The sequence below is a fragment of the Hippichthys cyanospilos genome, chromosome 2 (assembly GCF_059441005.1).
Source record: "Hippichthys cyanospilos isolate Australia breed blue-spotted pipefish chromosome 2, RoL_Hcya_1.0, whole genome shotgun sequence".
NCBI classification, from domain to species: domain Eukaryota; kingdom Metazoa; phylum Chordata; class Actinopteri; order Syngnathiformes; family Syngnathidae; genus Hippichthys; species Hippichthys cyanospilos.
The window spans coordinates 31900635-32144427 of record NC_142370.1 but is presented as its reverse complement, the minus strand read 5'-3'; the positions used below and the strand labels follow the sequence as shown (position 1 = coordinate 32144427).

Here is a 243793-nt window from a genome sequence, read left to right as displayed (position 1 = left end):
AGCCATGGCGACTTGCTAAATGCGTGAATTGAGCTTTGCGTTAAACACAACTTATTTAAAAGTGTGCACCCCAAAAAAAACATTTTTTGTCCAACCCTTTGATCTTTACACCAAAAGCAAAGCACTGAAAGAAGACACCAGGGAGCTGAAATTTCACCCAGATGGTAAAAACATGCCAAATCCAACATGGCACAAATTTTTAGTTATCACACTACCAGGAGTTTGCTAACCCTTGTCTAAAATCCTGCGAGAATAATAAATCCGAAAATAATAGAAAATACGGCTCAGCATATCGTCCAAATCTACGAGGTAAATCTCCCAAAAAGCGAGAGTGTAGCCGGCGAGTGGCTGTCTTCCTTTCTTGACATCATTCACAATCATTAAACTAATTAGATTGAGTGTCCAATCAGGAAGAGGCCTCTCCTTACTAAAAGGTTTAAGAAGAGGGAATTACAGCGCGGCTCTCCGCTTGACAAGCGCCGCCGAAGCGAGGGTCCCATCCCATCATCGACTCAGAAGACAGGAGCCAAGACAGAAAAGATCAAGCGCCTCCCTCCAATCCCCTTCCGCTTGGAAATCGCCTTTCGGCACTATTAGTGCTCCACCGGGTTTCTCTGCAACAGCTCACGGAGGGCCGGCAAAATTTCTTTCCTTGAGGATCTTGAGTGTGAGGAGGCAGAGAGAATGGGCGCTGGAGCGAGTGCCGAGGACAAAAAGTCAAAGGAGTTGGAAAAGCAACTCCAAGAGGATGCCGACAAGGACTCCAAAACGGTCAAGCTCCTGCTGCTCGGTAAGTCCGCGCCGGGGAAGATCGCCGCGGGGGAAGCCAACGTCTCTTTTACGCATTCGTCCCGGGATCTTTACGTCAAAGGAAAAGCCTTAAAAGGAGACGCTAGGGAGCTGAAATTTCACCCGGATGGTGAAAACATGCCAAATTTCTTCATTTCATTTCTACAATGCGCCATAGCTTGGCTAAAATACTGCAAGAATGACCAAAAATGGTCCAAAAAAAACACATAAGGGTGCAGAATTTTGACAAACTAGGGAAGTGATTCAGCAAGCAAAAAGTCCAAAATGCCTTTCTTTGATTCCTAATACTCTCGTAAGAAGATTACGTTTCAGGCCGGCTCGATTCATATCTTAAGCGGTCGAAAAGAAGCAAGCGATCGCCAGCTCAAATCTGAGACGCAATTTAACGAGGATTCGTTCCTGCGCGAAACCTCGCGAAAAGTTTTTCGGAAAGACGGCGCCTGCGAAGCGGACGAGGGAGATTAGACAGCGGCTTTGCGAGTCCGACAGACAAACAAACAACCTTGAAAAAAAAGACGACTGCAAGTCAAGCTTTTACCGATTTTTTTTTTTTTTTTTTTTTAATACTGGACAATAAGAGAAGCGCCTCTAAGAGTGCACAAATTTGATGCAAAGACGTTTTGGGTTCTTATGTAAGGGCGTAGGTGCTTAAAAGATCACAGCCTTTGGGCTAAATGAATCACAGCACAGCAGCGATACGCCAATCCAATTAACTAACGGGTTTAGAGCAGATCCACTTGCCGAGGCCTTCGCTGATCCCTCGGACGCCCCAAAAAAAAATGGTTAGACTTTCACCCACTTCGCAGCAGACGCATTCACCCCGTATAAGCAACGCGGCGTCAAATAACGTTCCTAAAAGTCACCGCAGTCGAAATTAATCGATTAATCGACAAGCAACCGATTATCGATTTCATCGATAACGGTTTTAATAATCGAGTCATTGTTGAAAGCAATTGTTGAAATTGAAATTAAAGTAGTCCAAATGCTCTGATTTTTGTTGTTTTTTTATGAAAGCGGCTAATTTTGAATCCAAACAAAATTTGTCGGGGTCAAACCGATCAAAACCGTTTGAAAAACGGGTGACAAAATAAATTCCACTAATCGTGCTTTTTTTTTCTTACTAAACAAAAAACAAATGAACTGAAAGAACTGATGAACAAAAACAGGAGAAAATTGCACCTTTTTACACTTCAAAGCAAAATATTTTTTTATCGCATCATTTGACTAATCGATGAATGATCGGTAAATAAAATAAAAATCACTCAATTTTGACAGCTTTAAACTGTATGAACAAAAGCATTATATTTACTCAATTAAAAGATTGATCAAAAGATGACGAGAAATACTCATAATTCAATTTCACCATGCTTGCTTTTGAGTAAATATTAATGCCTTTATCCATTTAATATGAGTAGCTTTGAATGGAAGACACAAAATATTTAGCTTCAAATGATTTTTATTAGAACCATTCACACATTTTGAATTAGTTTTTCATATCAACTCAATTTTTCTGCTTAATTAATTTCCTTTTTTACACTGTAAAAACATGTACTCAATAAAAAAATAAGTCAACAATTTACAGGCAAAATAATGAATTAAACGGGACCCTCCATAATAATTTAAGATATGAACACTTGAAAGAGCACAGCTGTGATCTAAAAGTCATTTCAGGTCATAAAACATCATCCACATCATAAAGCTGACTTCCTAAGATGTATAAAGCTGAGCAAAATATGCCACTTTGAAGAACCTACAGCATAATGAGTTAAAAATACATCCATCTCATTTTTAGAGTCTTAGGATGCGGCCCGAAATGAATTTGATCTGAATGACCAGTGTTGACGTGTGTAACTAAGCAGGCGGCGAAGGAAGCCACATTTCAATTCAATTTTGGCAAGACGGCCGCTTTAAGTTGCTTGAAAACACATTCTTCTGCCGTTTATGGGCCGGGCCGGCCGCGCGCGCGCTGATGAGAAGCAGAAGCGGCTAAACCTTCTCCTCTCCTTGCAGGTGCTGGCGAGTCGGGCAAAAGCACCATCGTCAAGCAAATGAAGTAAGTAAACGTGCGCTAAATTGCGCGCACGCTTTCATTCGCAGTGTCGGAGTTTGGCAAAGTCTGCCTTCAAATCTTTGGAATGCCATCGGTTGCCCCGCCTCTTTTGAAAAAAGTCAAAGTTGTCAATTGTCAGGAATTGAGTTCAAAATAAAATATCAAAAGTAATAGCTAGAACTTGTAAAATGACAGAGACAATATGTAGCCTTTTCTCAAGCTACAGAAGATACATATCAAAATTATTAGTCGAACAAAGAATATAGAACCAACAAATGAGATATTTAGTCATTTAAATCATTTTAAAGTTTACCATTTAGTGCATTTCTCTATGTGGTGCAAATTCTCGTTAAATTCAGGGGCACTTGTATCCTCAAAAAGCACAAGATGAGGACTAACATAGTCCTGTTAAAAATATAAAAGGAATGTGGAATAGTTATACAATATATATATATATATATATATATATATATATATGTTTTCAAAATAGTTTTTCCGTTGCACAAGTTTCATTTTTAACTAAGAGCACCATCTAGAGGACTGAAAAATATCACTAGTGTGTCATGAGGCTTCATTCCCCCCCCCATATATATATATATATATATATATATATATATATATATATATATATATATATATATATAATCTCAGAAATGCAGAAACGATATTACTTTCTATTAATGTTCTATTGAATATATTTATCTATTTGTGTGTGTTTTATGAGCAATCTGTATTGGAGTGCGTGGCTATTTTCCTTTGCTGAAATACGTTTTTGTTATTTAAAAAGGGTGATAAGCTTTAGCTTTATTCTACGTCTTTTTTATGGCGAAAGGAAAACAAAATCTGTATTTCCTGTTTCTTGATTAAAGCTGTTCAAATCAAGCTGAATCCAAAGTAAGGAAAAAAAAAAGATGTTTTTTGGGTTTTTCATTTCATATCGACTATTAACTCATTGCCTACTATCTTATTTTTGGGGGGAGTGAATGAGTAAAGGACGAAACGTAGGGCGATTTGCTTTGAAAGCGTTTCCACTCCACTTTGCGTGCAGGATTTTGCATCAGGGCGGTTACACAAAAGAGGAACAGCTGGAGTTCCGAGCCATCATCTACGGCAACATCCTGCAGTCTGCTCTGGCTATCATCAGAGGCATGGAGATGCTGGGGATTGATTTTGGCGCGCCCTCTGCTCAGGTCTCCTATGACACTAAAACCACATGGGCTTTAAATTACAATGAAACCTCGAAAATGAAACACAATCTAATCCAGGATGCTGGTCAGACTCTTATTTGTTTGCATTTGGCAACAATTTTGCTATACAGCTAATTAGAAAATGAAACTTCACAAAAAAAAAATCTATTCACCATCTGAAGAGACATGAAGGTGACTTCAAAATTCTTAGCAGTCAAATAAGTAGAAAACAATTGGATTTTGTAGATTAAAATGGGCGCAGTAGAGTTACTCAAAATTTTAATGAATAAGAACATTTTCTATAATTATAGGCAATTAATCACGTTTTCAACTATTTCCTATGAAGGTTATAACATTTACCGGAGTAGTCTTGGAATTAAAGTAATAAAAAATATACATATATTTTTCAAACAATGTTGTTCCTGAAGTGCAAAGCACATAAAAAAAAAACTGCAAACAAACAACTTAATCACAAAAAACACCTCACATACAAAAGACAAAACAGAAAGGAAAATCTGCCCAAAAAAAATCACAAACAAAAATGCAGACAAAAGATAATTCGTTGCAGACAAAAAAGAAAAGCGCATTACAAAAGACAACACGACACATCCAAATCCACAAAAAACAAAAGAAAATAATTGCAAACAAAAATAAAATGTTAAAAAAGACAAAACGTGCCAGTATGTTAAAAAAAAAATCAAAAACTCAAACAATACAGTAGAACAGCTTTCTGTCAAATGTGATGAGGTAAATGATTGAGGAATTTGAGGGTTTCCAGTGGCCCTAGATCCACCCCATGGCAACCCAATCCCAAAAATTCAGATCCAGTTGATTACTTTTAAACCAGTTGCAATGATTGGACCCGCTTCTAAATTCTTGATTCACCAGTGTTTTGGATAAAAATGCTATAAAGCAATTTATTATTACTAGTGGTACTTTACACTATCCCTTCTCTTTTTTATCCCACTAGCCTTGTCATTTTTAATTCATTCAATGCCAGGGACGTGTTTTTTTTTAAAATTTCGGACATTAAATCCCAGATACTTAAGTAATATATCAATATTTAAGTACATTATGGACATTAATTCCCAGATACTTAAGTATTAAATCGAAACTTAAGTATCCGAAGTTGAACGTCTTGAACTCTTAAAAAAACGGGAAAATACGTCCCTGGCATTGAATGAGTTAATATATGCCATGGGTTGCTGAAAAATAGTCGGCAGGCAAACAAATGACCCCAGGGCCATTGGACACCACTGCGGTATCCTTTACATACTACGAAATTGTGGCGGAACCAATCTCGGAGAGTTCCTGGTAGTACGTCACGGAACTCGCGTCTGGATTTTGGTTCTGACAGGATTTTCCTTCTCAAACTTTGCAGGAGAACGCACAGAAGCTGCAGAACTTGTCCGACTCCATCGAAGAAGGCACGATGCCGCCCGAGCTGGCCGACGTCATCCAGAAGCTGTGGAAAGACTCCGGCGTGCAGGCCGGCTTCGAAAGAGCCGCCGAGTACCAGCTGAACGACTCGGCCGGCTAGTGAGTCGCCGTCTTGCGCAAACTTGAAACGCAGACGGGCGGCGGCGAGTCATTGGCGTTTTCCTTTCAGCTACCTCAACGAAATGGACAGGATCTGCAAACCCGACTACCTCCCCACCGAGCAGGATGTGCTGCGATCTCGAGTCAAGACAACCGGAATCATCGAAGAACAGTTCTCCTGCAAAGAGCTGCACTTCCGGTGAGCGCCGGACTCGGGAAAAACCTGATCCGGGTTCAAATGAGCCGGGCGCTAGCATTCTTCTTTGGTCTACAGGATGTTTGACGTGGGGGGCCAGCGGTCCGAGAGAAAGAAGTGGATCCACTGTTTCGAGGGCGTGACCTGCATCATTTTTTGTGGCGCCCTCAGCGCGTACGACATGGTGCTGGTAGAAGACGACGAAGTGGTGAGTTGGCTCCCCGGCCGCAAAGAAAAAGCCCTAAAAAAACTAAGTCGCTGAGGCTCTTCCACTTTGACCGTTTCAGAACCGAATGCACGAGTCCCTCCATCTATTCAACAGTATCTGCAACCACAGGTTCTTTGCGCTGACCTCCATCGTTCTGTTCCTCAACAAGAAGGATCTTTTTGAGGAGAAGATCAAGAAGGTCCACCTTAGCATCTGCTTCCCAGACTATGATGGTAAAACCAAATGTTTGTATTTCGCGAGCATCAACTCAGAGCACCTGTGATGCTCCAGCTGATTTTCTTTCTTAGGCACAAAAGTACCAAAGACTTACTAAATAGGAACCTACAGTACCTACTAAAATGGGAACAAACGGGTTAGGGTTAGGGTCTTTCCTGTGGTCCCTACTCATGGGTGCCTTTCAGATCGCAGGAACCAATTCAAGAACTTTGTGATGCACCTCGGGAATTTGGTACTACATTCTTTCACAAGCAGAAAAACATTGCAGGTCTTGAACCTTCCACCAGGACCTTCCCCACTCGCACTAGGGTTATCGTGAACCTACCAAGAACCATCGAGCAGGAAGTGCTGCACACTATCATCAGCAGGTGCCTTAACGTGACTCCGCAGGTGCTTTCACGACTGTGGTCTCTTTAATATTTTGAAATTATTGGAGAACGAAAAAAATGATAGGTGGATGGATGATCTGGAAGAGGCTCTCCTAAGTATTTACGGGGACAAGGATATCCAAAGGCAATTTCCTACAACTATGAAGCATTTCCATCATGAGCAGTATGACGTGAAGCCTGGGAGAAAAAATTAAAAACAAACACTGACCGAGCACCGACTGAAGAAAATTGACGTGCAGTGAGTCATACAATGAAGCTATGGGAAAGTGTTGCTGATGCTAGACTAAGGGCAGAATTGAGCATTTGTGAGCAGCGGTATGGTTTCAAGAGCACTACAGTACAGATACAGCATTTGCTTTGATAGAAAAGTGCATAGAAGGTCAGAGGGAGCAGCATTTTGTCTTCGTAGATCTGGAGAAGTCTAATTTATGAGAGGGTACCCAAATAGGAGCCGTGGAATCGTATGAGGAGGTTTGGAGAGGCAGAGAACTTAGAACATGTACGAGGAAAGTGGAGAGATGAGCTGTAGGTGTGACAGAAGAGTTTAAGGTGGGGGTGGGAGTGCATCAGGGATCAACTCTGAGCCTCATCTTGTTTGCTATGGTGATGGACAGGCTGACGGATTAGATTAGACGGCAATCTCCACGGACTATGTTTGCAGATGACATTGTGATCTGTAGAGTAAGGAACAGGTGGAGGAGAAGCTAGGGCGGTGGAGGAATGAAGGTTAGCCGCGGAAAGATGAAGTATATGTGTGTGAATGAGAGGAACCCCAGTGGGAGAGTGAGGATACGGGGAGAAGAGATAAAGAAGGTGGAGGATTTTGTGTATTTTGATGTTCCTTGTCCTTCCGGGACGCCGTTGTGGATTTGTGAAGCTCTTTTAAGACTCTTTTCTCATTAAAGGCTATAGTCATACGTTTGATTTGATTTTGACCATAACACATATACAGTACGTGCAAAAAAAACGTCCCAAAAGAATAAAATAACTCATCTTTGCTAACTCGCTAAAATATTTTGTGTTGATGTACTCACAAGTTGACATGCTGAAACTGGACATTTTTGTATGGATGTTTTGCTCGTAATTATATATTAATACTGTAGATACAGATATGAAAATCAATCAATCCGAAGTACTTACTGAGATATATATATATATATATATATATATATATATATATTTTTTTTTTTTTTTTTTTTTTTTTTTGGCCGAATTAGCGTCTAAAAATGGATGGTACTGAATGAAACTAGTACTAAAAAAAAACAACTACCTTAGATACTAAAGCACTGATGGATTATTTTAGTACTTTGCTACCTAAAGTAATTGATTATTTTAGTACTTTATTAACTTAGGTCATTTTTACTTTAGGGCTTTAATACTCTAAGTAGATTACTTTTATACGACCTAAGGCATTTTGATTACTTTAGTACTAGATTCATTTACAAACACTTGGAAAAAAAAATATAGGTAAGCACCGGCAAATTAATGTCTCTAATTGACTACTTTTTTAAAGTAAATAAAGTAGTTAAATGCATACATTAATCCGTTGCTTTCGTATTTACTTACCCAAGGTCAACAGTTATTATACTTCTTGACCGAAATTAGTATTTTACTTCATAAAGTAATGGACGACTCAATTACTTTAGTACTTAAGTAAATAGTTAGTAGCCATTTTTAGAACAAATATTAATAAGTACCTGGGATTTAATGATTGTCTTTGGAATCGAACGAGTTCACGAACGAGCCTTCTTGTCGATGTATCGCAGGTCCGAATACGTACGACGACGCCAGCAACTACATCAAGGCGCAGTTTGAGGAGCTGAACATGAAGAAGGGCGTGAAAGAAATCTACTCCCACTTGACCTGTGCCACAGACACAAAGAACGTTGAGATCGTCTTCAACGCTGTCACAGACATCATCATCAAGGAGAACCTTAAGGACTGCGGTCTCTTCTAAGCAGCCCCAAAGTCGTCTAGGTACGTGATGACCCACACGTGACACGCGCGCGCATTCTTGCTATTCTTCATTTATTCCATCCCAAAGACATATTTTTACCGTTTCCTATCGCTCAGACATCTTTTTTCTCTTTTTGTAGATATTTGGCTAAAAACGGGTTTAAAAATGGCTGGTACAAAATTAATAAACTCTAAACGGTTACTTCAGATAATTAAGTCAAAAAGTAATCTATTATTTAAGTAGTTTATTAAAGTGCTAACTTCACGTTACATCTGTGGACATGCGGTAATTGATTGCTTTTCTACATAACTCATTACATCGCATTGATGTATTTTATGTTTTTTGGACAATTAATCCCAGGGATATTTTTGTATTATATCTTTTTCAATTTTGGGAGTGAAAGGGGTATCATGGCTGGTACTAAATGAATTAAGTACAATAGTAATCAATTACTTTACGTGTCCCTAAAAGAATCAGTTACATTAGTTCTTATTACCTAATTTATTACATTCATTCTTAGTACCTAAAGTAATTAATTACCCTGGAACTTTAGTACCTAAAGTAAGCAGGTACTTCAAGTACCTAAAGGATACTTTAGTGCTTAATTCATTAATTCACCACTCATTTTATAAATATATATATATATATATATATATATATATATATATATATTATATTGATTATCTGAAGTGATTGATTACTTAATTCATTCAATATCAGCGATTTTTAGACCTTTCTTGAGTCAAATACTTGAAAATCTTTAGAAAAAAATATTTTAACTATATGGAAATGAACGTATAGACACTTTAAATAAAACATAAAAATACGTCTTTGGGATTGAATGAGTTGATTACCTGAAGTGATTGATTACTTGATTCATTTAACATCAGCCATTTTTAGACCCTTCTTGAGCCAAATGCTTGAAAATCTTTAGAAAAACATATTTTAGGCATCTGGAAATGAACGTATAGACTCTTAAAAAAAACCAAAACTGTAAAAATACGTCTTTGGAATTGAATCAGTTAATTCCCTGAACTAATTTATTAACTTATTCATTTAACATCAGTCATTTTTAGACCCTTCTTCAGCCAAATATTTGAAAATCTGATTTTTTTTTTTTTTTGTAAGTATCTGGAAATGAACATATATTGTAGTCTTTGAAAAAAAAAACATAAAAATTCGTCTTTGGGATTGATTGAGTTGATTACCTGAAGCAACTGATTACTTACTTCATTTAAGATCAGCCATTTTTAGACCCTTCTTGAGCCAAATACTTGAAAATCTTTGGAAAAAAATATTGTAATTATCTGGAAATGAACGTATAGACTCTTTAAATAAAACGTAAAAATACGTCTTTGGAATTGAATCAGTTGATTACCTGAAGTAATTAATTTATTCATTTAACATCAGTCATTTTTAGACCCTTCTTCAGCCATATATTTGAAAATCTCTCAAATTATTTTTTTAAGTACCTGGAAATGAAGATATACTGTGTAGAGTCTGAAAAAAAAAAACGTAAAAATACGTCTTTGGGATTGAATGAGTTGATCATTCGAAGTGAATAGCTGTAACAGCTGTATCAGATTGATTCTTGGCAGGATCATGAGATCGAACACACCGGTATTTGAACCAACGTACGAGAATTAGCGACGTGGAAGCAGATTTCCGACGGATGCGGTCTTTGCAGATCTTCATTCTGTCCCTACTGGCATTTAACCGAGATGTGTACCAATGGAGCAGCGAGGATGGTCTCCCTTCGCTGGATTCATTGCCAAGTGACTCTGTCCAATCTCACATTCTTCCCGCAACACAGCGCACGTCCAACTGGGTCCACGCTCAACGGACATCCACGTTTGTACTGGTTCTTCAGTTGCAAAAAACACGAAAAAAAAATCAAGAGTAGCAGCTGGTATTTGGACAACTCGTCGCTTCCTTTGCCCATTTCCTGTGAGCTTGATTTAAAGAATTAAGTTAAAGTGGAAAGTTTTTGTGTAGCGTCAATTGCATCTTTGTTTTTCGGTAGTCTTGTGGTCTTGCTACAATTGTATATTGTTGCCCGGAAAATATCCCAAATTATTCCCAGTTGCTTGCAGAATCCGGATTACCAATCAAAAGTGTACCTAATTGAAAATAGTTTTGATGTTTTCAATACACCGGACATATTACGCGGAAAAAAAAATCTTCCGACGGGCAAACGAGTTAGACAAACATTGTACATAAGCGTAGTAAATTCATCATTGCGTTGAACGATAATAAAATGTATATGTTATGCTGTACAGTATGAGAGAAAGAAAACAATATAGAAGGGTGATGCTTTATTATTAAAGGGAATGAAAATTTACAGTTTGTCCTTTCTTATGAATTGTAGAGGCATGAATTAAAGCTGCGTCACGCATCTCTCTCTGTGTGGATGTTTTTTTTTTTTTCTTTTTTACTCGTAGTATTAAGTGGCTACAGTGCAGTAGGGTTTAGTAGTAAAGTATAAAACGTTATTGAAAGACATTTTTTTTTGGCATGAGACGGCAAATAATGGGAGGCACGATGTGGTGGTAGGGAAACGAGGTTTGCATTTGGAGTGTAATAACACATCTACATCACTAGGTGGAGCAGTGGCGATCTCATTATCAAAGTCAGCGGGAAATATAACATTTTGGTTGGTTATTTAGTTATAAACATGTATACTATCCATAAGTAGCGCTTACTGTACTATTTTGTTACTACCATATTTTTCGCACTATAAGGCGCACCGGACTATAAGGCGCACCCTCAATTAATGACATATTTTCAAACTTTTTCTATATATAAGGCGCACCAGATAAGGCGCACCACCAATTAATGACATTTTAAAACTTTTCAAATCATAATACAGTAATACTCAAAGTAATAACAATAATAACTCACATAATAACACTTAGCATAACTCAGTCAATATGGGCAACCTTGTTCAACTGTAAACACACACAAAAAAAAAACAGATAAAGCTTACTTTATCGGTTCATTCCCCATCTACGAATCCCAATCTCAATATTGATCCATATATAAGGCGCACCTGATTATAAGGCGCAGCATCAGCTTTTTAAGAAAATTAAGGCTTTTAGGTGCGCTTTATAGTATGGAAAATGTTAATTTTTAATATGGATGTCCAATTTAGATGTTTTTACCTGAGTTTTTCTATGCATTAGCGAATTACCACAGGGTTCAATTGCCCACCATGCGACGATTTCGCTTTACCACACCCCGACCCCGGAACGGATTCATTTCGTGTGGTGGGGGTCCGCTGTACTGTCATTGAAAGCAGCGCTAGCAAAGAGAAGAAAAATGACTGAAGCAAAATATTTGTATTGGTCTTTTTTGATCTGTTTATTAAATTTCTTGCAACAAGGCAAGCAAAAACGCATCCTCGGCTTTGAGCACGAACAAACTGTATTCCAATTCTTTTGGAAACAATAGAAACCCACAAAAGCAGCCACATCCCTTAAAAAGAACACAATTGTGAAAGACAAGCCTGGTTTCATCATTCATGCGACACTCAAGTTAGCCTTGGGTGGGTGAACAAAAACATCACCTCCGTGGAAAAAAATAATCAAATCATTGCGACAAAATTAACGCTGTGTTTTGATCTGGCGGCTGACTGAGTGTTGTCTTACACATATAAAGGAAAAGTAGGAGCATTTTTTTTTTTTTGCACTAGTGACCTTCAATTCCCTCTCACCCACATTTTGTAGCTAAAAAATTTTACATATAAAGTCGTAGGATTCTGGTTGGATTGTTAACGGGACTTTTGTCTCGTCAAAGTGAGCCGTTCATTCACGAATCGTTCATTGGAAAGAGTTGTTCAAAAGATGGCTCTTTTATGACTTTATTTTGAAAAAAACATTGCTTTTCTCATAAACACCGGGATTCATGATTTTGTAGATAAAAAATAAGGTACAAATATGATTCTGGTTGGAATGGTAATAGCACGAATCGTTCACTAAAAAGAGATGTTCGAAAAATGACTGTTTTTTGTTATTTTACTTTATTTTAAAACGGCAAATCTTTTCTCATAAACACTGAGAGTAGTGAATTCGTATCTTACTGATTAAAATCTAAAGTGGTACGATTTTGGCTGGATTGTCAATGGGACTTTTGTATTTTCAAAGGGAGCCGTTCATTCGCGAATCGTACACTAAAAAGAGCTGTTCTAAAGATGGCTCTTTTATGTTTTTTAAGTTTATTTAACACAACGTTTTACTCAAAAACACCGGGATTAATGATACATTGCAATTCATGCCATGCTTAAAGCGTTTAAATGTTGGAATATTAAATATTGCCATGTAAAAGATTGTAAGCAGAAAGTTGGGAATTGTGCCAAACATTGCTTCATTTTGTCAAATGGAAAGTCGAGAAAAAAAAAAATCGAACATTCAACAACTTCTTATAGGGCTGGGCAATACATTAATTAATCATTTTGAAAATAAAAAATTTTAATATTCGCTCAGTCATGAGAATCTTTGAGAGCTCTTCCTGTCCCCACAATGGACAATTTTACAAATGCATTTTTTTTTGCAAGTACATTTTGTTGCCTTGCAAGCTAGAAAATATTTCCACGTATTAATTTGCATTCCATACGTCTTCATTTATACAGGCACCTTGTCCACGCTTCCAATATCTCCCGACAAATATAATTTTCCATTTACATTACAGCCTTCGGTGTTTTGTTTGGAATTGGTCGTTTTAAGGCTTGGAGGTGGACATCAGCTGTCTAGTGGGAGCTTTAGATTTCAAAGAAAACAAAGGGAAGGACAGCTTTTTTTTTTTCCCCCACCTGAACTAATGACGTTAAAATGAGCCAATATAAATGCAGAGCAAAGACATGCAAATTCTAAATGGGGAAAAAAATGACTGATAGGACTTCTTTGAAGAGGACGTGAGGGAAAGAATAAAGGCTTCCACGGTAGGAGGTGAGAGTTGTGAAGCAAATATGCACTTCTTCATTCAGTGGGGTGGAAATGGCTTTATTATTGAGCCCCTTAAGTGAAAAACATTTGACGAGGAATTTCATCTCCTTTTATGAATGTTAGTGCAGTGATGTAGCTCAGTGTAATAATTAAAAAAAAAAAAGATTGCGCGGCTGTGGAATTTATAAGACGGAAGTTTTTTTCCGCACTTTAAGGCACACCTAAAAGCTTTCAATTTTCTCAAAACCTGACAGCGAGCCTTATAATACGGTGTGCCTTATACGGTGCTTAAAACAATCGTTTTCATTTTTGGGGGCCAAAAAAATACAATAACTTAGTCGCCTTGTAAATTCAATACAATTACATTTTTTTACAACATTTGAAATGTTTATATGCTATACATGCTCCAATTTCGCCATTTATATTTAAGCAATTTATATGGGTGCAAGCGCAAATAACGTGAGTTTTTGTAACAGAAAGCCTGATTTCATCAAATAAAATCTAGAAACTGTTTATAAATCAACGAAACCTTGTATTTTAATATATTTAATTGAATCATGATTGTATTCTTTAAAGATCTCGATTTATCTTGGCATTGATCCCAACAGTCTTTGAATGTCATGAAGATGTATTTTTTCCATTCTTCATTAATATTTTCCACAGATCATCTTTATTCTTAAGTTTTGATTGAAAAGATTTATCTGATTGTTTTGTTGACATTCCCTTTGGCGCAGCTCCATCTAGTGGGTGCATATTGCAACCCCAGGCGCTACTGTAGCTTCTATTCTATGCGCCTTAAAATACTGTATATGAAACACGTTTTAAAATACGCCATTTGTTGGAGGTGCGCCTTATAAGCTAGTGCACCTTATGGTGCGGAAAATACGGTAAGTACAAAAAAACATATCTCGGGAATTTCTGACATCCAATCAAAGCAATACTGCGAGTCAATTTCAAAATAACAGCTTCTGCATGCAATGTAAAATGTCCTTGCAAGAAAACACTCAACCAGATAAAGTGAACAAACATATCCGCTGTTAACGCATCGGCAAGTGTGGCGAAAGTGACATACTTGAAGGTGTACAACGCTGTCTTGACCTGCGTCGGGCGCAAAGACCCACAAAAACTCACAGGGATTGCTCCATGAGGCGCTCTCACGCATCTCCTGCTTCCAGCGAAAACTGGGCCCAAAAAGTCCGCACATTGGTGGAGGTCACAGTGGCTGCGCACAGCACTGGCTTGGTCCTTTTTTGTAAAACACTTTGCGCTGCATTTTATGCAGATAGCACATAGCAGTCGAGATGAGCGGAGTCTCCTTGTGACGCCTGCGGCAAATATAACACATAAGAAGTTTTATATCCGTGTTTTAATGTGGTCCTTGTAAGTTGTAGTATGATGTATTGACGGAGCTGAAGTTTACTCCATGGGTGGGATTTCGAGCAATTCTTTGATTTTTACATCAAAGGCATTTCACATCAAAGGCAATACATTGAAAGAAGACACAAGGGAGCTGAAATTTCACCCAGATGGTGACTACATAACAAGTAAACGTAGGCAGTGGGGGAAGATTCTGGTGGTTGTTGCTGGATGCCAAAAAAAAAAAAAAAATCTAAATTTTTATTTGTCATTCTGAGTGATTACAATTGTATTCAAGGAAATAAAACAAACTTTTATCTGATAGTTTGATTAATTTAAAAAAATGTGCTTAAATCATGTGCAAATGTTCAGACAACAATAATGTACACATTTAAAATCAGCTTTAATTTAAACCTAACATTCATAGCTTGTGCATGGCTGCCTTAAATGCCATAATTAAGGAGTTAATTACTATTTTAAAGTATTATGCAAAACCTCAATTCACAATTTAACTTATTTTCAAATGGTCATTTTTTGAAAAGAAGGATTCATTGAATTAATTTGCTTTATTGCCCAGCCATAACATGGAGCTAGCATTGTGTAGCGATAATGTCTGTAACATGGGAATATTTGAATGTGGACATACATGTTAACACAAACGTTATCGAAATTTGTTCTTGATCGGTTAGCATAGCAATTACAGCGGCTAGCATGCAAAAGGAACAAACACACTAGCATTTGCATATATTGTCAACTCTATTATTGTATTTGTACTGAGACTAAAATCGCAGTACAATACAAATTAAATTGAACTTTGTTTATTTGTACATGAATTTCCAATGTTTATATACAGTAGATTTTCTTGATGTATGATTTTTGATAGCTGGCTAGCTAGCTAGCTAGATAGATGGATAGATTTAATTAGCATTTGGTCTACTTCATCTATCGAACATCACGTGTGATGATTGCTCAGGTGGCGACCAATCGCTGCTTTTAAATGTCACATGACCAACCGGTGAGCCATGATTGGTTAGTACCCACGATTTGAGCACAGGTGAGATGATTATCTGTTGACAGCAAGTGGTAAAATGTGTTTTAACAGCTACTAAGTGTACATGAAATATAATTAAGCTATCAAATGAATTATAGACCAAATATTCCCATTTACTGCTGAAAATGGCTGAATAAATGGACTATCCCTTTAAAAGGGTTGCACCAAACAGCAAATAATAAATAAAACAATAGAGTTTTCCATAAAAATGTTAAAGGTTGAGCTGGATATAATAAAAAAATCGATGATTTCTCAACATTTTTGTACCGAAAGAGTCCTAAAGACTGCTTGCAGACATTTATTTCAGACACATCTTTTGTGATTTGTGATCAGAAAAGCTGCCCAATCAAAACGTCAGCACATACAGTACAATTGTTGGAAAGTGTACTGGGAAATTCCAGACAACTAAAATGCAGGAAAGATTCCAAGTGGAGCTTCCAAAGTTCGACCTCAAAATACTTGTGTTGAGTGCTAACTTTAAAGCATGGCCGATGTCTTTCAGAAGCAAGTTTAGCATCGGACGCACATTTGACGAATTGCACGACTGTTGTGCGACTCGTCTCCAGAGCCACTCGCTACAACACAGATAAGCTTAATTGTCCGGACTTGCTTCATTTTGTTGCTCTGTTTTGCCAGCCGGTTTCCGCAGCCCACGTATTAGTGTTTGATTGTTGCATTTATTTACAGGGCAGTCTGCTTGCCTCGCATTTTTCCGGTCTGCGTCATCTCCAACATTCCACCATCAGACTGCGATAGTTGTTGTCAGACGTCCTGTGATCTGAGTCACTCTAAATAACATGAGTAGGAGCGGAATAATTTAACAGTCTAACCCTGTGTACATTTTATATTATTATCGTATTGTATTATTGTATTACGTAACTTAAACATATGTTTGCTGTCAATAGTCAATGATTCATTTTATTATCGATTATTTTCACAGCTCTAGCAAAATGTATGGTGGTTGGAAAGTAAATCTATATATACAGTATATATATATATTTTTTTTAATTTCTTTGGCGCATGTTTTTTTGCATGTTTATCCCAGGGACTTGAAGCAACAATATGTATTTAACATGACTATGACTATTATTATTATTATTACGGTTATTAATGTTTCATGCATCAATGGCCTTTTATGCTGTCTGAGTTTGAGATATCCGACTGCATTTGAATGCAACATATGCCTCATCCTCATGTCAACAGCTAGCAGAGACTTGGATGTGTCAAGATAATTGGAATGCAACCAAAGCTCTGAGAAAAAAAAAAAAAAAAATCTAAATAATGTCCAGATAATTCTATTGCATTGAAGTTCAGGTGTTATTTGGGTTTATTTGGAAGTCGGCCTACGTAGCGCTTTAGTGGCACGTTACTTTATGTTGTTGCAGAGCTTGAAAAGACGACTCCTCGTCTTCCTCATCCTAAAACGACGGCGGTGGTTCTGTACGGATACCCAATTAAGTCGACACCCGGCACTCTTCAACACAAATGAACCGTCGCTCAAAAAACCTTTGGGACCATCGCCGGGCGCTTTACTCTCAGTTTAGTGAGTCCATATGCTTACATGAGGCGCAAAGTCCAAAATTTACACAGCAAACAGCAATATGAAAGCGCTCATTTCGAGCCATGTAAAATGATAATAAAACTTTTCCAATGAATAACCGTGAATGCACACAAACCCCCGATCATCGAGTTCCGCCTTAATACAACGCAGACATGTTAGCTGTGAAAGTGCTGCTCTGACCTTTGCGGCTTTAGTAGAGGCCGATATCCGCCAGGTTGGTCTTGATGATGACATCAGTGACAGCGTCAAACACAAACTGCACATTCTTGGTATCCGTGGCACAAGTGAAGTGAGTGTAGATCTCTTTGCTGCCCTTTTGTTTATTTAAGTCTTCAAACTGGACCTGGATGTACATTGCCGCCTCCTCGTATGTGTTCTCACCTTTACACAAATATAAAAAAAAGAGTACTAAAAATGAGAAAAAACAGCAACGGCAGTGTTTATAGCAACCTATAAATAAGTGTCAATTCTGCCAAAGACAGCGAGAACGTCACCATGAAAGTGAGATGATAAAACACCTCCCACTAAATTGTTTAGAGTCCGCTCTGAAATACGGCTGGGTTTTGCTGTTTGGTTTGCGGTCACAAGGATGGTAATATCAACAAGGTCCGTGGGTGGAGCCTAATCAGCTCAACGGGAAACGTCTGGTCGGACGCGCGCAGGATCTTACGACTTGCTATAATTGATACATCAAAGAAAATCATCTGAAAGGAGCCTCATTCATAACTACAATTTTTTTTTGCTTGACTAGGAAGTATGCATCTGATGGTAAATGATTTCCCTTGTGAAATATGAAAGATGATCGGAAATTAACTATTTGGAATGCAGATTAAAATTAGTCTAAATTTCTGAGTAGATTTATTCCAAACAGGATTAGAGTTTGCCGAGTGATTTTAAAATGTGGATCAGGGGTGTCAAAGTCAATTTAAGATCAGGAGCCACATGGAATAAAATCTATTCCCAAATGGGCCGGACTGGTAAAATAATAGTACATAAGTTAAAAACAATTGGTGTCAATTAAATGTAGCTTTTTGATAAGTGTGAAGGCCTGGTCTGAAATGGCGGTGGTAAAATGTAAATATATTGTTGGAAAAAAAAATATAAAGTAAAATAACATAATCAGCGGTACCCCAAATATCCCAATTATGCATTTTCCTTAAATTGAATGAAAAAAAAATCTGATTTTATTCATTTGTTCATAAAATACATATTATGCACGTAACACATAAGATAAGCACCAAAAATTAATATATGAATAAATAAATAATCCATCCATCAATTTTCTATAGCCCCTTATCGTCACAAGGGTCACAAGCTTGCTGGTGCCTATCCCAGCTGGCTTCAGGCAGTAGGCGGGTGACACCCTGAACTGGTTGCCAGTCAATCACAGGGCACACAGAGACCAATAACTCAATCACACCTATAAATAAATAACTAAATAAATATTCACACAATGAAACACAAATTTCCAGTGGAAGATATCACTCAATAAAAACATGTACTTTTCAAGGAGTACGGTGAAGTGCAAAGAAAACAAACAGAATAACAATGGTGTTGAGGTGTCGCATTTTGGACACTGGTGGCACTCAGACAGAAGAAGTAGGATAGAAGACGTTGTGTGCTAACTGCTGTGGTGTAAATAAAATACATTTAAAACATGTGTTAATAATCTAACACAGACCAAAAATGAATGTTTGCCCATTGTGAACCTCTTGCGGGCGATCGTAGGACTTTACATGCGCTGAACAGCAGCACGACAAAATGAGATGCTAATGCTAACATGAATGCTAGCGTAGCGTTCCAATTTTTGTCAGCTAGCTATTTCGTACAAGAATGGCAACTGGTCACTTGCGCATACAGTTTAAGTTTCAGTGCTAATCTTGACATACTTGTAAAAGTAAGATTTTTTTTCAATTGATTCATTTTCAATGCTTCTCAAAATCATCTTGCGGGCTTGTATAAACCTGCCTCGTGGGCCGGATCTGGCCCGCAGGCCGTACATTTGACACCCCCGATGTCGCTTGTGGAATCTTACTTGGGATGCAAATTTGACTGCGCGGAATTATAGTGCATATTAATCTCATTCTACCTTTGTACTCTGGGTAGCAGATGGTAAGCGGACTCCTGCCGATCTTCTCCTCAAACAGATCTTTCTTGTTAAGGAAGAGGATGATGGAGGTGTTTGTGAACCACTTGTTGTTGCAGATGGAGTCAAAAAGCTTCATGCTCTCATGCATGCGGTTCTGAGGGCAAAGAGAGAGTAACACAATGACCTCTCACATGTCAATGTACGTATATATTAGGAAAACTCACAAACCATCTCCTCATCTTCGGCCAAGACCAGATCGTAGTCATTGAGAGCCACGCAGAAAATGATGGCTGTGACTTCCTCAAAACAGTGAATCCACTTTTTCCTCTCCGAGCGCTGACCTCCCACATCAAACATCCTGGACGCAAAGAAACCAAGAAATATCATTTCAATAAAACCATACTCTTATGTGAGAATAAGCGTCTTGTTTACAAACACCCCTGTCATCATCTCAGACACACACACACACACACACACACACACACACACACATATACGTATATATAAAAATGCCATGATAAAATGCCATGAAATCGAATGAAATTATGCAGAGGCTTAAAATGCACTCTGACCCAGTTGCAAGACTCATAAACACAAGATTATCAAACATGGTAATGCAAAGGATACAAGAAATATTTTCTTGTGCACAAAACATGTGACGAATCATATTACATCATACAGTATGCACTGCATTAGAGCTGACAAAATTCATTGATGCATCAACTATTATTAATCGAGGAATCGTTCAGTCATGGAATCATTGTATGCTCTGTTATAGCTACAGTACATCTATCATAATTCAGCTTCTAGCTAGCAGTGCTTAAGTGCTCCATATAGGCTGGCATGAGAGACATAAATGAGACTGCACATTTGTGCAAACAGCCACACAGTTGCCACTCTTACAAATCACAATTGATCAAACCATGCTGACTCAGATGTGCTTTTTCAAATTGATCCTGTAGAACAAAATTTATTTAAAAAAAAAAAGGAATTATACTCGATAGCTCCATTCCTAACTAAACCACTTGCCTTGCTTGTGAGACAGTGAAAACAATAAAAACCAGGGGAGGCAGATGGCCGATGTTTTACTCACTTGAAATAGAGATCTTTAAACGTGAAGTGGGTTTCCACAATGCCTGTGGTCTTGACACGCGTCCGAAGCACATCCTGTTGGGTCGGGATGTAGTTGGGCTGGCACAGCCTATCAAAGTCGTTCAGGTAGCTGTGGTACAGGAAATCTTATAAAGATGCGTTCAGGGGATATACAGTAATCACACTACACATCCAACACTTAAAGCAAAAATAAGAAGCAATTCTGTTTGACCCTCAAAAAATAAAGTTGCCCAAAGCCGACTATGCGGGACATTTTAGCCACGCAAATTTGTTAAACAAGAAAAGAAACGGTCACAGGCTAACTAAGGCAAGCCAATGAATATACTGTACAAGCTACTAAAGTTTTCGTGTAAAACAACATGATTCTCATACATATTGTGTGGTGTATTTAGTGGCGGCAAAGTTGATACTAACATACAGTAGCACACAATGAGTAGTAGTGGTATTAGCATAGATGCTACACCATTCGCGACACAGTTTCAGGCTAACTAGCGCATGTAGGCTAATATTATCCAAGTCAATTGATTTCTGTGTAGATTATTGATTTAAAGTTATAATATATGGTTATAATAATGTCAAACTACTATGAATTTTCAGCCTAGAGATGGTAGACATGGGCCGATAAGGGGTTTGACGGTTTACCGTGGTATTAAAAGTCAAAGTTTAACTAACCGCTAATACTGTCGAGCGGGAAACCAGCACTTTCCGATTTTGCTTAAAAGGGGAACATTTAAGAAGAGCAGAATATAATTGGCTGCATGCATTTGATTCAAAAAGCTTCTCTTTTGAAAATCATTACTTTTTTTCATGGAGGTCAAGGGAAAAATTTGTCTTAATTTTGTCTTTTTTGAATCATACAGGACGGCTTTTAAAAAATGACTTCAAAAAGGGCAAACACAAGTGCCCATTTTTTTGCAATTCAAACAAACTTGCTTTTGGTATAATTTGAAGGGTTACAGGTGATCATTCAACGTAACAAAGTTTTTTGTTTTTTTTAAATATCAATATTTTAGAGGATTATATTTATAGTCCAGTGTGCCACACATTGGACGTTCATGGAAGTGCAGTGCAGTTCAGTGACACGGTATCACCAGTGCTTGCAGAGTTGCTTTAACAAGCCGCCTCTGAAAATAGTTTGAAGGCAGTTGCTGTTTTTGTTTTTGTTTTGTTTTTTTTAACCTTGGTATGAATGGAGGATAAGTAAAATAACTTATCAGTGACGGGGCACAGTGACTTGCTAAGAATTAAAAAACAAGAATATTTAATGTATTTATTTATTCATGAATGTATTTGTACTAAAACGTGATGCACATTTCCAAAATTAAATATTTTGTTTAACAATAAAATAGATTGTGTTCAATGAGAAAAAAAAACTGCTGTAATTTTAATACCGTGACACCGGATTATTTATTTATTTATTTTTTTTATCAAGGTTATGGTACCGTCAAAATTTGATGTTGGCCTATGTCTAGTGAGTTACAAACAAATTCACTTGAGGTTTTTTGCAAACTGAGTGAATATTTTGTTTTCAAAAGCAAGCATTACACAAAGGAGCTAAATATGGCTTCGTATTTGTGTGGCTGATAAACAATGGCTGATTATGAGTTGAGTGAGAGCAGACTGACTCCACTCGTCCTTCTTTGTCTTATGCTGCGGCGACGTTGGACAAAGCTCACCGAGAGCCACGACCTGTTTTCAAAACAAAGTGCACGTCCTTCACTGTGAGGTCAGAACTTGGCGGTGAATGTGATAACCCGTATACAAACACAAAAGACTTTATATTTTTACTCCCTTAAAAACCTTTGTTGGCAGGTTTGTATTTCTCGATAACAGCTTAACCTTAGAGCCGGAATACGATCTGCTGCGAAACGCTGGTGCCAGGAGATCTCATTCGAATCCAAAACACTAGGAAATAAATGAAAATCTATTTTTGTTTCAAAGGGATGCCATCACATAACCCGTATTAACTGTCGAGGTCACGTTTAATTAACACTGTAACGATTACACAAGGTGAAAAAGGAGTTAACTGTTGTTAACAGTCACGTAATTGATAGCGAGTCCAGGTTGTATCTCAGATGGAGGCTGCGGATGTCTCTCAAGTGAGTTTTAACATAAAGACTAAACAACATTACTTCGTTTTCATACGGCGTTCACCACCGGCGCCTTTCACTTCACATATGCATGCGCGCGCGCATATAGGCGAATACAAGGTCAAAGAAAAAATGAAAAGACACTTGTGGAGGTGTACAAATGCTCAGATGTTTGAGAAAGATGCTGTAGTTTTGTGTGATGGCGTTCAAATTAAAATTACCGTATTTTACGCACTATAAGGCGTACCTAAAAGCCTTAACTTTTTTTTTAAAAAAGCTGATGGTGCGCCTTATAATCAGGTGCGCCTTATATATGGATCAATATTGAGATTGGGATTCGTTGATGGGGAATGAAGTGATAAAGTAAGCTTTACCTGTTTCTTTTGTGTGTTTACAGTTGAACAAGGTTGCACATATTGACATTGAGTTATTATGCTATTGAGAGTTTAGAGTTATTATTTGAGTTATTATTGTTATTACTTTGAGTATGACTATATTATGATTTAAAACGTTTTAAAATATGTCATTAATTGAGGGTGCGCCTTATAATCCGGTGCGCCTTATAGTGCGGGAAATGCGGTAAATCATTTTTCCATCATTTGCACACAGAATTGTATTCATGCAGTCCTTCTCCGTTCTCCTCATGCATGAGCAGAAATGCATGCCTTTTTCTCCTTCTTTATTGATAGTGTTTCACAAATGTCTAACAGGTGAACCTGACAAAAATGCTTCGGTTTATGCTTGCTGCATGCAAATGCGTATCCGGAGGATTTGGCAAATCTCCACTTTGGCCGGAATTTTTGAGACTTTCAGGTTTGATGAAAAAAAAAAAAAAAAGCCCAGGCACATATAGCAAATAGGGCAAATAAGAGACATTTACCGTCTGTTTTCAAGAACCCCGGCCGTAGACTATGCTTTACTTTGCATATTATTCCCATGCGTCTCCCCTTTGCACGTTCTCCCATGTCTGGGTTTTCGACCGGTTCTTTAGTCTCCTCCCACGATTTTCCAAAAACATGAACTGTAGGTATAATTTATGCTCTAAATTGCCCTTAGGTGTGTTTGTGTGAAATGTTGTTCGTCTCTGTGTGCACTGTGATTGGCTGGCACCAATTCAGGGTATCCCCTCCTTCTGCCCAAAGACAGCTGGGATAGGCTCCAGCATGCACAAGACCCTTGCGGTTAAGAAAATGGATGTCTGGTTGTCATGCTTTCTTTGCAGCATAGACCTGATAGCAAAATGGCTGCAGGTGTTGTTCCCACTTCTTGTTGAGGAATGCAATCAAATGAGGAACAAGCGCACACAGCGACCTTTTAAAACAAGACTCGTCTTGCCCCCTTTGCATTCATGTGGAAACAGAGCACCAATGAAGAAGAAAGACCACTCTCATTAAAAGCTGGCCAGATGGAACGTGGCAATAAAGCTCCAAAAAAGACTGATAAGAATGTCAGCAGGAACCATTGCGGTTTCCTGTGGAATAAAGAAAGTGTGAAACAAAGCAAAGGTTGAGAAGAGGCGACACGGGAGCCAGATTAGCATATTTAGTGGTTGCTTTTTCATTCCTGCTTACCACAGCGTGAGAGGTGGGCACGCAGTTCAGACGGTAACCAATAAAATGCATGGAGTCAATTCTTAGGACAAGATAGCAAAAACAAAATCTTATCATAAGAACTGACTTACTCATAAGCATTGCTTTAAGACACCTATGTTTTCCTATAATTTAAGTTATCATTAAAAATATTTTGGGGGTTGTTTTAAAATTACAATTATACATGGGTGTAATTTAATAAACGTATTATAATTCATGATTATTTCAAGAAAATGCATCGAGATAAAGCTTGCTCAAATTTAGCAAAACTGCCCATAATTTTGAAATGAATGGAGAAATATTGCTTACATTTTGCAGTATATTAGGTCAATTTTCAAATATTATATATATGATATTTGATATGATATGATATACAATATGATATACGATAGGATATGATTAAATTTAATCATTTGACCTTATATTGAATTATTTGCTTGAATTTGCAACTTGAAATTGTGCATTTCTGATATCAAATTGTTCTTAAATCCATTAAGAATTTCGAATTAGGTTTCCATGAAAACATTTTTTTTTTTTTACCCCATTGGAAGTTTCTTTTTGGTTTGAACAAGGAAATGTGGCTAACTTTGAACAGAAAAAACAAGTCTCACTATGCGGCCGAGTCGTTGAGCTGATACTCTCGCGAGCGGTCGAAGCAGGCCTGAACGCCGCCGTCGGCCCACAGCCGCTTGATCACGCCGCTGAGCTCCGCCGACATGGCCCCTTCCTCCGCCGAGCCGGCCAGCGCAAACAGCTGCCGGGCGTCGTCCTGGAAACGCACGCGTTCCTTTCTGTCACATCCGGCTCACGGCGCGTACGTTTCCGAGACTCGTTCGCTCACCGCCCGGGATTCGTCGCCAAAGTCGATCTTTAAGCGCCCCATGGCCCGGATGATGGCCATGATGGACTGGATGGTGTTGCTGTAGACCACAACTTTGTACTGACTGCACTCCTCCTCCGAGTAGCCGTCTTCGTGAATGATTCTAGCGATCCGAAACAACAAGCTTTCAGGTTGGAGAAATATTTCAAACTGCGAGGAATGGCTGGAACTCATACGGGACATGTTTTTCACGAAAGCCGTCATTAGAGCTGGAATTTCAGCTCCCGTGAGCATGGTGCGTGTCTAATGTGGGAACTGGGGGAGTCTATTCATGTCTTGCCAGGCTATGACTGGCCTTGATGGCCTTTGTTTTACACGTTGGGATTTTTGCTCCGCCCGGGTGCACGGAAATGAGCCTGCGATCTAATTTCCACAAAGACGGGCCTCGTACGTTAGCACACACAGCAAGGCAACACAAAATCGACCGCGCGTTTCACACTTACTTCATCTGTTTGACGAGGGTGCTTTTCCCGGATTCCCCGGCACCTGGAAAAACAAAACAAAACATAAAACGATGCATCTCGTCACACGTCATGAAATATGCACGTTTTCATTAAACTCCACAGAAAATAAAATCATTCCCACCCAGGAAAAACTGCTTGAAAATACAATGAATAGACATCACACCAAAAAATGTCTGAATCTGGTTGGAAGGTGAAAGTTGAAAACACCATTTTAAAAAGTCATCTTGAAATATAAAAGACATCCTTTTAAAGGTCTAAATTTGGTTGAAAAGTTAAATGTGAAAAGCCATCTTTTGATCATGAATGCCTCACATTCTTGTTCCAATAGTCCCTAAAGGCACTTGAGGAATCAACTGGATATTCCCATTCACATCGCCAGAAATTGATTCCCTGTGCTGAAAGTCAGTGGTCTTAACCACTGGACTGTCTAACTGCAAGCAGGGTATGCAAGGTACAAGAAGCTGGCATGCAAGGCCTGTGAATTTTGCGATTAATACATTTATTTCCTGCAATTATTTCTGCTTAAAATGAGAAACAGAGTCTTCTCTAAATCAGAGAACTCGTCAAAAAAATTCTAAAGTAAATTGGGGCTTTATTGGATGGGCTAAACACATGAAATTTCAATATTTTTTAAGCAAAATTTGAACCCAACTAGACAAGCTAAACACCACGCAAATTTCAATGACTATTTGGAGCAAACTTTTGACCACATTTGATAGGCTAAATACACCCCAGATTTAAACTCGGACCAAATTGCGTAGGCAACACCAGTGGCTAATTTTAGGGATCTACAGGTTAAACATAATCTACTTAAGAATGACAGTTTTTACACTAAATTTGGACAGCATTGGATGGGCTAAAAACCACTTGAATTTCAACAACTATTCTTAAGCAGGTTTCAACCACATTTAATAGACTAAATACACTCCAGTTTTAAAGAATTCAAGATTCAAGCGTTTTATTTCCATATGCATAGCAATACCACACAATGAAATTCTTATTTTGTTCACTCCCCCGAGCAGACTATATTCCATAATTGAACAAATAATAAGGTAGGCAATAAAGACCAAAAAAAAACAAAAAAAAAACAGTAATGGAACATAATGGCAGTAATCATTAACCACTTATAAATGAATAGATTCACATTCTGAGCATATTACAGAGTAGATTGAGTGGAAGAACTGTATACATATGAGGAAGATGGTGCAAATTATTCCTGGGCTAAATCTGGATCACATTGGATAGGCAATAAAAGTAGCCCATGTTTCCTGACACTTTTCAGACCCCTTTAGCCTAAACACAACCTGGTTTTCAACTCGTAAATTTGTCCCCCATTGGACAGACTAAACACAACCAAGTTTTCACTGACTATTTCTGGACTCAAGTCCAAGACAGACGAACCCAGATTCAGCCCAAAATCTAATGTTCAGAAGACATCTGATGCTGGGTTGGTTGTCGGTACCTTAATACAAAAACTCAATTTGAATGGAATTTGAACATTTTGTGAGGACGTCTGTGTGCCGGAACAATCCACAATTTCGAAATGCTTTTGAATGACGCAAGAAATACCATGCTAGCTGCAACCCAGACAATATTATAGAGAGAAACCACCGAGGCGCACACACAGCATCTGCAATTGCTGTACGAGTCTCTTCTTTCGGACCTAAGAAACAAATTGTGACGGTTGCAGATGATTTAGACATGACTGTTGCAACGATGGGAGGGAGAATCACTTCCTATGGCAAACATTTACAAAATTTCAACATTAAACCACACAGGATACGTCTGGCTGACTCGGCGTTTTGCTTTCGCTGGAAGGATAACATAGATATCAGATCAGGAAAAAAGAAAGCGTAAAGCTGGACAAAAACATGTTTTGCATCGTAATTAGTCAGCGTGATCTTATTTATGGTAGTTGCGGTGACTAGCGGCTGGGAAGTTTATCTCACAGCCTTGAGGATGGACGCATGATGGATGATAGAAGGATTGATAAGTGTGTGCAAAATAGACACGCAAAAAAAAAAACTGTGTCCTAACTGCAATCAAAATTTGAAAAGTTGTTTCTCCGGACTGCTTTGTGGAACTGGAAGCGGACATATCAAACGGACGATTACGGTGATTCGAACATCTGCCAAAAATTGACCAATATTTTCAGATTGGTTGAACTTTTTACCCTTACGTGCGCTGAAATGTTAATAACGCCTTAATGGCACTTGGCACCCAACATTAGGGGAGAGGGGAGCAGTGGCCGTATGAATATTTCATGCAGAGCTATGCTCCATATATAAATAAACCGTTCAATCAATATACGGCAGTGCTGTTTTTGAAGCAATTATCTTTATGTGTGTCTGTTTGACTTCCTGTTGGCTTTGATGGCATGATGTTAGATCACACAGCTTTGTGGGCGTGACTGGCAAGTGCCAATATTTCCATTGGCCTACGGGCAGCGTTACAAGAAAGAATAAAGTCTGTCTTGCAAGAGGGGAAAAAAAAAATCCAAGTTTTTCAAATGATCTCTAATGCAGTGGTTCTCAAAGTGGCGTCTGCCGACCCCCGGGGGTCCCTGGCCTGACTGGAGGGAGTCTGTGAAATAATTTGAGTGTTTGTCTTTTAGCAGTTGCGGATTTGTGCCATGTTCGGCTTAGTCTAGTGAATTGATAGTGCCCTGTATGTCCCTAACAGTTTTTGTTAACTAAGGTTATACCACATTATTTTCATCAAAAGAAGGAAGTAGACCGAACCAACGTCTGAATCCATTAAGATGAGATTTGTTCGGTGTTAAAAATTCTTCAAGCGCTCCGGTTTGTGTTGTTTACTTACCTGTGTTATCTTATTTTGAAATATTTGCTTTAATTCTGGAAGTCCGCACTGTATTTCCTTTTGACGTACTCCGTTCATCATTTAGCTTTTAGCCAAGGTTATGAACTAGCAGACTGACCCAAAGTTTGAGTCCATCCTCGTTCACGCGCAGGGACATTAGGATGACATTTATGTGGTGTTAAGAATTCTTCAAGCGCTGTCATTTTTAATGTTCAGTTATAATTTACATTAAAAATGTATGCTTTTAATTTGGAAGGCCACGCTATATTTCTGTTTCCTGTTTTAATCTTCACGAAACTTATTGGCTGTTTTGCGTCACGTTTCGCGTCCCGTCGCACCGAAGTCGTACCGTAGATGTCGCCCTATCACCCAATCACACAAACGTTCAAATGTGTCGCTTGTTACGTCGTGAACGTAGCCGATCTGAACCAAGCATTTTTTTTATTTTCCTGAACCACGGAGAGCCGCAAGATAAGGATGAAAGAGCCGCAAATTGCTGACCCCTGACCTAGATAGAAGCCATTGTAATATCGAGGAAGGATAGAAATGCGGTTATTAATCATAAAATATATATATTTGTGTTCATTTCATTTTATTTTATATTTAAAAAAAAAAAAGTTTGAGAACCCCTGCTCTAAATGGGCCATGACACCAAATGTGTCAATTTTGTACCACATCACAGAAAGAGATTGAATTTTTTTTTTCTTACCCCCCTTTCAGATTGTGGTAACAAAAAAAGTTGTCATTCGAAAATCAAGTGTCACTTTGCTCATTTTGAAGAGAAACCAGCACAATGCTCTCAACTAATTAAAACAAAAAAGTCAGCATAAGCGTCATTGCATGTTCAATATTGACACATTTCATCTTTTTTAAAATAAATACCATTCGTTCATGTTCACAGAAAACCTTGAGTGGGCAAAAAGCATTGACCCCTTCCTCTAGTTCCGTAACCATCGGCTGCATTTTTGGATGATTATCAACCATGGCCTCCTGCCAGGCCAACTTTGCGCAGGCATTCGCAGTCAGCCAAACGGATGCAGGATTTACCATCAAGGCTCACTGAACAGGAATTTTTTCTGATATTTTTGTTTGCTTTTGGCAGGGATGAATTGATGTTTGTGGTCTAACGAGACCATTCATTGTTGGGATGTGTTATCTTTCCAGCTATGTGGTTTGGTGCAGCAATCACCGGTGCCCCTCTTTGTTTTCCCCCATAATTCTCTTGTTCCTGCACCAAAAGAAGAAAAATAACACCCGCAATCTTCCACACTGCGTTCATAAGCATACAAAAAAAAGATTCCGAATGATGAGCTTGCGACCGGTATTCAAAGCCGACGTAAAAAAAAAACAACAAAAAAAAAACAGTAACTTTCTCTTCATGTGAAAGCAATTTGAGGTTTGATTTTTCTGATTATGCGAAACTAGAGAAGCTGTTTTTTGAGGAACGTTCAAACTAAAGTTCTGCTTAAGTCGGGACTGTGAACTGATCTAATTCTAGTAAAGGTAAACTTACTATAATTGTTGTTATTGTCTTCTGTCGAGCCTTAAGAAAATAAAAACAAAATGAAAATCAATAAAATCTTGATCTCCTGCTATGAATGTTGCTAGTACCGGTCATAGTATAGCATTGTTATGATTTTATTGAATTTTGATTAAAACAGTAAACCCGGCAAACATTTATTTAAAGGTTACAAGGTTAAGAAAGGTTAAGAAAAAAAATCTTGTGAAAATCATTTAGATATACACTGATTTTAAATGTTTTAATGTAGACTTAGTATTCATAGCTTGTGCATAACTTACTTACATTTTTGACAATCAAGTCATTCCTTCCGAAAAACATTTCTTGCATATCTTTCATTAGTCTAGGTCAGTGTTTCTCAAACTTTTTCATTGATGTACCCCCCGCAAAATATTTTCAAGTACTGTACCCCTTAACCAGTGCAAAACATTTTGGGGTTTAAAAAAAAGACTTAAAACATGCAGTCAGTGTCTGATTTCTTGAACTTTAGACACTTTCAGACTTCATTTGTATTGGTCCACCAAAGAAAAACGATCAACCTAAATTATCATATTTTGGATCACAGAAGAAATCTGTCTTCAAAAAGAAATAACTTTATTATTAATAAATATTTTTCCACAAAAAAATATAAAGTGTCATACCTGTTCCCAAAGTTAAATAATTATAAATAAATGTATGTCCACAGAAAAATACTACACATTAAGTGTTCTCTTTTGGGGTTACAGAAGAGATCTGTTCACAAAAATCACTGACATAATTATTAATATTTCTCCACACAAAAAATAATCAACAAAGTATCAGACTCGCTCTCCAAAAGAAAAAAACTATTAAAAAAAAAATTTGTCCATAGAAAAATATTCAAATTAAAAAGTCCTCTTTTGGGATTTTAGTAGTCATGTGTTCATAAAAATAAATCATGAACTTGACAGGTAACGAGAGGTGGCACGTGACAAGTTGGGTCCAACCATTCTAGTATGGGGGAGAATCTGGCTTTTTACAATAATTAATTTGAAGAACCGACTGAACATAAAATTTGTTTTATGAACTTGTATTTTCCCGAAACAATTATTTCAATATTTTTAAAGAATTTTTGCATGTCTGTTTTATTTAAAATCCACATTAGCGATATCTTAATTTGACTTAATATACGAGCATAATGAGTGACAAGCTTAGTAACGGAACGAATTCAACTCGGAAGTCAATGCACGAATGGATGTGTAATTTAGGAAGCTTTTGATTCATAAATGCAGATACGACCTGCAGCTGGTTGTGGCCTACTTGTACCCCCCCCAACATCTGGATTACGCCTCCCAAACTCAGTAGGAGAAGACACATCTGCTCCATACCAAAACACTTTGGTGAAATCTCGCTGGAACTACAAGGTGCGTTCAAAGACTGAAGGAAAAAGCGAATCTTACCGAGCAAAAGCAGCTTGACTTCTCTCAATAACTTCTCTCTGTCCTCTCGCAGGTTTTTATCGATCATCTTGCTCCTCTCCATCGCAGCTTTGTCTTCGGCGCTGATTGTGCAGCCCATTGTGACTTTAAAACTACTTTTCCCGTTTTCGTCGTCTAGGGTTTTTTTTTTTTTCAGCGGCTCATGGGTCGCGGGGAGTCACCGAGCTGTGGGGTAGTCCAGAAAGGCGTTGGCGAGATCCTCTCGAACTCGGCGCTTTAGTCCGATGCTCAACTCCTGCCGTCAGCCACAAGTGTCCTCCGAGGCGGGGGTAAGGGAACGCGTCCGAATTTGGGTTTGCTTTCGACCCCTTTGAATTGTTTTGGAATAACTACCAAGTTGAGGGACAAAACAGTGCCGAGCAAGTTTGCTTTTTTTAAATCTACAATTTTCAACGTTACAAATATTTATCCAAAAAAAAAGAGTTTACTTTCGCCTTGAGTGACAGTGCTTCCGCTGCGTAGTCGCGCCCTCGTCATCCAGCTGATCCAGATGCGAACTGAAAGCACGAAGAAGAGGAAAAAAATGTGGGCCCTCCCCAAAGGCTTGATGGGAAATGTAGGCTAAGAGGCCAAACGAAAAACAACGCCGATTGAATGGTCTGTTGTGTTTGCGTGAGAGACACTTGGGATCATTTGGCAACTAAATATACTGTAGCATACATTTAAATTGCAAATTACAATTGCCAACGTGTTTTTCTTGTTTCGAGTCATTTAAAATATACAGCCGCACTGGCCGGTCGAGTTTGTGTTGTGTGACATTACCCTCTAGCGGCTTTTAGAAAAACTGCAAAAGAGAGCCTGAAATTATGAAAACTGTTTTCCCCCCTTACCAAGCCGCGGTTCGGTTATCGCGGCTTCATTCGCAGATTTTCATTTACGACCAAAACCTTTTGGATTGTTGGTTCACGTCGCGGTTAAAAAATAAATCTTCCTGCTAAGCCAGGCCAGTAAAAAAAATATCAATTTCTTCTTCTTTTTTTTTTTTTTTTTTACATATATAATGAATGTCTAACCTACATGTATTTTAATGTAATTTAATTTATTGCACGTTGAGCTCGCTTTTTTTATTTGTTGGTGTGAAAGAATGTGTAAGAGTGTAAAGCGCAAATTAATTGAAACCCCTCAGCCTTTTGAACATGTCAAGCAGCCACAAAATTTTAATGAGAAGAGAACAGAAGCATTCTTTTTTTGTTTTAATAAGGGTCTCACACACGCTGAATAGAAAGAGTAAAAACAGGAAAATTGGATTTAATGGAGAGTCGACTGTTTCAAATAGAGTTGCTTTAATGAAATAAAATAAAATACAGTATAAGGCAAAACGATGTAATAAACACGTACAGCAGTATTGTCTAGTGTCCAAGCGTTGTGAAGCACTTGTGATGATTTTTCGCTCTTGTAGATGACATTCTTGATACAGGGCAAATGTAATTTTTGTCAATTGCACGAGCCTTTACCTATGAATACCAAAAGCACCATCTAGTGGAGAAAAAAATATCACAAGTGGTTCATGAGGCTTCGTTTTCCCATCACTAGTCTTAAGCACTAATCATAAAAAACATTGCGAATGGCAGTGATTTTTATCTTGGTATCTTGATGGTAGGTCACAGGTGTCAAAACCTTAGGCCCGGGGGCCAGATTTGGCCCGCTGCATCTTTTTTGCGGCCCGCAAGGTAAATAATGTGCGTCAACTTTACATTTCTTACTAATGGGCTTCACTTTGCAGATATGAAATTTTGCAAGCATTTTTTTTTAGTACTTCAAACTAAACACAAAAATGAGTTTGACACTGATACTCTACATAAGGGGTGTCCAAACTTTTCCCTCTGAGGACCACATATAGAAAAATAGAAAGGCATGAAAGCCATTTCATTTTTATGTATTTATTTTTTATTGGTTTAAAAAAAAAAAAAAGGAATGACACTTATCTACAAAACGTACCATATTTTTTGGACTATAAGCCACAACTTTTTTTCTCATGATTTGAGCCCTGCTAGTCCAGTGCGGCTTATCTGCGTTTTTTTTTTTTTAAACTATCCACCAGGGGGCAATCCACTAGTAAAGCAAATGTGTGCATTTGCTCAAAGTGTCAATTTATGGAAGAATTATGAAATTGAATTGAAAAGATACAAATCAATGACTGAGTTTTAAAAAATATAGTAATAATAATAATAATAATGTAAAAAATATGTATACATTGATTATGATCTAGTACAAATGTTTGTAACATCTAAATGTCATGATGATAATTGTATATTATATATGTATGATTGTAGATATGAAATATGTGCAATATATTGTTTATAAAGGTTATTTTATTGATGAAAATATCTGAATATATTGGTGCTAAACAGACAATGAAAAGAAAGTTTAAAACATTAATGAAAAAAAAAACAACTTCTGTTTAGGCTACCATATTTTTGCGGAAATAAATGCTGGTGTGGCTTATTCGTGACAATTTTTTTTTCAAGTTTTGCTGCTGCGTCTTATATACCGGTGCGGCTTATAGTCTGTAAAATATGGTAGTTATTTACAGAAAAAACCCTGCTTTTCAAGGCTTTTTGATGAAGTAATATTATTTTTAAATAGCATTGTGAGCTATGTCAAAACGTAATTTTAGTACATCCAGCAAAACCGTGGACGACGGACCGCAACTGGCCCCCGGGCCATAGTTTGGACACCTCCGTTCTACATGATCCCCACATCACGAACTCCACATCAAATCAAACAGATTGCGTACAGCGTCGGTCGAGGACTTGCGCAAAACCTTAGCGGATTCCACCTGAGACGCGAGCCGTCTATTTGCCAAGCCAAACGAGGCCAAAGGAGAAAGTCCCCCGCCAAATGTCTACGCATTGTCACAACTTCACGTTTGTGTAGCCACAACACACAGTGGCTTGTGTCAATCGCAAACACGGGAGCGCTCGCTCTGCTCTTGTGTACCTGTCAACATGCGGCTCACTGTATCACACGGTGAGAAAAGACTGTTAGTAAAGTCCCGCTGTAACCAAATAGGGCCACAGTCCAATATACTGCTTTTATGCGCTGTAACCCAATCGCAAAAAAAAAAAAAATACTTGTCGCCGGGAAAAGATCCTGCAGGCCACCGATCTCATGAGTAGTCTTTTGAAGAATACTGCACATTGGTATTGATAAGAGGTCAGTAACTTTTAGATAACGAGAGCGGTTCCGCCGCTACAGATTACCTCGTTCACTCACAAAAACATACATTTACATATTTTTGTGATTCCTGTACTTTTTGATTACTTTTTTCCATTTTTTTCCTTCTATTGTTTGGCTATAAAAAGGGTCTAAAAAAATAGCTGGTACTGAATGAATTAAGTGCAAAAAGTAATAAATTCAGTTTGGTTGGTAAGTGCTGAAGTACTTAAGTACTAAGTAATAGATTTATTTAAGTACTTAAATAACTAAAGTAATCTACTACGGATGTTCAATCAATGTATTGGTTTGTAGTTTATTTTTTCATTTTTTAAGGTGTTTGATGGTCTAAAAATGGTTGGTACTGAATGAATTAAGAGCCCAAACTAACATATTACATTAGCGAGGTAACTGCAACTGCATCATTTGAGCACTTTAGGTAATTAAGTACAAAAGTAATCGATCGCAAATGTTCAATCAATGTACTTGTTCAATCAACGTACTTTTTTTTTTAAGGTGTTTGACTAAAAGATGGTCTAAAAATAGTTGGTGCTAAAGTGCTAACAAATTACATAAGGTGAAGTAATCAGTTACTTTAAGAATGTAACTACATTTTTTGAGCACTTTAGGGATTTAAGTACGAAGGTAATCAGTTAATTTAGGTACTAAAAACTAAAGTAATCAATTACAGATGTTCAATCAATGTACTTTTCATGTTCTTTCAGTTTTTCCTGTTTGGCTACAAGATGGTCTAAAAACGGATGGAAGTCAATTGATCAAATACTAAAGTAATTGAATCGATTACTTTGAGTACTACAGTCCTCAAGTAATTGATTACTTATGGTACGAAATTAATTTACTACTTTAGGTTCTAAAGAAATAAAGATTACATATGTATTTTCTTTTTTTTACCGTTAGGTTCAAAGACAGTTGGTAGTTAATTATTGATATACTAAAGTGTTCAAATCAATTATTTTAAGTAGGAAAGTCCTACAGTAATCGATGTGTGATGGTACTAGAGTAGTTGTTTACTTTAGGTAGTCAAGAATAAAAACAATCGAGATATTTATACCCCAAAATACTTATTTATATATCCGGTATTTTTTTTTCCCAATGACTTTAGGCACTAAAGTGCTAAGTAATTGTTTAGGCAGTTAAGTACTAAAGTCATCGATGACTTCCAGGTATTTAAAGTATCAAAAGTCATCAATTTGTCTTAGAATTACCTGAAGTAATTGATTACTTCACTGATTACTTAAATACTCGATTCATTTATTAACAGCCATATTTATATACCTTCCTTTTGCCAAACATTTGAAAAATCCTGAAAATTTTGAATGACCTGGTATTGAATGTATGAACTTAAAAACGTAAAAGAACGCCTTTGGGATTGAGTGAGTTAACGTGAAGGGCTACCAATTTGATACACGCTTTTGAAACAGCAACTTTGATCAAATTACAAAGCTATTTTCAATTATTTTTCAGTGTTGAGATTTTGACAATATTCCTAGAAAATTTGATGATATAGCTCATTTTAGAACAGGCTACTCGGGTGGTAGTTGGGGGCTCCCTGGTGCCCGCGGGCCCCACGTTGGTGACCCCTAGTACAAAACTGCACAAACAGACACCCCTATTTTTGACTTGGAACTATAGCAGCCATTGAGGAGAATGAGGCTGCAAGATCACAAGTTTCACAATGTGACATGATTTTGGCGAGGGCATGATAATCACAAGGCCGATATAAAAGATAAACATGGTAACAACAAATTAAGGGAGCCGAATAAAAATACATACTGACATTACTGACAAAACAGCAAACCGCAGTGTCTCTTGTTAACGTGTAATGCCGCAGGACGGCGACTGGAGGCGGACGCGAAGGAGAAAATTCACATGATGTACTCCATTTAGCCATGATTTTTTTTTTTTTTTTTTTCAGGGAACATCTCCCCATTTTCCCAGAAAGATGTTACGCAACTAAATGTCCTATAGAAAATTGTATGGAGGGATTTTGTTCAAGTACAAACTGTAGTTGTCATTTAAAGGGGAAGTTAATGGAGAATCGTTTACTATAAAATGTTTTATGCAACCCCACACATTTTAATTGATATTGTGCTTGTGGGATATGAATTAAGGGGCAAAATCCACCCTGTTTGTATGCATCTCAGTGAGCGGCCATTTTGACTGAAAATGACATCACAATTGCTCGGGTACGACCAATCGCAGCTCAGCTTGCGAATGTCACCTGACCGAGCTCTAAGCAACTGCGATGTCATTTTCAGAGGATAACAAGAGGCAAAATGGCCGCCTCGTGTTGCTCGAGTCATATTTTGCTGATGAAATAATAATGCCAATCATGGGTCAAAAAAAGATCAACCCAATCACGGAGTCAATTTGATCCAACTCGCTGGGGTTTTTCCACAAAAAAACCCGACCCAAAAAAATATATTTTTTGCACAAGACAACCTCCCAAGTTAGGTTGCTTTGAATAAAACAAAGCAGAAAGTTGAGTCCAACTGATTCATTTACTGGCTTGGTCCTTTTTTGACGCGTGATTGAGTTCTTTTCCACCTAACCGTTTTTAGAGCGTGAGACTAGCGGGGACACATAGAACATAGTACAGTAAAGAAAACTTTATGTGATATGGGTAAGGCAGCTATATCTCTGGTACCGTTTTGGAATTTGCCAATGCATAGCATTGATTGTTCAGTTTTGGCCGTCGTTTGAACTCCGAGGTTTCCTCAAGAATCTGCCCTGGGATGTGCAAGTCAGCTGGCAGAGCAGATGATTCCTGTAGGCCTTGATGTTCCGTCTCCTCCGGATTCAGTCGAGCGTGAGAGTTACACGGCTCCAGATTGCACGCCGTGCCCTGAAGGAACTGCAAGAAGTTCTCCTCGATAGAGGCCTCACGGCTGGGCAGCTGTTCCCCCTGACCGGATCCGGCCCGTTTGAAAAGGCATGCCAGGTGGCGGCCGAGCTCCTCCCGAATCTGACGATTGAGGCAGCCGTAGAAGAAGGGGTTGGATGTGAAGCAGAAATAGCCGATCCACGTGACCACGTCCTCCAGCTGGGCCAGCGAGGACGAGGAGGTAGGAACCACAGCCGAGTAGAGATGGAAGGAGAAGTATGGCAGCCAGCAGCAGAGGAACTGGCCCCCCACCACCACCAGAACCGCGGCGGCCTTGCCACCACCGAAGGTCCTTTGGGGAGTGTTGCGGGAGCCGGTCCCTCCGAAGCTGGCGGCCGTGGTGGAGTGGCTGCCGGTGGTCTCGGAGCGTTGCCGCGACGTTTCCACCCAAGTAGGCAGCGGGCCCTGGTGCATGGCCGCCACCCGGGCCACCCTGAACATGTTGCAGTAGACCACCAGGATAATCAACATGGGACACAGGAAATAGATGAATGTGAAGAAGACCATGAAGACCAGACGCGTGGTCCTGCCTCCCTCCCAGTGGAGGGAGCAGTGCGGGCGACCAAGGCCGAGCAGACTCGAGTCCTCGGACCGGTTCCCTTGGAGCAGCCGCCCAAGGAAAGGTAGCGATGACATGACAACAGCTTTAATCCAGACTCCCACCAGCACCATCACCACCACCCTCACAGTCATCTTCACCTCGTGGCGCATGGGGTACACGATGTAGTAATAGCGCTCCACGTTGATGGCGCAGATGGTGAGGATGGCCGCGCTCACCAGGCAAACGCTCAGGCAGAGGTAGCTTCGACACAGCGCCTCGTCCTCCAGCACCCGATCGGGGACCATCCCCAGAGGCATCAGCACCAGCGCCGCCAGCAGGTCCACGAAGCACAGGTGGAACACGAAAGCGAACTTGCGCAGATGCGGCGTTTTGCTAATGACCGCCATCACCGCCAGGTTGCCCACCACGGCCAGGATGTCCATGATGAGCATGGCGCACAGAGCTAAAGACCGGTTGAAGCCGACTCCGGCCCGGCTCACGTTAGAAGCATTGGCTTGAGGTGAGAGGCCAAAGGAGGCGGGTCCCGGGAGGGAAGCGTTCCGGTAGGAACTCTGTGTGACAAGGTTCTCCATGAGAGGATGGGATGAGGAGGAGAGAGTCCGTTGAGTATCACGGGCCCATCACCCATCCTCCCCCGCCGTAGGGTGACACGGAGAAACTCAGGAAGTTGATCTCTTCATGGCGGCTGATGCTCCAAAGTTCTCCGCTGAGCCTGCGGCTCACGAGGTTCGCAGCAGGCCCGACTCCCTGAAAGACGGAGCTGCTAAACTGCAAAAACCTGAAAGAAAACACGTACGGTATCGTCATTTACGAGAACCGGTGTAGTAAGTGTGCTAGGATTGATAATTGTCACCTAATCATTCAGCAACTCACAGTAACAATAATAACAACAATACCGTTGATAAAAATGGGACCAAAAGAACAAGGGGTACGAGCGGCTTGGTTGAGAAGCTTTGTCATCCGCTGTAGCCGGATGAGTTGGCTCGGGCATCTGATCAGGATTTCTCTCTGTTGAGATGATTCGGGATTGGGTTATGAGATCGACCACCTCCCCTGCGGCGTTTATTGTTGGGATGGACCACCTTGCCGGACTGTGGGGAGGCTCCTGCCCATTGGCTTTATCTGCTGTCAGGACATCTTTGCGCTGGATGTTTCCTGCCTAATATGGCACAATGTGTTTATCTGGATCTGTATTCGTTCAACCTGTTGAGCCTGGAAGGGGGCTCCTCCCACCTGAAGGTTTCTGATTTTCCCCAAATTGGGGTTTTTGAGTTTTTCCTTCCCTTTCTGGAAGCTTTGATCAGGGATGCTGTTGTGTACTTATGATGAAAAAAGAAAGTCTGTGTACGGCTTTGTTTCTGCAAAAGAAGTCTCCATTTGACTTCTTTTCACCTGTGAAGCCCTTTGAGACTTTGGTGATTCAGGATGGATGGATGGTTAGATGGATGGAAGGATGATGGATGGATGGAAAAGCGGATGGAGGATTGCCATGAGTTCCATGACCAAACAGTTTCTGAGTATCTAGTCCCTCAAAACCGAAAACAAGTGAGTGTTGTCAGGGCATCCAGTGTAAAAACTGTGCCAACTAAATCATGTGAACATCTGACTGTGGCAACGCCTGATGCGACAAGATGGAGGTCACAACAACAAACATCCAATAAAAAAGATGACCAAATTAGGTTCATTCATTGGATGATTTTTTCTTTTTTATGTACAATTAATTGTTATACATGCAGTGAAGGCTCGGGTAATGAACACCACTCAGCTCCTGAGCACTCATGTGACCAATAGGTGAGCTATGATTGGTCGTTCCCCATACCTTGAGCATGAGATGTCATTTTCAGTTGACAGCAAGTAGAAAAGTTTGTGTTGCCCGGCTTTACTATTCACACAAGCGCATACTTATTGAGTCAACGTCTTTGTGTCGTATTTCCATCATTTTACCAGCACGATGCGCTGAAGGTCGGGCCGATGAGGAGATGCCAGAAAAAAACAAAACAAGGACCTTAAAGGGACAATGTGTAAGATTTAGACCGTTTTTAATTTAAAAAGAAATAAATTAAATGATGATAAAAAAAACTCGCCAATAAATATGTTCTTAATGACCAACAGTATGTTTTAAATATAATCGTAGTTCTAGTTATCATTAAATTATATGACGGGGGGGGGGGGGTGGCACTCCTCCAGAGGCGGCCATGTTTGTTATAGCGGCGGACAATGGTAAATGCAGCACATAAAAAAAAGATTAATTTTTCCCTTCAAGGTGTCATAAAGAAATAAAAAGACGAGCTAATTGATTTAACGTCTTTATTAGTAGATAGTCATTTGCAGATGATTTAATCAGCGTTGTAAAATGAGCGCAAAGTGAAAGATCAACTTGAGAGACCTGTCCAGTGCGCAGTGTTTATGGTCTCGTACGCGCCGTAAAAGTTGTGGAACGAGCACCAAGGCTCTGGTACATTTCCATACGCTGCACGCCTGCATGCGCACGTTTTTCCATCCGGCGCACTAGCGAGGCGCCTCGTCTTTTCCTGCCCACATGTACTGCACGCGGCTAGCGTCGCAATAATAATAGGTCAAAGGGTTACAGTCACCTTCAGCCTAATTGAAGAAGGCATAAACAACATCTCGACGTGCGCGCAAAACGCCGAGCGGCTCTCTGGAGAGCGGCCCTCGTTTGCATCAATATTGATTCTTTTCAGCTTCTTCTTTTAACTCATTCAATCCCAAATTCCATTTATAATATATATATATATATATATATATATATATATATATATATATATATATATATATTAGGGTCAAATCCTGGTATTTTCTGTTACTGTGTATAGGATGCAGCAACAGTTTGGTGACAATGAAAACACAATAGCAAAACAGAATAAATTGCATCTTTCTTAAGTGATATATTTGTTGCGGGTTAAGTGCGGTTCAGGTTTCCCACATTGTGAGCGGGGAGTGAATGCCTCGCCGGTTGATTTTGGCATCTTTTTGCCGTAAACAGCCGAAGTTGCGCCGCATCCGTGTTCCACCAAGTTTATGATTGTGTTTATGACTTTAGTACGAGGGAATCAAATACGTTTGGTAAAAAGTACTATGAACATGTTGCTTTAAGTAAATATGTACTGAAACAAACGATCGATTTAGGTAAGAGAGTATTCGATTACTTAGGTAATTAAGTACTTGTCACTTACTTTAGTACGTAAATACCTAAATATTTACTTGTGCTAAGATAACCAATTACAGTTGGTAATACAGATAACATTTTACTTTAGGTAATTAAATACGAAAGCGATTGATGAATTTAGGTACGGTTTTCACTTTTAATGCATTTCAGTGATTACTAAGTGAAAAATCTTCCAACTATTCAGACTGATGGGACTCAGGAATGAACAAAGGCACGTGCTTCATAAATCTGAAATTCAATGGAAACATTTTTACATCACTCGAGAGTAAGGTGCACTTGCGATGCCCCAAATTCTTATCTGCGTACAGCAACGAAGCACAACTTCAGAAATAATCCAAAATAATCTTTCCTAGCTTCAAAAGCGTCTTGATGGCGCCAAGTGAAAAATGGTACCAACCCAACGACACGCACATGACACTGAGGTAAAAACGACCCTGTTGTTCTCCTCCACTTTGACCAAGTTTGGAGCGACAACACACACATTTGCCTGTGCATAACATGAAACGAGAAGCCTTCTGTCACATTTTAGCACTGACGTTTTTTTCACCTCCCGAAATCACAGAGAAGATACATGAGTGTGTAACGTACCTCAGTTGGAAAAGAACTGCTCACTCCTGTGCGGGTTCACAGTCTGCTGGAGGAACGGTGACCTGTTTCGATTACTCTCTCACACACACACACACGTCCAGGACAGCCACACACACACACAAGCAGTCAAACAAGCCATGTAGATGCTGGATGAAGAAGAGGAGTGTGATACTGCTGTCTCCTCCTCACCTGGAGCCTTTCATCTTGTCATCGCCTCTTACTCGAACCCTCCCCCTCTCGCAGGCTGACCGCCCACCAAGTGCGCCCCCACCCCCCTCCCCCCTCCATCCCACCCACACCCACAGTTTGAAACACACACGTAGTGGCTTCAGAAAGCGCCCAGGGCAACTGCAGCAGCATGCAGAGCTGAGGAGCGGAGTGGGTGGGCGAGGAGAACACAGCTTCACGCTTTTCCACTGGGTCCTAGTGCTGAACTCTGCATCAGTTACCGTAATTCCACAAAGATGCACTTTTTTATGGTCAAAAATGGGAACAATACAGTGGACCCCTGGGTTGCAGCATCCCTGAATACCACGTTTTATCGTCCCCTCTTTACGACATTTTTCACACTTTACGGCATCAACAACTGTTATGACCTGTGGGGTTGGCTGTGTTTATGTTGTTTTGCCTCCCTCTTCAGCGTTTTTAGGTAATTGCTCTTATTTTCTGTTCGCGTCAAACTGCCCGCGCTGCAACGTGTCGCTAAGATGCTGGTCTGCTATTGGTCAGCGTCACGCTGTCATTAAATACAGACTTGATGTCGTGTGCTTACAATAACGTATTTATTGTGCATTTTATGCTTAATTCAAACTTGAATTAAGCAAGAAGGTGATTATGATGGAAACTAAGCTGCAGATAATCAAGAAATATGAAGAAGGCTACCCGCAACAAATATATAAGTTATACATAAAAAACAAGAAAATATGAAGAATTTATAAAGATAAGATTTACTCTGTTGTGTTGGTGCATCCTATACAAGGTAACATAATAAAATACCGTAATTTCACCCCAAAATAAGAAGGGGGGGGTAGTAATCAGGTGCAACCTATATTTAGGGAATTACGGTACTACCGATTTCCAAATTGACAATGGGAAATAATGAAATAATAATAAAAGACAAACCTCAATTGAAAAAAAAGGATAAATTTTTTGTATTTAACCCTTGTGCGGTATTTTGTCCAATCCTTTGATCTTTACATGATAAGGGAGCTAAGATAACCTAATAACCATAATAATAGCTCCTTTTTCTTAGCAGTGATATCAAAACAATGTTTGGTGATATTACTGCAAACAAACTTTTAGTGACGCCACTAAACGATGTTTAGTAATATCACTCCGGCAATCGAGTATTCAAAATAAAGTGTCGGCCCTGCTCTCAACAAGAATTATAAATAAATACAATAAATAAAGCGTCCTTTTTTGGGAGAATAGATATCTGCTAAAAACAATAAGGCATTAACTTCATTATTATGCTTCTCATATGATTCAGATCATTTTCAAGCTCCTGCAGAGTTGCTGATGAGCTAATCATTTGAATTCAGGTGTGATGGGGAGAGAAACCTGGAAAACATGCAGGAAGCGGCCCGTACGGACTGGAGTTTGATAACAGTGCCGACGAACCATTTACAACTGTGATAATAACGATGATGATAAGCATATTAGTAAAAATAAGTGTTAATGTCGATGATGATGGTAATTATAACGTATCAATAACTCATTTCAGTCCAAATACATATTTTTAGGTTAGAGTAAGAGAAAGTCAGTCATGTATTTTTCACTTTTTTTTTTTTTTTTACTAAAGCAATGTCGAAGAATGTGCGGTACTTAGTAATCAATTATTTTGGGGAATTAAGTTCTAAAATAATCAATTACTTTGGATATTTAAGTACTATAGTAACTATTAAGAAATCAATGACTTTTGTACTTAAGCAGTTAGTAATTAGTTAATGAGAATCAGCCATTATAAGACACCCTTTTCGACTAAGATGAACATTTTTCTAATTAAAAAAATATTAATAAAAAAATATTAATATATAGAATATATTGAATGTCTGGATTCTTGAAAAAAGGAGAAATTTCCATTTCAGATTGAATGAGATAAAAATGGTTAAAATTATAATTATTATTGTTTAATTAAAAAACCAAGTTGCTTCAGGTCTTTGAGCTAATCCTAAAAAAAGCTCCACAAATTAGAAAATTACTCTTCAAATATCAAGTCAGTGATTCACAAAACTGATCTGAGTTAAAAAAAAAAGCTTTAATATGCCAAAAGATGACTATAAATAATTATAATAATTTAAATATATATATATATATATATATATATATATATATATATATATATATATATATATATATATATATATATATATATATTAAATTTAAATTATTAAATTTAATTATTTAATTTAAATTATATTTAATTAGATGGATTGATCCATATATATATATATATATATATATATATATATATATATATATATATATATATATATATATACACATATATATATACACATATATATATATATATATATATATATATATATACACATATATATATACACATATATATATATATATATATATATATATATATATATATACACATATACATATACATATACATATACATATACATATATATATATATATATATATATATGTAAAAAAAAAATTAAAAGTCACTGACCCACGATTGGTTCCAAAATACTGGCGCCCAGCCCAGACTTGTGTCAATGATATAATAATAGTCTAACGAATGTGCGCGCGCGTGTGCGTCCTGTGACTGCACTCGTGTCTGGGGCCTTGTTGCATTACACAAATAGCAGATACTTGCACAAGACGGAGGCGCCAATCGCAGGGAAGGAAAATACAATGGTCTCCATGGCAACCCTGATTTCAGCCTTCCCGCTTACACCCAGCGCCCCTTCCGACAACAACCGTCAGCCACCCATCCCCATCCTAAAGCGTCACCCCGGGGAAATGGCAAAAACGCCGTCGGTGGACACGCACAAAAATATTCACAAAAAAAAAAGAACACGAACGGTTGGCACACTTTGACCTTGGTCACATTTCAAATATATTTTTTGTGCTTTCCCTTTAAACCATGCTTAGAATTTTTTGTTTGTTTTGCACTTTCCCAAAATTAAATTAAGATTTTATCAACCATTTTGATCTTTTTTTTTGTAAATGTAATACATTTCCAAAACAACAGCACCATCTAGAGGACTGGAAAAAAAACACAAGTGGCTCATGAGGCATCATTTTCGCATCGCTATCGTTGTGAGCTAAGGCCCATCTCATATTTAAAAAAAAAATCACACACAATACTGCCAATTGAAAATGTAACAAAAGGAAAAGTACAGCTTGAAAAACGCACGTACAAAAGTCAGAAGACAAGCGGGCAACGGCGATATCATTTTCAGAAAAAAGGAAAGAAAAAGAAAACAAGTGGATTTACAATATAATTGCACATTTTTGGCACGGCATCTCAAGCAAAACTACCACAGCAGACTTAAAAAAATATTTGAAGCGTTTGTCAATTCCGAGATTTCACTAAAATGTTCATAGCTTTGTAGAGTTTTTTTTTAAGGATAATTGCGACTAATTACGTAACATTAAAATGATGAATCACATGGCAGCACTAATATATGAATTTCTAGGGTTACAATACGATGATCGGTTTGGAGGTGGCCAGCAGCATCACATGGAGACGTTTCAAGCCAACTATGATTTCTGTCATGATTTGAAGAATGTGGCGAGATGACGCAGAGCATTGTGTTGTGGATGTCATCGGACTCCTCCTGAAAGTAAGCTCTGGGGCTCCCCCTGCCGTTTGGACGCGGAACTTACTTTTAAAAAGCTGCTTTATACAAAGTGACGTGCGTGAAAATGGTTCTAATCGTATTTTTTTTTTCGCTCTTCACAGTCGAGAGGGTTCACTTAAACGTGATGCAATTTTTGTGATCAATTTCATGGTGCAGTATTTATACTTAATCTCCATTTATGAGCACGTGGTCTGATCATTTAAAAAGAACTGAAAACGTTACAACACTGCACACGCCGCTGATGAGAAACAGAAAAGGACGAGACAGAAATAATGTCTTTATGGAAAGTTAGTATTGTTTTAAAATAAAATAGTTCACTTGTAGCGATGGGCAAATGGAACCCGGAGAACCACATGTATTTTTTTTTGTTCCTCTAGATGGCGCTCTAGGTTTAAAGATGCGGGGGGGAAATTGAATGCATTTCCATTGCACTAGACAACCTTTATCATTCAAAGGCATTTTGATCAAGTTTCCACGTCTAAAACACTGGGAGTCGCAATTTTTTTTACTTTACTTATATAAAACGTATTCTTACGATAATAATGGTAATAAGGTAGGAGGGAGGGTGTAAGTGGACGAACTAATTGTGTGTTAGCAGCCAGAGGATTTGCTAACAGCAGCATTTGTTGTGCAATATTAATTCATTAATAGAAGCAAGCAGCGCGAACAAACGTCTAAATCCATCCGTGTTCACAAACGAGGACTAAGACGAGTTATTCTGTGTTAATAATTCATGTGCTCCAGTTCGTATTGTTTACTTACCTGTGTTATCTTATTTTGAAACATTCGCTTTTAATTTGGAAGGCCGCACTTGTATTTCCTGTTTACATTAGCGTTCTTGTTAATAAAGGTTGTAACCTTCTTTGTTTTAAGAACGAACAGACTGACCAAATGTTAGAGTCCAACCTTGCTCACATGCAGGGGAATGAAGATGACATTTATTTTGTGAAGTGTATTTTTGGGATGTTCATTTACTTTTTAAAATTTCTTTAGTCTCATTGAGGTAGTTTTGCCCTGACCACGACCAGGTGACACATTTGGCAGAAGTGGACTAAAGCATGTCATTTCAGGAAGATGGGAGGAGACACACTTTAGAGGGATTTTTAGAACAAGAACAAAGATCCATGTGGGCTCTCGCCATCTTGACTTCATGAGCTAGTCTGCTTTAACATCAGCAGTATGAAACTAGAGAATAAATCCTTTTTCAACCAAGAAGCCTGAGTCCAAGACGCAGCATTAAAGAAATTCACCACAAGCGCTTCTTCTTTTTTTTAAAATGTTCATTTATATCTTACTCTGAAAATGTGTGCTTTTAATTTGGCAGGTCGCGCTATATTTCAGTTTCTTGTTTTTGCCTTCCTGAAACTGTTTGGCTATCATACGTCACCTTTCGTGCCGCACCAGACACGTCCTATAGATGTCGCCCTATCACCTAATCAAGCAAACGTCATTGACTGCAATTAAAATGCGTCCCTTTTTACGTCTAAAAAAAAAAAAGTGGTTTATGAATCTCTATTTGCTCATCAATAATTACTTCAGTAAATTGAAAACGAGTAGTGACTTCTTCCAGGTTTTGTTGAGGGATTACTTTGGGTGGGAGTCGGTATAGGTACCAGTATGAGAAAAAAAAAAAAAAAAAAAAAGAATCCAGACACTCCAGAACTTTTTTACGTTTTTAACGGACATTTACGTGTCCAAATAGGGAATGGCTGTTTATTTTCTTTCATTCAAAACAATTGTAATAAATGTAGAATCGTTAAATAGTAAATCCCGGCAAGTTGAATGGCCAGGTGTCTTGCTTCTTTTGCCAAAATATTTTAATGCCTGAGGCTCCAGTAAAATGCAGTGTAAGACCACGTTGGCCATTGTCAAACACCCTCGCATGCACATATACATACTTTCACAAGTGATAGCCAAACGAAGCTTCGTGAAGCACTTGTGATATTTTTTAACTCCTCTAAATTCTCGTGGAAATTCATTACATTTCCATTGCACCAACATGTATTTTTAACCCAGGAACACCATCTAGTGGAGTAAAAAAAAAAAAAAAACCTCTAGTGCTTCATGAAGCTTCATTAGCCCATGGCTTACTTTTGCCTAATTTGGGAGGTTACGCAAATACATCGATCCATTCGGCATCTTTACGCTGTTTCACCTCTTCAAGGTGGTGCAATGAGTCTGATCCCATGTGAGGACAAGCATTCCCGGAATGCAATCATCTGTCCGTCATATTTTAAAGACGCGTCTTCAAATAACTATAATATAGTGGTCGCAATCAACACCGGCAGGAGAATCCTCCAAAGGACCTCTTATCGCATTTTTCTATTTACAGTTTTGCTCAGTCTATTTGGCCCCGTCAGAGGTAAAATTTTGCTATCGCTGCAGCAGAGCCCGGACTTGAGATTTAAGACAAAAACAAATGATTACTAGAAGGCAATGTCCTCCAAAAAAAACTGAAGGACACCCTGAGTTTCAAGTTTTGTCAAATGCTTTGCATGTTGCTAACTGCCAAGAAATGCTCCACAGGCGTAGTAAAGTTTTTTGTCCCTCCCCCCCGCTTTCCTTTTCCAACTGGATCCCAGATGAAAATGACACTTAGTATCCTTGGTTACCGGAATGCGTGCATGGCGACAAACCATTTTGATTTGCGGAGACTTCAGTGAGACTGCGGGACGTCCTGATCCTGCGAGAGGGGTTTGTAGTTCTGCTGTGCGGCCAAGGCCTGCAGGTGGTGCCGTTGAGCCTGCCGGGCTTTGTTGTACAAGAAAACGCCCAGGAAGACCAGGACGGTGCCGGTGGCGCTGAGAATGGTGATCTGATTGCTGAACACGATGACGCTGAGCCACACCGACAAGGCGTGCTTCACGGTGCTCGCCACGCTTTAAAAAAAAAAAGGAGTGTTGTCAATGATCGGAAAATGAAGCCTCTTGCCATTTTTTTTCAGGCCTCTAGATGGTGCTCTTGGTATAAAAATAAAAGCTTGTGCACTAGTAATGTACTAAATTTACGCTGCGTCTTTAAACCGAGAGCGCCATCTAGAGGACGGTTATTTATCATGATTACCGGAAGATTTTCAGAATTTAAGTCAGATACAGCAGCAAAAATTGAGTCCGAAAAATTCCATTGAGATAGCAAATAAAATATTTTTGTATGTTTATTTAAAACGTTTTTTCAATTGCCTGCTTAAAGCAACATCCTATTTTCAACAGACAGAATATGGCAGCATTTTTGGCACCAGCGTATTTTCAAAATAACACCGACAAAATACTAGAAACTGCCGGGCTCAAATCATAAGAAAAAAGTTGCGGCTTATTAGTCGGAAATTTTCAGTATTTATTTACAGTTGACCTTTGGTATTTGCGGCGAATTGAGACCAGGCTGGCGCGCATTACACAAATCTGCGGTATTTTCTGCGCCTAAAAGCCTTCAATTTTCTCAAAAATTAACAGTGCGCCCTATAATTTGGTGAACCTTATACAACACATAAACCACAAGTTTTTAATAGCCAGGTAAATTCTTCTGCATTTCAGTTATGTCTTTTTTACAGTAAAAATGTGAAAAAGGGCCTGTTTGAAATTTCGATACGCTACAAATGCTCCAATTTTGAAGCAGTTCATATGGGGAAAAGACGCAAAAATGGCAAGTTTTTGTAAAAGAAAGCTCCGTTTGATAAAATAAATCCAAAAACTGTTTTTAAAATCAACAAATCAATATATGTTAAGTATTTTACTTTTTAAGTTATATAACATGATTTCATCAGCCCGGCCCACCTGAGAAGAGATTTTCCTCCATGTGGTCCCCGAGCTAAAATAGTTTTGACACCCCCACATGACTGCAGAATACAAAGTATCTGAAAGGCATAGAAGAGCATCCTACCTGAAAGTAACCGGAGATATGCGTCCCATAAGAGCGTAGGCAGTGACACTCTGCAGGTGGAACAGGCCGCCATTGAAAAGCAGCAACAGGACGATGTCTCGACTGAAAGTGAAGGTTTGCCCGTTCTTCTCGCTGGCGGGAGTCTCCTGGAAACGAATGCCATTTTGAAGCCATGATGGAATGAAAAATTTCAATAATAAACAAGGGATGTCATTAAGGCCTTGGTTATTATATATATATATATATATATATATATATATATATATATTACTATTTAAAAAAAATGCATAGATAACTAGTAATTATTGTTGTGTGTGTGTGTGTATGTATATATATATATATATATATATATATATTTATTTATTTATATTTATATATTACTATTAAAAAAATGCATCTATAACGTAATTATTGTGTGTGTAATATATATATATATATATATATATATATATATATATATATATATATATATATATATATATATATATATATACACACACACACACGCACACACACAATAATGATTAGTTATCTATGCATTTTTTAAAATAAGTTAATTATTTTGTGATTGACATTTGAAGTCGTATAACGACTTGTAATCATAGACACAATAAAACCATTACAAGACAAACGCCTTTATGTTTGTAAAAATGACTGTGTCCAGAAATGCTAAGATAGCTGTACATCATCTCAGTTTAATGCAATTCAAAAATGGACCTACCAAGAGGAAAATCCAAGCAGGGATGAGCATGATGATTGCCGCCGCACTGGTATAAAATTGCAATTCTGGAGGGCTGGAAAAAAAATAAAAAATAAATAAAATAAATCCAATTTAAAATGGATCATTTGACTTGCATTGTCGCTAGTTGTACTGCGGCTTTTACCTGAATTTGTAGATGTCACCACTCAGTAATTTCTTGGAGAAGACGTTCTGTAAACTGAAATTGGAGAGAAAGGAATTAGCGACGCGGCGCACAAGTGGACAGGAAGAAGAGTTAGCGTACCAGTCCATAATGTTGGTGGAGAGCGCGGCGGAAAAGCCCAGCAAGTTGAAGCTGAGCTCCGTGGCCGTGCAGAGCGCCAGGCCCGCCATGACAGGGAACAGGGAGAGGTTCACCCACAAGCCTGCAAGATCAACGCAATACAAAGTTTTTTCGTCCCCTCTTTACAGCATTTTACCCGCTTTACGGCATCACGAACTGTCATAACTTGTGGGGTTGGCTGTGTTTATATACTTTTGCCTCCCTCTTCAGGCGTTTTTAGGTAATTGCTCTTATTTTCTAGTAGGGCCAAACTGCCTGCGCTGCAATGCGTCACTAAGATGCTGGTCTGCTATTGGTTGGCGTCACGTTGTCACTAAAATGGCGACATGTTAAAGACTTGATCTGGCGTGCTTACAACATGGTATTTATTGTGCATTATGGTGCTTAATTCCAACTTGAATTGATTTGTCATGGGTCCCAGGATTGCGAGTGATGTTAAAGGAAGAAGAAGATGATCAGTACGGAAACGAAGCTGGAGATAATCAAGAAATACGAAGAACGCCAGGTGAGGCTAGGCTAGGCCGTAAGTTAGCTCAAGTCAACGTCACTCAAAGGTAAATAAATCCTTAATATTTTTTATTGATGTTATTTAATTGTATACATGTATATTATATATAAGTAGCACTTACTATACATTTTGTTACTACTTTTTAATATGTATATACAATTTTGATCTTTTTACCTGGGGTTTTACACGCATTAGCTAATTACCAAAGGTTTGCTTTGCCCGCCATACGACGATTTCGCCTTACGATAACCAACCTGATGTAAGTATGAAAACAAATGCTTATTGTAGATGCGGCGATTTATTTATTTCAATGTGGACCAAACTAGATGTTTTTTTTTCTAACTTCAGTCGGACTGTAGATTGCACAATGTGTGTTTTATGTTTACGTCCGAGGCAAAGATTTCCTTGTGGCGTTCGACTGTACCGCAATCAAAAAGACTCCCCATTATGATTTTTACACTTTTACCCCTCCCAAAAACAACACAATTTCTTCGGTCTGTCTGAAGCGCAAAGAATTGCCTTTGCGTGTGAAAATTCCCCTTATAAGAAAGAAAAGAACGCACCAGTGTACTCCCCCAGAATCAACCTGGACATGATGACGGTAAAAATGGGTGCAGAGCTCTTCACTGTCTCAGCAAAAGACACCGCCACATTCTTGAGGCTCACCAAACCCAAAACAACTGTGGTAAACCTGGAAAACAGGTACAAAAATTCCAACAACCCAATGAGCGACTTGTTCATTTGTTCTATATTACTTCCACAAGTAAGATCTGATGTCATTGTTGCTTGTGTCAACTCAAACGAGTCGACTCGTCAACGGATCTTTTCTCAAGCGCGCGTCGTCGATGGAAAGTGCGACAAGATCTTGTAAAATCAGATTTCGCGACAGAACACCGCAAGCCAGGGGTGGCTCCAAAAAACAAAGATCAAGCCATAAAAGCTCAAATAAATGAAGCCTTTAACTAACTCAGTTCCAAAATATTATTTTGGGTGTGGCCCAGGCGGCCCGGTACCGGTTGGTTCACGGGCCGGTACCGGGCCGCGGACCGTTGTTTGGGGACCACTGCTGCTGCCCGCCAACTGTTGTCAGCTTTTAGCGCAGTGTCTACCATAGTAAATGAGAAGCTAGCTAGCAAGTGATGCTCCAATCTTATACTTTATATTGGGGCCGGCAACCTGTGGCTGCATGTGGCTCTTTAGCGCCACCTTTTTGGCTCCCCGGAACTTAAAAAAAATTAAAAAAAAAAAAATTAATATATATTATATATATATATATATATATATATACATTTATTTTTTAAATTGTTTTTAAATCTTAAATAAATTATATATATATATATATATATATATATATATATATATATATATATAATTAGAAATTAAAAAATTAAAATTAAATTAATTAAAATTAAAAATTAGTAGAATAATGTTTACATTCCAACATTTCTGTCAACAAAGGTTAGTATTGTAACCTGCGCCGCACGTGTCATATATATATATATATATATATATATATATATATATATATATATATATATATATATATATAACTTATTAAAATATATAAAAAAAAATTTTTTTTATTTTTTTAAATCTTAAATTTAAAAAAATAAATTTTATATATATATATATATATATATATATATATATATATATATATATATATATATATATATATATATATAATTAGAAATTAAAAAATTAAATTAAATTAATTAAAATTAAAAATTAGTAGAATAATGATTAAATTCCAACATTGCTGTCAACAAAGGTTAGTATTGTAACCTGCGCCGCACGTGTCTTTCGGTGGCTGCTGAGAAAAAAAAAAAAAATACTGGCAGTTGTTTGATAAGCCAGAGAAAAAGAGCAACATACAGAATAGAGGATTCAACATTTCTTGGCCCGAGTCATTTGCTCTCATTGCCAGTGCGGAAGTATGGCCCGCATGTTTGCTTCATAATGAGTAGTTGTCAGATAACGTCTTAAATGCCCGACGTTGAGCGGCATTAAACCGGTAAGAACACAATCCTGTCATAGGCTGTTTTTCCTCAAGGGATTGCGTTAACATTTGCACTCCATTTTGTTCAATTTTATGTCTGCTCACTTTGTGTTTCTTGAAGAAAACTGAAAAGTTTCAGGCACTTCAAATGTTTGTCTCGCTCCACCAGTACAGATGGAAAACGCTAATTGAATGAGGGTCCAGCGCAAATGGATAGAAGGCTCATTTTGAACTCCATTTTGTCCATCACTATCAATAACATTGAGGTGAAATAGAGCAAGAGGCCGAACAATGAAATGCGCCGGCTGCCGTTTGATGTCAGAAGCTACAATAAACGTCTGTATCCACACAGCTGCCATTCAGGCAAGACAACAAAGTCATAACTTCCTGCCAGAACCGGTTTATCAGCTGCGTTCAAATACACGAGCCAATTTCAAACCGCGTCCATTTGCGAGTGAATTAAAACAAGCTGGTGGTGATCTCGGCATTTCTGCGGCGTGCCACATGATCTTCAGAAAAAGGAAACGCCAGGAAATTTTTCGCGTGTACGTTCGGTAAGAGATGCGTCCCGTGGATGCGAGGCAATGGCGAATTTACCTCATCAGTCCGACGAAGAGCATGATCATGATGAAGTTGGGGGGGTACTCGCTCCTGGACTTGTGCTGGTAAAGGCAGCATGGCACGAACATCTTGAGGAAGCCAATGACGGTGGTGGAAAGCATCTGAACCGCGCCTGGCCATGAAAAGAAGAAAAAAAAAAAAAGTATTTTTTTTTTTTAATAAACTTGCCTATTTTTCTCATCAAGTGCATTGTAGAACTGTGGTGAGGAGTTTCATCTCGTCAAGGTTATATTCTCCTAGAGCGGTGGTCTCAACCTTTTTTCAATGCCGCACCCAATGTTGAAAAATAAGTATAAATACGTAAAAAAACAAAAATCGGAAATCCCCAAAGTGCACCAGTTTCATCGAAGAGATTGCACTCAAAGCGAGAGGCGGCGCCGGGCGTCTTCCGGCCTTACCCAGCATGCTCGGCTGTCCCTCCAGCAGCGACAGGATGTATTTGTTGAGGAAGAGCGTGCAGAAGCTGAAGAAGTACCAGAGGGCGAGGTAGGCGAGGGAGCGGCGATTCAAAACCCCGGCGCCGGCCTTGATGACGGCGGTCTCCGTGACGATGACCTTCAGCACCTGATCGCTGGGTAGGCTCTCGCTGCGGGCCCACACCACTCGCTCCTGGCGCGGGAGCAGAAAGCGCCACAGCGAATGCCTGCCGCCAAGCATGGCCCCTGGTCCCCTCGGCGGGGGAGGGAGACGAACGCTCTGAAAAAGTGGTCACGTGACTAAGGCATCTTCTGATCAGTCACGTGATGTTCTTTGCTTCCTCGGGCATTCCAGATATTTTGCTATTGTTGCCTGCAGCACCTGCGACACAAAAATAGAGAACGCCGTGAACGCCTGCCGCCGATGAAGTGCGATTTTTAACTAGCGTTGAACTGATAACCTCCCCGATTGGCCCGGTGTTACACAAGCGTCCGGATGTTTTTCCATAATGGAATGTTTTTACCCAGATTGTCGTCGCTTATTGTTTATTAAGGGTTTTGTTGCTTATTTTGCGCTCTCACACCAGCCCCGCCCGAGCAGATATACATGACTTGAAGAACCTCTATGACGACAGAAAAATTTCGTACCTAACTAGCTCCGCCCCTGTGCCGCCGGTGCAAAAGTAAATACACGCCAACCATAACCAAGTCTTTTAATTTAATTTTGATTCTGGAGTTGTGGAGGACAAATTTTGCACCCAGTCGGCTGAGTAAGCAGAATATTTCATTTGTTAGTTAAAAAGTTTTATAGTAGAAAATGGCCGTTCAAACTCAAATTCTTAGATTATTCTTCTGTTTTTCTCTTTGCTAGCCAGGAGATTGCTCCCTGGTGGCTTTAAAAAAAAAAAAAAAGGAATAACAGCAGATATGGCGCACTGGACTATAGGCCACAGGCTTCATGAGAAAAAAGTATTGGCTTCTAATCGACTTAAACTTAAAATAGTTTCCCAGAGTTTGAAGAACTAGTGTTTAATTCTCCTTTCTTCAGCGACGTTATGTAATTGACTATTTTTGTTTGTTGACAACCAAGACAATGAGACCAGGTGCGAATAAATAGTTACAACGGTCCTTGTCGAGGTTCTCTCAGTAGGCGATAAATCGAACAACGTAAACCGCACACATACGTCACAGCCGCACGTATAGTTGCAGAAAAAGCACGTTTTGGGACTTGAACTGCAAAGCTCGCCTTCTGTTTACCGTTCATCGACCCTCCTCGTTCATTGCAACACCATGGAGGTTGCAGTCGACCCATTGCAAACTGTGCAAGCCAGTTGAGGTCAGAGTGCAACGAGGACAATAAACCAAGTAAAAAAAAAAAAAAAATAATAAAAATGCACGTATCGAAATGGAGCAAACCTTACCAGGAACACAAATGGCTCCGTGACGGTCCAGCACCACAATTGATAAAACAGAAGCAGGAAGTTGTACTTTGACGTTAGCTAACGACCGCTCGCGGCAACGTGGAGCGCAAAGGTGCGCAGGCGAAAGACCAAACGAGCTGTCGAAACGGCATCCAAGGCATGAGGAAAATCTTGGGCGGAAACGCCAAATGCAGACTAATCAAATTTGAATTCGCACGAGAGAACCGGTTATCAGCGAGTTTGACTTTTGGACGTGGCGGCTACTAGCATCAAGATAACTATTTTTAAGGCAACAACAGTATGCTTTCAAAGTAAAATTTATTCGTCAAATACTTTATACAACCTATATTAGTTTTAAAAGAAAATGGGAACTTAATATACTTATATTTGTATTTCGGGCAGTGGAAATATGATTTTAATATTTTTCTTTTTGCTTTTTGACAACATGGGTTGAAAAAGATATGCTTTTATTTTCTAAAAAAGTGTACATTTCTGTAGAAAAAAAACTTGACCAAGCTGGCCGGGGTTCGGCGAAAGATGCGTTCAAAATTTGTCGTAATTTTTGCTTTTCCGAGTACTTTTCAGTTATTGTGTTGGAAGGAAAACATAATATTTTGTGCAACCCTACTCCCTGCCGCGATAGCTTATCTATAGGCTTCTTATGAATGTATCCTGTATGATATTGTATCTTTAATAACATTTAGGAAAAGAAGAAAAAAAGATCAACTTAGAAATCATTGTCCTCTGGGTGCAGTACTTCAGGAAGGCCTGGACAAATGGAACCTCAGGGAAGCGCTTTTGATATTTTCTTTTCCTCTAGGTGGCACTCTAGGTTTAAAGATGCCGCGGAAATGTATTTCAATTGCACTAGCCTTAATTTTTAAACCAAGAGCAAAAACAAATCACAAGAGGTTCACGAGCCTATGTTTTCCCATCGCTACAAAGCTTCCCGCACACGCTTGACAAAAGAGCAACACCGCCACCTGCCGGAGATGTGATATTTAAATTTTTCATTCACATTCTTTAAATGATTCGATATATTTTGCTTTAACGCGTTCACATTTTGCGTAGACGCTTAGAAAACCTGGCGAGAACAGAAAGATACTGAGCATTTGAACCTTGCGAGCCAGCAATTTGACATGCATGATAGTCAGGATGCCTTTATTTGCTTCCATGGCTTTGACAGTTTAATGATCATCATGATCAATCGTTCTTCAGGTCAGGTAAAAGTCATCTGTCAGCACCCATTGATTCTAATATCGTATGTCGAACTGATCTTTAGAATGGCTCTCAGAATGGAGCCGTGTTCTGTATGTGATCTCTGTAAAATCTCTGCCATGAGTAAAAAAAAATTAGAGGGATTGAGAAATGTAATTCATTGATCTAATGAATCTCTGTTACCTAAAACTGAGAAAAAAAATATGTAGCTATATTGTGTTATTGTGGCAGATTAAAAGATTGATATACAACAACAAAAAAAGGTGGCTAGTCATTTATTTTCTTTTTTAACATGCACTTTGTACCCATTTACTTTTTTGCTGCTGCAGTCACATCTTGGTGCTTTGCATTGATGCTGTAGGCTAAACTTGAGCCAGTTCTTCTTAGAAAGAAAGCATATCACTCAACCATGATCAAAGGTTCTTAAATTCACTGGACTGACAACTCTCACTTGCTCTTCCACTTTCACGTCCTCACTGTCCTCCCGGCCTATCTGGTTATGTCAAACACAACCGCAGCCAATCAGTGTCCACTTGATGGTGTGCTTGCCCTTTGTTTTCCAGCCAATAAAAACTCAAGCACAAGAAGCCTAATGCATACAAAATAGATCCAACCGGCAAATCGGAAGCATAGTCAGAAAGTAAAAATGAGATTGTGACTACAAAAAACTAATAACGCTTAAACTATGACTGGATTTAATTGATTGCATTTAATTGGACACCCCAAATTATGAATATTTTGCCTGCTACTTTCACTTTTGGATTATTAAGGAGATAACATTCCAAAAGCGTAACTGTAGTGTTCCAGTTTATAGATGTCAAAAGATTATCAACATGTCTGCCACTGACGTCCGATTTTTGTTGTTGTTGTGCTTTTGTGTTATGTGAATTCACAGACATGCATTTGGTTGCTAACCAAAACAGCAGCACCTACCAAGGCACCTAAAATGCCTGTGACACCTAACAAAAATAATGTCATTTGTAGAATGAACAAAAAACAAAGGGGAAAAAAAAGCCACACTTCCAGGAAATACTAGGAGCAACTGCATTTGTTTGTTTTGAAGTGACGCGTCAACATAAAATGTTTCCTTGAATAATTTTTGAAGGGAACTCAAACGCCACAGGTTTAACCAGTTGTAAAGTTCTTAAAGCTCAGGTGTATTAGTGACTGAACCCTTCCAGTGGAATAACTGATCCGTATGAGAATCAATGTTGTTTTGAATGAGTTCAACAAAACAAAACAACCAATGCCACTCCCCCCAAAAGTACCAAACAGATTTATTTTCCTCTTTGATACCTTGTAAACAGGTTAATAAAAAAACATTTTACAAAATTCACCTTATTAAAGCGACACATATATATATATATTTACAGTACGTGCTTCTGAGTTTAGGAGCTCATTTGGTCCTCTTTGCTTGTCTTGATTCCGAAGCGACATTCACGCGGAATGTTGCCGTGGTGACAAGATATCTAAGGTTAGGCCGCATGGCTGTTTTCACTATGGCTTGGAGGTCTATAAAAAACGACTGGATTTATTATCATTAAAAAAAGGAAATAGGCTGCATGTGATGTCTACTGCAATCTGCAAACTACGTGTGTGGATAGCTACTGTAAAAATACATTGCTGTGATTGATTTTGTTTGTTTTTACAAAACAAATGATCATGATACAAACCTGAAAAAAAACAAAACAGTTTGCACATATTCCAGTGTAAATCGTCAATGTAAGGCACAATCTGCAATGTTGGCTCGTGTTGTCGCATATCAAATTCGGGAAGATGCGACGACATAAGATTTGGCCACTAAAGTGCAACGCCCTCACCTTAAAAGAAAGAATGTATCGTTTTTTTTAAACAGGTAGTAGGACAAAAACAAATATATCACAAAACACCCATTCTGAAAAGTATTCCAAAGATAACCTTTGACGTTGCGCGTGTCGGAATGAAAGGTCCCAAAATCAAACAAAGAAAAGGGGATGATCTCATGCCAACGGTGAGCCGCTGTTGTCCGTTCTAAAATTCTTTTTAGAATCTTTGCATTTCTCAGGTATTTGCCATCCCATAGCGATGTGATACAAAAGCGACGCTGGTTAGAAGTTTATCAAAGGAGCCTGAGACCTACTACCGATAAAAAAAAAAAAAAAAAAGGAACGGGAGCGAGGAGACGCTCGGGAGTCTTAGAACTCGTCATCCTCCGAGCTGAGGTAGTTCTGCTTCTTTCTCACGTTCCAGTGTAAACACTGGGCCAGGCTCTCGAACCAGTCGTTGACCGGGTTACGGAAGCAGATGCATGGAACGGGGAAGCAGGAAGTTGTGATGGCAATACTGAAGGGGGAGGAAAAAAAAAAAACGAGAAAGGCTAAATGCTGTGATCGTGTGCCCGACTTCCTTGCGAAGCGACACTGGGAATGTCATTGTGGCTAGCAGCTAACCGGCAAAGCATTAACACAACTCTTTCATCTATCGGATGCCGTAACGCAACGGCCAGTGCAAAAGCCGGTTCCGTTTCGGCGGTGGGACCGACCTGTCTCCGTGGCAGATCTCTTGCCGGCGTCTCCCGTCGAATGACACCCACGCCGTGTTTCTGGCATCCCGTGACAGCATGATCTAGACAAAAATCAAGGATTCTCAAATGGGGGTATTGTGAAGGCGCTTCAGGTACGACGCTTTTGATAATGTTAACTCCTCGCCTTAAAACACCCCAAAGTGTGTTTATCCTTCCTGATATTGCAAAGTTTTACTGTAGAAAATGAGAAAAAGTGGCGAAAATGGGGGCTTGTTTTTGATGGTCATCATGTTAGCGTCGACGCACAGAAATGAAGCGTGTGCATTCGATTCATTTATTGGGATGCGTTTCTCGACGTTTGAAAGCACAGTTGTGCAAATAAGTTTACGTTCCCCAAATTTATGCTAGCTTGTTTCTTTGTTATCGTTTTGTGGCCGGCCGGCTTTCGAGCGACATCGTGAAGGTTGCGCATCGTGAAGGTTTCACTCCCTGGTTAGAAATGTCACTACCAAGAAAACTCAGATTTCATAAGAAATTAAATCACCAATGTTCTAAAGGTAAGACATCATCAATTATATGTATATTTTCAAATGAAAATTTAAATGATCATGACACAGGTACTATGACGGGGTTTCTGCAGGGATCAGAACATCTATTTGAATAGTTTTAAGATTTAGACCCGCTTTCATTAAAAATGAATATATTAAATGATACATTTCAAAAACCTGCAAATAAACGTGCTCTTAATGAGCAACAGTATGTTTTAAATATAATTGTAGGTCTGTTTATCATTGAATTATATTACATGGTGGGTGGCACTTCAATAGATTTTCTCAATCTATTTTGTTTGTTTTTTTTTTTTAAACCTATACCTTCCATCCAGTGATGGGAAAACAAAGCATTATAAATCTCTTGTGCTATTTTTTACTCCTCTAGTGCTCTCGGTTGAAAAGTATCAGAAATGGTTCGTGAGGCTTCGTTTTCCCATCACTACAACCATCTAAAAAAAGACATCCAATTTACCTTCAAGACATTTGTAAAATGCCCGCCTCCTCCCTCATCAACTTTATTGTTATTATTTTTAATAGCACACCAATTGGAACATTACCTTCAGCTCCACTCCGGCCGGCACCACGATGGGTCTGAATGAGAGCGAGTGCGGGCAGATGGGAGTGATCATGATAGCCGGCACATTGGGGTGTATCATGGAGGCTCCGGCGGCCACCGCATACGCTGTGCTGCCTGTAGGCGTGGACACTATCACGCCTGCAGGAACAAGGAAGGACTTTCGATCACTGCATTGCAAGTTAAAGGAAGCCTCGGATAAGATTCTGATCAGATGTGATCAAGCCCTCATTGTTTTGAGTATGATAATTATGAGAATCGAATGTATTTTGGAAACTGCCGCGGTGATATTTTTGATTTGCTATTTTCAAATCCAATTACAGGAAGCCCTGTTTACACCGGGTGCGTACATTCCATGTAAAAGGTGAAAATCCACTTTGAATAGTAAATGAAATAAGCCTACTACAACATCACGTACGGTGGTCCTCAAGTTAAAATCACAAAAACAAATAACTAAACAAACAAAAACAAACTCACACAGGTTACATTTCAAAAATCAAAAAAGTCGACTAAACAAAATAAGCCCCCCCCCCCCCCCCAAAAAAAAAAAAAAACAACAACAAAATGGCAAACAATTCCTGACTTGATTCTTGTAACATGCTTTTTGTGTTGGAAGATAATTTCCTTTTGTGTTTTGTGCTTGTTCAAGGGCGGAAGAAGACATGTCAAGCCGTATTTTCCTTTTCATAATGCATCAAAGTCAGCCGAAAAACTTATCCACGCAGCCTCGTTGTTAACAACGCAAGGGCAATTAGGCGACACCTGACGAAAGTGCATTTTACGATGTTTTAGAGCGTTTGTACAGAGCAAACGCTCTAAAACGAATGCATACTATATAGAATTAGAGGTATATATAAACATTTTAAGCCATGTAAATAACATGAATTAATGTTATTCAAACATAGACATGTAGAAAAAAATGGGTCTGTTTTGAGTTATGCAGTTATAAGCCGACACCCCAAATATGGGGGTTGAAAATTAGAGAAAAAAAATTCGACGTGTACTCGGAGAAATATGGTAAGTTTTTTTTTGTTTTTTTTGTTTTCTATTCCTGATTTACAATTGTGTTGTTTTTTTTTTGTAATGTTTTTTTTTTCTTCCAACTAATTTTCTTTTGTCTGCTTTTTTGTTTGTTATTTTTGATTTACCGATTGCTCAATTTTCTTCAGTCGTTCTGGATGATTCCGATTTTTGTTGATAATACCCAACAAACATTTATTCAAATTTAGTTCATTGGTGTGAACTGAATTTAAATCCGTTTTAACAGACTTATTTTTAGCTCGCGCAAAAAAAGAAGAAGCTGTGTTTATCTTTATAATTCTGGAACAAATTCCCCACACAAACGAGCTCTCAAACTTCAGGGATGATGAAATATGTCCGCTCAGCATGTTGCAGCTCTGACGCGTTTTGAAATACCGGTGTCTCAAGATAAAAAGACAAGCCTTCAAGCAGGTTTCACCTCGTCACGGAAAAAACAAATCTTTTCCGAGCCCAACCTACACGAGCAAGTAGGAACGCGGGCCAAGTTCTGCGTGGGAGACAAACAACGTGCTCGCTCACCGTCTCCCTGCACAGTGGTAATGAGGTGTCCGTCCAGGAAGAGGTCCACGTTGGAGAGGTAGGAGGAGGGGCCTCTGTCCACCACCACCTCATTCAGCACCTGAAACATGTAGCGTGCCGTGATGTTCTACGTTTGCATCTCAGGTTACTGCCGGCAAGCTGGAAAGGAGCGTTGGCCTCAAGGCACGGATTCATTCCAAAAAGAATTTTTGCTCTACTCGTAAACCCTCCGCTTGGAAAAAAGACGTGACAGCGGGAAACGATAAAAACCCATTCGAGGCTAGACTGAGGGCAGCACGAGTGTCCAAGTATGATCAATTCAATATTTTTCCACAAATTGTTATTTATAGTACGTCTCTGATTTATAGCATTAAAAATAGCTTGACTATTTATTTGTTTGACACTTGGGACTGCTGATAATACCAAACACGTGTGATATTAATAGAGCTAATAGAGCTAATTAATAGCGCTATTAATAGAGATATCAATAGAGCTAATAGTAAAGGAGGCAGTAAAAAAAACAGTAATTGGACAATAAGGGCAGTGATAATTTATATTTTTAAAAACACTTTCTTCCACTTACTGTCAAATGAAAATGAAATCACATCTGCTGAATTATTGGGTAATGACCAATGAATGACAGTTCAATAAAAAAAAAAATTTAGTTATCAAAAATTTTACAGACTAATTATGTTCTTTTTTACCAATAAAAATGGCAAAATAAATGGACTATACCTTTATGCACAAGCTATAAATGCGAAGTTTACATTATAAATGATTTTAAACCAGTGTTCATTATTTTTGTCTGAATATTTTCCACATTCCTACAAGCAAGCACACGATTAGTCACATTATTGTTGCATTTATTGCATCACTCATGACTATAATCCTTTGCAAAATATCAATGGGCATGGGGTAAGGTAATGTCTGCAGCCATGTATTTTTTGTCATTGTTTTCATGCGTAACATTAGCTCTACTGTATTGCTTTGGTTTACTTGGAACCCTGGCCGATCCAGACTTGCTCTTCAGGCTTTTGCACTGAAAGCACATAACGTACTACTAAGGATGTTTCTGTGTTGGCGGGTCAACCAAGGTTCGATGAGTTGAGCAATTGTATGCTTAACTTGCGGTTGAAAAAGACAGATAGGAATTTAATTACAAGTTTTTCTATACGTGAGAATCATCGATGCAAAAAAAACCCTAAAATTACCGTTGAATGGTTATAGCCAGGGTCAATCTAAGTTTCCTCAGGCACTTTGTGCAAATAGTAACTAAATATTAGATGGAAAATCCCAAAACATGCTCCGACACAACCACCTTAAATATAATCACGCCGGGTTGGAATTTGTTTGCCTTATCACGCAACAACCCTTGTGAGCATATACTGTACATTTTAGCTTTATTTTCAGGCTGTCACACTCAAGGGAACACATCTTACTGTAGATCTCTTACTGCTCTTGTTTTTTATCTTAATAGGTCAACATTCCTGGCGATTCGGAACTTTGAGCTGCACAGCATCCAACCACAGTTGTCACCTAAAAAAGTGACTCATTATCATGTCATCGCGAGCAAACTGCTCCAGCGGCTTTCGGAGCCAAAGCGGAAGTAAACAAGTAGGGTTTGTACTCGTACTGTATCGTGTTCATTGTTCTACACCAGAGTGGTTGTGCTAGAAGGGGTGTAGACATACCTGATAATTTGTGGATTTGTGACTTCCGTCCACTTCGCCATTGGTCAGTATGACGCCCTTTTCCCTCTCCCGGTGCACGCGCACTTTCAAGCGACTTCGCAGCACTATGGCTGCATTACCTGAAAGCGGTGTTTATTTTTAGAGATGAGTGATCTTTTTCTTTTTTTTGCCAAAGGCAAAATCATGTTTGTTGAAAGAACATGCGATACTGTACCCTCAATAATTTGGGTGAGCTGAGACTGGTAGGTGTCAAACTTGAAAGGCGTCAAGAAGCCAAGAGAGCCCAAATGGAAGGCCATCACTGGCGGAACGCTCTCCTGCGAGTGATGGGCAGGTAGAACCTCAGCAACCACTTTAGACTTTATTTTTCTTCCTCTAGATGGCACTTTTTTTTACTCAGTTTTACTTCAGTTGAAATGTGTTTAATGAGAACTGTATTTTAAAAAAAGACAAAAACATGTGCTTCAGGAAGCTTCATTTGTCCCTCAGCAATTGCCAGTGTTTTCAAATCAAGAGCATCATCTAGAGGACTTAAAAAAACAAAAGTGAGGCTTCATTTTCTCTTCACTAGATTGAAGTTGAGCTTCACAATAATGATTGTGATAACAAACACAGTAAGCCTTGTACCTGAAAGAGAGAAGACGCGTAGAGTAAAGTTCCATCTCCACCAAGACAGATGATGAAGTCCACACGGTTGGAGATGTCATCAAGATCTATCAAATACAGACACATCATGATTATATGAAAAGTAGGAAATAAATGCAAAATATACTACTTATTTAAAAGATGAAAACTTTTAAAGAAGGAGGATTAAACGCTAACCAAACCTTAATCTGACAGTGCTCATCTTTCTTATAGCATGCTAAATAATGTGCTTTGAATGCACCAGAAGTTTATGTCAAGTGGGCAAAGACAGAATAATAATGGAAGAAAAGGAAATTGGAGCTGAAGAAGTAATCGTGATGTAAATTAGCTACAACCACTAGTATGCGTCCACAGCAAGAATTTACAAGAATATACAGCAGCAAAAGATGCAAAAGGGAAAAAAAACAAAAAAAACAAACAAACAGGGAATTAAAAGCGGAAATTTCCCCTAATTACTGCTGTCACCACAGGGTGCATTCGGAAATTCACTCTGACGCTCGAACGCCGCGCCTATTAATTTCCGAAAGCAGCCGACAATGAAACATTAAGTAGCTTGTGCGTTAAAGGTTTCCTTTCCTTGTACTGCCTGATGAACTGAGCCCCGGCACTCCTTTTTTGGAACACTATGAAGTACCAACAAGTGCATTTGAACAACACTCTTTCTTGGTCTCTGTTATTATTTATTTATTTTTTTTAATTAATCGTCCCCAAAAATTGTGTCTGATACTCTGGAGTTACTTAAGTTTTTTTTTAAGACTGACATGACTTGGGCAAAGAGCGACATATAGTCTGAAAAAGACAGTATAAGTCGTAAAAGCAGGTATGTGAGGTGTGTTTCTCCAAGGTTCAAATATTTTGCTGAGTTCATCTTGCCCCACTTGTACAATTATGCATGAGAAAAAAAAAACAACAGAGCTGGAGAGGATGAAACGATACTCTACGGTAACAGACATATGGGACAGGTGAGCCATGAAGTCAGAAGGCTTAATGTTACATGGTTTAATATTTTAAATATTCATGCGTTTACAGAGCAAAAGGATTTATTTATTTTTTTAAACAAAGCATCTATTTTCAAATAAAACGAGGCTCGAAATGAGCAGTCAACAGAGATGTTTGCTCTATGAGTTTTGGTCTTTGCGCCTCGGGTATCCACATGCAATCACTAAATTGAGACTCAAGCGCCTGCCCACAGACCCAAACGGTTCTTGAAAAATCCCTTCATTTGTGTTGGAGAGTACCGGGTTTAGTTAAGACATATTGATCCGTGATCCTTGTGATCATGTTTCACATGCACTCAGTGAAAAAAAAAGTGCTTTCTCGTGTGTGTGTGTGTGTGTGTGTGTGGGGGGGGGGGGGGGGGGGGGGGTTAAAGCAAAACTTGTTTTGAATAATGTTTTTTTGTTTTCTTTTTTTTTGTACATATAAGATGAATAAATACATACAGTATAAAATAAATAGGTGAAAAGCGATTTTGCTCAATCCAAAATAAACCTTAATTTTCACTCAAGCAAGTTTGTAAGGCACTGATTATTTTTGATGTTGTTATCAATAGCGCAGGGCAACTGGTTATTGAGCGTTTGTCATCTCATTGTAGATACCACCCAAGCAGGGTTATCATACCTTCTCTGAAAGTGCAGAATTTCTTTGCAAGGGTCCCGAAGTTGTCATCACCAGAAATAGCTGGGTCTTCCAGAACTTTCTTTTCCACATAAACAACCATGTTTTTGACCTAAAACACAAACAGTCTCATAAGACGGGCTAGCAAACGCGCATGCGTGACACCAGCGCTAAAGATACAGTATCCACTCTTTGCCGCACCTCAGTGAGGAATATGCAGAGCTCCTTGAAAGGTTGAAGCAGGGTGGCGTCTCGAATCTTCTTGATGACGAGGACACTTTTGGGAGGGGTGTTCCAGGTCAGGCGCTGGGTGGCGGGGTCCTGAATATGCCTGGTAAACATGTAAATAAAACCTTTAACAACACATGAGCTCGTAGAATGATGTAAGGGCTCTTAAGAAGCTAAAGCGTAAGCAAGCAGGAGTGTGTGGCCGCTATCCTATTAGAGACGGTGGCTTAAGGTCTGCAGGAGAATCCGTCTGCTGGGCTTCACCCCATTGCAAACTCTGACAGCCATTCGCGGATATTCTCGTCAAGATACAACCACAGACAAGGCATAACGAAAGCATAGGAAAGAAAAAAACATTAAAGAAACTAAAATAGTATACATTTGCTGCTATTTCATAAAGATTTAAGGGATGAAATGAAGTAAGGAAGATTGGTGAGAATACTAGAAAGCAGATGCTGGAATTTGCATAGTTTAAAACTATGATGACATGCCAGTGCGCATAGCTGGAAATTAGTGACTGAGCAAGTTAATTACCATTATTATGACTCAATGACTATGTGTGGATTATTAGATATGAAGAGAGAATTTTTTCTTGTTTATAAAAGCCTAAGTTACACAAACCTAATCGTGAAACGCAGCATGTGCCCCTTTTTTTTTTTTTTTTAAATTAACCTCAAGGCCATTTGAGTTGCTGCACATTAACATCTGTATCCCGCTGTGACATTTGGGCTGGTCACATGCTGGTGGGCTCATATCCAATCAAAACTGACTAGAATCATCAATGATGTCTTGTTAGAGGATTTTTTTTTCTCTTGAGGTCACTAACCAGGAGAGTATTGCGATTGGTTGGTGACCGATACCCAAAGTCAACTGGAATGGGCTCCTGCCTAACTGTGACCCCGACGATATAAAATGGCGGATGGACAAACAACAGAAAGCATTTCTTTGATTATCCTCTTTTGAATCATGCAATTCTGTTCAGATATTAAAAGTGGGACTTGAGAAGACGCGTGTACATGCAGTGAAGCACCCAACACAAAACAGTCTCTGAAGCCTCCTCACTTTAACATGTCACCGCAAAGTGTGAAAAGAATGTTCGCTTGGGGCTCAATAGCGAAGCATTAAAAAATGATTATGGGAGCTGTGAGAAGCATGCATGCAATCGGAATCAGTTAGGATTCGGGACGCTTTATAAAGATTTGGATTCTCTTGACTTTTAGGTTGAAGGTCAATTCAACCGAAGTTTAAAAACTCTAAGGACAGTAGAAAAAACTTATCAAGATTCATCATCATTCCACATCTCACCAGATGGTTAAATGCCAAAGTTTAGTCAATATAAACATTAGTTTATAAAAAACACATCACTTTTATTAACATGTTCATGAAAACTTTGTGTTCTTTATGATTAAACATGTAGCATGGCACATTTACTAAATGTTACTGGTTTTCATTCACCCTGTGCCCAATAAAACAGAAGGCTCTCCACAAAATTGCAATTTTAGGATCGATTTCGCAGTGGAAAATGTTATATATTATATATTTTTGCAGCTCAACATCCTTGAGAGTTGTGAGTGGGTACTTTCAAATGCAGAAGTTCAACAACAACAAAACCTGAGTGGGGAACTTCATTTGCATACACTGTACGGTACTGACATGTCAAACACAAACAACTTCCTTTGATAAGTCACGGAGTGGGGGAATCAATCAATCAATCAATCAATCAATCCATCCCTCCCTCCCTATAAAGGGCTGATATACAGTATACTTAAAACACCCAATATGTGCATCATTCCCTACAATAATGCAGGGGGTCTACAAACTAGTTGCTGGAAGATTTGTTTCACTATTTCAAAAAAAAATGTATTTCTGATTTCGCAAACAGTGGGGGGCAATGCATATGCTGAAGGTGATAAATATTTTGACGATCTGCGTAAAATCAATAGAACGCTCTATCCTTCAGAATCATAATCGAACTGTCTTACTGTAGCAGGAACTAACCCGCAAAGAAAAACATGGCTAAACAAACACAATGCTAATGCGTGCGCTCCAAAGAGTGAGAATAAATGTCGAGAACGATGAATGTCGAGACCTTTTGGAGGTTGTCTTGTAGAAATCCAAAATTTGACATATCTGCTGAAAAATCATTTTGTGGTCAATAACACCTCAATATATATATATATATATATATATATATATATATATATATATATATATATATATATATATATATATATATATATATATATATATATATATATATGTCAGAAACCATTTACCATTTACAAAATCTTAATTCAGCAAATAAAGAATGATGATGACAATCCCGTGATGTAAAAAACAGCAGGTGAAAACCCTCCACATGAATAAAAAAACGCTCTGATTCCATTAAAACTCAAACAGTGACATCAGTAGAGTGCCCTGATTTCAAACGTTAGAATTTCAAAGAGACAACCTGTGATCCATTCATCAAGCGCTTCCACCTGAACACCTGAATACTGTCCCCTCCGCCTCTTCATTAAGTGGACTCAGTCCAAAACCAGACGGCGCCGGCACCGACTTGAATATTCCTCAATCCCACCCTGCCTACTGTGACGAAGTGAAGATGCCTTAGTTAGTCCTCTCACCATTTCCACACTTTGTTCTCCTTACTGTTCGGCCCGTCTTGCAGTACCACCTTCATGGCCGTACACATGTGACACGGTTGGATGCAGATTCTGGCTAGAGACAAAGATGGAGAATGTTGATCTGCCAGGACACCAGCAACATCCTTGAAGGCGAGAGATGAGCTTCAGTCCGCAACGGAAGGCCTCGGCGTACGTGGGGGGGTGGGCCAGGGAGCAGCTAACAACCTGCCAAGCAGACTCACTACTGCTATATTTGTCCCAGAGAGGACTTAACGCTAAAGCCTCGTGGTGCGCTCTGCTGCTGAATCCAACTTCTCGCTTGTTTTAAGCTTCCCCTCGGACACGCCCACTCTGCTGTCAGCTGAGCACGCCCGTTTCAGGGAAGGGCTCGGCTATACGCTTTAATTTTTCAACAGGTGTGTTAAACAGAGCACTGTTGAAGATACTGCTTTGTCAAGAAGCACTTTATTCCGTAATGATACGTTGCCTTCAAACAGGAACAACAGTCCCCCAGAGGGGCTAAATGTGGGCTATTGGGTTTCAAAACAAGTGAGTTTCAATACAAAGGAAACAAGAGGCAAAAGCCTCTACGTTAAGCTCAAGTAGTTAAAGAAAAAAAAAACAACAACAATGCAATATATGACTAACTCAGTCAAGCTCATTTCTGTCGAGAGACACTCGAGTATCACTTCTCTGCAAGAGGAAGTAAATTACACTAAATCGCTCTTTCCTCTAGGATTTTTTTTCCAGCGACGGGGGAAGGCTACTCAGGGAACCGTGTCAGTAAACAATTGGCATTTGACTGCAGTTCAGTGTTTAAAAAAAAAAAAAAAAAAAAGGAGAAATCTGAAGGAGTGGTGTAGGGCTGAATGATGTCAGGAAAAAAATCTGACTTGCAATTATCAAAGTCTAAATCCAAGGCAACAGTTAAAACATGATGAAAAATGACATGATACCATAAAATAAAATTCAAAGCTATTTATCAAATGCAAGGACAACAAAAAGAATCAAAATTTACTGCCCGCCACTAGTGCTAAATGTAGCCATCATGTATTTTTCATCATTATTTGACGTACGTGGAAAATATGCCTTCCATTTGCTTGACATTTATAGTATAAAATGCCACCGTTGGATTGCAAATTACTTAATTACACCGAAAAAATATTATATTCCAAAAGCAACCTAATGAACATTAGCATCTTCGCCATTTCCTTTGCAAATACGTCAAAACGAACAATTTCTTACAGTTTATTGATGTGAAGTTTCATAGCAAAATGTCATAGCGAAAAGCTGATATAACTGTTTTTAACTTGAAACTTGGTCGTTCTGACCCAAAACATAAATAAACAAATACAGCAGACATGTCCAATTCTATTGAATTGGACCTTGAATTATTGAGCCTTGAATTCAACATTAATACAAAAGACACACTTGATTATACAGTGAATTTTTGAGAGAATTAAATCTTTTTTAAAGCGCCTCACAGTCCGAAAAATATGGTATTTGAGAATTTATGGTAAACTATCAGCCCTGCAAATGATTTGTGTGAAAATAGGTGATGTAATGCTTACAATCGCTGTGGGACTTGGCATCGTCTCGGATTATAAAGCAGAGCCAGTGGGGGAAAAACAACAACAACAAAAAAAACAAAAAAAAAAACAAAAGGGTCAAAAGTATACCGCTCATAATGGCTTCATTATCGAGATTCACTTCAGGGTGTGGGCAGGAAGTCAGGGCAACCAAGATGAATGCTGGGGCACAAAAGTGATGGTCAAAAAAAAAAAAAAACCCTTTTGCCAGTATCACAACCGCACCTTTCCCACAGAGAGTCAAGGAAGGGTTATTGTCTCCAGTTTAACCAAGAGAACTAAGCCTCATGAGTCACTTTGGCACAACAGTGTATCAGATTAAAAATAATTAACAACACAGCGATGAATGATAGTTTAGTCTTGTGTGAAAAAATAAACTCCTCCTCCTCCAAAATATTTGGAACAATCTTAGGTACCGTTTGCTTCCTTCAAAACATCACAGAATTTTTGTCGAATTAAAAGCATTCTTGTAAACATTCAGAAATTCTTTTCCTGGAATAAATAGTCATGATGTAAGACGAGAGCTCCAAATACTTGTTGACATTTTAAGTCAGTCAAAATTGGCAAAAACAGTTTGAAACCTACCTCATGTGTTTGATGGGCAAAATGAATAATTTGTATTAAAAAACTGGTAAGTAAAAATTGCCACACAAACAGTTTGAGACCTGCCATATTTACTCATTGGGTAGGATAAATAAATATTTGTAGAAAACCAATTCTGTTGACGACTGCAGAACCCACCAAAAAAGATGATTTCAGCCACTAACAATAACATAATGTGCATACAAACGTGACCTATTTAATAATTTGACAATTACTTTACTAAAATCCTGTAAATTTTGTCTTGTATGTACTACTGTCACATTTTTGCCTTGGTGTGGCTCAAACCGACTTTTACATGCATAAATGCCAAAATTCAAGCGACAAATGCAAACGTAACAATAAAGTCCTACTGCGCTTACATGACTGCGTGTGGATTCTGTAGCATGCATGCCTTTGGGCCAAATGTAGTCACAGGGCTTGGTCCGTGTAGAGACTGGGTCCTCCTGAAGGTAAACAAAAGAACATCAGACAAAAAGGTTAACTTGAGATTATCAAATGGTAACAATTTGGGAAAATTGAACTTACGTAATACTGCACAGGAAAAACAATAAACTGGAAAAAATATTTGATCTTCTACACTTGCAGGTGCCTGAGATTTTGGTTGATATTGAAATCACGATTGTTCATCATGTTTGGTCAAACAAGTCGATTTAAGCAGTATATTAACAAGGCTTCAAGGCTTGAAACTTACAAATAATAACTCAAATAAATAAACAAAGTAAATAGTAATGAAAAATCACCCAAAACATGGCAAAAATTGGCACACGGGACAACACAGTTAACTTACTTAAAAAAAAAAGCCCATTTAGAATCAAGCACATTATTTACTTTTAAGCAAATTTTAATCACTCAGCAGTCAAAATGTCATTTTCAGTCATTTCAAATGTCTTTGATGCAAAGATCAAAGATCCGGACGAAACACCGCACAAAAGTTTTAAAAGGTTACAGTACTTTTGTTTGAACAGATATTTTTACTTGGGCACTTGGTTTTCGAGAGCAAAATCAAAACAACCTCCTCCCTGATTCCGTTTATAAACAATTCATTACAAAGTTGTCATATGTCAGATGAGCGTCACCCGAATGCAGCGGGTGAAACATTTGACCTTAGGTTATTTTTGTATCGCCATCATTAAAAATTGGACAGTTGAGTTGGAGGTTGCCAGCATGGGAAAACCAACAATGTTTCACTTCCCCCACAGCGAAAAACCCCATCACGGTTGCTAAAGCACGCCGATGGCCATTTTGTAACACCTGATGATGAGCAAATGTTGGAGCCTTGATGACTACATGGGAATTTGTGTAACAAGCGCGGGTGTTGCAACTACGCACGCTGACGCGTTTTTGAAAATACCACAAATTAAAGACAACTCCAGCTTGCTGTGAAGCTGTGATCGCGCATCTTTATACCATCTTTAAATGCCCCACCTGCAGACATAAACAACTGCAGTCGAAACAAATGCGACCGTAAAATGTACATGATTTTTCTTTGTTTGTTTTTTCACTCACATGAAAGCAGAATAAAATTCCTGTTATTTGCAACACTCAAAAAAAAAAAAGAAGACTTTTTTCGTTCATGTTCGGAATCATTACATTCAATGGGGCAAATATTTTGGATATACTCAAACTCCTCACAATAGTTGCCAGGAATCTTGGCTCATTCGCCTTCTCAGAACTGGTGTAATTGAGACATGTTTGTAGCTGGCATGTTCACGCATGACTTTTCAGGTCTGCCCATATTTGTAACCGTATGGGCAGGCAAGGACCGAGCCAGAATTCAGACAACAATAATGCCGTGTCCGTCTCTTTGAAAGGCCCATTTGCGGTCAAGCTTACACTTCCTGGCTGATGACTTCAGATGTTGCTTCAGTATTTCCACATAATGTTCTCCTTTCATTATGCCATCCGCAGTGCCCTTTTCTCAAATTCTTACGACTAATTTGTAAGAACGAAACATCGGGCAAAGATAAAACCGTAGTAAACGCAAAATGCAGTTTCTGAATGTTTTATTTTGTTATAAAAAATAAGGATCTCTCCATTTGTTAAATCATGAATTAACACGCTAATCACATATATTTTTAACTTGCGTTAGGTTTTATGGGCCACTACCAAGTCAATTACCTCTGTTGAATCAATAAATCACTTATTTGCCCCTTTTCCCAAGTAAGAAAAAAAATATTTTGTCGATGATTGGTTTGATAACAAAATTATTCATCATACACAATTGAGGCAGCTCGGTGGAGCGCTGGTTAGCCCGCCCGTCTCACAGTTAAGGAACCGAACCCAGCTGACTCGGGGCTTCCCGTGTGGAGTTTGCATGTTCTTCCCGAGCCCGCGCGGGTTGTCTCTGGGCACTCCGGCTTCCTCCCACACTCAAAAAACATGCACGGCAGGTGTATTGGACATACTAAATTGTCCTTCGGTGTGATTGGCTGCGTGGATGGTTGTTGGTCTCGACTGGCAACGACTTCAGGGTTTCCCCCGACTACTGCTGGGATAGGCACCAGCAAGCCTGCTACCCTTGTGAGGATATGCGGCCATACATAATGGATGGATGGATGAAAAATTGATACCTTTAAAAATGCATTTTCTGCTTACTGACGAATAAAAATGACCTCACATGCATCAAGGCTTAACTATCAACCAATCACAGCTCACCTTTATTGTATTTGGTCCTGTGATGTCTGCAAGCTGAGCCGTGATTGGTTGTGAGCCCCGGGTGCATGTTGTGTCATTTTCATTTAACATCATGTGGAAAGATGTGTTTTTAAAAGGAACGAATTGAACATGACAAATTAAAATGAAGAAATTAACTTTTTCAGTGCCAAGCGTTATCCAAAAAGGCAACCCCTGGAATACCAGCCGATTTGGAACATTTTTACTTATATTTCAGGGACGGTGGGCATTCCGGTGGAATGATTGGATTCCATTTTTTAATTATAAAAAGAAAGTATCTTTCTACCCTATTCTATTCTTTAGTAATCATTATTTGAAAATAGGTAATTGCCGTGTACTTGTGCAGGTGTAAAGACAATCAAAATCTATCTATCTATATTCATGTAATTTGAGTGACAGAAAGCTATTTCGGATACTATACAGCGAAAATGAGCTTTTTGAGAAAAGCTGTGTTTTCTGAACAACAGTGACTTTGACACAAATATTTTTTGGCTTAGTGGCATCCGAAAAATCCCACCAGTCCTCCCCTTCAATAAAACATTAGCAAAAACAATGAAGAAGCCGTTTTTGAGGTTAGGATGTCTTTAACCCTTTACTGAGCACGGCGTCCGCTTTCAGCTCATTGTCTAAACAGTCTGTAACAGCCATTGCTTAAATATACCACTAAATTTCTCTGAAATTCTGAAAATTCTCGCCCTTTTAAGGACTTAAAAATATGAAAACGTGTGCCTAATAAAGGCTGTTTTTGTCTGTTTAAGACTATCGGCCAAAAGCTGCCGCTGTGTCCAGTATAGGATTAAAAAGAGTAGAGTAAATAACATCTGTATAGTAAATAACATCTGTCTGACAGGAAAGCCATTTCTAAAGTTTTTCAAGACCAAGAGCCATAAAATATAGCATGCATTCCCCTTTTAAATTCCAGCTTCCAAACGATTTAGCATAGATTGTGTGTAAAGATCTTTTGAAAGACGATAACTAATTACCTGTATTCGGACGAACTGGTGGCCGAGGAAGTGCTCAGGCTGCGGGTCTTTTTGCTCCGCCGGGCCATGCGCGGCCCAGTAACGTTCCCTCCATCACGGGCAGACCAGCAGTAAGGGGATGCTTTCACTCGCATCTCTTCTCCACCATCCATCTCAAGCTATCTGACGGGATGCATTCATCAGCCATTTTGCACTTGAATAATTAAGTCACCTTTACATCAAAGCATCAATTGAATTGCCTTACAGTGAGAATCCGATTAAATTCAACACATGACCAAAAAACATTGATTTGTGGGTGTTGGTTATCTATGTTCAGCTTTGTGGTCATTCATAAATGAATTGCTTTAGTAAAAAATAACAAATTTAACAATAAATAACATGCAATATGCAGACAGAATTTCTCAAATGTCGTTGCAATGAGATAAAAAAATAACTTAGCTGGTTCGCTTGGGGATATATAAAGTCTTTAATAGGATCATATGACTGCTAGTTGGATTAATACAGTCCTCAAGTTACAGCTGCCTCCAGTTCTACTTCATTATATAAGTGCGGCTTTGGCAGCTCTTTTGTTACGTAGGCTGTTGTCTTGGTTAAACTACTTTTACCGTGCAAATCTAACATTTTAAAAAAACAATTGGAGGGGAGGGAGGTTGTTAATCATGAGACGCCCTCCGACTTGAGGGATGAGCAACAAGTGAATGATGACGGGTCCAACTGCTATCCAATGTTTTGCTAACAAAGCTAACATAGAGGTATTTCGCAGGATAACGTGACATATAATGTGTGAAAGGTGATAAACATACATTTGATTAACAAAACGTACCTTGTCCTAGCGATGTTATAGTCGGCGACACAAATTCGGTGCAAAATTTATTCTCCCAGACAATAACCCTCGCTCAATGGGTATTACCAGTTCGGTCTTAACTTCAACTGTCAACCACCATTACTTCCGGGTAGGCACTGGCCAATCACAGAGCGTACATTCGTGACGCAAGGAAGCCTCAATACGGTTATTCCGGAACCAAAGTAGACCTCGATTGTGGTTCGTGTTCAGCAGTTATCTCTTTGTCACTCAAAAAGCTGTTAGACGAGTCTAATTTATAATTCATTGAATCTATTTGAGCGCAAACCCATGACCAAAGCCAGGAGGCATTTTTGGATGAGACCTCATTTTACTTTGCAGGAGTTAATCATGTGAAAGGCGCATGGTGCAAAGTCCGCAATCGGCTACAGGTCAAGTTGTTTCACATACTGTCCAACAGATGGCGAGCGAGATCCGAAGTCAGCAGGGATACTGTGGAATTTGAAAAGTATTTCACACCGTGCAGCAATAATATCCCAAGTATCATATTGCCACATCTGAACGCAACCAAACAGAAGTGTTCGGACGGCTCTAACAGTGTACAAGAAATAGTTTATTATTCATCTTGAACATAATTACGAGGAAATGGGAACATTCTATTTTCATTGGGAGCCACTTAAAGCGAATCACACTCAACACAGGATGTCGTCATCTCAAACTGCTTTTTATTACATCTTAAATAACAGTACATTTTAATATAGTTTCTATCTTGCATCCAGCTTTCGGTTGTACACTGACTGACTTGAAAATTAAATACAAAAGGTGAAAAGGGAATAGTGGGGTGCAGAGCTCTACAGTTATTTGATGGAGAAAGAGGAAAAGAAAGGGAATTTAAGTTAGCCTTTTTTAAAATTCTGTTTTAATGTTTATTTTTGCCAACTCCAGGCCTAACACACAATTACAGCACATTTTTTGTACAGACTGTTGCAAAGGAAACCAAAAAATTGCACTACTGCTAAAAGGAAGAGCGTCTTCTGTTTACAAGGGGGGGGAAAAGTCTGCCATCCAGATGCTGCAAGATTTATTATTAAAGAACAGAAAAAAATGTTACAAAATGTCTTTGTAAGTGGAATTTTGTTTGCTACAGAAGGAATGAAAATTTGTCCCGTGCTTAGACGTATATATGCAAGTGTGTACAATTTACATTTACATCTAAATAATGTGTAATCCCTCCCAAGTATGGACCAAGCAACCTTTAATAATTCAGGATTTGCTTCTATGTGCATAGCTTTGACATTTTCGCTGTATTATGGTATGCACGGAGTAGCAAGGAAAAAAAAAAAAAAAGTCAAAACTGGGGGCAAAAAAATAAATACCATTGTATTGATATATTTAACAGGTTCTTCTCTTAAAGAAAACATCAAAGGACTTAATTCCATACGCACCTTTAAGCAATTCTACAGCATGCGATTCTAAGAGATAACCCACCCATGGCAGACAACCAAAAGATTTTTTCTTGTTGTTGATGTTATTAACTTAAAAAGTTTCAATATTATTTTCAAACATTGATTTACACAACATGTCATTCAGAGTAATAACTGCATTTCCAAGAATGGAATGGGCAGCCGTTGGAGAAAGTTCTGGAACGTAGTCTGGCTAAAATGGACTCCCTACCTGACCAGTCACGCCCCTCGGTCCCAACCACAGCAACACAAAATAGGGGGAGGGGGGTTATTATCCAATAGGTTAATCTTCATTTTATTAGTCTAGACTCGTGCCAGACCAAAAAAAAAAAAAAAAAAAGTTAAAGAATGATTAAATGGTTGTTTCTTTTTGTGGTTTTCGCATTTTAAAACAAGCATTCATTTATAACAGCATGTGCTTGGTTAGTTAACTTTTTTTTTTCTCTTTAGACAATATTCTATATATGCAAAGTTTACATTTTTTGTGCAAACAAAGATCTGTGGACTACACTGGGGGGGATAAAGGTTTCATGGGTGTGTAAATATACAGCAGGGCCAGAAGTGTCTTGAGGACTCCCTGTTGAAGCAAAATTCTCTCGCTTTGTTCTCCAATGGGATAAAGATGAATTCCCAAGGATATATTCAAAGTAAAGCAATCTTTAAAACATATAACGATTCGCAAATAAAACAAAAATTTGATCCTCATTTTTACAGACAACATAGAGATCTATTTGGACAGAGATGAAGAAGGAAAACTAAAGCAAACAAAAAAAAAAGAGGAAAGAAAGATGGTCGGGAAGCTATAAAGAGTTAGATCGCTGTCATGTAATAATCTTCACTCAACTTGTGGTCATGAGAGTAATGCGCAATTTTTCCTCCCGTCCGTTCTGAGACAACCAAATCCTTTGACCTGTACAGTTGCATGTGAATGAGTGACAGACAATTGTGCTCTTTTTGGTAGGAGGATGATGATGATGATGAAAGATAGAGAGAAAGAGCGAGAGAGATAGAGAGAGAGAGAGAGAGAGATTGAGTGATAGAGAAAGAGAGAGAGAGATTTTTGCCCTTAATAGTTTGTTGGGTGTTTTGAGTCAGTATCATGTTGTTTTTGAAAAGATTGGATATGCAATACAATTAAACATTGTGATGTTGGAATGGTCTTCCACGCAACTTTGGAGTCTGGACACCATCTGCAAATGAACAAACCGCCGTTAGTTGATAGAATTGCTGGACAAAAAGCTTTATGATTACTCAATACATAAATGACAGTGAATTTATGACGAGATCGCGCTTCACGACTGTCGCTAATGACAAACTAACTGCAATTAGTGACTGAGTATTAGAAAAGCCAGCAGATACAAGATCCTCGATCCTGCTCAACAGACACAACGGCCATTTTAGTGTGATGGTGGTCACGCGCTCTTTTTATGTTGGTAAGGCTGTTGCATTAATGTCCATGTATTATATGGTGAACTAAACCAAGTGCGTTTAAAAGGCCATTAAAACGACCTCGAAAAGTGGGTCTCGATGTGGTTCTTTGATAGCCAATTGTGTGTGCAGTATTTAGACCTGCCCAAAAGGTTCGGACCAGTGTGCGAAACGAAGCCCGTTCCGTTGAAAATGGGTCAAGCAGTGTGAACATCCTGGAGGAATTTCATACCTTCAGACTCTAGTTCCATATCTTGAGGAAGCTATCCCAGGACCCTGTTGCCACTGCCATGCCGTCATCAGTTACACCCAAGCAGCTCACCCGGTTATCATGACCAGCGAGGACGCCTGTGAAGATGCAAAGGACACCAATTCATTGGAATGGCCTATATACGTTTTTACAGTAAATGAGAGATTTCACATTTGATCAAGTGAATGGCAAATAACACATTTACTACGCCATTGCTGGGTATACATATGTGATTACTCGTATACAGAAACAATAGTGAATTAAAAAAGAAAAAATCTGATTGCATTTTTAAGTTATTGTCTGTTGCTCTCTTCCAAAAAAGACATTCTTGTTATAAAATTGCAATGGAAATTTAATATATTCCCAGTGCAGTAGCCTAGGGATGGGCAAACTACGGCCCGTGGGCTGGATCCGTCCTGCTGGTCTGTTTAATCCTGCCCGCCATTGATGGTACAGAATTAAGGTTTGGTTTGAATGATTCCATTTGCTTTATTCTGACTTATGACAGACATTCCAACACCAGGTGTCACTGTAGGCGCAATGACATGATTTTGCAGAGCTTTGAGGAAGAATGAGACAGCAAGAGATCGCGAATGAGCCATTTTCAATTTTATATATATATATATATATATATATATATATATATATATATATATATATATATATATATATATATGAACATTAAATCAACTAATGTTTTGAGATGAAAATATGATCAACAATAAGTATTTACCAGCCAACAAGTATCACCATGGTAGAACATTATTGGTTCCAAAGGATCTAGATGTGGGACTGTGTTGGCTGAAATGCCTCTACAACATCTGCACATCTGATATGTCTTTGGTCTGGCAGACTAGTGTGGTGGACCCCCTTCTTCTGACTCACTGGGGAGTATTGCGGAGGATGCACTGGGAATTTAGTGTACTGGACCCCCCTAATACAGGCTTTTCAACCAATGTATGACTGGTATCAGAGTTTAGCTTTCATTTCATTATTAGGATGGAAAGTCATTCTTACTAACCTGCATTTCTAAATAGAAAATAATCTTTCAAATATTGAGTATTTACACAGCAGTAAACATTGTTGTGGATCCCTGAAAGTATATGCAGATGACAACAGAAACCTAGAGCACCATACCCCACATCACGTGACTTACCTGCACGATCGGCCTTCAAAGTGTCCCAGACATTGCAGTTGAAATCATCATAGCCAGCCAGCAGTAGGCGGCCACTCTTGGAGAATGCCACAGAGGTGATACCACAGATGATATTGTCATGCGAGTACACCATGAGCTCCTGGTCAGCACGCAGGTCAAACAGCCGGCAGGTGGCATCGTCTGAGCCCGTGGCAAAGGCATTACCATTGGGGAAGAACTGCAGACATATTTGTGAGGTTACAGCAAAGTTTGACGTTCTAAAACAAATGCAATCATTTACAGTTAAGCTTTGATATTGTCACACTATCAACTGTCTTGTTTTATATTCCAAAAAATGTAGTTGAAAGGGACTTAAATGTAACTCTCTGCCTATCAACATTCCTGCGGAAGCAAACTAATTGGATTTATCAGCACCCGTTGCTGCAAATGACCCCAAAATTACACACACCATGTAACCTTGTTAGAATTCTCAAATCCCACAGTCACCAACTGAAATGAATATCACAAACGGCAGACCCAACTTATTACAGCCAAACTCTGTACGTCATATTAATCAGCAGAGGAAGCCTTACGCAAATGGCATTGATGTCCGACTCATGGCCCGTGAAGGTCTGCCGACACATTCCTTCTCTGATGTCCCAGAGTTTGGCCGAGGCATCGCAGGCCCCGGACACAAACAGCCTCGTGTCAGGTGCCAGAGAAAGACTCATGACATCGCCAGTGTGGCCAGCAAATGTAGTTGTCTGCTGCCCAGTCTCAATGTCCCACAGAGCGCTGAAATGAAGCGAGAGGGAGACAGTGAAAATTAAGGTACCTCAGGGAGAAAGACCGAGCCCATCTTAGTTGCTGTAAAAAGGCAAATACAGACCATAAGGTTCAGATGACATTGCAAAAAATATTAGGGTTGAGATTAAATTAAAAAAAAATAACTGCCAATATTTGAAGGTATTACTTTGAAATTAAGAAAAAAAATAGCTAATAAGGCTTATGTGGTATTATGTATTCTGAGTGCCATATGCACCTGCACATCTAGTTCTTTTATGCTTTATTAAAACAGCCATCAAGATGCTAAGACAACACATGTCATATTGTGTTTGAGGCAGAAAATATTATGAATTGCATTGGGTGCAATGTAACAACTCACCAGGTGGTGTCTCCAGAGCTGGTGACAATCTGGTTGTCATCCAGGAAGCGACAGCAGGACAGGTAACCTGTCATTAACAGCATCAAATCAAATGATTTCTTTTTAATGCGTGCTCTTGAAATTCTTCAATTCAAACACACGCATACCAAACCTCATAAATCCTATGGAATTAATCTGTCAACATCTTGCAATATTCATAATTCAACAATAGACATTTTCACATCACAACTTGGTTCCTTAATTCATTTTGGATGAGGGTATGTGCCCCTCCCCATGGTGAAGGAAGAAGAAGTTTAATGCTGACACACTTCCTGTGTCATGTGACACTGATCAGATGAATAACTCTTGCCTTCAAGCACAAAACTCATTAGTTTAAAGAAAGGCTATATAGCTACAATGTTTTCTACTTAGCGCAGAGCACTCACAGACCATGTGACGAGAATACCTCGAACAAAATCAGCAGTTGGGCTACATTGTAGCTGAAAGCTCGGTTAATGCGCATTAAAAAAAAAAAAAAAAAGAGAAAAGAGAAAAAGGGGAAGGAAGCGGCAGCAAGTCACAGAAACACCACTTTTATTTAATTATATGTGTCCGATAATTCCTCAACAGAATTTCATAGATGACTTCAATGTCCTGACAAACGCCAATAAATGTTTTAATTTATTTCTATTCCAAGGTTTTGGGAAATGGAGATGAAGGAAGCCAATATCGGCCACTGCCTACCTGTGTGTCCAGCCAGCTCACGGCTAACACGCACATTTCCCTCGCGGGTCTTCAGGTTGTAGATGGAGCAGATATTGTCCAGGCCTCCACATGCGACATAGTTACCAGAAGGGGCATAAGCACATGTCATCACCCAAGAGGAGCGCAGTGGGATAGCATGGACCTGAACAGAGGGACGATAGAGTTGTCATACAGTGTACAAAAATGTTTTTTTTTCGCATAGGCAAATGTCAATTGATGTTGAAAATGTGAAACACATGCATTGTCAAAGATTGTTGTGGAAATTCATCTCTTCTCAAGTTTCTAATACTTTCCAAAAGAACAGGCACTTAGGCCGATATCATTAATGTACTATCAACAAATTTACCTTGTTTGTGGTGTAGCTGTCCCAAATAATGAGTTTTCCATCCTGGGATGCACTGACTAAAAGCCTAATGTAGGAAAAAAAAATACACAGTTTGAATTATGCAGTATTTTATAAAACTATGAACCAAAATGAATTCTTAACAGGCGGGGAAATATGAATTTAGGTTTTTTTTTTAATAAAGAGTGTAAATCCCAGGGTGATTGGGGCTGAGCTTTGCTATGCAGGTCAATCCAACAGGTAACTACAGTGACAGCTCTAATGCACAAAGGAGCAGGGAGAGCAGTGAGCAAAGCACAGCGAGGCCCACGGGGAACCTGCTAATCTTAACTACCATGGAACACAAAGACCAGCATACTCAAACGGGAACATACTCAACAATAGGCAGGTTTACATGAAGACGTTTTTATCATTGCCACTGAAATGATCCCAACTGAATCCAGCAGCATGCTGGAGAACATGACATGTTTGCGCGTCTAAACTAATAAATACGCAGCATTTTTATTATGTCCCCTACTTCTGGGAGATGACCGGATGGAGCGTCACCGTTCAAAATCAAATTACCTGTATGATGTTTAGCTCTGTGGCCTTTTTGGATCTTACTAGATGGCTCCCAGAAACACAACATTAAAAAAGGCCAATGTAAGAGCTAATTTTTGACCACAAACAGAAATTTATTCTCGTTTATGCTTTTTACTACTGCAATGATGGGGCATCAGTTTATTTCAGATTGAGTAGTGGGAAAGTGAAATAATACGGGCAAAAGCTTTATATTTATTTCCTCCCGTGTTTACCCAGTAATAAATACCGCTCAATGAATCACAATGAGCTCACCACCATTTTCAGTATTTTACCTACCCACATGCCCAACACCTCAACCACAAACAGGACACATACATACAACAGAAGACACACTCTTACTCCGGGAGTCGATAAATGCATGTCCAATAAGCATTCAGCAAAAACACCGAGGATTACTTTGTTTAAATACGCTACAGTGGAATTGTTAGAACACTAGGTTTATGTTAATCTCGTCGACGATGGCTTTGGGCAAATGTTAAAAATAGAGGAGCTTGTGGATGCAAGCTCGAGCTATTGTGTAATTCCAGGACTTGACAAGGCCCCTGAGGAGAAACACCCAGCACAAAGACACTCAAGCAAGCTTTTATATCCATTTCCTGCATTTAGGCAAAGGGCTGGGTCGATGGCATGAAATATTTAGTTAATGGACAGACTAGAGCTGAATAGAGTACCTTGAATCAGTGCCCCAGTGCATGGCATAGATTTTAGCCAGATGCCCCCTCAGTGTCCGGCGAGTGCGCATCTGAATTCGGCCAACGGGGTCAATGTTAGCCGTAATCTAAATGGAATTAAGAGGAGAGACATTTTTACTGAGGCGGAAAATCCCTATAACTGGAGGGGGAAAAAAAAAAAATCAGTTTAAATACAAAGAGGTGGCCTTTATTAAAATAAATAATTGCTGGATGAGCAACTTGAGTCTAGTTGTAGTCATTCATTTGAGAAAGACATTTCATTACCTGAGACAGGGTAGCATCAGCACACGCTTTCCTAGCATCCTGAAAAAAACAATCCCAATACATTTCAATTCAGGAGGACATTTGTTGATGTAAATCTAATTTACACTACGGTAATTTGTACAGTAATTTCCAGACTATTGATCACATCTGAATTTTAAGTTGCATTTAGTAAATGCCGAGGAAAAAAACATTGTCAATATACCTACCAGTCACACCTAGACTTTTTAAACGGCAATTGAGCATCTTGAAATATTGGGTATTTACGCAAAATTTGATTTGTAACAAACATACACCTTGTATGTCACTACTCCCAAAATTCGACTTAATAGGGACGATGTTAGATTTGAGCCGAGATTTTATGCCGGCGTGAAAATTACTCCACAATTGTTACCCAATCAGGAGTCGGACCACAATCAGGATGGAAATGGGTTGTTAGGTATCAAACCGGACAAATCTCAGGAAATGCGTCACCACGCTACGTTGCATCATGAAAGTTAAGACACTGATGTAGTTTTCTAGAACTCAGTCAATGTATTTATCAGTTATATTTTGTCAGATGAATTTCATTTTGGCAAAACCTTGCTATTTTTTTGGATACAGAATGTGACAGTTATCAAGCTTGGTTTTGGTATCGCATATGTGAGGGAGAAAAGAAGCTACCATAGAAAAGAGATTTGAGCGATCATATGGGAAATAACTGTAAAATACCGTCTTTTACAGTCAATATTCAGAGTTCTAGCACAAAGGATGGTTTTGTTCACAGGAGCAAGGGGTGAAACTGGGGTTGGCCCAGAAATATATCGGCAGCATGAAGCATGAAAAAAAAAAAAAAAGCCCATAAATTTGCTGCATCTTTTTAAGCAATAGCTTTCAAAGTCAGAGAACAACATGAGTCCTATAGTCCAAAAATGACAAGAATCTAATTTGCATGTAATAGTTTTCAATACAGTTTTAAAGACTGAAAAACAAAGAGGCAAAGCATTTAAAGAAAAAATAAAAACATGGAAGGCAGCAGCTGACTTACTCTGATCTGGTTCTTGAGCTGCTCAGCCTCCTGGCGTAGCTGATCCAGTTCACTCATTGTCCCCTGCTAATGGTGTGCTTCGCTCCGCTGCCTAGACTCTTTCTGATCTGAGGGTGACATCAAAGCATTAGTTACTGTAACTTCTTTTAAATTACGTCACCTAATTGGCAGTGCAGTCACACTGCTGGAATAGGAAGTAAAGACTCCCTGCAATTTCATTTGAGGATGACATTGATGAAATCAGTGTCCATAATACCGACCGCGAGGTCCAAAAGTTGCAGTCGCAACAGGCAAACAATTTCAAGACAGCTCAACATTTCTCTTACCATTTTGAAACCGTTACCTAGCAACAAGCGCTTGGCAGACACTCTAAGCTTAACATTTTCAATTGCAATGAATGCGTTTTACCCCTCATAACAGCAAAACACAAACCAGCTGATAGCCCTTGTACGCTAAGAAAACAAGAACAAAAAACAAGAGCATTACGCAACGAAAGGTCAGCAAAACCAGGCGAGGTTCCGGCGCTTTAGAAAGGAGGACGGACCACGAACACGCACGCTTTGCGGCACAACGGGTAAAACTACAGGTACGCGATTGATGGGAGGCGGCTGAGGAAAATGTTGCTCCTCTGGCCTCGAGACTCTCAACTATCTTCCAATGTCATTTCTGTAATCCTGGGACACAGTTGATTCAGCTCCTCCAGCCAAATCCGTTTAAGACAAAACCTGCTGATGATCTGAAAAGCAGAGGCTATCCAGCTGACCCCAATCCTTGGGTTGAGACTCTTAGCATCAACACCTTCACTTTCCATACATGCAAGTCATAATAAAAAGTACAACGCGGACACTGTGGCAACTACAATAAACGATGGCTTTCAGTAGCGGAAAGGACAACTGATGCAGGAAAAACTCTTAATTTTCTCATTCAAGTTCCACCAAGTTGGCCATGAACTCAAAGGTAAGCTAAAATATCAAACATTAACCGCATTTTCGAGGCAGGCTTGCGCACCCCAAAACACCAACCAAAACTTGAAATTATTTGAAAGAAAGACTACAAAGAAACATTATCTTGTCTTACCTTGACTATTCTCTGTACTGCTTTTCAGGGTGGCACTGACACATTCTGAAGGAACACCTTATCCTTGAGGGAGCAACCCAGTAGCTATAAGCCACCTGATTGGTCGGCGTTGATAAATGGGTCTACATCTTGCCAAGGCGCCTTAACTACCTAATCTTCACGCTGAAATATCTCATGATATCATAGATTCTCCTCTCTCCTATGTTACAGGTAATAGTTAGAGTGTATCGATCAATTCAGGCTCATTATATTACAGATGGTATTGAAATTAGCTTGAGGCATGATCAGTTTGCAAGAAACGGTTCTGGAGGTATAACCAAGGCTACATATGCTTTTTTTTGTCTTCTGTATTCATAATTGCTCTTTGGTCAGGTATTACTGTCAGAATATGTAATTAGTTCAAATTTTCAGTAGGATCTGCGAATACTCAAATATTCAATAGTGGTTGCCCTATCATATTTATATGATTTAATTAAACAGTTGCTTCAGGTCAATAGGATTAATCTGCAAAAAAAAATGCTCATCATAATGACAGCTAATGCTCAAATTCAGTCATTGATTGGTTAAAAAAAAAAAGGTCTTCAAAAGGAAAAACAGTTTGAGCGTTGTGGACATTTATTTATTCATGATGCAAAATAATACAAATCACATCACTGATATTTATATTTGACCTCAACGTCTTTATCATGACTGATGGGCTGTTTGTGCCCGTTAAATTGCTAGTGTAACTGTTATGTCTAGATGTCTAATAATTGTGATACAAATCTGCCGTTCGGAGCAGCCGGCCTTTCGTCTGAACACGGTGAAAAGTCTTGTGCACAATAAGGTCTTATGGTTAGCAACCCTCGTTTGCCATTGGACTAAGTGCCACTTATTAGTAGGGTGGTCGCCTTGAAACAGAAGATCCGCATCATACAGCTTGTTGCTCCTGCTGCGCATGGACTTACATAATTTATGACATATATGAAGACAGTGCTGCTGCGGCCTAAACTGTCTTAGCTGCTTAGCATGGCCAAGCAGCTGGCAAAAATTCTTTCTGGAGGTATGGGTGACTGAGTGACATGGATGGAACGAGAGCTGTTAAAAAACAAAAAAGCAACAGAGACGATTCCAAAATCACGTAGTTTGAGATTGAGATTTCTATCCCGAGACGATAAACGGCTCAGCCCGAGTTTTAAATACCAGCTTTTGAAAAATGTGTGCTGTTTTCAAGTCTCAAAATGATCATGTGGTTTATTGTCTACGGTAGATTCGAGCATGAGGGCACGACTGAGAACTTGCGGTGGCGTTGAGACCAACCAACACTGCAGCAACCCAATAGAAAAGCGCATTGACTTCAGTGCCTTCTCTTTCCGCCAGCTATTTTTAGAGGTAGAGGGGGAGGGGTAAGCGAAAGAGGGGAGGCAGGGAGGGAAGCAGAGCAGACTTCACATTTTCCAGCCACTCCTATCAGCGCCGACATCTCGTGCACTGCATAGTAACTAGCAGGGAAGTGCCAAGCACACAAGGCACATATCGCCATTTCTCATTATTACAAAAGAGACCATATATATAATACCCCACATTCACTCAGGAAAAAAATAAAAAGCAGGATGACCCTCCTACGGCGGCACTATGTTCATTTCCACCTATGAATATTAAGGGAGAGCATCTCACCAATAAAAAGTCATTTCTCTCGATACAAGGGCTGTGATAGGATTCAAAGACAGTTCCTTTTAAAAGGCAAAGATTCAAATTGTTTCTTTTTAGAGGATTACGATTCAATGTGGTACGGCTCAGTTCGAGAAGGTTTGATCCAATGAGCTTCTTGTCATTTTACAATATGACTGAAGATGTAAGTTACTGTAAATGATGTGGCATTTCAGGTGTCTGTATTTTACAAAACCACTCAATGCAAGTCTCGATAGATTGTAAAGAAAAACAATGTTATTCACAGCATCGATTTCCCAGTTGAAATAATTATTTGGTTCGTTACAACAATGTACCATTTATTTATTTTCTTAAAATCCTGCTAAACTACTACACAAAATTGGTATCTGATGTACTAGCTTCAAAGTCCTCACACCTGACAAGCAGTGGTAAATATTTTTTTCAAATGCTTTTTTTTCCCCAAAAGGGTGGCTTGCAGGCAGCACATTTGGAGTTTCACTGGAGGCTACTCAATGACGACATAGAGAAGTAAGCAATGACCAGCTCTGATGTAAAAGACAATCTGGGTAGAAGATTCAAGATGGACTGGGCCAGATTAAAATGCAAGCGAACAAGCAGAGTTGGAAACTCAATTTAAATCTTCCGTGACAAGAACAAGAGTGCTCCTTAAGTTATTTCCAGTTGTTTTTTTTTGTAGAATTGTCTAGTCAATGCTTTAAAATAAGCATAACACATTATATATGCTGTATTCCATAGTTGTCGAACTCCAGTCCTCGAGGGCCGGCATCCTGCGTGTTTTCCAGTTTTCTTTCCCCAACACACCTGATTCAAATGATTAGCTCATTAGCAGGCTCTGCAAGAGCTTTAAAATGATCCCAATTATTTGAATCAGGTGTGTTGGGGAAAGAAAACTGGAAAACATGCAGGATGCCGGCCCTCGAGGACTGGAGTTCGACACCTATGCATGTATTCTTAGTATTTGAAAATAGACACGAAAACAATTTAGTAAGGGGGGGAAAAAAAATCAAACAAATCATTAGGTTTTTCTGTTGTATTTTGTCAATTTTGAATAATGGAAGAAAAAAAACGATGATAAAGAAAAACACACCTTTATCAAGATTTTTCTAAGCATTTCCACGCTTCAACGGGTATTCTATTACCTAACATTCATGAACAAATTACTATTCCCGAGCGACAGGAAGCAAGTCGGGCCACAAATAGCAAAAACCCGTTGCGAAAAAGATGAAGGATGTGAATGACAACAAATTGGATCAAACGAAAAACAATGGCTGGTAGGGAAGTGTCCGCGGTCAGCGGTGACCTCCCTCTGAGCCTCAGCCAATGGTGCCGAAAACCTGGGCACGTCGCCTGCTACTGCCTGACGCCGGCACAGAAAATCCATCTCCCCGTGTGGAATCAAAGCATGCTGTGAAATGTGTGACTTCAGCCGTGTTACAATATACTATATATATACTGCGTTTGTGTGACTTGTGGGCGGCCGGCTGACATGCGGCTGCGTTTGCTCGCTTCAAACCCGGAAGTGTGTTTTTAGCCTGTGTAAAAAGCAAGTGTGAGTGATGTCATTGCACTGGTCCCGCAAAATCACAATTTGCCTAGGGACTGGCACATGGTATTCACCTGAGTCAATAGACGCTAGTACTGATCCAAACGAAAAAAAGTATTGACTTTGGAACCGATTTCTGCCACTCAGAAATACTAAGCTATTCTTAGTTTTTAGGGGTGCACCTAAACCCACGGTCTACCAGTCTGAGAAAAACGAATCTCAACTGCTTTTTATAGCAAATATTTCCAACACTGCTCCATTTACTAATTGCAGCTGATCTTTTGTCACAAATTCTGCCTGTAATTGTGTGTTTCTACAAGGTGTCACAGTTGATGAGGGCAGAGCATCACGAAGCAGATGTTTCCTTTTCAGTAGGGTGTTTCCCTTTTCCCCCCCCCCCCCACCCCCCAGCGGATGTGGCGGTTAAAGTACACATACACACAATGTAGTTTCTCTTACTACAAAAACACTTGCCTGTGCTCATCCGGGCTTCAGACAATTTTACTGCGTGACATTACTAGGTCGCAGGGTACAGTCTGACAAGAGAGCTGGTGGCACCGAGTCGGAAACGGAGGGATGGGTTGCATGCACGAGTGGCACTGCAAGTTTAACATAAGCAAAGGCTAAGCGTTCAGCTAAATGAGGTCAGTATGATATAGATTAGCCTGTTCAATCCGAATTAGTCATCTTTATTAGCCAAGTACTGTATTTTTCAGAGTAAACGTAGAGTTTCCCCCCTCATTTCCAACCCCTCCGAATTAGGGAGGTGTCAATTTAACTACATAACTCAAAACAAAAACAATTTTCTCCACAAATCCGCGTCCAAACAACAACGATTCGATTGAGAATTATGTCATATCTTGTCATGTACAAGGCATAAACTATTAGAAATACGTGCTTACTTTTAACATCGCAAATATCCACTTTTGTCAACTGCACGGTTTGATTTTTTCGGATGACTTTAATGCATTGAGTAAGAAAAGGAAAAGAAACTACACTCCAAAAAAAGCATACTGTAAATTGGCCTTCATTTATCATTGACAAAATTGCATGTTACACTGGCACTGAGCGACGATGGCCAAATTAAATTGTAAAGCCAGTGGCAGATTCTGATTTTCGGGATCAATACCCCTAACAACCAATGATGGAAAACATTGATAAAAAATTTAAAATAGAGCGCGATGAATACCGTTGTTCATTTCGCCAACCAACAACTGCAAATTGTAAGATGCTGGAAAGGGAAAATAAAGCTGAGTTAGGTGTCGTATGTTCCGCGACGTAGAAATGCCTCTAAAAGTAATTTCATTATTTTAATAACACTCATTCTGATGCATTGTAATCAAACAGCCATGACATATGTAATCACCTAAGTCAGGGATCGTTTTATACTCGGGTTTTTGTAAAACTCACCTAAATTGCAAACGAGGTGGTCAACTTAAACTCAAGATCAACATATACTCGAAAAAATACGGTACGTTGTACCCTTGGGCATTATTTTGACCATTTTTGGGACATTTGCTCCCACATTATTCTTGCAGTATTTTGGCCAAGGGATGACACACTCCTGCTAGTGTGATAACTAAGTGGTCGTGCCATGTTGAACTTTGACATGTCGTCACCATCTGGGTGAAATTTCAGCTCGCTGGTGTCTTCTTTCACAAGGGTTAAAAAACACACACACGGATTTTGTCCGGTACTCCGAACTATACTAGTATTGCATTAACACGCAATCATAACAAAAAGAATATTAAGGACGTGACACCTAAGTAGAATCTTTTCATATTGTAAAAATGAGTGCTACGCTACTGAACAATGGCGGCTGTGAAAATGAAAACAAAAAATACAAAGACAGTTGTGCAGACGATGCAGAGAATTGTTGCAGATTTTAAAGCGACCGGTAAAGCTGTACTTACGATACAACACCGAGTGTCGTCAAAGACCGACTGATGGCAAGATGCTAAGTATAAACCAAAGCAAAAAGGTTTGGATTAATCATGTATGGTCCTTTTAAAAAAACGGGGATAGAGTAAAGTGATGTGGAAGACATTTGGGATTGATACCAAGAAGGGGCCATCACTAACGGCATTTCAGTGTGACAAAAGATTTGAACACTTTGCGCATTGAGTCTTTTATCCTCCTCTTCCTCCTGGTTGTTGGGTGAATGTCTGTCTAAGTGCTTTTAGGAAGTGATGCATGTCAAATGTGGCTGGATTGCAACCAGGTCATGAAAACTGCTGCTACAAGGGGGTGGGTATTATAGAAAAATACAGAAAGACGTTGCTCCTGGACATTTGGTAAAAGCTCCATCCGGTTTTCGTCTGACGTCCTCGACAACAAATAGCTTGTTGTTGGGACACCAAGTACATCTTGGTAAATCTTCCGTCTAGTCTGTAACTGCGTAACAAATGGCAACTGCCTGTAAGAAAATACGACCAAACTGGCACATCCATGTGTATACGATATTTCGCATTGATGTTGTGGGTCTTTAACGTACAATAGTGAAAGACAAAGGTAGGCCTACAGTAGTCCTTCATCACTGTCTAAAGTTAAGTGATTTCAAATAGGAGTCAAGCGGAATAAAAGAGTGAGACTTATAAGAAGCCCGAAGCGATGCAACCCATTTTGCCCTGCAAAAACTAGAGCAAACTCCCGGGGCTACAAAACAGCAAGCATACTGTGGCACATTTCTGATCTCAACATACCGACCTGCTAGCTCCATGATTCCGCTGGTAGAAAATGCAATCATTTCAGATTTCTTAATATTATGGATGAAATGGTACCTTTAATTTCACTCGTTTTTATGTTATTGGAGTAAAATCCACCACAAGACAGCATTCTGCGATTGCATTGGACAGCCGGAAGTTTTGCTCTTCTACAACTCTGAATTAATAGAGGAAGGGTTCAGTTGCAGCACTGAATGATTCTAGAGTATACGTGAAAAAAAAGCAATAAAACCACTACATTATGTTGATGAATCGTTATGATCTTTGTGATGAATCCATCATTGTGGCAGCATAGTGCTGGTAATGTCTGCGTACGGCAAACATGAAAGGAAGGAGGCCGACAGGAGGAATTCAATCATTAGTGAACTTGTGCTTTACTGCTGAAAATGGCTAAATAAATAGAATATTTCTTTAAAAGTAGAGAATAGCCTGCCTGCGATACATGCTGCAAAAAACTGACAACCATATTTTTTGGCGTATATGTATGACTGTTCCTACAATTTACACGCAGTTGAGACAAGTGATGGATTAAACCGTCACTACAAAGCATGACAGAATGGGTTTTGGAATCCAAATTGTACCACTGTGAACAGAGGAGAACCGGTTGCAAAAATCCTATTGGTGAAACCGATGAGTATTGGAGAAAATACTTCAATTACATTTTATAGTGCCATGACATGCTAAATGCTAAGGTACAGCTGCTTGGGTTTGGGGAAAAAAATGAGAAAAAAAAAAACATTTAAAATACTGACAAGGTACAATAAAACTAGAATTGTCCTCAGCAAATGCTCATTGCGATCATAACAAAGGAGTACGTATAACCAGAGAGGTTACATCATTTTTACATTCTGCCATCGTGATGTAATTCAAATTTCTAGTGTTCTTCACCATAATCTGGCAGCTAAAATAAGGGATTAGTTTCACTCTATAACCACCAGTGTTGCATACCCAGACTTTATTTTGCCTGTCATCACTACTACGTGGTTCATGTCATTGACATCTTTGTCACTTCATGTGTAAATTAAACGGTACATTCATTTTCCATAGAGTCCATGTGAAAAAATTGGAGTGCTTGTCAAAATTAACACTATGCCAGCATCAGTTGTTAGCAATAATAATGAAGTATAAATATGTAATGTCAATTTTATTTTATTGTTTTACTGCTGTTATACTTAGGAAATAAACGAGTCAACATATACTGTATATATGCTAACTATTATTTTTTTAGGGGCCTATATTGTGATATCTCACTTTTTGAACAATGACGATTTCATTTCTTCTGAAATATGAGTTATTTTGTTCGCGATAAAGTGGGCAGAACTCATTGAGAACCCTGTCATTTACTCTGATCTAGAGGGCCTTGTACTGAAAACACAGCAATGAGCAGGAATGCTCAGAGTTGCGTAAATGAAGAAAAGCACCACTTTGGGGGGTGTTTTTGGCAAGGATTTAACATTCCAGCGTGGTTAAAAGCTCACAAAAAGTGAATTTGAATGATGCAGGCTCTTTATTTCAACATTTACATAAACGTGTCCACAGAGCGCAACTTTTAACCTGTCCTGTCTTGGCTTTTCGTGGCGCACATGGTGCTTAAGCGTTACTTTATCTTTTCGGATTATTTCAAACATTCCGGGTTAGTTCTACTGTGGAAAGTGGTAGTTATACAGTAAGGGAGTCAGACTTTCAATGAAAATAGTGAGTGTGTAAATCTAGTTTAAGCAAAATCAAGAGTAAATAAATCAATAAAATTAGCTAAAAACACAGTATGTTGGAGGAAAAAAAATCTAACCAATTAACAGACCAAAGCCACATAATCCCACAGAGTGGAGCAGAGACTAAGAATTTAATCCCATTTCTATCCAGCACTTTGAGATTAAAAGGATACACATCATCATAATGAAAATCCTGTTTTGAAAACAAAAGACCCACTCTTAGAGCAAACACCCAATAAAAATACAAGTTAGTTAAAACAGTCCTCGTATGGTAACACTCATCCCAGTAAGATGTACCATACGCTGATAATGCACATGTAGAAAAAGTCACAAAGCTACAGCACTGGATTACAGTCAAATATATCCGCAATCACGATTGTTATGGGGTCAGACACCTTTAAAACAAAGTAGAAGAAATATCTTTAAGATTCAACTAAACCATCTGAGCTGGATTAGTTACTTACGTTTTACATTACTACAGATATATTGTAGGTCTCTTTTTTTCATTCACTTTTGTAAATTGAAGTCCTATTGCTTAAGCACAGATGTGAAAGCCATGGCTGAGCGGCAGATCTTGTCCACCGCACCACTTTTTGTGGCCGACTAAAGCAATCAAACTTAAAATCTGTCAAATTCATATTGCTTTTCACTTTGTTAATGTTAAAAAGAATGCAGTTTTAGGCACATACTTTTTTTAATAGATAGTGTGCGGGGGTGCGTGGATGGTTTTCTTTTCTGGGGGTCTTTGCAAGATATAACTGAGAAGTACTGCCATATTCTGAAAACCATTGCTTAATTTAATGAATAATAGAACTCTACGTGGATCTCAAAGTGCATCAGGTTGAAGCTAGGTTTCTAGGGAGAAATTATTACTCATTTCATTTTCAGAAAACTGCTTTTGTCCTAGTTTTTACATTTGAAAATCTGCTCAACCTAAGTAAACGGTTGCAATAATGAGCATACGTTAGCTTTCGATCAGAAATTGATTTTCTGCAATTACCATTTATACAGGTTCTGAGAGTCAATTTCCCAGCATGTTGTCCTAAGTCTTGTTGCATTCATTTGATCGGCAAACAAATGGCGGTTTAACCACACAAATTTAAGCAAAAATTTAGAGTATTTTTTTTTTAATTGTGATAGGCTAGCGGGCCCCAGCTGCAGGCCATCGCTCGTCAGCTGTCTACGAGTGGAAGAAAAGGCGCTGAGGAGGAAGGCTTTGAACGCCATCTTGTCGAGTGCAGCTACTTGGGCCCCGTTCGTTGAATGCGGTGCAGGGAGGGAGAAACGCGGGCCAAACGAAGCCAAGTCGAATAAACTCAAGACATTGTTTACGATTACAGAGAACATAAAACTCCCAACGACGACTTAAAATGAGTGCAGACACTTGCTCGACGAAGCCTGGCCGAAGTAGCTCACAGCGGCATCTTGTTGCCCCTCAGTTGGGGGACGTGCACGACTCGGTAAAACGTCCAGCCCCTTAACCACTGTTCTACACATTAACCTCGTAATAATCGTGCATTTGGAACCCCCGGTGGTGCTTTATTGGAATGCACCAAAGAAATGTTATTTAATCGCGTTTTTATTTACCACACGATCGACCGGGGATGGGACACGGGCAGTGTGGCTGCTAACTCGCCTTGCAACACGCCCGAGCTCAAGATAACAGGATTGCACAGAGCCAATTAGAATGTTTCTCTACATTACATTGAGAACGTAAGACCCAAAAAAAAAAACTTAATACATGACAGTACACCGAAGTGAGGGCCGAAAACCCGTCATACAACCATACAATGTTGCCATGGGCTAATTACGATAGTCGGAGCCCCATGCAAACTGATTATGGTTCTTTTAAAATGCAAAACCGATCCGACAGCAGACTCAATGCGGTTTGACTTAAAACCACGTATTAAAAAAAACGGTTAACTTGATGACAACCCCTCCAGCTACGACATTACGCAAATAACGTATTACGCAAATAATCTGTGCGGAGCAAACGTTTGTCACACCCTCCGGGTTTAAACCAACACACTTCGCAAAATACTCCCCAAATCTGCCCGAGACGTGTCACGATCGTGCGAAACACACCCATTGGAAACCACGCCAGGCTGCGGCCAGTGGCTGGGCTAACTTGGCGACAGAAAACAGGGGGTGGTGTCGGCGCTGGTTCGGGTTGGCGGAGAAGCCATTTTTAGACTCGCTTCGTTGTCAAATGCATGATGCTACAATTTGCACCGCCACAGGAAGGAAACCCAAATCCGATAGTTTCTTGTATCTTTAGATGTTTCGCAATGACCAAAAGTTGTTCATCCCGTGAGTTTTCGAGTATTATGCGAGAGCCTCGTAGCATCAGATGTGCATTCGCTATAACTGTAGCAGATATGGAAAATACGGGCCGACGTCGGCTTGTTGGCAACAAATGGGATAGGAATTTGCACACAAGCCCCCGCTTTGCATTGGAAAACGACCAACGGGACAAGAAAGTTACAAGCCATGGAAGCTCGTTAACGTAGAAACCTTTTACCAAATAACCCAGTTGAAACTTAGCAAACAGAGCCCACTTTAGAAGGGCGCATTTAATGCAAAATCTAAACACATTTCCCCATTGTGCTTTTCTATACAGACCTCAACTCATTTACTAGCGACAACTAACTAGCTTGGTTGCCAACTAATAAACTAACGGAGGCACTCAACCCAGTTGCTTCATCTCCGCAGCTTTTAGCCGGCCACTTCAAATATAACATCATGTGTGAGTAAAAAAAAGGGGGGGGGGGATTTTGATCCTTACCTTCTTTCAAATGTAATCTGAGCTTAAAAATCACATGAGCTGGAAACAAGTAAAAAGCCCGTTTGTCCTCTTCTCCAGTCAGGCGCTCGGATGTAGCTCGTTAGCTAGCGAAGAGCGGCACTCCCAAAACAGTTTTGACCCGCCGAGGAATGGTGGGGAGTGGGGGGGGGGAACACGCACACACAAACCGGCACAGTCGAGCAGAGACGAGGCGGTGTTTCACCACCAGATTGACGTTCAGAGTCCCGCGTGAGCACCCTCCAAAGCCGCCCCCCCAAAAATCCACCTTCGCTGCCCCCCAAAAAAAAAAAAAAAAAAAATCCAAATCCCCTCGTCCCTGCGGCTTCGACGGCCCTCTGTTCTTCCTCGGCGTCAGGAGCTCAGCAGCTTCTTCCTGCGGCCATCAAACAGCAGAGATGGGCGCGGTAACCCTGCACTTAGCTTCGGGAAACCCCACGCTCACGAGGCGTCACAACCGACGGCCAAGGGTCGGCGACCACTTCAAGAAATCAGGAAATGCTGCCACTCTTTGGTTACTCCTCACATACATCCAAAGATATATACATAAATGGGTGGGCCAAAGTACTTTTATTACAACCACGTATTTTTTTTCAATTACATCATTTTGACATTGTTTTATTTTGTAAATTCAAACTACAATTTATCGCCAATAATTATGGGACTTTTCATTCACGAGGTCTTCATAAAAATAAGACTGGCTCTTATGTTTTTAGAAGATTTGAAAGCATCATTTTACTTCTAAAATGAACACATGTAGTCGAAACGCATTGAAATTGATGTCATACCTTAAAGGGACAGTATGTAAGATTTGGAGCCTTTTTTTTTCGTGAAAAAAGAATAAATCAAATGATTATATATTTCAAGAAATCAGGAAATACTGCCACTCTTTGGTTACTCCTCACATACATCCAAAGATATATACATAAATGGGTGGGCCAAAGTACTTTTATTACAACCACGTACTTTTTTTTTTCAATTACATCATTTTGACATTGTTTTATTTTGTAAATCCAAACTACAATTTATCGCCAATAATTATGGGACTTTTCATTCACGAGGTCTTCACAAAAATAAGACTGGCTCTTATGTTTTTAGAAGATTTGAAAGCATCATTTTACTTCTAAAATGAACACATGTAGTCGAAACGCATTGAAATTGATGTCATACCTTAAAGGGACAGTATGTAAGATTTGGAGCCTTTTTTTTCGTGAAAAAAGAATAAATCAAATGATTATATATTTCAAGAAATCAGGAAATACTGCCACTCTTTGGTTACTCCTCACATACATCCAAAGATATATACATAAATGGGTGGGCCAAAGTACTTTTATTACAACCACGTACTTTTTTTTTTCAATTACATCATTTTGACATTGTTTTATTTTGTAAATCCAAACTACAATTTATCGCCAATAATTATGGGACTTTTCATTCACGAGGTCTTCACAAAAATAAGACTGGCTCTTATGTTTTTAGAAGATTTGAAAGCATCATTTTACTTCTAAAATGAACACAGGTAGTCGAAACGCATTGAAATTGATGTCATACTTTAAAGGGACAGTATGTAAGATTTGGAGCGTTTTTTTCGCGAAAAAGGAATACATAGAATGATTATATATTTCAAAAACTTGCAAATAAATGTGTTCTAAACAACCAAACAATGTTTTAAATACAATTGTCGGTCTAGTTATCATTCAATTATATTGCATGGGGGGTGGCACTTCTCTGGAGGCGGCCATGTTTGTTATAGCGACGGACAATGGTCAATGCAGCACCTGTAGCACCTCATGATGTCCATAATGAAGAACGGTCTAAATCTTACACAGTGCCCCTTTAAGTGTTTAAGTGAGGGGGTATTTTTATTTTTTATTGCCTCCTTGTAAAATATTTTAAGTTGTAACTACATTTAGACACGTTGGGACTTGTGACAAGCCTGGCTTCTTTTAGACATAGAAAAATCTAAAAGAAACATTACATATCCTGTTATTCTTTTTAGAACGTAATTAAATACAAACAAGAAGTAAAACACAATAAAGATATTCTATTTTATTCAGAACACTACACAAATTGGCTAGTATCCGTGTGTACACTACATCTGAAATATTTTCACATAATATACCACAAACGAATGAGACATTGACGACGTTGATAAACAAACATTCATACTCACAAATAACCTCGGAAAAATGTAGTGTCCAACATACCGTCAATTTCATGTTTTAGGGAATGTGTAAGGAAAGTGGAGAGCTTGGAGAAAACCCACACAGGCACAGGGAGAACATGCAAACTCCACATGGGAAGGCCGGATGATTAAATAAGATGTTGAATATAAAAACGTATTAAATTTGGTCATTCATTATTAAGTGGAAATGTGTTATTTTATCACGAATACCAAAATACTCAATACTTTGTTTACTTTTGAACACTACCTTGTTGATTTTTTTGCGGCCTGCTTGGAAACTTTGGAAACTGGAAAAATGATACTTGGCATTATTTTCAGTTACGAATCAATCTCGGTTTGTTCTCGTGGATTTGTCTCCTGGTATTTGTGTCTCGTCCCGTCACTAGTGAATATATGTACTTATAATATAGGAAAACGGTCAATTTGTCGCAATTTTGTCACATCAAATTAACAATCATGGCGTTTCTTATAAACCGTGATTTATTTTTTTTGGTGGGGGAAGGTCTTGGATTTTATGTGTTCCTTATAATCTGAAAAATATGTTCCATGCGGAAATGGTCTTTCTATCGGTTTATTTCTTCCTTGTTCCCGTTTTTAAGTTCATCCATGTTGTGTTGTAGCAGGTTTGTCCTAGCTAGTGTGAAGCTACCTTGGAAGTTCACCCCTTGGGTCCGAGGTTGCCACCTCCCTTTGTTTTTTTTTTTTTTTTGCTATGGCGGCATGGGAGCGAAGGCACCACTGAGGTGCTGCTACACAGCCTAGCTGGGCTTTATTGACCGACTTCTTAACAGTTTAATGCTCATTAGCCGGCTAAATATTCACATACACAAACAAACACTTCCAGGTGTCCCAATCCAACGCAGCACGCTTTCACACGACACTAGTGCACATGCGTAATACAAAGTGAGACCCGAGTTGTCAAATATTTCCGTGACAATTCACTCGATAATATGCATCCCAGTATGCAATATGCTAGCGTTCTTTCCGATTCAAAATCCTGGCTCAGCGTTTGTTTTTTTTAACTCTGTTTTTATATCCCGTGCTTGTTTATTGATTTGTTAATTATTGATGTAACTTGTACCTTTTTTTTTTTTTTACATAACCAAAGTAAAAATGTGTGATCCCAGGAAAAAGGCTTTGTTTTTGTCCTGTGCAATGTAATCACAATAAAGTAATAATTTTCATCATTTTCTTTTAGTTTCAGGCACTTTGGTGCACTTCTTTTTTTCCGTTTTAGACTAAGCTATAACCCGTATAAACATGATAAAACAGTTGTTGAAAGTTGATTTATATTTCATTTTTCTGTTTTTAATGTTAAATAGGATACATGTGTAGGTATACTTAAACAATTTTTGTTTTTGTCATGTGGAATGTAATCGCAATAAAGTAATCATTTTCATCATTTTCTTTTAGTTTCAGGCACTTTGGTGCACTTGCTTCTTTTTTTTCCGTTTTAGACTAAGCTATAACCCGTATAAACATGATAAAACAGTTGTTGAAAGTTGATTTATATTTCATTTTTCTGTTTTTAATGTTAAATAGGATACATGTGTAGGTATACTTAAACAATTTTTGTTTTTGTCATGTGGAATGTAATCGCAATAAAGTAACAATTTTCATCATTTTCTTTTAGTTTCAGGCACTTTGGTGCACTTGCTTCTTTTTTTCCGTTTTAGACTAAGCTGTAACCCGTATAAACACGATAAAAACAATTAACGGTTGTTGAAAGTTGATTTGTATTGCGTTTTTCTGTTAATGTTAAAAAGGATACATGTGTGGGTAGGTATAGTCAGTGCATCGACTGGGGGGGGTAGAAAAGTTTTCTCTTTTCTAGGGGGGGCCTGGCAAAATATAGTTGAGAAACACCGAGCTAAACTAACTTTTCTTATTGGGAGTGTATGCCAATGCAAGGTTGTTTTGTGCTAAGCACTAATTTATGGAGCATTGTGTGTACATAGCCACCTTCTAATTAAGTCCCTAATCAAACCATGAGTTGGAAACACTAACCTAGTGTGTATTTGCTTGTCGCAGGGTGTGAGTTTCCATTGGGACTCATCTGGCCTAGGTTACCGCTGTTGAGATTTAGTTGCCCCTGGATACGCTCTCGCCTGTCTGCATGCATGTGTTGTGAAGCTGCTTAAACCGGGCCACCTGGGGGAAGAAGTTTCTCGTCTGAATCGACACTTTTGATGAGGCCGGCGGAAAAGGTTCCAGAAGTAATTTCGTAAGTGAATTTTCCATAAGTAGGGATGCTTTTTACATGTAAATAGCTTAATTCGTTCCAAGACCCCCAAAATGCTCCTAAATCCTTTAATAGAACATTAAATTATAAAAACGCACGAAAAAGTTAACAAATACACAAATTAGAGTTACATTAGTGCATAATAATCAAAATATATATCGTAAATAAAAAAATTCTCTTAAACCCTTTAATCAAATTAATTGTTAACGAGAGAGAAAGAGAGAGAGAACGAGAGAGAGACCTTTTTAGGTCGTTTGTATATTTTTCCGTATATTTTTTTTATATATTTCCAGAGATCCAAGAATCATTTATAATATTATTGATCCACACAGGATCAATAATATTTATTTTTGGGATTATTCTGAGCATGTAAATTTATTCAAGTTTAGTTTGGGGTCATGCAAAGTGCTTTCTGTGTGACGTCATTGCTAAAGTGCTAACAACGTGCTAACAACGGGTCAGCCCAAAGTGGTATGTTGCATATACGTTTTTATGTGAATATATCCAATTTCAGCTGTAGCTAATTTTCTTTTTCTTAGTTCTACGGTGTAAATTGTTGATGGGAAGTGTGGATGAAAGGGGGGTAAAGATGAAAAGTGGAAGACCACAATAAACAATTTTCTCTCGTAACCCGAGACAATATTTTTCCACTGAGGCGTTTCGTAAACTGAATTTTTCGGAACAAGAGGCGTTTGCAAGTCGAGGTACCACTGAACACTATGTTTGGAAAATTGTCCCCATGCAGTACCAGATTGAACCATTTGGGGTGCTGTGTGACACACACTTCAAATTTCTTTGTCATGAAGATAGGCCCTGTGGGGATCTTTTTTTTTTTTTGTAGCTTCCATTGTTTTCTATTGATTGCAACGCTTTCGCAATGCCTGTGGCGTCCCCACCGGGAAAACCGGTCCCCACAGTGATGGTCAAATCTCAGGAGGTGGATAAATCAGGATATAAAAACAAGAACAAGCAAACACAAACATGCAGACACAAGCACAAAAGGACTTGCAATGTTAAAGGTCATCATATCAGTTAGTTATTCAGTAGCACCCTAATTTTAATATTAAAACGTAGCAAAACTGAAGCCATAATAATAATAATAATGTAATGGAAATGTGTGATTGAAGTTAATAATTTTGCCATTTAAGCACAGTAGGCCAATTTGGAGAAAGCCACTTTTCCATATGAGTGAAAGGTAAACCTTTGTACAGATTGTACAAAACCTTTGTATAATATTTTTTTAAACAAGTACTCTGTAGTCCCAAAATATTTATAAAACGCAAGGTTAAAAAAATGAAATCAGCTAGAAGTCTGAGGGCGCTTGGATTCTCTTTAGGGGTGCTTCAGCACCCTCAAAAACCAACTAGCAACGGCTATGATGCAAGAGTTGATTTTTCTAAACCCAGTAGATGTTCACATATGGGTACAGGCAAACCACAGTCAGAGGTACTAAGTAGCATCGTTGCTAAGCATTAGCCAAAGAGATCAGAACAAAGATCAGATTAGAAAAAGCGGCAAAATAACACGGCCAATATTTGTCTAATGTGATGTAGCGCACGCTTGGTAAAAGCCAGTGACATTGCACGAGGCTAAGCTCATAATGACCTTGCTTTTTATAGGCAGGTTGGAGTGCATTAATCTGCTTTCGTATAATCGCCTACAATCTCTGATAAATGCTTACTGCATGTATCTGAGAAAAGACCACATGGGTCATCGGACTATTCTGGGACATGACTGACATCTGCTGTTCAAAAGTACAAACCATTGGCGCGCTTTTCTTCTCATAATTTTCTTATTTTTTTGTAAACAAAGGTATTTTTGGGGGAGACATATCATTTTAGGTGTACGTTTCTAGTGACTAATTTGAAGAGATCACGTTGAGTTGGATTTTATGGTCAAAATAAAATTTTCTTCTATTATTTTAGATAATTACGATTGTAATCGGAGGAAATTAAACATTTAAAGGTTCGATTTGTTTAAAAAGAATCTTGTGGCGCACCAAAATAATGAATACTTTGCTGACTGAATATTTCGTTTATGATTAATATGATAAAGCGGCATAGCTCCATGGGAGTGATCGTCTTGTATTTTTGGCCGTTATTTTTCAGAGGCTGAAATTTTGGCGCATTCTTAAAACTTCAGTGAACCCGTTTTTGGTTTGCTTTGCCTACAGCGAAAGTTAAAAACAGAGAGTCAAACCCGCAACGTTTTTGTTGCGAGGCCACTCAATAAATGCGCTGTTGTAACGAGTTCCTGTAAAATAAAGTGGAGCAAGAGTTGAGTCACGTTTATTACCTCAGACAACTTTTCCGGAATAAAAAAAATGATACAAAACTGATTTCCAAGAAGAAATTACTGGTTAAAAAGGAGAAATGTAAGCTTCATCAAACAGTTTGGAACAGGTATAGATAAAGGTGTAAATTGTGAAATATGACAGGTGTACCTGTCCTTTATAAATAATTATTGAATCAATTTATTGTTTCAGGAAAATGTAAGTTCATAAAACACATTTTATGTTCAGAAGGTTATTCAATTTCATTATTGTAAAAATTCATATTCTCCTCCATACTAGAATGGTTCGACCCAACTTGTCATGTGCCACCTCTCGTTACCTGTCAAGTTAATGATTTATTTTTGTGAACACGTCTCTACTATGAACCCAAAGGAGGACATTTAAAGTAGAATATTTTTCTGTGTAGAAATATTTCTTTATAATTATTTTTTTGAAAACAGCTGACACTTTATTGTTGATTTTTTTTTTTAGGAAAAATATTTATTAGTAATTAAGTTAATGATTTATATTTGTGAAGAGTAATCCAAAAAACAGGATGCTGTATGTTGAATATTTTTATTTGAATACTTTATGTTGAGCATTTTTTTGGGGGGCAAATTTATTCACAATTATTTTTTGTGGAAAAATATGTATTAATAATTAAGTTATTTTTATTTGACAACAGATTTCGGTTGTCAAATTTCAGATTTCTATGATCCAAAAGATTACATTTTATGTTGATTTTTTGTGTGTGTGTGTGCAAGCTTGAAATGGTCTAAATTTGAATAAATCAGACACTGATTTATTTTTTTTTTAAACCCAAAAACGCTTTGCACTGGTTAAGCGGTATATTATTGAAAAAAGGTTGAAAACCACTGCTTTAACCCATAACAAAAATATTATAGAAAAATGTGGTTTGCTGTTAAGTTATTCGCAATGTAGTAGTTTACCTGCGCAAAATGACTACCCTGTTTTTACAATTATAATAATGCTCAGTTTTTGTCCATGTGTTTATTAAATTAATTTTAGATATCACTACAATAACACTGAGATTTGTGTCAATTTTTTGTATTAAAGACATGAAGTGGACAAAATATTGCGGTTTACAATCACCTCCACATCAATAAAAGAATGACTAGAAAATAAGAATCCATGAAAAAAAATCAGTATCAATCTACATGAGTGGCGACTAAGGCCATGAGCGTGACACTGTACACTCGAGTTTCTTCACCTTTTATCGTGAGAGGCACACAAATCTGCACCACTTCATTGGGCTGAAACACACACATGATTTATATCATTACTAAACAAATTCATTAACTGTGGAATTAATATTTGGATTTGGATTTATCTGCATAATCGCTCGCTGTTGGATGATCACACCTGTGACCTTTTAGAACGCGTATCCTTTTAAGGCAAAAAAAGAGCAATGCTCCTCACCTTGAGTCCACTCTGCGGACTCCACGTGATCTTGATGGTGCGTCTACTTCCTGCCTCTACGCTGCCTTTGCTGGGATCCACATTGAAGCCCTTCTGCTGCAGAGATGCCATGCTGTCCCAGGAGAAGTCACTCCCCTGAATGGTTTGACCCGGACATTAAACATCCCATCAATGCGTTGGCGTATATCTCACAATTTGTTTATGTTTTAAAAGCATTAAGACACGTTAAAGGGCTCCCTTTCCCAAAGTGTTATTTTTACTTTCTTTAGCCATTACAGAGAATTCTTGGCTTCTGCCCAAGCAGAAGAACCTTATACAGTAACTGTACTGTTATCCCTTTCCTTCATTCCCTTTGGCTGTCTGGCCGCTGAGAGCCGCGGTTATATTAGCGGTGCCCAGAAGTCTAGAGTGAAGCTTGTAGCCGACCAAACATGATAACAATCATTCAAAATTTCGATTTACTACAAAAGAAATGTAGGGAACAGCTTTACAACGCTTCCTTTAGTGGTCACTGCTGTCATGCTGCACCTCTCCGTGGTTCTTTCAGAGCTTCTGAGTTTCATGAGGAAGCACAGCTCTCAGGCGGTCCTACAAGACACGTGATTGCGACCATTGACCAATGAGGGCAGTAGTTGTAACCCACTCCCGTCCCAACTCCCATGGTCGCGCCGGGAGCCAAAGACGTGTCTTGTAGGAGTGCCCGAGAGATGTGCTTCCTCAAAAACGGTACAGTTACTGTATATGGTTGAATAATTTAAGACTGAAGTATTACAGTGGACAACAATTACAACAGTGACAAATCCATGGTGTTCTTTACTTAAAAGTCTGCCTCAGCACCTTCTTACTGGCCCGAATGCAGCCAACTTGCAGTTCTCGCACTGCAGGTCTGATAGTCCTCATGTGGTAGCTGGCTCGCAGGGTGACCAGCACCGGAATTTCCATGTCTTCAGACTGTCCTGGAGGTGAAGAGCAGAAAATGTGAACTCCTTACTTTTCTTCAAAGTTGCCTAGAGACAATTTTTTTTTTTTTAAGAGTCCAAACATTAAATCCCTTGTACTTACTTATATGCAGAATGTACCTGAGAGCTGAAGTTGACTGGTTATTAGTGGAGGTAGAAGGGATTCAATAGGAACGGTCAGTGGATCTCCTCCACACAGATACATATTGTGTGAAGACGCTGCACCTTTTAGATCCAGGACACACAATTTACTCTAGCACACAGAAAGACAAACTTAGATTTAGCTTTTCGGCTTATTTGCTGCAAACTGAACTGCCAAATTCCAGCGCTCTCAAATTGGGCTGAGAAGATCCTCAGGTAGAATAGTTAACCTTTTATAACTTCCTGTAAAAGGATGTATTTTAGTGTAGAATATTTAACTTTTTATTAACTTTCTCTGGGCTTTTTAAAGTGCAAAAAAATGCATAAACACAACTGGGACAAACCCAGTTTTCATCTATGAAAACCTGAGTGGAAGGAAAGCTGGGTTGTCATAACGCCCAGCTATCCTCTTGGTTAGATAAGCTAACGACCCGGGGCTCTGTTTGAACAATTATCTTTCTGTAATTCAACTATTTGTTTGGAGTAAATACCGTGCGGTGTCGCTGAGGCGATAAACGAGTGTGTGCATGTGTTTGGTACCTTATTGACAAGCTCGATGGTGAGTTGATCAGAATAGTTGACGGAGGGGTGATCAGGCTGAAAGGTGATGACCACGTCCTGACTTTGCTTTGCACCAATGCTTCCCTCCACAGGCAGAACACTGAAAACGCTCAGGCCGTTGTAGTTCTGGGTGCCTGCGCACACCAACAATGATCCTCAGGAATGATTCTCATGTCCACATTGGATCTCTAATGAGATCTCTAGTGATCTCTAAAACGTTCTGCATGCTTATTTTGATCTGTTTTATGCACTGTCGGTCTTCTTGTGCTTGAGTTGTCGGGGGTTGGAAAAAAACTGTCATGAGAACAATTATCTACATGTAATTAAAAATCTTTCAGGATCATGGCCACAATTTCCACCTTGGTTTCATTGTACAAGACATTTTCCCAAGTGTGTTTATGCAATCTTATGTATCATCATCACGGGTATATTGATTTATATATATATTTATGTATATTGAAAAAAAAAAATCGACCAATTCCGGTTAGTACAGGTCAACTCAAAGCTCAAGACATTTTCCCAAGTGTGTTTATGCAATCTTATGTATCATCATCACGGGTATATTGATTTATATATATATTTATGTATATTGAAAAAAAAAATAACTCGACCAATTCCGGTCAGTACAGGTCAACTCAAAGCTCCACTGGAATGATGTTATTTGAAACTAAGACTGAAAAAATTCGAGTGGTTCATGGCGCTTCATTTTCGCATCACTAAATTAATGGTGATGATTTAGCTCGTTTCTATTTTTGTCAAATCATATTTGAAAAGGGGGTGCGTCTAAGTGTCAGAGACATCCAACCCCCTCACCTCCAACCTACTTCCAGTAAATATCCTTCCCAAGTGATTCACTTACCAACCACGGGCTGGATCTTGGAGTTTGTATAACCACCTAAAAGCAGGGCCACCTTCTCATCAGCGCCCTGAGTCTCGGAGGGCGAGAGGCTGTACAACATCGCCTTGAAACCAACGGCAACAGCAGAGCTGTTCTGGAGCTACGAGTGATGCAAGGTTTGTCATGACAACAAACATAATGCACACAGGTACGGTTTTGGATGATCTAGATCAGGGGTGTCAAACTCATTTTAGCTCAGGGGCCACATGGAGGAAAAAAGGTTTTCAAGTGGGCCTGACTGGTAAAATCATGCTATATAAAGTATTTAACTAAAAAAAGAATTGTGTCATTTTTATGTTGATTTTTATGATACAATATAATAGCTAAAACACAAGAACCAAGAATAAATAAATACATAAAAATATATAAAGACAATGAAACACAAATAACCAATTGCAGGAAAATGCCCCAATCAAATATATAGGCATACAACAATTTTTTTCAGGGAGTGCAGTGAAGAGCAAAGAATATTAAACAGAGTAAAAGTGGCGCTGTTATGTCTCAGTTTGGACACTGGAAAGCACCCATGTAATGATTTACATGACAGAAGCTGAAGACCTAGGTAGAAGGAGTTATGATGTCACGTCACGGATTTGCATTTTTTTTTTTTTAAATCCTTCACAAAGTCATTTTGTGTGCCGGATTAAACCTCCTGACGGGCCAGATCAGACCCACAAGCCGTATCTTTGACACCCCTGACCTCAATGCTCACAGTATTAACCAACTTCAGCAAATGAGTTTATGATGATGACAATATGCCATCTTACCTTCAAGACATGAGAGACGCTGTCCTTCTCAAGCACGTAACCAAAATCCAAAAGACCTCCGCGATGGGAGGAGGTGATGGCAGGAACCACACCCTCCCCACGCAAAGTCACGGCCAGCGTCATCTTCTGACAGCGCACCTCCAAAGTCTCACAGTACTAATGATCGGGAGACATGATTAGAAGTTACTCAAATGATATCATATCCAAAAAAAAAATCATTTTAAAGGGCAGAGGTGTCCAAACTGTGGCCCGGGGGACATTTGCGGCCCGCCATTCATTTTTCAGTGGCCTGTGGCATGAACTAAAAATGCCATTTGGCAGGGCATGCAAGGCTAGTAAAAACAAAAATACGACGACAAACCACTACATTGTTTTTTTACTGCAAATATTCACCTTAGGTTTAGACACCGCTGCCATAGTGACGACTGCTTGAGAATATGCTACAAACTACACAAATAAATGTGTTGAGCAGTTGCAATTTAACCTTTGTGGCATTATGTTACAAATATTGAAATTCCTTTGATTTTTTTATTTATAATATCCTAAAAAAATCAACGGGGAAAAAAACACTAGGGAGATGTAATTTCAAGCAGATGATTAAAACACGTAAAATTTTAAAATGCAACGATTCTGACATTTCTAAGTGACTGCAGCTGGACGTGCGAGATTTTATGTACAAAAATAATCATTGTCCAAATTTTGGACCATACAAAACCATTACAATTCACATTTTTTAGATGCATTTTTATAGGATTTATGACATTGATTTTACTGCAATTTTTGTAACATCCTGTTGACTTCCACCTCAAGACAGTAGGTGGCAGTAGAAACCAGTTAATGGCTATGCCTTAAATTGCCATCATCCCGTCATAGACTACAAAAACAGACCATACCGTTTTCTTTTTTTCGTGGGTGTTAATAAATTTCACCTACACATGTATATATAGAACTGATGCTACTGAACAATGTGTGGTTGAAAGGAAAATAACGAATTATTTCACCTTTAAAAGCATTTACAAATGTGTATAGTTTGCAAAGTGTGTGCACAAGGGTTAAATATGTCACCTTATTTTCTAAGGTTGGACAGAAGGCCAACACCAGGGTGTGTTGCTGTCCAGGTCCTATGCCTCTGAGAGAGTTAAGAAGTGAAAAGGGTCCATATATATCCAGCAATGATGACCTCAGCTTGAAAACAAGCACACAATCGTGGTGGATTGTTAATATTTTCAGTCCTATCTGTAGAAGACTTTACGATTGAATATATTACTAACAATACACACATTTGACCAAGAGGATTTGATTCAAATCTAAAATAAAAAATGACATTAGTAGCTGTATAAGAGTAATAATATATACGTAAAATACATTAGGTTTTGAGATTTTTTTTTTTTTCAACCAAGATAAACAGTACAGGCCAAAATATTGGGCACACCTTCTCATGCAGTTTCTTAAAGTAACGATGGCCACTCATTTGGGGAGTTACTTGATTGTTTCTCGCTATAATATGAATTTTTATCCAATAGGGCTGTGTATTAACCTGACGTGTGAGAAGTTTTCAGTTAAATCACTTTCCTGTCAAGTACATAACTTCGCCTGTGTGCGTTCTGATGCCTTCAGTGACGTCAAGTACAATGGTAAAATAAAAGGCATATGAAAAAATGCATTAAATAACGTTTGGTTAAATATTTGGCCTGTACTGTAGTGTACTGAATATATACAGTATGCAATATTTACCAAACGTATTGCTACTACTACATCTCAGATTATTCTATACGTAACACAAACTGAATATATGAAAGTACCTCTAAAGATTCCTCCGAAATGTTCTTGACAGAAAATCTTTTAAGTACTCTCTCTCCTTAAAATGAAAGAGGACAAAACGCATGGAGAAAATTCAATACGCAGCTGTAAACCGTAGACGTATGCTTGGGATGATACATGGGAATTGTGTACCCACCTACTGCCACTTGCTGGAAATCCAAGACATAATTTCTGATAATATTTGAAGCCACCACTAGAGGGGGCTGTACAGCAGGACATTGCAGCTTCAAGTAGACTGTATTGAGAGGACTGAGGACATATTACGTGGGAGTTAATAAATGATTGCGTGGAACATTAACCACGTACACTTGAACATCAATACAAAATGATTGATTCCAGGAATAAATCTTTTTTTTTTTTTTTACCTCCAAGTGGGCTGGGCCTGCCTGTCATCCTCAGGAGGGTCACCGTCTGACACAAAGCAGGGGATGGTGTACTCGCTGTATCGTGAGGTGAAGGAGTGCAGTAGAGACACTCTCGCCTCCTCAAACCTTTGACCTCTAGGAAGAAAAAAAAAATACTAAAAACAGAGTAACTTAAAATGCAAGACAGAAATAAAACGACGGCAATGTCTTGATTCTCGGATAACAACAAAAATAGCAAATATGGCGTAGCACAAGTCAGTTCGGTAGTTTTGTACTATGGAGTAATGATGGGAAAACGAAACCTCGTGAAGCACTTGATTTTTTTCAGTCCTCCTGATGGTGCTCTTGGTTTAAAAATAAAGGTTAAAATAGTGCAACTGATTAAATTCACGCTGCATTTTTAAACCAAGAGTGCCATCTAGAGCACAGGTGGCAAACTCCAGTCCTCGAGGGCCGGTATCCTGCAGGTTTTCCAAACCACTTTCTCAAGTACACCTGATTCAAATGATTAGGATCAAGCATTATCAGCTTGCTAATAATATAATCATGTGAACCAGGTGTGTAAAACATACAGGATACCGACCCTCAAGGACTGGAGTTTTACACCTATGATCTAGAGGGAAAAAAAAGATCAAAAGTGGTTCATGATTTGCACCTCACTACTGTGGATGAAACAAGATGGCAAAGGTATGAGCCATCATTCGATAAACGGTGTTCAAACACACTCTTACCCTGCATCTATGCTGTCGGGTGCTGATGACCTCATTGAGGTTTTGGAGGAAAAATCTAAAATTTTGCTGCTCTTGGATATTTTCTTCCCTTTGCTTTTAGCCTATCGAAACAAAGTAACATTGCGTCAAAAAGTATTTACCTCAATCCTGACTTCTGTTTTTTTTGCTTATCACTCGCAAAGGTTTCTTTTCATTTATATTAATATTACATCAAGGCAACTCAAGGATCTGAATGAAGTTCCTGAATGATGATTTCAAATAAGAACAAATTGCGCCACCTTTGGAAGCAATAACTCAGAAAAACTTGATGTGATCCAAGAGCACTTGAGTTTGAGGGCACAAACTGATGGTCGAACGTTCTTCACAATGTTCTGGTACACCGCAGTTTTCTATAGATAATAGCAAGTTGTCCTGGTCCTGAGGAAGCAAAGCAACCCCAGACCATCACATTGCAATTTACTGTTCTATTTATCAAATGCTGTTCCCTTTTCCACAACAGATCGAACGAGACGAGAACAGATGCTATTTAAGCGATTTCTTGATTTTCACAAAGGTTCGGAAAGATTTGTAAAATCTTTGCGAGTAATAAATACGCATAAAACACAGAAATCAAGAAGAGGGCAAAAACCTTTTTCACGGCAATAGAAGTGACATTATTGAAATGAAAGTGAAAAATAAAAAGACATTAAAGTCTGAGTTGTTAAATTAAAAGAGTGACGTTGCACCTCCTCTTCAGTAAACGTTTTGCTGTCCTCGTTGTTTTGTTTGGCTTTGAAGAGGAGACGCCGGGCTTCTTCCTTGATATCTCGGTCTTCAAGTTTGGGATTAAACGTGACCAGGACCAAACACCTCTGGAGTGCAGGAACAAAGACGAAGGCAAATAATCAATTCACATTTTTAGTTTCGGCTAGTAAACAAAGAAATGTGTGTATCTGTTGAAGGTTTTAATTCATGAAATGAGTGAAAAGGAAATAAAAAGATGTGAATCAATCGCAGTGTTCAAAAAGTAAAAATATTTGAAAAATACGAACAAAAAAGGAATAACGCTCAATTATAAAAAAAAAAACTGTATAAGTCACATTCGTGTACAAATGTACAAACTTAAGTACTATATTGACATTTTACGAGTTAAATATAGAAAACATGGCATATAAATATTTCTGCATAGGCATGGTTTGAAAATACATTCAATTCTGCCATATTTCCTCTAGAGGGCGACCTAGCACTGTAGTAAAGACATAACCATAGCCAAACTGAGCATCGGCTAGAACAGTGGTTCTCAACTTTTTTTCAGTGATGTACCCCCTGTGGAATACGTTTTCGGCAAAGTACCCCTTAACGAGTGCAAAGCATTTTGGGGTTAAAAAAAAAAGTGAAAAAGGTCATTAGTGTCTGATTTATTAAACCTTACAATTCTTCAAACTTCATCTGTATTAGTCAACAAAAATTAACCAACATAAAGGGTCCTCTTTGGATCATAAAGCTAAATAACTTAATTGCTAATAAATATTTGTCCACAAAAAATAATCAACAAAGTGTCTGATCTGTTCTCAAATAGAAATACAATAAGTATAAATAAATATTTGTCCACAGAAAAATATTCAACATAAAAATGTATCTTTTGGTATTAAAGTAGAGAACTGTTCACCAAAATAAATCATTAACTTAATAAATATTTGTCAACAATAAATAATCAAAATAAGTGTCAGTTCAAATACTAATAAATAATATTGACAAAAGTGTAATTTTTTGGGATTGTAGTAGAGATCTGTTCACAAAAATAAATTATTAACGAGAGATGGCACGTGAAAAATTGGGTCGAACCATTCTAGCATGGGGGATAATCTAGGTTTTTAAAAAGAATGAAATTCAATAACCTACTTAACAAAAAGAATGTTTTATGAACTAATATTTTCCTAACACATTTAATGAATCCAATAATTGTTTTTAAAGGATTTTTGCATGTTTGTTTTATTAAAAAATCTGAGTAACCTCTAGAGTTCCTTCAAGTACCCCCAGGGGTATCCGTAGCCCAATTTCAGAATCACTGAGCTAGAAAATCAATTACTTAGTTAATATTATTCGTTATTATTACTATATTTTTATCTGTTAAAAAGAAAAAAAACATATGGAGTGCAACAATAATGGAGAAAGTTTTAAAAAAGTAATAAGATGACCAAGTGACACAGAAAAACCCCCAAAGAAAATAGACTATGTGTGAATGGCCAAGAAAATCAAATCTCAAATTTCACCAGTCATTCTGGACGGTTAGGATATTAATCAATTTCAATTGTAAATTAAAAAAAAAAAAATCCTGTGGAAATTTTTCAGATAATGTACGCTCCTTTGAACCCTTCAGGAGCCAGAAGTGTGAGTAATGACATCTGAAGTTGGAAGTTGCGCTCCTCCTCTCACCTTCCCGGGCAGCAGGCGTCCTGCTGAAGGAGTGATACGGATGCTGGAGTCCTGAGGCGGCGTGAAGGAAAACAGTCTGGCCCCAGCAGAGGGTCGTTGTTTGGACTGATTTCGAACGGTTTGGTTATAGGTGAGGTAAACCAGAGCGGTGGAATGGTCGCCAACCGCCGTGGGGCCAAACTGCACCAGGGAATGAGACAGCGCCAATGTCGGGCAGACGCCCATGGCACGGCACGCTAGGGGAAACACTCTGAAGACAAATGGAGAGAATTTATTCGTCCTTACAGTAGTGATGGGTAAGTGAAGCCTCGTGAAGCACTTTTGATATTTTTTTGCTCCTCCAGATGACACTCTTGTCTTAAAGACGCAATGGAAATGTAATCAATTCTTGCCTTCATTTTAAAACCAAGAGCACCATCTAGAGGAGCAAGAACAAATTACATGTGCTTCATGAGGCTTCGTTTTCCCAGCACTGGCTTACAGTGACGACACAATAGAAGGAAGATTTGAACCTGTTAATTCCTGATTTGCAGCTGAGATGGAAACGGTACTCTTTTGCTTTGTTGGCGCTGAAAATGACATCAATCTCTAATGTTTCTTGAGGGAGAAGAGTGCCAAAGCCGTCATTGGGTTGGACGTCAACAAACTGTGGCGCGAACAGAACATACGGTACACATGACTGCTTGGGTTTTACAGGGAGCAAATATTTGACTATCAGTGCTTATATGCAGCTGAATGCAACGTGAAAAGTGCAATGGAAATACTTTCAATTTTCAACCAAGATAAAAAGATACATATAATAAATCCTTAGCGAGTAGCTAATTGTGATTATGCGTTGCAACTATGCAAACAACACCAGACTAAGTAAAATTGCATAATTCTCCACAGGGGATTATCACTAATGCCAAATGTGCCGTAGCATGGGATAACTGCACTCACCTCTGGAAGGCCGACAAAACCAAATTCTTGAGGTAGCAGCGACATGTTGGTCAGGCGTACGCTGCTTTTGACTGACTGGTAAATAGAACAACAGCCAAAGTCTACCTCGCTCTGGTCAAACTTCAAGTCGGATGAAGTCACAATTGCTTGGACTGTGTAAATGACAGGCTGCACCTGAAAATGGCAACATCAAGTCAAATGCTTCATTTGTTGACCGTTTTAAAAATATCTGTACAGTACAGAAAGTATTATAAACCTAAACGATGTACTTTTGATCATTTTAGTTTATTTTAACATACTGTATCATCTTATTTTACTGCAAATGCAGAATGCAAGGACTCTTTTAGGTTAAGGTATTAACTAGAGAGGACCTTCTAACTGCCATGTTATGTATAGTGTACGTTGGCAATATGGGCAAAAAATATAATTTCCATTTTCTTCAATCATTCTGGATGATTACGATGTTAATGCAAGAACTAAACTCAGCAAATATTTATATACAGGTAAACGTTTGATTTAAAAAAAAAAAAAAAAAAATATATATATATATATATATATATATATATATATATATATATATATATATATATATATATATATATATATATATATATATATGGCCACTTATGCAAAATAATTTTTAAAACTTCAATTTTTAAACTATTCACATGAATTCGATTCCTTACCCAGCCCTACTCTAAAGCCTTGGCATATAAAAACATATCCCACCAATCCCAATTCCCGTATTATTCTGCAAATATCAGATCTCAAATGCTGGAGGCTACATTGGTTCTTGACCTTCCCGACAATGTGCGTGCGTGCGCCTGCTTCTGTGTGTATGCTTGGAGGCTCGGGGCTTAAAGGCACCACATTTGGTGCTCCACAGGAACATCCTGGCCCTGTCTTTGGCTCCTTGTCAGGGCTTTGCCTCCCTTCCTTGTCCATGAAGGGAGGGGATGATTTGGCAAGAAGACTGCACAAATTTAGATTTACGAGGAAAAAAACCCCCACAACATCAGTGCTATACCAATGTTTAAGCGGCTTCTCCGTATTTTAAAATCTAAGGTTCAGTCGAGAGACATTTTCCTTTCGACAATGCAGAACAACCTTTATGCTTGGCTTGTTAACACCCATGGAGCAACTGGGCCTTGGGGGTATGAGATAATTTTAGCTAACGAGCTAAATAGGTTACAACCTTCAGTGCTTCTGCTTCTGTTCAGGATAAGGATGACAAAGATGATTCCAGGATCAAATAGAGATTTAAAACAAACTGCGCCAAATACAGAATAAGTCGAAAACAAACCTGGCCTGCTACTTGCACTGCCATTGGAACTTCCAAGACACCGGTAGCGCTATCAAAATACTTGTTAGCATCTTGGGGTAAGGTACTCCTGGGGAAAAGAAGAAAAAAAAAGTTCAAATCATAAATTCCCTCGTAATCACAGAACATCAAACATGACTCGGCGGATCTTGTGAAGTTTCACCTCAGTAGCTATGAAATCATTTACTGTATTTTTCATAATTTATTGTATTTTTCAAACTGTAAAACACACTGATTATAAGACCTAAAAACAAAAACTGACAAGAAAATATTTTTGTTCTTGTATAGGCGGTACCAGACTATAAGCCACAGGTTTTACCATTAGACATTCAAGAATGTCTGCATGTTTAGAACTAAGAGCAGCACTAACATATTTTCGCGAGAATACTACCACACTTGGATTGTTAGAATACTGCGCCAACACAACGGTACCACACCCGATTTCTTTTATTAGTGGAAATGCCTCCCGGTGGTGAGTAAAACCAGCCCAAACTCGAAATCAATACTTGTTCTGTCTCCAATTGTTTACTGGGCAGTTGCCCCCTGGTGGCTGTTAAAAAAAAACAACAACAACAACAAAAACTGCAAGTAAGGTGCCCTGGACTTTAAGCTGCAGTATTCGAAGTGTGAGAAAATGGTAGTGGCTTGTAGTATGAAATTTATGGTAAATAACTGTATAAAACACGAAAGACATTAAGACACTGAATGATATGATTAATAGAAACACTGAAAATGAATAAAATGCTACGAGGAAAAAGAATCACAGCAAAAGTTGTCAGCAATACACAGCTGAGATTTAGGACATTTTTATTGTAAGTATTTACTTATCAAGCATATATCAATTATTATTATTGATCATTTTAGCATGTTTCATGAAGGGGGACGTTAGTTTCTGCATTCCTTTTGTTATCTGTATGTGTCTCATTGCAGAAACTTTTAAACCGTCCCTATGTTAGACCTTAGAAGTTTCCCTATGCGACGTTATCATAAAAATAGTTTTTGTTACCGCGAATTAAAAAAAAAAAACAGTACAAACACAGCCACCAATTTAGCTCATGTCTAGGATACAAAAAGCCAAAAGCTCCAACTGAGCTTTTCAAAGTAAGCTAAAAATTCAGACCCAGAAGACACATTATTTTACTTTAACCCGCAACTGTGGGATCGGCTCGCCAGGGAAAGCAGGAAAGAGAGACGCAGAGCACGCCTCCACACTGCTGTAGGTTGTAGCCATGGTGATGGGAGATGTAAGTATGATTCAAAGAGGTCCAGCAGTTATGCACATGTAAAACCCGTGTCTCAATATATCCCTTCCAGCCACCAGCTTGATATAAATGTGGACTCAACATGGACGTAAACGGGAACTGTGCCTCCTTATCATGTGTACAAAAGCTAAATCCAGCTCCAAATATAGCTCTATCTATATACTGTCCTATAAATATCTACTACCCCTCACATTTTCTTTTACGAAGCCAGTCGCTTTCTCCAACCTGCCTTCTCTTGTTTTTCACCCGTTCTTTTTAACGTTGGACGAGAGCTAACGCCGCAGATTGCGGTTTAAAAGCTCTCCAGATGTCATTGGGTTTCTTCTCCAAATGCGTTTGAGGAAAATCCTTGTCATCAAGAAATTTCTCACATTCGGGGTCTGAGGGACAAGTGTGCATTTCATATACTTCAGGCATTTATATCAGACTGTAAAACTTGTGCTTCCACCAGAAGAATCAAAGGCTGGGAGCAAGAAAAAAAAAGACTTCCTAAAACGTCAATCTCTACATAAACAAAGGGGATTGATGAAAATGAGTAGCTGTGGCCTGACCAATGAGTGCAGAGGATGTATTTAAGGAAGTACTCTGGTGCTGCTTGCTAATAGAATCGCTGCTGGAGATTCACTCTTGAATTAGCTTGGCAGGCAAGGATGGAAAAGCCTGGCGGGATGTCGCCAGGCCCATATGCTCTGGAGAATTTTGTGGATGGATTGAGTTTCAGATTTGTTAGCATCCTGCACAGATTGGTGTTTTCTCTTTCCATGTGCCCCGATTCATCACAGCTTCATGAAGAAGTACAGTCGTTTTCTCTAATAACGACACGGAGATCAGTGGAGGACGCTAAACGGATAAAGTAGTGACTTTGCGACACGAGCTGTTATTGCCTGAAAATTGCTCACCTTGTAAACATCATAAGACCAAACCCAGGTTTTAATTGCACAGGAAAAATAATGTCATTATGAATTCATTATGGTCAGTTTTCTACTGCTAAAAAAATATAAAAAAAATGGGTTCAAAACATCATCATGTACAGTATGACAACACACAAAAACTACAGCTTACAACATAGTGGTTAAAATTCAGTTAAAAACATTTACATTTTTTGTCTATATTGATTTATGTTGAATACCTTCATATACCTTTAAAAACATGTATCCTCTGTCGATTGAAATAACAACCACGAGTACTCAGGGATCAGATAATGACCAAACGTGGCTTACCTGTTTTCCGGGTTTGATCATGTGACCAAGCTTGGTTAGCTGTGATTGGTGATGAGCCCTGAGTCTGTGTGATGTCATTTTCGGGCGACAGCTAGCTTGTTTAAAGTTATTATTTATACCGTTTCGTATCGTATCGTATCGTATCGTATCGCATCGTATCGTATCGCATCGTATCGTATCGTATCGCATCGTATCGTATCGCATCGTATCGTACTGTACCGTACCATTCTTGTGGTGGTGCATATTGCTTATCACATTGTGTATTTATTTTCCTTTTTTTGGACGTGTCCACCCATGCGCATGTGCTGAACAAACCACATATATTTTTTTAACAATTAAATGCCACTGCGGCATGGATCCCTGCTGGGATTTGACTTCACTATTAAAAAGTGATTATAAAAGGGATTACAACATGGATTAAGAGGCTTAGTGATATTTCTCTCTGTATGGATGAATACAGTAAAAAAAATGCAATGACCTCACAAGCTATCTGCCAAACGATAGGCAAGAAAGTTTGTTTATAGTGCAACATAATTAAAAATGCTACTGATGAAACACGGCGACGGTCATTCCAGTCGGCAGCGTCAGCCGGGCCGTTTCACGTAATCTGTTGCAAGTCTGCAGGAAATCATCCTTGTAATCTCCCTTTTATCAGATGGAACTGCAGCTGTAGGACACTCTTCCGAGATTAATCCTAAAATCGCTGATTCAAGGGATACTCTTCCAATGACTCTACCATTAGGTTAGCTACGGAAGGGACCCGTTCCATCCAAAAATTGGAGAAATGATCTAAACACCAGATGGCTAAATGAGGTAGTTGATGTTATAGACAAGGTACCATTTTTGGTTTGCTGGTGGCTATTTTGGGGAAGAAAAAAAGTAAAGTACTTTTAATTCTCTTGCTGAAATGGAAAATCTGTTCAACAATTTGAACAGGGTTCAACTAGCGTTCAAATGAGATGACCGGGGTCACTTGCAAATGAACCACTGACCTTGATATCGTAGGGACGGGATTATGGAGAATATGGAACAATGCTATGGATTTACTGTATGGGGTGGGGATGGGTAGGAGAGACGTGGGCTGGATAGTGACAAATACAAGCGGAAGAAGCGAGGGATGCAGTGAAGGGAAGCTGGTGGGCGGGTTGAATTAAGACTGAGGACAGGAAGTGGAGCAAGAACCTGCCGGAATGCTGAGAGTCACTCAAGGTTCTAGATTCAACGGTACACTGAACAAGTTCGCTTGTGTAAATGTGTGTGTGAATGAGAGTAAGACTATTGGGCAAAAAGGGTTTAGGAAATCCAAACATGCACACATAATTTTTATTGTGTCTTGGAGACTAAATGTGTTGGCCATTTATCTCCCAAAAGGAAATATCTATGAAATTTTGAGCCAAAATTAGAGAACAAATATGCATTGTGGGTTCTCGGGCGAAAGACAATTAAAACTTAAACAATACGTTCATAAATGGACTCTGTGACGACGCAAAAAAACTGGGGCGTCTGTTTGAATTTTACATGCATTCCAGCGGATTGGGAAGAGACCACTGCCAATTTTCCGTAGGGCATGTTGCGAAGGCTAACTTCAAAATAAACACACCGAATAGTACATGAACATCAAAGCAAGAGCCATAACCTTTGTAATGTAATCCATTCATTACCTAGAAAAAGAAAGTAAAATTCTACTTTATTCCGTTCTTTAGTAATCAGTTTGAAAATGGGTCGTTTGCGTGACATCAAGCTATTTTGGACAAAAGGAGAAAATGTGTTTTTTGTGAAAAAAATTGTTTTCTGCACTACAGTAACTGACACAAAATGTGTTTTAGGAGCATCTGAAACATCTTCCCTTCGATTAAACGTGAACAAAAACAGTATAAATGTGTTTCATTTCATTTCATTCCATCCATTCCATTAAAATAAAAACAAACATAATTGATAAGAATTATTGTCACTGGCACACAACCTAAGTATTTTATATGACGGAAATTCTCGCGGACGCTGCTAAAATGCTAATATGATTGATTAGCACTTTCTCAGCATCCTTAACTGTCATTGTACGATTTGGCACAAGTCTCCAGGGTTAGCGCTAACTGCTAATTACATATGCAGCGCACGTCAAGCATTCGGTGGAACAAGCATACACTTACGAATATTTGTAGAACTGTTTTAACATCTAAATAACAAAAGGGTGAAGGGTGAGAGCTAGCAAGCTAGCTGACGTTGAGACTCGGTGGAGGAACTTGCATGTGCATGGCTCAGAACAGCTCAAAATTTGGAATCCTATTTTTCTTTGGAATTATGCAATCCAGCATTAAATTCAAATATATGCACAGCCCTAGCAGCTTATATACAACGTCTTCACAATTGAGTGATCTGCAAGGGAGGGTTGTTGTCAAGCAAAACAAATGAAGGGAAAAAAGCAACAAATTGTTAGCGGAAAGGTGAAAGGCTAAGAAAAACACAAGTCTGTGTGTGAGAGTGGGAGAAGCCACAGCCAGCAGTTGAGAAGCAAAATGAAGGATAGAAGCAGTAAGGTGGGGGCGGAGGCCGAGGCTTCGCGGATGCGGCACCAGCAGCACGACTCGCACTCTAATCCTCACATTAAAACCTCTGCTGAATCACTAAAGCAGATTACTGCCATTTTCATCACTTTCCCCTCCCACCTCGCTGCTCTGGGAGAATCCCTAACTTTGTCATTGCAATATAATTTGACATGTATTTATCATAATCATAATCTTATTTTACAATACATTCAGAATGCTAAGATATGAAGGAAAAGAGGGTGGGAAGAAGAAAACAAACGCCCACGTAGTGTGTGCATCTCGTATTTGCCCTCGAGGTCTCCTGGTTGATTTACTGGCATTCACTACTGCGCTCGAATCTTTTTTTGTGGGTGATTAGTATTACTAAGTGGGCTTTTAATACACGGGCTTCTCTACTAACACGGGAGTACGCAGCCTGTGCAAGTTCTTTCCATTTTTTCTAGAAGGTTAAAGTGAAAAAAAAAAAAATGTTTGTGCCCCCTGCGCTAATTCCATTATAACCGCAAGTGCGAGTGTCCTATACCTTGGCACAAACTTGAGGTGAGCAGTGAAGCTTGACTGAGCTTGGAGAAAGCCTGTCCTTGGTATGATCTCCATGTGTTTCCTCATTTCTGGCCACAGGTCAAAAGTAAGCTTCAAGGCCGTGCTGGTGCTGACACACAAAAACGCACAAGATTAACAAAAGACTTGAAACTGAAAGATCATGTATTACGTACTGTATTTGTGCACTGTATGTAGAGCTGTCAAAATGTAACACATGGACTTGCTAAAATGAAAATCAAGTGTCTGCTGACAGTCCAAATTTTTGTTCGTTTGTGTTCAAGAGTGCCAGGTTTCGTTATACTAAATCTGTGATCCGTACGGAACAATCACAATGGTTCAAGACGCTGTTGGAGGACAAGCAGGAAGTGCGATATAACCCTAACTTCAGAAAAAAAAACCTAACCATAATTTACTTGATAATGCTGGAATTTTGTAACTTCTATCTTGCATTTCCTGACTAAGAGCCAATCAGATTGGGATTGTGAATTTGTGATACAATGTGCAAGAGATTTATTCATTCAAACCACATTTAAAACATGAAATAACACAAAAATCTCTTAAAACTTAATTGTAAATATTGTTTGTAACTTTGAACATGTATAGTGAATGTGTTGAGCAAGAATATGTTCGCATATTTCTTTTCATGAAACATTGACTTCCCAGCCATGGTCAGCACCCAAACATCTTACTGTTGCAATGATTGACACACCTCTTGCTTAATGATAGTGAATAACCATGTTTGGCAAAACATGTGGCGAAACACATCACATAAAGTTACCCTGCAGATTTGTTTTACCTTGTGGCATTGAGATGTTTTTTTTTTCTCATAACACTGACAAAAAAAAGGAAGTGTTGAGAAAGCTTTGTCCAGTGGAATCAAAGATCAAATCAATTTTATGTATGGGGGGGCTTTCAGGGGCAAATAGTCGAAGATGATTTCTGACGGAGATAGACATACAAACAATGAGTTTTTTTTTTTTTTTTCCTCCTGCGGCAGAAATTACCCAATGATGAGATATGCACCCAAGGTCCATATCAATTAGGTCACCCAGTTTCCAGGAGCTCCAACAGATGCTTGTGCCTGTGGCTACGGAGCTTGTGATATAAATGTCTTTCTAACAAGGAAATTTTCAAACCCATCCAGCCCCTGTTCACACCTTAACAAAACCTTCAAAACTTTTTTCTTTTGACAACTTTCATCAAGACAGCAAGTAGAAAAATCTGTTATTACAGATATTAATGGTACCTGAAAATAAAGTTATTATCAAATTCATTTTAGACGAAATATTAACTTTTTACGCGTAAAAATGGCAAAAGAAATGGGACTATCCCTTTAGGTAGGTTATGGTAAATTACGTTGAAAACGATTTTAAATCAGGATAAATTAATTATTTTTCAACAACTCCGTGTGCTCATAATCTCAACAGACATGATGGTAAATGTTGAGGTATGAGCAGGCAACTCTGTCCACCCCCAAAAAACTGTCAAGGCATTTTTTCGCCCGAACTGCAGAATTTTGAGTGACATATTTTATGGTTTCCTTTGAGAGCTGCGGTCCACACGGAGGCTGTTGTCAATTGTCGTGTTGTCACATGCCGCTCCAGATGGCGGTTATCATAAAACAATCTTCCCAACCCTGCACACATGCACTTACTCCCCCACATGATGTGTCACAATGACTGTATAGGCAGTGGACCACACGCCTACTCATGTTACTATCTCTTCCTTGCGAGCTTATAAAAGCAATAATCTCGTGTAGAATCTACGTATGCGATATTAGTATAATTCCATTTGTAAGGACAGCTTTGAAAACTGAGTAAATACCTTTTAGTTTGGTTTGTTATAAACGCAAGCTTGAATGGCTTTGCATTATGCTAGTTCACAGGCTGATTTAAATCGGAGTTCTGCTGGGATACGATTTTTAAGGCTGGCTTGTCCGCATTGTTTTAGCAAGTGTCCAAATCAGACCTAGCAGATCTGATCTGACAGATCTGACGTTTCTCTTGAATTTGGCCCTGAGAGTGGGTGTGTTTGGAGAGGCAGAATGTTCTTCTTTCCTATTGATTTCTTAATTTCTGCAATGGGCAGCTCATGCTCGAATTGCTACATGACACAATAGAACACTGTGTCCCCAATCGGAGCAGCTAGTACTGCTAATACCCTTGATGCGCTCGTGTCATTCGTTGTTTTGTGGTGCTTTGCAGAACCCTTGCCGTGTATATACTAGATTTCGTACTGTGAGTGGTCATTGAAAGCACCACCAAGTTTCTTGAGTGAAAATAAGCATTGTCATTGTCGCATGGCTTTCACTGTTATCCCCAATGCATACGTGCTGTGTCGCTTAGAGCGATGTCACAGTGTAGTCTGATTTTGGAGCTGTTCAGATTGAGACTCATCCCTACGAAGATTGGGTTTGAACCTACCTCCCAAATGTGGTCTCAATCCAGCACTGAACAGCAAAACCTGAAATGAGCGTACGCGGAAAAAACGCCACAATTTGCGCCATTTCATTTGACCAAAAGAACAAATGTTCTTCATTAACAAAATCCTGGCCAAAGAGTATCTAAAAATAATACTACAGAAGACTGACAGTGATATATCACAATTATAAATGCATAAATTTGCCATATGTGCATGTGCAGTCCTACGATTTTTTTTTTTTTTACCTTGCTTGAAGGTGACAAATATGTAGGACTGTATTTAAAGCCATCTGGACTACAAATCAATCTGACAACAAGGCAAACTATTTACGTATTATTTCTCTGAGGCACACTGTATCTCTGATGTATTTATGGCTTGAGCTACAGTTATTATGTTGGTTGAACATAATGAGACGTTACAGGATGGCAAATGCTTAATTCTATTTCTGAATCGCAATTTGCTTGAAGCTTTACTTTGTTTATTTGATGAACTTTGTTATGACACCATTGCGGGAAAGATACCTTAATCGTAAAGCGAGATGAGCTATAAATAAACATATTGGGAAGTATTGGGACCGACCTGCTTTGGAGTGTGACCACCTCTTGGTAAAGGCGGTCAAACATGCAGATCTTCATGTCAATATTAGGCTCCACCACCCACACGGGGAGGCCCGCACCCTCACCCTTCACAAGGATGGCGATCTGTTGGGGCCAGAAAGTGCTCAGTTCCTATCTTGAACAAAACGGATCATTGTGAAGCAGATGAGGATGAGCACTCGTTGACTTACTGGGCAGCTGGTGGGATCTGAAAATTTGACATAGAGGTCTAGTTTGACTTCCCCAGGAACGGTCGGTGAGAATATTATCTCGAGTTTGACACTTTCAAAAGGTCCAATATCCCCTTCTCTTACCTGAGGATTAAAAAAAATAATAATAATAATAATGATGAAACAATTTGAGGAGAAATGGTGTGTGGATGCTGAAAGCTGAATAAAACATAAGAATGTAAGAAATAATGTGGAATGACTTGGAGACTATTGTATATAATAGAATATTTTGAATTATATGGAATGATATTGAATAAAAGAATGATATTAATGTGGAATCATGTGGAGAGTTATTGAACAATTAATTGAAAGAGCTGAACATTCTGAATTTATAATGGTTACACATTTTTCAATTTCCAGGTAGGAAAGGATGGGTAATTTGGGGTGGAGAATGTTAAATTTGGGGAAAAGAGTAAAAGTTAGAAATGGAAGACAAATAAAAGCCCATGAATGGTGATTTTTTTTTTCTGGAACATGTTTAAGTTGATATAATTTGAATTGGTCAATCTATGTAGAAGAAATTGAATGGCAAAATATGTCAGACAGAAAAGATCTAATAATAATCTAATAATAATAAATAACAAAAAAATTAAGGCAAAATAAGATATTGTGTGAATACAGTACATTCATCATTCACACAGTTATCCTACGTAACCATGGTAATGTAACTAAGAATAAAGTACACCATGATTTTCATCCACCGAAACCACTCAGCTGTGCAACTTAAAATGACACGCGCTCCAATAGCAACAAAGCATAAAGTCGATGAAGGAAAAATGATAAATGAAAGAAAGAAGTAAGCCCCTCCTCAATCAAGCCGGTACTATTGCGTGATGTATCATTACACAGCACGACCTTCAAACAGGCCATGTGCAAGTATCAGTCAAAATGACAATGGCGGAGGGGCTTGCATGCAAGCACATGCAATAAGCCAGAACAATTGCAAAGGGAGAGAGAGGTGATGCACCATTAGCCCCCGGCGACAGAGATGTAATGAACGCTGAACAATTCAAGAACGTTGCATAGGCTGCAAGGTGCATAAAACACAAGTGCTTGGAACAAGACTTGGACTGGATCATAACACATCAAGAAACCTACACAAAAAAAACCCTCCGTGATTTATGGCCTAGTCAAAAATCAAATATCGGAGAATCCTTTGTTCATTGGCCGATTTATGGCCTAACAGGACATCATTAAATGCTAATAAAACAAAGGATCTACAAGTTCTTGAGGAACTTATACTATCGAGTCAAAATCGATGACGTTCAATGTATAGGCTCACTCATAACTGTAATTGTGTGCTCGTCTTGACTACTGCATAGACATTGTGGGCTCAGTTCATCTCTGTTGATTTTTGAAGGTATGGTGCAATTTGGAGCATTAAATTGGACTGCAATATATTGATAGCAATGGCATGTAATAAATCACAAATCATATGTTCAGTTAAAATACAACGATGGAAAAACATTCTCTTATTTGACCCTTGGATTCAATTATCAGTACAGACGTCCCGCTATATACAAATTTTCGTTTTACAGAGTTTTTAAAAAAAATTGAAAACAGGCCAGATTGTGGTTCTCAAGGACCCTTGTTTATAATGTTTGACGGACATTTTTTCTGTCTGAATTTGAAATGCCCAAATCCATTTGAATGCTACAAAGTTAGCGGTTAGCGCTACAGCTGGAGACTTGTGCCGTATTATAGCGTAGCTCACTAGCGGGTTCTTAGCGACCTATATCCGCAATTGAATATGATTTATTTATTTATTATGATTTTTTAATGGCAATAGGTTACTGGCAGCAATGTGATAGCAATAAACGAAGTAGTGGGAATGATTCAAGCTAGGCGCCCCGCCGTCACAGTAAAGCTAGCTGCTATGTAACCGCCGCTGTCAAAACCAACTTCAAAATAAAAGCGTTCGACGGCTATTTCATTGACATCCATGCATTATTTGATGTGTTTGTTTTAGAGTTTACCATCACAGCATGTCGTTAGCGTGTGACGTGAGGTTTGTTGTGTACAAAGAAGCTGAAATTAAGCAGATTTATTGAATAGATTTTTCTCAATCAATTTTGGGAAATTTGATAAAAATTCTCAATCGTAGTAATGGAGAATCGTGCTTTTTAGGCGAATGGCCTTTTTGGCACATCCCTATAATCGAGCAGGAATAAATCACAGCTGACTTTGGGCAAAAAGGCGTGATACAAATGTATCATATGAACAAAAATAATGTGAGGTGCGTTAAAAAACAATTAAAAACTCATGTGCTGCCACTGACAAATATGATCCACTTGGAATACTTACGTTGCCGATACGTATGTCACTGGAGTCAGACAAGCCCTCTGGGATCTGGGAATGCAAGCTGGAGGGAACAGATGCAGTTCTTGGATCTGCAATTGAAACCCGTGATCCTGCCGACACATACAGTAATGTCACCAATTTTCAGTTCTTGGGAGTACTAATCTGCTTGAGGAGACATCAAAGTAACTGCTAGACAGCAGCTTTCTTTAGTCATTTATATTTTTATTCATACAAATGACTTAAAACAAGGACCATTATTTTTTTCATGGTCAGCCACCAAATGAGGGCAAACAGAATCAGTGATGGAATAAAATGCATTGTTAAAGCACAAAAAAGAGAGTGAGCATCTAATCAAAGCCTCGGTTGAAAAAAGTGAAGCTAAATTCAGCAAGGAAGACTGACACAACATTTGGGAGAACAGACTTCCTTGTCCTTTTTTTTTGGTTTTCGTTTGTTTTTGCTTTGAGAGCCAGACAAGATGATGCCTGCTTTGCTTGATCTGTTTTCAGAATGTGTTTAATTTATAGTGATTATTATGCAGTTCATCTCAAATATTGGGACTATGCTTTTGCGCGAAGGAATGTAATTACAAATCTATGTCACTAGGTGGTGCAGTGACACTCGCATTGTCATAGTCTGTGAGGGAGTTGTGAACTTTCTTAATTGTTGTCAATAAATTTTTTTTATATTATTTTATAGTATTTTGCTGCACTTTACGCTATTGTTTTTCAGATTCAGAATAAGATGTAACCAGTATGAACATTGTGAAAAGCAAAGATAAAGTTTGCTGAAAGTTGATTTTAATGCCTTTTTTATTTTGTTAATGTTTAAAAGGATACAGTTCTAGGCACACAATTTTTATAGATAATGATCTCATTTATAGTCACAGCAGAGAGTGGTAGGGTGTTTGCACAAAAATAATTGATTAGTTGTAAAGGAAACTAAATATAATAAAAATTGGTCACTAAAGACTGAAATAATTGTATAGAATTGACTATTGCTAAATTGTTGAATCAGTCTTTAAAAAGCAGTCTGACGTAGAGTTTCCCCTCAAAAATGCATGCGTTTGTTTTATGTTTCATATTTACTTTTAAAAATAGCAGAAAATAATCACTTGTTTTCTTTTTTTGAGCATCTGATTTACCTCGTCGACTTTGCTGGGATACAGAAGATCTCTCCAAAATAGGATCCATACTGTGTGCTTCTCTGCTGGCTACGGATGCAGAGCTCTGGTTCGGATCAGTACATGTTGTGTTGAGTGTAGATGTGTCCTGTCAGCCATCACCATCAAGAAATGTATTAATTTGACATTGATTGCTTATGTGTTTATTTAAAGTTGATAAAACATTTGAAAATGTCCTGATTTTCCAACATAAGATTTTGACGTCTGACCTGCTGTGTGTCGGCCGAGCGATGGGACGGCAACCGGACCTGGTGGATTTCTGGAACAGGTTTCTTCGTGTCCAGGCTAAAGCGGGTTGCCAATGCGCCCTTGTTGGTCAAGGTGATCGTCCGTGAAATTGTTTGGCCCACTACATGCGAGCCAAAGTCAATAAACTGATTGTCGACCTCCAGCTAGAGATAAAAGTTGGCGGCATAAGTGAAAAGCATCCACCTGAGAGAACTTCAGTTGATCACTTGAACAATTTGACTATTTATATGTGATGCGTTTTCACAAAAGCTGGCGTATGTCGTGGAGATTAGTTTTGAGTTATTGATGGAAATACACATTTTTTGACAGAGATGTCCATGCTGAGAATCCTACAAGAACAACCTCCTTAAGTAACGTCTCGACATTCATATGCCTCCTTTTTAGTTTATATCATTCTAAAGGAAATCAAGTCTAGCATTAGAGGAATATATAATACATCGTATGATATAGAATACTGCAATTTTCATTTTCAGAGATATAAGGCTTATTTGATGAAAAGAAACGTCAGATAGAACTGTGATGTATTTTTATATTCTTTCAGGTCAGGAATTGGACATTGCACAGTTAATGGTGCTCAAAAGCAAAAAGTCAGCATCTGGGGGCTTGATCTAGCACATTACTTACATCACATCTCTTGATGGTACATCTGACAGGTACAGAGAAGCGACCTGCTGCTGAGGCAAAGTCAACCTCTCCTTCCAGGTCTTCATTGATCTAGAGGGGTCAAGAGAGCAAGATTTTCCTTTTAAGACACCACATACTCTGTTTCCAGCTGTGAAACGAAAGAATTAATTGGGTGACTGAGAAAATGTTGCATATAATGTGTGCCTTCAAAACCCTTGTGCAGTATCGGACAATTTTGGGGACATTTTCTCTCACATAATTCTGGCAGTATTTTAGCCAAGGGATGGCACACTCCTGCTAGTGGTTGAGCCAGGCTGAAATTTGACATGTGGGTGAAATTTCAGCTCCCTGGTGCCTTACTGCAATGACTTTCCTTTGATGTGAAATGCCTTTGATGTATAAATCAAAGAACTGGACAAAATATTTTACAAGGGCGAAAATTGTGTCAAATTAAAAACAAAACAAAAAAAAATATAATAATAATAAAAATAATACTTATAAAAATATAATAACTGCTACTGACCGAAGGATGGAAAGTAATGTGCATTTCACAGGACATCCCAGTCGATAAAGGACCAGGAGGTTGAAAGCTGCAGAACGATATCAACGTTAGCGAACAATGAAGAGCTTTATATTTCCGAACTGGAAAAGAACATTTAAAGCGTGACATGTTTTTGGTGGATTACATAGACGTGTATTGTTTATAATAAATAGGATTAGTGATTGTTCTGTCATTAAAAAAAATGTAAGAAATGATAACAAAAGATTTGAAAGAACAAAAGCCTTAGATTAAATACCCCATATGTAATGGCTCTTCTGAGAGCATGTTGTGCATATGAGCTTAACTCAGAGTGGAGGTTAAAAGTCAACCCGCTTGTCAGAGGAAAAAAAAATACAGTAAGGTACTGTTATTATTATACACTGTAGCTATAACAACAATGAAGATAAAGAGGGAAACAAAAGGTTCGGAAAGCAACATTTGCATCTCTTAGCACGTTAACAGCAAACTGGCAGCTGCCCAAAGGACACTGAAACCTTTTGCACTTTCCAAACACAGCGCAGATGAATATGAAAAATAAAAATTGGCTGCCAGAGATGGAATGCAATGCTAACTTCCTCGATTTAAAACTGGAGGCATAATCAGCAAAGGGTACACATTATAAAGGATGCTGATCTGCTTTGTGTCATTTTGACTGCATGTATTCTTACAGCACTTGATTTTCGGTTTTTGAACAGTATGAGTAATGGTCAAGTAGGCTTGATTTTTGTATTTCCCACATGTTGCTGGCCAGAACATTCGATGAAGAAGTTGGAGCTGCCATCCAGTTTACAACTGCGCACTGCAAACGTATGAAAGATTTCCACCTGGCGTGAGCATTCTGATGCTAACTTGAAATGACATAGTTTCATCAGAATTTCTCTCATTCTCTTTTTGGGTAATTCTCATCTTGTGAGTGTCATTCTTCTGTTCTAGTTCCAAGACACGATATGAAGAGACATACAAAGTAAAATAGAACAGTTCACTAGGGATTAAACGCTGAATGAGACAAAGTTGGAAAAAGCCTACGACAGCACTATATAAAGCGCTGCAAATGAGGCCATACAATACAACATAAGCATTGCAAAAGCATGACGCCACTGGTTTCATGTGTCTCCCAGCAGTGCTTAGTGAGACCAGTTGACAGTCAGTAGTTTTTTTTTTTTTCCCCATTAATTGTTGACACTGTATTCTCTTGTAATTAATAGAGATTTTCATCCAGGATACGTCATTAAGATTTGAAATGTACCTACACCAAAATACATAAACATACATACAGTGGCTATGTGTGTATTTTTTTTTATATATATATATATATATATATATATATATATATATATATATATATATATATATATATATATATATATATATATATATATATATATATATATATATATATATATATATATATATATATATATATATATATATATATATATATATATGAGCCAAATTGTGGCACAAATGCACCCACGCTGGCCAAGGAGAGGGGTGCGGTTGGTTAATTTTTAGAAACTCAGGGGGTGTGCAGGGAACATGGGTTGGTATCTCTCTGCCTCCCACTCACTCTCTCTCTCTCTGTCCCTCCCTCTCCCTGTTGCGCCGTCTGTCTGTGTCTCTACCTCCTTCCTCTTCCTCTTTGTGGAAAGACTTCTATATCACTTATCAAATGTAATGTAAATGTAAACAAGCAGCATGGTTTGCATGCAACACCTGTTCTCAGCTTAGCTGCCAACTTAGTCGGCTGAAATAAACAGGAAGAATATGGTAGATGTGACAGAAAGGCTATTAAGAAGTGGAAGTAACATACACAAACATTGATTATTGCTGGGATGTAATATTAAAATAAGCATTATTATGATTACTGTTATTGAGATTTGCTGTCAAATGCAATACGATTGAAGTTCATGATAGAATTTCTTGACATTTAATAGTTATCCGTTGTTTTGATTAAAGTAAATAAAATAAAGAGTATAGTACTGCATTACAGACAGTAATATGGTAATAAAAAACAAACAAAAAAAACCCAATCACTTTCAAATGAGTGAGCTTACTTATCCAACACTATAGCTAATATAACAGCATCTAAAAACTGAAAAAACTGATTTTTTTTTTAAAGAAATAATAATGGTTTCCAAAGGATTCAGTCCTAAAATATTCAACATACTAAGTCATAGGTGTGGAACTCCAGTCCTCGAGGGCCGGCATCCTGCATGTTTTGCGGTTTTCTTTCCCCAACACACCTGATTCAAATGATTAGCTCATTAGCAAGCTCTGCAGGAGCTTCAAAATGATCCCAATCATTTGAATCAGGTGTTTTTGAGGGAAAAGGTTTGAAAACATGCAGGATATCGGCCCTCGAGGACTGGAGTTCGACCCCTGTGTACTAAGTGATCCCTTTCAGCCAATAAGAAAACGCGCTCATGCAAGTTAAGATATCAATGCAAGAGCTGATTTGTTCAGACAGTGTTTACAGAAAATCATTTGTAGATATTCCTGTGCAGTGAGGCCAGTGAGGGGGGGGGGATGTCACATGTAGTTAGAATGGTGAACAATGCATTCCTGGTGCACCCTTAACACCCTGAGAGAGTGAAGTAGACTTGACTCACAGCAGTTGAGGGGTTTGAAACGTCGTGATGCAAGCTGCTGTCCGTACGTGGGAGGAGAGGCTTGCCTCTCGCGTCCACCGCGTTGTTAAATTGACAAATGCTTGTGGAAAATATCTTTCCACGCAAATAATGATGAGCACAAAGATGCTTTGACAGCATTCAGCGATTGCGCTGATTTATATTAGTTGTGGCGTGTTTTTGAGCATGTTCAATTAATTACCGGGAATAATAATGTTATAATGTTATTCTTTGTGGGGTTGAAAATTGAACAGAATTTCTGTAAAATTGTCGAATAAATCGGGCGGTTTGAGATATGCGGATAAAGTCAACAATCGTGAAAGCATTTTAATAGGCTGTAACATTCTGATATTGAAAACTGTAGAACCAATCTTCTCATTTTAAATGGCGTGGAAAATGATTCAGGCAAAAATGATCAATATCGAATTAAAATCAGTTTTAATGTCAACTTAACATGCATAGCTTGTGTAGAATTGCTTAAAATGATTGTTTATTTATTTTGAAATTTTCGCAGTAAAGAGTGAATATTTTGTCTATGATTTTAAGTAAATTAACTTCCCATACAATTAATACCTTTAAAAACGCATTTTCTACTTGCCGTCAATTGATAACAACGTGACCTATACTGAAGGCTCGGGTAACGACAAATCACGGCTCACCTGTTGGTCACGTGACATTCATTAGCTGAACGATGATTGATTGGTCTGTACCGGAGCCTTCAGCCCATGTGACATTATTTTCTGTTGACAGCAAGCGAAAAAGAAAAATGTTTCAAAAAGTATTATGTGAAAAACAATGTAGTTATCAAATTAACTCATTCAATTCCAAAGACCTAATTTTACGTTTTTAAGAATCCACACATTTAAATCTCACTTTTTTATATTATTTTCAGAAATTTTCAAGTGGCAAGCTAAAAGAGTGTCTATAAATAGCTTTTAAAAATGCAATTACTGCCTAGCCCTAGTCCAAGCTATGCACTACTAGAGTGTTATGGTCTATACTAGTATTTCTTTGTGTTTACAATTGTATGACATAAATCATGTAAAATTTAAATTCTTATATATGTTTTATTGTTTTATATGTTTTATTTGACCATGTAATGAATTACGTACTGTATTTTTTTTTCTTTACATGACGTAAGCATGCTTTAAAATGAATAAAATGAAAGTGGCAATGAATCATGGATTGGACTCTCCAAACGACTTACTTGATCATAATAAAATCCTGCAGTTGAGCGGAGATCCCAAGAAATTTGCAGTGATTAGTAATGTAGCTGATGTTAGTCAGGATTACTTTCTTTTTATAGGTTTCTCCCACTTCAAAGTCCTAGAAAAGACAGTGAATGATAAAATCGGAAAAATAAGATAAATATTGAAAAATATCCATCACAATTTTGTGCCAATACCTTGAATAGGATGACTTCTGGTTTACTAGTGAATGAGGGCCCTTTGATTTGTTTGCCACCGACTTTTTTGGGGGTTAGGCTGCGCTTTAGACAGACCACTGCAGGTTTTTGTTTCACATCTGTTGACGTCAGTGTTTTCTTCTCGTTCAAGGAGGGCTGTAAACAAGAAAGAATGGAATCAGTGATTAAATGATATTGTAAAATCTCTATTCTGTAATATAGTCATTAACTCAAATGTCATTGGCATTGAAACACAACGCTAACTCATTCAAATACATTTTTTTGTTTGTTTTTTTAATTTCCTTAAAATAATTGATTATTTTGGTACAAAATGACCAAATGTTCTTTTTTTAATACACTTAATACCTTCAATATTCAATTAATTTAGTACTTAGGGCACTAGATTACATTTAATACTAAAGTACTTAAAAAAAATCACTTATTTTAGTACTTAATTTATTAAATAGTTAATTTGTGTTAATTAAACAGCAATTTTAAGACAATTCTTTAGCGAGACACTTGAAAAAATAGAAAAAAAAATTGTATATCTATGTATATTATGTATACTATCTATGTATACTGCGTGTATATACAGAACAATTTAAATTTATTTTGAATGATTGCCGTATTCTGGACAAAATCTTTTTTTTTTTCCCCGCCCTAAAACATTTTGGTTTTATTTGAGTTATACATCTTACAGGTCATGTTAATGGTAGAAAAGATTGACCTTGATCTCATTTATTTACATGACAAAAACATGGCATTTCAAGAGGGTTATGTGGATGTTTTGACGTATACCCCGATGTAAGTAGTTGAATGGGTGAAAAATATGCAAAGGCACCATTTCGTCCTCTTTTATAACTTTGCTAAAAAAGACAAAAAAATATCATCGGATGACCTGCCAGGCAGTAATGCATCAATTCCCGTTGCTGCGCTCATCTATTACCGGTCATTAACTATGCCGGGACGGAGCTTTGATGAGGGCACGAGTCGGGTCCCTTAGATCGCTTACACTTCACTTGTCACACGCTCGCGCCTCGGAGCTGCACCGTGGCTCGCTCCGAGGCATCAAAGGCACCAGGCACAATGAGAAGTGATGCCTGTCGCCCTACATTTCATGTGTGGGCTGCTGGATGAGCTGGAGAGCCAACGCACCTCCGTGGCAGTGAGCGAGAAGACACTCCGCAGTTAGTGCCACGGCGAGAGCTGTTTTTGAGAAAAGCGTTTCATACCGCAGTACACTTGTGTTCAACTTCATTTTAAGGCCACAGGATTAGAACCGAAATGGAAAATACATTTCCGGTGCAATCTTGGATGGAAGTTGACATCACTTAACGTCAATGGCACATTTCAATAGGGTTCCCGCTGACGTTATTTCACGTCAACGGCGCTCAAAGTGATAAAATAGATTTTTGACTGATCTGTGATTGGCAAAATGAATTAGATGAAGTAGATGGACAACAATTAAAGAATTAATGATAAAAGCAGGCGGCTTGGTGTAGCAATAGTTAGCACGTCCGTCTCACGGTTCAGGCAGTTCAAATCCACCTCGCTTCGGCCTTCCAGTGTGGCGTTTGCATGCTCTCCCCGAGCCCGAGTGGGTTCTCTCCAGGCACTCTGGCTTTCTCCCACACTCATAAACTCTAAAAAATGCACGGCATGTGAAATGGACAGTTCAAGTAGTCCTTAGGTGTGATTGGGTGCGTTAATGATTGTTTGCCCCTCTGTGCTTTGCGATTGGCTGGCAACCAGTTCAGGGTGTTCCCCGCCTACTGCTCAGACAGCTGAGATAGGCACCAGCATGCCTGTGACTCAAATGAGGATTAGCGGCTACAGAAAATGAATAGATTAATAAATTCAGAAATTAGCTTATATTTTCACTTGGTAAATTCAGTGTATAGCTAATGATTGAACACAATATACTGTGTGGGTATTTAATTTGTCAACATTCTCTCAAAGGTTTGGCAGTGAATTGAGTTAATAAGTTAACACTGTATTCTAGTTCCCTCCCAACTTCCTCATGTTGGGGTTCAACAAGGGAAAACCCTTGTCTCATTTATGATTGTGAATCATGGGCCCATGAAGCCCTATGAGACTCCTTTGTGATTAAGGGCAACTTGTAATCTACCTACTATACCGTACACCATCCTAATTAAAGGAGTGGAATCAAGTAGTGTGACTTATATATAAAAAAAAATACTATGCAACCATTCAGGGTATGATTTATGGGGTTTTCACGTTGAGATCTTGCGGGGATTAGCTTTGATTTCACCTTGAAGTTCTGGTCCCACAGCCCGCAGAACTCGGGCTCTTCCAAGCTGTCGGGGAGGCTGAGGTGCTGCATTTCCTTTTGGATGACATCTTCCTGGAACTCGGAGTCTGTCGACGAACCGCTGGCGCTGAAGGTTCTTAACTGATGAAAGACGCACCTGTCAGTCTCCTTACAATTATTTCACACATGATGAGATCCACCCACTGTTGTTTCTCCCTCTGCGGCTGACGGCTCTACGGATTCCAGGTAACGCAGGAGCTTCTCTCGTATCCTGCCCGGGGAAAGGATCTTGTGAGCGGGTTTGGTTTTGGGACGCGGCGCCTCTCGTGCTTTTCGACTCATCGCCAGCTGCTCCTCAAGGAGCTTGTCCACAATCTCCACCCTCCTCGCCGTCTGTCTCTCCTTGAATTCCCTAGGAGCACATCGACGGCATAGGATTATACAGAAACGGGGTCACGTATACCTCGGCACGCAGCGAGAGAAAACACCTACACACTGCACGGTGGAGTGGGAGTGGAGGACATGCATGTGGGAAAGCAGCAGAGAGCAGAGAAGGAGCCTCTTCTTCTGCTAATTTAGTCAAATTTTGTGCGATATCTTTCTGGAACTAGGGAAAAACAAAATCTAATAAAACCAATCCTAGCCGTTCGGCATTTTCATGGCAGCTGTCTTGCCGTTTTTATGTGTGTCATGTCAAAGGTGAGCTGGGCAAGATGGCTAAGGCGCAGTGTGGAAAGAAATAACAATTCCAATGTGAATGCAACACTGCTAACTTTTCATGAAATTTCCTTCCGGATTCTCAGGAGAATACGCCGGGAGAAGGGAGGACGTACTCGTGCTTTTGCTTCATCTCCTCGTCTCGTTGCTGTTGGTATATGTGCCTGGTGAAGTTGATGCCTTGGGCCTGCAGGGATTCTTTCAGACGTTTGAGTTGCCTTTCTTTCTTCAGGGCGTTTGCTTTAGCTCGGCTCTGTCTGACACGCAAGTTTTCCTAAAGAAACGATGTGTACTGCATGAGGCAACAACAACTCGGAACATGCATGCAGGATATTTACAACTTTAACAATACTAAAAAGGATCCTAAACTAATTGATCCAATTTCAGCAATAAAAAGTCATTATTTTCTTTTATTAATGTGATCAATTATTTTTCATGCGCATAAAGTGGTCTAAGTATTTTTCTAAATACTTTGCGGAGGCTTGCCGCTTACTTGGGTTGCTTCAATATTGGATTTGAGTAACTTGACGGCCTGTATTCTCTTTTGCATGGACTCCGTCTTCTTCTGCTCTCTCTCATCCTCTTGCTCTTGCAGTCTAAAATGAAGACAGTCACAAGGGGAATACAATTACAACACTATGCCTGTCCTTGGCAACGAGAAGGTCAGAAGCAAGTGGGACTTGCGGGTTGCTTCCCCATGCCTATAATTGTCAAGCAACACGGATGTATCTGTTTTATCTTCAAATAAAGACCCAACATTCAAGAATAAAATCATCTGAATAGCCGATATTCATTGTTACCTTTTGACTGTATTGCTCAAGTACTTGGCACCTATTTTGCGGTTTGCCTGGCCATCTTCATTGATGTTCTGGCTCAGAGTCTCACTTTTGTTCAACGTGTCTGCATTTTTCCTGAGGACACATCAGATCACATGCATACAACACATCAGATTTTAAGTAACCACTGAAAACTTATATTAATGATTCTCATTTCAAAAAATGGCGTTTTTCAAGTTGCAGGCCACAACCTTAAGTCAATATTTTGTCTTATGTGAAGGCCAAAATATGAATTATGACCAAACTTTAGAAATGTCGCAAATGTAAAGAAGTGAAAACATTAATATAATACAAAATAAAATCAGTTTATTTTGTCCTCATTCTCTTTTATTAGGTTGTTATTTTAGTCTAATTGGAGCTGGGCGACATGGCCAAAAAGTAAACTCCATTTTATGATTTTATTTGAATATACTCAACAAATATTTGATTTATTATCAAATTAATTCAGTGGAAAATATTTACAATACAACGGTAATGTCAACCAATTTTAAATCAATTTTGATGTACCGGTACACTTATTAATAGTTTGTACACAACTTGCTGAAATCCCACAATAAAGTTGTTAATGACTATCGTAAACCTGACTCATAAACCACAATGCAGCCAACCACTTTTATAAAACATCGATTTCACAATTAAGTACATTTCCAAATTTTCGTTTTTTAAAATGACAAAGAAAAAATATCATCGTATATTTTATAATAGTGCAAAATTTAGTCTTTGGGATGACTTGGAACAAATTAAGGGCATTTCAATTCATTTTAATGTGGACAACTGCTTTGCTATATGTGTAGTTTGAGTTGAGAGCATAATCAAACTACCAACCTAATCACAAACCAAATGGAAAATGCATATCAAGTTACCACTGTATAGAAAAGTCAGACATTTTACAGTATACACCATTTTATACTGCATGAAAATAAAGTGCACTCAAATCCATGGAGCCAAAATGAGAAAATTTCTAACTTTTTGAGATTTTGAATCTTCAGCTGCAAGGTACGAGTGTTCTTCTTCTCCTGCTTTAGCCTTTTCACAGCATCCCGGGCTTTGAAGATCTGGAAGACCCTCTCTTCTTCTTGCACCTCCTGCCGTAGCACCGAGAACTTGCCAACCTCCAGCTCAACCTCACGTAGCTCTAATCTGGATACGAGACAAATTGGGACAGCATATGTTTATCTGACTGGTCATGGATAAAAATTTAGAACGGGTTTGGAAAAATTGGAACGCAAATCATGTATCAAATTGTTGATTTGACTCAAACAGCTTCTCAAGTCAATGTGCTCTTGAAAGGCTGTTTACAAGAAATGGTTACATCAAAAGTACCCGCTAGAATGGTAAAAAAATAATCAAAAAAAAAATAGTAAATAAAGTAGCGCTGTTGCTAGCAAATATTTGAATTAGGCCTGTCACTATCGAATATTTTTTAAATGGATTATTCCATCGATGAATCGAATGATTCGATAAAATTATATTTTGCATTAAGGTGAATGCAAAACATTTTTATTTAGACTTCATTTACCAATTGTTGTTTATTTACTCTTGTATGAGATAAAGACGGACTGATGTCGTACTCACCAAAATGTTTTAAAAAGATTCAGCCACTGGTTACTCATCATTTCCCCAAGTAAAATCTTTTATCTTATTTTAATTGAACACAAAGATAAACAACTTTTACAATTGACTACTGAAATCGGAATAATTACTGACCGGCGGCCATTTTAAGATTTTAATCATTTTAAGGTAAACAAAAGCTCTAAACTTGAGTATTAAAATCCCATAGTTGGTAATCAATTTGATAATCTACAGATTTTATGGGTTGTGTTGAGCATTACTCAGGTTAGTATAGAGCCAACAGCTCTATTGAACAACTGACAAAATGCATATTATGGCAAGAACCAATCAGCTAACTAAAAAAAAAACAGTGGCCGTCATTAATTTAAGAAAATGAATGTGGTGTGTCCAAACTTTTGTACGTAAGGGGCAACTTAAACGATGTGGTGGGACTATGTGGAAATGCTCTTCGCCAGGTTCCTCTATTTTTATTGCGCCATCTGTCGTCACACCCCACCCACTGTGCAGAACAGTGGTTCAGCAAGTCAGTACCCGCCAAAATTTTCCCCACGGAGACTCACTCTTGTTGCCTCAGCTCATTGTCGGTTTGGGCCTCAATCTCTTCAAACTTCTGCAGCTTGTAACACAGAGTCTTATGCTGAGTCCGCAACCGAATAACGGCCACGCTGCGGAGTGAAATAAACAGAGTGGCGAGTCAAGATTGGAGGAAAACAACCAGACCATACTGTGATATTCTTATTAACTATATGATGATTAAAGCACACATCTCATCATTCATGATGAGCGGACCTGTTTTCTGCAGCTTCTTGATGTTCTATTTCTCGCTCCAAGACATCCCGCTGCTCCACTAGATTCTCAATACTCTGACGTAAGAGGTTAAGGTCCTCTCTTGAAAAGGAAACAAACACGAGAAAGGCAGCAATCAAGAAAACAATCCCATTCCAAATGTAATCAGAACATTCAATTGTGGCCAAGGCGTTTATTATATAAAACGAACAAATATAAAAACAACGATATAAAAAAAAAAACATGGTGACATGGAGAAGACATTGTCATGAAAAGAAAACGACGAAGCATGGCATGCGGCGAGAGCCGCAGATGGGTTAAAATCGTCGAGTCCTCCAGTTCCATTTAACTCGTGTTTGATCAGAGAGCAGCTCTGTGATGACTTTGAAAGGTTTTGGTGCAAAAGAAAATGACAGACACGTTTGCTGGCTCCTGCATCATGCATCATGGGCCGCTTCACTACACGCGCAGCAGACGGCCAAAAAAAAAAAAAAAAAAAAAGAGACAGAAATGACAGACCTTGGAAAGTGCTTTCTTGCAAAATGCAAAAATACACCACATCACGCGCATTACTCTCAAATGAAATAGCAGTAGCGATGTTTGCAGAACAATTAGTAATAGTACTTGCAGCAGCAGATGCAATCCTTAAGCAGAGGTCAAAACAATAATCAATCAATAAGCAAATAGGCCACAAACTATTTCAAAATTTGTGCATAGAAACCAGATTAAGCTTGATGTCAGAACATCTGCAACAAAATCATTACTTTTCAGGAGACCCCGAAAAAGGCATGTCCGTTCAACCATTAGCATTCAATTGTGAAAGCGAGGAAAGCATTTTCTATATCTCAGCTCGGGCAATTATTTTCGAAAATGAAATAAAATAACACCCACATGAATGAAGGTTGCAGCAAACGGGAATAAATGGGAGCTATCAAACCCATTTTAATCACTTAAAATATCCCAAATATTTCCAAAATAGTGATAAGACCTACCCTCTCAATATATTTTTTTTATGTTTCAGTACATGGTAACATTGTTTTAAAATGTTCTGAGACACAATGAAAAAAACATTGTTACTGTGCATATCACTCGGGAAATTATTTGTAAGTTACAGTGGATAGGGTAGACTTGATATGAAGTAACATTAACTCATTCAATTTTGAAAAAAAGAAATCATGATTATAAACGGGGCTGTCATGGCTGCCGGAAATGTAGTGTATTAAGCTTTGTTGCATGCGCCAAACCTGGCTTTCAGTAGGGCAATCTCCTTCTGTTTGTGGAAGTTGTCCAGCTGGTCCAGTTTCCGTCTCAGCTTGAACATCCGTGCTGTCTCGGTAAAGGTCCTCTGCTTCTCATCGCCATGATCGCCGACAAGGTCATCATCACTATCGCTCTCTCTTTAAAGGAAATAGCGACTGTTACAGTATACAAATATTTTTTGTATGTCCAAAAAAAATCCCCTGAATTACTTTGTATTAAAATATTGTGCAAGAACGTTTTTTGGATTTGTAAGTTTGACTTTGAAGCAGAGTTGGAGTTTGAGTTGCGCTGCAGATGTCAAGTGCCCAAATCGCAGTTTGTGTAACGCCTTCTCTCTTTAAATGGCTACGTGTGTATGATGTGGTCCATGTAACACTAACATATGGCAGATGTAAAATTTCCCCTCAAGGGGAATATAATGAGTGCAATGAATTTCACTAAAGCAGGCTTATGTCGGTGAGATTAGTTTTGAGTTGTTGATGAAAACGCAAATTTTCAATGCATGTCTATTTGGAGATTTGGGGTCTCTACTTTCATTTTCCTGCAGCCAAAAGGTTCAAATTTTAATTGTAATTGCATGAAAATAAGGGATAAGGAGACGATCTGCACCATGAAAAGATGAATGCACAAAAAAGTGTGTGTGTGTGTATATATATATATATATATATATATATATATATATATATATATATATATATATATATATATATATATATATATATATATATATATATATATGTGTGTGTGTGTGTGTATATGTATATATATATATATATATATATATATATATATATATACACACACACACACACACACACACACACACACACAATATTGCAATATTGAATTCAATAAAAATGACCAACCTGTACAACTCTTCTAACCACTCTAGATCAGGAAGTTCATCTGCTTCTTCATCCTTCAATTCATCTGTTTTCAACTCATCCTCTTCCTTGCCTTCAGGAATAAATACATGAGTGTTCAAGACGTCAAGTCAAAGGTTTTCATTGCAATAATATATTGACCTATGTGACCTTAAGATCTAAACGTTTGAATTTTTCTCAAGGAGCAGCCATTTTGTCGACTGAAAATGACATCACAGTTGTTCAGGGATCAGGTAAGAGCTCACCTGTTTACTTAACTTCGTCATGTGACGGTCACAGGCTGAGCCATTATCGGTTACTACCTGAGCCCAGATGAGTTGTGATGTGATTCTTAAGTTGACAACGTTTGGTTGAAAAAATAATGGAACAAAATTGGAATATTTTGCCACTTCACATGACAAACACATAATATTAAAATAATATTCAGAATGACATTAGTGGGGCTGTATATAAAATACTGTAGATAAAAAATATAATACAGGCTAAAACAGACTAATATGGCTGGCAACAATAATGGGTACATAATTGCTTAGGAACCAATGTTTAGTTTGGAAAGCAACAGTGTGCTTCATTTATCAATAGTTCTGTTTTTTCTTTCCCAGCGGTTCGCTATACAGTTTGCAGTGTAACACTGACAGCTATTGTTTATGTTTTTTTTCTAAATATGAGAATTTGCATCTAGAGTCAATGACAGGAAGTGAATAGTAGGTGATCAAGCAAGTAACACCCACCATCAGAGTCATCATCAGAGCTAAGCTGGTCAGTTGTCATTTCACAGGTGTCAGACACTACATCCCATTCGCATCCATTGTCCGCTTCCTCCATATTTCCCTGTAAATAAAGATTTCATATTTTATTTGAAATGATAATTGCTGATATAATGAATTAGCGTCATATGGCAAAAAAAAAATCCCGTAATAAAATCTATTCTATTGTTCTCGCATATAGACATTTATTCACATACTTGTTAAAAGCTACATTAGGAAGTGAGTTTTGTGCTTTGAAAAATCAAAGTCCTCTGTTTACAATGTTACACTTCAACGACGTAGTCGCTTAGGCCAATATCAGTCCAGTAATTTTTTGTGTTTTGTTTTTTGAGAAAAGTGTGCCAGTAAATGGTCTAATCGGTAAAATGTCAAAAATTAATCCATTATTTAGAAATCTTTATTCCTTTGCTTTTTTTTCACTGTTTATCATTTCTTTTTGTTAGGGTTTGTAAACGAGCCGCTAAGTTACACATATTTATTTAAAAAATTAAACAGTGATATGGCTCCACAATTCCGTATAGCTTGTGACGAATGTTCAGTCAGGAAACACACTATTGGACTGGCAATACCCGAAACACCTACACTTAAAAATTAAAACATAACACCTCCAAGGCCTTCTTGGCAAAGTCGTGACTTCCTACCTACGACGTTGCTAAATTGCCGAAAGCCAACTCCAAAACACAAGACACTTAACTATCACTTACCTCACTTGACATTTTGAACTCTGAGGTTGTGCTTCACTCGTTCTACTTTTTGCCGTTGCTCCAATCAGTCGGCCATGTTTGGGTGGTTTCCTAGGAAACACAGGGAGCCGGAAGTAAACACAACTGACGTCATCAAGACCAAGCAGCCAGCAGCACATCATAACAGTAACAGTATCATGTTAATGACGTCATATATTTAAGAACGTTCGTCGCTTTTATTTGCTGTCGGCTATATTTAGCTTACTTTTAAGGCACATTTTAGTTTTTATCTTTATAGTGCGTTATTTTCAATGTTTTGTACAACCAATGCAGATAGTGGTAGATTTATTTATTTTTTTAATTTCCTGTAAACTCAGACACAGTACATACCAGCATATATAATTTATATAACACAAGTCACCCAAATGTAGACAATACAGATGCATCAGAAGATTAGACATGAATTACAAATAATCCCATCCAAAATACATTATAAATTTGAATACAGCAATGCCAATCTCTGTACCCAAGCTCCCAAAGTCATACAGCAGTGTTATTGCTGACATTTCCTAAGCCATATTCAGCAGAAAATGTCTGGACTGGTTCAGAAAGAATGATAAATCTGTGAGCTATGCAAAATCTTTTGTTACACATGCCAGATACTGTCCCTATCTGATGAAGCTCCTCTGGAAAAAAAAAAAAAAAAAGACATCGACAGTGCATTCTAGCTGATCACTATTGAAGCTGTACAATTTTATTCATTTGACAGCGTCAGTCATCCATCCATCTTTTTTCTATCGACGCTTGTCCTCGTTTGGGTCGGGCGTGAATTGAGCCTAACTTGTCTGCCATTGGCTATATATAATGACAAACAAGCATTCATTCATATATACATTTATGGATGAAATAGAGTCTTTTAGCTACCTAAAATGTATAGTTTATGAATGTGGGAGAAAGCTGGATGGTGCAAGCTCCATAAAAGCAGATGGGGCCTTAGGTAAGCCTCAGAACCAGAACCTTTCGACTTATTTAACAGATGTACAAATCACTCTTTCGCCATACTGTTTGGAGAACTGTCATCTACAACTTCAAGATAAGTTAAGAAGAGTTTATTGAACTATAATGCCCACAACAGGCTCTTTAAAGGGACAGTGTGTGAGATTTAGACCATTTTTCATTAAAAAGGAATACATGAAATGAGTGTAAATTTAGAAAAACTTGCAAATGAGCGTGTTCTTCATGACCAAAAGTATGTTTTAAATATAATCATAGGTCTAGTTATCATCAAATGATATTACTTCTCCGGAGGCAGCCATGTTTGTTATAGCCACGGACAATGGTAAATGCAGCATCTGCAATCTTACACACTATCCCTTTAAACAAATGGGAGGGTAAAACCAGGAGAAGAAACAAACAAAATACCAAGGGAGGAAGGAAATACAGAAACATGGACATATCTCTCACTTTTATGCCAGTCGTACCGATCAAAAAATGTCACAGCTAGTTATGCTACGCCATAACTATTACCCATGGGGCCCACTGCCTCACCAACAGAGTGGGCAGTGAGAACCAGGGAAACAAACAAGTATGCGCTGAGTCAATTTTCAAGGAACTGCAACAAGAATAGGAAATACACAAACTGGATTGCGGATTTAAACATGATCCAAATAATTTAAAGAGCAATGCTAAAGGAAGTGTTGTATTACTTGGGTAAATATATGTTTTCAAGCAAATAAATAAAAGGAAAAATGAAAATAAAATGGGACTCACCATCATTATCAAGGGTGCAATATTTACCCCTGCGTGTGCGGGAAATTTTCACTTACCTGACTTTATAATCACCCAACTTGGGCTTGTTGACCGAAACGCACTTGGTAAATATTTACGATTGCATCTGTTAAAGAAAGTAAAATACCGAAGATACTGTTTTGTTGTTAAATATCAATCTTTTCAGCTGCCACAATAATACAATTATCAAAATTAAATCAATCAATCAAATTTCATTTGTTCAGCCCTGAATCACCGTTCTTAAAGGGCTTGACAGGTCAAAAGAGGTCATGTCTGTCATACAGAAACATCCTTTCGGAGTAGGTACTGTCAAAGCCCCCAAAAGGGGAAGGAAAAACTCCAAAACCCCAATTTGGAGCAAATCAGAAACCTTCAGAAGGGACCGCAGGTGGGAGGAGCCCCCTTCCAGGCCCACAGCTTGAAGTGGATGCTGCGTGTACCAAATACAGACAAACACAGATACACAAAACAGAAAAATAAATACTTTGTAGAATTTTTAGGGAGGAATTGAGATGAGATGAATTAGATTAATTGCTTACAGATTCCTTTAATCTCTTGACAGCACGAGTTATCATAAGACTCTATATCATAGGTGTGGAACTCCAGTCCTCGAGGGCCGGCATCCTTCATGTTTTCCGGTTTTCTTTCCCCAAAACACCTGATTCAAATAATTAGCTCATTAGCAAGCTCTGCGGGAGCTTGGAAATGATCCCAATCATTTGAATCAGGTGTTTTTGAGGGAAAAGGTTTGAAAACATGTAGGATACCGGCCCTCGAGGACTGGAGTTCCACACCTGTGCTCTATATGAACCAGTTTGTCATCCAGTCTGCTTGGCTATGTTTAGACCTGTCCTTAATGAACATCCAGTCAGCTACGGTATTAAGTTGTGTGGATGCAAAAGCCAGACGCCATATGATCTAATGGGGATGATTTGTGTATGTATCACATTACATAATGCTGTATTATAATATTTGAAAGTCCCATATTCGTGTCTATGTGGCCAGATTGAGCGTGGTGTTAATGCCAAGTCAGGCAGGGGAGAACAACAGATTAGCGAGTCTCTCTCTCTCTCTCTCTCGCTCTCTCTCTCTCTCTCTCTCTGTCTCTCAGTTTGGTGCTGGAGAACAGGAGGAGGAGGCTGCACTGCGCTGCTGTCGGATCGGTTCGTTGCGGTTTGGAGCGGGACTTTTGCGCTTTTTCCTCCAGCGCGCCTTCTCCTCGCGCGCCCTCGGACAACACGGCGTCCTCGTCGCCAGCATCATCGTCGTCATCAAAATCATGATTATTGCAATCGTTTTCATCTGGATCAGAACAGCACTTTTACTTTGTTGCCCTTTGCATCATTGGAACCTAGAGAGGAACATTTAAAAAGATCTGGCGTCGAATCTATTGAGGAGAAACTTCGATTTTGTTGGTCGGTATTCTGTTTTTCAAGATGGATCTGTTAAATTTCCTGCGAAGCGCTCTGGTTCTGCTCATTGTTGGAAAGGATCTTTTCACCAGGTGAGATCAGCATTGATATGTCCTGTTGCAGGTGTCCAGTTATATTTGAGATGCGGGTGTGAGACATGCCGTTTGCTGTTAGAGCGTAGCGCATCAGCCATTCAGTTGGTGGGAAAAGTTGGGAGACAGCTTACTGAAAAACAGACACCTGCATATGGATGAGAAAAAGATTTTTTCAAATATCGACTCATATTTTGACATAAAACAGCATACGAATAGATACTATTACGCAATATATATATATATATATATATATATATATATATATATATATATATATATATATATATATATATATATATATATATATATATATATATATATATATATATTGTTTATTCAATGTACCAAAGGAAATTTAAAACATACCTTCTCTATTTTCCAATGATATATTATAGTATTCATTATATTGCTTAAAAATATCTCATTGTTGGTAATGCCCATTTGGATGGTGATGCACTTTAAAGTTTGCATATGATTGATCAGTGAGATAAAATAGGACATATTTTTACATTAAACATTCCTGGCACGTCTTTGTGATGCACGGTTGTTTTTTTTTAAATATTGTACAGCTCTTAGTAACAATTACTCATAGTTAATGAAACATAAATGAAATGTTTTGTTTGTCATGCTTAGTATGCAAGCATATATGCAATAATTACAAAACCTTTTCCTCCATTGATTTACATCTGCATCACATATATATATATATATATATATATATATATATATATATATATATATATATATATATATATATATATATATATATATATATATATATATATATATATATATATATATATATATATATATATATATATATATATATATATATATATAATCTCCAAACCGTTTTTCGTTTGGAAATTTCAACTTATTTACGTGAACTTTGAGATGGGTCATTTTGACCCACATCATAACAGTAAAGTTAAAGTGCTCTAATAAACCACAAATAAAGTTCAGAATGCTTTTCATGACATGCTCTTGCTTCCTAGAAGAAGCGTCCAGACTTCGTTTTGATATAATGACATTTTTGGAACTATTCCAGATGAAAGGAAAAAAATATGGCCAAAACGTTCGACCTTGGTGTCACAATACAGTGACACATCTTCCTGTGTGAAAAAAACCTCAATCTAGCATTTCTGCCATATTTCTGAAACATATATAACAAACAAATCAAATTCCAATGACATGGATCGTATTTGAGCATTATTGCTATTTTTATATCGAAATTAAGTAACTTGCAGCAAAAGCGCCAACAGTCTACCTTACTTCTCTGTGCTCATAGACTCAATGACACAATTTGCATTATACATATGCATAGAAGGAGGTGACTTGTTTGTTATGGAGATGAATGCCAAATGAGGTGGGCAGGTGCACCCGCGTGGTGGCTCTCTTACACTCGCACTTCCGGGCTCGGTCAATCGAGGTCAAACATTAGGTGATGGATGAGAGAAAGCCTCTCTTGCGTAAATTGCTAATTGCTGGCCGAAAATTTTGATTTTCTTCAGTCAGTTTGGACATTACAATTTTAATGGAAGAAATAAACCCAGCAAACTTTTCAAGGGTTGATTTAAAATGACGTCATTGGGTTGAAATGAGTTGATTTAATGATATTTGTGTACAATTACCACTATTAAAAACAACATTTTTCACTTGCTGTCGAATGAAAATAATATCGTCTGTGTTCTAGGCCCAGGTAATGCCCAACCATTGCTCACCCTTTGGTCATGTGACATTCATAAAATGAACCGTGATTGATTGGTCGGTAGCCTTTAGCACATGCATCACATTGTTTTTGAAAGTATTAATTGCACATCAAAAATAAGTTATTGATCAAATTAGGCGTAATTTCATGTTTTTAAGAGGCCAGACATTCAATCCCAGCCAAATATTTTCTACTGTTATGTTAAAGGTGTGATCTTAAAATGGCTGTTACTAAAAGAGTTAATTAAAGATGTCTACTTTTTACCGATAAAACTGCTAAATAAGTGAACTATCGATATAAATGCCACAATTAATTGGTAAATACCAATTGTAATCACGTCTTGTATACCACCCATCAAGAATTCGGCTACTTTTTGCTAATTCATGATTTCAAGGTTTAGCTAATTTCCAAATTCAATTTATTGCCCAGGCCTATTAGAAATAATCTGAAGGTAAACCTGGCAACTCCACCTCCCATGGTGCATTGTGTATACTGTAAATCTATCAATGTATATACAGTACACACACACGCGCACACATATATATATATATATATATATATATATATATATATATATATATATATATATATATATATATATATATATATATATATATATATATTTTTTTTTTTTTTTTTTTTTTTTTTTTTTTTGCAGCTACATCCTAAGTACTGTAAATACTTCTTATTTTGAATTAAAATGTATCCTTTTTTTTAACACGTATTGAACACAAACAAGGATATTTTTTGCTTTAGTTTATCTCACAGTATGTGAATGTTTTTTGCTAGCATTTTGGGAAGTTAATTGAGGTAAAATTTTCCCGAAGGGTTGAATATTATATCGTGTCAAGGGCCTCACACTGAAAGCTGAGGTTTTGGTTGACTTAGCTCAAATCCTTTTTTTTTTCTTTCTTTCTTTGGCTGTCAGTTGATTTTTTTTTTTCTTCCTCTCTCTCCGTGGAGTCACTATATTATTTTCTTCTCAGTACAATGCAAAGTGTAGGCTGTGCTTTTTCCACCTCGTTGTGTGTCAGCTCTCTCGCTCTTAGACACTCACGCTTAAAAGTTAGCCTGCACGCCTCACTACAACCGCCCACCCATCTGAGAAAATAATGGCGCTTTCTCACGCCTCTATTTCGCCAAAGTTGCTTGTGGCTAAAGTTAGGACTTTGTCACCTTTTGCCAACCCATTTTTTTTTTCTCCAAAGCTGTCACTCACTTTTCACTACTCTAATAATAGAGGATTTTTATTGTATATGTGAAAAAAAAATAGTTTGGAGAATCTGGGGAGATCATCCACCATCCATAAGTCTGTACAGTGCATAATTGTGAGTAAAAGCGGTAGAAAAGCAAGGACATGCGTTAGCTTTGATTGATGTTGATTAGTAGAATAGCAATTTTTTTTCTTCTCATAATGGTTTGTCTCTATGGTGCGGACATGGCAGTTTAGACATCTTGCAGAGCCAAATATGTTTTTGTACACAAGAATTGCAATAATGCTAGGACGCAAAGAGCATAACCTCGGATTACCGTATTTTCCGCACTATAAGGCGCACCTAAAAGCCTTATTTTTTTTTAAACGCTGATGACGCGCCTTATAATCAGGTGCGCCTTATATATGGATCAATATTGCGATTGGGATTCATAGATGGGGAATGAAGTGATAAAGTAATCTTTACCTGTTTCTTTTGTGTGTTTACAGTTGAACAAGCTTGGTCATATTGACATTGAATTATTATGCTATTGAGAGTTATTATTTGAGTTATAATTGTTATTATAATATATATATACTTATATATATACTAATTGTTATTATAATATATATATACTTTGAGTATTACTATATTGTGATTGAAAAAGTTTGAAAGTATGTCATTCATTGAGGGTGCGCCTTATAATCTGGTGCGCCTTATATATGGAAACGTTTTAAGATATGTCATTCATTGAGGGTGCGTCTTGTAATCCGGTGTGCCTTATAGTGCGGAAAATACGTTATTTCAATTTAATATGAATGATAACAATCGCAGGTAGGTAGGTCACAGCATGTCAAATATTAATTCCCATTGTAAACTAGATTGATGGAAAAATGATCTCATTTAAACACATGTATTATCAACTATCATGATTTGCTAAAATACTGGTGTCAAACCCACGGCCTGGGGGCCAGATCCGGCCCGCCAATTCATTTTATGTGGCCCGCAGAATCTGACTTGACTTCAAGTTTCTGGCTGAAATACCAAACTTGCAAGTCGTCTTCAACTTAAAAAAAAAAAAAGTGGAAATGAAATTTATTTTGCTTCGCTGTCATACCTATGACAGAAACCTTCACGACAACGTGGCCCACGATAAAGATGAGTTTGATTTCCCTGTTTCGGAAGCTTGATGTTGGTGTTGATTATATTACTTTTGTGTAATGTCACAGTTGTGTCACTTTGGTGCCCCAAAGGTAAAAAAAATAAGGTCTCTGATTAGATGGTGAGAATAACTTCACAAAGATTTTTAACCACCCACTGCTTTTAATATAAAAACGAATAAATAAATTGAAAAGAAAAGAATAAATAAAAACAACAGGGGAACCAAGCTCTGGTCAGAATAATTTGGGAGTCAAACACTTCTCTTTTCATTAAAAAAAAAAAAAAAAGACTCAGCTTGTGTTCTTTTTTATAGTCTCTCTTATTGATAACTCTGACACACAAAGATCTCTTTGATTCATGTTTTTATTTATATAATACAATATCTGCATAATATGTGCTAACATTACAGCAAATTGTGATTTTCCCATTACTTGTTGAGAACTACTGTAAAGTGGTAGATTTATTGTTCTTCTCAAAAATTGCACACCCATAGGTTACAGTATGTAAACTGAGATTTGATCCACTAAGATTCATTTTGAGCAAGCACAGGACATGATTTTTTTTCTCCTCATTTCAAATGAAAGTTCAATTTTTAGCATAAAGATTTTTTAATTAGCCCAGGATTCACCTTAATGGTTGGTTTACCAATCCGGGGGAAATGCCTCTTTTAGCTCAAATGGACATCTTGCCATTTGGTCTATGTGAGAAATGCATGTTTACTTGAACCTGATTAGCTTTATCTTTTTACCTCGTTTAAAAAGTTTCAATCATGCTGTTTCCTGTCATCTACTTCTGAATTAACCCTTGTGTGCTATTTTGACCATTTTTTAGCTCATGGCACACTCCAGGTAGTGTGAGAACAAAGTGGTCATGCCATGTTGAACTTGTTGTCACCACGTGGGTGAAATTTCAGCTCCCTAGTGTCTTCTTTCAAATGCTTCCCCTGTGATGTGAAATGCCTTTGATGTAAAGATTGGACTAAATACCGCAAAAGGGTTTTAAACAAACTCACCGAATTCTTCAATTTTTTTTTTTTCATGAGCTTTTCTTACATTCACGGAACTTCCATCATCACTCAATTGCTCCAATAAAATTTCATGTTAACCGATCTCTAATTTAATATACAGATTTAAATGCAAAGCACTGTTAATCAATTATCGCGCGCGCACTGTAGAAATGGATTCCATCAACACCAACACCTCATTAAGTCTTATTTCTTCACTTTGTTCATTTGCGTATTGCTGAACTTAAAGCCAATTAAATTTAAAGAGGCTCTCCGAGTGAGGATCGGAGGCCCGCGTGTGCGTTGCTAGACGTGCCACTGTCTACGTAAATCTAATTAGGTCTCAAAGCTTTTTGCTGCGCATCAAATGCATTCAAAGATGTTGGCTGACACACAGAGACGGTTTGAGAGGCTTTGAGAGAGAGGAAGAGGGGAAGAGCGGAAATGGACTCTCTGGATTGTTTGTCGTGCTTGGTGGGCTGCAAATGTTTAATGCACCTCCCCCTGGAGAGCAATCGAATGTGTAACCGCGCACGTGTCTTTGATGAGTATCCACGCGGCTTTCATTTTAGACAGCTGCACCAGGGTCAATCAAAAGTTTGGACGTGATTTCTTATGTTATTCGATGAGAGAGTGTCTCCAAATTTTGGACGGTGATCCTGGAGCTAATTTGTTGGACAAAACAGTCAGAAATGGACACATGTGCTCTAAAATATGTTTGCACTGATGTGATGTAATCCGAAGCTGGTTAACAGGTATGATGTACTGCAAAAACAAACAAAAATTATGCACACTCAGAGGTTGAGCTGCACTGTGTTTGTTTATCAAGTAACATGTGACTTCCTTCAAATAGCTTAAAGGGATAGTGTGTAAAATTTAGAACGTTTTTCAATACAGCCAGCAGGAGGTGCTACAGGTGCTGTATTTACCATTGTCCTTAGCTATAACAAACATGGCCGCCCCCGGAGAAGAGCAGCACTGTATTTGTTTATCGAGAAACATGTGACTTCCTTCGAAAAGCTTAAAGGGATAGTGTGTAAAATTTAGAACGTTTTTCAATACAGCCAGCAGGAGGTGCTACAGGTGCTGTATTTACCATTGTCCTTAGCTATAACAAACATGGCCGCCCCCGGAGAAGAGCAGCACTGTATTTGTTTATCGAGAAACATGTGACTTCCTTCGAATAGCTTAAAGGGATAGTGTGTAAAATTTAGAACGTTTTTCAATACAGCCAGCAGGAGGTGCTACAGGTGCTGTATTTACCATTATCCTTAGCTATAACAAACATGGCCGCCCCCGGAGAAGAGCAGCACTGTATTTGTTTATCAAGAAACATGTGACTTCCTTCAAATAGCTTATAGGGATAAGGTGTAAAATTTAGAACGTTTTTCAATACAGCCAGCAGGAGGTGCTAAAGGTGCTGTATGTACCATTGTCCTTAGCTATAACAAACATGGCCGCCCCCGGAGAAGAGCAGCACTGTATTTGTTTATCAAGAAACATGTGACTTCCTTCAAATAGCTTATAGGGATAAGGTGTAAAATTTAGAACGTTTTTCAATACAGCCAGCAGGAGGTGCTAAAGGTGCTGTATTTACCATTGTCCTTAGCTATAACAAACATGGCCGCCCCCGGAGAAGAGCAGCACTGTATTTGTTTATCGAGAAACATGTGACTTCCTTCGAAAAGCTTAAAGGGATAGTGTGTAAAATTTAGAACGTTTTTCAATACAGCCAGCAGGAGGTGCTACAGGTGCTGTATTTACCATTGTCCTTAGCTATAACAAACATGGCCGCCCCCGGAGAAGAGCAGCACTGTATTTGTTTATCAAGAAACATGTGACTTTCTTCGAATAGCTTAAAGGGATAGTGTGTAAAATTTAGAACGTTTTTCAATACAGCCAGCAGGAGGTGCTACAGGTGCTGTATTTACCATTATCCTTAGCTATAACAAACATGGCCGCCCCCGGAGAAGAGCAGCACTGTATTTGTTTATCAAGAAACATGTGACTTCCTTCAAATAGCTTATAGGGATAAGGTGTAAAATTTAGAACGTTTTTCAATACAGCCAGCAGGAGGTGCTAAAGGTGCTGTATGTACCATTGTCCTTAGCTATAACAAACATGGCCGCCCCCGGAGAAGAGCAGCACTGTATTTGTTTATCAAGAAACATGTGACTTCCTTCAAATAGCTTATAGGGATAAGGTGTAAAATTTAGAACGTTTTTCAATACAGCCAGCAGGAGGTGCTAAAGGTGCTGTATTTACCATTGTCCTTAGCTATAACAAACATGGCCGCCCCCGGAGAAGAGCAGCACTGTATTTGTTTATCGAGAAACATGTGACTTCCTTCGAAAAGCTTAAAGGGATAGTGTGTAAAATTTAGAACGTTTTTCAATACAGCCAGCAGGAGGTGCTACAGGTGCTGTATTTACCATTGTCCTTAGCTATAACAAACATGGCCGCCCCCGGAGAAGAGCAGCACTGTATTTGTTTATCAAGAAACATGTGACTTCCTTCGAATAGCTTAAAGGGATAGTGTGTAAAATTTAGAACGTTTTTCAATACAGCCAGCAGGAGGTGCTACAGGTGCTGTATTTACCATTATCCTTAGCTATAACAAACATGGCCGCCCCCGGAGAAGAGCAGCACTGTATTTGTTTATCAAGAAACATGTGACTTCCTTCAAATAGCTTATAGGGATAAGGTGTAAAATTTAGAACGTTTTTAAATACAGCCAGCAGGAGGTGCTAAAGGTGCTGTATGTACCATTGTCCTTAGCTATAACAAACATGGCCGCCCCCGGAGAAGAGCAGCACTGTATTTGTTTATCAAGAAACATGTGACTTCCTTCGAATAGCTTAAAGGGATAGTGTGTAAAATTTAGAACGTTTTTCAATACAGCCAGCAGGAGGTGCTACAGGTGCTGTATTTACCATTGTCCTTAGCTGTAACAAACATGGCCGCCTCCGGAGAAGTGCCACCCCCCATGTAATGTAATTTAATGATAACTAGACCTTTGATTATATTTAAAATATACTGTTGGTCATTAAGAACACGTTCATTTGCAAGTTTTTTAAACTTACAATGATTTAATTTAGATCTTTTGAATGAAAAACGGTCTAAATCTTAAACACTGTCCCTTTAAAAAGACCAAAATGAAGGTTTTGTAGAGGCCAAGTCAAAGTCCGTTTTTACATCCAATGGAAACACTTTGATGTGAGTTTAAACGGGCAGTTAATGCTATAAAAAACAACAACAATAAAGCAGAGTTGAAACAATTATGAAAAGAAGAGTGGTCCAAATTTCCTCCACCAATCTGCAAAGATAAAACGGCTGAACTGGTCTTGCTTTTCACAAAACGTTCAAATATTACCTTGGCAACGATGCAATTAAGTTGGCTAATGACTTGTAAGATTTGAGAGGCCCCTTCAATTCCTACGAATGTTTATTTCCTCTTCCTTGCAAGCTCATCTTGTGAAGACTGACCGCAGCCTGTTTGACCTTGCTGCGCTAACAAAACCTCCTGTCACGGAAAAAGAAAAACATTCTTCAATTTCGCATTTAGTGGTGACCGTTTTGTGAGCACAATTCAGCAGTCACGCAACGATTAATTAATTTGCACAATGATCCCATTTATTTCAGGCATGGCGGTGATTGCCATGCTAAAAATACCACTGCTGCTCACTGAGGGAACGATAGCAAAAATACACTTTAAATGCTGCTCATCTGGATGAACGATTCCGAATATTTCCTCTGCGTGATTTTAGAGGAGAAGAAAGTCACGCGTCAGTGTAAAGTGACCTTCCGCGTATGTTATGAACTTCCTGTGCAAAGGTCGCAGTGATATTTTGTTTTTTTTGATTATAAATCTATTTCTCTGTCACTGCCGCCGCGGGACGCTTTGCCCATTATGAATGTGCAGCCTTATGTTGCCTTCAATTTATTTTCCGCGAGCCATCCTGTATGAAAGTCAGTTTGTGGTGAAAGGTCTTTGTTATTGAGTGAAAACTCATTATTGCCTCTCGTGACAGGGTGGAGGAGACTTGACATTCTGTCAAGTACAACAAGATGCAGAGTGTGCGGTTTATTGCAGGGGGGGGGCATGATTCCCCACTTCACCGGATGCTTAGTTTGAAAATGCAAAACTGCCACCTAGTGGTTGTAACGCTGTACTGCTGTAAAATGCCATACTCAATCTGCACTCCCCGAGGAAAAAAATGAAATACGACATTGGAGACTCTTCCTGACAGTGAGACTGCTGGGTAAAAATCATCAAAGAAAACCGGCCAAATGGGATTTATAATAATAACGGCAACTTTGAGGAATAAATAAATAAGGAGGAAAAGAATATCCACCTCCCTGGTGGATATTTTATGCTTTCTGGTGGGTTAGAAATTGCAAGGTTGGATTTAAAATTTGCCTGGATATATTTTTGAAGCCCAAGTAGAAGGTTTTACAAAACGGTATAGTAATAGTAATAATAATAATAATAATAATAATAATAATTAGAATAATAATAATAAAAAGAATAATAATAATTATTATTATTTATAGAAAAAAATTGTGTATTTATGTTGCATTCTGATAGTTTAACGACTGACAATTTTAGAAAAAAAACGAGAGTAAAAGAAACACTTGAAGACCTAAAAACATTTGATTGCAATTCAATTTCTGATTATACATATTTTTCAATGTGTCCTCTGTAATGTAGTGGGTCAAGCTGACGTCATTAAAAGTTGAAGTAAATGTTGAATGTAGTTTTTTAGTACAAGAATTTTGCTTGCATAACACATAACACTTTTTCCTGTTAAAAAAAAAAAACATTTTTTTTTTAATATATACTGTAATTAAGACATAGGTTGCAATTTCTGCATGGAGGAATAACAATAATTACAAGATTTTTTAGATAGCTTGATTACACACAAAAAGAAAAGTTTGGTTAATGACGTATAATCCCGGGTCAAATTGACCCAGGATGTTTTTTGCTGAGAAGTAAACACAAAGCATGGGTGTAAATTAAGCATTGCCCCATTATTTTGAGTGTGAGTTTTCAAACAAAAAAACAACACTCAACATTATTGGATAATTGAACATGTTTTTGGGTCATTTTGACCCGAATATATTATTACTGTTGGCTGAAAATGGACATCATGGTTTGAATCAAATTTGGGATTTGGATTGCATGTTTCAGTGACTAAATGCACCCGGGTCAAAATGACCCAGGGACATAACATAACAGGAGGGTGATTATTTAAATGTAAAATGTTTTCTATTTACTAGAGAATAGAATGCAAGTTTGATATACTGTAAATGCAAAATATATTGTATGATATATTTACTGTAAATACCGACAGTATGTACACATGGAATCGAGGAAAAATATACTCCGCGGTACTATAGTACTACTCTAACTCCAAACAAAACATCGACTATATTTTCCCCCCTTTTTAAGCAACCTATAAACTTGTGGCTACGTTTGACTTCTATTTCACAGGCGAGTGAACAACTATTAAAGACCGCTGTGTTACGACTTCTTTTTTTTTTCTTTCCTTCAGGGCCATGCTGAGTGACATTGGAGACTATGTAGGTACAGATATTGAAATATCCTGGTTGCCTAATCTGGATGAGCTCATGAAGGGCTATGCCAGAAACTTTCGCCCTGGGATAGGAGGTGAGTATGAGATCTATGCTGCTCGTGGCATTGGACCGCAATTCATCACCCTCACATTTATAGCCATCCTTAGCATAACATAACCATATTAAATACACTAACATGCAGTTGTTTTCATGAATTATTTTTCAGTGAAATGCATTTATGTTATTTAGCGGGAATATAAAAAAAGGTGATACGGTATTAATTTTGCTAAGAATGGCTGCAAGATGTGACCTATCCAATGACCGCACAGATAGATTTCTCAATCTCACAGCTTAACTCAGTTGTGTAAAGATGGACATGTGGAGCATGTCATGCACATCGACCATTATCACGCAACATCGTGTCCTCGCTGATGGATGGAACGTGACAATAATATTTTGAAAAATGACTTAAAAAAAATACAAATAAAGTGGCGCTCTGACCATTCAGGAATCAAGTCTATTATGTGCTGCCATTCCCCTCATTCAAGTCACTTACTTAATTGGATCTTCATGTGAGAAACACAGTTTTGCAGGATGCTTAAAATCAAAATAATTATGAAATAATAAATGAATAACAACTATACAGAAATTAAAAAAATGCATACAGTACATATTAGGGCTGCACAATCGATCGAATTTTAATCACGATTAAATAAAACAATACTTATGAAATAATAAATGAATAACAACTATACAGAAATAAAAAAAAAATGCATACAGTACATATTAGGGCTGAAAAATTGATCGAATTTTAATCACGATTAAATAAAACAATACTTATGAAATAATAAACTAATAACTATACAAAAATAAAAAAAACGCATACAGTACATATTAGGGCTGCACAATTGATCGAATTTTAATCACGATTAAATAAAACAATACCTATGAAATAATAAATTAATAACAATTATACAGAAATTAAAAAAAAAATGCATACAGTACATATTAGGCCTGCACAATTGATGGAATTTGAATCACGATTAAATAAGATGATCCTCTGCGACGATAACATTTGAAAAGTCAACCACTTTTTTTGATTACAAGTCAAATCAAGCACTTTGCCATCCTACCACCAGGGGGCATTGTTTCCCATATGTTTGCATGACAAAAGCATCAAATTTTCTCACCCTGATCTATTTTTTACCAGTGTGAAATGGCGTTCGGCTTCTCACCTCATCGCTAGTATATGCAGTGCTAGCTGTCAATTGGGACACATTTTGAAGAATCTGAATGAAGTCGGTTTGAAGTGACCTTGACCAAAACTGAAATTTTGACTGCTATTTAATTCAAATTTGCTTAAAAGTAAATAATGTGTTTAGCTCGAAGTAGGCTTATTTTTTCATTGTTTTGCACTCAGCAAGTAAGTTAGCTGTGTTGCCCTGTGCGCCAAGTTTTTGCCATGTCTTGTCAATTTGTTTTATGATTTACTTAATTTATTTTAGATTATTATTATCATTTGTAAATATCAAACCTCGAAGCCTTGTTTAAATACTGCTTTAAAACAAGGCAATAAATAGACATGTTGCTGAATAAGATGATGAATAATCGTGATTTTGATATTAACCAAAAGGATCATTATTATTATTTTGGCCAAAATCGTGCAGCCCTAATATATTAAATACATATTTACTGTCCAAACATGTATATTTGGAAATTCACTTGAATTGACTTCCCATGGTCTATAGCATAGGTGTCAAAGTCAAGGCCCAGGGGCCAGATCCGGCCCGCCACCTCACTTTTTGTGGCCCCTGAAATGCTGATTTGACTTCCGGTTTCTGACTAAAATACCAAAATTGCAAGTTGTCTTTAACTTTTAAAAACTTGGGGGAAGAAAAACAAACATTTTCTTATTCTCCAAATCTCTTTCGAACAGTTTTTGCCGGCTTCTGATATCAAATCTTGGTAAATGTGTAATCAACACACTTAAAATGTATTTGAATTCACAGTCATTCCGGCCCTCTGACAGAAATTATCACTATAATGCGGCCTAAAATAAAAATGTTTTTGACACCTGTGGTCTGTAGGATCCAGTATGAGCCTGAATCCACATTGAAAATGCAAAACTTATATGCAAACGACACTATATGCACCTTTGATGACCTTGCCAAGAACATTTTAGTAAACAGGCCAATATAAATCACTTCTAAGCCTGTCTAGCCTATGGAGTTTGACCCGCCACGATCAATTTCCCTAGAGAAGGCGTTGAACGGTGGGGAACGGCCATGTACGTATGATTCCATAATGTTCAGCTTTAACGGCCTCCGGTGTTCTGCATGGCTGAGCTCCCCTGCTTAGTTTTTGCCCTGGAGGCATTCGGGCACCCGCCATGCTAATCACAGAGCAAACTGCAGTGCGAGAACACAGCCGCGTGTGTTTATGTATGTGCGTGTCGCTATATTGTGAGTGTGCATGAACGGCGGGAGAAGCTTGCCCTGTGTGGGTCCATGAAAGCTCAGTGACGTTTATGACGGTCCGTGGTGTGATGTGCCACTTAGCACGCTTCAACTGGATAATTCCTAATCTCTGTGCACCGTAGGAGTGTTGATGTAGGAGGAAAATAGATGTGATTGTGGTGTTGTGTGTGTACGTGTGTGTATTTGCTTTTCTCACATCTCCCAGGTCCACCTGTGAATGTGGCCATGGCGATTGAAGTGGCCAGCATTGATCACATCTCTGAAGCCAACATGGTAAAGTCATACAGCCAAAATCAACTCTCAACAAAGATCACAGATTAGCTCATTTTTTAAGCACACGTTGAGGTGTTTCATCACGTATCACTTTGAGTGGTAAAACCCAGTCTGTTTAGGTCAAGAACTTCCTGTTTTACTTCTTCTTCTCAACACGTTTTGTGCCAAACTTTATCGGAAAAAGAAACCTCTAGGGCAGGGGTGTCAAACTCATTTTTGTCGCGGGCCTTTTTGTGGCGAGAACTTCCTTCATTGGGCCGATATGTTGAGGAAACCAAGTCGATTTTAAATGATCTCATAGTATTATTACTGTACACAGCTCATTGATGGCTTAGTTGTTTTGAAATCAGAAGTAAAGCATTCTAGTTTGTTCATTTATCTTTTATATTACTGTAACAGAACAAACCAAAAAATCTCAACTTTATTTTTCATTATACACGACAAGCTAGAGTTTAGCAAGGGTCATGGAAACTCACATGATTTGCTTTCGTAGGCCACATAAAATGATGTGGCGGGCCGGATTTGGCCCCCGGGCCTTGAGTTTGACACATGTGCTCTAAAGGGCCAGTAATTTTAGCATTTTCACTCATCTTTCAATTGTTGCACAAATGCTTTCAGCACAACTTTAAAGTGAATACAGTAAAAGCGGACGGCCCCGCCTTGGTCAACTTTCCCCTTTCAATTGTTGCACAAATGCTTTCAGCACAACTTTAAAGTGAATACAGTAAAAGTGGACGGCCCTGCCTTGGTCAACTTTCCCCCCCAAACCCAATGGCACCAAAGCAGAAAAATATTGATAATCTTTATATATATATATATATATATATATATATATATATATATATATATATATATATATATATATATATATATATATATATATATATATATATATATAGGTTTCTCAAGAAAATCGAGCAAGTAGATGAACAGGAATCCATGGTACCGAATTTTTTCATTTGCATGCATTTTATCAAGAATACAAAAACTTGTTGAACGGCATACAATTTTGGTCCATGGCTGAGCCTCCATATTCGTGTGTGGTTCTTGGCAGGAGTACACCATGACCGTTTTCCTTCGGCAGAGCTGGCACGATGACCGCCTGTCCTACAATCACACCAACAAAACGCTGGGATTGGACAGCCGCTTCGTAGACAAGCTTTGGCTGCCCGACACCTTCATCGTCAACGCCAAATCGGCTTGGTTCCACGACGTTACTGTGGAGAACAAACTGATACGCCTTCAGCCCAACGGTGTTATTCTTTACAGCAGCCGGTACGAAACCGGCTGAGGTTTTGCTAAAGGACGTGTTTTTTGCAGCTTTTAAACATTTGCTCAAGATAATGTGAGTGCGCTGATGGCTTCTATTTACCGCGCCTCATTATTCATGCGACGAGAGGCGAATAAACACAGTTTCTATGGTAACCTCTGAAGTTTCAACTTGTTCGTCTTGAAGCGCCGGCAGCTTCTGCAGCAGAACTGCATAACCTCTCGATTGCCATGAATGATGCACGCAGTTTCGTGTTCTTACTATAACCTGCAAGGCACAAGAAGTCCAGAAAATCAAATACTGTTTTCTCATTGGACTAACTCCCTTATATATATTTTTTTAAATCTCTGCAGTATTTCAGCAAATCCTTTGATCTTTACATCAAAGGAGTTTCACATCAAAAGGAAAGCATCAAAAGAAGACACCAGGGAGCTGAAATTTCACCCACATCAAATTTCTTCGTGGCATGACCTCTTAGTTCTGACAGGAGCAGGAATGTGCCATCCCTTGGCTAAAATACTGTGAGAAATATGGAAGAAAATGACCAAAAATGATTAAAACAAACAAAAAACTGCACAAGGGTTAAATGTGTGGATTGCAGCAGAATTTGCTATTCCATTTCGAGGCTGATCGGGTCCGAAGAAGGTTTTTGATTGAGTTATTTGTCCCTCCAGAATTACCTCAACGGTGGCATGTGACATGGACCTGACAAAATATCCCATGGATGAACAGGAGTGTATGCTTGACCTGGAAAGCTGTAAGTGCAAATGCTTACTATTATTATTTTTACATTTCAATCAGTTTTCTTTTACAGATTCCCTGTTTGCCCTGGTACTGCACTGGTGACGTTTAGTTATAATGATAAAAATGATAGGGGTCCCAAAATAATACATTAAATACGATCAACTAATTACAGTGATAGTTGGTGTGATTTTTTTTTTTTTAGGTGCGTTAATCTTAGATTTAATCTTGAACTTTTTGCGCTCTGCATGCTGATTAGATTGGTATGCATGCATTGGGATTCTTGTGAGTGGTTGGGGGTTGAAAAAAGTCAATTACACTCTGAAGTGGACACTGATTGGCTGAAGGAAGACATGAAAATGGAAGAGCATGTGAGGGAGGGTTGTCATTCTGATGAATGGTAAATTTAACTAAAAAAAAAAAATACCCAAATGGAAGCTTTGATTAAGGTGGAGTAGTATGCCTAATTTGTAAATTGCTTTTTTTTTAACCACAGAACTAGCTCAAGTTTAGCCTACCACATCAATGCAAAGCACCCAGTTAAAGATAGCAATAAAGAGTCATAGCAAAGCTTACTGCTCTTTTTTATTACAATGCTTTTTTTAAAATTTATGTTAGGTTTGTCTAAAGAAAACAGCACAATTTCCAAATGTGTCCAAATGAAAGCTTGCAACCAGCACTTGGGATTCATCTCAAATGCATCAAACATTAAATCGTCACAAGTGCATCTATGAAAGAAAATAAATGACTGAAACTGACGGGATTTCTAAGAAGTTTTTAGGTCAGATTAAAAAAGATTAATTGGATTAATTAATTGCGGATATTAGCTAAGAATAATAATAACAGCATGCAGGGTTGTGCGCTATTTTGTGCAACTACTTGATGAAATAATCTTAAGTGAATTTAATAACCACTTTTTTCAGTATACAGCCCATCAAAGATTTGAAACTTCCTCTTTTGTTCGGTTTTAGACGGTTTTAACCACAGGAGTAGCTCAAGTTTAGCCTACCACATCAATGCAAAGCACCCAGTTAACGTTAGCAATAAAGACAGTGATGTGCTCATTTTTATTACAATGCTTTTTTTTATTTATGTTAGGTTTGTCTGAAGAAAACAGCACAATTTCTTCCAAGTGTCCAAATGAAAGCTTGCAACCAGCACTTGGGATTCATCTCAAATGCATCAAACATGAAATCGTCACAAGTGCATCGATAAAAGCAAATAAATGACTGAAATCAATCTTTTCATCTGCCACAATAATACAATGTATACAAAAAAACTGATGGGTTTTCTAAGACGTTTTCAGATTAAAAAAGATTAATTGGATTCATTATTGCGGGTATTAGCTAAGAATAATAATAATAACAGCATGCAGGGCTCTGCGCTTTTTGTGCAACTACTTGATGACATAATATTAAGTACATTTCTTCAGTATACAGCCCAACAAAGATGTGAAACGTCCTCTTTTGTTCTGTTTTAGACGGTTACTCCTCAGAGGACATCGTGTACCACTGGTCGGAAAGTCAAAGGCACATTCACGGCCTGGACAAGCTGGAACTCTCGCAGTTCACCATCACGGACTACCGGTTTGTCACAGAGATGATGAACTTCAAATCGGGTGAGTTTTCATCATGCACTAAGTGTTTTATGCATTTTGTAGTGCTTTGGCGCTCTGCCTTTGAAGCGAGATATTCTTTTGAGCGAGTCTCTTTTGTGGTTGGGCTATATTCCATGCACAGAAGGAATGCATGAGGGCCACACGGAGGGATTAGGAGATGATAGCGGCTAGGGTGTACGTAAAGCACGGATGTTGACGTCTACAGCTCCACCGAATGTCTTGCCGTTTAAAGCTTTGACTCGGCAAGCACTTAAGCGACAAAGGCTAGAAATTCCCCAACATCCGCACGTCTTAAGAACAGCGCAAGACGTTTTCATAATTGATAATTACACTCTTCAAAAAAAGCAATTAACCACTGCTTGTCTTTTTCTTCGCAGCGGGAAGATTTCCAAGGCTCAGCCTTCGCTTCCAGCTCAGACGTAACCGAGGCGTGTATATCATCCAGTCATACATGCCTTCCATATTGCTGGTCGCCATGTCCTGGGTGTCCTTTTGGATCAGCCAATCGGCAGTCCCTGCTCGTGTGTCCTTAGGTTGGTATTGGACATTTTTATGTATATTTATATATAGGGGGACCCCGTGTTACGAGAATAATTCGTTCCGCGGTTGGGCTCGTAAGACGAATTCACCGTATAGCGGGCAATCAGAACATATGTTGAATACCTAATGCGTTTAGAACCCCAGGTAAAAACATCAAAATTGTACATACGTATTAAAAATTGGTACCAAAATAGTATGGTAAGTGCTACGTATATATAACATACATGTATACAATCAGAAAACATCATAAATAAAAAACATAGAAAGGATTTTTTTTACCTTGGCGCTTGTTATGCCCATATTCCCTCGTAAGGGTAGCCTAGGCTAGGCTAGCTTCATATTTCTTGATTATCTCCAGCATCGTTTCCGTATAAATCATCTTCTTACGTCTCTCTTGAACATCGCTAGCCATCTTGGGACCCATGGCTAACTCACTCAAGTTTGAATTGAGCAGTAAAATGCACGATAAATACGGTTTTGTAACCACTCGCGATAGAACAAAGCTTTACCATGCCGCCATTTTGAAATGAGTGAGGCCGACCAATAGCAGACCCACATCTCCGTGCGGAGACGCTGACCAATAGCAGATGAGCATTGTCGTGACACGTTGCATGGAGGCCGTTAAACTGCAACAGAAAATAAGTGCAATTAACTAAAAACAGCAAAGGAGGTAGGCAAAACAACACAAATACAGCCAAGCCCCTAGGGTCATGACAGTTGTTTTTGTCGCAAAGCCGGAAAAATGTCGTGAAGAGGGCATGAAAAAACTCAGTATTCCACATCGCAACATGAAAAAAACGTAAGCCAGGGACGCTGTAATATATATATTGAACTGGCACAAAGTAAACACATGAATTCATTTTTTGAGAGACCTTTTTTAAGAGACCTTGTAAAAACCAAGTAACCTTCTCTAATACCTTAAAAAAATGAAATAAAACCAAATTATAGTCAAATAACAAACAACAAACTTGTGCATTTGACTCAAGTCCCATCAGATTTTTTTGTCCCGTTTGTCCCAAAAGGCATCACGACGGTTCTCACCATGACCACCCTGATGGTGAGCGCCCGTTCCTCCCTGCCTCGCGCCTCAGCCATCAAGGCCCTGGACGTCTACTTCTGGATCTGCTACGTGTTTGTGTTCGCCGCACTGATCGAGTACGCCTTCGCTCATTACAATGCGGACTACAGGCTCAAAGAGAAAGCCAAGGTGAAGGCCAGCAAGCTCGGCTCCGAGGTGAGAATTCCCTCGCCGTTGCGTTTCGGCCTCTGTTGCCGTTGTTGTGAGTAATGAGAAGACCTTCCAAACAGACCTGCGCTGGCTTTTAAACCTGAGAACTGACAAGCATGGACACTACTGACCTTGAGCGCTGCTATGGAATTCCACAGCATTACGGGCAATACACAAGATTTCTCCAACGGGAGTAATACAAATATGAAAAAGAATGATAACATTTGAGGTGTAACTCCGACCTCAAATTGGATGCACATATGATCCCACGCAATTCTTGCCTTCTTAGTTAAGATAAGGTAACAGATATCCTTTAGAGAAAAAAAATATAAACACTACTGGTTGAAAACAGCACAGGCCTTATTGATTATGTTACGACTAGTTTGGTGTCTTTATATAGTAACAAAATTCAGATGTACAGATAAATAAATAAACAAATGTATAAATAAATAAAGCAAGCGGTTATGTGCAATTTTAGGGGCCTGTTTTTGCTTGGAAGTGCATATTTAATTGATTAATCTGGTTATTTTTTTGGGCAATTTTAATGATTAAAAACGTTTGAATTTCCATTCTTTTATCAAAAATGGGAAATTTTCTCAAATCGACGTGTTGCAGCGCAGGCAGTTTGACGTGACCAGAAAATAAGAGCAATTACCAAAAAGCGCCTGAAGAGGGAGGCAAAACAAAATAAACACAGCCAACAGACAAAAATGCTGTAAAGAGGGGACAAAATAACTTAGTGTTCCACTATATATATATATATATATATATATATATATATATATATATATATATATATATATATATATGTTTGTATAGTGTCCTCAGCTTTCTGAATAACATCTTGTGCCCTTTACAGTCCATTGTGAAGAACGGCAAGCAGGCAATGGTTCTCTTCTCCCTGTCTGTCACCGGCATGAACCAGGGCGTGGTCATTTCCAACCGCCACAGCCGCGCTCAGCGGTCCAGCAGCGAGATCCCAGGGGACGCGGTCTCCGAGGAGTCCGAGTCCAGGAGGCGGTCCAGACAGATGAAAGAGAGCGAAGAGGAGAAGAAATGTTGTTCCAAGTGCGTTTGCAAGCCCATCGACGCCGACACCATTGACATCTACGCCAGGGCCGTGTTTCCTTTTACCTTCGCTGTGGTCAACGTGATCTACTGGGTGGCATATACCATGTAAAAGAGGAGGGGGAAAAAAAAAAAACACAGAAGGACTGTATATACACGATACTGCCGCCACATTAATGCTGGCGGTCTTATGCAGCTGAAACACGCTGCGGGAAAGACAAAAATAACTTATAAAGGGAAGGACGTGTTCCAGCCAGTGGAAATGGAAAACGTGACCCAAGGACAGATGGGACCTTCAAATTTTAACACAGACGCGGAATGCAAGTATGCAATGCCACATGGTCCTGGGCAGCTTTAATAAGCGCATCACCCTGCTCGTGCACCTGCATTAGTGCCCCCCCCCCCCCCCCCCCCCCATATAAAAACACACACATAGAGTAAACCCTGCAAACTTTTGATCGCTTAGACCTGCAAGTCGTAGCCTGAAGTGGACCGAGTTTTATCAAAGGACCACCAAGAACAAGAAGAGGTGTCCCTACTTTCTGCATGGCTGATAACATTCTCACTCTTCACGCGCCATCGCCGTCCTGCCCTTTTGCGCCTTTTCCCTGTTCCTTCCAAACTAAGTTCTTTGTTTTGGACGTGGTCGAGAATGTCTCATCTTCTTCTTCCGAGTGATGACGTATTCCTCGCCATTAAAGGACTTCTATCATCAATGGTTTCAGTGTGTGTGCATGTTCAGACCCCCCCCCCCCCAAAAAAAAAGACCAAATTATCCAATAGACACATATTTTAGATGCTGTAAATTGCAGTAATTTTATGACTGTGCGCAGTGCACTCAAGCGAATGCAAAATTTAGTGATGGGAAAATGGAGCCTCGTGAACCATTTTTTAGCATTTTTAGTTCCTCCAGATGGTAGGCTTGGTTTAAAGATGTGGCTGAAATGTAATGCGTCGCCACTACACTACTTTATTTTTAAAACAAGAGCACCATCGAGAGCAGTGGTTCTCAAATGGGGTTGCTAGTACCCCTAGGGGTATTTGAAGGAACTTCAGGGGGTACTCGAGACAAACATGCAAAAATCCTTTTATAATATTTATTGAATTAATTCATTGTTTCAGGAAAGTATACGTTCATAAAACACATTTTCTTTTCAGTAGGTTATTCAGTTTCATTGTTGTAAAAAGACAGATTCTCCCCCATACTAGAATGGTTCAACCCAATTTGTCACACCTCTCGTCACCTGTCGAGTTAATAATTTATTATCTCTCCTATGATCCCAAAAGTTGAATCTTTTTTTGTAGACAAATATTTATTTAAAATTCTTTATTTTTGAGAACAAGTCTGAGACTTTCAATTGTTTTTTTTTTTTTGTGGGAAAAAATATTTATTAATAATTAAATTATTTCTTCTGGAAAAAAGATTTATTCCATGATCCAAAAGAGCACAGTTTAGGTTGATTATTTTTGTGGACCAATAAAAATGGAGTTTGAAAGGGTCTAAAGTTTAATAAATCAGACATCATGGCATGTTTTAATGCTTTTTTTTTTAAAACTAGAAATGCATTGCACTGGTTATGGGGTACTTGGCTGAAAACTATCATCTGCATATACCAGTTTGGCCAACTGAACAAATTTTAGGCAGATCATTAATGAAAAAAAGAAAATAGTAGTGGCTCCAGGGAAGAACCCTGGGGTACACCTCTCTTCTTGACATAAAACAAAATCAGAATGGCTGCCCTGATAATATATCTATCTGCCCTGTCTGTAATGAAAAAAAAAAACACACCACACTTACAAGTCTCATTTGTTGGATGATACAACAACCAATTACCCAATCAGATTCAACTTGAGCTTGATTGGTTAAAAAAGACATCTCAATGTCGCTGTGTCTCATCCTTTGATGTTTACATCAAAGGAATATCACATCAAAGCATTGTAAGAAGACACCAGGGAGCTGAAATTTCACCCAGATGGTGACAACATGGCAAAGTTCAAAATAGCACGATTTGTTGCATCTTGCAAGTGTTTTCTGGAGCTTAGCTTAATCAATTGCATACGATTATTTTGTGTACCGGGAGAGCTGGTTACATTTAACAAGGGGATTTGTCTTGAGTAAAAAATAAACCGAGGCTGACCTGCTCGACGCAAGCTTCTATAAGACACGAGTGTTTAGTGTCACACCTGCTCATTGGAAAGCTAACCGAACGCTCTGAGACACACGCGCTTTCTTCAGGCCACTCGCTTTTTCTTCGAGTATTACTTTGAAGTTCTCTTCATGCGAAAGGCTTTGCACTGTCAAGTGGGATTTGCATTTATGATGAGAATAATTGCCCCTCTGAAAGACGGTACTTTAGCAAGGAAAAAAAAATGGTCCTTCTGTCGCGTGTGCCTCTAAAAATAACGTACATTTCTTTTAGGCAAGCCCCGAGTTTGCTTCGTTCAATCCGTTTCGTAATTGTGAGCCGAGCTTAGGTTCGATCCACTCTTCTAATTATGATCTGTCGGAAAAATACAATATTTTTTCTAATTGTTGAATGTAAGATGTTTTTTTTCAACAACGACACGTTACAAAAATTCTAATTTTGACACGTAATGCCCAGATGAGCGCTGCAACTTACGATCAGAAGTGACCACGCTTGTGCCAAATAGTTTGTATTAAGTCAGGTTATTTATGATTTTTTTCCCCCTCAACTACTCAAATTGTTCAGTGGAATTAGTTCTATCCATACTTATGTAGGTGAAATTTATTAACACCCACAAAATATTGAAAAAATGGTAGGGTGTGTTTTTGTAGTCTGTGACAGGATGACACTTTAAGACATAGCCAATGACTGTCTACTGCCACCTACTGTCTTGAGGTGAAACACAAGTCAACAAAGAATTTTCTGTTTGCTGACATGGTTTGAGCGCCACTCAACAGAATGTTGCAAAATTTGCAGAAAAATTAATGTAATAAATCCTATTAAAATGCATCTCCAAAACTGTAATTATAATGGTTTTATATGGTCCAAAAATTGGACAATGATTATTTTTGTACATAGAATCTCGCAAATGCTGCAATCACATAGAAATGTCAGAATCTTTGCATTTTGGAATTTTACATGTTTTATTCATCAGCTGGAAATTTCAACTCACTTTTCCCCCCATTTACTCTTTAGTGATATAATTAAAAAAAAAATGAAAGGAATTTCCATAGTTTGTAACATAATGCTACTAAGTGTTAAAAACCCTTTTATATATTCTATACAGAGTGAGCATTTTAAGAACAATTGGAAAACAGATCCTAGAAAATTTGGATGCATTTAATACAGCATAAGGAAATATGCTGTATTGGGATAAATAGAGGAGCAATAACGAATGTATTTTACTTGATTAAACATGTGGCCCCTTAGAAAAATGAGTTTGACACCCCTGATCTAAAAAAAAACAAAAACAACTCAAGCCAGGAACATGACATTATATCGTCATTATTATTACTAATATTCTTCCTATTATTATTACGTATTATTAACTGAGGCACTTATTTTTTCAAACACTTTCCTTATATTTCTCAGCAAACAATGCCCAGATCGTGTGAATTGATTGTATGAATGATGTAAGAGGAAAGTGTGAGTACATGAATAATGTATCCATCGTAAAGCATCTTTGCGTGTGTAGACACGCGCTTTATGAATTACTGATAATTACTGTATCATTATTGTTATCATAAGAACGATATGGCGCTTTTCCGTGCAAAAATGTGACCTGGTTGATAGTTTCCTGCGTTGAAAAAAAACAATGACGCCGAAGGAGAGCACAGCTGGTTGTTATTCTCATCACCACAAGATGGCAGTGTTGCCAAGCCATTGGGTTTATTGAAGTTCGAATGGAGAAAAGGAAAACTGTTGAAAGCGACAGTGCCTCTTACAGAAGAACAGAAGAAGAAGATGCTGGAGATGTGACAACTCCGGCTGAAAGATTAAACCACCTTTCGGCGATGAATTGTTGTAATCAACAGCCTGGAGACACGATGCCGTATGAGATGGTTTGTTTTTCCTCCTGAGCCTGATGTGCCCATTGGAGCGCTCGATGCATTTTGATGAAGTCTGAAAAGGCCCACTTGTGATTATGTGGGGGGGAGTTATACAAGTTCGTCGTGATTTGCTCTCACTTTTTCTCAAGGATGGAATGCGCTTGAGAAGAATTCCGCCCCAGCTCGTAAAAGAAAGCTGGATGTGATCTCTGAGAGCCTACAAGGACAGATAAGTGTTTGAGGTCTCAAGGTTTTGAGCCACTCTAGCATGGGGATAAACGCTTGCCGCACAACCTAACGCCTCCTCTTAGCAGACAATACCTCTTCTTTCCCATGAGGGCCCGGATGCGGCCCTCCTACGTTTATGGATGACACTCTCGGCTGTCCCGTCTCACATTTTGCCGGGTGGGTATGAAATGAAGAACGGAACCAGCCGCGAGTGGCAATTCAGATGTCTCGTCGTCGCCCCGCGTCCTTCTGTATCAAATTGCCGCACTTCACCCCAGTGCGCCAAATGATGAAGGAAAAATGTTCTCAATGAGGTTGGAAGTAGCTTTTCAACACGCTGGGGAACATATAAAGACACCGCGGAATTTTCCCGCAAAAAAAAAAAACAAACAAAAAAAACACCACCAGCGCTCTTCTTAATATTAAGCAAATGGAGCACTATTGCAGTTATATATGTATGCAAAGTGTTACATTCCATAATTGAGCAAATAATAAAGTAGGCAATAAAACAAACAAAGAGCAGTGATAATGAACGACTTTAAAATGAATAGACCGTTTTTGTTCATGTTTTATCAAGAAGGACTGCTGAGATGTTTCAGATGCTACTCAAAAAAATATTAGCATCAGAGTCACTGTTGTGCGGAAAACACATCTTTTCACAAAAAGCTAATTTTCTCCTTTAGTCCAAAATAGCTTTTCAAACAGTGACGACTGAAGAACAAAATGAGGTAAAATCTTACTTTCTTTTTCTAGTTTAAAAATGGAATCCAATCTTTCATATGATACCACCGATGTCTATATAGACATATAATACAATATTTTGTGGGCTATGAAAAATGCATCAAAAGGCTCGATTGCCTTTTCAAATGCTTAGCGCTGAAATATTTAAATGTGTCAATCCTGCATAGGTCATTGATTTTTACTCTTTATTTAGCGATGCTGCAAATTGGCCACGCCTGCACGACACTATCAGCGGAGGAAAGACGTTCCGGGCAGAATCGGACTTACGGACAATTCTTCTAATGTCTCCAAATGTTCGTATATTGAGGAGCATCTGTAATTTTGAGTAGCGCATTCTATCCAATCCTTCACAGCAAAAGGTACGCAGCGAAAGAAGACACCAGGAAGCTGAAATTTCACCCAGATGGTGACAACTTTCAAAGTTCAACATGGTACGACCACTTAGTTATCACGATACCAAAAGGCGAAAATACCACGTGGAAGAAAAAGACCACAAAATAATCCAAATCCAGCGTCTGTAATTTTGAGTAGCGCATTCTATCCAATCCTTCACAGCAAAAGGTACGCAGCGAAAGAAGACACCAGGGAGCTGAAATTTCACCCCCACGGTGACAACTTTCAAAGTTCGACACGGTATGACCACTTAGTTATCACACTACTAAAAGGCGAAAATACCACGTGGAAGAAAAAGACCCCAAAATAATCCAAATCCAGCATCTGTAATTTTGAGTAGCGCATTCTATCCAATCCTTCACAGCAAAAGGTACGCAGCGAAAGAAGACACCAGGGAGCTGAAATTTCACCCCCATGGTGACAACTTTCAAAGTTCGACACGGTACGACCACTTTGTTATCACGCTACCAAAAGGCGAAAATACCACGTGGAAGAAAAAGACCCCAAAATAATCCAAATCCAGCACAGGTGTTATAGTAAAAACATGCACCGGATGTGAGACATCCTGACTCCGAGTGACGCTAGCAGTGAGGAAAAGGGGCATCACAGGGAGCCGCGATGAAGGTACGCGTCATCCCGGCACCTGAGTTTAGGCCCGACGCAAAATCTTTTGTGACAACGTGATGAAGGAAACACAATGGCATGATGAAAGAATGACTTGCTAGCAAAGAGAGCCCTTTTCCTCTACAGATTAACTGCATGCTTTAACAAGATTGTGTGGGCATGTGGGAGGATGGGGACGTCAGCTGATCCACGGGCTGCCCTACATAGATAGAGTGAGAGGAGGAGAGCATGGAAACCGAAACCCTGCGACTCCAGAGCACATGGATTAAAAAACAACAAAAAAAAAAAATAGAAGTTAAAAAAAGAAGAAAAAAAATCAACCATCACAAGCTCTCTTCTGGCTCTCCACATGAAGAGGAGTGATGGTGCCTTCAAGTGCTTCCCAAGTGTTCTTCCATGCACATTTCTGATTACATACATGAATAAAGCCCTCCAGAAAGCTTGGTGTTTCCAAATGATACAGGAATAAATATTAAACATACATTTAAGACGTTGCAGTGCGCATGTCAGATGATTAAAGGAATTGAAAATGATGGTAATTTAATGTAAAGCACATGCTGGCACTTTTGTGTCACAGTTGAGAGGTTCGCGGTTCTTTGAATTATTTTTTACAAACTGACAACCCAACAACCCTCATTGAACACTCAGTACTGCTAAGAGATTAAAAATAAGTGATTAATTAAGATCTGTAATTATTGATCTAATTAATCTCTTTTTAATCTCACCTAACCTTTTTTAAATAAAAAAAACTCGACCAGAATTTAATATTAATTTTTATTTCGAAACACTGTGTTATTGTGGCAGGTTCATTTATGTGGTGGGTTTTAGACTAGTGGTGCCGTTTTTTAACATTTAATCAGAAGTCAACTTTACAATCAAACATTGTACAAATTGTCCTTTGCAGACTTGCGCAAACGCGAGGCGTTTGCAAGTTTAGTTTGGCAAAAGGTTATGCGAAAGCTCGCCGTGGCTGCGGTTGCAGCTGAGTGCTTCACATTTATGCGGTAGGCTAAACCCGAGCAAGCTCCTTGTATATCACGACTTTTATCAAATGTGCCATTTGTTTTTAAATGAATTTTATCATCCATCAAACCGACAACTCTCACCTGCTCTTCCATATTCACGTCAAACTTCTGCTCCTGAAGAGGAGCCTATCAGGGTCTGCCAAACACAATGACAGCCAATCAGTGTCCACTTGTGATTGACCTTTGTTTTCAAACCCCAAAGCACTTGAAGCTCTATAAAGAAAAACAGATTTAATCAGCATAACTGAAAGCAAAATAACCTAGACATGCAAAATTATATTAACACAAAAAAAAAAAACAACGCTATAAATGTGATTGTAATTACTGGATATTGTTGATGTCATCAATAAAAGCACTTTCAAAGCAGCGGGATAACAAGATGACATTCCATTCCTGTAGCTCCGCTCTCTATGGCCAAATTCAAACCTCAAAAGATGACAACGCTCACACCCGCAAAGTATTTATCTATTTTTTTTAATCAGAGTTCCGCCGCAAATTGGGAGTAGAAATAATTGATCTACTTTGTTGTGCCATCTATTCTTAAGTGGCGGTGATTGCGTTGTCCAAGGATTGGAATGCCATCTCACAGCAGCATTACTGAGCTTTTACTGCTGTTAATTCTTCACAATATTATTACTCCTGACCAGTTGGCAAAGGAATGTAGCAGGGTGTTAAAAAAATAGAGAAAGAATCAGGTTTTCAATAAATTGTTTCAAAAACGTGCATTACTAAAATGCACCACACACAAAGTTGCCTAGCTTTCTTTCCCATGTCATCTCCCAAGCGTAGTACAGTGTTTTTGGGTGCAAACTTTTTTTTTTCTTTTTTAAATCACACAACATACAGTGCATCCGAGCGTGGCGAGCGGGAGCTAACTCTCCCTGCAGCCCTAAGCACTACCCCCCAGCAATACAAGTTTTCTAAAAGGGCCAAGCTCAGTCTGTGTTGTCTGTCATTATCTCATGCATCCACTCACACCTTTCCCCCTCCCCCCAATTTATATCTCCTCACAGCTCTCTCACACAGCCACAGCACACGACCTGTAAGACTCGTGAAGAGTTGTTGCCAAAATTCCCTCGTGCGATGCCGTGACTTCACACGTTGATATAGAATGCCAATAAGCAAGATCGAGTATTAACAGGCTGTTAGACTGTTTCCGACGCCACTTTATTACTGAACGTGGGAGTAATATCAAGTAGGCGATGCTTTAAAGTGATGGCCTTTAAAAAAAAGAACACAAAGCACAGAAGTGAAGAGCAAACTGGTGAGGAAACAGTATATCAGTTTCTTTTTTCTCCATAATGCCATACCGCTTACAAGAATTGTGTTACTAGCTAGCAAGAAAAAAAAACAGGAATTGCTTCGCTTGACGTTTGTAGCGCAACTCCAGCCTGAACGCATGTCTGTACACAATTCTAAATTGGGTCCTGACATGAACATTTTTGGAAACCACCTTCATTCCCTCATGGCAGTTGTTGCGTGAGAACTGACAGATTTTCAGTTAATGGGGATATACAATGAAACGGAACACAACACCAGCAGTCAGTCAATCCCAGGCCAGAGAATTTATTGTTGAAATATTAATTGGTTGCCTCCTTTGCCATCCCCTAGTTTTCTCTGAGCTGGGAGAGCTGCCACGTCATTCATTTCCAATTTACAACAGGGCCTGTGGTCATGAAAGACAGGCCATGTCAGGACACCGGTCCCGAACAGGAAACGCAGTCAGCCGTCTGACTCCACAACTTCATAAGGGCAGTGGAGAGATCGCTCAGAACAAACGCATATGTGAAATTAGATCAAGTATTGTTTGAACCATATGCTTGCTGATGGTCTCGCAGTGTATGTGCTCATGTCCCAGTTCTGTCCTTTTCAAATAGGGTTGGCAGTTCTGAATGGCTTTTTACAAGCGCAAAGAAAGAAATGACAAAAAACACTTAACACGTGGCAGATTTACCATTTCAAATTATGGCAGTTTCCAGTTCTTGCCGAAGAAAACAGATTGTCACCAGTGAAGGGACTTTTGGCTCTTTCAATGGAACCATTCATTCATGAACAGGTCACTAAAGAGGCGCTCAAAAAAACAGCGCTTTTGTGTTTTTTTTAATTCATTAAAAGTCAATGCTTTATTAGTAAGGTGGCCCTGAGGTGCAAATCACACAAACAAAAAACTAAGCAAACCAAAAACAAAAACATAAAGAATCACACAAGAAAAAAGAAACACACAATTAAAAATGCACGTAAGAAAATAAGAAGCACACAAGAAAAAAGTAGCAAGCAATAAAAAAGAGCAAATAAAAAAGAAAAAAGCATGAATGAAAAAGAAGCAAACAAGAAAAAAATGTATTCAAGAAAAAGAAGCAAACAAGAAAAAATGTACAGGCAAGAAAAAAAATGCGCGCAAAAAAGAAGCAAACAAGAAAAAAATGCAAACAAGAAAAAATAGGCAAACAAGAAAAAGGACGCACACAAGAATATGAAGCAAACAATAAAAGCTAACAAGAAAATGGACACACACAATAAAATAGATGCAAATGAAAAAAGACACGCACAAGAAAATAGATGCAACCAAGAAAAAAGATGCACACAGGAAAAAAGAAGCAAACAAGAAAAGTGGTAGACGCAAGAAAAAAAGCACAAAAGAAAAAGGACGCAAACAATAAAAAGGAGCAAGCTAATTTTCCCTACCGGAAGTGGAAGGTGTGGGTGTGGGAGAGGGATGTGGACTCACTCCTGATTGGCCGGCAAAATACAACCATGCCGCAAATTCTAAACTCTTAGAGTTTGGCGTACTAAATAATTACAACGCATATGTTCATGAGTACCAGGTCGGTTTTTCGATGGATGTTAAATCTATGTGTTATATTGCATTTCCTGTGAATTTTGAACCAAGCTCTTCAGCGGTGTTTGAGATTGAGAGAAAATTGAGAAATTTCTCCATTGACTTGTGTGTAAAACTTCAAGACAGTAGGTGAGACCAAAGACCTCTTAATGATTCATTTTTTGTCCTCGCGTCAACTCTTCCACGCAAACACCAACTTGCTTCAAATCAGTGCGAATGCACTTGTCGTTATTCTGTATGAGTGGGGGGGGGGGGGGGAGCGGTGAGAGAGAGGGTACAATAATGGCTTGGGGTGGAAGAACAGCTTTGCACATCTTAACGTACAAAGTTTGCGGCATGTCGCGAGCACAGCTCATTGGCTCGGCCATTAGCAGGAACAGGCTCCTCACTTTCCATCTGTGTTTCGTCCATTGATTATATCGGCTCGCTCGGGCGCGCTTGTGTCATTACAGGAGGGGTTCACCCTGCAAGCCATTACAGATATATTAGGAATGTTCAATAGAATAGAATGGAATGTCTTTTGTCATTTTACACAGGTATACAATGTTAAACCCTCATTTATAAAAAAAAAACAAAAAAAAAACTACTATCGTGTTTTTTATACCAAAGTGGTACCTGCTTTTGAGGGCGGGATAACTGACATTTTTAATGAATTATTTTTTTCTTTAAACCACGCAATGTTCGCATCGTTTTTATGAAATACAAGGCAAAATACACAACTTGAAAAAAGTGAGTCAAGCTCACCGGCTTCAATCCCCTTCCTGCATTTGGAATTCCATACTGACGTGAATTCTAAATTGAGGAGCATATGCTGTGAAGCATGTGCACAAACTACTGTTGTGCAATAGCCACAACAACAGCGGGATGCACGCGAGGCCTTGTGTATCCGTGAAAATTTTATGGTAGAGCTGCAGAAAGATGAGAAATGATGAAGTATTACAAGCAGGCAAAAGATAGCCTTTGTCTTTTAGACTCGATTAAACAATCTACGTGCACACATGTCGGTGACACACAAGAAGTTAAAATTGAAGGATTTGTTCTATCTTATACTATCTGTACTGTATATTTGACGACTTCCACATTCAGCAGAATCTTCATATGATTAACAGTCCTCATCACTTCCCCGAGCAGCCGAAAACATTCCATTATTGTGTAAAAAGTAAATAGCAATAAATAGCAATAAAAAAACAAACAAACAGAGACCTAATAATGTTGTGCAGAATATCATGTAGTGCCAAATAAAAAAAACACTAGGGAGCTGAAATTTCACCCAGATGGTAACAACATATCAAAGTTCAACATGGTACGACCCCATTTTTATCACACTACCATAAGTGTGCAATTGCTTGGCTACAATATTGCAAGAATGATGGGGGGTTAGGGTTGCGGGGGGGGGGGGGGGGGGGGGGGGGTGGACCGGGACCCGGGTGACCCAAGTGACCCAAAAAATGGTCAAAAAGTTTTGTCCAATTCTTTGATCTTTACATCAAAGGCATTTCACGCCAAAAAGGAAAGCATTGAAAGAAGGCACAAGGGAGCTGAAATTTCACCCGGATTGTGACCACATGTCAAATTTAAACATGGCACGGATACTTAATGATGACACTACAATTAGAATCTCATCCCTAGGCTAAAATAAAGTGAGAAAGACGCGGAAGAAAATGACCCAAATTGGTCAAAATACCACAAAATGGTTAAAAGAGAACGTTTCAAGTGTAGACGCTAACACAGCAACAGAATCGAACAAAAAGGGCATCCAGACTGAAACTGACTGGCTATGTTTTCTTGTAACATTTCCTGGGAGAATATTTGGCCCATAATGTGTTGAATGAGCATCCTTGCGGCAACATCTGTTCCACAAAAATTCACAGCCAGATTGGCATATTAAAGAGCAGTTAGGGGTATAATCATCTTGTAAAGGGAAACTTATTAGCTTGTACCTGAGTGTCTGACTGTGAAACCAACTTGGAATTGAAGTCATCTTTATTATTTACACTTAGTTATCCCAATGGTGTTTTTTGTTTTTCTTTTTTTCCTTTTAGTTCGTAGATTTGCTGATCCTACGGAACGGTGAATGAATTTGTTTAATGGATGCTATTAAAAGCTACTGTGGATTCGTCAAAAGATGAACTATTATAATATTATTATAATACTATTATTATTATTATTATTATTATTATAACTATTAGAATACTATTCAAGGCTTGAAAAATGTTTCTGCTCATTCAGAGCTTGCATTTTGTTTGTTTTGCAGGTTTATTCCAGTGGCAGGTTTTGCTAAACAATAATATAACATGAATGACAATTGTTCCTATTAACTATTATTATCAATATTATTGTTATATTATTATTATTACAACGGGTATTAATGTTCTCAATGGCCTTTCATGCCGTAAGAGTTTGAAATGTCTGACTGCATTTGAATGCGTCATACGTCTCATCCTAATGTCTCGAATTTTATTCCAATAATTCCCTCGTAATCCTCAAGGTAAATAATGACAACCAGCAAGCATACTACATACCTAAATGCCAAATAAATACATAAATGAAAATTATTTACCTCGATATTCCCAGCCTGTTATGTTAGAAAATAATTTAACCAAAAAAATAGAATTGACTAGCAACATTTCTGACTTTAAATGAGAGTTTCATCCCCGCTAAGAAACCGATAACAAGCAGAAAAATGTTCTTTCTTTTTTTTTTCCCCATTTGTGAAAAGTTCAGGAGGAGACAATTGTGGAATCAATTGTGCTGAATACTGCCAAGGACATGGTATCCATTTATACGCCGCAAAATCGCTGATTTATTGACAAGGGGAGGCAACTCGAAGCCCTACCACACTTGTACAATGCTACACGAGAAACGAAAATGAGAGAGCTCAAGATTCTGCAGGTATGCCACATTTTATGCAACAATCTTATTAGTGCAGAGAATGATTATTTTTATATGTTGGCTTTATTGGTATGAGAGCCCCTATGCAGAATGTAAGCAGGCCATTTTTGAAAAGAATCACTTTACAGAACTTTAAATGGCGTTTATTACTTTTATCGTATGCAACTTTTGTTGTTTGTATAAACATGTTATTTCATAAAGGACAGACATCTGGAAGCACCAGGGTCAAAATTACATTATTGATTCAATCATTGATGATATATGCCTTGTTTAAAACCTGAAAAATAGCATATATGCAACTATATTCTTTCATCTAAAACATCATGTAAAATTCGCGATGTTTAACGGGCATGAACGTTGCTTAAAATAATGTTAAATATTCTTTTAAAAAGGTTACAAAAAGTTGACCTCCATGTCAGGACGGTGATGGTTTTTGTATTAGGGTCTTGTCGGTTTAAGTTTGGCGAACCGGTGATTCCACATCCACTGATCTCAAACTGGTGATATCCTGTTTGTTTCTGTTATTTTTTGGGGGTGGAGGGCTCTATCTCTGTGGTCGCTATTGTAACGCTGCCTTGCAAGTTTGCAAGAAATTTCCATGTACAAAACAATGACACAAACAGGATTCGAGCTTATTTCAGATTTTCAATCAGCATATTTTTAAAATCGACTAACCCGACATGGTCAACTTTTTAAAAAATTTTTCCCCCGGTCCTCGTCAGTCACATTTTCTCAAGCTGTTAAATCTTTTCTCCTAGTATTCCAGGCAGGTTATTTGTGGAGGTTGCTCTTGACTTATAGAAAAAAAAAAAGGGAGAGAGAAATGTAGACTATTCAGCAGAATTGATCTGTCATCCGGAGCGGAGCATGGAACAACAAGAAGGGGCATCATTAGTACAGTTTGGGTTAATATTCCTGCTGGGACTTATGCTGTGCTGAAGATGAACACAACATTGGTGAGAACAGGCCATTATGCTCTCAGGTTAAGCCCAAAAACATCACTGCATTCTCCTATTACCGTTTTATACGGTTCTAGATTCCTGCGCATCGACAGCTATATTCAGATTGCCATTCTGCTATTGACTGCTTGCCTGACCATGAGCAAGGTGATGATGATGGTGGTGATGTGTCACTTGGCATCAATCTCTTATTTTGGTTTCAATAATTACATTATGTGGGACATGGGCAGCCAGAAGGGCTTCCCCCCCTGTTTGGAACACTTCAGAGAGTGAATGGAGCTGATCTATTTCAGGAAGTGGGTTAGTAGGAAGTCAAACAGGCTCCATCCAGGGAATAAACGTTTCACAAATAAAGATATTTGTTTTTCAACCATATCATCTGCGGTGTCACCAAGGCTATTAACAAGTTCTCATCAATTTAGTCAGAAAAAAAGCACACTTTGAAATCTATGCACATTGCATTTTTCCTAACTTTGTAAATGCTTTTAAAGGCCGAATAATTAAAGTTATTGATGTATTTATTTTTCCTTTAACCACTCACAGTGTTCAGTGGCATTAGTTCTATCCATACATACGTATGTTAAATTTATCAGCACCCACAAAATAGCCATTATCTGGTCTTTACTGCCACCTACTGTCTTGAGGTGAAACACAAGTCAACAAATAATTTTCTGTTTGCTGACATAGTTTGACCCCCGCTCAATAGAATGTTGCAAAAATCGCAGGAAAATCAATGTCAGAAATCCTGATAAAATGCATCTCAAAAATTGTGATCACAGTGGTTTTTAATGATCCACAATTTGGAGAATTATTATTTTTGTACACCAAATCTCACAAGTCCAGTTGCAATCACATAGAAATGTCAGAATTAATGCATTTTGAAATTTTACGTTTTAATCGTCTGCTGGGAATTCCAGCTCTAGTGTTTTTGTTCCCATTGAATCTTTTATGATTAAAAAAAAAATTGAAAGAAATTTCCATAATTTTAGCATTACAATTTAGGCCTGACCAATGTGGATTTTATTTATTCATTTTTTAAAGACAGATTGATGCATTCTAATAGGTATGAATTATCTGCAGATTTTTACTAGTCAGTCACGTTTTTTCTTTTTTTTTCTTTTGCTCCATACTGCCACCATTTCCTCACTCTACTGGAGCTGTGGACAGGCATCAAAGCTAATAAGAAACAAATTGAACTAATGTATCGGAGGGCCCTCGTGATCTCGGCTCGTATTCTTTGTGCAGGACACCGCATGAATATTACCGTGGTGCCTGTACGCTGTAAACGTGTTATTCACATTGAAATTGACAGACACACTTTGATGCAGGTACATGGGGAAAAACAATGCTTTGAAGGCAGGTAGACTCGCTGCATATTTGCCGGTAGCAATATGCAAAAATGCAGAAAAAGAGTGCCGGTTGTGACTTCACCTTCCATCTCTCATCGTTTCAGATACAGTTGACCGCCGCCATACAATTCCGTAGTTGGGATCGTAAGGCGAAATCGTCGTATGGCGGGCAATAGAAAGCGATGGTAATTAGCTAATGCGCGCAAAACCCCAGGTAAAAACATCAACATTGTATATAACTATTCAAAATTGGTAACAAAATAGTATAAGTGTTACTACTTACATATATAGTATACATGCATATAATTCAATAACATCATAAAAAAAAAAATCTAAAAGAAAGATGAAATTTTACCTTTGGAGTGACATGACTTGAGCTCGTTAAAGCCATATTCTCTAGCGAGGGTATCCTAGCAAAGCCTTCTTTGTATTTCTTGATTATCTCCAGCTTTGTTTCTATTCTAATCATCTTTTTACTTCTGTCTTTGACATCACAATCTTGGGACCCATGGCTAACCAATTAAAGTTTGAATGAAGCACTAAAATGCACAATAAATACAATATTGTAAGCACTCAAGTCTTTAGCATGTCGGCATCTTAGTGACACCGCGACGCCGGCCAATAGCAGACCAGCATCTCAGTGATGCGTTGCAGTGTAGCCAGTTTGAAACGACCAGAAAAAAAGAGGAATTAGCGAAAAACACCTGAAGAGGGAGGCAAAACAACATAAACACAGCCAACCCCAAAGGTCATGACAGTTCTTGATGCCGTAAAGCGTGAAAAATGCCACACAGAGAGGCCGAAAAAACGTAGTATTCCACTTTGTAACGTGAAAAAAAAAAAAAAAAAAGACAGGGACGCCTTTACCCGGGGGTCCAAAAAACAACCAGGCCTCGTATGTCACTATCACCTCTGGCCTGTGTGGATGTCATGTATATACGGCTATGAGAAACGGTGTTCCAACAAATTATTGGCATTGGATAACAAGCAAAGGGGCTTAGCCGGCACAAGTGTGCCATTGCACTCCTGTATACTGACTATATACTGTGTGTATAAAGCTTACAAAGTGAATCCTTCCATGACATGATGTGTTGTCATATGTGCCTCACAGCTAAAAGATTGCTTAATCCAGACAGAATCCTTTTCGCTGATCCCTTGTTTTTGAACAAATAATTGTATTCGCCTCTCTAACGCTTCAGGGATTGAAAGGGGAAAGATGGGGAGACACATCAATATAATCGAGGCTATAAAAGGATGGCGCAAACTTACCAACGCCGCCGGCAGTCAGACTTGCAATCAGCACCTCGCACGAGGATCCAGATAGACCAAGTCAAAGGGAGACCAGAAAGGATCAGCGGTACAACGTTTTTGTGCTGTGCCTGTTTTTGCAAACTTGTAAGAGCAATTCAGGAGAAACATAAAATGCAGTGTTAAACTGAGTATTTTTGGGAAGCCCTTAGGAAACGCCGAGTATAAGAAAGTCTTGTTTTGAGGTAAACTTCAGGTGACAGACTTATGAGTGTGTTGCGGAATTGAGGAAACAAAAAGCAGCCAACAATGCAGGCATCGACACCAGAAAAAACAAAACATTTTCTTTGAAAAGAAAGTGACATAAACCCTGGGGAACTTTTATAATAATTAAAATGTTTCACTTGTGATAGATAAGAATGAGGGCGTACAAACAATAAGATGCTGGAGGACAGTGCTGCCCAAATAATACAAAATAATACATGTAGATATTCTCAAGCACAAGCGCTTGGCATATCCGTCTCGCAGTCCTGAGGTTGTGTTAGCTCGTGTGTTACGTTAAAGTCGCAAAAATCATTTTCTAGATAACATTCACATAGGAGCTCATGTTGTCAGACTGAAAAGCCGTTTATATCGACTGTCCCTTCTATAGAATATGTGGAATATTTCCCAAGAGCAATATATGTTTCAAAGACTAATCTCTACTGAGTATTTTGGACATTTAGTATTCTGTGGCTCCCGCGCTTCATGTTGCGTCTACTAATTGAATGCCACACACCTGCTGTCTTCTGAATGGAATGTTATTGCGTTTTCTTGCAAGCCCATAAGTGCCGTCTAATATTTACCGGCGCGATGCAGCGTGTGGATATACATGGCTCAAGCGCAACATTTGCTACCTACTGCTTTGCTAACCCACATAATGAGAAGCTTTTAATATGTAAACATAGAGGGAATGTGCTAACTTGTCAGGGTTTCAATTTCCAATTCTGAATGTCCTGATGAAAAGATCGACATGCTGCCGACAAATAGTCATGTCATGTGATCGCATTATTTGAGTTATTATTGTTATTGTTATTACTTTGAGTATATTGTGATTAAAAAGTTTTAAAATATGTCATTAATTGAGGGTGCGCTTTATAATCCGGTGCGCCTTATATATGGAATTTTTTTTAAAAATATGTCATTAATTGAGGGTGAGCCTTATAATCTGGTGCGCCTTATAGTACGGAAAATACAGTAACTATTGAAAAATGGCTTACTCGTCTAGTACTCTGGTATTTTCGCGAAACATATCGGTAGATTTCACGATATAGCTTAAATGTCAAATCTTTGTTTTTGTAAATGACAAATTAATCAAATTAATTGTATACATTGCCCAGCCCAATACGGTTTCAAATGAATGCACTTTAAGCCAAAGAACACCATTGGTACGTGCAAACTGACGCACGATTGTCCCTGCAAAATTCAAACAGGGTGTCACAGGGCAAGCACCTGAATCCTAATTAGATTTCATAGGAATAATTTTTTTGTTAATCCAAGATTAACAAAAGCACGACCATGTCAGGAAGGAAGTCAGGGGTTGAGGATGAGGTGACTGCCGGCGGCTCATACGGTGCAATCAGGGAGTCAGTCCGGGTAAATGCAATTTACCTGACGGCCTGACATCACCCTCCAGGATTCTGCTGGGGCATGACAAAAGTCGTGTCATCATGTGCCTCAGAATGTGTCTTATTATTTCCCCATGTTGGAATTCAAAAAGGGCAGCAGGGTGAGCAACTACTTAGCTTCTCCCTCCGCTTGCCTGGGATTCCTCCAGGTACGACGTCTACCCGTTATTCTCGATTAAAAACATCTTACAAACGTGTATATCGAGAAAGGGATTCAACAAAAAATGACGTCCTTTTTGTTCTTCAATTCTTGCCCTTTCTAGCTTTAATGAGGGCCGCATTTCAGATTCAATTTAATCATCCGACCACTTGAAAACGAGCTTTCTACCTTACCAATTATCTATAAATGCAAAGTTTTGTTTTATGGGGCAGTAAACGTCGAACATAAAACCGAGAAGCAGCAGGATCTCGATGCTGTCGACATGCGAAAGTTGACTAGCAAAGCTCTCCGGAGACAAATAAAGTCTTCCGGATGACAGAGAACGTGGGCGCGGAGACGCGAGTTAGGTGTTTGATTTGTTTCCCGTGCTCGTCTCCCAGGTCCCAGCTCCAATCTCTTGCCTTGCTCCGGCGCACATGACCGAGCTCTCGCAAAATGATCTAGTGAAACGCTTAAAAGTCGGCCAACTGGTTTTATAAGCACATTAATCATCAGGTGCTAGGGTAGCACACTTGGCCACTTGAGGAGCGGAAGAGCTCAGTCAAGCTTTCTGTGAATTCACACCCAAGCAGAGCGGTAGCACATCCCACCGCCTTGCATGAATTCCCTGCGACGACTCACTCGGAAGCATTGGCGCCAAGCCTGATGTGTGTTTGCCTTACGTTAAGTAGGCAAAATCTGCTCAATTTAGGGACCAAAAGCTCCGCGGGAGACCATCGTTGCTCACTGTATGAGGTGTACCAAGACAGAGTAGTATGAAGAATTTTACACATCGTATTGTTGGACTTACAAGACTCCGAAAAATATACGTTTTAGCCAAACTTAACACTAAGTGGAAAATGTTACTTAAAAGCAGTGCTTCTCAAATAGTGGGGCGGGCCCCCCTGGGGGGAGCGTAGATGATCCCAGGAAAAAGGCTTTGTTTTTGTCATGTGAAATGTAATTGCAATAAAGGAATAATTGTCATCATTTTCTTTTAGTTTCAGGCACTTTGGTGCACTTTTTTTCCATTTTAGACTAAGCTATAACCCGTATAAACGCGATAAAGATAATTAACCGTTGTTGAAAGTGGAGTTTTATTGCGTTTTTCTGTTGTTAATGTTAAAAAAGGATACATGTGTAGGTATACTTATACAATTTTCATCAATAATAATCTTATTTATATTCAGTGCATCGACTGGGGGGGGTGCAAAAAGTTTTCTCTTTTCTAGGGGGGGCCTGGCAAAATATAGTTGAGAAACACTGCTTAAAAGGGAGAATCAGTATGGTAATATTTAGTGCTGAACAAAACTATTTATGCATTTTGATATTCATTCAATGCCAATAATATGCAAATACCGTGGGCCCCCGTGTTACGAGATGAATCCGTAACACGAATTCACCGCATGGCGGGCAATCCAAACCTATTTTAAATACCTAATGCGTTTAGAACATCAAAATTGTACATACATATTACAAATTGGCACCAAAATGGTAGAGTAAGTGCTACGTATATATAATATATATGTATACAATCAGAAAACATCATAAATCAAAAATATAGAAAGGATTTATTTACCTTTGATTGGCGCTTGTTATGCCCATATTCCCTAGTAAGGCTAGCCTAAGCTAGGCTAAAGTATATATTCATCTTCTGTTACAATTGACTGCAACTTTAAAGGATCAAAAGTCATTTTTGAAGGAAGCAAAAAAAACCTATGACCTAGCTTGTTTAGGCTCAGGGACAGGCAAAGAACGCAATCATATGATGCAAATCAAAACGACCCTGACTGCATCAAGACATTGACACATCTTGAGCGTTTACAAAAGTACACCCAAAGGGACCCTGTAACCTATGTGTGGGACACAGCATATAGCAGCTTTGGGTATTGCAAACCCTGAGCTGCCATTTTCTCCTCCAATTTGCTTGCTATGTAACTGCTCATCTCTTTTGTAGGCCTGGAAATAAAGAGACTCCGAAAATCCCAGCCTGCATCATCCATGATTGCTTCTGTTTGCAACTCCCACAATGCAATTTGCCCGCCTCCAAAAAGATTCCACCACAATCAGACAATAGCCATTGCACTCCACATGGAGTCGACTACTGAGGAGCTGGTTTGTCACCTCATTTACACGACTAAATGGAAGAAAGTGAAGGCAACTGCATGGACGGACTCACATTGAGTGAATGTCTGCCACGTTATAAAATAAAGCTTTGTTTGTGGCCATGGGGCTGTTGAGGGAAAGTGACAAAGACAATATCGTGTTATTGTCTCGGGATGTACAAGCTACATTATATGGAACAATATTCATTTATGCTGTATACACTACAAAAAGATATAGGGACATACAGTATTTACGTGCCCAACAGCAGGTCTACGGATGGAGTTATCATTGTTTTGGTATTTTATGTTCCCAGAGCCCTGAGTAGCTTTAACATAGGTCAACTTCTACAAATGCAAGTTAAACAGGGTACCGTGTTTAGACTAATAGGCTCGGCAAGAACATACGGTATTGTAAAGAACATTTCTTGCCTGTCTTCCCCTTTGACAGGTTCATTGTGTAAATCTGGTTGAATCCCATTGAATTAAGAATGTTTTTTTATGCTTCTGAAAGTGTTTAAGAGCTACACTCATCTGGATTCTGATTTTTTTTGGTATCACAGTATCTAAATATAATAAAAGCTATATGCTCAAAGCAACCTTTCATATTCAGAGACATTCTTACTGTCCCATTAAACCTTGACATTTAAAGAATAACACTGCATATGTAGAACACACAGCAATAATAATAAGTCTTAAGTGCTCCTCTTATTGTTGAAATTAAACCAAAAACGAAAAAAAAAAGCCCTATTTGTTTTGTTACCATTACACTACATGTGGATTGTCCAGTCAGCTGCTCAATTGAATTTCGCAGTATTTTAACAGCCAATGAAAAACGTGACAAGTATGTTAGAACAGTGCAGGACATGTACAAGAACAAGACAATGGTGAGGTGCATCAGGGATCCGCTCTGAGCCCCTTCTTGTTCTCTATTGCGATGTACAAGCTGAAAGATGAGGTTAGAGAGGAAACTCTTGTGGCCGAAGATGTTTTCAGATGATATTGCGATCTGTAGTGAGCGTAGGGAAGAGGAGAAGCTTCCCTATGAAGGTTAGGCACTCATAAGAATTCAAATTGCCTACGGACCAAAGATAATATATGCGTATATTTATATGTGGAAGATTTATAAGACCACATTATAGCCACAGCAGAAGAAATAAAGAGCAAGAAGCATCACTGGAGCCGTGGGTTGCAGATCCTTGATTGAACATATTTCTGTACTGTCACAGCGTTCTTTATTCCCTGATTCATTTCTTCTTCAGACTCAAAATGTAACCCAAAATTCCTAATGGCATCTGACCTTTTCATGAAAGTCTAAATTGAAAGGAAATGTTTGTTACTTTGCAAGAAAGCGAGCAGATGGCAGCAGCTCTGTCTACCGAAAGGTGAACTGTGACCAATTAAGTGGGGAAAGTTGTCATGAAGTAAACACAGAGCTTCTGTTGCACTACGCTAAATAACAGCAACAAAAGCACGTCAGCGCCCACACTCTTGACATGTACACACGTTGCGCTATTCGGCTTTGAAGGTGCGCAACTGAGGCTTTGCTCACTTGGTTTTTAACTTAGAGGTTCTGAAGTTCTCGCTCTGTTTACAAGATGAACATAAACAACGAGGGCACTGCACAACTTTTGTCTTGTGATTTTATTGTTAATAATATGCTTTGCTGATTAATACATAGCGTAGGTGGGCAGAAGATATTTATTTTAGGCTGTGATCAAATAGTCACAGAAAGTGGTAAAATGGTAAGTTTAAGGTTAAGATAAGGTGAAGAGAATAAGCGACCCCTTATTGTTGTTATTTGAAATACAAGACTTGACTTTTTTTCTTTTGAGTTGTGAGAAAATTAAATTTGAAATATTAATGCTGTAGGGTTCAATGAACTCATGTGTTTCAAGTCCTATTATTTTGTCCCGAATTTACAAAAGCCGCATCCCGACGTCGCTTTTTATGGAGCCATGAATATATCGTCATACAGTTGTCACATTCATTCAAAAACAGCTTTAAAAATGTCAACATACTAACAAACTGACATTAAAACGGAACACATGGACAATTTCTGGGAAACAACAATAATTTTTCTAGGAGTTACATCATCCTGGTTTCTTGACTTAACCCATCATTTTATTTGTGGGCTAAATTTGACATGATGTGGAGGGAGGAGTGAGGGATGCTGCAATGCTATATTAAAGTTGCTTGTGGAAATCTATTCAGGAGTTTGAACGCAATTATTGAACAGAACAGTGAGTAATTATTGTACAATTTTAATGAGAACGATATTTTGGCCTTTTATACGCAGCAATGTTGACACGAGCAACGGTTGGGTAAGGTTTCATGCTTTCCGCAGTTAGTAAGAAGCAAACTGATCGGTATAGAGGATCCAAATGAAGCAAGGCCGGAGTGCACTCAAAGTCATTTAGTTAAATGGAAACACAAACAAGGTACTCCCAATTTACAAAACCACCGAATTGACGCAAGTCCAAAATAACTAAGTTCAAAGTACCAAAACAAACACAAGAAAAAGGACTTCACAAGCACTAACTTGATGAGATAACCAACTAACAGCAACAAAAAATGACGATGAACCCACAAGGCCTGAAAGAAAACTTCATGATGTGGAGGATGTTTTATGACATGGAATTACTTTCGGTTCACAGCTTCAGTTAATAACTATAATTGTTTCACATCTATTCAAATAATTAGGTGATTCCAAAATTTTTATTGACACTTTCGACAATATAGGGGTGTCAGATGAACAGATTGATTGCTGTCCATTAATTATGGTCATTTGATATGTTTTTATGCCTACTTGTGCTTTAGTTGTTGGGGAATGGAAAACAAAGGTCAACCACAACCCAAATTGGACACTGATTGGCTGTCGTTGTGCTTGGTATAAGCTGATAGGCTCCTGTTGGGGGTGGGAGGGCAAATTCAGGAGCAGAATAAAAGTGTAAAAATGGGAGAGGATGTCGTCAGGACACTATAAATTCACCCTAAAAAAACAACCGCAACAAAAAAGACCTTTGGTAATACCAGCATGATGTGAATTCTTCATAAGAAGCAGTTCAATTTTAGCCTACTGCATCAATGCAAAGCAATCCTAGATAATAATTGCAAAGTTGTAATATAGCAAGAAATAACAAAGCACTTTGCCAAATTAAACGTGAGAACATCCTACATTTGGGTAAATCTGCCAATGGACAAATGTTCATTTCTAATAATTTAGCGACAAACAATCAAAGCAATCCATGCACGTTATTACATGTCAAGATTCTACTTCCTTTTCTTTTTGTCGTTTAAAACAAAAAGCACACTTCGGCCCCTTTAACATGTATGTCTGCTGAGTTGCGGCTGCCTATAATGATCATAGCAAATTGTCTTTTGTGGCGGTGACAAAAATCACTTTGCCCAGTCAGCGGAGGGTAAACGGTAGCACACATTACCATAGGGAGAGATTCTCCTTCTGCTCCTTAACCGAGAACATATTCCTTTTTTTTTTTTGCTCCCCCAGAAAGCAGATGTGATGAAATGGCAAAACACAGTAGAGTCTCCTGCAATAATAGATGGGCTGATAGTTTTAGGGTGGGGGGTGGTTGGGGGAGGGGCATGGAGCATATGGACGGCCTCATGTACTTTTGCCTTGGGCCGTCAAAACATTGTGTTTGCCACTGGCTGCGCTGCATCTTGTATTCAGCAGCTTCAGGCACCTCGCATGGAACATTTTGGGGAGGAGAGCTTTGAGCACCCCGACCGTCAACCGCTTTGATTCTTCGGTTGGTTTGCGGGTCTTTTTCTTTTGCTTCTAATAATACGGCGACAAAAGCGGAAAGTTTTATAAGCGGAGTTGCATTTGAAAGATTGAAATCCCAAAGTGACAAGATGGCACAGTGTGCTTCAATAAATAGCATTGGTGGAGGTCTTTTATTGTGTAACAATTGACATTACCCAAAACAAGACCGAAATTTACCAGCTTAATTTAATGCAGTGCTTCTCAATCATATTTTCCAAAGCCCCCCCTAGGAGAGAGAAAACATTTCACACCCCCCACCACTTGCCACACTGACCACAAATAAGATTGTTACCTCCAAAAATGATATAAGTACAGTGATCCCACCTACTTCGCGGTTAATGGGGGGTGCCAACCAGGCACCATCAAACTACCAGGAGTTCGCCATCCATTGGTTAAAATACTGCGAGAATGATGCAGATGAAAATGACCCGAAAATGATCAAAATACTGCAGCAAGGGTTAAACATGTGATTATAGCTAAAATGGACACACATAATGCAGAAAGCTATCAATCCACTCATCCATTCCCTAAACCGCTCAAAGCTAAAACCAAAAACACCCTAAATAAACACACGCCCGCTATGTGAAAGACAGCACAATCAAATGAATTCAAACTCCCAATTTCGTGATCATTTTCAATGCAATGATATTAGACACCATTAAGTGAGTGAGTCCTTGGAAACACTCAAATACTATAATTAAACTGCTGCACGCCATTACTTGAATTATTTGTATCATTAATACTGCAGTTTATTTTTTTTCTCCGTGAACTGGGTCTGTCCCAACGACACTCCAGAGCCGCCGCCTGGCAAAGCAGATTGGCGATGGAAATGAAAGCTTCGACTGCTGTGTTGGTTAGAATTTTTTGTTTTTGTTTTTAGTCTGATTACATGCTGACGTCTAAAAGCAGCCTCCCCGCAAAAAAGATTCGCGCCCCACGTTTTTGTGAGGGAATCAGAGTACCCGTAGGAAGCCCGTGCAGGCACGGGGAGAACATGAAAACTTCCACATATGGGGGAACTATGAGGTAGACGTGCCGCCCCGCATCAAAAAGCCAAATCAACAAGAAAACAATAACAGAGAAGCTACTTTTTGTTTTTAACAGCTGAAAAATAGTTAGAATTTCAGACTTGGGTTCTTAAATTGATTATTTATGCTCTCATTGTTCCATCACATTTGGACTCTTGTGTGTTTGGATGATTCAAAGCACTGCCAGTGAAGGAGGCAAGACAAAGCTGCAAAAATTAAATAATGAATCAAAAGAATCTGGCCCCGAGCGTATCGGCAAACTCAAGATGGTACGACAACAGAAGGCAGGACTTCATGGACATCATGTGACTAGAGCGTTTTTTTTTTTTTAGCCATGTTGTATGGTTGTATGTATCATGGTTTACCATGTTGTACCACCTTGAGTGCCCTGATAAAAAAAAAAAATAATGTATTTTATTCTAATAATAACAACAACAAACCGGTTAGGAGCGAACATCAAAATCACCATTTATAATGACACCCCTCAGATGTTCATCCCTGAGCTAGCAAATAGCATTTGTTGCTCCGCTGTCTACTTTGTGTCAAGGTTACCTAAGTACAGATTCCTATTTTTATGGTTGCACTGTAAATGTGGTGTTGTGATTCTGCTGTTGCTCACTACAGGGCTGGATCTCTACTCTTCATTCCCAAATCCATTTTGCTTGATCACATAGCTATTATCTGAAGTACTTTTAAATAAATACGCATAGGTGTACTGCATATAAATAGTAATTGCAGCATAAAGCAGCATTGTACCATAAATAACAGGTAAATCAGACCTTCTTTATTTTCTTCTCATTAATAATTTTAGACACTTTGATGCACTTTTTTTTTCAGTTTTAGACTAGTCTGTATCCTGTATAAACACTGTTGAAAAGTAGTTGAAAGTTGATTTATATTGCTTTTTTCTTTTGTTCATGTTAAATAGGACACAAATTTATACCGTGTTTATCCGTGTAAAAGTCGACTTTTTTTCCACCTCAATTTCAAACCCCCATATGGGGGTGGGTCGCTTTATTCCCGCATAATTCAAAACCGGACCAATTTTCTTCACCTATCTGCGTTTGAACAATATTAATTCAAACGCTAAATATGTAAAATGTCATTAACAAGAAATTATATATATATATATATATATATATATATATATATATATATATATATATATATATATATATATATATATATATATACTGTATTTCATATGTATACAATGACGGGTGGCATAAAATAATACAAGTTGGTATTTTGGTGATTTATGACTGTGGACATTTTGGGCGGGTCCAAGAAAAAAAAAACAACCACAGCTTAGAGTTCAAGAAAAGACTTCTCTAATATCTGTAAACAAGGTCCGTCCAACACTTGAGCATCTTGCTGTGCAGCAAGAGGAACAGATGTGGAGGAATTATGAAATGATTGCGATTGCTCAGAGGAAGAACAAAACAAAATGGTTCAGGGAGAAGTCAGCATTTTTTCCAAATATTGTGCCCTGGAGCAAAAGAACGGAGAAATGGAGCGCCTCACAGGACGATGCAGCGGGTCCATTATTTTTTGTTACGGCTCAAACACATTTAAAAGTTTGTACTGAGTCATTCAGCTTTGAGGAGATGATATTTTCCCCATGCCACTGTCATCTGCCTCCAGCCCAGGATGTACAACGTCTCGGACTTTTACGGAAAGTGTAGTAACCCCAAGGTTGACTCGTAGTATCGGAAACCTTACAATCATTTAAATCCTAAAACAACGATGCTGACGTTTTTCATGCGTTGATTTTCATTGGATTGGAATGACAAACCGCCAAGCAGCAGAAAGTTTGTAAATTCGTAGCGTTACTGTTGCTTCGATATCCGGCTTTGAGCTCCCAGTTTCTTCGCCTCTGTGTTATTAAGTAATTCTTTTCATTATGTTTCTTCTTTTCAGTCACTAAAAGTGTAATGGTCATTTTATTTAGTATCTTATTTGAACACACCATAAAAGCTAAAATAAAAAAAGAAAGAATATCAATAATAACTAACTGTATGTTGTGCGTGTGTTATTACATTATTTTAATTATTAACATTCACACTAAAATTAATCAAATAATTGCATTTTTTTAACAGTACATACTTTTTTTTAGGAGTGCATCTTGAACAGCTTTTTATACGAATAATAATTCAGGATTTTACAAGATGTAGGGGGTGGTCAGATAACTTGTAAACCACCAGAGTGGGTAAGATTGTCGTTTTTAAAGTGAAGGAAACGATTTTCATTGGTAAAATAATATACAGTGGTCCCCCGGTTTAGGAGATTAATCCGTTCCGCAGTAATCGTAATGCGAATTCGCAGTATGGGGGGCAATCCAAACCTACGTTAATTCGCTAAAGCATGTAAAACTCCAGGTAAAAACATAAAAATTGTATATAAATATTAAAAAAAAAAACAGCATCTGAGTGACGCGTTGCAGCACAGGCAGTTTGACGGGACCAGAAAATAAGAGCATTTACCTAAAAACGCCTGAAGAGGGAGGCAAAACAACACAAATACAGTCAACCCCTAGGGTCAAGGCAGTTGTTTTTGTCGTAAAGCGGGAAAATATACCGTAAAGAGAGGACGAAAAAACGTTGCAGATCACGTCGTGAGCTGAAAAAAACTTAAGGGAAGGATGTCATACCCCGGGGGTCCACTGTATCTTATTCACCAGTGTTATGAACAAAAATGATCTTAATAGTTTATTTGTAAACCATAAATCATAAATGCACATTTTTGTACATCTAGAAAAGCCTTGTAACATATGCAACACATTTCTTCGCACATGTAATTTTTGATTTATTCCGCAGCAGGATGGTTAAAAATAGACTACGGGCCACAAATGGCACCTGCGCCTTTGTTTGCACACCCTTACAATAAATGAATTATTTACCTTTAATTGAATGTTTATAGCCTTCACAATGCCATCTACAACAATTTACACCATTAATAAAATAAACATACAGAAAGTACCATTTTTTTAACTAGCTACGCTCAGCCTTACACTGTAGCATTGATATTCAAAGCAACGTTATAGTTCTGTTAGAGCCAAGGTCAGTGGCTTCAAATTCTCTTCTTACCAAGGAATTTCCAGGACAGGTGGCACTCGTCGGAGCCAAACAAGACGTGCAGCTCCATAGTGGGGCGACGCGCACTTCCTGGAGTGCCCGCTTGAGTCAGTCCACCTTTGCAGCAGTAAAAATGAACAAATGAAATATTAGCATTGTACAATTACTCAATATTCAAACCCAAGATGTATGGGAGCTGTCATATCAGCCGCCGTTTGACGTGCCTTTGATTCACCTTTGATGGTGCCATTTTCTCAACACTTGATGATGATGACTGTCTTCAATGTTTTTAATGTTATATTCAACGCCCGGAAATTCTATTCCACCCTTCTCCTGACTGATACCTTTGACAAATGAGATCTCGCTGATGCTGTGAAAACTCTTCGAACGCTCGCTCGCGCTGTAAAACGGGACGACAAAAATGCCAGGAAACGACCAAGGGAAAAGTTCCATTTTGTCTGGGGGTTAATCAGAGGTGTGTGCTGACTCACGCTTAACATGAGTTTGAATGTGCACAGATTGTCACTTTTTTAATCTATACTTTATAAAGTTCTTTTTAAAAATGATATATTGTGTTTTTTAATCCGGCATTTGAATAGGGGTGTTGCTGCTTTATATCCCCTCTGCAGAAAATAGATGTGTACAATATGGTGGTGGTCATTTCTATTCAAGGACAAGGGGTGTTACACAACAGTGTTTTGAGTTTTATTTGTACAAACATTTGATGCTTTTGTAGATATTTTTGTGAGCCCGAACAAAGAAACCTTTTGAAGCGTAGCAGCTCACAAACATTTACATGAAACTTATTCTGTTGTCTTGTTCCGTTTCGCCACTCCAGACCGCCAGAGGCGGCGCTTAAAGCACGGCATAAGCCTTCGCGCAAGCCCGGGACGAGAATGCATACCAACAAAACGTCAATCGTGACACCGGGTGAGCAAATGTTTGGCGCTTTTTGCGGTCTTTTTTTCGTCGCTGGCAGCCCGTTGAAGGTGTCTGTTGGGGCTGTGTTTTTTTTTTTTTTTCTCCGCCCACCCGTGACTGCGATGCTTAATGCTTATGTTGGTGTATCCTCCATTGTTGTTGCACGACAGTGACGTATGTAATAGCGGTTCCATGAGCCTCGGATGAGCGCCATCTTATCACTAAATCCTCTATTCTGCGTTCTGGTTCTGAGGGGCAGATTTCAGCGTGACACCATCTTTTATATGGTCACCCGGGTCACGACTGAGCTTTAGTTGGTACGTGTTCCCATCGCGCGTTTGAGCAAAGGCTTATTCCACACTTTAAGCACCGCTTCTGGAGGTCATCTGGGGCGAAATAGAAACGCTGGTAGATACGTAAATGTCATTTTCATGGCTACTCGTTGCTAGTCAAATACAGTGGGCCCCCGGTTTACGAACCCCCTGTTTTACGTATTTTTCATCTTACGACGTGGATCGCGGCGTTTTTTTGTCCCCCTCTTACGCACAAACCTTTCGTCTTGCGAACCATCCAGTGTCAGTGTGTCCACACTATTTTTTTCGCTTTGCTGCATCAACAAAAACAACTTTTCTCGCATGTAACGGAAATGCCGATATGCTATTGGTCGATTAAGGTCACAGTCGCGCTCTCAGTCACGGAGATGCCGATACGCTATTGGCCGAACGTCCTCATCTAGTTTGATGGCACGAGCTGGTCGGTGTGTTGTGAAGACTTTGCAAACTTTATCTGTTAAACATGGCTTCTAATATTGCAAGTGGCGGTAAAGGAAGAAGTAAGATTATGATGACAATAGAAACGAAGCAGGAGATACTAAAAAAATACAAAGGAGGTGCACGCATAGTTAACCTTGCTAGCGAGTATGGCCGTAACTGCTCGACAATCAGTACAATTCTCAATAACAAGGAAGCTATGAAAGCAAGCAAGTCTTCTAAGGGCCATACTTTCCTTGTCAGGGGACGGACCTCGGTCGACAACAAAATGGAGAGGCTTCTTCTATTATGGATTAAAGAGAAGGAAATCGCCGGTGATATGTTCTCGTTTGAGAAAAGTTCTCGTTTAAGAAAATAAATCAATAAATTCTACGGGTTGGTCTCTGCTCCCCTCTGCCTCCACCCAGCTCAAGTCACGTCGCCCCAAAGGTAAATGTCATTTTTCCTTTGTATATTTATGTGATTTAATTTAACTGTACAGTGGATTATGTTACTAATTTTTAATATGTGTATAAAGTGGTAATGTTTTTACTTAAGGTTTTTGCACGCATTCACTAATTAGCATAGGTTTGGATTGCCCGTCATACGGCCAATTCGAGTTACGAGCCTAGCCGCTGAACGGATTAAGTTCGTAACACGGGGGCCCACTGTATACCATAGACCGGTCGGTAATAGGTGAAAAAGTTGACTATAATATTTGATCAGAGGACGGATATTTGCATGTGGTAATTGTTGTGCTCTTTAAACAAGACAGCTGTTTAATGAAGCGACTCGCTCTGACAAGACGGTGTCTTCGGTCTGATCAATCTTGATCAATTGATGACTGCAACGGACAAATTTATCTCGGGTAATGAAGACGTTCAAGTGCCCCCCAGTAGCGCTCGAAAAAATACTGCTTGTCTGGTAACTTATCTAATTGCCACGGGGCGCCACCTCTGCGTTAGATTTCCCTTATTAGTTTTCCAAGCCCAAACGAGGCTCATTAGCTGGCCCGCTCTAATTAGAGGACATACATCAGAACACTCTTGGGTTTCCCGGCATCGCAAGCTGGAAAAAATGAAACGCCGTTAATCAATCTGGTCTCCCGTTTAATGTCCCGCACGCTTGAAACTAAGCAAACGCTGATGGAGTCGCTCGTGCTGAACGCAGATCCGTTCAACGCGCGCAAAGTATCGCTGCCAGTGAGGCGCGGCAAATGTGCATTAGTGGAAAATCTCTCAGAGGTCTTGTGAAGTCAGGCGTGGTTTGGTTTGTTGCATCAACACTGGGAGAAATGAGATTTTTCTTTATATATCTTTAAAGCCTCGTTAATTGGCCATTGCAATATATTAGCCTCAAACTAAGATGTCTGAGGTACTTAACGGGGTGTTACTTTTTGATGGCGGAAACATCAACCAGGTCTAATCTTGTACAAATGCACTGTCTGCGGCGCAAGCTAACGGAGTGTGCTCATGTAAATACTTATGTAAGAAGAGAATTTAAAAGGATCTAGATAAGGACATTTTTTACTCAGTTAAATACGTGCATAAAAATTACATTTGGCACATTGGTGATTTATTTTATGATTAAAAAGCAGTTCTATGATACTGACATTGCTAACCCGGAAGTAAAACATCATATTGGGGCCGCGCTTCTCACCCTGTGGCCGCCACGCCCCCTTTATGATGTCATTCAATGCCGCCGACATCCTTTCAGCCATCATCTTGAGTATTTATCCTCACGAGGCTCGTGGAGTCAACGAATGAACCAAAAACAGGTGATTTACTGACATTAAAAGGCGAAAACAGATTGCACTCAACGACACACGTTCCTCCTATCAAATCAGTCCCTGTGGGAACCCAATATTCATAGCAACAGTTCCTCCTGCGGGTGACTGGACACACACATCCAGACATTCATTGTCAAACACACATTTTTGCCACTTCAGCATTTTCTACAGTAAAACATTGTAACTAATAAATGAAACATTGCTGTTCACATGGCGGACTTTGCGCAAAAACTTTCTTCCTCAACTCGGGAACTAAAAAAAAAAAAAACTAAAAAAACGTGGATAACGTCCATAAGTACGGGGATGGTAAAGGGGAAGTACAAATTTAATATTCTGTCGTCATGGGCTTGTCTCAAGTCATATTTACTTGCTCGAGCAAAGGGTGCAGAAAAAGCAAGAAATGCTTAGGAATGCATCAATGAAGATAAATAACACCGATGCTTGTACTGCATTTTGAAAAATGGCCGCCCGCATCACTCAACTGCAAGGAGTTTATTACATTGAGTAGTTTAGTAAATTTCTTTTACCGATGTTTGTTTCAACGTTATTTTGGTCTTTCTGAGTGAATGCCAATGTAGCGCATAAGAGAATTGCGCTGCGCTACATTGGCATTTTTATATACTGTATATATATATATATATATATATATATATATATATATATATATATATATATATAAACTCAAAAACCTGTGGCAAAATGTTTAAATGAAAAAGATGATTAACAAAATATTTATATTTAATGCATCAATGGCTTTCTTCAAAGTCTGAGCTTGAAATGTCCGACCACATTTGAATGCACCGTACGTCTCATCCACATGTTAGCTGCTAGCAAAGCCATGACATATCTTACAATGACAGGAAGCGCTTATTTCCAGCCTTGTAGAGCATATTATTGTAAACAGTACTTTTTCTTTTACTTTCCCTTTAAAAGTCTTGCGTTTACTTTAAGCTATACAGATAGCATGTCTGTTTTCGGTTGTTGTGTGCAGCACTTCTTGTTAACTTTAACCCTGAGGGAGCAAAAAGGAAAGAGTTTCTGCTAGTAATTATTCAATTGGTGTAGCTCTATTAGCATGGAGACCGCTATTTGCATATTGCTGATGATAAAAGCTTAGTTTGTTTGAATAGCTTGTATTGTAATACAGCCTTTTCTTCAGAATCGTGTTTTAAAATGAATAAATAATGACTACATTTCCCTTCAAATGGTTCATTTAGTATATATTTTTTCGGAGAAGCGCTGTTGTCTTTTAAGATGATCTTGAGAAGAGAAACGTCGCTTTTAAGCATCAGAAGTTTCTCATTCTTCAAAGTAATGTGCCGCTCAACATAAAAAGTTAATGCAGTTTCAAAGAAGAATTTGACAGGTTCGAAGCAACAAATTGTATACATCGAAAAAAAAACACTACTTTGATTAATGATGCATTGGGGAGCCTGATGGCTCTCTTTTTCTCCAATGTGGCAATAAATGACTTCTTCCAAGGCAAACATTTTTGTTGCAAAAACAACACTCGTACATCACCAGTCTATGTACGACAACTTTAAGAATGGTTTGCGTTTTTTTACTAAGTCGCTGGCTGACAAGATTAGGAAAGATGTGCCACCAGCTGAGATGCTACCATCTCCCAGGGTTCATTTACTTCAGCGTTGCGGCAGAAAAGCTACAATTTTCCAGCCCAGTTGATCCCTGGTTATTAATGTATTACCTCGGGAGGGTAACGCCCACACACACACATTACTTTTTTTTTTTCTTAAATGGCAGTTTACCTTTCTATCATGGATGCTTCTGAGTGAACCCTTAAACATGATTACAAAATTATCAGGATCATACAAACTGGTACATTCACATCACAGTGTGATGATAAAGTCACATTTAGAGGATGCAATTTATTTATTTTTTTTAACTTGGATGTCATGCTCACCAGTCGTACCTAATATCAAAAATGCTCAAAATGTATTTTTTTTTTCTTTTGCAGAGCAGTTTTCTAAACCAGTTAATATGAGGAGTACATTTTAAACATTGATCAGCATTTTTTTAAATAAATAGTGTGTAAGATTTAGATCGTTTTTTATTATGGCCAGGAGGAGGTGCTGCAGGTGCTACATTTACCATTGTCCGGAGCTATAAAAAAACATGGCCGCCTCCGGAGAAGTGCCAACCCCCATGTAATAAAATTTACGATAACTAGGCCTGAGTGCCAGACCTTTAGTAAACAATAGCTAGTAATAAGAGATCAAGTGTTTTTAATATATTGCACTCTGCAATATTTTCTGCTCATTGAAGGTCGCCAGAAGGTCACCGAAATGCATGCTGTACACAATCTTGCTCATCACATTCATTGCGCAGGCCTGAAGTCAAATACAATGTTTAGAGTTAAGTATTTAAAAAAAAATGTGATTCTCGATTTAGCGAGTCTGTGTTTACATACGGCGCAAAGTCCAAAATTTACACAGCTTGTTTCGAGCCTTGAATGTCGCAATATTTTCTGCTCATTGAAGGTAGCCAGCATGGCTGGGACCGATATTTGCGCTGTTTCAGATTCATGCTTTCATGAACCGAAATGCATGCTGTACACAATCTTGCTCAACACATTCATTGCGCAGGCCTGAAGTCAAATACAATGTTTAGAGTTAAGTATTTAAAAAAAATGTGATTCTCGATTTAGCGAGTCTGTGTTTACGTACGGAGCAAAGTCCAAAATTTACACAGCTTGTTTCAAGCCTTGAATGTCGCAATATTTTCTGCTCATTGAAGGTAGCCAGCATGGCTGGGACGTCGATATTTGCGCTGTTTCAGATTCATGCTTTCATGAACCGAAATGCATGCTGTACACAATCTTGCTCAACACATTCATTGCGCAGGCCTAATGTCAAATACAATGTTTAGAGTCAAGTATTAAAAAAAAAAAAAAGATGTGATTCTCGATGAAGCGAGCCTGTGTTTACATACGGCGCAAAGTCTAAAATTTACACAGCTTGTTTCAAGCCTTGAATGTCGCAATATTTTCTGCTCATTGAAGGTAGCCAGCATGGCTGGGGATGTCGATATTTGCGCTGTTTCAGATTCATGCTTTCATGACCCGAAATGCATGCTGTACACAATCTTGCTCAACACATTCATTGCGCAGGCCTAATGTCAAATACAATGTTTAGAGTTAAGTATTTAAAAAAAAATGATGTGATTCTCGATGAAGCGAGTCTGTGTTTACGTACTGCGCAAAGTCCAAAATTCAAGCCTTGAATGTCGGGTAACATGGCTTACCACCTAATCTATAGGTAGCCGCATCTTTTAAAGTAGCAAGCATCCATCTAGCACCTCATTTGTTGTCACAATGGCATCTTTTTCTCAGTGTCAGTGGTCATTGATGTAGGTTGAGGTAGAGGGCTGCCATACAACCTCTAATGCACTGCAGCTATTGAACAGGCAAGTAGGCTTGTATTGACTTTGATCTGAATTGAGTGACTTTCATGGTCAATTTTACATGGGCCGCTAGTTCTGCGCATCAATTCACCCGAGCCTTTTGGCGAGGAGAGGAAATGAGATTCTTTCTGCACTTGAGGATCTACTGCAGTGTAAAGACCTGATACACACTCTCTCACATGGCATGATATTGTCCGCGGAAGAGACAACACAAACTTATATAATGCACAGTTGACCTTCAGGAGATAAGCAGCTATTAGATTGGTTGTTTCCTTTCGCAGCGTTTTCCCCTCGGTGTCCGACATTGACGATTTTATACAATCAGCAACACCATTATTCCGCTTTCTGCTTGCATTTTAAATGATCATTTCATTTTGTTTTTTATCACTTTGAAAGAAAGTTTGCGATAAACATTTTTCTCATTTGTCTTTTCACACGCAGGGCAAAGATCCAAGCAAAAAAGGCAACACTTTGCATGCGTGCAAATGTTCTTGATTGTGCTTTTTTTGGGTTCGATGTTCTGGGGCGGAAGCAAGAAAGTAAATACATGCTCTGCTGCATCCCAGAATGCAAAGCACATCTGGCTACACGGGCTGTTTAGCTCAAACTTGGAGAGTGCAGCAAATGTTAGCTTACAGAGTTTGGAATACAAAAAAAAAAAAAAAAAGCATTCAGGGTATTCAGTTCCTTCGTGTTACTACACAACTTACATGGAAAAAATGTGTGATTTTGTTTCTTTATATATATATATATATATATATATATATATATATATATATATATATATATATATATATATACACACACATCATATAACATACACACCAATATTACGACAAAACATGATTTTTAGTCTAGAGAATTCTGCAGCGATGTGAACAACAGACTAAAACATACACAATCAATATTGATCAAAATCGGAATATTTTACCATTATTTTACATAAACTACTATCACACATACTCAACGAACGAAATGTTAATCAGGAGGGGAAATGTCAGCATGCGAATAATATTTGTAGTCACCTTTTATGACAAAAGGTTTCCTTTTAAAATGAGTCACTCCAAAATTCACACTATTTAATGGTGCTTTAGTGTGGAGCTATTTGGTTATGATTGCATTTGTTTACTGGTAGTCCTGAAAAGGTTAAAAAAAAAAATAGAAGGCCTGTAAAGTAGCAGAGCTTGTCTAACTTATTACGATTTCCTCTTTGGCAGTAATGAGCTCCAAAGATCTTGGCTCTTATCAGGTTTCATAGCCTGGCGGCTGCTTGTAGCTAGCAGACAAGGCTAAGGAAAAGTATAGTACAATTTCCTTGGGTGGGAGACCCAGCATAGGCTGTGAAACCATACCTCTGAAGATGAAATGGCACCAGATGAAAAACCATAATAACAACAACAACAATAATAATCATAATGAACATACCGGGAATATTTCCTTAAAAGTTGTTGTGAGCAAACGCTGAGTGAATGAGCATTCTACAGTAATATACGAAATTTATACTGAGCCTTCAAACTGACCAGACCTGTGGAGGAAAGAACATGGAGAGTGGAAAAAAGCAATCTAAAAAAGTCGTAAAACAAGAATGTTTTCCCTTCAAAGAAATCTTTCATTGAGAGTGTGGAAAGGTGACCAAAACAGTAAACAAATCACAATCAATAGCGTGCAATGTTCTGGTATCAACTTGAACAGATGACAATGACAACATGGAATTGTTTTTGACAAAGGGATTTGCATAGCTACCACAGAACGGAGAGGTCCTGGTGCCGGTGTTGTGACAGCTTCATAATTTTCTTGCTATTGCCTCACTCACATTTCCCATGATTCTTCTACACAAACACAGGGAGTAGTTCTACATTCTGTATGAGGTTTAAATTCCTTTAAACAACCAAACTGTGTTGTTGGACTAAAATAAACACAAAAAGAAAAAAAAAAATGGAAGGAGGTAATCTAAACAAAATTGAAACAGAATTTTGGGTGTCGCAAAATCTGTTAAGACCCAAAAACAAGGGTCCAAATCGGAAAAAAAGAAACAATGTAAAATGCAATAGATTGTGGTGTTTGTTTTATTGTAATATTACTCTTGCGTGACAGAGTTGAAAATAAAATCTGCACCCGTTGATGAAATCTGCAACTGTCAAGACCACGAAAATCTATTTCATTATAAAAGGCCTAATTAGCGTAGCTAGCTGGTTTTGCTAATTAACGTGAGTATATCAAGGCTTTTACCGATAATATTAGTCATGGGACTTTCAGCTCGTTAAAAGGAAGCCGGTTAGTTGAAAAGATTGTCTGGTTTCTTTTTTAGTTGATTAGAAATGTCTAAACTTTCCTTATAAAATAAATACTGGGATAAGTCATACACTACAATTATGTCATTTTACATGTTTTAAAGTGTAAAATATTTGGACAAAAACAATCCAGACTGGATTCCCATCGTTCACAGTGAAGAGCCGTCCAAATTAGTTCGTTGGGAAACGTCACGCCACAAAACTTTACCTAAGTCTTGCCCCTGTTCATACCTGCTTACCAATAAAAAGTGTCAAATTAATCTAAAACCCAATTAAAAACCGTAATAAGCAGGAACCGGCAAATTCAATTGTGTGTGTTGTTAAATTGTGTGACTGCTGTGTGCTACGCCATGATTGGCCAATCTGCGTCAAAGGCGAACCGGTCAATTAGCAATTCGGTAATGAATCTTAGCTCATTTGTGTGATACCTAAAATGATTTGGGAGTTGCGGAGTTTCTGCTTGAATCCTCATGCCGACGTATGCGGTAGAATGTGTATTTGTCAGTGAGATGGAAAAAAAGCTTTTGTCTGCTCTGCCTGTGATAAAACACTCACATTACTATTTTATGCAAAGCTTTGATTGTCTGTGTTCAGATAAGGTCTCCATCTATTTAGTCAGGCGCCTAATGGAATTCCATGGCCTGCGAGGTAAGAAAAAATGTAATTTCAGTTGCATCCTCTTGTCTTTTAACGCTCTGATTTTTACTGAAGAATAACCGTAGAGATCACTCACACGCACGCATGTACGCACACGCTCGTTCTAGCGGGAAGGGGCTGTGTCAACTTCAACTTTTTCATGAGCCATCTTTCCCAGAGCTTCTCTTGTTAAAGAGCTGAGGAGATGCAAGCGGGGGTGAAGTGTAAGGAGAAATTAATTAAAAATGCAGCAGAACATGGGCAGTCTTTTTACCGAGCAGGCGTTCTCACGCTGCTATGCGTCATATAAAGTGCATTTCCAGATATGTACATCACCATCGGCGTTACAAGCTGATCACACACACACACACACACACACCGGCGTACATTCTGTGTGATGCGGGAGAGCGAGGGGAGGGACACTATTGCCATGTAAATGTATGTTTTGTCCCTGGTGAAATGGCCTAAGTACTTCTCCACAGTCACCCGGTTTAAAAAGACCTAAGTGAACATGTTTTCACGTCAGCGGGAGCTTTTAATGTCATATTACAATGGCGCTTTGGAAGAATAACCTCTCCTGACTAATGAGCATGACTTTTTTTTTTCCCCCTCCTGCTCTGCCTACCAGTAACTTTTCTGTGAGTAGTAGGAATACCAAAATGATCCAAAAATAAGCTTATTGAATCGCAAAATAACATTTTGAAGGTTCATTTGCCTTTAGACAAAATAAGCAATAATATTTAGAGTTCATATCTGGACAGTTGAGATGACAATGTGAATTTTGGTGGCCGAAGGAATGCTTCTTGTGGCATTGATCTCATTATCAACATTATCAGCCATTTTCTAGAGCCACTTAGGCAATAAACGGCAATAAACTATTTTGGCTCATGTATGGTGTATCATGTAGTATCAGTTGAATAATAAATCAACAACAATCTTAAAGTCAGTAAACTAACATATAAACATTTAATCTATGAATTTACTGTATTTTTAGCCGACATTAGCGGGTTAGCAACAACTACTAACTATAAAGTGCAACCTCTGCACAAACGAACACATAAACAGAATAAACACTCATCGCTTACTAAACATAGGCAGTAGCGTGCGTTAACAACATAAATGATAATAAAGTATAAATATGAGGTTACGTTGTCATTCACTACGTCACCGTTACGAGCCGAATGATGCACAGAGAACGTAGATCAGGAAACGGAAATGCAACGCGACCCGACAAATTAGAAGCAAGCATTTCAAAATAAGATAAAAAAACGTCACGAAATCTAACGCTTGAAGAATTCTTAACAGTTATTAACTAATATTACTTCGTTATTTGATTAATACTATACTGTATAATGTAATTTTTTGCTTTTTTTCAATTTTTTTTACATGTTTGCACATTTTTGAAATCATTTTTTATTTTGAAATATTTTTTTATTTTTCCTGGAAAAAAAACACAAGTACTGAGACCGTGAAGTAGGAGGGATCACTGTATATATATATATATATATATATATATATATATATATATATATATATATATATATATATATACACACACACACACACACACACACACACACACACACACACACACACACACACACACATACAAAAACTATGGATCATGTTAACAGTCTGCATTCTGCAAAAACATTGCAACTTAAGTCTTAATTAGGATAAAATGCCCAAAGCTAGAGCTGGCTCATAGGAAATGCAGTTTTCATTTCAACAAACATGATTTTATCCCCAAAGGCTACTAAAATGATAGCTACCTTATATCAGCTCTTAATTATTTATGAAGAAATGTAGTTTGCGTGAAGAAATGAACATCCACCATCATGAATATTGAAGCTTACAAATAAAGTTTATGGAGACAAATCTGATGTTAATTATACATATACATAAGCAATTGGGTATTCCAATGAACGCAAACCCAATACTGCGGTTTTCAGCCGCTTGCATTCTTGCACAAACTTCAATCGTTCGAGTACAACAAACACATTCAAGTATCATATTGTTAACAAGTGCGCCATTAAAATTTTAACATCCGCCAAGATGCTGCGGGGAAACCAAATCCTGAAGGGGAAATAACGAGACGGAACAGAGGCTTCATTTCATCTCGCTGAAGCTCTCGATTCAATCAATCTAAAGGCGATTAAACCACCAACCCCGTGTTGCCCTTGGAGATAAAGTTTTGTTAAATATTTCATCAACTCTGTTGTGAGCCGGATCGGCGAGGGACGTACGGCGGCCGAGCTTTTCCCGCCGTCGATCGAGCTTTGCCGCTACCATCCGGTCACCTGAAATCCGGTGTCCAGGTACACACGGCAAACTAGTTGAGCCTGACCGTTCAGAAACCTGAGCTGTAATCCTGGTGGATTTCTTTGTTTCCTTGCGCGTGTGAGCCTCACAGCCCATAAAATCAGAGACTTCATTGCTAGGCAACTAGTCTCTGCGCAGGGATGGGGCGGGCGTTCGCTGTTTACTGTCAGAGATATGCTGCTGGTGGGAGTGCAGCCTCTCCGAAATAGAATGGAAATGATGATTTTTCATAAAAGATAAAACGGATACAAGTCATTTCATGCTGACCTAAAACTATTCGCGGCCGTCGCCGAATCCCGCGAGGATGACGCGCGCGCATGCAAAGGACCTTGTTCGCATTAGAGGTTCGCCTCGGCTACGGTATTGAAGTCCCGTGTCGCGTTTATTGAGCGGAGCTAAGAGAGAGCCGGAGCTCTCTGGAGAATGGAACTGATGAGGTAATCATTCACACTGATCTGAATTAATAAGGCCTCATTAGTCAGTCAGACACACTGCGGGGCTGAAAGCAACGGCGGTACGGGCTCATCCCGACGAGTCGGCTTCTGCAGGCCGCCGGCGCTAATGATCGGAAGACGACTCAACGTTTCAGTCCTAGCCGCGCATTAGACTGATGCGCTCTGCGTGAGGACTGGAGCAGTGAATCGGTTAGAAGTTCGATGGCGAAGCCTCGAGAGGGCGCTCAATCAAATGGCGTTTTGAAAACCTCGCTCAATTTGACGTTATTTCGCCACGGATTTGACTCATGAAAATCTCATTAGGAAAAATTCAGGTTGGGAAACGCCGCTTTTGAATTTTTCTTCGGAACAAGAGACGATATTTTTTCGGAGACGAAAGGCTTTTAGAAGAAGAAACTAACGAAAAATTCAGGTGCGTGAAGGACTGGAACTGTGAATCGGTTAGAAGTTCGATGGCGAAGCCTCGAGAGGGCGCTCAATCAAATGGCGTTTTGAAAACCTCGCTCACTTTGACGTTATTTCGCCGCTGCGATTTGACTCATGAAAATCTCGTTAGGAAAAATTCAGGTTGGGAAACGCCGCTTTTGAATTTTTCTTCGGAACAAGAGGCGATATTTTTTCGGATACGAAAAGCTCTTAGGAGAAGAAACTAACGAAAAATTCAGGTGCGTGAAGGGCTGGAACAGTGAATCGGTTAGAAGTTCGATGGCGAAGCCTCGAGAGGGCGCTCAATCAAATGGCGTTTTGAAAACCTCGCTCACTTTGACGTTATTTCGCCGCTGCGATTTGACTCATGAAAATCTCGTTAGGAAAAATTCAGGTTGCGAAACGCCGCTTTTGAATTTTCCTTCGGAACAAGAGACGATATTTTGTCGGATACGAAAGGCTCTTAGGAGAAGAAACTAACGAAAAAATTCAGGTGGCGAAACGCCTCTTTTGAGATGTTCTTCTTAATAAAAGACATTTTTTTTTTCCAGATACAAAAGGCTGTTAGAAGAAGAATCGGACAGAAGCCTCAAAATGAAATGCTGTTTTGATTACCTTCCTGACTTTCTGATATTCTTTCCTCACTGTAATTTTACTTAATACTGCGGTACATCTACTTTGTTATGAAAAAACAAATCAGGATATGGAAAGCCTCTCCGGGAACATATTGTCTTTTGATACGAAAAAAATTATTCCGGATACTAAAGGTTGAAAGAGGACAAATTGGATAGAAGCTTGAACATTAACCCTCAAGATGGTGCTCAATCAAATACGGTTTTGAAAACCTTCCTGACTTTCTTTTCTTATTTCATCTCTGTTATTTTACTTAATACGGTGGTACATCCACTTATGAACTTCTCTTGTTATAAAAAAAAAAAATCTAGGTTATGAAAACTTGATAGAAGGTGAACGTTAACCCTCAAGATGATGCTCAATCAAATACTGTTCTTAAAACCTGACTTTCTGATATTATTTCTAAAAACGGTTTTACTAAATACAGTGAGAATGATTTGTAAGAAAATATTGGCAGATTTGGTAGACTGATAACTCAGGAGCAAAGAAAGATATTACAACATTATTAGAAACAAAATATTTTATGTTACGAGTTGAAAATAATTATTTCAAAATGTCATTGCTTATTCCAAGATTTGATTCACGAAGAAAATAGTATGATTAATTCATCAATTATGGAAATGTCTTTGATTAATTGGTTAAAAAGCACTAAATTATACTGATATTCTATTTGGGTGTCCCGGTCGAAATATGAAATTCGATATGAAAAATACTGTTCGCATTTTTTTCAATGTTTTTAATCACTTTGATTGGTCAATTACGGTTTTGTACGGTTAACGAACATCCCAAAAGGTGTCATGTTCATGTCCGTGTAGACCTAACAAGGAAATTATCAGCGAAAGGAAAATTGCGACTTCTCCGTTTCTCCTCAGCTGTCAGACTGTCGTGGTGTATTGTTGGAAAGAAACCTAAATACCCAAACCTAAATCTGCGGGCAGCCACCCATACAGAAAAATATCATCCAACCCATCGATTAAATGCACTCACAACGCATCAGTGCCTAAGAATGTCTTGCTGCCAGTCACAGTCAGGTTTGAAATTCACTAGATTCTTGTGGCATCTCTCTATGGATTGCCAGAGAGAAATTGTTTCATGTAGCGGAAATTTGTGGTTTTATTCCCAGGGAGAAACCTGGCGAGCAATGTGAAGGGTACTTTGGTTCAAAAAGCAGCCCGCCTTGTCTCAGCCAAAATGGTTGTGACAGGAAGGCATGAACCCTCCCGCTCAACCTCGAGTCCGTCGTCCACACTCCAGGAAAAAAAAACAAAACAAGAAACAAAAACAACCACGAAACGTACATGAAAATCCTTTTTCTTCTGATCTGCTGTACATTGCACTACAGGAACACAGTAGCAACAAGCCAGTCAAGTGGAGAAACGGTCTTGCTCAATGTCCTACTCGGTGTTGGTCCCACTTAACACACGGTGACCAACTTCACGGTGGTGGTGGTTTTGGTTTGTGGTGTTCATTTGGGGACCTAGATTAATTACTCCACCGCAAAGAGAGGTAAATTCTCCGTCGCTGCAAAGTCACCACGTAGATGATCTCCTTCATGAAAACGATTCGCAGCCATGACAGCCAGTCCAAGCCGCTTCAGTAAACAAACAAATATCTTCAAAATAAGAAGACATGAGACGGGTGTGCTTCAATCAATCAATCAATCAAATTTTATTGATATAGCCCTAAATCACCGAAGTCTCAAAGGGCTTCACAGATGAAAAGAGGTCATGTGGAGACCTCTTTCGAGAAAACAAGCCGTACAAAGACATCTTTTCAGTATAAGGTACACAATAGCATCCCCTGTCAAAGCTCCCAGAAGGGGAAGAAAAAACTCAAAAACCCCAATTTGGGGAAAATCAGAAACCTCCAGAAGGGACCACAGGTGGGAGGAGCCCCCTTCCAGGCCCACAGGTGTGCTTAACTTTACAGAAGGCAAGGAGAACACTATTACCATAAAACTTGCGTTGTTCCTGCAGTTTGCTTAGCCACCTAGCAAGACAGCGATTAGCTATCGCTTCTCGACTAGCATGTTTGTTAGAATTCAATTATACTACACTTACACTCTTGTTTCATATTTGTCTAATAGTCAAGTTCATTTGTAAAGTCCTGATTCACACGTCTCAAAGGTGAAGTAAAATCACAGATAGGATCACATAGAACCTCACAAATTGCCTAGTTTGCCTAGCCACCTAGCAAGACGGCGATTAGCTATCGCTTCTCGACTAGCATGTTTGTTAGAATTTAATTATACTACATTTACATTCTTGTTTCATATTTGTCAAATAGTCAAGTTCATTTGTAAAGTCCTGATTCACACGTCTCAAAGGTGGAGTAAAATCACAGATAGGATCACATAGAACCTCACAAATTGCCTAGTTTGCCTAGCCACCTAGCAAGACCGCGATTAGCTATCGCTTCTCGACTAGCATGTTTGTTAGAATTCAATTATACTACACTTACACTCTTGTTTCATATTCGTCTAATAGTCAAGTTCATTTGTAAAGTCCTGATTCACACGTCTCAAAGGTGAAGTAAAATCACAGATAGGATCACATAGAACCTCACAAATTGCCTAGTTTGCCTAGCCACCTAGCAAGACGGCGATTAGCTATCGCTTCTCGACTAGCATGTTTGTTAGAATTTAATTATACTACATTTACATTCTTGTTTCATATTTGTCAAATAGTCAAGTTCATTTGTAAAGTCCTGATTCACACGTCTCAAAGGTGGAGTAAAATCACAGATAGGATCACATAGAACCTCACAAATTGCCTAGTTTGCCTAGCCACCTAGCAAGACAGCGATTAGCTATCGCTTCTCGACTAGCATGTTTGTTAGAATTCAATTATACTACACTTACATTCTTGTTTCATATTTGTCAAATAGTCAAGTTCATTTGTAAAGTCCTGATTCACACGTCTCAAAGGTGGAGTAAAATCACAGATAGGATCACATAGAACCTCACAAATTGCCTAGTTTGCCTAGCCACCTAGCAAGACGGCGATTAGCTATCGCTTCTCGACTAGCATGTTTGTTAGAATTTAATTATACTACATTTACATTCTTGTTTCATATTTGTCAAATAGTCAAGTTCATTTGTAAAGTCCTGATTCACACGTCTCAAAGGTGAAGTAAAATCACAGATAGGATCACATAGAACCTCACAAATTGCCTAGTTTGCCTAGCCACCTAGCAAGACGGCGATTAGCTATCGCTTCTCGACTAGCATGTTTGTTAGAATTCAATTATACTACACTTACATTCTTGTTTCATATTTGTCATATAGTCAAGTTCATTTGGAAAGTCCTGATTCACACGTCTCAAAGGTGGAGTAAAATCACAGATAGATAGATCACATAGAACCACACAAATACACAACAAAGAACAAAGCTCCAAAAAGAGGAAGAACAAAACTCGGAAACCCCATCTTGGAAAAATAAGAAACCTTCAGAAGGGACCGCAATTGGGAGGCACTCCCCTTCCAGGCTCAACATGTTGCACTAGATGCGGATATAAAGGATGACTGAAAATATTTGACCCTGTATCAAACGTACCTTTTTTGTCTACAAGCTGAGGACGTGAGCGGCAAATCTTGGACCACATTTTAGTATGTAAATCACGCGCCCATATCAGGTCTTGAAGCCTGAGAAAAAATACATTTGTTCAGCTTAGACACAGTTATCGTTGATGAAAATAGGTGCTGTAGCTTAGCAAATGCACCAAGTGAAGCGCACAGTGATTTCTGTAGCACACGCATACCAGTTATGTGCACCCCTGGTATGATGTTTTAATCACATTAACGCCATTTAGAATCTCTGACGTTCCGCTTTGAGAACGGACGTATCGACAACTAAATTCTCAGATCCAGTTAACAAAAACCCGAACCCACGGTAGCAGCATCCAATGTAAATAACCGCAGTTGGGCACGGGCATCCACGGCGAGCAGCATTAACACCGAAAGGTCACGGAGACACGACGCGTGTGGATGTGCATCAATATAAAGCCATTAGTCAGGCCCCTCTTGAGATTTCTCACTTAACTATAAAGCTGCCGATGTGACAAGCGACCTCAATAGCCCCCCCCCCTTTAAAGCTGATGCGTCTCCGGTGATACATGACGCCCACAGTTTGTGCAGCACAATGTAAGGGGAGCACCGGGCCATTTTGCCTCTTGCAATTTGCCCTAATGGTTTTACATACCTCATTCAGTGGAACAGTCACTTTGATTTACCTGAGTGGGGCTGGCAGCTGAGTTTCCAGCGGATGGCTGCCATGTATAACAGCGATAAATTATCCAGAGGATGTGTTTAACAGATAAATGGCTTTTTGCTTGAGTGCTATCTCTCCCGGGCATGGAGAGACCGCCTCAGTGCCACCCTTCACACTTGGCGCACTAGTCTACAATTCACCAAAATGCTCAACTAAGGCCGTGTTCACACTGCGGGGCTTGGTGAAAAATACGGATTTGTTGGGAAATCGGATTTTTCGCGCGGGCATTCGCTGTCACGTGTTTGTTGCGTGCGAGTCGGATGAATGATACGGCGTTATATTTGTGCCGCAATTACGCGCGCGCCAAAAAAAAATACGCGCGAAAAAAAAATGAGCGTTGAAAATAAAACTGAGCGAGCGAAAACAGATTTTGAGCGCAGAAAAAAAGTTCTTGAAAAGAAGTTTCTCGCTCAAAATTCCTTTTTGCTCGCTCGCAATCGCATTCTCGCGCTCAACATCTCGCTCTCGCTCGCGATACTGCTCCCTCCCTCGCTCAACATCGAGCTCTCGCTCGCTCGAGTCGTCCTCTGCGCTCGCTCACTTCTGCTCACGCGTTACGTTTGTGCCACAGAACCAGCCAATCGGAGCTTGTAAAAGCACATTGATTGACAGCTTGGTATCCAATTTTTTTCTTGTGCTCAAAATCTGTTTGATTTTCTCCGCTCAAATTTTTTTTTCGCGCGCTCGTAATTGTGGCACAAATATAACGCCGAAGAATGCGAGCTGGCCGTTCAAGCTTACTCAAACGTCGCGTGTCAAATGATCGGATACATATCGGATTTAGTATCACGTACTATGTCAGGGTCGCATACATGTATTTGCTAAACTGAGAGTCAAGCGCCTGCCGTCTGTGTGCTGTGGACTATTTATGCTGCCGTTCACATTCGCGTCGGTATACAGAATCTTTTTTTTCCGTGTATGGCTTGCCGCATGCATTATCGAGTCTTTGTTATTTATGTTTAGTTGCCATGTTCTCTGCTGCCGGCATCTACTTTCCAGAGGTTTCACCGCATCTATCTTTTTTTTTTTTTTGGTCAGGCGACTTCCTCAAGTCTAATTTGCAAATACACCCAAAATAATCCCTTATCCACAGTCATAGCATGATCTTCGTAGATATTTTTTTTTGTATGAAAATTCCTCCGCTTCTGCAACTGTTTAATAACGATTGTTATCAAGAGTGAGAGTTTGTTTTATTTGGGCCTCAGCCAATTACTTTGAGCACTGAATACGTTCTTGCTCCATTTCATGTTTGACCTTGTTAATATTGGGGCAGACGTACTGTATAGGAACAGCCGTAGCTCCGTACTGCTCCCAAATGATCGATTCATTTCATCATTTGCTTTCAAAGCAATACTGTACGGACGCTCTGGATCAAATACTGCATCGATGTTGCGCGAGAAGAGTCACAGTCGAATAGAACTCAAAGGAAGGCACTGAATAATGAATCGAATTGACATCTAGTGAGAGGCAGAGGTTCAATGGACACAGAGGAAGCAGCCGGCATGAACATTACGTAGCGAGCAATGACAAGATGGTTTTTAATTACAGAAGCTTAAAGATGACTAGCACTTCAAAATAGGGAGGGTGATTTTTTTTTTATCATTGATTGCATTGATTAACTCGATTTTCTATGTCCGTGAAATTGTATCCGATACGGAAGTGACAAGGAAATAAACACACATTAATTATTACGCAGTAAGTGATCTCTAGATTACGGTATAATTTAGTGGGGCTTCGGCGCATATCTCACAGGAAAAGTTGATGTGGAAATGATGCTCCGATTCAGAGGATTTCACCCCCCCCCCTTCCGAAAACAACAACAACAAAAAAAAGCCACGAAGGCAGACAAAGCCAAAGTTGTGTGGTATTGTTACTTCATATTGACATTGTTATGTTTCATTCCATTACGACTAGTGTCAAATTAAATTTCATACTTATTGATATTCATAATTGTTGTATTTCTCAGAGAGTAAAAGTCGACCCCCACTTTTTTTACTTCAATTTGGGTGAATTTTACAAAAACGCAATTATAAGTCTACCCCTGACTTTTGTTGCTACATAGGTCATGGCTGTCTAATTAAACACATGGTGTGTGTCATTAAAATTACGAAATTACGGTACTGGTGCGGTTATGCTGGTTACTCTTCCACGGTTAGTCATCTTCGGACCCGTTTAACGTGTTGGAAATTGAGGTTTTCGGAAAAGATTTGATGATCATCTTACTTGGGATATTATCCCAAGCTTTCTTCATCCAGGTGACGACTGTTGTGAGATCATAGGTCGAAGATTGCCCTTCGCTGTTTTCCCCCCACCTGCCGACATCCATGCCGGCGTCAAGCACACGTCCACGGGCTGAAGGAGACTAGTCAAGCCATCTTTTCCTTTTCATAATGCATCAAAGTCCATCAAAGAGCCATGCAGTCTCGTTATTGTATATTCATTCATACAAATGAGTTGATCGTACCAATTTATGTGATACTTATCTATCATTGATATGAATTTCATGTTTCGGGAATGAGGACCCAATTGCATCAAAGAAAGGTTTGCAAAAAAAAAAAAATCAAAGAGGATAGAAACCAAAAGAAAAAAAAAAAATCTAGTCCAGAATGTTCTTACTTAAGAAATAAAATGAGCAGAACTTGGGAAAAACAGGACAGAGGAGCAGAAAATAAGATTCGACAATGACTATGACAATCAACCAACAACGAACGGACAAGAATACGTCTCAACTAACGAGACAATGCGGAACACCTGGACACGAAAGGTTGGAGGGAGACGATTGGGTGACAAGGGACCAGGTTGTCCATCGTGTACCGCACCTCTTTACGAAACCCAGCAGAAATACAATAAGAATTTATTAGACTCCGAAGTGGCACAGAAAACCGAGGGATGGATGACGAGGACATAATCAGACATCACAGTTCAAAGATAGTGATAAATCTATGACCACAATTCATTGGGGAAACTTTAACCTCAGTGTAACCTAGACCTAACTGAGGAGCATTGATTTTCTTTTAAATGGATCACAGTCTCTCTGATCTCTGCTTTTCACTGATCAGCCTGCAAATGTGAATGATTTCGTCATGGAAGCGCACTTTTTTTATTTGATTTTACAAATCCTGAAATTGCTCCACAAATGACTCTTCGGCTGACGGTGTTTACTAATTGACCGAATGCCGAAGGTCCTCATAGAAGAATGTTCCATGGTATATTAATCCCATTTCGGTAATTTTCTGACACCCCCCCTACTCCCACGTATGCATAAAACATCCACGCAAAAATAATGAAGACCTGTCAGCTAAACCACAATTCATTTCTAATGACTCCCCAGATGCTAGAAGCTCCCCATTAGAGCTACAAAACATATTGGTCCACATATTGAAGTGTTGATAGGGGTCCAAAGTTATTATGTTAATTATAGGGGACTAAAAATGTCCAATTGGCTTTTTCAAGTGAGAAAATTTGAGTTTTTGGTGACAACATGAACAAAAATGGACTCGTTTAGGACTCGATCTTAGTTTTACTTACAGAAACAAAAGATAACTCAAATTCAAACTAAAGTTCCAATAGTTAGCCAATTTTGTACTTTCGTCCAACAGGACTAAGTAATTCTGTGTTATGCTAGTTAGTGACTAAGTGTCACTTCTTTTGTTCAATTTTTAGCAAAGTCCAAACGCAAAAAATGGAATCCAGGATTTTTTATTTATCCACTAGATACACCAAGGCTTGCTCATATGCATTTTGGAAAAAAATAGAAAATATATGCGTCATTAATTGGATTGTTTTTGGGCTTCACAGTTTTCTGCTACATATTCATCAGTAACATGTAAAATCAAAGACATAATTAGCTTATGATTGTGTATATATGCAAAAAATTAATAAACAGTTCAAATGGAATAGCTTGCCACGTTTAATAAAATCTGTTGGAGATATTATAACTTTTACATGATAATCTCCATTTTAGTAATATTCCTGGGTGTGAGCAAGGATGGACTCGGACGATGGTTCGGTCTGCTTTCTTCTTTTGTCGAAAATAATGCCGTAACAACCTCAGCTAACATGAACTGCTGTTAGCTGCAAAAGGCACTTGCTGCTAACAGCCAAGTGAGGTCCGCCCTCGAGCTCATCCCATTACGGTAATTATACTACTTTTAGCCTGAATTTCGGGAAAAAACAGTGTATTATATTCGGGGAATTACGGTATTGTTCCAGTATCAGTAAATGTTAACTTCCTTTTAGATGATTTATCATATAAATCCAGACGAAAACTGTGTGATTGCTTAACAAATGGCACAAAAAGCTTGCTGGCCTAAGAAAAAAAACAAAAAAAAACAACCTTGTAAAATCAGGACTAAACCATTGGGCTGGTGAAATTCAAGGACACATGGCAGAAAATTGGAAAAAAACTGGTTGAAATAAAACATTCACTCAAGGCCAACTGATAAAAAAATATTACAAATAGAAGAAAAGACATAACTTCTTTGGTAAAATTGTTTGATAACGTCAGGTCCAGCATATTATGTGATTCACTGTGATCTTTGAAATCCATGCTTTCATATGCTATTAAAACAACTTTTCACTGCCATGCTCCTGGTCTGTGTTGGTTTTGGTCTCAAACACACCTGATTCAAATAATTAAGATCATTTTCAAGCCCCTGCAAAACCGGAAAACATGCAGGATACCGGCCCTTGAGGACTGGAGTTCAACGCCTAAGGTTAAGATTTTTTGGTCATGGTTGCTCAACCTTCTTGTCAGTGTCTTGTTTAGTTTAATTGTGTCCACCCGTGCTTGTCAAATTGGTCCCTTGTGTTAGCCAATCAGCTCGCTTTAACTACTCCTGTCTTGCCCAGGTGTTTCTCGATGTCTCGTCAGTGTGGGACGTTTTAAGTCCCTGGCTTCCTTTCGGTCCTTGTTGGGTCATTGCTTCAGTTTGTGTTAGCAGTTATTGTGTTTCTGTTTTTTTTAAACTTTGTGTGTGTTTTGTGGGGTGTTCTTATTACTGTTGTGTTTTTTGATTCCATATGACATGTTTTCCTTTGTGCTTTATTCGTGGAAAATTTCGCAAAATTTTCGCTTTGATTTTTCGGTGCCCTTGTTCCTTGCTTCTGTTCCTGCACTTTTGCTTTCGTCATCACAACGACGTGCAGGTTGTATAAAAAGTTAAAAAAGAGAAAATGGAAACAAAATAACCCTAGAAGAAGATTTTAAAAATGAATTTAAGATTTCTTCATTTGTGATTCAATTATGTCATAAAGAAGAGAAAAATGGCATTTGACTTATTTTGGTATTTTTAAAACCCTCTCTTTCACATAGCTTTTTCTGTATTTTTTTTTAATGTCTCAGGTTAATTTAGAAACAGCATATTTTAATATTTTTTATGCAGAATGTTAATTTGTTGAGTGTGGCATAAAATATCCCCCATTTTGGAATCATATACAGAGTTGTTTGTAGTATTTACTGCATACTGGGACCACTGCTCATGTTAACCTCAAATTGGACAAATGTTTCTTTTATACTATCGTATAAATCCCAAAATCCATCATTTGTTTCGATATGATGCTGAAAATATAAATCACTATTCCAGTTAAGTCATTAGTTTAATTCTTCTTTGCATGACTGAGTTTTTTTTTCCCCCTTTTTGCAAATAGTCCGATTTGTGAATCGTGAAACTCTCATCCGCGCCGAAACCGTAAGAGAAAGACGTATGGAATAGGAGCCGATTTTATCCATCACCTCCTGGAGGAAAATATCAGGTGTCAAGACATGGTTTGAGCAGGAGCATAAATATTTAACGGTTTCAGATGTTTTCATTACATATGCTGGTAGAAAAATAACGGTAATAAAATTGTTGGAATGGACCTTGGGAATGAAAACTGGAAAGGGCTCAAAAAGCTTTTCTGCCGTGCTGGCAATGGATTTAACTATTAATGCTGTTAAACTGCAGCGAGTTAATATATCTATCCTTTGCAGATAAAATCGTATGTTCAATTCCTCATGCATAATAGGCGGGGGAAGCGCCGACTTCTGGACGCTCGCGCAGGCACGCGATTGGTAAAATGAGCTAAAAGCATTTCCATTCCCAACATAAAGGCGGAGATTCAATTTCACTGATCCGGGGAGAGCGTTCTCAATGAAAACGGTCTCGCCATTAATAGAGGAGGTTACATTTTCTGCGGCAATTATAAGAAGACACAATTGCAGCGGTCATAAGGGTCATAATGCGATAAGGACATGTGGAATATGCTGATATGATGGAACGTACATTTCCAAGGTTATGAGGCCAAATCCGCCGGGAATAAGAGAGGAATGTACCAAGGTGAATCCGTGCTTGTTATGAAACTATACATTAAAGCCAAAGAACTAAGCCGGTGGATAAACACACTCTTTTTAATGGCTCTTTTGGAACTGCTTAAAATGTGTGTTATGTTCAAGGAATTAATTACCTCCCACCGCTTGACAAGGCCACATTTGAAAAATAAAGCTAGCAAATAACAGGCTTTTTGCAGAGAAGAGCGTGTTTATGGGGCTTTAAAAGAGTTGCGAAGTGAACAGAGGCTGTCCTTATCGAGAGTTGGTCTACAAAACAAACTCCTCGGGGGGAGCGCTGGCCCTCAAGGTTGTTTTGCTTAAAGCAAACGTCTACGCTGATCAGGAATAATGTCACAGTTGCATAAGGGAGAAATGCCAACAAACCAACCCCGTAAGGCACGTGTGCAGTGAAAACCGTTTCAGGTGCCAACCTCTTGAATCTCGCAGAGAAGAGTGTATAAAAAGTCATCGTAGATATGTTTTAAAAGACTAAAGTAGTTTGCATGTCTTCGGTGAGAATCCGCAATATAAATAGTCAGGAAAATAAAGATAACAAATGAGGTTGGTCCAGACATTTGGGCGGAACTGTATCGATTGGAAGTTGAATAGATAAACCAAATAAAATAGCGACCTTTTGTCAATCAATCAATCAACCGATTAAATTTTATTCGTATAGAACGGAATCACCGAAGTCTCAAAGGGCTTCACAAGCGAAAAGAGGTCACGTCAAGACTTCTGTTGAAAAAAGAAGTCACACAAAAGATCATAAATACACAAAAGTATCTCCTGATTGAAGCTCCCAGACAGGAAAGGAACAACTCCAAAACCCCAATTTGGGGAAAATCAGAAACCTTCAGAAGGGAAAACAGGTGGGAGGAGCCCCCTTCCAGGCTCACAGGTTGTAGTGGATGCTGCGTGTACAAATACACACAAATACAGATACACAATACAGATTAGATTTCCGTACTTTAGCCAGCAGATATTAACTCACAACGGAATCTTACCATGGATTGGTAAATCAAAATGTAAAAATACGACTCAATGCATGACAAATAATTGAGTAACACGACTGACGTAGATTTCCAGGAGATGACCTTTGACACAGACCTCCCCGTTGAGATCAATTATCACAGTGGAACATGTTTCTAGCATGACCAGTTTGAATCCTGGCTCGTGTCTTATTCTCTTTTGAATTTGCGTTTTCCCCGCAGAACAAAATACTTGCATGTAATATTAATGGCTAATGGTATACTCATACTACGCCACGCGAACCGTGCTCAATATCACGCCATCTTGTACCCAAGATCAGCCCACTTTCCCTTGACCATATATGCTTAAAATAGTTGACTGTTGGCCCCGCATGATTGGTCATGCAAATACGCTTGCGACATCTATGTGTCATGCAATTACTCCGATGTGATTGTTCATGGACACTTATTCATCATAACTGTCACCTTGCGTAACGCAAATAAATACGACATTGCGATTGAGACCACGGCATGCTTGGTCACTCACGCGCAGACGTGTAACTAATGCATCGCTTCCTCTCGTCAGTTATTCCTGATAATTGCTCAACAGAAATAAAGAAGAAGAAAATTCGGCGAAAGTTATTAGATACTGTTTGAAGTGATGGCAGAAAAAAAAAACAGTCAAGAAAAGCTTGGGGTTAACTTCGCCTATAAACTGAGGTGTCGTTTCCTGTATTTCATCATTCCTCATCATTTTCAACAAAGCCTAAATTACAGTGTTATAAATTAGTGATGGGAAAACAAAGCCTCATGAAGCACTTGGTTATTTATCTCCTCTAGATGGCGCTCTTGCTTTAAGAATGCAGCGCTAACGATATCAATTTCCATTGCACGAGCTTTTACTTTGAAACCAAGAGCACCATCTAGAGGAGTAAAATAAACATCACAAGTGCTTCGTGAGGCTTCGTTTTCCCATCGCTAGTTTAAAGGTTAGGTTGGAATTGACTTCCTGAACAGGCCTCCAATCATCATCCTGTACACCTTGTCAAACAGATTGACTCGGTTAATCAAAATATTCATATTTCTACTTCCCGTAGGTGTGATATCAAAACGCCAGCATATGTTTTATAGCCTACATAATATTTCAAAAGTCAATTTATTTGCGGTATGCACTGAGCTGGTATTTTTATTGAATTCATGTGCAAATCGCTGCTAAAACCGTCTCACCCAGAGCGTTTTAATTTTGCTCCAGCAAACATGGAGCTGAAACCACGCGTGATGTATGGAACATCGTGAGTGCTGCCAATGAATCAAGCAGAAAAAAAAAAAGATGTGGGGCCACTGAAAACAAGGACACCAGAGCACAGGCGGCGCGTTCCTCCACAGTTGGCGCTTCCATGGCTCGCGGCTCCAGCATACATCTGTTGAATGAATTAAGATCTAAAACGAAGCCAATTGCTGGAGAGGAACACAGCCTCTGGTCAGCGTGTTCTCCGCACATTTGCGGTCAGCTGCTGATGACTGCGGCCGGACTCCATCTTCCTCCCTCCTGCGGGCGTGATTGGCTGAGTCTGGTCCAAGGGCAGCCATGTACAGAGCGAGAGCGGCAATAAAAGCCGACCCGACTGACTCACGCTGTTTTATAAATGAATCCCTGCTAGAGTGGGTGTGAGGGGGTGGACCTCTTTGTTTATGTGTGTTGATATTCTGGCGCCTATTTAACATCATCATATTCATAATCAAATATGCGCTTTCAACCGCTGGGGGTGCTTTAAGGATCTTTCCTCTTTTATAGGTGGCTTGATCTGGAAGGAGGAGGCAATTATTTTTGATTGGCCACAGATAAAGAGCTTTGCCGCGCGGCTCCGTGCCAGCTCTCCTCTGCACTGAAGTTGGCGCTTTTTTGGCATTCACACTTGACTGAATGACAGCGGAACCTTAGATAAGAGGCCTTTATGCGGTCAATGTACACAGTGCACCTCTTTCAAAAGTTTTGGAATGGGATGCCCGTTGCCGTCATTTTTGGCTCTTCGAAACTACATTTTTGCAGGATTTTAGTCAAGGGATGGCACACGACTGGTGGTGGTCGTGCCATGTTAAGCTTTGACATGTTATCACCATCTGGGTGAAATTACAGCTCCCTGGGGTCTTCTTTTTATGCTTTCACTTTGATGTGAAATGCCCTTCATGTAAAGATCAAAGGACCGGACGAAATCTTGCATTGGGGTTACTTACGTACACATTAAATTGATTACCGTATTTTCCGCACTACAAGGCGCACGGGATTATAAGGCGCGTCCTCAATTAATGACATATCTTAAAACGTTTTCCATATATAAGGCGCACCGGATTATAAGGCGCATCCTCAATTAATGACATATTTTAAAACTTTTTCAATCACAATCTAGTAATACTCAAAGTTATAGCAATAATAACTCAAATAATAACTAAACTTTCAATAGCATAATAACTCAATGTCAATATGAGCAACCTTGTTGAACTGTAAACACACAAAAGAAACAGGTAAAGCTTACTTTAGTTCAGTTCTTTCCCCATCTACGGATCCCAATGTCAATTTTGATCCATATATAAGGCGCGCTAGATTATAAGGAGCACAATCAGCTTTTTAAAAAAATTAAGGCTTTTAGGTGCGCCTTATAACGCGGACAATACAGTTCTTTAGGTAATCAGGGAGTGAGGTGATTATTTTTGGTGCTAAAATACTGGAGTAATGGATTTCTTAAGGTAACATCTTGCTAAAAAAAATATTCCTTTGTAAACAAATCTGAAATAATCAATATCTCAAGCGTTGGTGATTACTTGATACTGATATGGAGAACACGACAATGTAACTGCCCTGCATGATCTATCTATCTATCTATCTATCTATCTATGAATACTTATACATGTAAATATGTACTGTACATGCAGTATCTATCTATCTATCTATGAATACTTATATATGTATGTACTGTACATGCAGTATCTATCTATCTATCTATCTATCTATCTATCTATCTATCTATCTATCTATCTATCTATCTATCTATCTATCTATCTATCTATCTATCGCTAGCTAGATTGCTATATATACAGTAGCTAGCTTGATTGCTATCTATCTATCTATCTATTAGTGCTAGCTAGATTGCTATATATACAGTAGCTAGCTTGATATCTATCTATCTATCTATGAATACTTATACATGTAAGTATGTACTGTACATGCAGTATCTATCTATCTATCTATGAATACTTATATATGTATGTACTGTACATGCAGTATCTATCTATCTATCTATCTATCTATCTATCTATCTATCTATCTATCTATCTATCTATCTATCTATCTATCGCTAGCTAGATTGCTATATATACAGTAGCTTGATTGCTATCTATCTATCTATTAGTGCTAGCTATATTGCTATATATACAGTAGCTAGCTTGATTGCTATCTATCTATCTATTAGTGCTAGCTATATTGCTATATATACAGTAGCTAGCTTGATATCTATCTATCTATCTATCTATCTATCTATCTATCTATCTATCTATCTATCTATCTATCTATCTATCTATCTATCTATCTATCTATCTATCTATCTATCTATATCTACCTACCTACCTACCTACCTATGTGCCTAGCAAGCACACGTTTGTTTGTACATGCCACCCACCTACACTGAGCCCCCGGGGCTGGCTGTTTCATTAGAGTCGCATGGTTTTGCCGTCTCTTAAGTGTTGTTATGATGTGCAAAGTGAGCGTGTCTACATGCAAGCCCTCCACAGACCCCCAGGTGGCATTCCCGATGTCTCGCTCTATTTGTCTCTGCAGGCTGCTCCAATATCACGGCTGCAGAAATCCATGCTAAAGCTATCATGGGCCTCCGCTGCCTCACTTGCTGCTTCTCACAAGACAACAAGGACTCAATTATGGGAAGACACTGAAGGAAAAACACTCTAATGAGCTTGAATGGCTTTTGAACCTGTTGCATCGTGATACATGACCTGATACATAGTACCAATGTAAAAAAAAATAAAATAAATAAAGGATAAAGGCTGACTCTGACGTTCTATTACAGCTTGCACCAATCTCTACATCTATAAATTACACCTTGAACAGATACACACGTTCGTTTTACTGGTGGATTGCCTCCTGATGGCTAACGCAAAAAAAAAAAAAAAAATGTAAATTGGACTCACTGGAGCCGCAGGGCTCAAATCATGAGAAAAAAATGTGGGTTATATTCCGAAGAATACGGTAAACGCGACTCTACGGTCACCAACACCACTTTTTCTCCACGCACACACAGTACACTTGTCATTCATGAATCTTAAATTCAGTTATAGCCGGTAAATCCAAATACTACACCAGAAAGTAATTTCACACCAATTAAAAGCTGCAACAATCTGTTATTGCAGACCTTGTTAATCCTGCCCGCAGCTGGGAAAAGATGATGCATTGAGGTCAGTTGCATGCCGAGTGTCATGATCATTATGTTTCTGCTAGTCCCCCCCTCCGACTCACCCTATGAGATAAAAAGTAACATAACATGGTCAAACAACATTAGGGAAACGAACATGACAAAAGCGGCGAGCTGGGGAAACGGAGCAGACGAGACTCGCGTAAAACGGCGTGGCTTTTCTTTCGAGTGTGAAGAGGAATAAACAGAGAGCATCTGTTGAAAGCTTCTGGTGAGATCATTAAAACGGGCGCGGTACCTGTCTTTGCCCCATTGGATTTTATTGCCGGTGTTAAAGTGATAGATTATTTTTAATGGGAATTAGGTCGTCTCTGCGAGTTGCCGGCGAAATTAGCGCGGGTACAAAAGCGGCACGTTTCTTTTGTCAGAACCTTTGTTGAATCAAGCAAACAACAAAAAGTAACACGGATGAAGGGATGTGTTCTATCAATGACTCGACTTGACAACCCCATGGGCTACATTCATCTTTTTGCGGTGTTCAGCCAGTGGGACACGCTCTTTTATCAAATCGCTCATCCCATTGGACCTATTAAGGGGGATTTTCTCAGTAGGAATCAAATTATTAATGGTTTTCTCATTTGAATAATTTTTCAATAACAGGAAAATGAATTTCCCGCATCCCTAGAGTGCTCGCGATGGCGAGGCCTGCCATTTTCTAATAGCTTGCCTGTGGTTGTTGTTGCTTTGCTCCGAGCGCAGTCTGGAATACTCAGTGAATTGTGTCGGCTTGAAGATAATCTTCACCTAATTTGGGGGTTTGTGTTCATTTGTCACGTTGGATTTTTTTTTTTCACGTGACTGAATGAAACTTTGAACATCTGTCATGCTCTGTTAAAGCGCAAAACTCCAACCAGGTTTCTCGCAAGGCATGCTTCTGTTGGCTTAATGTTCTGCAAGGCATGAAATATATACATAGTTTTCTGCAGAGCAGTTTTGTGAATCGTTGCGGTAATTTGAGGAGTAATTTTCTAATTTTGTGGAGCATTGGAGCTGCTTTTACTAAACAGTGGTAACACAACAATATTAAATGTTATTATCGTTATTTTTATGGTTATTTATGTCGAATGTACCATTGGTCTTTTTTGTGTCTGAGTTTGAAGGTGACTGCATTTGAATGCACCATACGTCTAATCCTCACATTAGAAGTTAGACTTGTGCTGTATCATGCAATGAGAGGGGAACTGATAGTGATGTGCAAATGAAGCCTCGTGAATCACATGATACTTTTTGTTCCTCTTGGTCTATAGCAGTGTTTCTTAATTATATTTTGCAAAGTCCCCCCCAGAATGAGAAAACTTTTCAGCCCCCCCAACCACCACCACTCAACACACGAGCTATGAATAAATAAAAATTGTATACCTAAACCTGTACCCTTTTTAATATTAACAAAAAAAGCCATATAAATCAACTTTCAAAAACTGTTAATTTTTTTTTACAGCATTTATACAGGTTATAGGTTAGTCTAAAACTGAAAAAAATAACCAAGTGCATCAAAGTGCCCGAAACTAAAAAAAGAAATGATAAAAAATCTTATTTTATTGCAAATACACCTCACATGACAAAATCAAAGCCTTTACCCAGGGGCTAATTTTGTTAAGTTTGTTAGGGTTCTTAATTAGTGACCAGCAATTATCTCACTAGTGCGGCAGCCCTTATTAGAAACAGACGTTCTTTTGGAGTAGTTTTAAAAATGCAAAATTATTCATTAAAAGGTAAGAAATCTACCATTAATTTCATAAAAGCTTAAGCAAAATCGTTATGGTCTAGATTAATGTCTTAGGTTTGACTTCAATGGGTTTTTTTTCATGCTTTTCTGCCATTTATGTTAGTGTCTCATTAGTTTGATTGGGTCCAGCTGTCCTTGTCAACCCCCTGTGTTAACCTATCAGCAGCCTTGCTCCAGATGTTCCTTGTTACCTAATTAGTTTGAGTGTTCTTAGTTCTCTATTTAATTTGAGTTCTTGTTGGATCATTCTTTTGTCATGTCATGTGTACCTGCCAGCTTTTCTTTTGTCTAGTTTACCTGCTTGCCCGAGTTTTATAGTTTCCTTGCTGTGCTGTTTTTGCTTACCCTTTTTGTTAATTAAATATGGCTTCCTGCACTTAAGTACTTGCCTCTGAGCTTCGCTTCACTTGGGAACACAATCCCCGCAACCATTGTCATTGTGTACTAGTACTAGTTGTATCTGTTATATGTTAAAAGCTGCCCTTCTTTATTATCTCTGGAGTCTGAAATGTCCAACTGTATTTGAATGTGCCACAGTTCATGTTAGCAATTAGAGGAGACTTTTGCGATATCATACCGTTAGTATTATTGTTTTTTTTTTTTTTAATGAATCCCAGTTAAGTTAATTTTGCCTAGGAGCAATCTAATAATGTATTCTGCCCTTCCTATTATTTGTGATAGCTATGCAGAACGACAACTTCGCCAATAAAGGCAACCGTTGGTGACTCCCCCCTTTTATTCACTTTAGGTGCTTTAAATGTGTAAAACTGAAACGATTAAATAAAAATATTCACATGCAGCTGCACCTAAATTACAATAAAAGTAATGTGCCCCACTTGACTGCCGCATGATATGACAAACATGCTAACAGTCGCGAGCTAACGCGCTATCCGTTTGCGCAATGCTAATCGGTAGCTAATCGCCATAAATTAACTTATTCCCGCCGTCTTCGTAATACAAATAACAACCCCAACAACTCTTAAAAACTTTAAACATACAAACAGGCTGTGTTTGGCTCAATGTTAGAGCGCACGGAGTTGAAGCCATTTTGCTCCGCTCTTTTGGTGACGGAAACAGGAAGTGCTCAGGCAACAAGATCCGGTTGCTTTTCACAATAACGCAACTTTTTATACGAACAAATGCAACAGCTCTGTAACTATAGAAACGCAAGGATGGCTCGCAAGGAGCCAGGACATAATGACAAGCTTGTAGTTCTTTCAAATAAAGCTTCCTTCCCCCAAAAATGTCTCTCTTTGGAAAACAAACATTTCGTTCAACGTTTGATGTAATAAGGATGAAAATGTATCATCTCTCTATTACTGTCACAAAGACTTTTGGAAGTTGAGCAGAATGTGAAGAGAGAACACATTTCCTTAATGAACCAGGCAAGGAACGTGGGCTTCACAGTTTGTCTGACTTTGTTTGATCCACTCCTGTTCGGTTGGAAGCACGTAGCTTTACAGCGAGTCGCTCGCTGCGTATTTGTATTGGCTAATTAGATTTTGTCTCCTCTATAATCACTCGGAAGCCGTTAGCACGTGTACAAGGTGTCCTCTCGCTCTTGTCAAAGTTCTACCTGACGCTACACTATTGATTCTATTTCCCCCCTCCACGATAACAAAAGCGAAATCATCGAAACTAGCAGAACATTTGACATGAGCAATTTCAGGCTCTGTCAACACGCCGACTTGCGTGAAACAACATTGTGGATCAAGTCAGCACAAAATGACAGATAAGACTATTATCATGACCTTCTGTCTGGTCTATTTTTCAGGGAGCAGAAAGAGTTTACACAAAGATTTGTTGTCTGGGTATATACGTGGTCTATTGACAAAGCCGCGGATGAAGACGGCGTCCATTAAAACACTCTCAGGCACTGTTCTTGTCAATGTTGAGGGAGTCGAATCATTTATCCTTCTGATGTGGCAAGAGGACAGAATCAATGCAGGCGGAATGGCCGACCGCTGATCCGGGGCAATTACCAACGTACAAGCTTTATGATGTGTATCAAGGGCAGACCGCAAATGGGTTTTGAACTGAAGGAAGAAACACATGTAGCGAGAAAAACTGTGATTGAGAGACTGACCAAAAAAAACAATAAAATCTACCATTAAACCTGACCTTTACAGTGCACGTGGAACGTAAGTGCACATAATTTCCAGGCTGAAGGTGAAACCAAAGTGCCTTAAATGTGAATGATATCGAATGGGAAGGGAGTGTTTTCAAGCTGTGCGTAAAAGTTTGTCGACAAACTACTTGGTTGCCGTTCCCCGCTGAACTTCACACAAGAGACTGAACGATTCAATGATTGGAATGGTTTGGGACAGGGGTGGTCAAAATTTTTTGTTTGAGTTTGAATGAGTTAAATGAGTAAGAAAAAGATGTCTGTGGGAAAGGGAAAAGGTTCAGTCAAGAGACAGGTGAAGAACCTACAACTTTGAAGAAGAAGAAAGCATTTAACAGGCAAAATTAAGAGTCCCACTTGACTCTTAATAAGGGACTTTGTGCGCTTCTTCATAATCGAAAAAACTGACAAGAAATGGATTCTCTACAGTATTATTACTGAACCAAGGAGCTCGGAAATTGCAGCAGCCTCAAAACTAAGTTCAAGACTACCAACATCCCATTAGTTTAGGGTTAGGGTTAGGGTTAGGGTTAGGGTCGTTAACGGTGAGTTCATATCTCATGTGCACTATACATTGCTTATTTTTATACATTTGCTACAATTGCATTATTTGGGGCTGCAGAGAAAGAAAAATAGGAACCACAAGGAGGTTTTTTGGTGAAATCTCAAAGTCAAAAGTGTCTGATGTCTTTTATTTATTCGAAACGAAATTGTTTAGCCACTCGTCAGTGGTTGGAAAGCTTTTCTATTTTTCTTTGCGACCAATGTGTTTCTTCCCCTGTCCCTCGGCTTCTTGTTTGTTCACATTGATGGAGTCTAACAATATCAGCGGGTAACCTAAAGAACCTTCTTTTCACGCCTTTTTTTGCTATTGTTACACACATGAACAGCACATTCTTATACTATTATGAAGCGGTTAGTGGAAAAAAAAAACAGAAAGTAATGTTATAGAAACACACATAGGAAGCAATTATTAAATGACTACTTAATATATATATTGTATTTCCTTATTCAGACTCATTCTGTATTTCTCCAGTTGCTACATACAGATACAACAAATACACGTGGACACAATTGTTGGTACCCCTCAGTTAAAGAAGGAAAAACCCACAATTCTCTCTGAAATCACTTGAAACTTACAAAAGTAACAATAAATAAAAATCTATTGAAAATTAAATAATCAAAATCAGCCATCACTTTTTAATTGCTGATTAATATAATTATTTAAAAAAACAAACTAATGAAACAGGCCTGGACAAAAATGATGATTCTTGGGTGTTTTTGACTGTGTGTTTTGGATCGTTGTCCTGTTGGAAGACCCATGACCTGCGACTGAGACCAAGCTTTCTGACACCAGGCAGCACATTTCTCTCCAGAATGCCTTGATAGTCTACAGATTTCATTTTACCTTGCACACATTCAAGAGACCCTGATGCAGCAAAGCAGCCCCAAAACATTACTGAGCCTCCTCCATGTTTCACCGTAGGGACAGTGTTCTTTTCTTCGGGGAGACGACCAAGGAGGACACCACTGCAGGAAAAAAAAAATCATAAAAAAGCCAGACTGGAATTTGCAAAAATGCATGTTGACAAGCCACAAAACTGGAGCTTTTTAGTAAGGCACATCAACTCTATGTTCATAGACTCAAAAACCAAGCGTACGAAGAAAAGAACACTGTCCCCACGTGTGTAGCTGCTAAAGTCTTTTCAAACATTTTTTGCTCTAGAAAAGATTGAATACCACATAAGAAACAATGTTCAACAATAAAAGTCCAAGACATGAATTCTCCATGATCTAAAATGATTGATCCAGTGTTATTAATGAGGTGCGCCACAACTACCAGGACAGACAAATAGTCGTGTCAAACTGAAGCACACTGCATTTCGTCCTTTTAATATGATCCTGATTGGTAATTTTTATTTATTTATTTATTTATTTGCATTCAATTTAACGTGTACGATTGTCAGTAGACAGCTCTACTAATTACAACACTAATTAAAGCTGCAAGCAGCGATGAATGGGTCCCTCCACTGCTATGTTCAGGGGAAATGCAAAGTTATGAGATTTGCTGGACAGGGAACGCAGCGAGAGGAAGCAGATTCTGAAGAAATGGGGATTTTAAGCAGACAAGGGGCACTGATGGATGTCTTCGGGGTAGCAACATCATCCCACACTGCATCCAAGATGCACCCTTCATTTTAGCGTCAAATTCTGGTATTTTCTGTGTTACCGTGGCGACAATGTAAAAACTTTATCAAAATAGAATGATCAGTGTAAATTCTTCAAAATTTCTTGTGTAGTAGTTTGTAGGTCATGTGACATGCATTTCATGTTGTAGAAATGTTTAGTTTGATTGTATCGTGAATAATGGCGTGTTATAATTGTACGAAATATTTTTGTATCGTTTCAGTTTTACAAAATATAACCTTCAGAGATTAAAGACAACAGTGAACAGCTCAAATTTACTCCAGCCTCTTCGTTTTTCTCGAAGACTGTTCGCTATTTGTCCAATTTGTGTGTGATGCACAACGCAGACTATTTCCGTTTTATGTTTTATCCGAGTATGAAACCTATGAAAATGGATGGATTCTCCTCAATTAATTTCAGTCATTTGAACGCCAAAATTTCACTCACAAATAAATTAAATGAGTAATAAACAGACATCTTTGAAGGAAATAGGGAACTGCCCAGTAAAGAAACAGGTGCCGCTATCTCCTACCGCCCCCGGTCTATGATAAACAATCTGTAGTGCGGACTGGTAAAATAAAAAGGTAAAAAGTAAGATAAAATGATTGGGGAGCCCTGTTATAGATTGTCAAATTCGGTAAAGTTTCAAAACGGCACCATGTTTACTTTCCTAAATACAGTGGACCCCCGGGTTACAGCGTCCCTGGCTTACGGTTTTTCATGTTGCGATGTGGAATACTTTTTTCATCCCTTCTTAAGGTATTTTCCCCGCTTTGCTGCAAAATCAGCTTTTCATGACCCTAGGGGGGTGGCTGTATTTGTGTTGTTTTGTCTCCATCTGCAGGCGTTTTGAGGTAATTTCAATTATTTTCTGTTGCCGTCAAACTGCCTCCCTGCTACGCGTCACTACAATGCTGGTCTGCTATTGGTCGGTGTCTCCTCACGAAGATGCTGGTCTGCTATTGGTTGGCCTCACTTGTTTCATAATGGTTGGTATGGTAAAGCTTTGCTCTATCGCGAATGGTTACAAAACCGTATTTATAGTGCATTTTACTGCTTAATTCAAACTTGAATGGGTTAGCCATGGATCCCAAGATTGCTAGTGATGTTTAAGCGAGAAGTAAGAAGATGATTTATATGGAAACCAAGCTGGAGATAATCAAGAAATGTGAAGAAGGCTAAGCTAGCCTAGTTTAAGCTAGGCTACCCTCAATAGGGAATATGGCCTAACAAGCTCATCACATAAAGGTAAATACATGTTTTGTATATTTTTTATTTATGATGTTTTCTGATTGTATACATGTATATTATATATACATAGAACTTACTATACTATTTTGATATCAATTTTTAATATGTATGTACAATTTTGATGTTTTTACCTGGGATTCTAAACGCATCTATTTAACACAGGTTCGGATTGCCCGACATACGTCGAATTCGCCTTACGAGCCCAACCGCGGAACGGATTAATCTCGTAAATTGGGGGTCCGCTGTACTTTCAAATGGAATTTATACATTCACAGTTTGACCGTATGACCATTGACACCCAGGGGTGAAACAGACAAATCTGAGAAACAGACAAAAAACTGCTATTCCGGAGATACTGTTTGTTGTCACAGTCCTGCACCACAAAAGTACACACGTGGAAACAACATACCCGCCGATCGGATGGTCCTTTCGCTCTTTGAGTATCGAACAGAGCACGAGCCAGGTCATTTGTTTCCGGGTCGCTCAGGGCTTTAACCTTGATTGGGAAGTGAGGAAATGAAGTCAAATGAGGACATGGATTTCAAGTGGAGGGATTCAAAGTGTAAGTGAACGGAATCAATGCCGCTCACGGAAAAAGACAGGTTTCCCCTCAAAATAGAAGACAAGGTCTAAGTCTAAACACGCCAGATAAATCTTTTGACCTGTTGTCACAATGAAATATCCAGTGTCATCTCCTCAACCTCTGCACTGATGATTTTCAGCGCAGCAAGGTCACCGTGGCGATATATCCGATAGGCAGCTTTAAACGTTCAAACTGCCGCCAGGTTCCTGTCCATGCCATCATTCAAAGGTTAAACTGAGATAGATGGAGTGATAAAACTGATATGCTCCGTCTTAGCGGGAAAGATGAGCTTTGATTAGGAATTTACCCTCAAAGAAATAGAAGAGGAAACTAGAATGTTGAAAAATGTTTCTTAGACTAAAAGTAACATTTGAAAAATACATACCATCATAGTAAGTTTTTGAGACTCAATTCTCCATCGAATGTCATGCAGTGTTCATGTCTCATGAGTGAAACGGAAAAATGAAGCATCATGAACCACTTGTGATGTTTTTTAAGTACTTCTCGACCAGGCATGGGAAAACTATGGACCTTTCAACTTTTTAATCCGGCCTGCTGAACATAAAGAAATTTTTCAAAAAAAAAAAATTAATTGCCCAACCCCGTTCTAGACATTGCTCCTGATTTTAGCAGGTGGCCAACTGGTTAATTGTTGTGAACAAGTAAGAATAATGAACAATAAGTGACCTTTACAGTGTTTTTGTTTTGTTCTTTTCGTTTCTTTTAAATACATGAAAATCAGTATTTTTTTCTGCTCCAGCTTAAAGGGATGATGTGTAAGATTTAGAGCGTTTTTCATTACGGACAGCAGAAGGGGCTGCAGGTGCTGCATTTACAATTGTCCGTAGCTATAACAAACATGGCCACCTCCAGAGAAGTGCCAACTAGATCTATGATTATATTTAAAACATACTGTTGGTCATTAAGAACACATTCATTTTTTGAAATTCAAATTTTTGAAATGTAAAAAAAATGTATTTTTTTCTTTTTTAATGAAAAACGGTCTAAGTCTTAGACACTGTCCCTTTAAGAGAAAAAAAAATATAACGAGAGTAGCGAGGTAAACCTTTTAGTTTCTTTTAAATACATGAAAATCAGTATTTTTTTCTGCTCCAGCTTAAAGGGATAGTGTGTAAGATTTAGAGCATTTTCATGATGGACAACAAGAGGTGCTGCATTTACAATTGTCCGTAGCTATAACAAACATGGCCGCCTCCAGAGAGGTGCCACTCCCCATGTAATATAATTTAATGATGACTAGATCTATGATTATATTAAAACATACTGTTGGTCATTAAATGTAAAAAAAAAATATTTTTTTCCTTTTTAATGAAAAACGGTCTAAATCTTAGACACTGTCCCTTTAAGAGAAAAAAATATGAAGAGAGTAATGAGGTAAACCTTTTAGTTTCTTTTAAATACGTGAAAATCAGTATTTTTTTTCTGCTCCAGCTTAAAGGGATAGTGTGTAAGATTTAGAGCGTTTTTCATGACGGACAACAAGAGGTGCTGCATTTACAATTGTCCGAAGCTATAACAAACATGGCCGCCTCCAGAGAGGTGCCACTCCCCATGTAATATAATTTAAACTAGATCTATGATTATATTTAAAACATACTGTTGGTCATTAAGAACACATTCATTTTTTGAAATTCCAAATAATTTAATGTATTCCTTTTTAATGAAAAATGACCGAAATCCTACACACTGTCCCTTTAAGAGAAAAAAAAATATCAAGAAAAGTAGCGAGGTAAACCTGCAGTAGATACAGTCATGATTGAATATATATAAAATTGTTCAATTTAAAAAAAAAAAAAACTACTGCTTGTTTTGACTGGTCTGACTTAAAAGATTAAAAAAATGTAAAAAAATTAGCGATGTAAACCTGTAATAGAAAAATTATCGTCATAAGTGAAAATCCGGGATAAATTGAAGCCGCAATAACCAAACGGCGATATAGCGAGTGAAAACTGAAACTCCTTATTGAGTTTACGTTCAATCAGTTGCCCACAATGACCACATTTGACTACACTGTAAAATCAAATCCTACCAGAAATAACAAACTATGTTTGCTTGATTTTACCGAAGCTAATTTGTTGAGCGCTTAAGTGGTTAATTGTCGTGAATGAATCGGAATAATGAACAGTAAGTGACGATTATACCCTTTATGGAGTTTAATCACACTTTAAAGAAGGCGCAGCAGTCGTCAAAAAGGGATTTAGTAATTGCGAACTCGATGAAAAGTAGAAGCTAATTGTGGCTAATCGCGCTAAATTTCATTTCTGTCATTTAGTGTACTTCTAGTAACTCAATACGGCTAGTTGAAATACTTGTAGATTTTCATCAATCTTACTTGAGATCCGAAGAAACAATCTGTTCATTTAACACAAATTTAGCTTAGATGTTTGCTTAAAAAGGGGCAAATTGTGGCAATCGGTTTCTCATCGTTAGCTTGCTCATTTGTCACGGAAATGTTTAAAGGTTTTAAAATCTTCCCGCTGATACGGTTTTGCTGCTGATAAATTAGTGTAAGTTTAGTCTGAAATATGCAAAAAGAAAGTCTTTGTACGATTCAAAAATGAGCACATCATGATGTCCACCCCTTTCTAAATGAGAACACGGCAGATATTATTCTTTTATGAATATTGCTCTCGGCCTGGCTGACCTGTGCAAAAATGACATGGTGGTACTCAGTCACACAGGGACGGTAATGAACAAATTTAATCGCGGCTTCCGGTAATTCTTAAACTAGCAGATGGGACTTTTATTAAAAAACGTTGTTGCGCGGACAGGAGGAGAATGTGGACGGACTTTCGGGTGGGGTGGGGGGTTGGGTTGGATACATTATATACATGTAAGCATTACATTACATATATTATACAAGTTCATTATCAATTAATATTTGTGGAAGACAGACAAGTTTTCATTGTGAGGAAAAATTTGATACCTCCTGCTTTACTCTCATATTCTGTTTGTATTTTAAAACAGTTCACAAATTCTTTCAACCATAGGTGTCGAACTCCAGTCCTCGAGGGCCGGCATCCTGCGTGTTTTCCGGTTTTCTTTCCCCAACACACCTGATTCAAATAATTAGCTCATTAGCAAGCTCTGCAGGAGCTTCGAAATGATCCCAATCATTTGAATCAGGTGTTTTTGAGGGAAAGGGTTTGAAAACATGTGGGATACCGGCCCTCGAGGACTGGAGTTCGACACCTGTGCTTAAAACCAACCGAGATTTTGCTGATCGATTACGAGGTCATGACATTTTTTTTTTTCTCCGCTTAGTTAACATACAGTCGAGTACATCAACATGACCACTTCCGAGTGACAGCCCGACATTTTGTTTCTTGGGCTTTTTTAAGTTTCAAAGACAGATGGCATTGTTGTCAAAACGGTTGCTTTTCATATTTGAGAAAAATAAACTTTCCTTTCCTTCAGTAGAAATCAACTTTTATTCGTCCCTAGGGAAATTCCAGTCTTCACTGTTTACTCACAATAAAATTAAGGTTAGAGAACAGGTTAGAAAATGAAAATGTTTGAGATTAAATATAAGTAATAAAAAGAACAGATGGTATTTACTGTGCAAATACCCATTCAGACTCTCTGTGAGTCCAACTAATGAAGTGGCTATGATCAAGGACATTTCCCCTCTTGGGCAGCCTATGATGGGTTGTAAAGCTGGCTGTACATCCAGGGCAACAAAAAAAATCAAACAAACTAAAGTATCAATTTGTGGAGCAGGTTGGACACCCCGCACACACACACACGCACACACACACACACCCACACACACATATATATACGCACATATATATATGTATGTACATACATGTACAGTGGGCCCCATATGGCAGTCAATCCAAACCTATGATAAATAGCTAATGCGTTTAGAACCCCAGGTAAACACATCAAAATTGTTCATGTATATTAAAAATTGGTACCAAAATAGTATAGTAAGTGCTACGTATATATAATATAAATGCATACAATCAGAAAACATCATAAATGAAAAATATAGAAAGTATTTATTTACCTTTGAGTGGCGCCTGTTATGGCCATATTCCCTAGTAAGTGTAGCCTAGAATAGGCTAGCTTCGTATTTCTTGATTATCTCCAGTTTATTTTCGATATAAGTCATCTTCTTCTCTCTTTAACATCACTAGCAATCTTGGGACCCATGGCTAACCCGTTCAACTTTGAATTAAGCAGTAAGATACACTATGAATACACTTTTTAACCCCCTCACGATAGAAGAAAGCTTTACTGTTCCGCCATTTTGAAACAAAAGCGGCCGACCAATAGCAGACCAGCATTGTAGTGACGCGTCACAAGAAGGCATTGACGGCATCTGAAAATAAGTGCAATTACCTAAGAACGCCAGCAGATGGAAGCAAGACAACACAAATACAGTCAAACCCTAGGGTCATGACGGTTGCTTTTGTTGCAAAGCGGGGAAAACACAGTAAAGAGGGGACAAAAAAAACCTCAGAATTCCACATCGCAACATGAAAGAAATGTCTGTTTTAGGATCAAACCAGCTCAACCCTTGCAAATTTGTCCTTATATTTGAATGTACTGATTATAAATCAAAGTAAAGAGAGAGGATGTGCATATTAGGGAATAACTCAAATGAGTCAACATTCAGAAATGATTAAACACTACACAAGTGTCATAAAACAGCAGAACGATCGGGGCCAATTTTGAATGACGGGAAAAACATGAGAACGCAGAGTACTGAAGCAAGCTGTGACAGTTCACACTTTTTCTGTATGAGGGTGTTTTATTTCAAGATCATTTCTACAAGTTCAGTTGGGAAAAAATGTCAGCTTCTAATTGTGTTGTGGAACAGACCTTCCGACATCAAATGTATTAATAACATATTGATTATCATATTCCTGCAATTTTACGCACTATAAGGCACACCTAAAAGCTTTATTTTTATAAAAAAAAAAAAAAAAAAGCTGATGGTGCGCTTTATAATCAAGTGCGCCTTGTATATGGATCAATATTGAGATTGTGATTCGTAGATGGGGAATGAACTGATAAAGTAAGTGGGGGGGGGGGTGACACATTAGTTATATAATTGTGATTATTACCGTATTTCTCGCACTATAAGGCGCACCTAAAAGCCTTGATATTTTTAGAAAGCTGACGGTTCGCCTTATAATCAGGTGCACCTTATATATGGATCAATATTGAGATTGGGATTTTTAGATGGAGAATGAACTGATTAAGTAAGCATTAGCTGTTTCTTTTGTGTGTTTACAGTTGAACAAGGTTGCTCATATTGACATTGAGTTATTATGCTATTGAGAGTTTAGTTATTATTTGAGTTATTATTGCTATAACTTTGAGTATTGCTAGATTGTGATTGAAAAAGTTTTAAAATATGTCATTAATTGAGGGTGCGCCTTATAATCCGGTGCGCCTTATGTATGGAAAAAAGTTTTAAAATATGTCATTAATTGAGGGTCTTATAGTGCGGAAAATACGATATATATATATATATATATATATATATATATATATATATATATATATATATATATATATATATATATGCAGTATCTGTGTGTATAATATAACATTTTCCTACGTTTTTCAAAGCATTTGATTTCTTCACATCAGTCTCCGGAACGGCAACAGGACAAACAGCGACTACACACACACAATACATCATCACTTCTTACGGACAAAGACTTGAGGCTGCATTGTCTATCACATCTCTTTCTTTGTTCACCACTTTGTAGAAATTTACCAATAAACATTTGTCTTAAACTCGCCCCGGAATGCCGTATTGTGTCCTTTAAATTCAATCATCAATACATTAGTCCAAACAATCCCACAGTTCCTCTCATATTTCACTTGCGCAGTGAATCAAACGGGACTGAAGGCCAAGGCAGAGTTGTACGTAGAGGATCAACAACACACTTTGTGATTTATCAAGTTTACCTCCTTTCCGGCACACTTCAATGTCTTTCTCTCTCTCCCTTCACAATTATCTCTTATGGCCTGTGAGGTGACTAATGGCTTTCATTTGATGTCCTTTCCTACCCTTCGCAGAGCACCGACAAATAAAACCGTGGCCCGACAAACAAATTGTCCCTCAGAAGAGCCGTAAAACTACAGCGGCGGTGGTGGTAGCGGGGGGAATACGGGGGCCGCGAAGACAATGAAGCGGAGCATTCTGGCCTCTGGAAAGAAAGGCGTTGGTCGAGGAACGGCCCGGAACGATTTCCTCCGTAGTCCCGCTCCCTGGAGAAATCCTCCGTTGCTAATCTACAGTTATTGCTACCGCCGACGGTAGCCGCCAAATTAAATGGGAAGGGGGGGCGGGGGGGGGGGGGGGGGGGGGGGGGGTGCACCGCACACAGGTTTACGGTAACACGCTGCAAAACTATATACTGTATTTTTCGGACTATAAGTCGCGACTTTTTTCTCATGTTTTGAGCCCTGCGGCTTATAGTCCAGTGTGGCTTATCTGTGGGTTTTTTTTTTTGTGTGTGTGTATTTTTTGCTAGCCACCAGCAAGTAAACGTATGTATCTGCTCGAGGTGTCAGTTTACGGAGCAACTATCAAATAGAACTGAAAAGATGTGAAGCAATGGAGTGAAAGCAATATATTATTAAAAATATATATGTCTAAATTTAATGAGAGAATGTAAAAAATTTTGGGGTACATTTATGATGTGTACATTTTATATACAGTACACAGTATATGTGATTTTATTTAGGTATTTATGATTGTATATGAATTATGTAGAATGTGTTAAGTTCACTAAAATAAACTATCGAACAAAGGGAGACAAAAATAATATGCTATTGAAGTATTGATTTCAATTTTGAACTGCTATTTGACTAATCCATCCATTATCTATAATATATAGATATATTTTATATTTATAGATATATTGTATATATAATATATACAGTATATAATCCATCCATTTTCTCTAAACATGTTGGTACTAAACATGCAGGCATGTCCAGTCTGTTAAACAGAGGATGTTGCTGTTGGCAGACAATTACAAAAAAACTAAATACTAAAAAAGAAAATGATAAATTTCATACACCATTTTTTTGCGTAAACATCTGTTGTTTTATAGGTTTTATAAGATCTGTTGTAAGTTTATTTCTGGGTGTTTTTGGCTTCGATCTTGATTATTTTACAGATACACACATTTCCTTGACCAGTGGATTGTCTACTGGTGGCTAGCAAAAAAAAAAAAACAAACAAACACATACTGGACTATAAGCCGCACTGGACTATAAACTACAGGGCTCAAATCACGAGAAAAAAGTCGCGGCTTATAGTCCGAAAAATACAATATATAAATATATATCATGATTTTATTGGTCAGGCCCACTTGGGAATAGATCTACTCCATGCGGCCCCCAAGTGTAAACAAGTTTGGCACCTTTGGTCTGATAGGAGTTGCATTGACATTTATATAAACTTTGGAAGAATATCAATATGCTCTTACATTGTCACACCGGAGTATTGCGGGCACAAGTCAAACGTCTGGAGGTCATACGCAATCCCAAATGTGCCTGGAAAGTTACGCATGACTCACTGAACATTTGAGGATTAACTGTGTGTTTTTGTTTTTCTTCATTTCCTTTTCTTACACTACTTCAAGATGGACCACACTCGTGCACAACAATGTCAGGGGAATGTCAGCAATACCCCACAGACCTCAGAGCATTAAAGGACTCTTTGCTTTTTTTTTGTGACTTTTTTGCAACTTATTCCAAAGGAAGGACACACCAGTGCTGGCTAGCCTTTTTTTTTTACACATTTATAAATAAAATAGCACCGCTCACAATAACAAACACCACAACACATAGGAGTAGTTCTGTTGGTTTAATGCACCCAGGAAATCTCAATGTTTCGCACCCATACCATTTTTCTTTCGTACCGTATTTTTCGGAATATAAACCGCGACTTGATTTGAGCCCTGCGGCTTATAGTCCAGTGCGGCTTATCTGTTGTTGTTTTTTTTGTTAGTTTTTTTGCTAGCCACCAGCAAGCAAATGTGTTTATCTTTTCGAGGTTTGGAACAGCTATGAAATAAAACTGAAAAAAACGTTTATCAATGGCTGTGCTCAGAGAGTTTTAAAAATATATTATTAAAAGAAAGATTTTTAAATTGAATAAGACAATGTATACAATTTGATACATTTGTGACGTTTAAATTATATATAATTACTCAGCATATATGATTTTATTTATAATTTTATTTGTGTATTTATGATAGTATACAGTATATGAATTATGTGCAATGGGTTCATGTTCACTAAAAGAATCTATCAAACAAAAGGAGGCAAAGAAAAAAGCTATTGAAGTATTGATTTTGAACTGCTATTTAACTAACAGTATTTTTTTAATGTTGAAAATATCCATCCGTCCATTTTCTATGAATTTGTTGGGACTTAACATGCAGACATGTTCAGTCTGTTAAAGTGAGGATGTGTCTGTTTACAAATAAATAAATAAATAAATAAAAAAATATATAAAACAAACAAAAAAAAAAAAATATATATATATATAATTATAAACCTCCACGTTTTTGCCTAAATATTTTATGTTATTACCCGCGGCTTATACTCCAGCGCAGCTTATCTGTGACTAAAATCATTTTTTTTGCTCACATTTTGCTGCTGCGGCTTATATACGGGTGCGGCTTATAGCCTGGAAAATACGGTAATTTCTTTTCCACCCTCATTGGGCGTTAACTGAACCGGGATGGGCCTTTCCACTCTACTTAAGGGCATTTCTGCAATCTTACCCACAAGGCGTGGTAGGAAATGCCAGCCAATGACATTCAGCCCAGAAAAGGGTACATCAGTCCATCTGCTGCGTAGCTCGCAACTGTCTGACCACTTACCAAACCCCGTCCGGGCATCATTACCGTATGTTCTCTGCCATTCAGACAAATGGACCCCATGTGAGCGAAATACGAAGGGAGCCCCTGGGTCACGTTCAAGTGGATTTAGCGGAGAGGAAAAGGACAAAACAAATGTGACGACACGCCGAGCCGGCTGCTACTTGGCTGCTCGTGGCGAAGCAAGTGTCCGCGCCGGCCTCGGGCACGACATCCGAGCATTTGTCTTTTTCGAGCTCGGGAATGATCAAACGCCCACCGGTGAGCAAACGTGCTACAAACGCCGTTTAGTTTTCTGCCAATTAGCAAAAACGTGAAAATGGATTCAGCGCGTTTCGCTCTCGAATCAGCAAAGTGGCACAGTCCTCCGCCGGGTTGTACGTCAACAGGCAATATGCAAGTAAAAGAGATGATAAATCATTCAAGTCGCCGTGAAACATGAGGAATACATCAGAGCGTGGGATTGGAAGGTGGCGGCAGGATGGTAAAGGTTCCCGCTACGTTTTACAAACCTCTCAAACGTCTTAATAAAATGGAGTCATAAAACGCACCTGATCTTAAATCAATACATTCATGATTAATTAGATGGCTAGGAGCGAGCAATAAAAAAAGAAACAGGGTTGAAACTAGATATAAAAAGTGGATTAAACCAGTGCCTGTGTTAAAGGTCTATGTGCGAGAGCGCGGTGCTTGTCAGCAACAGAATCACTCACATTAATTATAATACACAGTGTTGATTTGTTTCTGTAGCAATTAGCAGACTGGACAATTGTACAAGGGCAGCACGGTGGAGGAGTGGTCAGCACGTCTGCCTCACAGTTCCGATTTCAATTCCGGCTCAGCCCGGGCTTCCTGTGTGGGGTTTGCGTGTTCTCCCCGTGCCTGCGTGGGTTCTCAGGCTTCCTCCAACACTCCAAAACATACATTGTAGGTTTATCGGACATTCTAAATTGTCGTTAGGTGTGATTGGATGCGCGAATGGTTGTCCGTCCCTGCGTGCCCTGCAATTGGCTGGCAACCAGCTTTGGGTGCCCGTAGACAGCTGGGATAGGCACCAGCAAGCCAGTATGAATGGATGGACATACAATTGTACACCATATAACGAGAAATGTTCAAACAATCGTAAAAATCTGTTATATGCTCAGGGCGGATTGGCTCAGTGGTCGAGGCAGCAAGTTCGATTGTGAGCGTGTTTGACGTGTCCTTGAGCAAGGTACTGAATGCCCAGTTGCTCGTGATATTACTTTATGGGTCAGAAAATGAGCAGGCAGTGGAAAACGCTTTGAGTACATATGGTGAAAAGCGCTACACCTTACAAATCCTGCACAGTGCAGGAAAGCTGCTATATGCATAATATTTTGCACTACATGATACAGTATTTTACACTATCGTCCTCATATGTATACAGTTTCTTACACTCTATCCACTCTGTAATACGCTCCGAATGTAAGTCTATTCATTTATTAGTGGTTCATTATTACTGCCCTTATGCTCAATTACAGTTTTTTGTTTTGTTTTTCTATTATTGCCTACCTTATTATTTGCTCGATTTTGGAGAAAAGAATTTCATTGTGTAGTCTTACTATGCTCTGTTACTTGTGTGTCGTTTACACCTTGTTTTTTTTTCTTACCTTGGTACCTAATTTTACGACATGGCAAAGTAAGAATTTCATTGTATAGAGAAACGTGTTTCTACACAGTGCATGTGACAATAAACACTTGTTTATGCAAGTTCCAAACGAAAGAGTTTGTCTAAACTGGGATAAAGCACTTTAGCACTTGGAGGAGCAAGTTTTCAGCTCATGACTACGTTGAAAAATATTTGTTGAAAAAAGTGTTGGCGTGATTGACATAGTCGTAGCTCAACTTGAATGTTTCGCTTTGGCTTTTGCTCATATTTCCGACCTTTAACTTGATCTCCACATTTTGATTATCAACCCCCTCGGTGTTGATGGTCATATTTGTACACTTTGCGATCAAATATTTCCCTTTTGCAAGCATTTAGGAATGAACGATTTGGATCTTTACGTGTTTAGACAATCTGTTGTAATTTTGGGCGTTTTTTGGAGTGTTTTGATGGCTTTTTGTTAGCTGTATCAAGATCAGTAGCCCAAATTTGGTCAAAATTGACACTGTAGGGTTAAATTTTGGAAGACACAAAATAAATAAAAGGATTGGTCCGATCCATATTATTGAACGTGGTAGTGGTTAGAGCTTTTCTTTTGGCGAAGAGTAATTTTTGAGCCTCTTAGTGTTTTTTATGGCTTTCTGTTAGATGTATGAAGATCAGTAGCCCAAATTTGGTCAAAATTGACACTGTAGGGTTAAATTTTGGAAGACACAAAATAAATAAAAGGATTGGTCCGATCCATATTATTGAATGTGGTAGTGGTTAGAGCTTTTCTTTTGGCGAAGAGTAATTTTTGAGCCTCTTAGTGTTTTTTATGGCTTTCTGTTAGATGTATGAAGATCAGTAGCCCAAATTTGGTCAAAATTGACACTGTGGGGTAAAATTTTGGAAGACACAAAATAAATAAAAGGATTGGTCCCATCCATATTATTGAATGTGGTTGTGGTTAGAGCTTTTCTTTTGGCAAAAAGTAATTTTTAGCTTCCTAGTGTTTTTTTTTTGGCCTTTTGTTAGATGTATCAAGATCAGTAGCCCAAATTTGGTCAAAATTGACACTGTGGGGTTAAATTTTGGAAGACACAAAATAAATAAAAGGATTGGTTCGATCCATATTATTGAATGTGGTAGTGGTTAGAGCTTTTCTTTGGCAAAAAGTAATTTTTAGCTTCCTAGTGTTTTTTTTTTGGCCTTTTGTTAGATGTATCAAGTTCAGTAGCCCAAATTTGGTTAAAATTGACACTGTGGGGTTAAATTTTGCAAGACACAAAATAAATAAAAGGATTGGTCCGATCCATATATATTGAACGTGGTAGTGGTTAGAGCTTTTCTTTTGGTGAAGAGTATTTTTTGAGCCTCTTAGTGTTTTTTTTATGGCTTTCTGTTAGATGTATTAAGATCAGTAGCCCAAATTTGGTCAAAATTGACACTGTGGGGTAAAATTTTGGAAGACACAAAATAAAGAAAAGGATTGGTCTGATCCATATTATTGAATGTGGTTGTGGTTAGAGCTTTTCTTTTGGCAAAAAGTAATTTTTAACTTCCTAGTGTTTTTATTTTGGCCTTTTGTTAGATGTATCAAGATCAGTAGCCCAAATTGGGTCAAAATTGACACTGTGGGGTTAAATTTTGGAAGACACAAAATAAATAAAAGGATTGGTCCGATCCATATTATTGAATGTGGTAGTGGTTAGAGCTTTTCTTTTGGCAAAAAAAGTGGGCCTAGCTCCTGCCCAACACTGGATTAAACTAAGCCTGTGATGAATTTTATTGGATTTGCGACCCTCGTGTCACTGGCGGTG

General features: G+C 38.7%; 8 protein-coding genes and 2 long non-coding RNA genes across 20 annotated transcripts; 3 read left to right on the top strand and 7 right to left on the bottom strand.

The window, feature by feature from the left end:
• The first annotated feature begins 417 nt into the window (after positions 1 to 417).
• On the top strand, positions 418 to 10970 carry gnat2 (guanine nucleotide binding protein (G protein), alpha transducing activity polypeptide 2). Its single transcript, XM_088408936.1, has 9 exons — positions 418 to 790; positions 2821 to 2863; positions 3909 to 4050; positions 5429 to 5586; positions 5657 to 5785; positions 5861 to 5990; positions 6070 to 6223; positions 8383 to 8593; positions 10261 to 10970. Exons 1-8 carry the CDS (start codon positions 685 to 687, stop codon positions 8571 to 8573), a joined length of 1053 nt encoding a protein of 350 aa, XP_088265062.1. The 5' UTR covers positions 418 to 684; the 3' UTR covers positions 8574 to 8593; positions 10261 to 10970.
• A 938-nt stretch (positions 10971 to 11908) lies between these two features.
• Positions 11909 to 31987, bottom strand: gnai3 (guanine nucleotide binding protein (G protein), alpha inhibiting activity polypeptide 3). Its single transcript, XM_088408935.1, has 9 exons — positions 31464 to 31987; positions 25686 to 25728; positions 25204 to 25345; positions 24974 to 25131; positions 20664 to 20792; positions 19799 to 19928; positions 19571 to 19724; positions 17662 to 17862; positions 11909 to 14838 (listed from the first exon to the last, which is right to left on the bottom strand). Exons 1-8 carry the CDS (start codon positions 31579 to 31581, stop codon positions 17672 to 17674), a joined length of 1065 nt encoding a protein of 354 aa, XP_088265061.1. The 5' UTR covers positions 31582 to 31987; the 3' UTR covers positions 11909 to 14838; positions 17662 to 17671.
• A 743-nt stretch (positions 31988 to 32730) lies between these two features.
• Positions 32731 to 42132, bottom strand: gpr61 (G protein-coupled receptor 61). The gene is made up of 2 exons (XM_088408854.1): positions 41901 to 42132; positions 32731 to 38903 (listed from the first exon to the last, which is right to left on the bottom strand). Exon 2 carries the CDS (start codon positions 38695 to 38697, stop codon positions 37312 to 37314), a length of 1386 nt encoding a protein of 461 aa, XP_088264980.1. The 5' UTR covers positions 38698 to 38903; positions 41901 to 42132; the 3' UTR covers positions 32731 to 37311.
• A 5258-nt stretch (positions 42133 to 47390) lies between these two features.
• On the bottom strand, positions 47391 to 55877 carry LOC148428277 (solute carrier family 35 member E2A). 2 transcript variants are annotated; one of them, XM_088409206.1, is made up of 9 exons: positions 55615 to 55877; positions 54176 to 54575; positions 53754 to 53889; positions 51721 to 51848; positions 50611 to 50731; positions 50491 to 50544; positions 50328 to 50400; positions 49607 to 49752; positions 47391 to 48609 (listed from the first exon to the last, which is right to left on the bottom strand). In XM_088409206.1, the coding sequence occupies exons 2-9, from the start codon at positions 54432 to 54434 to the stop codon at positions 48387 to 48389; spliced, it is 1140 nt and encodes a 379-aa protein (XP_088265332.1). In that variant the 5' UTR covers positions 54435 to 54575; positions 55615 to 55877; the 3' UTR covers positions 47391 to 48386. The 2 variants fall into 2 exon arrangements, with proteins under 2 accessions (XP_088265332.1, XP_088265333.1); XM_088409207.1 differs by lacking the exon at positions 55615 to 55877 and adding an exon at positions 55451 to 55572.
• Positions 55878 to 58091: 2214 nt separating this feature from the next.
• Positions 58092 to 75643, bottom strand: nadka (NAD kinase a). 3 transcript variants are annotated; one of them, XM_088408473.1, is made up of 12 exons: positions 75497 to 75643; positions 74674 to 74831; positions 71377 to 71460; positions 66175 to 66304; positions 65977 to 66085; positions 64339 to 64424; positions 63926 to 64028; positions 63712 to 63830; positions 62021 to 62120; positions 60444 to 60601; positions 59354 to 59436; positions 58092 to 59154 (listed from the first exon to the last, which is right to left on the bottom strand). In XM_088408473.1, exons 2-12 carry the CDS (start codon positions 74823 to 74825, stop codon positions 59007 to 59009), a joined length of 1272 nt encoding a protein of 423 aa, XP_088264599.1. In that variant the 5' UTR covers positions 74826 to 74831; positions 75497 to 75643; the 3' UTR covers positions 58092 to 59006. The 3 variants fall into 3 exon arrangements, with proteins under 3 accessions (XP_088264599.1, XP_088264600.1, XP_088264601.1); XM_088408474.1 differs by having other exon boundaries at positions 74674 to 74835; positions 75497 to 75619; XM_088408475.1 differs by lacking the exons at positions 71377 to 71460; positions 74674 to 74831; positions 75497 to 75643 and adding an exon at positions 68826 to 69111.
• Positions 75644 to 76180: 537 nt separating this feature from the next.
• Positions 76181 to 96475, bottom strand: gnb1a (guanine nucleotide binding protein (G protein), beta polypeptide 1a). Of its 4 annotated transcripts, none has more exons than XM_088439578.1 (11): positions 96077 to 96475; positions 84566 to 84672; positions 83542 to 83580; positions 83257 to 83363; positions 82007 to 82070; positions 81640 to 81802; positions 80917 to 80983; positions 80345 to 80546; positions 79773 to 79989; positions 78599 to 78714; positions 76181 to 78128 (listed from the first exon to the last, which is right to left on the bottom strand). In XM_088439578.1, exons 2-10 carry the CDS (start codon positions 84620 to 84622, stop codon positions 78608 to 78610), a joined length of 1023 nt encoding a protein of 340 aa, XP_088295704.1. In that variant the 5' UTR covers positions 84623 to 84672; positions 96077 to 96475; the 3' UTR covers positions 76181 to 78128; positions 78599 to 78607. The 4 variants fall into 4 exon arrangements, with proteins under 4 accessions (XP_088295704.1, XP_088295686.1, XP_088295710.1 ...); XM_088439560.1 differs by lacking the exon at positions 96077 to 96475 and adding an exon at positions 85643 to 85738; XM_088439584.1 differs by lacking the exon at positions 96077 to 96475 and adding an exon at positions 85057 to 85224.
• Positions 85381 to 88008, top strand: LOC148428275 (uncharacterized). Its single transcript, XR_015868448.1, has 3 exons — positions 85381 to 85522; positions 85671 to 85852; positions 87759 to 88008. It is a non-coding gene; the product is annotated as an uncharacterized LOC148428275 (long non-coding RNA).
• Positions 96476 to 98128: 1653 nt separating the features above from the next.
• Positions 98129 to 142774, bottom strand: cfap74 (cilia and flagella associated protein 74). 5 transcript variants are annotated; one of them, XR_015863827.1, is made up of 40 exons: positions 142695 to 142774; positions 141955 to 142054; positions 141206 to 141296; positions 140324 to 140476; positions 139083 to 139181; positions 138854 to 138958; positions 137688 to 137861; positions 136686 to 136796; positions 136379 to 136481; positions 136002 to 136159; positions 135373 to 135580; positions 135169 to 135309; positions 132897 to 133052; positions 132699 to 132817; positions 128847 to 128913; positions 128324 to 128413; positions 127660 to 127842; positions 127412 to 127538; positions 126271 to 126377; positions 123928 to 124050; positions 123720 to 123841; positions 120700 to 120828; positions 115134 to 115221; positions 113831 to 114004; positions 113404 to 113537; positions 112892 to 113141; positions 111202 to 111327; positions 110477 to 110577; positions 109746 to 109880; positions 109517 to 109629; positions 109362 to 109417; positions 108625 to 108744; positions 107560 to 107715; positions 106754 to 106892; positions 105874 to 106028; positions 105313 to 105445; positions 105051 to 105189; positions 104234 to 104368; positions 104025 to 104067; positions 98129 to 100430 (listed from the first exon to the last, which is right to left on the bottom strand). XR_015863827.1 is itself a non-coding variant. In XM_088403511.1 (40 exons), exons 1-40 carry the CDS (start codon positions 142704 to 142706, stop codon positions 100417 to 100419), a joined length of 4869 nt encoding a protein of 1622 aa, XP_088259637.1. In that variant the 5' UTR covers positions 142707 to 142774; the 3' UTR covers positions 98129 to 100416. The 5 variants fall into 5 exon arrangements, 2 of the variants coding, with proteins under 2 accessions (XP_088259637.1, XP_088259629.1); XM_088403511.1 differs by having other exon boundaries at positions 105071 to 105189; XR_015863826.1 differs by lacking the exon at positions 98129 to 100430 and having other exon boundaries at positions 103846 to 104067.
• Positions 142775 to 145565: 2791 nt separating this feature from the next.
• Positions 145566 to 166541, top strand: gabrd (gamma-aminobutyric acid type A receptor subunit delta). Its single transcript, XM_088403535.1, has 9 exons — positions 145566 to 145965; positions 156589 to 156704; positions 159293 to 159360; positions 160415 to 160635; positions 161305 to 161387; positions 162852 to 162989; positions 163367 to 163522; positions 164552 to 164763; positions 165617 to 166541. The coding sequence occupies exons 1-9, from the start codon at positions 145898 to 145900 to the stop codon at positions 165935 to 165937; spliced, it is 1383 nt and encodes a 460-aa protein (XP_088259661.1). The 5' UTR covers positions 145566 to 145897; the 3' UTR covers positions 165938 to 166541.
• Positions 166542 to 172937: 6396 nt separating this feature from the next.
• Positions 172938 to 197384, bottom strand: LOC148428271 (uncharacterized). Its single transcript, XR_015868392.1, has 3 exons — positions 197268 to 197384; positions 193951 to 194055; positions 172938 to 173064 (listed from the first exon to the last, which is right to left on the bottom strand). It is a non-coding gene; the product is annotated as an uncharacterized LOC148428271 (long non-coding RNA).
• Positions 197385 to 243793: the final 46409 nt, after the last annotated feature.

Coding starts and splice junctions, on each gene's coding strand:
- gnb1a (XM_088439578.1), bottom strand. CDS start 84,622: ATGAGTGAACTGGATCAGCTACGCCAGGAGGCTGAGCAGCTCAAGAAC. Junction 82,071..83,256: donor CACTGGGGCACTGATTCAAG/GTACTCTATTCA, acceptor TTCCTACATTAG/GCTTTTAGTCAGTGCATCCC. Junction 80,984..81,639: donor TGAGCTGGCTGGACACACAG/GTAGGCAGTGGC, acceptor TGTTAATGACAG/GTTACCTGTCCTGCTGTCGC.
- gnat2 (XM_088408936.1), top strand. CDS start 685: ATGGGCGCTGGAGCGAGTGCCGAGGACAAAAAGTCAAAGGAGTTGGAA. Junction 5,786..5,860: donor TGCAAAGAGCTGCACTTCCG/GTGAGCGCCGGA, acceptor TTTGGTCTACAG/GATGTTTGACGTGGGGGGCC. Junction 5,991..6,069: donor TGGTAGAAGACGACGAAGTG/GTGAGTTGGCTC, acceptor TGACCGTTTCAG/AACCGAATGCACGAGTCCCT.
- cfap74 (XM_088403503.1), bottom strand. Junction 109,630..109,745: donor CAGGCCCAGCCCACTTGGAG/GTAAAAAAAAAA, acceptor ATATGTCCTCAG/TCCTCTCAATACAGTCTACT. Junction 105,190..105,312: donor CAGTCAACTTCAGCTCTCAG/GTACATTCTGCA, acceptor CTTCACCTCCAG/GACAGTCTGAAGACATGGAA.
- nadka (XM_088408473.1), bottom strand. CDS start 74,825: ATGGATGGTGGAGAAGAGATGCGAGTGAAAGCATCCCCTTACTGCTGG. Junction 66,305..71,376: donor CAGAATCCACACGCAGTCAT/GTAAGCGCAGTA, acceptor CATGTTTACCAG/GCATATTCAGGACCCCGCCA. Junction 59,155..59,353: donor GAGATCTGCCACGGAGACAG/GTCGGTCCCACC, acceptor CTCCCCCTTCAG/TATTGCCATCACAACTTCCT.
- LOC148428277 (XM_088409206.1), bottom strand. CDS start 54,434: ATGCTTGGCGGCAGGCATTCGCTGTGGCGCTTTCTGCTCCCGCGCCAG. Junction 53,890..54,175: donor GGGACAGCCGAGCATGCTGG/GTAAGGCCGGAA, acceptor TTTCATGGCCAG/GCGCGGTTCAGATGCTTTCC. Junction 50,401..50,490: donor GGTGACATCTACAAATTCAG/GTAAAAGCCGCA, acceptor TTTTTTTTCCAG/CCCTCCAGAATTGCAATTTT.
- gabrd (XM_088403535.1), top strand. CDS start 145,898: ATGGATCTGTTAAATTTCCTGCGAAGCGCTCTGGTTCTGCTCATTGTT. Junction 156,705..159,292: donor CTTTCGCCCTGGGATAGGAG/GTGAGTATGAGA, acceptor CACATCTCCCAG/GTCCACCTGTGAATGTGGCC. Junction 164,764..165,616: donor CCAGCAAGCTCGGCTCCGAG/GTGAGAATTCCC, acceptor TGCCCTTTACAG/TCCATTGTGAAGAACGGCAA.
- gnai3 (XM_088408935.1), bottom strand. CDS start 31,581: ATGGGCTGCACAATCAGCGCCGAAGACAAAGCTGCGATGGAGAGGAGC. Junction 25,132..25,203: donor TTGGCGACGAATCCCGGGCG/GTGAGCGAACGA, acceptor GTGCGTTTCCAG/GACGACGCCCGGCAGCTGTT. Junction 19,725..19,798: donor TGGCCGAAGATGAGGAGATG/GTTTGTGAGTTT, acceptor CTTTGCCCTCAG/AACCGCATGCATGAGAGCAT.
- gpr61 (XM_088408854.1), bottom strand. CDS start 38,697: ATGGAGAACCTTGTCACACAGAGTTCCTACCGGAACGCTTCCCTCCCG.